General features: G+C 43.9%; 5 protein-coding genes across 8 annotated transcripts; 2 read left to right on the forward strand and 3 right to left on the reverse strand.

Moving 5' to 3' along the window:
* Positions 1 to 50,380: 50,380 nt before the first annotated feature.
* Positions 50,381 to 66,639, forward strand: hnf4b (hepatic nuclear factor 4, beta). Of its 2 annotated transcripts, none has more exons than XM_024440223.2 (10): positions 50,381 to 50,986; positions 52,581 to 52,746; positions 54,394 to 54,488; positions 58,683 to 58,789; positions 59,571 to 59,726; positions 59,937 to 60,024; positions 60,249 to 60,401; positions 64,472 to 64,735; positions 65,093 to 65,176; positions 65,905 to 66,639. In XM_024440223.2, exons 1-10 carry the CDS (start codon positions 50,872 to 50,874, stop codon positions 66,030 to 66,032), a joined length of 1,356 nt encoding a protein of 451 aa, XP_024295991.1. In that variant the 5' UTR covers positions 50,381 to 50,871; the 3' UTR covers positions 66,033 to 66,639. The 2 variants fall into 2 exon arrangements, with proteins under 2 accessions (XP_024295991.1, XP_024295990.1); XM_024440222.2 differs by having other exon boundaries at positions 50,382 to 50,986; positions 65,054 to 65,176.
* A 41,716-nt stretch (positions 66,640 to 108,355) lies between these two features.
* Positions 108,356 to 138,625, reverse strand: LOC112263703 (cysteine-rich secretory protein LCCL domain-containing 2-like). Its single transcript, XM_042330944.1, has 13 exons — positions 138,460 to 138,625; positions 132,175 to 132,565; positions 127,381 to 127,499; positions 116,979 to 117,111; positions 115,015 to 115,130; positions 114,270 to 114,532; positions 114,021 to 114,148; positions 113,802 to 113,932; positions 113,631 to 113,674; positions 113,443 to 113,515; positions 112,978 to 113,053; positions 111,306 to 111,436; positions 108,356 to 110,204 (listed from the first exon to the last, which is right to left on the reverse strand). Exons 2-13 carry the CDS (start codon positions 132,448 to 132,450, stop codon positions 110,153 to 110,155), a joined length of 1,542 nt encoding a protein of 513 aa, XP_042186878.1. The 5' UTR covers positions 132,451 to 132,565; positions 138,460 to 138,625; the 3' UTR covers positions 108,356 to 110,152.
* Positions 138,626 to 150,526: 11,901 nt separating this feature from the next.
* Positions 150,527 to 184,470, reverse strand: LOC112263704 (ubiquitin carboxyl-terminal hydrolase 10). Of its 2 annotated transcripts, XM_024440226.2 has the most exons (15): positions 184,193 to 184,470; positions 172,195 to 172,263; positions 171,656 to 171,701; positions 171,205 to 171,264; positions 169,110 to 170,345; positions 166,014 to 166,105; positions 165,785 to 165,894; positions 165,491 to 165,549; positions 165,293 to 165,396; positions 160,725 to 160,824; positions 160,335 to 160,512; positions 158,916 to 159,081; positions 157,833 to 157,977; positions 156,796 to 156,861; positions 150,527 to 153,880 (listed from the first exon to the last, which is right to left on the reverse strand). In XM_024440226.2, exons 1-15 carry the CDS (start codon positions 184,217 to 184,219, stop codon positions 153,693 to 153,695), a joined length of 2,646 nt encoding a protein of 881 aa, XP_024295994.2. In that variant the 5' UTR covers positions 184,220 to 184,470; the 3' UTR covers positions 150,527 to 153,692. The 2 variants fall into 2 exon arrangements, with proteins under 2 accessions (XP_024295994.2, XP_024295995.2); XM_024440227.2 differs by lacking the exon at positions 171,205 to 171,264.
* A 428-nt stretch (positions 184,471 to 184,898) lies between these two features.
* Positions 184,899 to 189,312, forward strand: LOC112263705 (MARVEL domain-containing protein 3). 2 transcript variants are annotated; one of them, XM_024440230.2, is made up of 4 exons: positions 184,899 to 185,044; positions 186,199 to 186,520; positions 187,697 to 187,794; positions 188,453 to 189,312. In XM_024440230.2, exons 2-4 carry the CDS (start codon positions 186,222 to 186,224, stop codon positions 189,061 to 189,063), a joined length of 1,008 nt encoding a protein of 335 aa, XP_024295998.1. In that variant the 5' UTR covers positions 184,899 to 185,044; positions 186,199 to 186,221; the 3' UTR covers positions 189,064 to 189,312. The 2 variants fall into 2 exon arrangements, with proteins under 2 accessions (XP_024295998.1, XP_024295996.1); XM_024440228.2 differs by having other exon boundaries at positions 184,917 to 185,143.
* Positions 189,313 to 193,358: 4,046 nt separating this feature from the next.
* LOC112263706 (PH domain leucine-rich repeat-containing protein phosphatase 2) lies at positions 193,359 to 240,359 on the reverse strand. Its single transcript, XM_024440231.2, has 19 exons — positions 240,050 to 240,359; positions 236,054 to 236,334; positions 231,472 to 231,605; positions 217,107 to 217,297; positions 216,541 to 216,666; positions 212,217 to 212,371; positions 210,829 to 210,975; positions 210,012 to 210,242; positions 207,664 to 207,866; positions 207,481 to 207,541; positions 205,630 to 205,725; positions 204,759 to 204,914; positions 202,014 to 202,214; positions 201,642 to 201,804; positions 200,207 to 200,337; positions 199,924 to 200,037; positions 198,912 to 199,106; positions 198,123 to 198,354; positions 193,359 to 197,966 (listed from the first exon to the last, which is right to left on the reverse strand). Exons 1-19 carry the CDS (start codon positions 240,242 to 240,244, stop codon positions 196,674 to 196,676), a joined length of 4,305 nt encoding a protein of 1,434 aa, XP_024295999.2. The 5' UTR covers positions 240,245 to 240,359; the 3' UTR covers positions 193,359 to 196,673.
* Positions 240,360 to 243,793: the final 3,434 nt, after the last annotated feature.

Here is a 243,793-nt window from a genome sequence, read left to right on the forward strand (position 1 = left end):
GTGCAAACCTGGTCGACTAAATAATAAGTCTGATGAATCTCTGTGGTGCAATATCAGATGATGCAACACTCAGGTTTCCTGCGCTTGATGTCTTGTCCAAAACAAAAAAATGAAGATATAATCATATTTACCACGATAACAGTATTCTGTATGATAATGTACCTCAACATCTACCCAACATTGCAATGAGTTAAGGATTAGCAGTTAGCAGTGATAAGCACAGAGTGTGGCTGAGTGTGATGGGTTCCCATGTTGATTGGGCCAGTGACAGAGCTAAGTGGACAGCCAGGTCTGGCTATCTGTGCTATCTGTGCTAACCACTCTGGGATCTGGACTTGGGGACAGGAAGCAGAGAGCAGGACAGCCACTTCCTGAGGTCCCAGGGCTGAGGGCCAAGGTCTTGGGGGAATGTTAATGGGTGGTTAAGACGACATCGAGGATTGGGGAGATAGCAAAGTTAATTACAGCTTTGCTGGAGCGCCCAGCTTTTTTTTGGTTCTGAATAAAAATACGTTTTTCATTTATGGTGTCGAGGAGATCAGCGGTTATCAGCACCTCCGGAGGGACGGTGGGGGGAAAACAATCACAGATTCTTTCACACAATTTCTCCATCTAATTTCCGACCGTGCATTTTGGGAACAAAATTAATTTCCTCGGCTATCTAATAAATCAGAAACAAGTGATTGCTGTTGGTGCCAATCCAGGCAGGCACAAAGAGATCTCCCACTGTTCCTGTTCTCATAGAATGAATTGCGTTGTCTTCGTCTCCCTGCTGAAAGCTGAGAAACGTCACCCAGATTGTGCTGTAAGCCCTGCCAGGGATCCCCTCCAGCACTGCACGACCAGTCTGCTTCTCCCCCTCCCTCCCTCCCTCCCTCCCTCCCTCCCTCCCCCTCCCTCCCTCCCTCCCTCCCTCCCTCCCTCCCTCCCTCCCCCTCCCTCCCTCCCTCCCCCTCCACAGGGCCATCTCACTCTTCCACTGAGACTTCTCATGCTGAGGAATGCTTTATTGGTCAAATCATTAGCAGCAGGGTAAAATGGCATTGCATTCTGACACATTAAAATTTCTCACAGCACCAAATGTATAGTTATCTTCTTTCATCCCTTTACTTCCTTGTTAGTTCCTACTTGTTCTTGGTAATCCACTCCATTGGTTTATCATAGCATTATCTACTCTGCACACTTAAACGAGCTCTGCATTACGGCTTTATTATTCATGGACCTATATTGTGCTTCATACACTACATTATACATGCAGTGTCTTGTTAGATTCTATGCATGTTTTCTGCATGACTTCCCTTTGAAACAACTGGGGGGTTTTGAACATTAGCTATATGCTAAGATGCCCCAGGCTACTTCGGCAAGGTTATTGAGCATTAAGAGTCTGAATGCACATCCATGGAGGTGAGAGGAGTATCTGGGAGGGTGAACCCAGTCCCCCCCTCCTCCAGTCTGGGCCGCACTCCAGGGGAGGTTTCTGGAAAGATCCTTTTCGAGAGGGTGGGGGGTGGGGACAGAGTGGAGTGGGAAGGAAGGGTTAAACGATGGTGTTGTAAAACATTTATCTGCTTCAGATAGAGCATTAGATATCCCAGACCGCATCCCCTGCCATTACAGAATTACCCTAACTGCTGCCTTACTGTGGCTGAGCTGAGAGGCCGTGCCGAATCCCTCTCCACCGGCCTATTGATTTTCACGCCCAGAGACAGTGTGCTCCCAAAGGGCAGTAAATTATAGGGCATTTTACAGGGAATTACACCTGCACTGGAAACTTTACAGGGACACTGGTGTCACGGATCCTCCGTCGGCCGAGAAACTGGAGCTAATGTGGAGCTCAATCTAGTCCGGCCACGCACTTACACACACCCCGTTACAGTACACATCCACACAGAGTGCATGCACACACTTGCAGTATAGAGTACAGACACACACACACACAAACACACACACATAGCAGCAGACAAACACAGTATATCAAGGTTTCCCAGGAACAAAAAGTGAGTCCCCCATCACTGTGGAATTACAGTCAAATAACAGATCCATTGAGACCATTTCATGATGCAACTAAATGCCTCACTGTATCTGACCCACAGCTTGGCAACAGAGCTCACCTGGAGGAGAACGTACACAGCATGGGCCAAGGATGAAGGTGTCATAAAGTGTGTGAGGGCTTTATAGGGAAAAGTGAATATCATAAGGACTGGATTAAGTTATATAGTCATACAGGAATCAAACCATCTCTTTGGATTCTCCTCATCATTGAGTGTTCCAGCATTTTTATAAGCTTATCTCTCACGCAGGAGCATATATCAGAATATATCAGAATGTCCAACTGTGTGCAGACTAGAACCTGCTGGGGTCTGATCCATTGACATCAATCCTCACAACATCCATATCCATGTGTTTGTATGGGAGTGACCATATCCATGTGTTTGTATGGGAGTGACCATATTCATGTGTTTATTTGGGAGTGACCATATTCATGTGTTTGTTTGGGAGTGACCATATTCATGTGTTTGTTTGGGAGTGACTATATCCATGTGTTTGTTTGGGAGTGACCATATCCCATGTGTTTGTTTGGGAGTGACCATATTCATGTGTTTGTTTGGGAGTGACCATATCCATGTGTTTGTTTGGGAGTGACCATATTCATGTGTTTGTTTGGGAGTGACCATATTCATGTGTTTGTTTGGGAGTGACCATATTCATGTGTTTGTTTGGGAGTGACCATATCCATGTGTTTGTATGGGAGTGACCATATCCATGTGTTTGTTTGGGAGTGACCATATCCATGTGTTTGTATGGGAGTGACCATATCCATGTGTTTGTTTGGGAGTGACCATATTCATGTGTTTGTTTGGGAGTGACCATATCCATGTGTTTGTTTGGGAGTGACCATATTCATGTGTTTGTTTGGGAGTGACCATATCCATGTGTTTGTTTGGGAGTGACCATATTCATGTGTTTGTTTGGGAGTGACCATATCCATGTGTTTGTTTGGGAGTGACCATATTCATGTGTTTGTTTGGGAGTGACCATATCCATGTGTTTGTTTGGGAGTGACCGTATTCATGTGTTTGTTGGGGAGTGACCATATCCATGTGTTTGTTTGGGAGTGACCATATCCATGTGTTTGTTTGGAAGTGACCATATTCATGTGTTTGTTTGGGAGTGACCATATTCATGTGTTTGTATGGGAGTGACCATATCCATGTGTTTGTATGGGAGTGACCATATCCATGTGTTTGTTTGGGAGTGACCATATCCATGTGTTTGTTTGGGAGTGACCATATCCATGTGTTTCTATACAACACTAAGAGTAATGGTGATAATTTACCGTTAACGTGTGTGTGTGTTAGGTTTAGAGGTTTAGGGTTACAGTTAGGTTTAGAGGTTTAGGGTTAGAGTTAGAATGAGTGTCAGGGGTTAGGTTTAGGGTTACAGTTAGGTTTAGAGGTTTAGGGTTAGAGTTAGAATGAGTGTCAAGGGTTAGGTTTAGGGTTACAGTTAGGGTTAAGGTTAGAATGAGTGTCAAGGGTTAGGTTTACAGTTAGGTTTAGAGGTTTAGGGTTAGAGTTAGAATGAGTGTCAAGGGTTAGGTTTAGGGTTACAGTTAGGTTTAGAGGTTTAGGGTTAGAGTTAGAATGAGTGTCAAGGGTTAGGTTTAGGGTTACAGTTAGGTTTAGAGGTTTAGGGTTAGAGTTAGAATGAGTGTCAAGGGTTAGGTTTAGGGTTACAGTTAGGTTTAGAGGTTTAGGGTTAGAGTTAGAATGAGTGTCAAGGGTTAGGTTTAGGGTTACAGTTAGGGTTAAGGTTAGAATGAGTGTCAGGGGTTAGGTTTAGGTTTAGAGTTAGGGTTAGAGTTAGAATGAGTGTCAAGGGTTAGGTTTAGGGTTACAGTTAGGTTTAGAGGTTTAGGGTTAGAGTTAGAATGAGTGTCAATGGTTAGGTTTAGGGTTACAGTTAGGTTTAGAGGTTTAGGGTTAGAGTTAGAATGAGTGTCAAGGGTTAGGTTTAGGTTTAGAGGTTTAGGGTTAGAGTTAGAATGAGTGTCAAGGGTTAGGTTTAGGGTTACAGTTAGGGTTAAGGTTAGAATGAGTGTCAGGGGTTAGGTTTAGGGTTATAGTTAGGGTTAAGGTTAGAATGAGTGTCAAGGGTTAGGTTTAGGGTTACAGTTAGGTTTAGGGTTACAGTTAGGGTTAGAATGAGTGTCAAGGGTTAGGTTTAGGGTTACAGTTAGGGTTAGAATGAGTGTCAAGGGATAGGTTTAGGGTTACAGTTAGGTTTAGGGTTACAGTTAGGGTTAGAATGAGTGTCAAGGGTTAGGTTTAGGGTTACAGTTAAGGTTAGAATGAGTGTCAGGGGTTAGGTTTAGGGTTACAGTTAGGTTTAGAGGTTTAGGGTTAGAGTTAGAATGAGTGTCAAGGGTTCGGTTTAGGGTAACAGTTAGGGTTAAGGTTAGAATGAGTGTCAGGGGTTAGGTTTAGGGTTACAGTTAGGTTTAGGGTTACAGTTAGGGTTAGAATGAGTGTCAAGGGTTAGGTTTAGGGTTACAGTTAGGGTTAAGGTTAGAATGAGTGTCAGGGGTTAGGTTTACAGTTAGGTTTAGGGTTACAGTTAGGGTTAGAATGAGTGTCAGGGGTTAGGTTTACAGTTAGGTTTAGGGTTACAGTTAGGGTTAGAATGAGTGTCAGGGGTTAGGTTTACAGTTAGGTTTAGGGTTACAGTTAGGGTTAGAATGAGTGTCAGGGGTTAGGTTTACAGTTAGGTTTAGGGTTAGGTTTACAGTTAGGTTTAGGGTTACAGTTAGGGTTAGAATGAGTGTCAGGGGTTAGGTTTACAGTTAGGTTTAGGGTTAGAATTAGTGTCAAGGGTTAGGTTTACAGTTAGGGTTAGTGTTATAATTAGTGTCAGGGGTTAGGTTTACAGTTAGGTTTAGGGTTAGGTTTACAGTTAGGTTTAGGGTTACAGTTAGGGTTAGAATGAGTGTCAGGGATTAGGTTTACAGTTAGGTTTAGGGTTAGAATTAGTGTCAGGGGTTAGGTTTAGGATTACAGTTAAGGTTAAGGTTACAATTGGTGTCAGGGGTTAGGTTTCATTTTAGGGGTTTGGGATTAGGGTTAGGTTAAGGGTTAGGTTATAGGTTTAGGAAAAATAGGATTTTTAATGGGAATCAATTGTTTGGTCCCCACAAGGATAGTAAAATAAATGTGTGTGTGTTTGATCCTGGCTCTGATGCAGCGCTGTTTACAATAGCGTGTGTCATGTCAGAGTTACTGAGAGGCAAAAGCCCCAAGGATAGAGGTTAATACGGTAGAGAGGAAGACTGTCTCCTTTTAACATGTGATACATGCCTGAAACAAGACAGAACATACAACTTGACAAGAGTGCAGAGCTAGGTTATTTACTGTAAACAAAATTACATGAAAAACAGTGGGTTATTTTCCCTTGCTCTTCAAGTACAAGAAGCTACAATAGGCTGGTAAGACATGATGTCAAGGGGAAAGAATCAGAGAGGGGAAGAATCAGGGTTGGTTGACTAATAAAAGTCTCTGTTTCTCCGTGGCACCTGGCTATATACGGTTTCATTTCATTTCTTCCCCTGCTCTGCTCACGCCTTGTAAAACTGGCTCTCAACACCAGCGTACGCTGACCTCCAGATAGCCCCTGAAACATGAAAGGCCTTTTATCTGTTCCAGGTGTGGACCAACTCATGCTGCGTATGGGCCTGCATGTGTGCTAGCCATGCGTGCATGTGTGTGTGTACGTGCATATGTTTGTGCATAAGCAGATTGACGTAACAACACAGCACTACTAAAAATGTGGGTTTCAAGGCAAGAGGAATTTACATAATGCATTGAAACTTGGACTCACTCACACACACACACACACACACACACACACACACACACACACACACACACACACACACACATTGAAGACTGGGCATGCTGAACTAACTATATCAGTCCCAGCAGTCAGTTGTGTGTAGTGAGGCTGTTGACTCCCCTCTCTCCGCTGGACCCCAGTGTCTGTCTGGCTGTTGGCACGACCAACAGCCATGCAGGTTGAACTTGACCTTTCACCTTTCACACTTGACATCTGAGGTCCCAGCTGGCTCGGAGCAGGTTGAGTTAGGGTGGGTGGCACAGCTGTGTGGGAGGGGACCATACAGGACAGACTGCCCTCTGACACAGGGAAATTCAATTGGAGCATATTAGTTTCCAAGCAGTTGAGTATCACTCATTGTGGCTAATTGGAAGCATGGAGCAAGGATGGGTGGATCAGTATAGAGAGTTGTCAGGTTCAGCCCTTCCTAAGGAGGCTCAACAAATCAGCCACAGAGTTCACCAGCACCCATCTATTTTTAACCTTTGATACATATTGCTGTGGTCATTATTTTCAATATGTCTGTCCTGCACTGTCAAACGCATTGCGAGTTTGATGTATGAACAGTGGTCCATCACTTAAATCCTTCCCTGGGACAGCCAATGGGTGGCCTGGTTGTGCTGTGTGGTGTGGTTCCCCACAGAGGCCCAGACAGAGATGGATGGGGGGTTGCAGCTCTGGCCATGGGGACTCTCCTCAGGACAGGTTACATATAGGACTGAGAGAGAAGAGATGATCCTGAATAAAATCTGATCTTCCACAGAGCTGCTCATCCACTAACTGTCATTTCAGCAGATTGGACAAGCGTCTGAGATGAAAATAAAACAGACTCTGCAGGATGCACAATGGGGTTCTGGGTAAGGCTACAATGAGTGAGGGGACATTAATCTGATACATGAGTAATATGTTAACATATCAGGATGCATACTTACAAGCCCACAAACACACGACAACAAACAAGCTGCTAGATGTAACAGACTGGACCAATCTGCCTCGCTGTGCCCTGCTCTATGGCAAATTAAAAACAAGGAACAAATCATAATGAAATTGGGTCCCATCACTCCGCACCAACCCCATCCCCTTGCCTTTTCTCCTCTGCCACCCCCAATGTCTCTCTTCTCCACAATCAGTGTCAGAAGAAGCGGCGAGGAGCGGTTTGTGAGAAACACTTATCTGGCGCAGCGGCAGAGCCCTGTTCCTACACCCTTTATCTCACCAGGAGATGGAATTCAATATACAAAAACCCCATCATGCAGCAGCATCACGCCTGCGCCGGGGATAAGGGCAGGGTTGCCAGGTAATTGGATGGTGGTGGACGAACACAAGGTTTGAGACTACCCGTGGAGGAGTGGAGATTACAGGAAGGGGTGGGGGTACTGGGGGCTGGGAGGGGGAGGCAGAGGGAAGGAGAGGTGTTTCTTGACAATCTTTCTCCATATCCACCTTCCCCCTCCTCCCACCCCGCCCGCCAGCTCCCTCTGCAATCTGCAGCCCCACAATACAGTGTGTGTGTGTGTGTGTGTGTGTGTGTGTGTGTGTGTGTGTGTGTGTGTGTGTGTGTGTGTGTGTGGCTTCGGTTCCAGCTCTAATAACAATGCATGTCACACCGCAACCCCAGAAAAATAAAAACACCACTGCTTTGTTTCCTTTCTTCCTGTTGTTTTTTTATCCCCCGTGCACATTAATTAGGAAAATCACTCACATCCATGACATTTAAATTAAAATGACATCAGATAATGTCATAACAAGAAACTGAATACCATTAAAGAGCAAAAATAATGTATTTCCTTTGAGATAAATGTAAATGGGGAGGGTGATGATCCCACACAGAGAAGTGAAAAAGACTCTCCGAAGAGGAGCACACAGGAAACCCACCCGTACACCATTTCCCTTTCTCTCCCTCCACTTGTTCTACCTCGGATAGCGGGAGCGGAAGAGAGAGAGACCGAGAAAGAAAGGAAGGGACTGCGAGAGAGAAAGAGAAAGAAAAAGTAATTCCTCTGATTTATTTATGACGCAATGAAGGCATGCTGAACGCATCAGAACAGGCAGCAGTGGTCAGACTGTCAGGAAAGATGAAGTGTCTTCATAGTCGAGTGAGCGAGACGAACGAGGGACAGGGGGAAAAGAGAGAGAGAGAGAGAGAGAATTAGAGATGTTGAGAAGCAGGTGGCTGTACTGCAGAAGGGTGTTAACCATCGCAACAATGCACTCGCCACAAAATGGCCACTTGGTTCCCTCTAACGGACGGTGCTAGGAGGGGGGCCATCCTCAGAGCTGCTATCTCATCTCCCGCCTCCGCACCCCGTTCTCCATCCACTTGGTTCCCTCTGACGGACGGTGCTAGGAGGGGGGCCATCCTCACAGCTGCTATCTCATCTCCCGCCTCCGCACCCCATTCTCCATCCATAACAATTTCTCATATTTATGGATGGTTTCATACACCACACCACTGACTAGCTCTTCACCTGCACTGGGTTTCTCCAGAAAAGCACAAAATGTTTCTGGATTCTAATTTCAACAATGATTTCTTAGCTTGTTAGTAAATTCTTAGCATGATGTTGTGTAATTAAGCTGAACGTTTGTGGGGGAAAAGGTACATCAAAAATACAATTTCCGATAATAATTGCTTTGGGGGGGGGAGGGTATAAAATGTCTAAAACAAGAGAATATGACATACAAAAACATCCAGTATGTGATGTATATTAATGATACTGTTGTTCAGCCTGTCATGACTGTGTTACAAGATGTCAACTAGAGGATAATCAGGTTTGTGAAATACTACCAAAACACAACAACATAAAACATCCATACATATGAATCATCTTATAACGTGTTCTAAACCTGCATAATCAAACTATTAGGCAGATGCCAGAGAGAAGCCAATATTAGAGCAGAGAAGAGTTGTGCCTTAAAACACAGGCTGCAGATGAGACCACCTCCAGGGCAACATCTCCATCTGCAGGCAGAGAAAGCCAGAGCACCAGGCACAAACATCCTGTTTGTTATTCACCATAACATGGAATCTCAAAGGTAATTTATCACTTTACTTGTCTTGTTTGTCATTTTTACATTCTCCATGTCAAATCACATCCACGAGCCCTCTTCAAAGACAGAGAGGTAAACATTCCATATGTATAATTTAAAGACGTAATAAGATGTGTAGGGATGTAACAATGATAGCACAAGTAATACATTCAGGAAACTTGAGCGGTGGAAAGCTAAGGGTGTGATAGGACACTTATGTGATGTGATGAAATGTTGATGGGAAAAGTACCATCAAGTTATTTAATCCCTTTCCTGATTCAACCTTAATTCTACCCATTCCACCTCATGGTTATGAGAGCAGGGCAATTTCCACAGACAAGCTGAAATCACCTTGACGAAACACACTCATATTTATATAACCAGGGCTCCCAACTGTAATGCCCCTGCAAAGATTTATTAACAGTTTTCAACTCTGCATGTATCTCAAAAATACCCCTGATGTCACATAATTTAATGGCTCGCAGATGGTCCGGATTCAAAAAGCTTGGTCAGAAAATACAGCCGAAAATTTGCTGCGCTTTCTAATATTGCCGGCATTCCAGGCAGATGGGAATATACTGGAATGAATGTATGGGCATAAATGTACTTTTCATATTTTCAGGTCTGCTCTGAATCTCCACCTCGTAGGTGATAAAAATTGGACGTCTGCAGCTTCGATTCAAATAAGCTGAAGAAACGCAGCACACATCCATCTTAATGCTGCAGAGAGAGGGAGAGATATGGAGAGAGAGAGAGGGAGGGGGGAGAGAGAGGGAGGGAGGAGGAGGGAGGAGTGGAGAGAGAGCAGGATAGGAGAGAGAGAGAGAGAGCTGGATAGGAGGAGCGAGGGAGGGAGGGAGGGAGGGAGGGAGGGAGGAGTGGAGAGAGAGCAGGATAGGAGAGAGAGAGAGCTGGATAGGAGGAGCGAGGGGAGGGGAGGGAGGGAGGGAGGGAGGGAGGGAGGGAGGGAGGGAGGGAGGGAGGGAGGGAGGGAGGGAGGGAGGGGGAGGGAGGGAGGGAGGGAGGGAGGGAGGGAGGGAGGGAGGGAGGGAGGGAGGGGAAGAGAGAGAGGGAGGAAGGAGGAGAGGGTTCCTGGAGAGTGAGCTCTCTTGAGTGGCTCAAATAGTAGAGAGGAGCTCTGGGGAGATTTCAGACCCCACGAGCCTCTGGTGCTTTACACTTCTACACTGAACCTCTGTTGATCTAATTTTCAAGCCAAATGAGTGCAGAAATGGTTTTTTAATTCCTAACTCCTAATCAGGGGATCAAATCAAATTGTATTTGTCCTTAAGCCATTTTGCCACAACTTTGGAAGTATGCTTGGGGTCATTCTCCATTTGGAAGACCCATTTGCGACCAAGCTTTAACTTCCTAACTGATGTCTTGAGATGTTGCTTCAATATATACACATAATTTTCCCCCCTCATGAGGCCATCTATTTTGTGAAGTGCACCAGTCCCTCCTGCAGCAAAGCACCCCCACAACATGATGCTGCCACCCCCGTGCTTCACGGTTGGGATGGTGTTCCTCGGCTTGCAAGCCTCCCCCTTTTTACCCCAAACATAACGGTGGTCATTATTGCCAAACAGTTCTATTTTTGTTTCATTAGACCAGAGGACATTTCTCCAAAACGTGCAATCTTTTTCCCCATGTGCAGTTGCAAACCGTAGTCTGGATTTTTTATGGTGGTTCTGGAGCAGTGGCTTCTTCCTTGCTGAGCGGCCTTTCAGGTTATGTCGATATAGGACTCATTTTATTGTGGAAATACAGTAGATACTTTTGTAGCTGTTTCCTCCAGCATCTTCACAAGGTCCTTTGCTCTTGTTCTGGGATTGATTTGCACTTTTCACACCAAAGTACGTTAATCTCTAGAAGACAAAACGCATCTCCTTCCTGAGTGGTATGACGGCTGCGTGGTACACATGAACGTGGTACCTTCAGGCGTTTGGAAATTGCTCCCAAGGATAAACCAGACTTGTGGAGGTCTACCATTTTTTTCTGAGGTCTTGGCTGAGTTCTTTTGATTTTCCCATGATATCAAGCAAAGAGGCACTGAGTTTGAAGGTAGGCCTTGAAATACATCCACAGGTACACCTCCAATTGGCTCAAATTATGTCAATTACCCTATCAGAAGCTTCTAAAGCCATGACATAATTTTCTGTATTTTCCAAGCTTTTTAAAGACACAGTCAACTTAATGTATGTAAACTTCTGACCCACTGGAATTGTGATACAGTGAATTATAAGCAAAATAATTTGTCTGTAAACAATTGTTGGAAAAATTACTTGTGTCATGCACAAGGTAGATGTCCTAACCGACTCGAAAACTATAGTTTGTTAACAAGACATTTGTGTAGTGGTTGAAAAATTAGTTTTAATAACTACAACCTAAGTGTACGTCAACTTCCGACTTCAACTGTATACACCTGTTCTGAAAGGCCCCAGAGCCTGCAACACCATTAAGCAAGAGGCACCACCAAGCAAGCGGCACCATGAAGACCAAGGAGCTCACCAAACAGGTCTGGGACAAAATTGTGGAGAAGTACAGATCAGGGTTGGGTTATAATAAAATATCCATGACTTTGAACATCCCACGAGCACCGTTAAATTCATTATTAAAAAATGGAAAGAATATGGCACCACAACAAACCTGCCAAAAGAGGGCCGCCCACCAAAACTCACAGACTAGGCAACGAGGGCATTAATCACAGAGGCAACAAAGAGACCAAAGATAGCCCTGAAGGAGCTGCAAAGCTCCACAGCAGAGATTGGAGTATCTGTCCATAGGACCACATTAAGCCGTACACTCCACAGAGCTGGGCTTTACGGAAGAGTGGCCAGAAAAAAAGCCATTACTTAAAGAAAAAAAATAAGCAAACACGTTTGGTGTTCACCAAAAGGCATATGGGAGTCTTCCCAAACGTATGAAAGAAGCTACTCTGGTCAGATTAGACTAAAATTGAGCTTTTTGGACATCAAGGAAAATGCTATGTCTGATGCAAACCCAACGCCTCTCATCACCCTGAGAACATCATCCCCGTGAAGCATGGTGGTGGCAGCATCATGCTGTGGGGATGTTTTTCATCAGCTGGGAATCTGGTCAGAATTGAAGGAATGATGAACCGTTCTAAATACAGGAAATTCTTGAGGGGAACCTGTTTCAGTCTTCCAGAGATTTCAGATTGGGACGGATGTTTACCTTCCAGCAAGACAATGACCCTAAGCATACTGCTAGAGCAACACTCGAGTGGTTAAGGGGAAACTTTTAAATGTCTTGGAATGGCCTAGTCAAAGCCCAGACCTCAATCCAATTGAGAGTCTGTGGTCTGACTTAAAGATTGCTGTACACCAGCGGAACCCGTACAACTTGAAGAACCTGGAGCAGTTTTGCCTTGAAGAATGGGCAAAACTCTCAGTGGCTAAATGTGCCAAGCTTATAGAGACATACCCCAAGAGACTTGCAGCTGTAATTTCTGCAAAAGGTGGCTCTACAAAGTATTGACTTAGTGGAGGGGTGAATAGTTATGCACGCTCAAGTTCTGTTAAAAAAAAATCGTATTTCTTGCTTGTTTCACAATAAAATAAAATGCATCTTAAAAGTGGTAGGCATGTTGTGTAAATCAAATGATACAACCCCCCAAAAAATCCATTTTAATTCCAGGTTGTAAGTCAACAAAATAGGAAAAATGCCAAAGGGGGGTGAATATGTCATCTGTGGATCTGTTTGGGTGGTGTGCGAATTGGAGTGGGGCTAGGGTTTCCGGGAGGATGCTGTTGATGTGAGCCATGACCAGCATTTCAAAGCACTTCATGGCTACCGACCTCAAATCAAATTTTATTTGTCACATACACATGGTTAGCAGATGTTAATGCGAGTGTAGCGAAATGCTTGTGCTTCTAGTTCCGACAATGCAGTAATAACGAACAAGTAATCTAACTAACAATTCCAAAAAACTACTGTCTTATACACAGTGTAAGGGGATAAAGAATATGTACATAAGGATATATGAATGAGTGATGGTACAGAGCAGCATAGGCAAGATACAGTAGATGATATCGAGTACAGTATATACATATGAGATGAGTATGTAAACCAAGTGGCATAGTTAAAGTGCTAGTGATACATGTATTACATAAGGATGCAGTCGATGATATAGAGTACAGTATCTACGTATGCATATGAGATGAATAATGTAGGGTAAGTAACATTATATAAGGTAGCATTGTTTAAAGTGGCTAGTGATATATTTACATCATTTCCCATCAATTCCCATTATTAAAGTGGCTGGAGTAGAGTCAGTGTCATTGACAGTGTGTTGGCAGTAGCCACTCAATGTTAGTGGTGGCTGTTTAACAGTCTGATGGCCTTGAGATAGAAGCTGTTTTTCAGTCTCTCGGTCCCAGCTTTGATGCACCTGTACTGACCTCGCCTTCTGGATGACAGCGGGGTGAACAGGCAGTGGCTCGGGTGGTTGATGTCCTTGATGATCTTCCTGTAGCATCGGGTGGTGTAGGTGTCCTGGAGGGCAGGTAGTTTGCCCCCGGTGATGCGTTGTGCAGACCTCACTACCCTCTGGAGAGCCTTACGGTTGAGGGCGGTGCAGTTGCCATACCAGGCGGTGATACAGCCCGCCAGGATGCTCTCGATTGTGCATCTGTAGTTTGTGAGTGCTTTTGGTGACAAGCCGAATTTCTTCAGCCTCCTGAGGTTGAAGAGGCGCTGCTGCGCCTTCCTCACAATGCTGTCTGTGTGAGTGGACCAATTCAGTTTGTCTGTGATGTGTATGCCGAGGAACTTAAAACTTGCTACCCTCTCCACTAATGTTCCATCAATGTGGATGGGGGGGTGTTCCCTCTGCTGTTTCCTGAAGTCCACAATCATCTCCTTAGTTTTGTTGACGTTGAGTGTGAGGTTATTTTCCTGACACCACACTCCGAGGGCCCTCACCTCCTCCCTGTAGGCCGTCTCGTCGTTGTTGGTAATCAAGCCTACCACTGTTGTGTCATCCGCAAACTTGATGATTGAGTTGGAGGCGTGCGTGGCCACGCAGTCGTGGGTGAACAGGGAGTACAGGAGAGGGCTCAGAACGCACCCTTGTGGGGCCCCAGTGTTGAGGATCAGCGGGGAGGAGATGTTGTTGCCTACCCTCACCACCTGGGGGCGGCCCGTCAGGAAGTCCAGTACCCAGTTGCACAGGGCGGGGTCGAGACCCAGGGTCTCGAGCTTGATGACGAGCTTGGAGGGTACTATGGTGTTGAATGCCGAGCTGTAGTCGATGAACAGCATTCTCACATAGGTATTCCTCTTGTCCAGATGGGTTAGGGCAGTGTGCAGTGTGGTTGAGATTGCATCGTCTGTGGACCTATTTGGGCGGTAAGCAAATTGGAGTGGGTCTAGGGTGTCAGGTAGGGTGGAGGTGATATGGTCCTTGACTAGTCTCTCAAAGCACTTCATGATGACGGATGTGAGTGCTACGGGCGGTCGTCGTTTAGCTCAGTTACCTTAGCTTTCTTGGGAACAGGAACAATGGTGGCCCTCTTGAAGCATGTGGGAACAGCAGACTGGTATAGGGATTGATTGAATATGTCCATAAACACACCGGCCAGCTGGTCTGCGCATGCTCTGAGGGCGCGGCTGGGGATGCCGTCTGGGCCTGCAGCCTTGCGAGGGTTAACACGTTTAAATGTCTTACTCACTTCGGCTGCAGTGAAGGAGAGACCGCATGTTTTCGTTGCAGGCCGTGTCAGTGGCACTGTATTGTCCTCAAAGCGGGCAAAAAGTTATTTAGTCTGCCTGGGAGCAAGACATCCTGGTCCGTGACTGGGCTGGGTTTCTTCCTGTAGTCCGTGATTGACTGTAGACCCTGCCACATGCCTCTCGTGTCTGAGCCGTTGAATTGAGATTCTACTTTGTCTCTGTACTGGCGCTTAGCTTGTTTGATAGCCTTGCGGAGGGAATAGCTGCACTGTTTGTATTCAGTCATGTTACCAGACACCTTGCCCTGATTAAAAGCAGTGGTTCGCGCCTTCAGTTTCACACGAATGCTGCCATCAATCCACAGTTTCTGGTTAGGGAATGTTTTAATCGTTGCTATGGGAACGACATCTTCAACGCACGTTCTAATGAACTCGCACACCGAATCAGCGTATTCGTCAATGTTGTTATCTGACGCAATACGAAACATCTCCCAGTCCACGTGATGGAAGCAGTCTTGGAGTGTGGAGTCAGCTTGGTCGGACCAGCGTTGGACAGACCTCAGCGTGGGAGCCTCTTGTTTTAGTTTCTGTCTGTAGGCAGGGATCAACAAAATGGAGTCGTGGTCAGCTTTTCCGAAAGGGGGCGGGGCAGGGCCTTATATGCGTCGCGGAAGTTAGAGTAACAATGATCCAGGGTCTTTCCACCCCTGGTTGCGCAATCGATATGCTGATAAAATTTAGGGAGTCTTGTTTTCAGATTAGCCTTGTTAAAATCCCCAGCTACAATGAATGCAGCCTCCGGATAAATCGTTTCCAGTTTGCAGAGAGTTAAATAAAGTTCGTTCAGAGCCATCGATGTGTCTGCTTGGGGGGATATATACGGCTGTGATTATAATCGAAGAGAATTCTCTTGGTAGATAATGCGGTCTACATTTGATTGTGAGGAATTCTAAATCAGGTGAACAGAAGGATTTGAGTTCCTGTATGTTTCTTTCATCACACCATGTCACGTTGGCCATGAGGCATACGCCCCCGCCCCTCTTCTTACCAGAAAGATGTTTGTTTCTGTCGGCGCGATGCGTGGAGAAACCCGCTGGCTGCACCGCTTCGGATAGCGTCTCTCCAGTTAGCCATGTTTCCGTGAAGCATAGAACGTTACAGTCTCTGATGTCCCTCTGGAATGCTACCCTTGCTCGGATTTCATCAACCTTGTTGTCAAGAGACTGGACATTGGCAAGAAGAATGCTAGGGAGTGGTGCACGGTGTGCCCATCTCCGGAGTCTGACCAGAAGACCGCTTCGTTTCCCTCTTTTTCTGAGTCGTTTTCTTTGGGTCGCTGCATGTAATCCACTCCGTTGTCCTGGTTGTAAGGCAGAACACAGGATCCGCGTCGCGAAAAACATATTCTTGGTCGTACTGATGGTGAGTTGACGCTGATCTTATATTCAGTAGTTCTTCTCGGCTGTATGTAATGAAACCTAAGATGACCTGGGGTACTAGTGTAAGAAATAACACGTAAAAAAACAAAAAACTGCATCGTTTCCTAGGAACGCGAAGCGAGGCGGCCATCTCTGTCGGCGCCGGAAGTGCCTGAGTGCTACAGGGCGGTAGTCATTTAGGCAGGTTACATTCACATTCTTGGGCACAGGGACTATAGTGGTCTGCTTGAAACTTATAGGTATTACAGACTCGGTCGAGGAGAGGTTGAAAATGTCAGTGAAGACACTTGCCAGTTGGTCAGCACTTGCTGGGAGAACACGCCCTAGTAATCCGTCTGGCCCTGCGGCCTTGTGAATGTTGACCTGTTTAAAGGTCTTGTTGCTGTATGTTATGCAGCAGTTCCTCCTGGTTGACAGTACTGGCAGGACACCTTCAGCACACCATCAGCCCATCATGGTCATGTCAAACAAGGCAACCGTAAACATGTCGCCACCCACAAGTGATGCGGTGCCTCCCCTTGGGCCAATTGAGATATTGCGTGTGACTAACAAATTGCCGTTATCGTTATTGCCGTGTGGCCACATATTATCCATTATATTGACCAGATACTCAACTGGCCGTACTAACAATGAAAATAAATGTATAGATAGTGATAGTGTAGATATGCGTGTGAACAACAGGCAAACTCTGATATAAATTATTTTGTTAAAAGTTGCTGGGATGTCATGTGTCCTACTATGTGTTCTACTATCAGTACACTAGTAACAACCTAAGCACTACGAAACTTCTATTCGGTCAAATAAGTTACACGTAGCAAATAAGCCATTACATTTTTTCGACGCTCTCATTGACCTCCATACAAAATCTCCTCACTTGGTGAGCGGAAAAAAAACACACAAAAAAACCAACCTGCTGGAGGAAGAGACTTTGGGCCTAGTTATCCCTCTCACATCGCCTTTTCCTCTCTGCTGTGACAAATTTCAGTTAATTACTGTAGCTCCCGCCTTGGACCAATCAGTGTCATTTTGTAAATGCCGGATCTATTTGGCTACACACATCATTCAACCACGTTTCAGTGCTGTCTCAGATATTGTGTGTGACTAACATACGAACAGACGTACGGACGTATAAACAGACGGACGGAGACCGATCCACAGTCCCCTCCTCGATTTCATCGTGGGGGACAACAACATGGTCCTCTAGTGAAACTCATTGACCCACGCATTCACAAAGATGAAGAAGGGAATGGAAACAATCTCTTCCATCTCCTCCTCCTCTGTTCTGTGTGTCGCATTATAGACAATTCCAGATAGCAGCTTGCCAAGATTGGGTCTGAAACAAACCTTTGATACCCCTGTGTGTCCTTTCATCTCTGTGAATGCTTCCCTTCACTTTAGTTTACCAGAACAACACTTTACACACCAGAGAGAATACCCTTGAAACACGACAGCCAGATGCCTTATTCTGTGCGGGTACAGGGGAATATTTATGCTCTCTTTTCATGTTCTTTTCCTTCCAAACAAGTTTCAAGAGGCACCATTGATACCGGATACACAGATACACTTCTGTTGATTTCTCTCTTTTTTTAAATAATTCTGAAATGAAGTTGAACACACTCCTGCAGAAAGCGTCTCTCACCGATTCACTCGAGTTCAGAGGGAGGGAGGGGACTTTTTCATCTTTACTCAGTCTCTCCATGCATTTAAATAATTTTTAACAAGCTACCTGAAAGTTCATCTATCGATCGCTATCTCTACATATTATTATTCTGTTCAGAACATAAAAATATAAAATTGTTCAAATCTTCTTTACTTATGCCAGGTTTATTTTTTCAGTGCGATTTATCCGGCGATTGACCTGGTGCTTCTCTGTGTTACTGAAGACTGCAGCTGAGCCTTTGAATCGACTGAAGCCTTAGCATCAGCGCTCAACTCCAAGGTTTTTTCAACAGGATTTTCTTTAAATGCTTTGGAATACACATTATATATGAAAATGCAGCCAAATAACTAACAAAAGTTGAGTGGATCGGTGGCATCAAAGCGTTCCTGGGCTGGCTCGGACCTCATGGTGAGCCCTGCGTCTTTGTGAGCAGAAGCTCTGAGATGTTCGGCACATTGCAGAGCCCTTCTATAGTTTTTCAGCAGCTTATGTGGAGGCCTTTGAAGCCCAAAACCCACCTGCTCCAATCCTAACACTGTAGCTCCACCGTCCTACAGGCTGAGGTCCCATTGGCCGACACACACAGTACCTGAGCTCTTCCCTCAGGGGGATTCCTGTTTATGAATTACTAAACTGACAAAGGAAGATCTGGGAAGCCCTTTCAGAGACACATCAGTAATATAATCCATAAGAAATATGGTCCCTGACTGTAGCTTTCCTGGAATTGTAGGTATTTAGGAATATATTATTGCATATGGATAAAAAAAATCAAGGTATTTGTACTGCTACTTCGGGTAGTCTTGATCAAATACTAAGACAACAGTAACTGTGGTACAAGTACACTTTACATCTAGGTGTTTGTCTTAGTAACACTTAACACAGCAATGTGTGATATTTCTTCTGTCATGTCTCTGAAAAAACGTTTCCTCTAATAGGGTCAAATACAGCTGTAACGGCTCTCGTTTGTAGAAGGAGACCAAGGCGCAGCGTGGTAGGCGTACATCGTAATTTTATTGATGACACCTAAAAACAACAAAATAAAAAACAAAAGCGCACAGTTCTGTCAGGTACAGACACTAAACAGAAAACAAGATCCCACAAAACCCAAAAGGAAAATGACAACTTATATGTGATCCCCAATCAGAGACAACGATAGACAGCTGCCTCTGATTGGGAACACACACACACACACACACACACACACACACACACGGCCAAAAACAAAGAAATAGAAAACCTAGACTTTCCCACCTGAGTCAAACCCTGACCTAACCATAGAGAATAAAAAAGGATCTCTAAGGTCAGGCAGGGGCCTGAATGAAAAGATGACCATCTAGCATGCTACCTTTAAGGTAGGATGAATAATGAATTGTCTAGTGATGGACACAGAGAGGGGCATCAAGATTGTAATACTCTCGCCTTTAATTTCAGTCTCTCTCTCCCCAGATTCCCGCTGCTGTCCCAACACAAATCCCGAACTGTTGCTGCTGAGCAATACGCGGAGTGTAGTATACACACACATCACATGGGTCACCTCCACCACCGCAGAGCAGAGAGAGCAGGCCATTCAACACTGCACTGATTTATACTGCTGCTGATTCAGCCTGGAGTTCCACCTCTGTTCATTCTGAGTGGACCTGCTGCACGCACACACAGATTGACAGACACACTTCTCTGGTGAATCGTACACAAGACCAGGAGCACAAGTGATAAAAATGTGAGGACATAAAATGCTAGTGTAGAGAAAGAAAATAGAGAAAGAAAGATTGAGAAAGAAAGAAAGTGCCCCTAGTTTTGCATTCAGTGACTTTGGAGAGAGAGAGAGAGAGAGAGAGAGAGAGAGAGAAGAGTTGGAAAGATGTCAAATTAAAAGTCATGACATTTCTAAGTAATGCTTAATACAGCGAAGACAAAACACTCAGCTCTAATTCAAGTGCCTGTCAGTAACTGAGTAATCGGATGCAAATGAATGCATGCAATTAAGACAAATTGGACGCACCAAACTTAATTCCTGTTCACTTTCTTTCCCTGTTTATTCATGCCCTAACTAAGGGTAACGAATGAGATATTCTTCCGCCAGGCTTTGTGTGTAAATCCCATTGTCGTCTCCTCTCATAAAGTGTCACTGTCCTGATTACCCTGCAGTGCGGCAGAGAGGGGGCAGTGGGGCTGGTGGAGGGGAGGGCAATGTATGAGCGAGATGCTCGCTGAACTCACCACCGTCACAAACGACCAGTCTGATCTCATATCCTCACAGGGGATGAGTGAGGCTGGTGGCTAGTAGGTACACATCAACCCAGACAGGAACTGAGCTTACCCCCCCCACATCATCATCCCCAAGAACAGGACAGGACGTCCAGGAAAGACAGGCTGAACAAGAGAAGTGGCTAGAGGGCTGGACTGAGAAGGATAACATCGCAGAGGGAGGGGGGGGTTAGCTCCTTAACTCAAACTTAGGATCAAACCACATCCCCTCCTCTCCCTCCCACTGCTGGTCCAGAGTCACCCAGCAGCATCCTCCCTACCGTCATTAGCCGCTGATCATTCAGCGGTCCGTGGCGCCACTTTGAAGGTTAACCAATCAATATTCCAGATGCTTGTCTTTTATTAACAAAGTTGGGCCAGCCGGCTAATGACCAGCGTGCATCCAGAGACAGTTCAGTGCGAATGGCCCATTAGAGAGCATTGCCTTGATCTCTCGTCCTGCCAGAGCAGAGAGGCAGATAGAGCCAGATAGGGAAAGGGAAAGAAGTCTAATTGAAAGTATGATTGCTTGTCTGTAGCACGGTCACCTCGGATATCTCCCAGCTCATCTCTGGAGCTAGGCCTGTCAGGTGGATTAATGTCCCCGTTCCACCACCTAACCACAGCTCTGTTTCATGTTCAGCCCCTGCCCCCGGCTCACATCAACTTCATATTTTAATTTAGTTCAGCCCTGGAAAGTTAGTCTCCTCTCCCACCCCCCATTCCTCTACCCTACTCAGATCCTGTGCTAACTAAACTGAACTAAACGAGGGGATGATTAGCGAGTGGATGCAGCCATCCGGCAGGGCACTGTCTCCCAGTCAGTCACACGGCCTCCCGCTCCACGGGCATGGAGTGCCACACACACACCAGCCGACAACACGGAGAGGCACCAGGGAACGGATGCATCTCATGTCCGATCAGATTATAGGAGGAGCTGACGATGTTAATTAGCTAGAGCAAATTTACATTAGCGGATTATGTAAGCAGCCAGAAGCGCAGAGGCTGAGGAACAAAGCGTGGCACCAGCTATGTCACAGCATGGCGAGCGCTGCCCTGCCACTTCATGCCAATGTGGCCATGGTTGATCAAGCAGAGAAAGCCTCAAATGCCAATTAGACATGAGCGGGTAATTGTGTCAGGGGGGGCTGGTGGCACCAGGGACCCTGTTGCAATGTCCTCAGGCACTGAACGTCTCCACTCATCCTCAGACATAACTACTGACAGGTCTGAGCTCACTGATAGGGGGGCACACATACACAGCGGCACACACACACACAGCAGCGGCACACACACACACACACAGCGGCACACACACACACAGCGGCACACACACACACACACAGCGGCACACACACACACAGCGGCACACACACACACAGCGGCACACACACACACAGCGGCACACACACACACAGCGGCACACACACACACAGCGGCACACACACACACACACACACACACACACAGCGGCACACACAGCGGCACACACAAGCACATTTCTACTGTACATTCACACATAGAGATAGAACAGTTGTCTACCAGGATTATCAGAGGGGACATTTCAGATAAGGAAATTCAATAAAGAGAGGGTCAGAGGTCAGGATAAGTCCAGTACAGTACAATGCTAAACACATTGCTGTCTTTGCAGTGTGAAAAATAAAGAGTTTGTGTTTGATGCAAATACTGTAGATGGTCTTTCACAGAAAAATACATAGCTCAGTCTCCAACTGATGAAAAACCTATGGAAATGAGAACTGTGATAAGAATAAAAAAGTACAGTAGGAGGTATTTCCCTCCATCAAAGACGTCCATCAACTTGCAGTGCAGGGCAAAACTAAAGAAGAGAGAAAGTTGTACAGGAGTGCCCATGCAGAGGTGAAGGCCCCCTACTCCTTTCCTCCAATCCACCCCAGCAGCAGCTCTCTCCAGCTAGCTTAGTCCCAGCGCCCTCTTCCCTCTCCGACCCCCACAGCAGGACAGGATGGCCGGGGCCTCTCACTGTGAATAGGCCTGCCCCTTCTCTTGTTTCTGGGCTGCTCCTGATTTTAATTGGTTGAGACCGGACTTGTCTCTCTGTAATCCTTGCATGCTAATAGTCCCACGGTAACGTTCTCCTGCCTAATGGCCGCACAGCGAGAGGCCTTTTCAACCGCATTACCTCTTATCGAGTTACAGAGCCCCACCGTTCCAAATAAGACACATTTAATTGATCCAGTCTATAAAAATCCAGTGCCGCTGTGAACGGCCTGTTTCTCGGGTTTCTTTATTTCTTTATTGGCTGTGTTTTCTCCACCTCGGCGAGCCCGGCCCTGCATGAGGTGCAGGGAAATTAGGTTCATTCAACTCCTCACAAAAAAGGAGGGATGCAGAGGAGAAATTCAAAGGCTTTGAAATTAGATCAATGGCCTCAAAAATCAATCAAAGGCAAGGCTCCTCAGTCATCGGCCTCTGGAGGAGATTTGAAATGAACCTTTAAAACAGCAGGCCCTGGGTCTGCACCTCACAGCCATGCAGGGGGGAGACCAAGACCGCAGAAAGCGGATCAAAACTCAAAACTACACCACAATTCAATAACCTATGCAACTCCCCCCCCCTCCCCCCCGTGAGAGTAGCCACACTAACACAAACACACAACGTAGACACATGCACGTTCACATACACTTTGTTCATTCATTCTTCAACTCTCCAACTTTCAGCAGACCCTCCCTGACACAATCAACCTATATTTAATAAGACAGTCACATAGCTGCCAAGGTAACGTACAGACAGAACATGAATAAACAATCATGTTCCCCTTTAATTTCTGTTTCTTAAGACTTAGTGACAGAATGAATTCATCAGTTCTGTCATACAAAAAAACAAGACGTACCAGTCCAGAGCATTCAGGACTCAAACCATTACATTGAATGTGCTCTTGGTCGATAGATGTACACGTATGTCCTTAATTTCACCCACTGATACACCTAATCCTGTTACTGCAGAATGGAGTTATTGAGCTCAGTGTGATACCTAGCGATTAAAGGAAATAAATACTTTATATCCAACGTGTAAGCGGGGGATGGAATCGAGTTGAGCTTTAAAATATTGGCCTTAAACGCCTGTTGAGAAAAAAGGATAATAAGGAGAGAAACTGTGGTCAAATGCTGAGGTAAATCCTACCAACAGTGTTCCCCTGCACAGGATCCAACCATTCCCAGGCATTAGATTATATAGCAAAGTACCAGAAAGAGAGATCGGGAGAGAGAGAGAGAGAAAGAGTGAGAGAAAGAGAGAGAGAGAGAGAGAGAGAGAGAGAGAGAGAGAGAGAGAGAGAGGTGTGGGGGAGCTAACCTTGTCTCTTATTGAGGGACCTTGGCACAACCATCTCCTGCCTCTTCTCTTTAGTGACGGCTATAACAGAGCACACCAAACAGATGCTAATGCATTTCATCAACTTAAATCGCTTCCATATTTAAGAACTGGGTTTTCATTTCACTTTCACTGTACACTACAAAAACAAAAGCACAGTGCAACTCAGCTGAGATGGCGAGAACAGTAGTCACCTGGTATTCAGATTAATTCCTGTGGATTATATTCCTCCTGTTCATTTTTATTTTTTACTGTAGAAGGGCTTGTAAGCAGGCGTTTCATGGTAAAGTCTACACCCATTGTATTCGGTGCGTGTGACAAATACAATGTTATTTGATTTGATTTAAAGAAGGTAGAGGAGAGGTGGGGATAGGGTCGTATGTAAGGGCCTATAATTTGCCTGGGGGGATTTTGATCCTCCTGGTGTTGTGAGAAGCGGCTAAATTAAAACCATGTCCATTAAATCCTGTCAGCCTAGAAAATTCCCTTTCCTTGACCTTTTAGATACATTTCCATCAATCTCATTTTACGCACGATGACGGTTTTAATGAGTGATGGGCAGTATTATTGCTCGGTTTAATCTCAATTTTCACTTTTTTTATGTTGTTTAGCTAGGCTAAACACTGATGATAAAGCTGAAGGCTGGAGATGGAGAAAAGCCTTTTGATTTAAAAAAATGCAATGTACTTATTTTTCAAAAGCAATTCTTCTTTTATTAACTTATTTGGCAACACCATCATGTAAGTCACAATAATTTAAAAGTTAATTGCTTATTACATACACTCCTATTTATCAAAACAATCATATCCCCCTCCTGGATTTAATTAAATGTTTAATCAGTTCATGATTGATCTCCAAATCTCCCATATTAACGGTCTTATTCAAACCTGTCGACTAATGAACAGGCAACACATGAATGATCAATGCGGCCTTGCTTTCGTTTGATCTAGCTTGTTGCATTCCCTCATAGCAAAGCCAGTCTTATTGGGCACATCTCTGTGAACATGACAGCCATGGTCCTCATGTCAAATCTCCTCTCCAGGGTCTCTTTGAAGATTGCCTTCATGTGACGGGCTCTTACTAATCTCTTTCAGAAACACAGTAAACAATGGCTGCATGCACTCAACCCTCATAGGCCCCTGTTCAAACCTGTTTTATGGAAGAGCAGATAATGTGGTTCATCTCTAGCACACACAGGTAAAACCAACCGTGGACTAGAGAAGGAACAACATCTGGTACTAACCAATAGATGGTGGATCCCCTAAAGTCCTTCTGTTTGTTTTGAACCAGTGTCAGGCAGAGAGGCTCAATCCCTGGGGAGGCTGCTCTTTTGAATACATATTGATATGACTGAGCTCCTAATACAGTGTGAAACTTCCAAAGCACCTTATTGCCATCTCACATCCACTGAGTCTCTCTCCCTCTCTCTCTCTCCTTCTCCCTTCCTCTCTCTCCCTCTCTCTTCCTCTCTCTCCCTCTCTCTCCCTCGCCCTTCCTCTCTCTCCCTCTCCCTTCCTCTTCCTTCCTCTCTCTCCCTTTCTCCCTTCCTCTCTCTCCCTCTCCCTTCCTCTCTCTCCCTTTCTCCCTTCCTCTCTCTCCCTCTTCCTTCCTTCCTCTCTCTCCCTCTCCCTTCCTCTCTCTCCCTCCCTCTCTCCCTCCCTCTCTCCCTTCCTCTCTCTCCCTCTCTCTCCCTTCCTCTCTCTCCCTCTCTCTCCCTCTCCCTCCCTCTCTCCCTTCCTCTCTCTCCCTCTCCCTTCCCTCTCTCTCCCCCTCTCTCTCAATTCCTCTCTCTCCTCTCTCTCCTCTCTCTCCCTCTTCCTTCCTTCCTCTCTCTCCTCTCTCCCTCTTCCTTCCTCTCTCTCTCCCTCCTCTCTCTCCCTCTTCCTTCCTTCCTCTCCCTTCCTCTCTCTCCTCTCTCCCTTCCTCTCCCTTCCTCTATCTCCCTTTCTCCCTTCCTCTCTCTCCCTCTTCCTTCCTTCCTCTCTCTCCCTCTCTCCCTTCCTCTCCCTTCCTCTCTCTCCCATTCTCCCTTCCTCTCTCTCCCTCTTCCTTCCTTCCTCTCTCTCCCTCTCCCTTCCTTCCTCTCTCTCCCTCTCCCTTCCTCTCCTCTCTCTCCTCTCTCTCCCTCTCTCTCTCTCCCCTCTCTGGTACAGACTCCTGTACCTACCTTAAACAAGCTGGGAGACTTGCACTGACTACATGACTTCTGACAACAACAACTAGTGAAGTCTGCTTGACAAATCTGTTCTAGATACTATGACGTGGCTGCCACACTTTGGCAAGAGGGGGTCATTAAGGAAGTATTTTGTCAGAGTGTGTGTGTGTAAGTATGAGTAAGATTGAGTTAACGAGATGAGGTGAAGTAAAGTACAGACATCCCTCAGCATTGTGACACTCCTTCAAGATGAATACTAATGAACTTGATGGAGGAGGGGGGTCTGCTGCAGATAGGGGGGGGTGGCAATTAAAGAATGCAACTTTATTGAGGACAAAGCAATTAAATTCTGTGGCAGACACCTGCCCTTTCACCCATTCTTCTCCATCTCTCCCTGCTCCAATATGGCAGTCAGAGGAGATCCAACAGCTCCTTACTCCTCAAGCCCATTGAGGCTGCTCTAAAACGGTCCTTTTCATGGACGCTCCCCACTGGTACAACTACACTTGGTGGGTTAGGGTCAAGGAGGGGAAGGATTTCAGAGCTACACTATCATATACTGTGCCCCTGACTCTGACATATGGAAAGTCAGCTGCTGAAGGCCATTACAAGCTTAGAGAGACTCAATGGCCTATTCTCAACATTCAAATACCATTTTCTATGTTCTTCAAAATCTTCCTTTTTTTATCAGGTGTCTGGTCTTGTCGAAGGTGTTAATGGCACAAAGTCCCCTGCAGAGTGATACTCTAGTCAGGGTATGGAAGCAGGCTCGTCCCCCACCGAGCTTCATCAGGGGGAAGAGAGAGGAGATGGGAGAAACTAAGACCAGGGCCACCTCCATCCCACACAGCTCTTAGAGGTGGCAGAGCCAGAGAGAGAGAGGAGGAGGTGGTAATGGCACGGAAGTTGATAAAAACGAAGCCAGGTAATGGAAATTGGTTTTAAACCACTAGCCAAGTTCCTCCTCAGAAGGAGACTGGTTGGGCTAATGAACCCTGACAGGGAATTCCAGAGCAGTACCACACTTACAGCAAATCCCCCTCCGCTGCTGTCTCCCCTTGCCACCAGAGGAGGGGGAAACGTACAACTTTACAGAGACTAACTACTGCCCATTTCCTGGTTGTTTAACACCCAATCGAACTTCAAAGCCTGTAACACCGCCTGGCGTACTTCAAACACGCCGGCCACTCTCTCAATTAGCTAAATGTGCCTGGCCTCGAACCACGACCCCTCCTGCACTACTTAACACTAAAAACTGGAGTGCAGCCAGCACACATCACCTCAAGCTCAGACACACCGTGGAGAGCATCACTAACAAACACACACTCATAGTCACTTCCCAGGTACTCATTCCATTCGATATAGTGAACACTGTACACCCACATATCAAACACAACCACCAGCAGGCTAACTCATGACTAGAGAAACATCAATGTCTTAGGGTAGTGTACACTCTGGTCAATAGCATACTAGAATTTTATAGAGTAGTGGTTTTGTTATCAGGCCAAAATGTTATGCTATAAGATATAGTGCTGTAGAACGTTCTGGAGTTGAAACACACGGAAATACAGGGATTATAACAGGTGCCATTTAATTGCCAATGACAAATGATTGAAAGAGTGGAAAAAAATAGACAATTAAAAACCAAAAGATCAATAGAATTACCTGTTATATTCCCCACTGATTTGGACAGACCTTCGATGACACACCTATCGAGGAGATAATTAACTATTTGTAGACAATTAACACTGAAGTCAGGGTTCTGGTTCTTTTTCTGACAGTCTGCTTTAGGTTAATTGTGGGTCCCACTGTGTGTGCTTGCTATAAAACTGAGCATAGCAAAATAAGGACAAGCATATGAGGGTGGGGAAATAAAGCCTCAGTGTAATGGCCGTTGATGGAAGAAGGTGAGGACCAAGGTGCAGCGTGGACATGTTTTGCATTTTATTAAATATAACTGAGCACTAAATACAAAGTAACAAAAAGGCACAACCGAAACAGCTCCGTCAGGTGCAACACACACTAAACAGAAAATAACTACCCACAAAACCCATGTGGGCAAGAGCTACCTAAGTATGGTTCTCAGAGACAACAACAGACAGCTGTCCCTGATTGAGAATCATACCCGGCCAAAAACAAAGAAATACAAAAACATAGAAAAAAGAACATAGAACGCCCACCCTAGTCACACCCTGGCCTAACTAAAATAGAGAATAAAAAGCCTCTCTATGGCCAGGGTGTGACACTCAGAATGATTTACCCCCTTTTCGCCAAACCTGTCTGAAAAGCAAGTCATGTTTGCCTTGAAACAAATTTCACTGCCTTTGTAAAAATTAATAGAGAAAGTTGGGGGGTAGGGGGGGGTCAGTTCTGGACTGCAGCTAATCTACAGCACATGGTAAAAGCAGGAGAGAGAGAGAGAAAGAGAGAGAAAGGAGAGAGAAAGAAAGAGAAAGAGAGAGAACGTGAGTAAGAGAGGGAAAGACAGGGCGAGCAAACTCCTGGTTTAATACGAGTCCCTGCCCGTTAATAATCCCCAGCTCCCATCCTGGAGTGGACTTCCCCTAACCTCTCCACTCCGCTCTTCTGTTTCATACCGTTCCAAGACAACCTGGAACTAATGTGCTGTTTATTTCCCCCCAAAGATAGTGTCTGGGGCGCTCTACTCACGCAACCTGTCTTCATCTTCTGCAGCCTCGACACAGGTGGGGAGGCAGAGAGTGATGAGGGGAAATAGGAGAGAGGGGTGTGAACGAGTGTTGTGTTACTCACCAACATTAACAAGTACTCTCCCCTTGTTCTTTCACACGCTCTTTACATGCTAAAGAAATGTACTCAATCTATTTCATAAAGGTCATTAGTACTGTGAGGGATCCTTATAAAACACACAAAGTAACGTTTTTGGGCAAGACTGCTAGATTCTACATCTAATATTCTTAAAATAAACTTTTTTTTACAATATTTTCAAAGGTTTAACAGTAGTATGACACAATGTATCTACAATATCTCTACAAGGAAAGTATGACACAATACCTCTCTTAAAACTAAACCATCAGAGCTGAGTGTTATATGGCAAAAAGCTTTAATCCTAAATTTACATTTCCTGAAGAACCCAGCGAGAACCTAATAAAGCAATGAAACCATGTCCATCTCCACAGCACATTGTATCTTGCTGTCACTCAAGGGATGGTCCTTTGTTTGTTTGTGGTTGATGGAAAGAAGACAAGCTAAAAAAGCTTTGCAAGAGATAGGCCCAGTCAGTTACAATAAGCACTGACAGCTGCTTTCAGACCATCTAATGCATGCTCTTTCATGGTTCTCCCAGCGATAAAACATAGCCTAAGATTGTGTACCCTTATAAAGGTCCCCCTACACACCCCCAGTGGAAACACAAGGGGGATGTTTGATGTGGAGACGCTGGGGATGCAGCGCTCCCCCGTTACTCAGGGCGTCTCAGAGAGAGAGAGAGAGGGGAGTCTAGTCTAGCCTGGGCTCTCCTCCAGAACGTTCATTAATAAAATATCAAGGAGCTGAAACCCTGAGACAATCCCCCTCGTGCCACAGCAGCACAAAGGAGCGAGGGTGTCGGACGGCAAGCCATGGTCGTGTGGAAGACAAGCGTGCCATGGTCGTGTGGAAGACAGGCGAGCCATGGTCCTGTGGAAGACAAGCGAGCCATGGTCCTGTGGAAGACAGGCGAGCCATGGTCCTGTGGAAGACAGGCGAGAGCGAGGCGATGTCATTAATGATCTAGGATTGGGAGTGTTTTTCGTCAGGCCCTGTGCCCCGGTTGGAGAGAGAAGCCCTCGCCAGGCCAGACCCAGACCACAGAAAAAGGTGCTCCCACTAATCTGGCCTCATTTTCTGCCTCTTTAACCGTGACCAATGTATTTAAACGGCTGCTCCTTTGACAGATGCTCAGTTCAAATTATTCCGAACTGGAAATTTGCGGGAGCGATATTAAATATCCTTCAGGCCAGACTGCCTAAAGAGAACGTTGGAACATCAAAAGGCCAAACACTTCAAAACTCAAACTAATGACCTCAGCCCATCTCCAGGGAACAGGAGGGGTCTAACTCGGTCCCACATCCTCAGATCTTGGTCATGAGAAATCCCACTCCTTTAAATGTAGATTTGACCATTCCCCCGACCCTGATATTTAACACAGAATCTCAAATGAGATACATAATATACATCTCCGTATCACATTCTAAAGCATGAAGAGCATTTACACAGGGACAACTGGAATGAATGGCTTCACTGTAATCGGACACATCAGACCCCATTTCTACAAAATAAAACCAACAATATCATTCCACAAAGCCCATATACCATTTAGTCAATCTATTGACAATCGTAAGTCTGGCTGTACACACTGCACATTCATAATGGGAGCCTAAAACAGCCACTTAGCTGGGTACAAAGGGTACAGACTCCCCCAGTAAGGATCTCCACTACCACCGTGAGGCCGCTGTATGTGGAGCATGTTGGACATGTATGAGAGAAACAGAAACAGGACGAGGAGAGCAGAGCGCAGGTAGAACAGCTGGCAACGTTCATCTCAGTCCCTGATCGGATCCGACAGCAGTCATTAAATCATAAAACCACCCAACTTCCAGTCTTCAGAAGAGCGGGGTGAGTGCGCAGGCACACCCGGTCAGAGGGGTGAGGGCCTTGTTGCTCACATCAGCTCTATGCAGTCTGACGGGCAGATAACTCCGACAGGCCCTGATTACTGCTCTAAACGGAACAGACATTATCTGTATCTGGGGCATCACAAAACTACTGAGCAAGTTTGCCTCTCCTTTACCAGCTGTGTGCTTTGATGAAGACTGCATAACTGTGAGCTGTGATCAGCCTCAGTGGTAATGACACTGTGCTGTCAATGTTGTTACTTGTAAGAATGAATGCTTCATGGCCCAGAATGTGACACTGTAGGACTCGGTTTGTCCATGGAGTACAGTGAAGCCAAACCCCATAAAATATTTTTGCATTCAAGGATGAAATAAAAACGAGTCATTGTTCAAATTAAAGCATAGTCCTGGCTAACAATGGTTTTCCACATGTTCTCACTTCCTATTCCATAAATACACCCAGCATATCACACCAAGGGACCCTATACACGCAGTACAGCTAACATGCATTGAATTTCACTCCAACTGGCTCCACAAACATGGCATGCAGAATTCAGGCAGGGAAACTCAAGAAAGGCATTAAAGGACAACCTATTGCACATTAGCGACATTTTGAAATATTAAGAGTGAAATGAATGGGCACAGTATGGTGGGCCGTCTGTCTTTTTTTAATGAAGTGCTTGAGCTGCCAGTGAAAGGCAGTATTTTGTTTCTTCAAGCTGTGGGGTTAAACAAAAAGCAAATGTTCAACCTCATTCCTCTGAAGTTGTGCCTGGCTTTGAAAAACAAAACCTACACTCTCTCGCCCAGTCTCACCCAGCGTTTTACAAGCCAAATCGAATGCCTATGCACACCAGTGCACATAATTTATGACACTAGCACTTGTAATGCAATTGTTATATCATTGTTAAAGACAGCCAAAAAGAGGAGAGAGAAGCAGCATGTCTGATGATCGAATTCCATGGCAGCCATTTAAAAAAATAAAATAAAATGAGTGCTTCAAGGGAGGCTGTTAAAATCAACTGCCTCAGATAGACTCTCCAGCCAGTGGGCTAATATTTGGTTTGGGGATGCCATGGAGAGAGACAGACTGAACATGATTGTATTCCACTGACTAACTTCCCGCTGTTACATTTCTCACTGTGGCATTCTACTGGTGCTTCACATAACTCTCCTGTCGGTCCTTTAGAAGAGGGACGAGTGTCAAGAATGTTGACAATTTCAACACACGTCAAAGTGTAGCGAAATTGACTGGCCAAACAGCAGCCTTTTACACTGAAACAAAGCTCTCCTTACTGGGTACAGACGTCAATGTAACATCTATTCCACGTTGCTTCAATGTAATTTCATTGAAATCACATCGAAACAATATTGATTCAACCAGTGTGTGCCAGGTGGGTCCTCTCTAAACTGTGCGTATGTTATCGGTGGTATAAAATATACAACACATTTTCTGCTAAAGTAAACCATTTATAAAAAATATACATTTTCAAAGAGTTAAAACCCCTTTTGTGTGAAGAAATGAGATTCCTTGATTCATATTTTTTCCGTTAAGGATCCACCTAATGTCTGCAGGGCTGGAAAAAGAATGGGTTTTACTGTGAAATATTACAATCCTATTAATTATGGAAGAACAGCTCAGAGTGGTAATAAATGTATCTGCCTCATGATACATTCCTCTAGGCCGACCTCTTAAAGACTGCTACGTGGTCCATGAGACCTCACAGGACAGAAGAAGAAAAATCTCCCAGCCACTTGAGTTCTGGGGGATGAAAAAGTTATCAGGGACAAGCTGGGGCCCCACATAATGTCACAGGAGAACAACTTCCCCCTGTCAGTCATCCTGCATCTGAAACATTTCAGCAATTTAAAGTATCGCTGCCTGCCAGTCAAGGAGGTCACGGATATTTCAGGGGGCACGCCTGAAAAACTTGAAGCTCTTCAGGGACACAAGCCTAAAAAGAGTTTGGTTTCGTCTTCTAGTTTGAAGCTCCTCAATGGTCAATTGTTTCAATCACATAACCTCTGATGACAAGATACATGAAGTTTGAAAGCTGTAGACTACAGACTCCTTCAGAAAGTCTGAGTGAGGAGGAGCCAGGGTTGATTTGTTATTTCACAGTAGCAAACAGAGGGAGGCCAGAGTTCTGCTTTAAAAATATAAAAGTGTGTTCCCCTGAAGGGGAATTTCTAGAAAATCTGAGTCTAGCAATGCGCGGCTGGATGTAAACCTATAAGTATTAACCCGGAACAGCCTTGTTCTGGCCCTCCTTGAACTTCAGGGTCCACCGTCAGAAGAATCACCCCATAGTCCTGTTAGCCACATGCCGCATGGATTTCATTTTGGCCATCTGCTGGCTTCATGCTTCTACGCTTTCCTTTCCCGCTGCACATTCTTCACAAATTCAGTAGCTTCCTTCTTCTACATTTGTAAATGTTGTTGACTGTGGAAAGCGCTCATGTTTACTTTGAATCCCTGGCCATCCCAAGGCCTGTTCTAATTACCTACAGCTGTCCACTTCCACTGCTTGCCTTGGCTGTGCTCTTCAAACACAGGCCCCTATTTTCAATGTAAATGATAGATTTGTAACAGACTAAATAAAAAGTTTGATTGTTATTGGAAGCAACATGGCTCGCTGTAATAATGATATTTGGAGTTTATTTTTCCATGACAATTATCATTTTTCCTGGCACACGTCCACATTTGGCAACCAGTTTGTATTTGAAATACTTTGTTGCTATCATTTAGTGCCCGTCTCTAGACCCTCTGGTGGATTCGTAGTGTTTAACTTCCTGCTCAGTCTGAGAGCTGTGTAATGAGGGACAGAGTTAACACACTGTCAGAGCCCCACGTCAGTGTCAATATCCACACATTCTCACCGCCTGCCAACACAATCATATTCAAAGTGCATAAACCTGCTCAATGTATATTAAAAGCTATTCTACACCTACTATCTCCTTGAAAATTCATAATCCCTCTGTGTTAGTCTATGATTGCAAGGTACTTTAATAATGTTGGAGGCTCAGCTCTGAACGCAAAGGAGAGAGCGAGAGAAAAAAGGGATTATTGAAGAAGTTGACGCACGGCTCTCTGCCTCAGGACCTTGTCTGCTCTCACCTGCTCTGTTTTGCCAGCCAGTGGAACAGCTCATTTTTACACAGTCTGGGACACGAATTGGCATCTGAACTGCGGTTATTCCTCTGGTATAATCTAATTAAAGGACTGTGCCAGTGGGGTAAAAATCAGAACATTATAAAGTTTGATAGACAGACAGACATAAAATGATCCGGAACTCTTTCCCAGACCCACGTCATAACGGGTCCATGCCTGTAACTACAGAGCAGCAGCTGACAGAGCTGTGGACTGACTGAACACCAATCCAAAATGCTTTGTGTTTGCTATTCCCACAACGTAGATGCTGTAATATGGATTACTGTGAATGGCTTTGAAGTAGCTCCAGTAACTTTGACTGGCATTAAACATCAAGTTATAGAAAGACATTGAAACTGTGTCTTTTCCGTTCCCACTCACACAGTAGCATGACAAGTGTTTCCTGTGCTTTGTCATTCATCCATTTGACCTTCACAGTGACCTTATTACAGATGTGCCACACAGCCTGGCCAGTCTGGATGAGAAGATGCTTAAGAGGAATACAATGTTACACTGTAGGGTGCACATGGCACACAAGTCTGAAATATCAGCCAAATATATCTATGTAAAAGTAAACATAACAGGTCCCTTTAGGAGCCCTTTAATACTGCCGGATATAGCCTAACACGCTCAACGTCTTCAACCACTCATGTTCATTCAGGAAACATCTTGCCCCAAGACAACTATAAAACAAACCATAGGCTGCACGAATGCTAGGATCGAAAACTGAAACTAACAAATAGTGTAACTCTACTCCAAAACAGTAGGCTACTCCTAAAAGAAGTCATGCTTAAATAGATCTTCGGAAAAATACTTGAGTTGGTACTTAGGCTAAGTAAAGCAGCAGACCATATAGGCCTATGGCAGTTTTTTCTAGTTTAAATGTGACATGTAAGCCAACCCATAACAGTGGGATAGTCCTAAATTGTACACAATGTAATTAAACATGTCTAAAACTGACACAAGTGAATCTTAGGAGGATTACAGTTGAAAATGCACACAACCATATGATGTCCGGTCCTCAGGGAGCAGTCAAGATGGGTGCCATAGAGATCAAAGAACTCTTAACCGTACAGTGCACTGCATCCACTGACCATGACCAATATTTTGATCAAACGGGATTGTAAATGTGTCTACAACTCTCCAACATGCATATCTCAACTTCATTGCCAAAAATCTAAAACATCTTCACTTATTGTTTAAAAAGCTGCTTGTATATTGAATAGTTGGAGTAGTACATTTTCTAAATCCAGTAGTACAATAAAAGGGGTGGAATCAATACACTGAGGCACAAGTTTTATAACATACCGATGACCATGAAAAATATGCAATCTAATACTTGTTCAGAAACACACTCCACACCACAGTAAGCTGAGCACCAGCTATTATGCAGGGCCAACTTCTTTACCATCCTCAGTCTGCATCTTGAAACAGAGGGAAAGTTTGTGACAGACAAAATCATTTTTGTTTTCAGAGTTTGCTGAATAAGCTTGCAACGTCTTACAAAGCCAAGGATGACGAGACGTCCTTCTCATTTAAGATAAACACTGGGCTGGACTTGAGAAACCAGTATCTATTGCCTCATTGCATTAAATTAAATCAATGTTATAATTTTGGTTATGCTATGTGGCTTTTGGCAGGACAAAGTGATCTCTGAAACACACATACCACCCTCTCCTTCTTCCCTCCCTCCCCTCTCGCCACCACCACCCCTCAGAAAAAAACAGGCGTGATTAATTACTAGTCTGGAAGATATAAATATGCCTTTCAGGGAGAGATAGTATGAAAGGGCCTTCAGGCTGCTTGGGCCCTTCACATCTCAGCAGGGAGCTTCATTTCACCGCCTGTAAACTAATTCAAACAAGATCCCACCACAGCCCCAGCCAAACCACCCCTCAGAGAGCCCTAGCCCAGCAACCCTCATTTGGCTCTCACTGCTCCACAGGTTATACACCCTAACTATCACTCATTCACAAACTGCACAAAAGATAATGTTGCCTTTCCTACCCAAGTAATTGTTTCTCCATCAGACGCAGAGTCTGTGGCCCTGCCTCTGAGGTTGTGTTTGGGGGAGTTGTGAAACCGCAGTGACCCAAAGGCCCAGTCTCTTCTGCTGTCAGCTCTGATCAGAGGGGGAACACTAAAATGGCTCCAGTGTTGGGATGGGGACCTCTAAGCTGTCCTAATGAGATATCACAAGCACCTCAAAGCCACCAATGTCTCCAACCAAACAAACCAACCAGCTCCATCACCACCGGCCGCCTCTCAAACGAAGCGGCCCAGAGTCCTCTAACAGAGAGACCCTCTATTGGAAGTGTTCATGGTCACAGCAGCCCAGAGTGCATTAAAGAGAAAGAGTGGTTCCATGGTACACATTCAACATTCAGGATGGGAGCATGTGATGCCTACCATTAAAACCAAAGGGCCTCTGAAATCTGTTTCTGCAATGCATTTAACTATATATCAGTTTCATCTCTGAGAATGAACTTAAAACACATGGCTGGATTCCAAACATCTAAATGAGACTCAGGGAGGGAGACAGATTGATGCAATAGCCCCCTGCCCAACTTGCGCAGCGCGCACATGCCATGCTGATATTATTGATTATTCTTAATTACTCATTTATTTGTCTCTGCCTGCAAATCGTCCTGCTCCTAAAAAGTATAGCTATAGCCTGTATTCAAAACGTAGCTCAAGAGAAAGCACAAGTGTCCACTCTCATCATTCTAGCTGCTTCAAGTTCAGTAGCCATACCTGTGAGATCAGCTGCGTGTGCGGTCTCAATTAAATAAAGTAGGCTGTAGCACCGCCAGAGGCCGGAGAAGCAAGGGGCAGTTATATTTCAAAGGAAATTAACTTCCTAAATATAATTAGGCTATAGTTTACTACATTGCCAATAAATAAATATTGATCACCCATATTTGTCGCCGTCTGAAAATCGTCCTGATTCTAAAAGGTAGGCTGTTGAATGTAGCTCAAGAGAAAATGCAAGTGTCCTCTCTCTCTCTCCAACTCTGCTCTCTTCAAACTACATCTAACCGATTGGCTGATGTAGCCCAGTAATATAGCTAGCCTAATATAATGGAATATAATATGAGAATCTCTGGTAAAACATTTTTTGCGCATTGTGATATTACTTATAGGGCGCCAAATTGTTGGGACCATGGATAGCAAGTGAGCTGCTTCACATACACCTAAAATAACATTGCTGGGCTGCGGTTGGCTTCGGGACCAGTTCTGGTGTCAGTTGCGTGAGCGGGACAGAAAGCCAGCGGGGGAAAAGAAAAGGTCCCGCGTAGATCTCTACCTCAATGGGAACCAACCAGTGAGGGAGATTCCACACAGAACAGGAAATGCAAATCCTCCATATGTGACAGACAAAGAATGAGCAAAGCCCTGTCCACGTACTTACTGTAAGTAGCAAGGAAACGTCAATCTCACTTTCTGCCAAATAAGACTGTTGAGATTTTCCCAACAATGGTAATATATCACTGCTCCAATTAGCCACGTTACATGCTCAATTAAGCCTTTCACATACAGGGAACATGCCAAATGACATCAGGGCCTTCTCCCCTGACTATGACAAACCTTGGGTTCCAGCAATAACAACACAATAAATGTCAGCAATGCTCCCAGGGATACATCCCTGAATTAGATTCCTATTAAAGGAGAAAATGCAGTCACAAGTGAAGAGTCTGGTTGCTTTGCCTATCTTATTCTAAAATCAATTAGTTAAAACTCTTTCCTAATCAATCTACACACAACACCCCATAATGATAAAGCAAAAATGATTTTTTTTAAAACATATTGCAAATTTAAAGCCATAAAGTCGAAGGAATTGTCCGTAGAGGTCCGAGACAGGATTGTGTCGAGGCACAGATCTGGGGAAGGGTACCAGAACATTTCTGCAGCATTGAAGGTCCCTAAAAACACAATGGCCTCCATCATTTGTAAATGGAAGAGGTTTGGAACCACCAAGACTCTTGCTAGAGCTGGCCGCCCGGTCAAACTGAGCAATCGGGGGAGAAGGGCCTTGGTCAGGGTGGTGACCAAGAACCCGATGGTCACTCTGACAGAGCTCCAGACGTCCTCTATGGAGATGGGAGAACCTTACAGAAGGACAGCCATCTCTGCAGCACTCCACCAATCAGGCCTTTATGGTAGAGTGGCCAGACGGAAGCCTCTCCTCAGTAAAAGGCACATGACAGCCCGCTTGGAGTTTGCCAAAAGGCACCCAGACCATAAGATTCTCTGGTCTGATGAATCTAAGATTGAGCTCTTTGGCCTGAATGCCAAGCACCATGTCTGGAAGAAACCAGACACCGCTCATCACCTGGCCAATACCATCCCTACGGTGAAGCATGGTGGGTGCAGCATCATGCTGTGTGGATGTTTTTCAGTTTCAGGGACTGGGAGACTAGTCAGCATTGGGGGAAAGATGAACGGAGCAATGTACAGAGATCCTTCATGAAAACTGCCTCCAGAGTGCTCAGGATCTCAGACTGGGGTGAAGGTTCACCTTCCAACAGGACAACGACCCAAAGCACACAGCCAAGACAACGCAGGAGAGGCTTCGGGACAAGTCTCTGAATGTCCTCTGGCCCAGCCAGAGCCCGGACTTGAACACGATCGAACATGTCTGGAGGGACCTGAAAATAGCTGTGCAGCGACACTCCCCATCCAACCTGAAAGAGCTTGAGACGATCTGCAGAGAATAATGGGAGAAGCTCCCCAAATACAGGTGTGCCAAGCTTGTAGCGTCATACCCAAGAAGACTCGAGGTTGTAATTGCTGCCAAAGGTGCTTCAAACATGTACTGAGTAAAGCGTCTGAATACTTGTGTAAATGTAATTTTTTTACATTTCTACAAATCTGTTTTTGCCTTGTCATTATGGGGTATTGTGTGTAGATTGATGAGGAGAATAAACTATTTAAACAATTTTACAATAAGGCTGTGACGTAACAAAATGTGTAAAAAGTGAAGTAGTCTGAATACTTTCCGACTGCTCTGTACATACCCGACACAGAGGAGTAGGGGATGGGGACCAGGACCACAAAGTGGACAGTTCAAATGTCTATACTACATTATTTTCATACAAAGAATATTGCAGAATATTCTTTGATGTGAAGGGATTCTCTGCCTTTGGGCACAATTTTCACAGTAGCATCTGAACATAAAACTCAAGTACCAATTGTTTCGTATTGTAGGTGTTGTGTGTTTGCGTATGAGAACCTAAGTGAGCATATGTGTCTGTCTCCATTTACAGCCAGCTACATCTTGTAGACAATCTCTCCCCCTCCCATTTTTACTCATTCTACATGGCCCATTCCCCAGGACCCAAATTAGAGAGAATGAAACAGAAGCTGAACTTGTAAAGATGGCCGTTGGGTTTCCCTCCTTCCCAATCTCCTCACCTTGCGCTGGCTGAGGGTTTTTATTAATTTTATTTAATTATCCCGCGAAGCTCTTTTTACACTGTGCTGGCACTGCCTGCACCCTACTCCCACAGTGTGAGCTGTGTAATTTAATAAAGCCTCATTTAAGAAGGGGAATTTGATTTTTTTTTTAAATTAAGCTGCCGTGATCACCCAGCCCCCAGTCCCCATCTCAGGACGAGATCCAATATTTCACATTATGAACATGTTGAGCAGAAATTATCACCGCAGGACAAATTAATGCTTTCCATAGGATCACACGAGGAGACGGCCCCCACTATGGAGAGGGTTATATGAGCTACAGCCATGAGGAGAGAGAGAGAAGAACCACTTCTCTCTTTTCTTAGGTATTCTTTCTTTTCACCCTGCCATCATCCAAATATTCATTCATAATTCACCATTTACCACTTTTTCACAGCAGGTGACTGTCTGAGTCTGAATCAAATGGATCTGATGGAGATTTCAGAATGTCACCTCTTTAGTGTGAATGACGACACTAGACTGCAATCTCACATGGAGGAGAAATAACTTGAAGCCAACAGTGCCGCTGTTTGGCTTCACTTTAGAAAATTGCACAGATCACCTAATTGTTTACACACAGTATAATGACTCTTTGAAATCCAATCTCCCTAAGCTATTCCGCCTGCATAGCAAACTGTACACATGCACATGGACTCACACATGGACTGATATAGAAAATGTGCAAGTTGTCAATTCCTATCTTGTGAGAGAAAGAGAGAAAGAGAGATGCTAGATGGTAAATGCAATATGTACACTGCAGATTAAAGTTAAATACCTTCTCACTGCAGGAGAAACATAATCCTCACAATTAATGCTTGAAAATTATAGCCTGGATCTAGTGGTGGTTTTGAACCATACGTTATTGATTTGGAAATGAAAACCTGTACTTTTCAAGGTTAAATCCAGTCCACCCTCATTACCGCTCTGTCCTTGAGAGGCCCAGCATTAGGGCTGCTGCGAGGAGCAGTGAGGGCTGCTTTAATGACGTGAATTTAATGGGATTTAATGTAGCTAGGGGCAATGGAGCAGCAGAGATATGGTTTTAACAAAGAGCCGGGGACCAAGGGTACAGCCCAGAGAGCAGCCATTTTCCATCCTTTTTATTTAGTTCACATTTGGCCAGGCGGGATAAAAGCACACCACGTCTTAGTTGTAAGTGGGTCCCAGGAGTCAGCAGTTGCTCTTTGCACTCAAGTCAGGGCTGGAAAGGACTCCAGCTTTTCCACCCCACCATTCTACACTGTGAGACCTAATATAACATGATATAATTTAGAGTAGAATCAAAAAATCTACTCCTCATTCCTCACCTTTCAACCTCATCTGAATACCACTAGAGGTACCAACTGACTGTCTGGCTCTCAGCAGCAAACAACACGAATGAAAACACAATTACACACAGATAATATGGACATACAGTAGAACATTAACCACAAACATACTCAACAGGCAAACTCTGTAAAGGAACACTCCTGCTGTTAGATATGATCGTGAAGAAAAATATGGTACCTGAACTTGACCTCTAATAGGCCCACTGATCTGCACACAGCCAGCCTCTCCTATCAGATGCAATGCAACATAAGTGGGTGAGAGAGATCTATTCTGTCTCCCCTCCTCTACCTCACCACAACATGGATGGATTGGGTTATTGCCTCAAATCTGGCCCCCCTGGCCAGGGGGTGTTCTGGTGCCTCAGGCTCCCTCACACAAAAGGATCCAGGACAAATGGCGGTCCAAACAGTTGTCAAGTTTGAAACCTGGTTCCATTATTAATTGTGTGTAGCTTGCACAAACGCTGAACCCCATTTGCTCCGTGGAGCTGAGTGCTGCAGCCGTGAGGTCACGGCTCAGATGGCTGTGCCTTCAGCTTTCCTATGCTTGATGCGAACAATGTGTGCTTTCTGCAAATAACATTAAACAGCCCGCTCGTACAGTAATGCCCCATAAATATGACTAAATCTTGAAAAGCAAAAATAATTACTTTCATTCCTTGTTCCGAACCCCTTGCAAGGAATAATATATCTTGGTTTTTTTTCATTTTCTGTTCTCTTCCTTGTCTACAAATCAGCTTCCTCTTGAGTGTGGGGGAACGGGAGGATGTTAATGCACAAACAGAGAGGGAGAGTTGATTAGAGCTGTCAATGCAGTGATATATGTGTTATCAGTAACAGTTCTTAATAATCATAGTATGGCTACAACCAGCCCATTACTGGTCATTGCTTTTTCCCCTTCCCTGGCACAGGGATCAGTATGAAAATGAATTACTGTTCCATCCCTCACTTCTTCCACTCGCTCTCCTCAGCGGCAAGCACCTGAGATTAGTGTTTTTCTCCCTGTTTATGTTGAATTATACCTCTCTGCATTTTAAATGCTGAATCACACTGCTGATGCATCACTTTATGTGTATTTTATGAATCTCAGCGGGACTTCATCTAAACTACTTGTAAAAAGAAGTATCTCCGAAAAGGTCGAAGACGGGCTACATAATTAAAGACATATACCTAGCATAGCCATGTGTATGTGGACAGCCTAATTAATGTACAGGCATGACTCTCAGATTCACTGATCCTCTGCCAAGTTCAGCATGTGTGGACGCAATGCTCCAGATGAGGGCACGTGATAATGAGGGAGGGGGTAGAAGCAATTCTGCTTGCCCTCACCTCTGTCTTCAAAGATTTGGGGAAGAACCAAGGAGGAATGCACGAATGGGGGAATCGCCCAGAGGTGAAGTGTCACAGGTCACACTAACAATCCACAATGCACACAGACCTAGCAAAGAATGCTAAACCTGATAGTGAGCCCTCATAAGCATGCTGCCCACATGAAAGTGATTCACTGGCCAGATGATGCAATTAAACTGTTGCTTAGCACTTCTCCCTTTTATGTCCCTCTGCCTGTTGACTTGAATTAAGGCAAAATGGTAAACATCCCACTGAATACGTCAGTTAAGAACAGCCACGGCCACGTTTAATACAGATCGTCTTTTACTGTGTGTGTGATCATGGAGTCTTTTCATAAAGGGTGACATTTCATGTTAACTCTGTTTCTACTTACATTGAGTCATAACTGATGGGTCATATGGGCAAGTATTGGGGAAGTAAATGTCAGCATTAATTAACACTGAAGACACAGTACTGGAAGAAAACATGAAATCTAATGGATGAAAGCAAAACATAAAGAAAGAAAAATAAAAAAAGAAGAGAAACTGAAGCTTTTTCTTTTTACAAAGTATAATGTTTAAATCCTAACACCCCTTGTCCATGACCTGGGTAACCCTCTTCTTTTCCAGAGAGAAGTCATCTTTAATTGCGGAAGGAATTAGGAAACCTTGTCAATCGTAGCTAATTTTTCATAATTACTAAACAACTGTGATGGCAATAAAACAAGCCGCATTGTTCGTACATCTGCGTTTTCCATTTAATCCTTGACTTTCATTGGAGCTGTCTGTAATCCCTCAAACATGACTAATGGGAAACATTAAGTACAAGTTTTGGAACAAGTGGTTTTAATTAAAAGGGCTGGCTCACAGAGGGCCTTGGATAGAGGGAGTTGTTTTTATCATTCTTCAGAGAAGTCAGCATGTGTTTTCCCTTTTATTATCAGTTGTGGACACACATCTCTCACAAAGGTGTTGCACATTTTCACAGGAAAGGCAGAGGAAACTTAAAAGTGAGATGTGTGTGTTCATTCAAACCACATTTTTTCCGATAACTTCTTTTAAGGGCTCCTCAGTAAGTAAACATGGCAGAATGAATAAAAGGAGGCCAAATGAAAGTTAACAAGATAATGAAGATGGAACCCAGAAGACAAACAACAGTGTTTAGGATATTGGATTTCCTGTGGGCTTAACAAAAGAGATGGTAAAAACACGCAGAGTGGCATATGAAAGCATCTTCAGGAGACCGCAGAAAGACCTACTTTACCACTTCCGACAGACAGAGAGGAGTGAGGGAATCTCTCCACTGGAAACATTCATGACCTTGTGCTGCCAGCAGTCTGTTCCGCCCTCATGGAGTGAACTCAAGTTTATAGGACTTAATGAACAGCACTCACAGACCTATTTTAGATATGTCTGTGACACCATGACCCTGCAACTTTAAAGCATATTACATATGGGTATAATCACTCTAACAGAACCAGTCAACATGAGAGCATACTGTGCTTTGGTTGGAGGTAGGCCTATTTGGGGGAACAATGGATTTAATGTATTGAGATTGTTGCTCCTCTCTCTACCCTCTCTCATGAAGAAACTTGAATTAGTGTTTGATAACTGGGGGTGAACTATTTACTACCATGGCACTATCACATCAAGAGGCCTATGTATTTCACACAAATTGTATGTTCATCTGTCTTACAAAGAACATTAACAACGCTGGACTTGTGGCCCAGCTATCTAACTCGTGAATCTGGAAACAAATATTATTGTAACGCAGTCTGGTCTCATAGACTAGATGTAATATAGTAAACGTAAATCTGGGAGATTCAAATTATATGTTACGTTTGGTATGATTACATAAGACAGAAGGTTAGGTAGGGTGGGTGGTTGGTTTGTTGGTTTTTCGGGGTGGGGGCAGGTGGGCATATAACGTGAACGTTTAGCAATCCGACGGTTGCGTGTTAGAATCTTATCAAGGACAACTTTAGCATTTTAACTAATTAGCAACTTTGCAACTACTAACAAATCTTTTGCTTCTTTGCTACTACTTAGCATGTTAGCTAACCCTTCCCCTAACCCTAACCTTAACCTTTCAACCTTAACCCCTAACCTTGCTAACGTCAGCCACCTTGCTAAAGTTAGCATTAGCCACCCAGCCACCTAGCTAATGTCAGCCACAACAAATTGGAATTCTTAACATGTCATAAGTTTTGCAAATTCGTAACATAATGTATGATTTGCAATTCGTAACATATCATACAAATTGTAATTCATAACATATCATAAGAAATGGATGATGGACAAATTAATACATACCATACGAAACTTAACATATCATACTAATTGGAGTGTCCCGAATTTGCATGTACTATGTTATGTCTACCCTTGAGTCCAGGTTGTGTAACAAAGTATGCATAGAATGTTCACCTGTATTTTAATCCTATACTGAGATTGGCTAGAGTTGACTGAGAGAGATGGCACCCATGCATGGACACAGACACTCCGCTAGGCCTAGCAAGATGTTTTGCTTCCTTTCATGAGACATATACTGCAACTTGTCTTAAATTAATGGGAATTTGAGGTGAAATATATATTTACCAGCCTGTGGTTATAACCACAACAATGTAACGTTAATATACACTACCGTTCAAAAGTTTGGAGTCACTTAGAAATGTTCTTGTTTTTCAAATAAAAGCACATTTTTCGTCCATTAAAATAACATCCAATTTATCAGAAATACAGTGTAGACATTGTTAATGTTGTAAATGACTATTGTAGCTGGAAACGGCTGATTTTTTTGTGGAATATCTACATAGGCGTACAGAGGCCCAATATCAGTAACCATCACTCCTGTATTCCAATGGCACATTGTGTTAGCTAAATGAGCCAAATGAGCGAGCTCAGTGAAAAGACTCGGAATGCCCATCACTACTGAATTCATTTTATTGAGTTAACTAAGTACATCACCTGCCGTCGAGTGACTACAGTGACTAAGGCAATGCCTAAGCGCGGGAGAAAATAGAAGGGGGAAAAAGGTGCACGCTCCAGGCGCTGTTGATTGTTCAGTAGCAATTTTACATGGATGTTGTGGCGCTAAAGATTATCGCTGAGTTATGTGTTAATTATCGATAGATTGCACGATACCTCTGTCGTTAGAATTTTAGATAGGCTTGATGTTTAGAATGATCGAGTCCAGTAACCAGATTTTCTGAATGTGGTTGATTATACACTGAAAGAAGCACTAGACCTGGCAATACATTCTCAGGTTTAATGTCAATCAAATATTTTTTGGGAATTCACTTGTAAGGAGATCCATTATTGAACATGCATTAGGCCACACTTCTGTATTTTCGCCCATGTGCACAACAGTTTACATTGGTAGGTTTACTGGATTAGAGTGAGACAGGCAGCAGGTAGGTTAATCTAAATAATACATATATTCTGTCCTCTCAGAGGCCCTCATTCAAATGTTTAGAGCACCAAAACACTCCTCCAGGTGTTGTGCTGAAAATCTCCCCCTGCCAGACCGAGACCGAGTTCTATAGAAAGTATTTGACCCTGATGTGTGCCACAGAAAGTATTTGACACTAGCCACAAAACTAAGGAAATTACAGGGATGGGGGCGTCTGGCAGGGGGGAGATTTTTGGCACAACATGGCTCTAACTCTATCCCGGGTTTAATCAGGGGGTACACCTCTGATCTTGCCAGCAGAGGGCCTTTCCCCCATTCTCCCACTGCTGGCATTGTTCCTTGTGTTGTTTGGTTATATTATGTTAATCACAATGCATTACATCTGCCCCTCTCCCTGCCTCCTCTCCTCTCTCAGCACCATGGTGATGGCGAACAGGGCCAGGGACCCAGCACTCCACCCACCGTCCATCTGTACTCGTCTGGAAAAGCCATCGGGCCAAGCAGGTTTTGGGGGTGATTGGAGGCTCTGTCGGAACCGGCTCCCGGACTTGGCGTGTCTGTGACAGCCCCTCTCCCGGTGAGCTAGCCGCTATGATGAATGGCCACCTTTTCATTTTTATTGCCTCACTAAATCATATGCCTGCCATGCTTTTATAACCCATTTCTGCTGCTTTTTTATTTCACCCCCCTTTTTGGAATAAAACTACAAAGACTGTACTTTCATTTTTTTCTAATGGGGAACATGCTGGTCTCTGGGGGTATTTCTGCATGGGGTTGGTATTCAGATGGGGGGATGGGTTCTTATCAGTACAGGCAGGTTCACTTAGACAAACATCTCAACCGTTAGCTGGACAGACCACTGAAATCATACCATCATTTAAACCAGCATTTTTTATATATATTTTTTTTTTCATGCCCCATTGAAATTTCTCTTCGGAATGCATCAACATAGCTGCCATTTGAACCAGTCATACCTGGCCTGCTGCATGGCCCCTCTCTCTGCTATGGGGTAATAAGTACAGGAATAACTCCATTGTAATTCAAGAATAACATTAATTATTTAGGCGAGTGCGGGTCAGACTGGGCATTGCTCAGAGAACTGAGGTCACAGTGGCAGTGACAGGCAGACAGTGACATGTGAAAGTTGTGGAGTGGGTTAGAGGGGGGCAACATGAGTGATTGGTGGTGGGGGATAGTGGTATTTTCTTCCCAAGCTGTAATAAATGGCCAGGGAATGTCACAGTGCTTTTGAATGCCGGAGTCCCTACCTCAGTACCTGCACCTGCTCCCATCTCTCATATAGTTCAGTTATTCTGCTCCTATTAGAGGGCTTCAGCAGGAATGTTGCTGTGTGCAAAGAAATATAATATTAGCCCTTTCTAGGTGTGAAGATATGGTAGAAATGAATGCCCAAATGTTTTTACATTTCAAATGGAGTATTCTGAACGTATTATATGGCTGATGTGTTTGTCTGATCTTTATGACCTTCTTGCCGGTCCTTTGAATTGTCACCTGGTCACAGTTCAGACACAGATTTTACTGTAACAGCCGTTCCCTACAGGTCAGTGTAAATCACTTCCCTGTTCCGGGGGGTTCTAGTAGCTCAGGCCAGCTGGAGAGAGAGACCTCATTGATTTAAAGTCCTCTGACCCTGTCTCACCCAGGAGACGTAGGTACACTTTCCAGCCAAGTGCCCTGCCATGCCTGTGCGTGTGTGTCTGCATTGTACATCTTAGCCAGCCATCCAAGCAAATGATTCAGATCAAAAGTTGATTTCATTTGACTCACCCTGACAAGGAAATTAGAAATGCACTGCTAAAAGTTTCCGACTCCCACTCACTTAGAGGTGCCGGTGCCATTATTTATTTATGTTAGCTTAATAGTCCAACCTGCATTACTCTTCAACAGTGTGACTGACTGTGCAGAGTTGTGGCCAAGACCAATTCTGCTGCTCTCCACATTTTACCCTCCCAAATCACAGGCCTGAAATGTTGCTGCCTATCTTTCATCAATCAGACCTCTCTCCAGATAGAGGGACAGGCAGAACTACCTCCAACACACCTGTAGAGAGTAAATTCGCAGATTTTGACAAGAGTTTCACCTCATAGATCAGCATAGTCCGCAGTACCTAATTCTCTCTCTAATATAACGGGAGTATGTTGAACAAGGATCCTAAGTCACTTTGGTCTTCACGTAAAGACGTTTTCTCTTAGACATAGTTCTCTGTGCTGTATGAATACTCAAAACCAAAAGTGTGTGAGCCAGTGAGTGTCAGTTTGATTCAGCCTGTGTGTCTCAGTGGCCTCTGTATAGAGCTGAGTCTTGACTGATACTCTGTACTCTGTCTCTCCCTGCTGGTCAGAGTGAGGAGCAGCCTTTTTCGTCTCCTGCCCTCCATTGGACCATAGCGTTGAGTCGAGTTCTAATAAAAAATCTTAAACTGCATTCATTCTCTTTATAGTGAAACATTTCTGTTTATTGTGACATTGGGTTGTGATGGATCCAAACAAATGTAGCTACTGATTTGCTATCCAGGCGTACTATAGATAACATCGCACTGTGTACACACTTGTTGAACCAACGTTGTTTACATGTCATTTCGATGAAATTACCCATGTGAAATAGACAATAGCCAGTGGGATTACACATACATACATGCATACACACACACATACATATATACATCCATACATACATACATGCATACATACATAAATGCATACATACATATATACATACATACATATATACATACATACATACATACATACATACATACATACATACATACATACATACATACATACATACATACATACATACATACATACATACATACATACATACATACATACATACATACATACCTACCTACCTACATACCTACCTACCTACATACATACATATGCATACATACATACATGCATACATGCATACATACATACATACATACATACATACATACATACATACATACATACATACATACATACATACATACATACATACATACATACATACATACATACATACATACATACATACATACATACATACATACATACATACATACATACATACATACATACATATAGTGCATTCGGAAAGTATTCAGACCCCTTGACTTTTTCCACATTAAAACTCCTTTTTCAACCACTTCACAAATTTCTTGTTTCTTTCAAATTTCTTTCTTCTTATAGTGAAAACTATAGTTTTGGCAAGTCAGTTAGGACATCTACTTTATGCATGACACAACAAATTTTTCCAACAATTGTTAACAGACAGATTATTTTACTTATTCCAGTGGGTCAGAAGTTTACATACACTAAGTTGACTGTGCCTTTAAACAGCTTGGAAAATTCCAGAAAATGATGTCATGGCTTTAGAAGCTTCTGATAGGCTAATTGACATAATTTGAGTCAATTGGAGGTGTACCTGTGGATATATTTCAAGGCCTATCTTCAAATGCAGTGCCTATTTGCTTGACATCAAGCACATCATGTTCAACACTATTACTGTACATCTTATTATGTGACTTGTTAAGCAAATGTTTAGTTTTGAACTTATTTAAGCTTGCCATAACAAAGGGATTGAATAAGTATTGACTCATGACATTTCAGATTTTAAAAATGTATTAATTATTAAACATTTTGAAAGTCATATTCCACATTGACATTATAGGGTATTGTGTGTAGACCAGCGAAAAAAAAATCTAAATGTGATCAATTTTAAATTCAGGCCGTAACAAGTGAAGGGGTGTGATTTGTTTTCTGTAATACAAGTTGTGAACACTAGAATGCTTTAGCAAGATAATCTAAATTTGAGGGTAATTTATTTATCTGGACCTGATATAATTTTACAGGGCACCAAGGACCTGCCTTCGTCCTGCCGTGACTGACAGGTTTTATGAGCTATCAATCACCTTAACAAAGCTGCAGCATGAAAGAGAGAGAGCCACTGCCAGGGGAGGTCTGACCTGCGGCCTAGCGTGACATTCAGGGAAGGAGAGCTGCTCACCCAGGAAATCCCATTACACCAAAGCATGATGGATATCGCTCCTGGAAAAGCTCATATGTGGTCTGACATATAATTTGTTATAATTTGTAAAAATCATATGGCCACGTTCACATTTCTCTATGTCTTTCGTTCTTTCCAAACTCCTCACTCTCCTATCCTTTAGCCTACACACAATGTCTCACATACTGAAGGTCCAGAATATACTGCAGATTCGCACATCTATCTCCTCTGCAGATGGCTAGGAAGTGTCCCAGCCCAGGAAGGGTAAAATGACTATGGTATGTCAGTGGGGGAGCTGAGAAGTTTTCTAGTGTATTGAATGCACTGTAGACTGTATGAACTTGTCGTCATCATCATATCGTCTCTGCCATGTGGAGCAGTGGAGGCTGCTGAGGGGAGGATGGCTCATAATAATGTCTGGAATGGAGTCAATGGAATGGTATCAAACACATCAACGATGTGGTTTCCATGTGGTTGATACCATTGGATTTGTTCCATTCCAGACATTATTATGAGCCGTCCTCCCCTCAGCAGCCTCCGCTGATGTGGAGGTAATGTTAACATTAGAATGCTCAATTTGTTCAGTTATAATATAAGACAGACTATTGATTATTGTTCAGTTATAATGTAAGACAGACTATTGATTTCTTGCACACAAAGGATTTGGCTCATATTATTATTATTTTTTACTTCTTCAACCCAGATGTCCATTTTTATAGATGTCTGGGAATTTACTCTATTAAAAATGAAGGACATTAATATGAGATCTCTGTCCATTTTTGGATGCAAACTGAAAAATACATGTTGGACTTTACTGCTTTGTTTCACGTTTCCTTCCTAATAATCTAAAAACAATATGATATGATTGTTAATATGGTGCTTTGTATTATTCTGTTACTCCATTACTACAACAGTAGATAGACCACTAAGTGGCTTTGTGAAGATACTAATGTCACTATATTGTAGATTGACATAGATGACCCTCCATTGCTTTGAACCTGTGTTTTATGTAGAGACAAGTCAGAGAGAAAGGCAATCTACAGTGCATTCACTATCTGTATAAAGGGGCCCAGGGGAGGTATAGTTTTATTTGCAAACACGTTATCCCTCTACCTCTGATCAATACCTCCAAACAGCTGATGGCATGCTCTTCACATGGGCAAAGGTGAAGAAAGAAGCCCCTCCCAGTTGTGAAACAGAGTAGAGTGCAGACCGGTGGAACTAGCAAACTCTGCCCCCAGTGGTGAAATATAGCACACTCTCTCGTCCAGTTACAATTACACTCAAACTTGAGAATCTGGCATCTTTTGTCCATAGAAGTCTACTGAAATTACAAATATCAAACATTGATCAGTGGTACTCAAATACCATTCTCAACTGACCTGCAGTAACTGACAACACATTGTAATGATGACCTTTGATCTGGTCATATACTTTAGTTTTTGCTGTCCTTTTTTCCTCAGCCGTAGAAGTGATTAAGATAAGGTAGCTCATTGACTGTATCGGCTGTTTTTTCTCTTCCCAGTGAGTCATGTTTACCTGCCTCCATCTGAACCCTCACCTTTATTATACTCTACTCTGATAAGAGAGTCGCAAACATACAGTGGGCCAAATCTCAGTGTCTCTCTCTTTCCCTCCTTTGGAAGGCTGTTTGGCATCTGTCACACTGATCTGGAACATTAGCTACCAGCTAAATACATACTGGATAACTTGTTCTGTTATACAACCTGAGTAAGAACTGCCTGCCAGGAATACTGGGATAAGAAAAGGAAGAATCTAAAAGGTGCACATGATTCACTGGGCCAAGGAAAACATCAGCACAGGACAGGAACCAGGACTTTGGAGGCCTGTGACGAGTGGAGGAATAGCAGCGTCACACAGAATGACAACACATTGATTTACCTGAGCTAGACAGTCAGGAAGACACAGAGGAATTAAGTGATTGTGCTGAAATAGTGGGTAATTTTGGAACAGAGTGGTGAACTGAAGAGGAAGATCGTGTAGCAGCCTGTTCTGGTTCCTTTGCTCATATAAATCAGACTTTTGTTTGGGCCTAGTGTGGCCTCCTGAAGCAGTGACCAGAACCATGAAGCTGTCAGGGAACGTGCTGGATCTGGACTCCACAGACTACAGCACCACCCTTGATCCTTCCTACACCATGCTGGAGTTTGACAACCTCAGGGTGTTTCCTGTAGAGACAGGTATGTCTGGTATAATGACACCTTTACCTGTCTGTCCTTCACTCATAGACTGGTGCACAACAACACCAAAACACCGGTCTGACATTTGAGGGAGGGTTTTTGTATGATATTCAAAGGACATTCAAAGAATATAAAATATTGAATATCCATTCATTTTTATAAGTTCAAATTCATGAGTAGATCTTGGTAACTTTTTAAAACCTGTTCTTTCCATTCAGCTGGAAAGAAAACCAGGCTTACAAAAAGAGACCCAGTGCCCTTGGAAAAACATGGTTTTAAAAAGTACTCTCAGCGCTTTACAATGTAGCTCTCATTGCACACAGGAATTTGTAAGACCATTTTCTCATGGATAAAATGACATTAGCTTTTCATTCCACAAAATGCTGTGAATACAACGGTCATTACTCCCGACAATACTGAGGGTGATCTAAAGATCTCCCCCTCTTCTGCTTTCCCTTATAATCTAATTTGAACTTATCATTATCATCATTAGGAGTCTGTTCTGCTGAATCAGGTCCTTTCTTTGGCACTTTTAAGGAGATGCTTTACCAGCAGACTGCTCTCCAAGGCAGATAGCTGTGTGGCAGATGTATTCTAATCTCTTAATTCAATCGAACTGATCTTTGACCACAGAAAGCAGTCTCCATGTTAAATTGTTCTCCCTGGCTGCTCAGTCTCCCAACTCTAAGTGTGCAATTGTAAATACATTACAGCCTGGGGGCATTGTCCCTGTGACTGCACAAACACTACACCAACAAAGTATATTTGACGGTCAGTGGTTTTAAGAGAGACAATCCTGCAGCGATCGAACACTGACAGGACACAATTTAGAGCAACACTGAGGGAGATTGAATTAAAACGGAGCTCCCAGTGTAAAATTAGCCAGTGGACTTTGTCTTTGCCACTGACCTGAATCTGCTTTAATTAAATGGGGAGTTTCCTCTTCCTCTGAGTAATAAGCAGCAGTGGTCCTCTGAGGGCCTGTGAGTCTGGCAGCAACATACAGCAGTGATATCTCTACCTATAACCCTGCTTTTATTACCCCCTCCAAACCTCATCAGACCTGGGGAACAACACAACTCTGCCATTGTTCTTACAGCCCTATAAGCTCACAATCAACACATTTCTGCCTTTGAATGTTGTGCTTTTTTTATGTGCAGCACAAGGTTATTACCCTTCACAGAGGTGGAATGAACAGGGATTCATTAATCACCTTAGCTGATGATGGCGTTGATTAATTATTTGCTCTGTAATCGTGCTTATCTGCTGTCACACAGCGTTGACAATCTCTCAGCTGAGTGATCCGCTCTCTGCAGACCCTGTTGGGGCTTATTAGCAAGGCTTGGAGATGTTTACTTACTCATCAACAATGGGGGCCCCTCTGTAAAAGTAGAACTGTGTCCTACAAGACCAATATTCCATTGTGCATCTCCAAAGCTTTCTAATGTTAGCCTGAGGTCATCAGTAATAGACATCCTCGCATGTCTGTCCCCAAGTGTCAAGAGTCAATTCAACACATGCAGTAGCTACACACCAGACCTCCAGTGTGCTGTAGTGTATGAATTTCAATCATTTTCTTGTGATTGACTGACAGAGTTGATGATGCCGGAGCCTGCCCCTCTGCTGCCACAGACCAATGGGAGCGTGTGTTCCATATGTGCAGACAGGGCCACAGGTAAACACTACGGTGCTTCCAGCTGTGACGGCTGCAAGGGCTTCTTCAGGAGGAGCGTCAGGAAGAACCACGCCTACACCTGCAGGTGAGACTCATCACCACACAGATCACTGAAAAAGAGGACTACATCTCAAATGACAACCTATTCCCAATAGAGTGCTCTATTTTTTAAATCTGATCCAACCTGTTCTCACAGCATTACGTATTATTCTGTAAATAAATCCACTCCATTTAATATATGTTACGGTTCGGTTCGTATGGTATGTATTCATTTGTGGATGTCCATCACCCATTTAGTATTAAATGTTACGAATTACAATTTGAAAAACATACAACATGTTACGAATTTGATAAACATATGAGATGTTATGAATTCTAGCTAGGTGGCTAGGTGGCTAACATTAGCATAAGCTAGGGATTGGTGGTTAGATTTAAGAGGGTTTCTGTTTATGCTGATATCAAACCTTGGGTTGCACGGGCCAATTGCAACTTGGTGGTTAGGGTTAAGGTTAAGTTTAGGACTAGGTTAAATGGCTAGGGTTAAAAGGGTAAAGGTTAGCTAAAAGGGTTAGGGGAAGAGTTAGCTAACATGCTAAATAGTTGCAAAGTAGATCAAATGCAGTAAGTAGTTGAAAAGTTGCTAATTAGCTAAAATGCTAAAGTTGATCGTGATGAGATTCAAACTCGCAACCTATGGGTTGCTAGACATTCGCGTTATACACCCACCTATCCATCTCAACCAACCACCCAACTTTAAGTAACCATCTGTCTTATATAACCCTACCAAATGTAACATACTGTATCATACTAATTTCAGTGTCCCGGATTTACAATTACTATGTTACGTCTAGTCTATGAGACAAGGCTGGATCCCCATATAGTGCGCTACTTTTGACCTGAGACATAACAATAAGGCACTAAATGGGAAATAGGGTGTCATTTGAGATACCACCAAGGTTCTGTTAGAACTGCAGATCGTTGGAATTATTATTAGGCGCACTATTGTCCACCTCCGACCCACATGACAATACAGAGACAAATTTACTGCCTACGACTAGGGCAGCTGGTAAAAAAATGTAGCTGAAATGCTGGTACAGTACTTTCATACACAGTGTTCAACCCCCATCTCAATAACGGATTACTTTTTCTGGTGGTACGGTTCTCAACCACATCCATTGTGAAGTGAAAAGTATGAGAGTTGCGTTGGCCAAGAATTAGAAAGCCAACTTCTGTGTCATAGTCTCTGGGTTTTGTTCAGACAAAGAGACAATAACCTTAATACAGTGGTTGAAGACTCCAAGTCAATGGTGTGATGCGTTTTACTCTTACATGTGAGAAGTTGATTTTACCACACTGTATGGACTATAGGAGTTGTCAATTCGCAGGTTTCATTGAAAGGTGGTTACATGTCTGGAACTAAGTGTTAGGAGCCTGTCTGAACATGTGTATGTCCACAACACAGAAATTGTACAGCACTGATCTGACGCCATCACAATTACAGAAGCCCATAGTGTGAGACTTGTGTCTGATTGTGTGTTACAGAATCATACAACTGTTGTCTTGTTTTGAAGTTTATCTAATTGTGTGTGTGTGTGTGTGTGTGCGTGCGTGCGTGCGTGTGTGTGTGTGTGTGTGTGTGTGTGTGTGTGTGTGTGTGTGTGTGTGTGTGTGTGTGTGTGTGTGTGTGTGTGTGTGTGTGTGTGTGTGTGTGTGTGTGTGTGTGGGTCGGCAGGTTCAGCAGGCAATGTGTTGTGGACAAAGACAAGAGGAACCAATGCCGATACTGCAGGCTTCGGAAATGTTTCAGAGCAGGCATGAGAAAGGAAGGTGAGAGAGACGGTTTGTTGTTTAATCATGACATAGATTGTACATACTGTATGGCACCACACTACAAAGTAATTACACAATTCATTGCCACATTATTAATTCAAAGGCGATTTTTTAAAAGCATGCCAGCACACACACACAGCATTTTGTTTTTAAAGCCATAAGCATATATGCAAGTTGACAAATCACAATATTTACCCACATTGCATAACCATGTCCAATGCCAAGGGGGGCATTGAGGTTGGCAGGCACACCATGCGGGGGTGGGTAGTGGAGGCTCAGGCAGGGGTAGTGAGTGCGGTATAGTCTACAAGGTGCTATCTCAAATCAAATCCCCCAAAAATTGTCACATGCTTCATAAACAACAGAATATTCGAAAGCTAATAACACGTAGAATAAATACACGAGGTAACAGTACAAAGTCGATGTGCAGGGGTATCTAGAACCGAAAAGGGTTCTTTGGCTATCCCCATAGGAGAACCCTTTGAAGAAAATGTTTTGGTTCCTGGTAGAGCCCTCTACATGGAACCGAAAGGGTTCTACCTGGAAACAAAAAGGGTTCTCCTATGGGGACAGCCGAAAAACCCTTTTGGAACCCTTTTTTCTAAGAGTGAATGCACCACTTACTGTGGGGGAAAAGCAACAAGATCAACATGCCGCTCTCTTGAGCAATACTGAGTGAGTGGCTGTTTGTAGTGTCCACTGTAGACCTTATCTTCCACTGGCTGCCGCAGATAACCAGGAGAGAGAGAGACGGAATTAGAGGATCCATGAATGGCCCCTCACATGAATAATTAAAATGGCAGAGCATGGGCAATTATTTGTTCTGGCTTTTTCAAGAGAGAAATACCTCTCTTTGCTGAGCCCTCATTCCAGAGGAACGTTACGTAAGAGAGAAACTGAAGCTGAGCTGAGCCCCCTTAGTGATGGTCAGGGAGAAAGATTCAAACATTTGCCGTATTAATTTTGCAGACCACTCAGCATAGCATTTAGTAACAAGCAAAGCTATGCCACAAAATATCAGAACATGCCATTTTGAAAATGTGTATAAGCCTTTGGTTTAATGTGTTTCAATTGTACATTAATCCAGACAACAAATTCTAACAAACCATTTTTGACAACGATCTATATTTGTACTCCTCCTATTCTCCTTGCTGAATGTCCACAGCCACTTTCAATCTATCACTTCACTTGTGCTCTGTGGAGGACTAATTTGTGACATCATCACCCACTGCCATGTCTCCAAGGCAGAGGTCTCTCTGTCTCTGTCTCTGCAGCTCCAGTTTGATTAATAGGGTCCTGATTGGCTGCTGAGAGGTCAGCTGTGGTGACTGATTGCTCTCAGACTGGGGCTTGTTGTCTGACTTTGTGGAGCAGACTGAAATCAGGCTGAGGTCATCCATTGTAATGACACAGGCACAGAGGTCACTATGAGACAGTCTCCTCTGTCAGACACAATCCCAATCATCAGGCCCTGTACTGTCAGCCTTCCATCATGCCTTCCTTTGGCTAATTACATAGTCAGGTTTAATATGTTGGCAGAATCAGAATCAAAATTAGAGATGTTACTTGGGGGATTTGGGGACATTTAATTTGCTCTGAAATAGTCTCAATACAGATGAGTGTCAAAATTAAATGTATAACAAAAATTAGTAACGCAAGATACAACAATTTCAAAGATTTTACTGAGTTACAGTTCATATAAGGAAGTCAGTCAATTGAAATAAATTCATTAGGTCCTAATTTATGGATTTCACATGACTGGGAATACATACAGTGGGGCAAAAAAGTATTTAGTCAGCCACCAATTGTGCAAGTTCTCCCACTTAAAAAGATGAGAGAGGCCTGTAATTTTCATCATAGGTACACTTCAACTATGACAGACAAAATGAGAAAAAAAATCCAGAAAATCACATTGTAGGATTTTTTATTAATTTATTTGCAAATTATGGTGGAAAATTAGTATTTGGTCACCTACAAACAAGCAAGATTTCTAGCTCTCACAGACCTGTAACTTTTTCTTTAAGATGCTCCTCTGTCCTCCACTCGTTACCTGTATTAATGGCACCTGTTTGAACTTGTTATCAGTATAAAAGACACCTGTCCACAACCTCAAACAGTCACACTCCAAACTCTACTATGGCCAAGACCAAAGAGCTGTCAAAGGACACCAGAAACAAAATTGTAGACCTGCACCAAGCTGGGAAGACTGAATCTGCAATAGGTAAGCAGCTTGGTTTGAAGAAATCAACTGTGGAAGCAATTATTAGGAAATGGAAGACATACAAGACCACTGATAATCTCCCTCGATCTGGGGCTCCACGCAAGATCTCACCCCGTGGGGTCAAAATGATCACAAGAACGGTGAGCAAAAATCCCAGAACCTCACGGGGGGACCTAGTGAATGACCTGCAGAGAGTTGGGATCAAAGTAACAAAGCCTACCATCAGTAACACACTACGCCGCCAGGGACTCAAATCCTGCAGTGCCAGACGTGTCCCCCTGCTTAAGCCAGTACATGTCCAGGCCCGTCTGAAGTTTGCTAGAGAGCATTTGGATGATCCAGAAGAAGATTGGGAGAATGTCATATGGTCAGATGAAACCAAAATATAACTTTTTGGTAAAAACTCAACTCGTCGTGTTTGGAGGACAAAGAATGCTGAGTTACATCCAAAGAACACCATACCTACTGTGAAGCATGGGGGTGGAAACATCATGCTTTGGGGCTGTTTTTCTGCAAAGGGACCAGGACGACTGATCCGTGTAAAGGAAAGAATGAATGGGGCCATGTATCGTGGGATTTTGAGTGAAAACCTCCTTCCATCAGCAAGGGCATTGAAGATGAAATGTGGCTGGGTCTTTCAGCATGACAATGATCCCAAACACACCGCCCGGGCAATGAAGGAGTGGCTTCGTAAGAAGCATTTCAAGGTCCTGGAGTGGCCTAGCCAGTCTCCAGATCTCAACCCCATAGAAAATCTTTGGAGGGAGTTGAAAGTCCGTGTTGCCCAGCAACAGCCCCAAAACATCACTGCTCTAGAGGAGATCTGCATGGAGGAATGGGCCAAAATACCAGCAACAATGTGTGAAAACCTTGTGAAGACATACAGAAAAAGTTTGACCTCTGTCATTGCCAACAAAGGGTATATAACAAAGTATTGAGAAAAACTTTTGTTATTGACCAAATACTTATTTTCCACCATAATTTGCAAATAAATTAATTAAAAATCCTACAGTGTGATTTTCTGGATTTTTTTTCTCATTTTGTCTGTCATAGTTGAAGTGTACCTATGATGACAATTACAGGCCTCTCTCATCTTTTTAAGTGGGAGAACTTGCACAATTGGTGGCTGACTAAATACTTTTTTTGCCCCATTGTATATGCATCTGTTGGTCACAGATACAGTACCTAAAAATAAAAATTGCCTCACAATGGGCCTCAGGATCTTGTCACGGTATCTCTGTGCATTCAAATTGCCATCGATAAAATGCAATTGTGTTCGTTGTCCGTACCTTGTACTTGCCCATACCATAACCCCAACGCCATTATGGGACACTCTGTTCATAACGTTGACATCAGAAAACCGCTCACCCACATGACTCCATACACATGGTCTGCGGTTGTGAGGCCAGTTGGACGTACTGCCAAATTCTCTAAAACAACGTTGGAGGTGGCTTATGGTAGAGAAATTAACATTAAATGATCTGGCAACAGCTCTGGTGGACATTCCTGCTGTCAGCATGCCAATCGCACGCTCCCTCAAAACTTGAGACATATGTGGCATTGTGTTGTGTGATAAAACACATTTTAAAGTGGCCTTTTATTGTCCTCAGTACAAGGTGCACCTGTGTAATGATCATGCCGTTTAATCAGCTTCTTGATATGCCACACCTGTCAGGTGAATGGATTATCTTGGCAAAGGATAAATGCTCACTAACAGGGATGTAAACAAATTTGTGCAGAAATGTTGAGAGAAATAAGCTTTTTGTGCATATGGAACATTTCTGGGATCTTTAATTTCAGATCATGAAACATGGGACCAACACTTTAGGGATTGTTTTTAGATTTTTGTTCAGTGTAGGTGTATGCTGTAATTACAACGTTACCCCTCCATTGAGTATACTTTGTCCAAGTAAAACAGTGAACACAAGAAATCCAGGGACTCTCCCTCCCTCCTATTCTTTTATTTCCAGCCGTGCAGAACGAGCGGGACCGCATCAGCAGCCGCAGAGGAGAGGGACAGGGGCTGGGCACTCTGTCCATCAGCGTACTGTTACAGGCAGAGGCCAGCATGCATCAGGTAAGAGATTGTCACTAAAACCTCTCGCTATTCACAGCCACAAAGTGCTCCAGAGGCTTCCATTTCCCATACAGCCCAGAGTAGAGCCCCTTATCTGTTTCTCAGAAACACAGCAGTGGCAGGGCTAGAGATGGAGAGGATACAGGCTGCACTTTAGACAGCCGGCCATTAAGGTCCCCTGGAGATTTTAGCTGCAGGCTGGATTCAGTTACTTCTTAGAAATTGCCAAATTGCCCAGAGAGACTCACATCTGATCACAGCAGTCCTATGTAATGGCAGTGCCTGGGCTTGGATTGTGTGCCAGCGTTCAATTGGCTTCAAATACATAATAACAACCAGATATCCTCTTTGTATGCGAAAGGAATGCGGCAGAAATTAATTGGATGATGGACAAATGAACCACAAAATTTGGCCAGGCTGTTTTCCATTTGGGTCAAGTTTTCATGCGATGTCTCCTCAATGTGAGCTGTGTGCTGAAGGGGCTCTGATCACCATCCAACAGCATCGTTCCAGAGACAGACCCACCAACAACACACATCCAAAATCCATTTCTCATCTTACACCCTTATATTCTCTATTACCACCATTCTCTGAAGTGACCTTTCCCCCACCCAATACCCTACCTGCCTCTGCTTGCTCTGCCCTTCACGATTGTCCAAGCACCTATCATCTAACCCCTGCACCCTGCCCCATCCATCTCCTCCAACCCTCTCTTCATTCTCACATTACACTGACACCTAGGGCCAATGTGGAACCTCTCATTATTGTGTGCCACTCTCAGTTTCCAGCCCTGACCTCCCCTATGAGCTGTGACATCAACACCAAGAAGATAGCGCTCGTGGGGGACGTGTGTGAGTCCATGAAGCAGCAGCTCCTCCTGCTGGTGCAGTGGGCCAAGCGCATCCCCGAGTTCTGCAGCCTCCCCGTTGACGACAGGGTTTGGAACTATGGATGTTATCCTACTTAATGTGTCTGTATGAACATGTGAGCTGCACCTGTCTAAGCAGGCGGTCACATTCAGCCCAGCTGTCTTTGTGTTGGGTTTTGGATCACTAGCTGTTGGAATACTCACGTTGCAGGGAGGGCTGTCTGTGTAATGGCTGCTGTGTGTTGTCTCTGTGCTGTGCTGTGTCTTGTCTGTGTGCAGGTATCCCTGTTACGAGCCCACTCTGCTGAACACCTCATCCTAGGGGTGGCTCAACGCTCCCTGCCTTACAATGACATTATCCTTCTGGGTAAAATATATCGATTTCAGCTGAGTCTGGGATGTGCTCTCATCATTGTTATAGAATTGAAAAAAGATTTACCCAATGTTGGTAATGTCGACTAGCTATGCTGCTTTTACCATATGTGTATATTGATAAAGGAAGCAGACTTACCTAATGTATAAAGTTATACTTACAGTTTTACTTTACTTATATCATAAGTAAGTATTCAAATATGTGGATTGTGTTTGCAGGTAATTACTTTGTGATCCCAGTGAGCGGTCCTGAGGTGGAGGTGTCCAGGGTGGCTGCCCGGATCCTGGAGGAGCTGGTCAAGCCTCTGAGAGAGCTGGACATCACCAACAGCGAGTTTGCCTGCCTTAAAACCATAGTCTTCTTCAGTCCTGGTCAGTCAGTCCTTTGGTTACCATCAGCCACCCCCCTGCCCCTCCTCACCTCTTCTCACCTCTCCTCTGTCCTCAGACAAAGGAAGAGACTTTCGCCAGGAATCTTTTTATTTCACAGTTGTTCTCTCCTGGGACTGTCTCTGCTCTCTCTGCTCTCTGTGCTCTGTCCTTGGCACCCTGTTGTTTTGTCCTGGCGGACAGGTTTCACCGTGTTCTGGGGAGAAACTATTAATATCTGGGCGAAGTCCTGGTCCTGGCAGGGAGACGTGACTGGCTGCTGGACTTTACAGCCTGTTGGCCTGAGGCGGTGATTACAACAGCAGAGCCAGGCCACCGGTCTGACAGACTGACTGGCCAAACTGGCACAGCAGTGCACAGCAGTAGACAGCAGCATTAGGCCAAGTCTGACACAGATGACTGACTACCTACATAAATAAACTCACCGCACGTGTGCTCAGCTCTGTCCTGTGTGACCCTGCCCTACTACCTTTTCCTAAACTTTCTCTAATAATTTCTGTTTAGTTTATTACACATAATGCATTTAAATTAGTAAAGAAGTATATTGTATAATGTCCCCACAGCAATCCCATCTCTCCCTATTCTCCTAGGGCCGCAGAGTGAGGATTTGTCTCAGTGCTGTGTTGTAGGAATTGTTTGCCTCACAGTGGCTTCACTCTGTCTCTCAGTATAAGCATACTGTACATGTAAGTGTCTCTCATGTACTGTATGTGATGATGGGGCCGTACTGTATGTGACGATGGGGCCGTACTGTATGTGACGATGGGGCCGTACTGTATGTGACGATGGGGCCGTACTGTATGTGACGATGGGGCCGTACTGTATGTGACGATGGGGCCGTACTGTATGTGACAATGGGGCCGTACTGTATGTTGATGGGGCCGTACTGTATGTGACGATGGGGGGGCCGTACTGTATGTGACGATGGGGCCGTACTGTATGTGACGATGGGGCCGTACTGTATGGCTGCCGTCTTGCGTGCTCTGACCCAACTTTGCTATTTTGTGATTCTTTTGGCGTTTATAAATTCCTATGATCGACAAAATCTTTTGAACATCAGATCGGCAGTTAATAACCTCAATTCCGCGTTCAACTTCAACTTTGATTCATCTGCCCTGGGCTCTTTGTGTACCTATGACTGTTATCATGACTGCTGTACACACTGAGTGTACAAAACATTAAGTACACCTTCCTAATATTGAGTTGCACCCCCCTTTAAAAATATTTATTTAACCTGTCTCATCCCCTTCATCTACACTGATTGAAGTGGATTTAACAAGTGACATCAATAGGGGATCATACGTTTCACCTGGATTCACCTGGTCAGTCTGTGTCATGGAAAGAGAAGGTGTTCTTAATGTTTTGTACACTCAGGGTACATTCCACCTCAGGACAACAACAACAACAACAAGCTGGCAAGGCTATAAATAAGCAAGATATCATGCACCCAACTTCTATCAACACTCCCTCCTTCGCCACTCGGCGCATTTAAGTCCTAGACCACTGTTACTCAACCCGCCATGCAGACCCTCAACACATTGGCCCCCCAGGGGTGTGTGCTTATACTCCCTGTTCTCCCATGATTGCGTGGCCACGCATGACTCCAACTCCATCATCAAGTTTGTCCGATGACACAAAGGTGGTAGGCGATCACCAACATTGATGAGACAGTCTACAGGGAGGAGGTTAGTAATCCAGTTCAGAGTCCAAAAGGTACAGAACGGTAGGCAGTCTTGGGGTCAGGGCAGGCAGAGGTCAATAATACAGGGTGGTGTGACAAGGTACAGAAATGGTAGGCAGTCTTGGGGTCAGGTCAGGCAGAGGTCAATAATACAGGATGGTGTGACAAGGTACAGAAACGGGCGGCAGTCTTGGGGTCAGGGCAGGCAGAGGTCAATAATACAGGGTGGTGTGACAAGGTACAGAAACGGTAGGCATGCTCAGGGTTAGGGCAGGCAGAATGGTCAAACTAGAAAACAGGAACTAGAAACAGACAAGAGCAGGGGTAAAAACGCTGGTAGGCTGGACAAACATAACAAACTGGCAAAAGACAAACAGATAACACAGGTATAAATACATTGGGGATAATGAGGAAGATGGGCGACACCTGGAGGGGGGTGGAAGCAAGCACAAAGACAGGTGAAACAGATCAGGGTGTGACAGTACATTCCACATGTTCTCTGAGAAAGGCCTGAAAAATTGACAAAGACAATAGCCACCCGAGACATAGACTGTTCTCAATGCTCCTGTCTGGCAGGCGATACCTTTGCATCAAGGCTCAAACCAAAAGACTCCTAAACAGCTTCCATCCCTTGGCCATAAGACTGTTAAATGGCTAACAACTACAGCTCCCTCTAACACCTACTCTGTTGCTAAAATGAGTATTGATTAGATTTATTACTACCATTACTCTGCTGTTCATTGATTATTGATTGCTATTACTATTAGTATCTATCGATGTCTCTTGCTACTGGTCACCATTACTCCTGTTTACATGTACAGTACACTGTATATTACCATTAGAATATTACCATAAGCACATGTATTTATATATTCCTGCTACCAGTCACTTTTCAGGCCTGTTTACATGTATATCCACCTATCCACCTACACAGACACTCTTGCACCCACACACATAAACTCACATACACACACACACACACACCACCACGCACCCACCATCACTTATGCTGCTGCCATACTATTTACTATTATTATTATTGTTATTATTATTACAGCGTTGTTATAAAATGTATTCAATTGTTTTTTTTCCCTCATCAATCTACACACAATACCCCATAATGACAAAGCAAAAACAGTTTTTTAGAAATTATTGCTAATTTATTTAAAAGAAAAAAGTGAAATATCACATTTACATAAGTATCAGACCCTTTACTCAGTACTTTGTTGAAGCACCTTTGGCAGTGATTACAGCCTTAAGTCTTCTTAGGTATGACACTACAAGCTTGGCACAACTGTATTTTTGGCTGTGTGCTTAGGGTTGTTGTCCTGTTGGAAGGTTAACCTTCGCCCCAGTCTGAGGTCCTGAGAGCTCTGGAGCTGGGTTTTCATCAAGGATCTCTCTGTACTTTGCTCCGTTCATCTTTCCTTCGATCCTGACTAGTGTCCCAGTCCCTGCCTCTAAAAAACCTCCCCACAGCATGAAGTTGCTGCCACCACCATGCTTCACCGTAGGGATAGTGCCTGGTTTCCTCCAGATGTGACGCTTGGCATTCAGGCCAAAGAGTTCAATCTTGGTTTCATCAGCCGAGAGAATCTTGTTTCTCATGGTCTGAGAGTCCTTTAGGTGCTTTTTGGCAAACTCCAAGCGGACTGTCAGGAGTGGCTTCCGTCTGGCCACTCTACCATAAAGGCCTGATTGGTGGAGTGCTGCTGAGATGGTTGTCCTTCTGGAAAGTTCTCCCATCTCCACAGAAGAACTCTGGAGCTCTGTCAGAGTGACCATCGGGTTCTTGGTCACCTCCCTGACCAAGGCCCTTCTCCCCCAATTGGTCAGTTTGGCAGGGCGGCTAGCTCTAGGACAAGTCTTGATGGTTCCAAACTTCTTCCATTTAAGAATGATGGAGGACACTGTGCCTTCAATGCTGCAGAACATTTTTGGTACCCTTCCCCAAATCTGTGCTTCGATACAATCCTGTCTCGGAGCTCTACGGACAATTCCTTCAACCTCATGGCTTGGTTTTTTCTCTGGCATGTACTGTCAACTGTGGGACCTTATAAAGACAGGTGTATACCTTTCCAAATCATGTCCAATCATTTTAATTTACCACAGGTGAACTCCAATCAACCTGTAGAAACATCTCAAGAATGATCAACGGAAACAGAATGCACCTGAGCTCAATTCCGAGTCTCATAGCAAAGGGTCTGAATACTGATGTAAATAAGATATTTAATTTGTTTATTTTTAATACTTTTGCAAAAATGTGTACATACCTGTTTTTGCTTTGTCATTATGGGATATTGTGTGTAGATTGATGTCTCTCTCTCTCTGTGTGTGTAGTATTAACCCTACCTCTCTCCCTGTCTCTCAGACTGCCCAGGGCTGGAGGCCCCTCAGACAGTGCGGCAGCTGCGTTTCCAGGCCCAGGTGCTGCTGGACGAGGCCACCTGTGAGCAGCGGGGGCGTTTTGGGGAGCTGCTGCTGATTCTGCCCCCCCTGCAGAGTGTGGCCTGGCAGATGGTGGAGACCCTGCAGCTGGCCAGGCTCCTGGGGGAGCCCAGTGTGGACAGCCTGCTGCAGGAGATGCTGCTGGGAGAGGGGGCCACTGGGGGCCTGGGACAACACACAGGGCACGGTACGCTCCAGAGGAGAGATACTTACAGTAAAAACCCTCAAACTGAATACCACTGACTTTCTCTGGGTTGCCTTACAGATCAACAACAGAGGTCAATAACAATTCAACCCAACATACGTCAACTTTCATTTCCCACAATCTAATCTGTGCACTGTGCATTGTGTCTTCACTTATGTTGTTTTCACACTATTTCATGGTGAGCTCTCATTACTGACTTGAGAGTATTCGTAATGAGGGTAACCTTTGAGCTGTTATGGTAACTGGATCAGTGTAGTAGTGTAGTAGTATACAGCTATTCTCTTCTCTGGTCCTCCTCAGGTTCTAACTCAAACGTAATGATGTTCCCCCAACCCCAAGATCACACCCTGTCTCGGGACCTACTAGGAGGCCATGTCGGGTTGCCAAGCAACTTCACATCAGTCATCCTACCTGTCCCTAGCTGTGAGTACCCCCAAATGCATCCATGGACAAGTCAATATACTTTGTGTACTAGTGTGCATTTAGCTAGCTACTGTAGAGCAAACAAATACATCATAATCACCATGTATGACACCTTTATACACACACACACACATACACCTGTATTTAGCGGTGCAGCAGGTGCATGAAACCTCAGCCGCTGGTTTCCTGCGTGTGTCCCAGACAGAGGCAGCAGGTTTGCTTCACTGAGATCTCCTCACAACACCAAGCAGCATGGTTCTCCTAAGTAATAGTATGTCTCGCCAGCCTCATGGTAGCTGTAGGAAGAGAATACCTGAGTAATGCCCCCACGCTGTCAAAACAGAGTAATAACACACGGTGACCTCACCGTTCCCAGTGATTTATCACCCTCACAGAGCCAGTCTGGCCCTACAGGGGGCACATGGCCCAGACTGCTCCCCTTGTCTCAGGCCCTCTAACCCAGCCTCACTTCACAGGAACCTGGGCCCTCTCACCAGCCCTGGTCGTCGGGCTCAGTCCCTACAGCTCTGAGCTCACCTGAGGGATGTTGATGTCTGTCTCCCATCATTAATATTCCTATAATTACTTAGTGTCTTTTTTTAGGGGATTAGCTCACCAACGGTAACTTAATGTCCTGAAAGAGTACTGTTATGGACCTGTAGTAAAAGCCATGCAATTTCAGTCTCAGTGTGTGTAATGCCAGTCTGATGCCTGTCTCTCTCCAACAGCTCTGCCAGTGGTGCCTCTGGTGCCCACACAGACTGGCACTGAGGTGTACAGACATGGAGAGGGAGCAGACATGCCCATAGAGTCTGCCCACGGCATGCCCATGGCTCCTGTCCACACCTGCCTCTGAGAAGCAGACCAAGCAGCAGCAGCTACTCAACCAGAGAGGAGAAAAAAAGCTCTGTGGTCTAAACATGCTGGCACACACACATACACACACACACACACACACACACACACACACACACACACACACACACACACACACATACATACATACATACATACATATCCAATCTAGCCCACGGTTGGTTTGAGTAAAATGTTTTTTTTTTGGAGGGGAAAAATGATAATGGACCTGCAGTTTCTTGACTGTGTCCAGCTCCCTGATAACCACAGCGAGGAAATACAACACATTTTCATTGCAGCCCTTGGAACCTCATTGAAGACCGAATGTGGCCCCTGGGGCAAAATGAGTTTGCCACCCCTGACCTGGTGTTGGTGCATCCAGGCCGTGCTACTATATGATTACAACATGAAGTAGGGGCTGTTACATGGACACTAGTAACCCAAAAATGGACTCTGACTCAACCAGCCAGTCCTCTCCCTTATCCACCTTTGCACAATGCACATTACACACAGGGAATATGATGCACACAATTAATAATTGATCAGGAATTGTTCTTTATGTTAACCATTCACTGACAATTAAAATCATCAAATCAATAAAGACCACAGCTCAATAGTATGTTATCTTTATTAGATCATGGTTGGGTGAGTGAGTTGTGTTGGCATGTTAATTAATCACATAGTGATGTGACAGTGAAGTAAGAACAATTTCATGTTTTTAATTCCATGCAGATGTTGGTACTGTTAAACATTTTAAGGTTACTCGTACAAATGTTTTTTTTTAATAGAAATAAATTTAAAAAATAAATGTGCTGTGTGTCTCTTGTTTAAGGTTGTTAGGTTTTATTCTGTAGGGGTGTAGGCCTAATGTGTGAAGTGGTACTTTGTAACAGGCTACATACATACGGTTAGAAAATAATTCAGTAATGACTGTGAGTGTGAGTGTAGGATATCTAACGTAACTGCAGAGGGCGCACTAAGCCTGTTCAGAAAATCTGACTGTTCCTCTTTCCCTTTGAGCACTTGAGGCAAACCTTCTCAGACTGAGATAACCAGGGTCATTCACTGACTGTCCAGGGTCAGATATTGCATGGGGTATAGACAGAAATGGTGAAAGGAGGAACATCTATTGGAGACTTTCTCTTCCCTCACCCAGATTTGAAGTGGTGTTTTTGGAGTTATTTTCATATCTCTCTCTGTACATGAGAAAGTATGCATGTCAGTGTGAAGTAGGGACACCTATTGAACCCAAGGTATATGGTTAAGTAATCCATAAGCTATGCTTTCCAGGTTGGTATGTAATGTATGTCTGAGTGCTATGTCTCTTGCGTGTCTATTATATATGTGTCTTGCATGTCTATTATATTATAAAGGCTGACCTCTCTCTACCTGGAGGGGGGCTGCAGGTCAGATGCCAGCATCTGCATCTTAAGCAGCCACTTATGTTTAAGAACCTAAGTGTCTTAAACGATTGCTTAGGGCCCCTGGCCACTAGGTGGCCCCCGACCAAAACATTATATACAGTGGGTATAGACAGTCACCACTCCCTTCCAAAATGTTCACCTTTTGCTGCCTTACAGCCTGAAATGAAAACACATACAATACAGTCAGACTTTTTCGGCTTTATTTATGCACACTAACCCGCAATATCCAAGTGATTTTTTATTTATTTTTTTAATCTCAAAATGTGTTAAAAGTAAAACAGTAAAATACCCTATTTGGGTAAGTGAACTCCCCCCTGAGTTAATACTTGGTGGAACCACCTTTAATTACAGCCGTGAGTCTCTTTGAAAATGTCTCTACTAACTTTACACACCTAGCCTGTGCAATATTTGCCCATTCTTCCTTGCAGAATTGTTCAAGCTCAGTCAAATTGCATGGTGTGTATTGGGTCATTGTCATGTTGAAAGTGAACCATTTCCCCATGTTGTGGGGCTGTTTCTCTTCAGCAGGGACTGGAGCACTTGTCAGGATAGAAGGGAAAATGGACAGTGCAAAATACCGACACATTATTGAGGAGAACCTGCAGCTCTCTGCCAGGAAGTTGAAAATGGGAAGATGGTTCACGTTTCAACATGACCCAACAGCACCTTTTGCCACTTGGCCTCAGAATCTACAATGTGCTTTTTGGCAAAGCTCAAACGAGACTTGATGTGGCTTTTTGTGAGGAGTGTTTTTTTTATTGCAACCCTCCCATAGAGGCTTTGTGGAGCTTGTGATACTGTTGTCACATGCACACATTGACCAGTCTTTACCATAAAGGTCGGAAGCTCATTCAGAGTCTCCGTCGGCTTCTTGGTAGCCTCTCTGATCAGTCTCCTCCTTGCCCGGTCATCCAGTTTGGAGGGACAGCCTGATCACTGAAGGGTCTGAGTGGTGCCATACGCCTTCCACTTCTTAATAATGGTCTTAACTGTGCTCCGAGGGACAAAGCCTTTGAAATCTTTATCTCGTAGATCTTGTGAAAGGACCTTTCTGCCCATAGTGGACTCTTTACTTTGAATTGCACTGCTAAGCAGTGGAGTCCTCTATCAACAACTGCTTTTATTCTGATCTAATCAAAGTCACTACAATTGATCACAGATGGAAGCCAATTAGTTTGATCTGTGATCTGGAAGGTGGTTGGTTATACCTCAGCAAGTTTGCAATTGCAATTCGAGGGGGGTGTTCACTTGTCCAAATAGTGTAATTTACTGTTTTACTTTTAATTCATTTTCAGAGTTTCACTTGGATATTGTGGATTACTGTGTGTAAATGAAGCCGGAAAAAGTCATTTTATGGGTTCAGGCTTCAGTTCAATTCAGGCTGCAAGGCAACAAAGGGTGAAAGTTTTGAAAGAGGGTGGTGACTTTCTATACCCACTGTATATGATTGAGTGTGTGGACAGGTGCCTTTTATACAGGTAACGAGTTCAAACAGGTGCAGTTAATACAGGTAATGAGTGGAGAACAGGAGGGCTTCTTAAAGACAAACTATCAGGTCTGTGAGAGCCGGAATTCTTACTGGTTGTTAGGTCATCAAATACTTATGTCAATCATACACTGTGATTTTCTGGATTTTTGTTTTAGATTCCGTCTCTCACAGTTGAAGTGTACCTATGATAAAAAATTATAGACCTCTACATGCTTTGTAAGTAGGAAAACCTGCAAAATCGGCAGTGTATCAAATACTTGTTCTCCCCACTGTATATATTTCTGTTGAGAGTTAGAATAGTAGAATACACATGGTGTAATTTCGCAATTTGGCTGTGCATCAGCCGTAATCCTCTTGTCCAGTCGGCTGAGAGTCACTCGTAGTCATGTCAGCTAATAATTTTTAGATTGGTAAAATAGTCTAGCCAGCTATCTAAACTTGTAGTAATCATGGACAAATACCAATCGGCCATGTAGGGCATGTGCCCAGGAGCCCTGACCTCCAGGGGCCCCCATTGACCTTGTTAGTCACTCTCACTCAGATATCATTAACATGGCATAAGTCTTGACTACGGCCGGCCCTGGATGTCAGTTAAAGTTAATGGGCACAGTGGCCTGGTCAGAGAGGTGTTGATGGAGAGGGGGCACAGGATAGGGGCTCAGAGGGGATATTATTACTCATCAGAGCAAATGGAGGGGAATAGTAGAATGAAAGGCCCGCTCCCTAACCGCCCCTATCCTGCGTGTTTATTTTCTAACCCAAAATACCAAATCAATACAGAAATAGAGCACAGAGTATCTTCTACTTCTCTCTGGTGACAACGGCACCCGTTACTACAACAGGGGGTATAATCTAAACAGATCTTTATTGGTAGTTAATAGTTCATAAGACCCATTTACCTGTTACAGTGGGGCAAAAAAGGTATTTAGTCAGCCACTAATTGTGCAAGTTCTCCCACTTAAAAAGATGAGAGAGGCCTGTAATTTCCATCCTAGCTACACTTCAACTATGACAGACAAAATGAGAAAAAAAATCCAGAAAATCACATTGTAGGATTTTTTATGATTTTATTTGCAAATTATGGTGTAAAAAAAGTATTTGGTCAATAACAAAAGTTTATCTCAATACTTTGTTATATACCCTTTGTTGGCAATGACAGAGGTCAAACGTTTTCTGTAAGTCTTCACAAGGTTTTCACACACTGTTGCTGGTATTTTGGCCCATTCCTCCATGCAGATCTCCTCTAGAGCAGTGATGTTTTGGGGCTGTTTCTGGGCAACACAGACTTTCAACTCCCTCCAAAGATTTTCTATGGGGTTGAGATCTGGAGACTGGCTAGGCCACTCCAGGACCTTGAAATGCTTCTTACGAAGCCACTCCTTCGTTGCCTGGGTGGTGTGTTTGGGATCATTGTCATGCTCAAAGACCCAGCCACATTTCATCTTCAATGCCCTTGCTGATGGAAGGAGGTTTTCACTCAAAATCTCACGATACATGGCCCCATTCATTCTTTCCTTTACACGGATCAGTCGTCCTGGTCCCTTTGCAGAAAAATAGCCCCAAAGCATGATGTTTCCACCCCCATGCTTCACAGTAGGTATGGTGTTCTTTGGATGCAACTCAGCATTCTTTGTCCTCCAAACACGACGAGCTCAGTTTCTACCAAAAAGTTATATTTTGGTTTCATCTGACCATATGACATTCTCCCAATCTTCTTCTGGATCATCAAAATGCTCTATAGCAAACTTCAGACAGGCCTGGACATGTACTGGCTTAAGCAGGGGGACACGTCTGGCACTGCAGGATTTGAGTCCCTGGCGGCGTAGTGTGTTACTGATGGTAGGCTTTGTTACTTTGGTCCCAGCTCTCTGCAGGTCATTCACTAGGTCCCCCCGTGTGGTTCTGGGATTTTTGCTCACCGTTCTTGTGATCATTTTCACCCCACGGGGTGAGATCTTGTGTGGAGACCCAGATCGAGGGAGATTATCAGTGGTCTTGTATGTCTTCCATTTCCTAATAATTGCTTCCACAGTTGATTTCTTCAAACCAAGCTGCTTACCTATTGCAGATTCAGTCTTCCCAGCCTGGTGCAGGTCTACAATTTTGTTTCTGGTGTCCTTTGACAGCTCTTTGGTCTTGGCCATAGTGGAGTTCGGAGTGTGACTGTTTGAGGTTGTGGACAGGTGTCTTTTATACTGATAACAAGTTCAAACAGGTGCCATTAATACAGGTAACGAGTGGAGGACAGAGGAGCCTCTTAAAGAAGAAGTTACAGGTATGTGAGAGCCAGATATCTTGCTTGTTTGTAGGTGACCAAATACTTATTTTCCACCATAATTTGCAAATAAATTCATTAAAAATCCTACAATGTGATTTTCTGGATTTTTTTTCTCATTTTGTCTGTCAGAGTTGAAGTGTAGCTATGATGGAAATTACAGGCCTCTCTCATCTTTTTAAGTGGGAGAACTTGCACAATTGGTGGCTGACTAAATACTTTTTTGCTGTATATATGCACACACTGTATATATGCACACACACACACACACACACACACACACACAGAGGAGTTATTATTGAAGCGCTTAATGGCTGATGGGTAATATCTCTCCAAGTGTGGCAGGGCCAAAGTCAGCCGCTCACACAATGCCACCCTGTATGCCCACCTGGGGCTGACATTAAACCCTGTAAGACTGTGTTATTCACACGTATACAATATTATATCATATTAGTTCCATTTGATGTATATCCATGCTTGTTACTCAATGTGCTGTAATAGGAAACATGAAACAGCCATTTTCTCACAGAGGGTAGAAGTTTTCATGGAGTTTACATTTCAGCGACAGAATATGTATGTGTTACGCCTGTGCTCTAGTCGGCTACTATAACTCAGTATGATTCATTTCAATAATAAACCATTCGTTTGTTGATGCAGCTAGCAGCCACGGAGGACATTGGACTAGCCTAACTGCTGCTGAGGACAGCATAGCTACTGTAGAAGGCGCATTGGGAATGGTGATTCCCTGCAAAGTTAAGACTACAAATGAATGGTGCATAATTATTGGTAATATTGTATTACAGTGGCAATATGAAAGTACAAAGTCCTCAAAAATATGACTAATGGTAAACAAATTAAATTATTATAGAAAATATTTTGGGACTACGACTGAGACCAAGGTAGGTCATCATAGCTGTATAAACAGAATTCTCAAAACAAGTCACGGCAAACGTCAGTGTTGGTGTGAATTATTAGATGGATGTCAATTTTCTCAGTAAAAAGGCCTTTGGATTTAGTGTTTGTAAAAATCTAAATTTTCCTTCATGACTGGACTGGGCTGTTGACTGGTGAAGAAAAGCCGTTTTTCAGCGTGCTGGGAGACGTTTTAGAGAAGCTCTCTCTCTTCCAGCTGGCTCCTCAGCCCCAACCCTGCAGCCTGCCTGCCTGCCCAGTGTGTTACAGCTGGGCTTTTCCACACCACTTCAGCCCTGTCCTCAAACCAACCTATTGGGAAAAAAGAGAGGGAGACATCAAACCATCAGGCAGCCCACACGGCACAAACTGGTCTTTCAGCTTGCTGACCCAAAGCCACAAAGCCTGCCTCTCCTTTCCTCTCCAGGCCCTGTACAGATAGTCAGCCCCCCTGTACCCTCCTGCTGCTCCAGACTTGGCTCTGCGTCTCACCTCCAGGTGAAGTTATTTGGGAGGACCTGGATTCATCTCCAGTGAGAGAGAGAAGGATTGAGGAGTTAACTCTATTTCCGCAGCGATGGGATTCAGGGAAATAGCAATGACTGGAAAGATTTCATAACGAGCATCCCTTATGTCAACGAACTTGCAGTTCACAGAGGCACTTTCTCAGACACACACACACACGCACGCACGCACGCACGCACGCACGGAAACCACAATCTTGTGAATTAATATAAACTTATTTGGGACCGATAATCCCACGATCTACTGTGTTGCTTCCACGATCTACTGTGTTTCCAGAAAGCTCCATAGCACCAAGGTCATCTTCAGTCCATTGAGAACACATGACTCATGTCTTACACTGATGAAGCCCTCAGACCAGAGATAGAGCAGTACATCCACTCACTCAGCCTATTAAACAAGACTGCACATTTAAACAGGGCCCAGGAGACAGGCTCCATTAGGTCCCCTCTCCTCCTCAAGTTTCATTGTCACTGTTCAGCAGCAGGAGGAGAGAAAAGATCCTTCTGTTCAGCAAAGTGACATTACTACTATACTGCTATATCCTCTTCTCCCAGGGGCCCACTCTGACTGCAGTGAGTCTATTGATCTGCCAGCCAGCCAGCACAGTGATCTGTGTTAAAGTGAACCGTCACACTCAGCAGTCAATAGCCCAGCTCCTCGGTGTGAGGAGAGCCAGAAGGTTCTGACGGGAGGGATGCGCAATCCAACAGTACGTGGCAAAGCACCTCAGCCCATCGCAATGCATCACAGTGGAGATCAAACCCAGAGCAGACACTTGGGCTGTCCTCTCCCGCTGGTTCTACTTAAGACAGGGTTCTGGGTTATGTGGATTCAGGAGAACCTGGGAGGATGGGCAAAATAGACACCCTGTATCCCACAGTAACAGCAGTAAACACAGAGACAGACGAGTTAGCCAATGGGAGAGGAGCCTGTAATCCTATTACAGCCAAGCAAGAACAGTGGAAAAACAGGGGCAGGATGATCCAGGGGGCAAGTTATGAAATCTCTCCAGGGGGCAGGGGGAGAGTTATTACACCAAAGAGTAAATACCATACAAAGACTGGAGAAACTAAAAATGAAAGAGAGAGTCTGATGAAAACAGACAAACAGAAACAGACAGAGACAGAGAGTTAGCCAATGGGAGAGAGCCTGAGAGAGAGAGAGAGAGAGCATGAGAGAGGGGAAACAGACGAGGAGAGAGAGAGAGAGAGAGAGAGAGAGAGAGCATGAGAGAGGGGGGAGAGAGGGAGGGAGGGGGAGGGATAAAGAAAACAAGAGAAAGAGAGTGAGGGATGAGGATGAGAGGGGTAGAGAATAAGGCTATTGGCAGCCAGGCGACTGAAAACCCCAGAAACCAAGATGGAATCAAAGAAAGTTGGCTGGTGTGACAGCGCTTCTCTGGCGCCTGGGAGGGCAGGGAGCACAGCATCACAGACACAGGACTTCAAACACTAAGCCAGTGGGGCAGGACCTACTGCTGCGTGACTTCAATTAAGCACTGCTGAGCCATGGCATAAACAGCTTCCCCTCTCCCTCTCTTTCAGAATCAGGCTTTTTCCACACTGGCATTTCATCTCACCCTCCCTAACCCAACCCCCCTCTGAGAAGGCCCAACTATATCAAAGCAGGATGAAAATTAGCTACCAGAGTCTGATAACATGGCAACACAACATCTGGTTGTGATTGGCACATTTAGGTCAAAATCATCAGTGCTGCTGATCTGGCACTCTAATTTACTAGTTCACATGATGCCATATTGGGGAGAAATTCATAATGAATCGAAAAAATAAGCTTTTAGGTTATAACAGGATATTAATCATCCATATTCCTGCCAGTAAACACCAGTCTTTAGCCAGAGAGAGAGAGAGAGAGAGAGAGAGAGAGAGAGAGAGAGAGAGAGAGAGAGAGAGAACACCTGTTTCCCTCTCTCTGGTCAGGCCAGAGCAGAGAAGTCAGTCATCCAGATGTTTTTACTAATCTCTCAGGTAGTGCTAGGCTAGCTAACCGACAGCAGTCTCCTCTGTGTTATGTATTTATGACAGGAAACCAGCCTGCCTAAATATAGCCAGGGAGAGGGCCTCTCTTTTCGTGGCCTGCATTTCAATCAGGGAACTTTTTAATGAGAGATGGCCACAGGTAGTGTTCAAAATGAACTAGCTGCTGCCATGGGCAAATTGGTCTAGTTCGAAAGATATATTTTTAAAAAGTGTGACTTTGTTTCACAGCCACGGTAATTAACATTACATGAGTAAGAGGACGAGTGTGTACTGTTAGATGCCAGTCATCTTCTCTCACCTCAGTTAACATACTGAGTAGATGACATTTATAATGTTTCTCAAGCTTGACTGAAAAACACTATAACTACAATAAATACCTTTAATACTGCTGGTAATTCCATTAGGGGACTAAATGTCACTCTTATGGTGCACAGGCTAGAGGATTGTGGTCAAATGATGCATGATAATAATAGATAATACTGACAATAAATAATAATAATATACTCTGTCACGTGTATTCATCATTTTCCTGAAGTAGACGACACGTTCCTTGCTATTGTGACATATTGTGGTTTCTTGGGTCATGGTTTAATTTCTGAGTAACAGCAGAGGGTGAAGCGACAGAAACAGCAACAGCACCATCACCGAGCCCTGTGTCAGTGGTTACCCATTGCAAAGACATTGTTTGAGACTTGATGAAATCCCAGGGGAATTCCCCCCTCCCCACTTGTGTAATTGCAGACAAAATCTTTATTAAAAACCAAGCTTCAATAAAACAAAGGCCTTTGTAAGCAGTAGATGCTTTCAGTCAAAGTGGTTTGGACCTGTCATTAAGCAGATAATGAATGGGATCTTGTGTACAGTGAGCAACACAGTGCTTTAGTGGTCACCATTCATCATCCTGACCCGACCCGGGCATTGTGGTTGGAAACAGGAGGGAACCAGTCTGGGCCCCGGCCCCTCAGTGTAATCCCCGCTCATTAATACACATCTCTGGGTCTGGAGGAGGGAGAGGAGAGCGGGGCGGCAACATCAGTCACCACAGAGGGCTTTGTCCCCCTTTATAGTGCCCCCCCGGCCCTAGTATCCTCTGTCTATGGCTGAGCATCAGTATCTCTCACTTTGGGGGCGAGATGCCACAGAGGGCACTGAGTGCATCTTTGTTTTGTTTACAAGCTGACCTGTCTTACTGACCTGTCCGTCACAGTTTAGCATCAGATGAAGACTGCTGCTGGAATCTGCATTCCGGCTCGGTCCCTGTTTTTGTTTGTCTGGGGGAACATAATACAGCCAAACTAGGAGAGGTGACATGGGGACACGGTGGCAAGCAGCTGTGCTAATCGGACAGGGTAGGGATGTGTGTTCAGACCTCTTCCTTATTTACTCTTCAACATGTCCACAAAGCAAAGACAGGCTATTTATCCCACTTATGAATGCACTGTACACTCTTCGAAAAAGGGTTCTAAAAGGGTTCTTTAGCTGCCCCCATAGGATAACTATCTGTGGAAAGGGTTCTATGAAGAACCCAAAAGTGTTCTGCCTGGAACCAAAAAAGGGTTCTTCATAGGGTTCTCTTATAGAGACAGCCGAATAACCCTTTTAGTTTTCTAGATAGCATCTTTTTTTTAAGAGTCTATTGTGAGTGCATCATCATGTCATCCACAAGGCAGTCTGAGAATACTCTATCAATAGATATAGTCTGTTGTGGTGGTGCTGATGGAGGTGATGGTATAGGTGGTAGAGGTGGTAGAGGTGGTGATGGAGGTGGTGGTGGTGGAGGAGGAGGAGGGGTAGGTGGTGGTGGTGATGGAGGTGGTGGTGGAGGTGGAGGGGATGGTGGTGGAGATGATGGAGGTGGTGGTGGTGGAGGGGATGGTGGAGGTGATGGAGGTGGTGGTGATGGTGGTGGTGATGGTGGAGGTGGTGGTGGAGGTGGTGGTAGAGATGGTGGTGGAGATGAAGATGGTGATGGTGGAGGTGATGGTGGGTGAGGTGTTTGTGTAAGTTGTGGATGGTGGAGATGGTGGTGGTGAAGATGAAGATGGAGATGGTGGTGGTGAAGGGAGTGGAGATGGTGGTGATGGTTGTGTAGGTTGTGGATGGTGGAGATGGTGGTAGAGGTGAAGATGGTGGTGGTGATGGAGATGGTGGTGGAGGTGATGGAGATGGTGGTGGAGATGGTGGTGGAGGTGAAGGCAGTGGTGGTGGTGGAGATGGTGGTGGAGGTGGAGGAGGTATCCCACTATTACCTTCATTCACTGATGTCATGCCACTATTCTTAGGCCAAACTGCAGATTTAGTTTCATGATCAGATAAAGGTAAACCAGTTGAATAATGAGTCCATCTCTTATCAACAGTACTTACATAGTCTTCATGTTCTTCTGCCTTACAGTGCTCATACAGCAGGTCTCCAGATGCACGTTGATGACCCTGTAACGAATCTTTGTGTATAGAATAAAGCTCTGAAGTGGGTCAACTCTCTTTGGCGTCCAAACTCCCTGCCTCGCACAAATACACATCTGCACATACAAACTACCACACAAACACACACACCCACACACACAGAGAGAGAGAGACCTGTGGAAATGCAGTATAAAGAGGGGAGTCTATTTGTGCGGCGACAGCCTCTTGGCAGCAGAGACAGTGTGCTGTGTGGTGTGTGGTGGGGGGAGCCCTCTGTGCACCTGATCACATAGACAGTCCACAGGGACAAACCCACACAGGCTGAGCTCTACTCTTCACAGCAGGCCTCCATCCACACACTGCACAGGGTTTTTCCACTCATGGAAAGTGCTCTATGGCAGGTACTGTACTATACAGTATAGCTAAGGAGAACTCAGAGGAAAGGAAACATGGTCTTTTCTGTACGGGACATAGAGCAGAAGTGCCCTTTAGTACGTAGAATAAAATTTTCCGATGTACACTCATCTTTCCCAAAAATCAATTAACATGTATGTTTACGTCAAGCTAAACAGGCATTCCGTTTTGGTCAGCGCCCCCGGAGTTTCTTTACTGTGAAATATGGCAGAGTAATAAAACAGTGTGGTTTGGGCTCTTTAGCAGTACAGCTGGATACCAGACGTGGAGTCTCACTGGGAGTGAAGTGAAGGGTCAAATTAGTCCCTGGAAAGGTGGAGAAGATGAATAATAATGTTTTTTAATTTAGGTTTTTATGCATTTTTTGTAGCAAACTTTAAGCTGTGACTTACATTCATGTATGTGTATGAGCATTACAAAACAACAACCTTCATAAGAGAAAACAGATATGACAAACGATCCTGTTTCAGCTCTACTATATTCAGATGTTTTTAGAGTAGCATAAATAACATGAGTCTGTAACCTCCTTTGACCTACCATACCATGACCATGTCAACACCATCCTCTACCTCAGACCATGTCTTGGTCAACCTCAGGGTTTGGCTATAACCCTCCCCTGACCCAGACTGGCAGAAAGGCCTGATTAGTTGAAAGGCCTGATTTAGCCAGGCGGCTGTTAACCATCTCAGCAGCCAGCACTGCCAACACAGGATGATCACATTTGGCTCAGAGCAGCTCACAGGGGAGAGAACTGTACCTTCAAGAGAAAACAGCCTCCAGTGAATTCCAGGTGGAAATACAGTACCTTAAATACTATAATCTTCTCATGCAAGTCTCTGTTCCCTTATGAAAGTACAGCAAAACTTTTCCGGTTAGAATTTGATTATTTGACAGTTAATGGCCGGTGGAACATCTTTGCAAGTGAAAACATTTGATTCATAAGGGGAAGGAAAGGTCTCATCTTCTTGGGTTCAAAATCTGTCAGTGCCATTTCCTTAGTTCGCCCTACATAGCAAGTCACATGACCCAGATTTCTGTGAGATTTATTAGACAGACATTGGCTCCAATTGCTAAGAAAGTCAATCAACCCATTCATCCTTGTTTACAAACCACACAAGTACAGTACAAGCATTATCCAACCAAATGGCTCTTTTGGCAAAAAAATCAAATGAATCAATTGAAGTTTAAGTGGACGGGGCAAAGCCATCCCAAGCTGTTAACAGTCTTGTTCAGGTTGACATTTATTAGGATGAATCTTGTCTTGGAAGCAGAGCTGAGTGATTTCCACTAGATAGGCCAGCTGAAAAGTCAAAAGTGGCTTTATTATATGTCGTAACATTTCATGAAAACACAACAAATATTAGCTTTTTAGTCTTAATTTACGATAAGGGTCAGACATAAGGTTATCAGTGTGGTTAAGGTTAGGGTTAGGCATAAGGTTATCAGTGTGGTTAAGGTTAGGGTCAGCCATAAGGTTATCAGTGTGGTTAAGGTTAGGGTTATGCATAAGGTTATCAGTGTGATTAAGGTTAGGGTTAGGCATAAGTTTATCAGTGTGGTTAAGGTTAGGGTTATGCATAAGGTTATCAGTGTGGTTAAGGTTAGGCATAAGGTTATCAGTGTGGTTAAGGTTAGGGTCAGGCATAAGGTTATCAGTGTGGTTAAGGTTAGGGTTAGGCATAAGGTTAGCAGTGTGGTTAAGGTTAGGGTTAGGCATAAGGTTAGCAGTGTGGTTAAGGTTAGGGTTATATATAACCTTATGGTTAGGGTTATATAAACTGAGTGTACAAAGCATTATGAACACCTGCTCTTTCCATGACAGACTGACCAGGTGAATCCAGCTGAAAACTATGATCCCTTATGGATGTCACTTGTTAAATCCACTTCAATCAGTGTAGATGAAGAAAAGGAGACAGGTTAAAGAAGGATTTTTAAGCCTTGAGACAATTGAGACATGGATTGTGCATGCGTGCCATTCAGAGGGTGAATGGGTAGGCAAAATACTGAAGTGCTTTTGAACGGGGTATGGTAGTAGGAGCCAGGTGCACCGGTTCGTGTCAAGACCTGCAACGCTGCTGGGGTTTTCACGCTCAACAGTTTCCACTGTGTATTAAGAATGGTCCACCACCCAAAGGACATCCAGCCAACTTGACACAACTGTGGGAAGCATTTGAGTCAACATGGGCCAGCATCCTTGTGGGACGCTTTCGACACTGTAGAGTCTATGCCCTGACAAATTGAGACTGTTCTGAGGGCAAAAGGGGTGGTACAACTCAATATTAGGAAGGTGTTCCTAATGTTTTCTACACTCAGTGTATTTTAAATCAACTGTAAATTTCGGTGTTCCTCAAGGTTCCGTTTTAGGACCACTATTGTTTTCACTATATATTTTACCTCTTGGGGATGTTATTCGAAAACATAATGTAAACTTTCACTGCTATGTGGATGACACACAGCTGTACATTTCAATGAAACATGGTGAAGCCCCAAAATTGCCCTCGCTAGAAGCATGTGTTTCAGACATAAGGAAGTGGATGGCTGCAAACTTTCTACTATTAAACTCGGACAAAACAGAGATGCTTGTTCTAGGTCCCAAGAAACAAAGAGATCTTCTGTTGAATCTGACAATTAATCTTAATGGTTGTACAGTCGTCTCAAATAAAACTGTGAAGGACCTCGGCGTTACTCTGGACCCTGATCTCTCTTTTGAAGAACATATCAAGACCATTTCGAGGACAGCTTTTTTCCATCTACGTAACATTGCAAAAATCAGAAACTTTCTGTCCAAAAATGATGCAGAAAAATTAATCCATGCTTTTGTCACTTCTAGGTTAGACTACTGCAATGCTCTATTTTCCGGCTACCCAGATAAAGCACTAAATAAACTTCAGTTAGTGCTAAATACGGCTGCTAGAATCCTGACTAGAACCAAAAAATTTGATCATATTACTCCAGTGCTAGCCTCTCTACACTGGCTTCCTGTCAAAGCAAGGGCTGATTTCAAGGTTTTACTGCTAACCTACAAAGCATTACATGGGCTTGCTCCTACCTATCTCTCTGATTTGGTCCTGCCGTACATACCTACACGTACGCTACGGTCACAAGACGCAGGCCTCCTAATTGTCCCTAGAATTTCTAAGCAAACAGCTGGAGGCAGGGCTTTCTCCTATAGAGCTCCATTTTTATGGAACGGTCTGCCTACCCATGTCAGAGACGCAAACTCGGTCTCAACCTTTAAGTCTTTACTGAAGACTCATCTCTTCAGTGGGTCATATGATTGAGTGTAGTCTGGCCCAGGAGTGGGAAGGTGAACGGAAAGGCTCTGGAGCAACGAACCGCCCTTGCTGTCTCTGCCTGGCCGGTTCCCCTCTTTCCACTGGGATTCTCTGCCTCTAACCCTATTACAGGGGCTGAGTCACTGGCTTACTGGGGCTCTCTCATGCCGTCCCTGGAGGGGGTGCGTCACCTGAGTGGGTTGATTCACTGTTGTGGTCATCCTGTCTGGGTTGGCGCCCCCCTTGGGTTGTGCCGTGGCGGAGATCTTTGTGGGCTATACTCAGCCTTGTCTCAGGATGGTAAGTTGGTGGTTGAAGATATCCCTCTAGTGGTGTGGGGGCTGTGCTTTGGCAAAGTGGGTGGGATTATATCCTTCCTGTTTGGCCCTGTCCGGGGTGTCCTCGGATGGGGCCACAGTGTCTCCTGACCCCTCCTGTCTCAGCCTCCAGTATTTATGCTGCAGTAGTTTATGTGTCGGGGGCTGGGGTCAGTTTGTTATATCTGGAGTACTTCTCCTGTCCTATTCGGTGTCCTGTGTGAATCTAAGTGTGCGTTCTCTAATTCTCTCCTTCTCTCTTTCTTTCTCTCTCTCGGAGGACCTGAGCCCTAGGACCATGCCCCAGGACTACCTGACATGATGACTCCTTGCTGTCCCCAGTCCACCTGGCCATGCTGCTGTTCCAGTTTCAACTGACCTGAGCCCTAGGACCATGCCCCAGGACTACCTGACATGATGACTCCTTGCTGTCCCCAGTCCACCTGGCCATAAATAAATACAAATATGGTGCTGACACATAGAACATCCTCCGGACACTGAGATATGATGTGCCAGAGCGGACAATGCTTAAGTTATGGGCTTTTTCAGAGAAGAGCTCAAGACTCAGTCAGTAGGGACGATGGAGAAAGGAAAATGGAAAAGGGGAGGTAAGGCTTGAGTAAATCAAGCCTGATCAGTGGATCGTATGGGGAAGGAGAGAGGGAAAATTAGGTGGATATTATTATTTAAAAAATAATAATAATTAAAAAAGAGACAAACAAGAATGTATTATCCAGATCTGGAGTGTATAGATCTGTACTAGGACGGTAGACACATAATCAGAGCAACAGAATGTGCAGCTCTCTTCAGCAGTAACAGTTCTGTTTTGTCTGTCTGTCTAACTGAACCCGTCTGTTCCAGGAACACTCATCCCTCTTGGCTGCAGTAGTAGTGGCAACAAGTCTGCAGCTCGCCGTGACGCCTCTGCACTCGTGTCAGCCCGTGTTTTTCTGTCCCTAGGAAATATAAAATGAATCAACACTGGCTTGCCACTACAACTCCTCAACGGCTAGAGGGGAGAGGAGACAACCACTACCACCATCAGTGAGTGGGCTTAGACGTCAAAGTTAACCACATCAACCCAAAATATAATCGATGGTTCGGACTCAAAAGACACAAGGGTTTCTTCACCTCCCCCTCAGGCTCCAGTTGTCTTGGGCTGATTTGATATATAACTATGTACTGTAGAGCAAATAAAGCCATCCACCACTTTCATGATTAGTGATTGTAAATTACAGTCCGGGAAAAAGAGCAAAACCTCCAGTTTGTGTTTTAAACCATGATAACTTATTGGATCGCTCTAATAACAAAAACAGTGCACATTTTAAATTTGATAGGCTATATAGTCCAAAACCAGTTGTAAAACATTTTATTTGTGATGAAAACTCAAAATTGTCTGTATACAATATATCAGACATACAGTCGTGGCCAAAAGTTTTGAGAATGACACATTCATTTCACAAAGTCTGCTGCCTCAGTTTGTATGATGGCAATTTGCATATACTTCAGAATGTTATAAAGAGTGATCAGATGAATTGCAATTAATTGCAAAGTCCCTCTTTGCCATGCAAATGAACTGAATAACAAACAAAAAAACATTTCCGCTGCATTTCAGCCCTGCCACAAAAGGACCAGCTGACATCATGTCAATGATTCTCCCGTTAATACAGGTGTGAGTGTTGACGAGAACAGGGCTGGAGATCACTCTGTCATGCTGATTGAGTTCAAATAACAGACTGGAAGCTTCAAAAGGAAGGTGGTGCTTGGAATCATTGTTCTTCCTCTGTCAACCATGGTTACCTGCAAGGAAACACGTGCCGTCATCATTGCTTTGCACAAAAAGGGCTTCACAGGCAAGGATATTGCTGCCAGGAAGATTGCACCTAAATCAACCATTTATCGGATCATCAAGAACTTCAAGGAGAGCGGTTCAATTGTTGTGAAGAAGGCTTCAGGGTGCCCAAGAAAGTCCAGAAAGCGCCAGGACCGTCTCCTAAAGTTCATTCAGCTGCAGGATCGGGGCACCACCACTGCAGAGTTTGCTCAGGAATGGCAGCAGGCAGGTGTGAGTGTATCTGCACACACAGTGAGGCAAAGACTTTTGGAGGATGGCCTGGTGTCAAGAAGGGCAGCAAAGAAGCCACTTCTCTCCAGGAAAAAAATCAGGGACAGACTGATATTCTGCTAAAGGTACAGGGATTGGACTGCTGAGGACTGGGGTAAAGACATGTTCTCTGATGAATCCCCTTTCCGATTGTTTGGGGCATCCGGAAAAAGCTTGTCCAGAGAAGACAAGGTGAGCGCTACCATCAGTCCTGTGTCATGCCAACAGTAAAGCACCCTGAGACCATTCATGTGTGGGGTTGCTTCTCAGCCAAGTGAGTGGGCTCACTCACAATTTTGCCTAAGAACACAGCCATGAATAAAGAATGGTACCAACACATCCTCCAAGAGCAACTTCTTCCAACCATCCAGGTACAGGTTGGTGACAAACAATGCCTTTTCCAGCATGATGGAGCACCTTACCATAAGGTAAAAGTCATAACTAAGTGGCTCCGGGAACAAAACGTCAATATTTTGGGTCCATGGCCAGGAAACCCCCCAGACCTTAATCCCAATGAGAACTTGTGGTCAATCCTCAAGAGGTGGGTGGACAAACAAAAACCCACAAATTCTGACAAACTCCAAGCATTGATTATGCAAGAATAGGCTGCCATCAGTCAGGATGTGGCCCAGAAGTTCATTTACAGCATGCTAGGGCGGATTGCAGAGGTCTTGAAAAAGAAGGGTCAACACTGACTCTTTCCATCAACTTCATGTAATTGTCTATAAAAGCCTTTGACACTTATGAAATGCCTGTAATTGTACTTCAGTATTCCATAGTAACATCTGACAAAATATCTACAGACACTGAAGCAGCAAACTTTGTGGAAATTAATATTTGTGTCATTCTCAAAACTTTTGGCCATGACTGTACAATGGTAAAATGATGAACATTCATCACAATCTGCAGACTCTGATGAGAAGATGTGTCAGAGTGACAAACATTCATCACAATCTGTAGACCCTGATGAGAAGATGTGTCAGAGTGACAAACATTCATCACAATCTGTAGACCCTGATGAGAAGATGTGTCAGAGTGACAAACATTCATCACAATCTGTAGACCCTGATGAGAAGATTCATGACAAACATTCATCACAATCTGTAGACCTGATGAGAAGATGTGTCAGAGTGACAAACATTCATCACAATCTGTAGACCCTGATGAGAAGATGTGTCAGAGTGACAAACATTCATCACAATCTGTAGACCCTGATGAGAAGATGTGTCAGAGTGACAAACATTCATCACAATCTGTAGACCCTGATGAGAAGATGTGTCAGAGTGACAAACATTCATCACAATCTGTAGACCCTGATGGGAAGATGTGTCAGAGTGACAAACATTCATCACAATCTGTAGACTCTGATGAGAAGATGTGTCAGAGTGTAAGACCTCAATGAGAACATGATGTTTCAGACAGGCCAGTGCTATTCTCCTGTGAACCACAAGGACATCATCTGAGCTGCAGTTTGCTTGTAAAGGCTTTGGGACATATAGCATGGTAAGTGGTTCAGGGAGAGAAACAGAGAGGAAGGGGAACTCTCTTCACCAGCCCAGAGTCAGGAGAGAGGGTGGTCTCTCGCTCTCTCTCCCACATTCCCATCGTCCCGCTGCTCCAGGCCCCCGGTACGAAGCCTCCAGCGGGCCTGGAAAACACGTCTCACACCCAGTCTGTCCCTCTCTGCCTGGGAACCCAACCTTTCCCAGAGCGCCACCCCTGGAGAGCAGGAGGGGACAGTGCTAGGCCCGAGTGGGGATTTTCAGAGCTTGTTGTAACACATCCATCACAAGGCTGACTAAAATACCACGGGACAGGGGGACCGAGATTGACTGACAATTTGTGTTGGCATGGGCAGCTAGTGCCAACACTCCGCAGGCATCACCGTCACAGGCCTCAGTGAGTAATATGGGAAATGTGGCATCACTGCTCCCATTCTGATGCTGATTACCATCAGTCTTCTTAAGCCAAGCTGATAAGGGGACATTCCCATGAGAGCCTACGTTAATGAGACAACAAGGCTAAAGAACTAAATCTTTCATGATACCGTTAGGTAAGTATTACATAAAACACCAGTAATTTTTTCTTAGAAGATTGTACCTATAAAATATCCTGACTATTAGTTAAAGTTATGCGTTGGAGCTAGCTTGGCCAGAACTTAAACCCTTGAATCACACAGACATGATTCATAATGCACGTGTAGATAGGGCATTAAAGGCCCAGTGCAGCCAAAATGTGATTTTCCTGTGTTTTACATATGTTCACACTGTTATGTTGGAATAATACTGCAAATTATTAATAATAATTTTAGTGTAAGAGCTGTTTAAAAAGGTCACCTGAAATTTCAGCTTGTTTTAGTGGGAGGGAGTTTTGGCCTGCCTGGTGACATCACCAGGTGTTAAATTAGATAATAGACCAATAAGAAAAAGAGTTCCAAACCTTTTTGGCACATTTTCATTTTTCCACTCCCCACTCAGACCACTCCCAGACAGTACTAGCAAAATACATGCTTGAGAAAACGTCTCTTTGCTAACAAACAATTTGTTTCTTTTTGACCATTTTAATTGAAAGCAATCCCAATTAGGTACTTAATTTTTATCAGAAATGATTTGATATTGAGCTCAAAATGGATGCATTGGACCTTTAAGGAGTATTGTCATGCACAGAGTCAGACAAGCAATGGGCTGTACTTGTCTATTGGGGACAATACTGGCACTTCAGACATGTTTAAATCTACCTCAGTGAGAAAATACTGTAATCAACAATATACTGTGCATACATGAGGGACTTGGTCTGTACTGTATGTACCGTATACATTAGTCTGAATGTGTGTTCCTATATAAGGGTGAATTACAAGGGTCAATTCAAATGTTGCCTTGTATGGCAAATAAAAGAAACGCAGTGATGGTTGACTGACATGGGAGCAACCTTTAGAGAACAGAGAGATGTCCAAAACAGAACATCAAAGCTGGGAGCCTGATGAGACTCCAACCTCTCAGAAGATGGATCCACAGGCCCCTTTAACTGACATTTAATCTGCCATGAGAGGACAGTGAAACATATACCCTGTGTGGTTGAGGTCTAATGTAGATCTAAACATATTACTTTCCCCACAGGTAGTGTTTATATACAACCCATATCTGGAGTGGAAAACATTGGGTTACATTTTACGATCAGGTTTGAAAAAAAGGAAGGTAATGGTCCCCACTGCCATTCCAGAGGGTTAGCCCATCAAAAGGGCTGCATCAACATCTTAACACAACCTGTTACATAAGAAGCCATGTAAACTTTATCACTCAAAGCCTATCCTCTAAGTAATGGAAACAATACATTTATGCAATGACTTTTATTGAGTACTCTCAGAATTCATGGTGGTGATATAAGGGGAGGATAGCTGTTTCAGAGTAAGGGGCGTTTTTTCTCTGAAAGTGAGAGGGGTAAAGGGGCTTGGCGGTTAGTTTTTCCCAGAGGATTTTATCTGGTGGAGACGTACTGTATAGTGCCTTGAAAAAGTATTCATCTGCCTTGGCGTGTTTCCTACTTTGTTGCATTACAACCTGTAATTTAAATGGATTTTGATTTTGATTTCATGTAATGGGCATACACAAAATAGTCAAAATTGGTGAAGTGAAATGGAAAAAAAATCTTGTTTCTAAAACTTCTGAAAAGAAAACAAACTGAAAAGTGGTGCGTGCATATGTATTCATTCACCAGAGGTGGGACCAAGTCATTGTTCACAAGTCACAAGTCTCAAGTCTTAGCACTCAATTCCAAAGTCAAGACAGGCAAGTCCGAGTCAAGTCTCAAGTCAAGATCATCAAGTATCAAGTCAAGTCTCAAGTCCTTAACAAGTCATAATGTGCTCTTCACCAAATGTAATACCACCAAATGTAATACCAACAAGAGTAATAGTTAGTATATTACATTTTACGCAAATCATGAACGCTTTTAAAAATATCTATATATTTATTACTTTCCAAATAAATGTTATATTTCCATGGAAATACATGAGTAGCCATGAGAAAGACCCCCCAATAGTGATTGACTATCGAGGATCGCTATGGGGCACAATCGGGCGATGTAGGCTTGTACACAATCGCCCAATCTTAACACACACACACACACACAACCAAACACACACACACACATACACACACACACATACACACACATACTCTCACTCTCTGTGTGGCTAACGTATGTCAATGGTTTTAGGAACAGCGGTAACATCAGGCATTATTTAGGCTACCAACAGCCTAGCCAGTTGTAGGTCAATCTTGGGTGCAATCTGAAACTTCTGAAACTTTGAACATCCCACGGGGCACCATTAAATCCATCATTAAAACATGGAAAGAATATGGCACCACAACAAACCTGCCAAGAGAGGGCTGCCCACCAAAACTCATGGACCAGGCAAGGAGGGCATTAATCACAGAGGCAACAAAGAGACCAAAGATAACCCTGTAGGAGCTACAAAGCTCCACAGCGGAGATTGGAGTATCTGTCCATAGGACCACTTTAAGCCATACACTCCACAAAGCTGGGCTTTACGGAAGAGTGGCCAAAAAAAGCTATTGTTTAAAGAAAGAAATAAGCAAACACGTTTGGTGTTCGCCAAAAGGCATGTGGGAGACTCCCCAAACATATGGAAGAAGGTACTCTGGTCAGATGAGACTAAAATTGAGCTTTTTGGCCATCAAGCAAAATGCTATGTCTGGCGCAAAACCAACACCTCTCATCACCCCGAGAACGCCATCCCCACAGTGAAGCATGGTGGTGGCAGCACCATGCTGTGGGGATGTTTTTCATCGGCAGGGACTGAGAAACTGGTCAGAATTGAAGGAATAATGGATGGTGCTAAATACAGGGAAATTCTCGAGGCAACCCTCTTCCAGAGATTTGAGACTAGGACAGAGGTTCACCTTCCAGCAGGAAATGACCCTAAGCATACTGCTGAAGCAACACTCGAGTGGTTTAAGGGGAACATTTAGATGTTATGGAATGGCCTAGTCAAAGCCCAGACCTCAATCCAATTGAGAATCTGTGGTATGAATTAAAGATTGCTGTACACCAGCGGAACCCAACAACTTGAAGGAGCTGGAGCAGTTTTGCCTTGAAGAATGGGCAAAAATCCCCGTGGCTAGATGTGCCAAGCCTATGGAGACATACTCCAAGAGACTTGCAACTGTAATTGCTACAAAAGGTGGCTCTACAAATTGCTGACTTAGGGGGGTGAATAGTTATGCATGCTCAAGTTTTCAGTTTTTTTGTCTTATTTCTTGTTTGTTTCACAATAAAAAAATATTTTGCATCTTCAAAGTGGTAGGCATGTTGTGTAAATCAAATGATACAAACCCACAAAAAAATATATTTTAATTCCAGGTTGTAAGGCAAAAAAATAGGAAAAATGCCAAGGTGGTGAATACTTTCGCAAGTCACTGTAGCTCCCCATTTGAACCACGGTTTTCTTTAGCTCCTGAGAGAAGTCTGACAGACACAAATACAGAGGGAGGGTACCAGAGGGGCGATTTATCACCAATCCTTCCATGATCCAGTTAATATTGTACTCTGCATGACACAGGGTCCTCAGCTTCGAGGGGCCCAGCTCAGATAGCATGCTAGAGATAGTAGACTTACATGAGGAAAATAGGAAAAACACCACTATATTAAACCGCTGACAACACAAGGACACCTAGAATTTTGGGGGGATTTCTCTGCATCATGATCACAGCCACACTTAATGGAAATAGCCCTCGAAACACGAATGCATTTATAAACCAAGGCTGGAGACTAAAAGGTAAGGTTAAAATGTAAATGTTTATTTTATCATCGATTTTGTGAGGGCTGAGGGTACAGTACTTTCTAAGGCCTGGTACCAGTCTGTGGAGGGTATTGTTTCCCAGTCCAGAACCAGTCCCACGTGGAGATACTGTACCTGGAACCAGGACTCAAGTGATGAGAGACCATCTGGTAGGCCAGGCTGGGGTCAGGACTGTCCCACCTCTCAGCACCTCTCACAGGCTCCATTCTCCTCACCCAAACAGCTGGTCACATTCTCAGCCTCTGGCGCCATCCCAGCTCAGCTCCACTAAAGCACAGAGCTGTTTAAACATACCATAACACTGCCTCAAAGCCTTGTTTACCCCTGCTTAACTTTCCACTATTCCTTCTGCTTCTCTCAGAGCCTCCCAGTAACAACCAATTATATTGCTACAGCACAGACCAGCTTCATTTTTATTTTTTTATTTATCTCACCTTTATTTAACCAGGTAGGCTAGTTGAGAACAAGTTCTCATTTGCAACTGCGACCTGGCCAAGATAAAGCATAGCAATTCGACACATACAACAACACAGAGTTATACATGGAATAAACAAAACATACAGTCAATAATACAGTAGAACAAAAGAACACAAAAGGTCTATTTACAGTGAGTGCAAATGAGGTAAGATAAGGGAGTTAAGGCAATAAATAGGCCATGGTGGCGAAGTAATTACAATATAGCTGTCACATTCTGACCTTAGTTCTGTTATTATGCCCTGCATGTCCCCAGGCACCCTCATTTGTTGACTTCTGTGATCGAAAAGGCCTTGGTTTCATGCATGTCAACATCAGAAGCCTCCTCCCTAAGTTTGTTTTACTCACTGCTTTAGCACACTCTGCCAACCCTGATGTCCTTGCTGTGTCTGAATCCTGGCTTAGGAAGGCCACCAAAAATTCTGAGATTTCCATACCCAACTATAACATTTTCCGTCAAGATAGAACTGCCAAAGGGGGAGGAGTTGCAGTCTACTGCAGAGATAGCCTGCAAAGTAATGTCATACTTTCCATACCCAAACAGTTCGAACTTCTCATTTTAAAAATGAATCTCTCCAGAAATAAGTCTCTCACTGTTGCCGCCTGCTACCGACCCCCCTCAGCTCCCAGCTGTGCCCTGGACACCATTTGTGAACTGATCGCCCCCCATCTAGCTTCAGAGTTCGTTCTGTTAGGTGACCTAAACTGGGATATGCTTAACACCCCGGAATTCCTACAATCTAAGCTAGATGCCCTCAATCTCACACAAATCATCAAGGAACCTACCAGGTACAACCCTAAATCTGTAAACAAGGGCACCCTCATAAACATTATCCTGACCAACTGGCCCTCCAAATACACCTCCGCTGTCTTCAATCAGGATCTCAGCGATCACTGCCTCATTGCCTGTATGGGTCCGCAGTCAAATGACCACCCCTAATCACTGTCAAACGCTCCCTAAAACACTTCTGCGAGCAGGCCTTTCTAATCGACCTGGCCCGGGTATCCTGGAAGGATATTGACCTCATCCCGTCAGTTGAGGATGCTTGGTCATTCTTTAAAAGTAACTTCCTCACCATCTTAGATAAGCATGCTCCGTTTAAAAAATGCAGATCTAAGAACAGATATAGCCCCTGGTTCACTCCAGACCTGACTGCCCTCGACCAGCACAAAAACATTCTGTGGCGGACTGCAATAGCATCGAATAGTCCCCGCGATATGCAACTGTTCAGGGAAGTCAGGAACCAATACACGCAGTCAGTCAGGAAAGCAAAGGCTAGCTTTTTCAAGCAGAAATTTGCATCCTGTAGCTCTAACTCCAAAAAGTTCTGGGACGCTGTAAAGTCCATGGAGAACAAGAGCACCTCCTCCCAGCTGCCCACTGCACTGGGGCTAGGTAACACGGTCACCACCGATAAATCCATGATAATCGAAAACTTCAACAAGCATTTCTCAACGGCTGGCCATGCCTTCCTCCTGGCTACTCCAACCTCAGCCAGCAGCTACTCGCCCAAGCCTCCCCAGCTTCTCCTTTACCCAAATCCAGATAGCAGATGTTCTGAAAGAGCTGCAAAACCTGGACCCGTACAAATCAGCTGGGCTTGACAATCTGGACCCTCTATTTCTGAAACTTTCCGCCGCCATTGTCGCAACCCCTATTACCAGCCTGTTCAACCTCTCTTTCATATCGTCTGAGATCCCCAAGGACTGGAAAGCTGCCGCGGTCATCCCCGAGACACCCTGGACCCAAACTGTTACAGACCTATATCCTTCCTGCCCTGCCTATCTAAGGTCTTCGAAAGCCAAGTCAACAAATAGATCACTGACCATCTCGAATCCCACCGTACCTTCTCCGCTGTGCAATCTGGTTTCCGAGCCGGTCACGGGTGCACCTCAGCCACGCTCAAGGTACTAAACGATATCATAACCGCCATCGACAAAAGACAGTACTGTGCAGCCGTCTTCATCGACCTGGCCAAGGCTTTCGACTCTGTCAATCACCATATTCTTATCGGTAGCCTCGGTTTTTCTAATGACTGCCTTGCCTGGTTCACCAACTACTTTGCAGACAGAGTTCAGTGTCTCAAATCGGAGGGCATGTTGTCCGGTCCTCTGGCAGTCTCTATGGGGGTGCCACAGGGTTCAATTCTCGGCCCGACTCTGTTCTCTGTATATATCAATGATGTTGCTCTTGCTGCGGGCGATTCCCTGATCCACCTCTACGTAGACGACATCATTCTGCATACCTGTGCTATCTAACCTCCAAACGAGATTCAACGCCATACAACACTCCTTCCGTGGCCTCCAACTGCTCTTAAACGCTAGTAAAACCAAATGCATGCTTTTCAACCGTTCGCTGCCTGCACCCGCACGCCCGACTAGCATCACCACCCTGGATGGTTCCGACCTAGAATATGTGGACATCTATAAGTACCTAGGTTATGGACATTTTATCTAACACTAAACATACAAACATGTATTTTGCAGTTATAGGAAAGGCGAAATCTTATAGTTTGTCATTTTATAATTTGATTATACTATGTTTAGAACGAGACAGTGGTTAGAGCGTTGGACTTATAACCGAAAGGTTGCAAGATCGGTTCCCCCGAGTTGACAACGTAAAACACTGTCGTTCTGCCCCTGAACAAGGCAGTGCACCCACTGTTCCTAGGCCGTCATTGAAAATAAGAATTTGTTCTTAACTGACTTGCCTAGTTAAATAAAAAAATATATAAGTCTTATTCATACAGTTTTGTTTAATAGGAAATACATAATGTCAAATATTTCATATTTGCATCATATGTACTGTGTACTTGAGCTTGTGTCCTCAAAAGTGACTACACCTCAGCAATTTATAACAATTTTAGCAGCAAGGTGAAATGTTAACCTTTCTTGGAGTATGCAGCATAACTAGTCATTGTTTATGACCCTCTAATTATAAATAATTGCTTTTGGGGATTAAGTAGATTACATTTGTGATTACATTTAGTTACTATCAACTGATTTTAACATCCACAGGATCCCATGTTTGATTTGATTATGTAAACCTGGAGAGAAGTTTGGTTTCCATGAATGAGTCCCGGTTCTCACTATTCAATAAGAGGGCTTCTAGTGACTGTGTGATGTCATTTTTTTTGTTCACCTGAGTCATCCAGGTGGCACAGCAGGTTTCTGGTCAGTCACTCTTGGGCACAGATCAAATCAAATCACATTTTATTGGTCACATACACATGTTTAGCAGATGTTATTGCGGGTGTAGTGAAATGCTTGTGTTTCTAGCTCCAACGGTGCAGTAATATCTAACAAGTAATATCTAACAATTTCACAATACACACAAATCTAAAATGGATGACTTTTAAATTAATCTATCCCCATGTTAATCTATTCTTCAACATGGAATCACTGCTGGGTGACAAGTGTGTTTTCAAAAACAACATGGATTTACAATTTCTACTAGAGACTTCAGGGTTCCAAAGCTGGCACCAGTGAGTCCCTGCTCATTGGTTGAACTATGTATCCGCAGGCGACCATGTTTGATCACTGGGCTGTGAATCTTCAGCACACTCTTCCCAGCATGGAAAAAATAAACTTGGGGGCTGTTTCAGTGTGATAAAACATAACAATTTATCGCTTAGTCCTCATCCTTATATACAGTGAGCTCCAAAAGTATTGGGACAGTGACATATTTTTGGGGGGTGGCTCTGTACTCCATCACTTTAGATTTGAAATTATACAATGACTATGAGGTTAAAGTGCAAACTGTCAGCTTTAATTTGAGGGTATTTTCATCCATATTGAGTGAACAGTTTAGAAATTACAGCACTTTTTGTACATCGTCCTCCCATTTTAGTGGACCAACAGTATTGGGACAAATTCACTTATATGTTTATTAAAGTAGTGAAAAGTTTAGTATTTGGTCCCATACTCATAGCACGCAATGACTACATCAAGCTTGTGACTACACACATTCATTGGATGCATTTGCTGTTTGTTTTGGTTGTGGTTCAGATTATTTTGTACCCAATGGAAATGAATGATAAATAATGTATTGTGTCATTTTGGAGTCACTTTTATTGTAAATAAGAATATAATATGTCTATAAACACTTCTACATTAATGTGGATGCTACCATGATTACGGATAATCCTGAATGTATTATTATGAATAATGATGAGTGAGAAAGACACATAAATATCGTACCCCAAGACATGCTAACCTCTCACCATTTTTGGGGGGGAGGGTATTTGTGTGTCTGTAACTGTAACTTTCTCACTCATCATTATTCACAGTTCATTCCGTATTATCCATAATCATGGTAGTATCCACATGAATGTAGAAGTGTTTAGAAACATATTCTATTCTTTATTTACAATAAAAACAGTCCCAATACTTTTGGAGCTCACTGTACGTCTCTAGCTTGTTTTGTGGTTCCAGTCAGAACAGTCTGTCTAACTAAGCAGTATGCAGCATCGCCACAGATTCTCCATCAGCCCTGTGAAAGACACTCTTTGTTTCTCTGCTCTGAGAAGCTTTGCCCTGTGCCAGTATTCTACTCCACTCCCCAGGGGGACTTAGTCAACTAATCAATGAGAGCTGTTTTTATACTGAAACAATAGAAGAGAATGAATCAAACACAAATAACTGAGGGATGAGTCAATCAAACAACAAAGTGTAATTGTGTTAGTTTGCAGTAGTTTGGAAGCATTTAAAATGTTACATTATGATTTGTATTGTGTAAGACAACTTGTTAGAAGTCCTTCACAGTTCAAACCTTCACAGGAACATTTGCTACAGTGTATTCACCACCTTAAGGGTAATACCAGAGTGTGTGTATGTTGGTAGGCTTGTGTTTATCGTGTCTTCGCCTGTTCAGTAGGTCATGGCAGGCTGAATAAACTGGAGAGAAATGAAGATGGATTATACACAGTACAGTATGAAATGTAGAATATGTTCACTGATGTCTCTGGCTCATGTAACTGTATTGTCAGATGTGACCCACATTGCAGTGTTGGAGATGGCTGCCACACCATGTTGTGTTTGGGTAGAGTGCCAGTGATTACTTTCACAGATTGCAGGTGATTTACTGCCTCCACTCTACACCCCAGAGCCCTCAGGGGGTACCCCAGGTTTCCTCCGCTCATGTTATTCAGGGGCCCCTGACACCTCAACCCCCACAGCAGTGAGGAGTGAGAAGGTTGGGTGAATGTGACCCTGTGGGGCTAACCCCTAACCTCGAACCCTAGCTTCATGTTCACACCCCGGCTCAACCCCAACCCTAACCCTAGCTTCATGTCCACACCCCGGCTCAACCCCAACCCTAACCCTAGCTTCATGTCCACACCCCGGCTCAACCCCAACCCTAACCCTAGCTTCATGTCCACACCCCGGCTCAATCCCAACCCTAACTTCATGTCCACACCCCAGCTCAACCCCAACCCTAACCCTAGCTTAATGTCCACACCCCAGCCATAACCCTAACCCTAGCTTCATGTCCTCAGCCCGGCTCAACCCTAACCCTAACCATAGCTTAATGTCCTCACCCAAGCTCAGCCCTAACCATAGCTTAATGTCCTCACCCAAGCTCAGCACTAACCATAGCCCTAACCCTAGCCATAACCCTAAACCTAGCTTCCTGTCCTCAGCCCGGCTCAACCCTAACCCTAACCATAGTTTCGTGTCCTCACCCAAGCTCAGCACTAACCCTAACCATAACTCTAACCCTAGCTTCATGTCCTCAACCCTCTTTCAGTGACTTCTGATATGCTGCCAGGGGATACTGTGTAGATAAGGCAGGGATGCACCATCCTCCTCAAACAATCTGATCACACCTCAAACACCTGTCAAATGGGTCCTTTCCATGATCCCTTTCCTGATCTTTATACTCCCTCTTGCAGTTCCTCTCCTGCTGCCTTTTTGAGAGTTATAATGAATAAATAACATTAGCCAATCCATAAACACCTATGCTAAAGGAAGCGCATTGATTTTTAATATTGATGTATTAGAAATTCAGAAACATCACCCCATAGTGTTGCTAAGCAGCAGGCCAATGAGGCCTTGCAGGCATCCTCCCTAACATCACAGCAGTATCAGCCACCTTTGCACATACCTCCATTTGGATCAAAATCCAGTCCTTTATCCTGCATCCTCCCACACCACTAACCCAGTAGACCCCATGTGTCCCTTCAGAGCACATGCTGCATCACTATCAATCCCCCCGGATGGAAAAACACACTCAATTTACCTAGTCTGTCATATTAGTTTAAATCTGGAGTCCTCTTTTTGTTTTGGTGCAGTCTTCTTAACATCCTGGTCCGCCCCCAGTGAGTGCAGGGCATGTGTGCTATGTCAACCTAGTTTGAACAACAACTCCCTAACAGATGCAAATACAGCGATAACTCAACATCCATGGCTCCACAGCCGGAGAACCCAGGTGGATCTTCTCTCACATGGCCTGGGGAAATACTGTATGATGTATTAGGGTATTTTCCTCTACTGCGTTTACATAGATGCTGTCCACAACCTGTACATCTCATTAATGCTGTGTTTATCTTGAGCAGCCTTGAGGTCTGCGGGAATGTTACCAAAAAACATACAGTTTCAACATACAGTGTATACCAGCCAAGGGTCAGCAGCCGATAAATGACAGATTAATTTATTACATTGGACGCAGACACTAATAGCTGTAGGTCACAGTGTCCAAATGGTTTCCCCAACTCTGGTACTGTGGACTATGAACATGACCATGTTGATCATCTCTCTGTTTGAGTAGAGTGGACAGTGTTTTTCATCATGAACTGCAGACTGTTAGACAAGCAGCATGGAGAGTGGTGGACACAGGACACACAACACACAGTCCAGTGGAATGTTACAGAGGTGTACAAGGCCCCCAGAAATGGGATCCATGTTAGTACTGTAGGTCAGCAGTCCTGGCCTGTGAAGCCTTGTTAAATCAAGCCGACAAACCGGAGGTTGATAACAGCCATGCAGCATATCCTGGAAGCCCCGCGGTGCTTCCTCCCGGACACACAGCTATGGCCACTTCCCCCAAAGGACTTCACTACAGTAATTACTGTACTGCCTTCCTCAGAAATGACTTCCAGCCCCCACACAGATGTTGATTAAACGATGTGTGAGGGTGAGATGCAGGAATTGTCCAGCACATCAGAAGGATGGAAAGGAAATGGAGCTGCCAGGCCTTGACTTAGAGACCACAGTTTTAGGAGGATCTGCTGTGTAAATTAAAGGGTTAAGGAGTTGTTTAATGTAATTTGTTCAACATGTCCTCTTTCATTTCGCTCAAATTTCAGGTGGAAACAAGGCAAGCACAAAGTCACTCTGAATTACAGTCTTTGACCGTAGTCTGACCGTAGTTTGACCAAAGTCTGAGACATTGTGGTTGATAATGGCACGCAATAACAGCAGAGAGATCTTCAACCAAAAGTCACTGGAGGTTAAATTCAGCTGCTCACTAGCATAAGGTAAATGATTGTAAGGAGTGCAAAGTCCTAGCTACAGGGACTTCAGCCAGATACCTTGCTTTTAAGATCCCCTCCAACACACACACACACACACACACACACACACACACACACACACACACACACACACACACACACACACACACACACACACACACACTGAGGTCAGTGCGTAGAACATATCCACATCAGAGGAGACAGGGCTCATCTCCAGGCTGCTTATGGACAGCAACTGGTTGATAGAGTGTGTTGCTCCTGCTGCTGCTGCAGTGGGGCAGGATAAGGGCTGAGGCTGCATGTTCTCCACTGAAGGCCCTGCTGTTTGTTGTGCATTAGTGGCTGGGTTACAAGACAAGTGAGGCCTATTTGTTTTTCCATCCCCTGTTGCTTCCCACAGCGTGAGTGGACCTGATGTACTGGATTCCCCAGCACTGCCCTGTCCATGTTCCAGTGCAGCCCTGGGACAAATAGTCTTCAGCTCAACAACAAGGACACACAATTGGACTACTACAGTAACCCAACCAAACAGTCTGCAGCACACGGCAAGGTAATCTTAAGCAGAAGCAGGGTGATGGAGAGGAGCAGCTGGCTTCCTGAATGGGTGAGCCTGGTGGAGTTGTTATGCCAAGATACAGTCTTCTGGAGATAACAGACACAAATACAGACACACAAACAGCCATTCAGAGCCTCAGCTTCAAAATAGCAGCTTCAACATAGCAGGGAGGAAATGGAAAACGTGTATTGTATGACATTCAAACGGATGTGGTGCGTGCCAAGAGCGCCGAAAGAGCAAACTGGAACAAAACTGCATAAAACTTGGTCCTCTCTCTCTGCACTTTGAGGGTCGTTAAAGGTTGAGTGGAGAGCAACACTCCATCTTCATCATCACTGAGAGTTAAACAGTCATCAGGCTGGCCTATAACAGCTGTTAATCAGCAGACCTAGCTTCTAGCTCCAGCCAGGACTCACCCCTTGCTGATCTCTCTCTCTCTCTCTCTCTCTCTCTCTCTCTCTCTCTCTCTCTCTCTCTCTCTCTCTCTCTCTCTCTCTCTCTCTCTCTCTCTCTACTCATGATTTGTCTCTCTCTCTCTTTTCTCTCTCTCTCTCGTCGGAGTGCATGCTGGGAGTGAGTCGTCAAGCAGGAGTGATTGTGAGAGCGAATGGAATTTCTTTTCACTCTATTGGGTTTTGGTATGTATATATATATATATTGATTAGTTTAGTTGTTTTAAGGGTATATTGTTTAACTATCACTAAGCACGAATAGGGGTGGTGGGATCTTTGAGGTTGGTTTTTCGCTAGGGCACAACCAGCGGGTGGGGCTGGTTGCAATGGCCACTCGCGGAAGTGTAGAGTTTGAAAAACTTAGTCGGAGGCATGGAGTAAAGATTCCTTTTGAGTTCTTTTCAGCTGTAAAAGATCTCCTATTATTTGAGGAGAAGTGGGCCTACAAAGGAGCGCTTTGTTTTGTAGAGGAGGGGAAATTATTTTTTGCTGATGAAATAAGTTGAATGTATATGTTATGTATTTATTTTTGTTTAGGAATTACATTTGTTGTTTCATTTCTGAAAAGGCAGTGTGTCATTTTTTATGTTAACACTTGAGTAAAAAAGAAAGGTTCTATAAAATCTCTCCCTCTCCTCTCTCCCTCTCCCTCTCTCTCTCTCTCCCTCTCCCTCTCTCTCTCTCTCTCTCTCTCTCTCTCTCTCTCTCTCTCTCTCTCTCTCTCTCTCTCTACTCATGATTTGTCTCTCTCTCTCTTTCTCTCTCTCTCTCTCGTCGGAGTGCATGCTGGGAGTGAGTCGTCAAGCAGGAGTGATTGTGAGAGCGAATGGAATTTCTTTTCACTCTATTGGGTTTTGGTATGTATATATATATATATTGATTAGTTTAGTTGTTTTAAGGGTATATTGTTTAACTATCACTAAGCACGAATAGGGGTGGTGGGATCTTTGAGGTTGGTTTTTCGCGAGGGCACAACCAGCGGGTGGGGCTGGTTGCAATGGCCACTCGCTGAAGTGTAGAGTTTGAAAAACTTAGTCGGAGGCATGGAGTAAAGATTCCTGCTGCGGCCGGGTGTTCAGTGGAAGAATGTAGCTTGGCTGTGGGTGCTATCATTGGGTATGATAGAATCAAATCAGCCTCAAGGATGAATAGCGCTGTAGTGATATTCGTAGATTCAATTGAAAAGGTGAATAAGATAGTTGAGAGGGGTGTTGTGTTGCGGGAGACACAGACGCCGGTATTTCCGCTTATGAATCCGGCGAAGAAAGTTATACTTTCTAACGTGCCACCATTTGTTAGAGATGAAGTGTTGGAGCGAGAGTTATCTCGCCATGGTCAAATCGTATCTACAATAAAGAAGGTTCTTTTTGGATGCAAATCTCCGTTGTTGAAACATGTCGTGTCTCATAGGAGACAAGTGCATGATTTTAAAAAGGACGGAGATGAACTGAATTTAGCGTTCAGTTTTAAGATTGATGGATTTGATTATGTCTTCTATGCATCTACTGAATCAATGAAATGCTTTGGCTGTGGAAGAGAGGGGCATTTGGTGCGTAGTTGTCCCGAGAATGAGCACGCTGAGCCTGGTAGTAGCTCTAGTGCTGGTGCAACTAACGCACCACCACGAAGGGATGAACATGCTAAGGGTGCAGGGGAAGAGAGAAGGTGGGCAGATGTGGTTGGAAAAGTAGGAGAGGAAGGCATTGTGGATACGGTGGCAATTGTGGTAGATCAGAACAAAGAGGGAGGGGAAACAGTAGGTGAGATTGCGACTGCCGTCGCTGAGGTGGTGCTGGAAAATGAAATTGGAGGTCAAGAGGAGATTGAAATAACGGAAAAGGAAGCGGATGTTTTCAAAATACCGAGGAGTAAAAGGAAGAATTTAAGGGGTGGTGAAGGGTCTAATTCTAAGAGAAAGGTAGAGATTGATAAATCAGTTGAAGATGAACAAGTTGTAGAGATGGTGGAGTTTTCTTCTGGGGAGGATAGCGAGAGTGAGTCATCTGATGCGTCACAACAATATAGTGAGATAAATGGGGTGGAAGGGAGGTATGGGATCGAGAAGATACGTCAATTTCTGAAGTTGACAAAAGGGAAGAAATATATGCAGGATTACAATGTAACTGATTTTTTTCCCTGAACGTGAATTGTTTATTGAATCAGCAAAGTTTCTGATGTCAAAAATTACAGGGGGAAGTTTGAAAAGCCCTGAAATTGCTAGACTCAAGAAAGTGGTCACGAGAGTGATAAGTGATGTAAATTCTAAAGAAAATGAAAGAGTTCAATTGCAGTATTAACTCTGTAAAGAGATGTGGTGGCTGTATCTTCCTCTGTATTTTTTTTTCCCATCCATGAGCAGTTTTAAGATTTCTTCTTTAAACGTAAATGGGGCAAGAGATGGTGAAAAAAGAGCCATGGTGTATGAGTTAATTAGGGGAAAGGGAAGTGACATAAATGTTCTACAAGAAACGCATAGTAATTTGGAAAATGAAGTTATGTGGCAACAGGAGTGGGGGGGGACAGTGGTGTGTAGTCATAAAAACTCAAAAAGTGGGGTGTGGTTATCTTGTTCTCAAAAGGGTTTTTGCCTTTGTCATATGAGGTTGAAGAGGTAGTTAAGGGGAGGTTATTAAAAGTTAGAGCAAGGTATGAAAACATCACTATGTTTCTGATAAATGTATATGCCCCAGTGGTGACAGTTGAGAGGGTATGTTTTTTAGAGACATTATCAAATATCATTGAGAAATGTAACAAAGAAGATTATTTATTTATTGCTGGGGATTTTAACTGCACAGTTAGCAATTTAGATAGAAATCACCAAGAACCTCATATAGCTTCAAGGACTTTTTTAAAACGCCTCATTGTAACACATGAACTGTGTGATATTTGGCGGAGTCAACATGGAGGAACAAGGCAGTACACCTGGGCGCATGTGAGAGAGAACATCATCTCTATGGTCAGGTTAGATAGGTTTTATGTTTTTGAGCATCAATCTCAGGTCTGTAAATCAAGTGTGATAACCCCAGTGGGATTTTCTGATCATTGTTTAATAACAGAGGTGGTGTTCATTAACGATGTAAAACCCAAAAGCGCATACTGGCATTTTAATATAACTTTATTGAGTGATGCTCACTTCAGGAACTGTTTCAGTTTTTTCTGGGAGAGGTGGAGGTCTCAAAAGGCCAGTTTTGTATCCCTTCAACAGTGGTGGGATATAGGGAAAATCCAGATTCAACAATTTTGTAATCAATACACGAGGAATGTCACCAAGGATATCACCAGATCAATGAAAGCCCTAGAGTTTGAAATAGTGGAACTCATGACGTTGGTTGAGACCACAGGAGATCGAGGCCATACTCAGGCCCTCAAGAGGAGAAAAGCTGCATTGGCAGACCTGCTGGGTATCAGAGCACAGGGGGCATTGGTGAGAAGTAAGTTTCAGAGAATATCTGAAATGGATGCCTCATCCAAATTTTTCTTTGGTTTAGAGAAAAAGAATGGACAAAGAAAAATTATTCATTGTCTCAAATCAGCTGTTGGACAAGAGCTCACTAGCCCTAGTGAAATTAGAAAGAGGGCAGTAGAGTTCTATGCTGAGCTCTACAAGTGTGAGTACAAAGAGGATAAAACAGTGACACAGCGGTTCTTTGATGGGCTTTTTGACTTTTTAAAGTCTTTTTGGGCTATGTTGGGAGAGGATTGGTTAGAAGTAGTTAATGATAGTTTAACCAGAGGGTTACTACCAATAAGCTGCAGAAGGGCTGTCCTCACCCTACTGCCCAAAAAGGGTGACCAGAGGGAGGTGAAGAACTGGAGGCCGGTGGCTTTATTGTGCACTGATTATAAGATATTGTCAAAGGCTTTGTCCAACAGGCTGAGGGAGGTGATGGGGCAAATCATACATACGGATCAGTCCTACTGTGTTCCTGGCAGGCAGATAGGGGATAACATTTCTCTGATTCGTGATTTTTGGACGTCTCTAGGGCTATTGGGTTGGATGCTGGTCTAATTTCAATTGATCAGGAAAAGGCATTTGACCGAGTTGAACATCAATATTTATGGCACACGTTTGAGGCGTTTGGGTTCAGCTCTGGTTTTATTGCCATGATAAAGGTGATATATGGTGACATTGAAAGTGTATTGAAAGTTAACGGTGGTTTGAGTGCTCCTTTTAAAGTGTGTAGAGGTATTAGGCAGGGATGTTCTTTGTCTGGAATGTTATATGCCATTGCTATAGAGCCACTACTAAATAGCATTAGAAGTCGCATTGCAGGGGTGTACTTTTCAGAGGATATTCCTCCTATTCGTCTCTCAGCCTATGCTGATGATGTAGTTGTGTTAGTGAAAAATCAAGCGGAGGTGGATAGCTTGAGTCTAATGGTTGATCGTTTTAGGGGAATATCCTCTGCAAAGGTAAATTGGGAAAAGAGTTGTGCTTTACAGATTGGAGAATGGTCTGGCGGGATCATGGCTTTGCCAGGGGGGCTAGAATGGTGTAAGGGAGGTTTTAAGTATCTTGGAGTGTACCTAGGAGATGAGGGGACTATGGAAAAAAATTGGAGTGGGGTGGTTGAAATGGTGGAAGGGAGGATGAGGAGATGGCGTTGGTTACTATCTCGTATGTCATAAAGGGGGCACACTATTATAGTTAACAATGTGATTGCCTCTGCACTGTGGCATTGGTTGTCAGTTTTAGAACCACCATCTGGCCTTCTGGCTAAGATACAGGCAATTATTGTGGATTTCTTTTGGGATAAATAACACTGGGTTCCACAAAGTGTTTTGTATTTGTCAAAAGAGGAGGGGGGACAAGGTCTTGTACATCTTGCTAGTAGGGCTGCTGCTTTCCGGTTTCAGTTTATTCAAAGGTTGCTTTACGGAAAATGTGGTGTGGAGAGGGGTGGCAGGTCTTGTATTACAGCGGGTTGGAGGATTAGGTTTAAAGAAGGCTTTATTTCTGGTTGATAGTAGCCAGATTTCTAGGGAGGGAGTACCTCCGTTTTACAGAGGCCTTCTCAGAGTGTGGAGCATAATGAAGGTGTCCAGACGAACTTCAGCGGAGTCAGTGCATTGGCTGTTGGAGGAACCTCTGGTGTATGGGGCAAGACTGGATTGTACAACTGCAGCTGTTCCACATTTCTCCAAGATTCTGGTGAAGGGGAAAATCATAACCTTAAAACAGTTAATGGCCATGGCTGGGCCCGCCTTAATGGATGGAAGACGGGTGGCAGAACATTTGGGGATGAGGTCGGAAAGGATTGTTGGACAAATGCTGGGGAGCTGCAGGAAGGCTCTGTCAGCGGAAGAATGGGGTATGCTTAGTAGCCACAAGAAGAAGGTACAAGATGAAGACGTCTCATTTCCAACACTAGGGATTACACCAAATATCCCAGAGTCAGAAAGAAAGGCGTTATATTGCTGGATTTGAGAGGGTTGGAGGAGGTGGGTTTGGATGAGGTGAATGGGAAGGACTTGTATAGGGGGTGTGTCAAGGTGTTGAATAAAGATAAATTGAAAAATAGAAAAGACACTCCATGGAGGGTAAAATTGGGCATTGATGATAGGGTAAAGCCAGCATGGAGGGCACTGTACAAACCACCGTTACAAAAGGGTACTGGTGATATGCAATGGAGGGTTTTACATGGCATCATTGCAGTTAATGCTTTTGTATCTGTTATTAACTCAGATGTTAGAGATGGATGTCCTTTTTGTAATATAAGAGAAACCATTTTTCACTGTTTTATGGAGTGTGAGAGGATAAAACCTCTATTGGAAATGCTGGAATCTTTGTTTAAAGCTGTAGGGGAGTTTTTCAATAACACTGTTTTTATTTTGGGGTTTCAATATAGTAAACAACAGAAAAGAAAATGTCAAATGTTAAATTTTATTTTGGGACAAGCTAAGATGTCCATTTTTCTGAGTAGGAAACATAAGATAGAAACGGGATATGGGCAGGATGTAAGATGTGTTTTTAAAGGATTAGTGAAAGCAAGAATAAAAGTAGATTTTGAGTTCTTTTCAGCTGTAAAAGATCTCCTATTATTTGAGGAGAAGTGGGCCTACAAATGAGCGCTTTGTTTTGTAGAGGAGGGGAAATTATTTTTTGCTGATGAAATAAGTTGAATGTATATGTTATGTATTTATTTTTGTTTAGGAATTACATTTGTTGTTTCATTTCTGAAAAGGCAGTGTGTCATTTTTTTATGTTAACACTTGAGTAAAAAATAAAGGTTTTATAAAATCTCTCTCTCTCTCTCTCTCTCTCTCTCTCTCTCTCTCTCTCTCTCCCCCTCCCTCCCTCCCTCCCTCCCTCCCTCCCTCCCTCCCCTCCCTCTCTCCCCCTCCCTCTCTCTCTCCCTCTCTCTCTCCCTCCCTCCCTCCCTCCCTCCCTCTCTCCCTCCCTGTGATTAAACACAGCCTCTTGCCAGTGTTAGACTGGAGTGTTGTTCAGATGGCTCTCTACTCTCAGCATCGGGTCAATGTGTGCTGAAGTAACGCCACATGTCCTTACTACTGTATGTCTTTCTAAATGACAGAATCAGAACTTACCACTGCTTAAAGAGTGTATCTCAAACTTAGACATTCTTCCAATGGTTCATGAGCCCTTATTTCCAATGCGTCTCCATTTGTCTGTTCTCAATGTGGAAAGCTGCAAAGTACAAAGAACAAGAAACCCTGATGGTGTCCTTACATCTATTGAGTAGCATACTTGTGTCATTACTGTGCTAACTCAAATCTACTGGACTACAGTATCAGCATACCATATCTGTACTGTGCTAACTCAGATCTACAGGGCTACAGTATCAGTTTACCATCTCTGTACTGTGCTAACTCAGATCTACAGGACTACAGTATCAGCATACCATCTCTGTACTGTGCTAACTCAGATCTACAGGGCTACAGTATCAGTTTACCATCTCTGTACTGTGCTAACTCAGATCTACAGGACTACAGTATCAGCATACCATCTCTGTACTGTGCTAACTCAGATCTACAGGACTATAGTATCAGCATACCATCTCTGTACTGTGCTAAGTCAGATCTACAGGACTATAGTATCAGCATACCATCTCTGTGTTTCCTAAGGTTAAGTGATTGTTTGAACTGAGTGGGAATCTGTTCCACCCCATTCCTGCATGTCTGTACCCACCAGAGGCAGACCAAGGCCAGTTCAGATCGTGTCTGTGGTCAGTGAAGTTGTTCCAAAGATAATGGGCCTAACCTGGGTGGCCTCGGTCTCTATTCCATTCCATTCCTGCTGTGGACCTCAGCATTAATGATGGGTCGTTCACCAACGAATCGGCTCTAAGTGCCGGCTCTTGTAGGTGAACGTTGGGAGCCGGCTCACATATCAGAAGAGCCAAATCTATTTCTAAAAATATTTTAAAATTAAGATATGAATAATCAAAAGATTTAAATTAATAGAATTAACTCATTCAAATAATGAAAAAATTAATAAAATAATATAGGCCTAAATGCTCAAGCGCACACATTCGTTCTGACCTTCTGCTCAGACTAACAGCCTCACCTGTTGTTCCTGTCAATCAGACACGCAGTGTCAACCAATGAACTAAAGATGCGTGAGGGAGGGCCGAGCCAACTCACTCACAGTCACACACTTAGCAGCCGAGGAGAGAGAGGAAGGACAGCTGTGAAAACAACAGCTGGAAAATTTGTCAGAAGCACAGTAGAATTTGGATGCATTTTAATAATGTAGACAATGTTAGAGCACAGTGTAGAATTCGCCAAAACAAAATCTCATATAAAGCCAGTTCTATGCACAACCTACACCGGCATATGTGAACTGTGCACCCAACTGTGAAGCTAGCTGTAGCGGAGCTTTGAGAAACTAGCGGGCCTGCTAGTGATAGTGGTGGAGCCAGCACCTCCAGAGGTGGAGATGTATCCACTCAGTCAAGACCTACTCCGCGACCCACAGCAATGCACTTCTATGGACCAGTTTATGCCAAAGTCTATGTCTGTAGCAAAACAAGGCCATATTGATATTGCATTGGCTAAAATGATTGCCACCAATTTCCAGCCATTTTCAATCGTGGAGGTTTTAGAAATTATGGCAATAGTCTAAATCCAATATACACAATTCCAAGCAGGAAAACCTTTCAAAATCACTTATTCCACAACTGTACGAGAGCACACAGGCTTCAGTGCGGGAAAGAGTCCAAAAAGCTACTGCAGTTTGCCTTAGAACTTACTGCTGGACATCAAGGGTAACCACTTCTTACATGTCAGTTACATGTCACTTCATTGAAGATTTTTCGTTGTCTAGCTGTCTTCTGGACTGCTTTGAGTTCAGCAACAGACACCTCAGAGAACATGGCAGAGGAACTGTTGAGAGTGGCCAGAGAATAGCAAGTATATGGAAAAGTGGTCTGTTGTGTTAGCGACAATGCATCTAATATAACCAAAGCAATGGACATTTTTAAATGGACCCATCATCTATGTCTTGCCCACACAATCAACCTGATTGTAAGAGATGCTCTGAAGGTGATTAAGCCCACAGTGGACAAAGTGAAAGCAGCTGTGGAATACTTCCACAGGAGCACAGTAGGTGCTGAAAAACTCAAGTCTACACAACGCCAGATGGGGATGTCTGAGGTAAGGCCTAAACAAGACTGCACTACAAGGTGGAATTCAACATTTTATATGTTGAAGCGGTTTCTTGAGTCAAAGGATGCCATCATCTCTACTCTGGCCCTTGTCAATGCACCTGTTGATGCTCTGACCCAAGGGGAATGGGAGGTGGTGGAAGAGGTGTGCAGAGTCCTGGAACCCTTTGAGCAGGTCACTGTGGAGATCAGTGGAGAGAGGTACAGTAAGCAGTTATTACTACATCATTATTTAATCCAGTATTATATATGTATATGAGCAGTAGATTATAATGTAGTATCAGTAGACAAAACATGAACCTGAACTAATAAATTACTGTTCTCTCTTTTCAGCTATGTGACAGACTCAAAAATGATACTCCTGTGTAAGGGTCTGCAGCGAATCACAGCCAGCCGTCAGAGAGGAGCAAAATGTAACCACAGGACATGTGACAGAGTTGATGGACACCCTATGTTCATCAGGGAACAGAAAGTTCCACAGAATGGAATATAATCACGTGCTATCAGAAACCACTGCACTTGACCCCAGGTTTAAGAAGTTAGCCTTCGGTGATGCCAGAGCGATTGATGCCATAGCGATTGGCTCTTCAAAGAATAACCTCAGTAGCAGGAAGGGACAGCCCCAGCAGTCAGCTGGCTCAGGCACCAGGGCAACAGGAAGAAGAGGGATCATATGGTGCTTCTACACCTGCATTGCTTGCTGTTGGGGGTTTTAGGCTGGGTTTCTGTACAGCACTTTGAGATATCAGCTGATGTACGAAGGGCTATATAAATAAATTTGATTTGATTTGATTTGGAGCAGAAGCACCAGCAGTAGTGCAAGAAATGTCTGCTGTTTGGATGCTGTTTGGCACAAAGGAATCCCTCAGCAGATGCCATAATGGAGGTCTGATCCTATTTGGAGGAGCCCCTCCTCCAAAGATCTACAGATCCTCTGAGCTGGTGGAAGAACAAGGCCTCTGTCTACCCACGGCTATCTAAAGTCATGACAAGGAGACTCTGCATAGTGACCACATCTGTTCCTTCTGAGAGGGTCTTCTCGAAAACGGGACAAATAATTACTGAGAGAAGAAACCGCATCAACCCCTCGAAAGTGAGGCAGCTTGCATTTCTGAATGCAAATCTCTCATAAAGGCAAAATATGGTCAGCATTGCTGTGTGCTGCTGGTTATAACATGGCAGTAAAGAAGAGAGAGAAAAGAGGGACCAGTTTAATGTTTTCACTGGGATGCTGCAGTTTTGCACATTGTTATTTATCTTTCGTTGATATGGTGTAATATTATATTATGCTGTTCAGATTGTATTCGTTTTGAATGGTTAGATTTATATGCACTTAGTTTATATACATTGAAAAGTTATACTTTAAATGCAAATGTTTAATAGCATTTTTTTCATAACAAACACATGCATTTTAAAATAAATTGTGGTTAAGGTAGAGTATGATTTCATTTCATAATTTAATTAGAATTGTTTTAACACCAATCATAGTCAAACTATCGCAATCTGTGTGACTTGAAAAAATACAAAACTTTTTTTTTTTTAAAGCGCCGTTTGGGATCCAAGCCAGCTCACTGAAAAGAGCAGGAATGCCCATCACTACTCAGCATATGCCTGTCATGTCACCTGACTGCTCCAGTTATGTGATCTGGCTCAAGATGTGTTGTTGTATTTGGATTGTTGAGAAATAAGTATTTATGCTAAATTGCTATAGGAACATGTTTCTACTACCTAGGAAAATGTATGTATTATATCCTACTATATCCAGTGTACAAAAGAAACTTATATTCTAAATATTTCAAACTTTAATTATTTTCAAATTGTGCCAAAAAAATACAAAACCCATCCAATGCCTATAAACACCATACAAACAAAATAACACATCACATATATTTAGAAAGATACATTTACAGCATAGAGAACAGAAAAGACAAATAAAAGTATTTACACTCCATTTCCAAAGCTGTGTAAACCATTAACATTTCCCTCCAATGTACTACAAACCTAGCGCAGCGACAAGACTGAGGTAGCCTAAAAAAAAGAGTAGAAAGATGAAAACTAAAACAAAGAGAGAATGGCTGCACTGTTATCCAGTCTAGCCTAGGGATAGATAGAGGATACCTAATGTCCTTCTTTAGGAGACCCAAAACCTCCAGCATCAATTTACATAGATTTACTCTGCTCTCACGACAAAGTCTCAGCATTTAAGAGGATATTCCCCAATTGAAGCCTGCCTCTGCCTCTGTGTGCCTTCCTTCTGGATAAGTAACTATTTATTACATTCCTGGGTATGAGTGGTTTAAACAGATCCATGTTCTGCATCCTCTGTGTATTTTACAAATCATTACCTAGTCATGAATCCTAACTGAAGCTAAGCCTGCTGATAGGAACACTTGGCACACCTTTCTTACACTGGACTGTATAAGACCCTTTTTCTACAAAACCTACAACATTCAACTGTCTTAAGTGGGGACAAATTCAACCTATTGTACAGTATTTATATTATTCAATCAAAACACATGGCATCAAGAGAGGAAAGGGGAGAATAAAGCAGTGAGCTATTATAAATACAGAATCATTTATCAAACAAGAACATTGTTCATCTGTGAATGTCCTCAGATGAAGCCAGATATGCCACCATTTTGAAAGCCCTGCCCACACAGGCTCCCATTGCCTTCCTGAGCTCACAGTGGACAGAATATTGCTACAATGTTTTTGTACCTTTACCAGATCGTCTGAACATTATTGACACTGGAACAAGTACAAGCTGTATTCAGGAAAGGTTTCTTTTCCTTGGAGGTATGCCTTCCCCTCCTCCTCATTCCCTTTCCCTTCCTACGCAACCCCTAAGTCTGTCTGTCTCTGTCTGCCTGTCTGTCTGTCCACTGTGAGCTCGTCCAGCATGCCAAACACAGATCCTCTCCTAACTCAAGCACCATGGCCTTTCCGCCAAAGGTAAAGACAACGATGAAAGCATTAATGTGAAAGCAGAGACAAGCTACAAAATACACTATGAACACATATAAAACTGTCAATATACAGCCATTTAAGAAGAAAAAAAATGAATTAATGAAATCTGTACAGAATGATTAAATACAGTGATCAATATACATTCCTGTGTATGGAGACCAATGATTCACTTTTGTATTAAGAACATAAAATATAAACAAATATGACATATTTGATTTGAAACCTAACTACATGTCAAGACGCAGAGATCCAGCACCAGCTGTTCTATTTGTCTTTTGATGTTACACATCATTTTGCATTTAACGCTTGTGTATCTTACAAAAATAATCTGGAGTTTAAAGGTGAGAAAGGTAGGAGAAGACAGAAGGGTTCTTTGTGATGTTAGCCACCGACTTTGAGCAGTCAGATACTGTTTATTAGCGAAGAGGGAGAAGTGTCGGTTGGTCCAATGGAAAGTTCTGCTTCCTCCCAGAGTGGGGGACAGAGACAGATGGGAGGAGTTGCCATGGCATCAAACCTATGGGCACTTCCTGCCCCCAGATTGCAGTAAGAGCAGATTGAGGACCTTGCTAGTCCCTGAACCAATGAGTGGGAGGCCCTGAGATGGAAGAGACTCACTCCCTCACAGCAAAAACACGGAACGAGCCACCCTCTGGATTGCTCTTACTGCAAAAGAGAAGAGATGAGAGAGATGGTTACATTGAGCATTCATTCATGAACTCAAAACAGTTAACCAGTGTCCTTTCAACTCATTTATAAGATAAAGTGACATAAATCTAAGAAAAACTAAAATAATATAAACCATATTGTTGTCAAGTCAGTCAGTTGTTTTGTGGACCAAATGTATTTTTGGCTCCAATTCAAGGCAGCCTGTTGCTCATGACATCCTACAGTAAGAGTAGCGTAATCACAGTGGTCGTACCTGGAAACATGACTCAAACACTGGCTCATTGTTAACCATGCTGTTATAGTGACTGACTGATCTTTCCAACAACCACTATTGTGCTGGACCTGATGGCTTTGTTATTAACTCAGTAGTGGAGAGGCCTTGAAGGCCTGCCAATCTCAGTAATGCCAGGATGATGCCCGTCCCATTGGCATCAGATTGGCTGCAATTACCTGCAGAGGGAAGCACTGAGTCAGCCGCCGACAGCTTTTCCATCCCCGGGTAAATGGATAGGCTGTGATTATTTCCTCCTTATTAAAGAACCATCCACCCAACCTGCTACGTGTACGCCCCACTTCCTAACAGCTGGGTCATCACTTGGACAGAAGTCAACCTCTGGATCAGTCTCTATCACACCAGGGGTTGACTGTGAATGGCCATGGTTGTAATACCATACTGTTCCCTGTCACTGACAGCCCATGTCCTCACTCACACTAAGGTCAAGGTGAGGCTCCTAGGTAGGGGACCCTTGATTTCAGCATTAGATTTCACTGTACTCTAGCTCAGCTGATTTTGGCCATGCAGCACTTTGCACACTCCATTGAATATCCGGGTAAAATAAGCAAAGAGTTCATGTGTGGGCCGTCCGCACACCAAACCACACCATTACTCTTGCACGCCTGTGTGCCAAACATGGACTTGGCGCCAATGGCTTCCGTGCTTGAGCCCTAGACCTCTGTCTGACAGGGGAGGGGTGTGTGAGGGAAGGGTGTGTGAGGGAAGGGGAGGGGTGTGCGAGGGAAGGGTGTGCGAGGGAAGGGTAGGGAGAGGGCAGGGAAGGGTATTTTACAGGGGAAGAGGAGGGTAGAGCAGGCACCCACCTCTCTGACTGGATGCCGTTCTTCAGGACGCCAACGTAACTCTTCTTCTTATCCAGGGCCAGGACGTCCACGTAGCCCCCGCCGGCTTGTGTCACCCCGGCATGGATGGCTGCCCGGCAGATACTGGAGCGCTGAGGGAGGGGGGATCAGAAGAGAGGGTTCATTATACCTCTCATGATATCAGATACAGCAATCATGGCTTATTATTCCAATTCACTATATCAGTAAAGCTTCTTGTATTAGGTACAGTACAGGCACATACAGTGCACAGAGCCACACCAAATACAGTCAATGTACTCGTTTCCAGAGCATTCAATATGTACAAATCCTATACATATGCATGACAATAGCAAGGCTGAAGCCAGGCACATCATTATCAGGATGTAATCTGCTGCCCTACTCTGGATTACAGATGACAGACAGCAGCAGAGAGCTGTACACTCCACACATGGTTCTGAGGCAGGGCATGGTGCCTCCTGTCCCCCAGTCCGAAGCACTGAGTCTGGCTCCAGCGTGTCACTCAGCGTAACTCAGGCCACTTTCTAGGGACTTCTGTCCTGTCAATATAGGCCTGTTCCTCTTCTCCTGCTGTGTTTTGCTGTGTGTTGGCACTGTGAGTGTTTCTAAGTGTTAGAATCAGGCTCTGCCCTGACAAAATACAGTCATTAGGCCCTGTTTGAGATCTCTGGGAAACTGCTGTGTCTAGTTGGACTACATCTAAGTGAAATAATGTTGGGGAAAAACAAGAGTCAACAAGTTCATTCGAGGCAACAACACTTAAAACATCAACTTCATGTAACTGGGTCAATTTAGGTCCAAAATGGTTCCCAGGGGAGCGTCATTATTTGTTTCGCTGCTTTCATCCACTGCAATCTCACATTAGCTTACACATGCAACTTGCAACTTAGGTCAGAGGTGATTTTAGAATGACATATGGCGTGTCTCCAATGGCATATTATTCTCTATATAGTGGACTCCTTGTCACGAGAGTTGTATGTGTCTCTGGTCAAATGTAGCGCTCTGTATGGAGTATAGTGTATCACTTGAGATTTACCCTCGGGTCATTAGGAAGTGAAAGAGGTGATCTGACAGGAACTGAGGTGATGTGACAATAATGGAGATGACAGTGTGTCCCACTGCTCCTCCCTCTCTGAGACTGGTCTTAAAGCCCTCTCCTGACAGTCCCATGCCTCAGACCTCAAGCATGCAATCTCTGGGCCAGTTATGAGTCAGTTAATCCGCCAGTCAGAGCTGAGCAGCTGTGTGTGGTCGAACTCACCACTGGGAGAGACATTACTGGCGACCATTACCAGGCCTGCATCACCAGTGCTCCCATTCCAACTATGTTCACACCGCTATTCAGAAGTTGCTCGTGGTCGCCTCAGGCCACAGCCTCTTAAGTGCTCAACGGGGCTAGACCGCACTCATCTGCTGTCCAACATAAATCCGCTCAGAGTTCCAGTCAGATACAGTTCTCTGGGGAGCAGACACACTGAGGTGTATCTGTCTGGCAGGCCCAGTGGGGACAAACGTTTTGTCCTCTGTCAGTATGACCTCTCAGCATGGTCAGGATGATAGGACAGGCATGGTGAGGATAGGACAGGCATAGTGAGGATAGGACATGCATGGTGATGCCATTCTGGTATACCCAGTGACTAGGTCCAGCACTTACATCTGTGTAGAAGCTGTTCCCAACCACCGGAGCCCAGTAGGATGGCTCGTTCTTGCAGTTGGCAGGACAGAATACTCTGAGGGAGACACACATTGAGATTGCATTATTATTGACAAATACAATTGAATGGGTGACCCACGGTTTATGTTGCAACAATGAGAAATGCAGGATTTATGCAAGAATTTGCCATTTAGCTAAATGTAATGTATGTCATGTTATGAATAAACCCCAGACACATTTTCCATAGAACTTCTGTAGAACAGAGGAAAGACTGGCGCTTCCTTCTAGCAGAGTCTGGATGTTTAGGAGATTCCACTGGTTTTGTAATGGAGGTATAAAGCATTTGTCCCAGAGCAGGAATCTGACTCTAATTAGATTTTGCTTACAAAGCAAAGCCCTTAATTCACAAGTCATCACTTCTTGTTGTGCGTGTGAAACATGGTGGGGGGGAGAGGAGCTGGGCACCTTGGGCAGTTGGAGTAGGGCTTCTTGAAGGGGCAGATCTCCGCCACTGTTGCATAGCAGTCCACTGATTGTCCTGTGGTACAGAGAGGAGACATACGCCATCAACAGCTGCAAAAGTCATCAGGTGAAAAAAACTAAAAAAACAAGGGTGTGCATGCTCCACTTATTCTGGAAAAAGTGTGACTTACTTTCCACTTTGGACACCACAAATGCATTGCCGGCTTTGTATTTACTGTGAAGAGATCAAAGCCAGGCATTAGAAGACCATTACATTTCAGGAAATCATTCATTTCACAAACCATGAATGAGCATAGCAGGCAGAATGACGACAGAAAATAAAGACTACCAGAAATATCTACCTGAATGACTCAATGCCGTTCTTTGTTGCCTTGACAAAGAATGGCAACTTGTCTTTCCTTGTAGTGTCCACCAGACCACCATTGTTATTGATGATTCCATAATGCATAGCAGCACGACAGATACTTGATTGCTAGAAAAATAGAAAAATAATCCTTAGAAACACATTCAGGCATACAAAATGTATAGTGTGAAATGTTGGACTTCAGTGTGAGACTCACCACATCATAGAAGAGCGTCCCCCACACTTTCCCTTTCTTGTTCTGGCAGTTAGCAGGGCAGCTGAATCTGTTGCAGGTTGCTCCCTTGCACTTGTCACGCATTTTGGTCTCACACTTGATGTTTTGAGCTGTGGACGACAAATCAATTACTGGTCAATAAGGGATCTCAGTGGCATTCCTTACCAAACAATACATTCAAATAGTCAACTCTGAAAGCCCCCAACCACGATTCCCACTAGTCAAACTCACCCAGGAAAGTGCTGGTGGGAGCCTTGGGAGTGGAGGGCTTCTTGGGAGCAGCAGGCTTGGGTTGGGGTCTGGGGACAGGCTTGGTGGTGGTGCGGGGTGACATGGGAATCTGAGCTTTCTCCACCTCGTTCATATCCTCAGTCTCAGAACGCTGAGAGTCTCCCTTGAAGCAGAGGTTGTCCCTGCAGCTTCCTCCGTAGCTAGGAGGGCACTGGGAGCATGGGCGCCCATGTTGGTAAGGGGCCTCTCCGATCCAGTTTCCCCTGGGGAGGAGGAAGGAGCACAGTGGTCAGTTTGACTGACTGGAAACTAATCAGCACTCAGCCATCACGGCACATGGCCTTGTAATTATTCACGTGTTCTTTGCACTTTATCACACACTCTTAAATCCCTGAGTCCAGCTGGATAATGAAAACCCTCCTGCTCTCTCTCTGGAAATGAAACGAGGTCTGTCTGGAACATTCTGCTTAGGACCTGTTTCTCTTTCCCCTTCTTTTATTATTTTTGTATTTGAACTTCTGCTGGAATTTCAGCATGGCCTCAATGTGTCATGAAATACTTCTTAGACAGACACTTTAACTGTAACATTAGACAGACAAATTCATACCCTGACATGTGCCCTCAAAAGCGTTTGGTATTAGGTAAACACCCCATGTGGTGGTAAGAAGTATGTAAAACAGAACACTGGAGACATGATGTGTGATTGAGTGGGGAAATGAGAGTAACGTTAGTGAGTTGGTCTTACTTGGGGGAGTAGTTACAGACGAGGTAAACAGCGTTCTCCCAGATCTCCCCCCACACGTTCATCCTGGGACACACGTGCACTGCACACCCCACACGACTAGTGGTGGCCCAGACCAGCTGCAGAGAAGACAACACTTCCATTAACATTGTTATTATAAAAGGACATTCGCATTGCTGACTCGTTGTTCTTTCTATGACCACACATCCATCTCCACCGATACAGTTCCTCAGCTCCACATAAAAGTGCAGACAACTGTACTAGCTGAAACTATTTGATTTGGAGCCCTGCAGCTCTGCAGCCTTTGAAAGGGCCTGTCATGGGTGGCTATGGAGATCTGAGAAAAGCCTCACAGACAAATCTGTAAGAAGCACCATGTCACTGTAGACCTCTCTCTTTCTTTTTTCTCACTCTTCTCGCCCCTCATAGATCCCTCATTACTGCCACAGGAAGTGGCTCCCATGCTGGGGTTTGGAGGCAGATTGATGGGGCCCCTGAGATAAACGTCGAGTGTGACCACAGTTTGTTTTGCGACGTTCTGTGATCATTCTCATGATCCAGTTTAATAATGTAAATAAATGATACTGGCAGTAGCTTGGACCGAACAAAGACAACTCTGGACAGACCCACTTCCTCTGTTAATATGGAGAGGTAGTTAAATCAAATCAAAGTTTATTGGTCACGTGCACGCATACGTTACAGTGAAATGTTTGCTTGCTAACTCTCCTCAACAATGCAGTACAATAAAAGTATCAATCAAGAATCAAATGCCAAATACAAAAGTGAAAAATAGTAATACATTTTTTTTTTTTACTACTACTTAAATGTAAGCTACAGGCAGCACCTATGGATTTGACACCAAAGCAGTCCTACTACTGAGAGCTTGTTACATGACTCCAATACCACTCTTTCCCCCTGTACCCCTAATTCTTCCCTATATTTCTCTCTCTCTGACTCTCACTCCTCCCCCCCATCTTTCAGGAATGTGTTTCCCTTCCCTGGGCCAGTGAGAGGCCACAGGCAGTATTGACTTAGAGACAATGACTCAGCATAGACACCGCACTGCTACACCACTACAGCATACACAGAGATATGATGATGAGGGCTGGAGCCTGTGGTAAGGCTCTGTGTCATCCCAGAGAGAGACTGTGAGGATACTGACCCGGAGGGGCTAGCATAACCTAGCTTTGCAGTGTTATGGTAGGGATTGGACCCCAACTATGCTACGCTACGCTAGTATTCCTAGAAAATGAAAGGCAGAAACAAGGAGAGGGCGTTCAGACATGGCATTGTTCCCCGCATTCCTGCATTCCATCTTCAAAGGAATCCAGGTCAAGCACAGAGACGATTGGTGTGTCTGGGGAGTGTTTCCAGATGCTAGCGACCTGGTTTCCCGTGTGAAGTATGCAGATGCAGGAGGATGAGTCGGGCTGTTTTCACAAACCCATCCCAGCTACAAAGTAAAGTCTATGAGGAGAAGAGGCCAATTCTCCCTCTTCATCCCCCTCTTGTCCCTCTCTGTTTATCTCTCTTTCTTCCCCTTTGTTTCACCCTTTCTGCTGTGATGGTTTAATGGTCTTGAGATGGCAAATAACTTCCCCTGTCACTACACTACTGTGCCCCCATGTGGTCCTATGGTAACCACACTGTTTAAGGCACTCTGTTTTTAGTTAATGGAGACCCATTGAAGAGGCTGCAGGCAACACATTGTTTTTACACAGGACCTGAATACCTGCAGCAGCATCACCTTTAAAAGTCACGTGCTGTCCATTATATACTGATGGTAGAGAGGAAACATATGACCTTGAACACTGCACAGGCTCATACACAGATCATCTATATTAGTTCAAAGGAAACTTGTAAAAATACAATTTCATATGGAATTAGATCCAAATGTGGTTTGCTGTTCATTGTAGAACTGTGAAACTCAGAACTCCCACCCCCTTCCTCCCCCAGCCAAGACTCACCTGGGTGTAGTGGGTGCACATGGGCCCTGAGCAGCGGTCGGGACACCAGGGATTGCACTCATGTTGGTAGGGGTAGGTGTAGTCCTTCACCTCATCATACCAGGCCTGGACGTGGTAGGCTGGGGAGCGGTATCTGCAGACACGGAGGGAGCAGCATCAGCCTCAGCAGCACAGAGAGCTCATACAGGAGGACCTCCAGCTGCCATTTGAGGAATATCTGAGGGGGCTGCCAGGTGCTTTGGCTGGGCTTGAGACGCACTGCAACAGCCTCCCCTCAGGCTCCCCTCTGGCCTCCACTGATTAGTCCGGTTCTGACCTAGCAGACATACAGACACACTCACAGTCTGTTTCCCTCCAACACTGGGGAACTCGAGCCATGCTGAGAAAAAATTACAAAAACTAAACATGGCTCCACAGGCTGTCGAATCAATTATGGCCCTTTATTGTAAACATCTCTTTTTACGGTACTGAAAAGTGCTGAGACTACAAACTGGCAGCGGAGAGGGAGATAAACAGCCCTGGCCAGTGTTGGCATCAGAAGAGAGAGAAAGGGAGAGGGGTCTGTGAGAGAGGGGGAGAAAGGGAGAGAGGGGGTCTGTGAGAGAGGGGGGAGAAAGGGAGAGAGGGGGTCTGTGAGAGAGAGAGGGAGAGGGGGTCTGTGCGAGAGGGGGAAAGAGGGGAGAGGGGGTCTGTGAGAGAGAGAGGGAGAGAGAGAGGGGGTCTGTGAGAGAGGGGGAGAGACGCTATCCGAGGCGGTGCAGCCAGCGGGTTTCTTCACGCATCGCGCCGACAGAAACAAACATCTTTCTGGTAAGAAGAGGGGCGGGGGCGTATGCCTTATGACTAACGTGACATGGTGTGATGAAAGAAACATACAGGAACTCAAATCCTTCTGTTCACCTGATTTAGAATTCCTCACAATCAAATGTAGACCGCATTATCTACCAAGAGAATTCTCTTCGATTATAATCACAGCCGTATATATCCCCCAAGCAGACACATCGATGGCTCTGAACGAACTTTATTTAACTCTCTGCAAACTGGAAACGATTTATCCGGAGGCTGCATTCATTGTAGCTGGGGATTTTAACAAGGCTAATCTGAAAACAAGACTCCCTAAATTTTATCAGCATATCGATTGCGCAACCAGGGGTGGAAAGACCTTGGATCATTGTTACTCTAACTTCCGCGACGCATATAAGGCCCTGCCCCGCCCCCCTTTCGGAAAAGCTGACCATGACTCCATTTTGTTGATCCCTGCCTACAGACAGAAACTAAAACAAGAAGCTCCCACGCTGAGGTCTGTTCAACGCTGGTCTGACCAAGCTGACTCCACACTCCAAGACTGCTTCCATCACGTGAACTGGGAGATGTTTCGTATTGCGTCAGATAACAACATTGACGAATACGCTGATTCGGTGTGCGAGTTCATTAGAACGTGCGATGAAGATGTCGTTCCCATAGCAACGATTAAAACATTCCCTAACCAGAAACCGTGGATTGATGGCAGCATTCGTGTGAAACTGAAAGCGCGAACCACTGCTTTTAATCAGGGCAAGGTGTCTGGTAACATGACTGAATACAAACAGTGCAGCTATTCCCTCCGCAAGACTATTAAACAAGCTAAGCGTCAGTACAGAGACAAAGTAGAATCTCAATTCAACGGCTCAGACACAAGAGGCATGTGGCAGGGTCTACAGTCAATCACGGACTACAGGAAGAAATCCAGCCCAGTCACGGACCAGGATGTCTTGCTCCCAGGCAGACTAAATAACTTTTTGCCCACTTTGAGGACAATACAGTGCCACTGACACGGCCTGCAATGAAAACATGCGGTCTCTCCTTCACTGCAGCCGAGGTGAGTAAGACATTTAAACGTGTTAACCCTCGCAAGGCTGCAGGCCCAGACGGCATCCCCAGCCGCGCCCTCAGAGCATGCGCAGACCAGCTGGCCGGTGTGTTTACGGACATATTCAATCAATTCCTATACCAGTCTGCTGTTCCCACATGCTTCAAGAGGGCCACCATTGTTCCTGTTCCCAAGAAAGCTAAGGTAACTGAGCTAAACGACTACCGCCCCGTATCACTCACATCCGTCATGATGAAGTGCTTTGAGAGACTAGTCAAGGACCATATCACCTCCACCCTACCTGACACCCTAGACCCACTCCAATTTGCTTACCGCCCAAATAGGTCCACAGACGATGCAATCTCAACCACACTGCCCTAACCCATCTGGACAAGAGGAATACCTATGTGAGAATGCTGTTCATCGACTACAGCTCGGCATTCAACACCATAGTACCCTCCAAGCTCGTCATCAAGCTCGAGACCCTGGGTCTCGACCCCGCCCTGTGCAACTGGGTACTGGACTTCCTGACGGGCTGCCCCCAGGTGGTGAGGGTAGGCAACAACATCTCCTCCCCGCTGATCCTCAACACTGGGGCCCCACAAGGGTGCGTTCTGAGCCCTCTCCTGTACTCCCTGTTCACCCACGACTGCGTGGCCACGCACGCCTCCAACTCAATCATCAAGTTTGCGGACGACACAACAGTGGTAGGCTTGATTACCAACAACGACGAGACGGCCTACAGGGAGGAGGTGAGGGCCCTCGGAGTGTGGTGTCAGGAAAATAACCTCACACTCAACGTCAACAAAACTAAGGAGATGATTGTGGACTTCAGGAAACAGCAGAGGGAACACCCCCTATCCACATCGATGGAACAGTAGTGGAGAGGGTAGCAAGTTTTAAGTTCCTCGGCATACACATCACAGACAAACTGAATTGGTCCACTCACACAGACAGCATCGTGAAGAAGGCGCAGCAGCGCCTCTTCAACCTCAGGAGGCTGAAGAAATTCGGCTTGTCACCAAAAGCACTCACAAACTTCTACAGATGCACAATTGAGAGCATCCTGGCGGGCTGTATCACCGCCTGGTACGGCAACTGCTCCGCCCTCAACCGTAAGGCTCTCCAGAGGGTAGTGAGGTCTGCACAACGCATCACCGGGGGCAAACTACCTGCCCTCCAGGACACCTACACCACCCGATGTTACAGGAAGGCCATAAAGATCATCAAGGACATCAACCACCCGAGCCACTGCCTGTTCACCCCGCTATCATCCAGAAGGCGAGGTCAGTACAGGTGCATCAAAGCTGGGACCGAGAGACTGAAAAACAGCTTCTATCTCAAGGCCATCAGACTGTTAAACAGCCACCACTAACATTGAGTGGCTGCTGCCAACACACTGACACTGACTCAACTCCAGCCACTTTAATAATGGGAATTGATGGGAAATTATGTAAATATATCACTAGCCACTTTAAACAATGCTACCTTATATAATGTTTGCATACCCTACATTATTCATCTCATATGCATACGTATATACTGTACTCTATATCATCGACTGCATCCTTATGTAATACATGTATCACTAGCCACTTTAACTATGCCACTTGTTTACATACTCATCTCATATGTATATACTGTACTCGATATCAGCTACTGTATCTTGCCTATGCTGCTCTGTACCATCACTCATTCATATATCCTTATGTACATATTCTTTATCCCCTTACACTGTGTATAAGACAGTAGTTTTGGAATTGTTAGTTAGATTACTTGTTGGTTATTACTGCATTGTCGGAACTAGAAGCACAAGCATTTCGCTACACTCGCATTAACATCTGCTAACCATGTGTATGTGACAAATAAAATTTGATTTGATTTGATTTGAGAGGGAGAGAGGGGGTCTGTGAGAGAGGGGGGAGGGAGAGAGGGGGTCTGTGAGAGAGGGGGTCTGTGAGAGCACGAGCGAGCATATTCCTGGAATGGCACCTGCTGAGGAGCCCTCCACTGTCTTACACAAAGAGCCCCACTGTCATACACAAAGAGCCCTCCACTGTCATACACAAAGAGCCCTCCACTGTCATACACAAAGAGCCCTCCACTGTCATACACAAAGAGCCCTCCACTGTCATACACAAAGAGCCCTCCACTGTCATACACAAAGAGCCCCACCTACACAAAGAGCCCCACTGTCATACACAAAGAGCCCCACTGTCATACACAAAGAGCCCCACTGTCATACACAAAGAGCCCCACTGTCATACACAAAGAGCCCCACTGTCATACACAAAGAGCCCCACTGTCATACACAAAGAGCCCCACTGTCATACACAAAGAGCCCCACTGTCATACACAAAGAGCCCCACTGTCATACACAAAGCCCCACTGTCATACACCCCCACTGTCATACACAAAGAGCCCTCCACTGTCATACACAAAGAGCCCTCCACTGTCTTACACAAAGAGCCCCACTGTCATACACAAAGAGCCCCACTGTCATACACAAAGAGCCCCACTGTCATACACAAAGAGCCCCACTGTCATACACAAAGAGCCCCACTGTCTGCCCTCCATACACAAAGAGCCCCACCATACACAAAGAGCCCCACTGTCATACACAAAGAGCCCTCCACTGTCTTACACAAAGAGCCCCACTGTCATACACAAAGAGCCCCACTGTCATACACAAAGAGCCCTCCACTGTCTACACAAAGAGCCCCACTGTCATACACAAAGAGCCCCACTGTCATACACAAAGAGCCCCACTGTCATACACAAAGAGCCCCACTGTCATACACAAAGAGCCCTCCACTGTCTTACACAAAGAGCCCCACTGTCATACACAAAGAGCCCCACTGTCATACACAAAGAGCCCTCCACTGTCATACACAAAGAGCCCCACTGTCATACACAAAGAGCCCCACTGTCATACACAAAGAGCCCTCCACTGTCTTACACAAAGAGCCCCACTGTCATACACAAAGAGCCCCACTGTCATACACAAAGAGCCCTCCACTGTCTTACACAAAGAGCCCCACTGTCATACACAAAGAGCCCCACTGTCTTACACAAAGAGCCCCACTGTCATACACAAAGAGCCCCACTGTCATACACAAAGAGCCCCACTGTCATACACAAAGAGCCCCACTGTCATACACAAAGAGCCCCACTGTCATACACAAAGAGCCCCACTGTCAAAGAGCCCCACTGTCATACACAAAGAGCCCCACTGTCATACACAAAGAGCCCCACTGTCATACACAAAGAGCCCCACTGTCATACACAAAGAGCCCCACTGTCATACACAAAGAGCCCCACTGTCATACACAAAGAGCCCTCCACTGTCATACACAAAGACTGCCCCACTGTCATACACAAAGAGCCCCACTGTCATACACAAAGACTGTCTTACACAAAGAGCCCCACTGTCATACACAAAGAGCCCCACTGTCATACACAAAGAGCCCCACTGTCATACACAAAGAGCCCCACTGTCATACACAAAGAGCCCCACTGTCATACACAAAGAGCCCCCACTGTCATACACAAAAGCCCCAGCCCCACTGTCATACACAAAGAGCCCCACTGTCATACACAAAGAGCCCCACTGTCATACACAAAGAGCCCCACTGTCATACACAAAGAGCCCTGTCCACTGTCATACACAAAGAGCCCCACTGTCATACACAAAGAGCCCCACATACACAAAGAGCCCCACTGTCATACACAAAGAGCCCTCCACTGTCTTACACAAAGAGCCCCACTGTCATACACAAAGAGCCCCACTGTCATACACAAGAGCCCCTCCACTGTCTTACACACAAAGAGCCCTCCACTGTCTCATACACAAAGAGCCCCACTGTCATACACAAAGAGCCCCACTGTCATACACAAAGAGCCCCACTGTCATACACTGTCAAAGAGCCCCACTGTCATACACAAAGAGCCCCACTGTCATACACAAAGAGCCCCACTGTCATACACAAAGAGCCCCACTGTCATACACAAAGAGCCCCACTGTCATACACAAAGAGCCCCACTGTCATACACAAAGAGCCCTCCACTGTACACAAAGAGCCCTCCACTGTCTTACACAAAGAGCCTGTCATACAAAGAGCCCCACTGTCATACACAAAGAGCCCCACTGTCATACACAAAGAGCCCCACTGTCATACACAAAGAGCCTCCACTGTCTTACACAAAGAGCCCCCTGTCACTGTCATACACAAAGAGCCCTCCACTGTCTTACACAAAGAGCCCCACTGTCATACACAAAGAGCCCCACTGTCATACACAAAGAGCCCCACTGTCATACACAAAGAGCCCCACTGTCATACACAAAGAGCCCTCCACTGTCTTACACAAAGAGCCCCACTGTCATACACAAAGAGCCCCACTGTCATACACAAAGAGCCCTCCACTGTCATACACAAAGAGCCCCACTGTCTTACACAAAGAGCCCCACTGTCATACACAAAGAGCCCCACTGTCATACACAAAGAGCCCTCCACTGTCTTACACAAAGAGCCCCACTGTCATACACAAAGAGCCCCACTGTCATACACAAAGAGCCCCACTGTCATACACAAAGAGCCCCACTGTCATACACAAAGAGCCCCACTGTCATACACAAAGAGCCCCACTGTCATACACAAAGAGCCCTCCACTGTCATACACAAAGAGCCCCACTGTCATACACAAAGAGCCCTCCACTGTCTTACACAAAGAGCCCCACTGTCATACACAAAGAGCCCCACTGTCATACACAAAGAGCCCTCCACTGTCTTACACAAAGAGCCCCACTGTCATACACAAAGAGCCCCACTGTCATACACAAAGAGCCCCACTGTCATACACAAAGAGCCCCACTGTCATACACAAAGAGCCCCACTGTCATACACAAAGAGCCCCACTGTCAGGCTGCAATGCTCTGAACACCCTAACAAACACACAGCACAAATACATACACTGAGTATACCCAGCATTATGAACACCTTCCTAATATTGAATTGCACTCCCCCCTTTTGCCTCAATTTGTCAGGGCATGGATTCTACAAAGTGTCAAAAGCTTTTCAAGGATGTTGGTCCACGTTTGAAATGTTTTAATTTGAGTCCTTTAGCAGACACTCTTCTCCAGAGCCACATACAGTTAATGCATCCATCTTAAGATAGTTAGGTGGGACAACCACATATCACAGGGACAGAAAGTATATTTTTCTTCAATAACGTAGTTATCAGTAGAGTCAGAGCTAGAAGGGGGGTGGAGTGTGTGTGGGGGTGTCACATTATATTTGTGGGGGGTCGAGGTGAGGAGGAGGATTATTTAAGATACTGTTTGAAGAGCCTAAAATATTATTTTGTGTCAGCCCAATTGAGACCTCTGGTGTGTTGGTGCAATTCAGAATACGAATCCAAATGGAAAGACATGGAGACTACTTTGACAGAGATACACATAGTCAGTTTGGGAAAATAAGGACATGGTAATAGAATTATACAATAGACCAAATCAGTGGATTAATTTCTCTCTGACATGGTTTAGGGCAGTTATGCAAAATAATTTAGACAGAGGTCAAAATGCTGAGTTGGCCCGCATATGACCCCAGCTTCATCCCTGCAACTCGGGAGAGTAGATTTAAACAATGGACGCAGAAAGGCATCACATCATTCAGTACAATTACAAGGAATGAGGACCTAGAGAACGTTCAGGACCTAAGTAAAAAACATGGCTTGGATCAACAAGATTTTTACAGATACTTTCAAGTTCGACACTATATCTTAAGGGAGATAAAAGTGATTGACCCTCGAGCAGCTATTTCTTTACTTGGGTATTCAATCCTCAAAGAAACAATCAACAAACTATATTAAACAGAAACAGGAGGAGGAAGTTAACATTGAAATAACTGATGAAACATGGTTGAACATATTAGAGACTCAACAAAGTCCACCAACTCAAGGTCATGGAGAGAATTCTGTTGGAAGAATGTTATACGTTTCTTCATAACACCTAAACTGAAATCAAAACAGACTGGCTCCCTACACCCTTGTTGGAGAGAATGTGGGCTATCAAGGGTGGATCACTCTCATATCTTTTGGTTCTGCCCCGCAATCAAAACTTACTGGGGAGAAATAAGATCTAACATTGGGAAAATAATGGGATTTGACATAGAACAGACATGGATTTCTTTGTACTTGGGTGAAATACCTGACAACTTACACAATAGAGAAAAGTACCTCTTGAAGGTCCTACTGGCAGACAGTAAAAAGGCTATCACTAGGAAATGGCTACAAAAAGACCTTCCCACAGTGACACAATGGATAGACATTGTAAGAGAAATACACCACATGGAGCGTATGACCTTTGCTTTAAGAACTCAACAGAAGCGAGGTCAGGAATACTGGGGAAAATGGGTTTCGTACTTGAAAATGGTCTAATTCAAAGATGATGTCAATGTAACTACTCTGATGAATGTATGATGTGCTGTAACTGACAGATCTTTTTTTGTGGTTCTTTTACTTTATTTGTACTTTCTTTGTGTTCCTCGATAATAATAAAAAATATATATACAGTGGGGAGAACAAGTATTTGATACACTGCCGATTTTGCAGGTTTTGCTACTTACAAAGCATGTAGAGGTCTGTCATTTTTATCATAGGTACACTTCAACTGTGAGAGACAGAATCTAAAACAAAAATCCAGAAAATCACATTGTAGAATTTTAAAATATTTGTTATTTATTTTTTTACCCCTTTTTCTCCCCAATTTCGTGGTATCCAATTGTTTTTTTTAGTAGCTTCTATCTTGTCTCATCGCTACAACTCCCGTACGGGCTCGGGAGAGACGTAGGGTTGAAAGTCATGCGTCCTCCGATACACAACCCAACCAAGCCGCACTGCTTCTTAACACTTCTTAACAGGCAGTTATCCCACTGTTCCTAGGCCGTCATTGAAAATAAGAATGTGTTCTTAACTGACTTGCCTAGTTAAATAAAGGTAAAAAAATACTTACTTTTTTTTTTTAAACACAGCGCGCATCCAACCAGGAAGCCAGCCGCACCAATGTGTTGGAGGAAACACTGTGCACCTGGCAACCTTGGTTAGCGCGCACTGCGCCCGGCCCGCCACAGGAGTCGCTGATGCGCGATGAGACAAGGATATCCCTACCGGCCAAGCCCTCCCTATCCCGGACGACGCTAGGCCAATTGTACGTCGCCCCACGGACCTCCCGGTCGCGGCCGGTTACGACAGAGCCTGGGCGCGAACCCAGAGGCTCTGGTGGCACAGCTGGCGCTGCAGTACAGTGCCCTTAACCACTGCGCCATCCGGGAGGCCCATTGTATGATTTTTAAGTAATTCATTTGCATTTTATTGCATGACATAAGTATTTGATCACCAACCAACCAGTAAGTGGATGGGGCCATGTATCGAGAGATCTTGGCCAACAACCTCTTTCCCTCAGTAAGAGCATTGAAGATGGGTCGTGGCTGGGTCTTTCCAGCATGACAACGACCCGAAACACACAGCCAGGGCAACTAAGGAGTGGCTCCGTAAGAAGCATCTCAAGGTCCTGGAGTGGCCTAGCCAGTCTCCAGACCTGAACTCAATAGAAAATCTTTGGAGGGAGCTGAAAGTCCGTATTGCCCAGCGACAGCCCCGAAACCTGAAGGATCTGGAGAAGGTCTGTATGGAGGAGTGGGCCAAATCCCTGCTGCAATGTGTGCAAACCTGGTCAAGAACTACAGGAAACGTATGATCTCTGTAATTGCAAACAAAGGTTTCTGTACCAAATATGAAGTTCTGCTTTTCTGATGTATCTAATACTTATGTCATGCAATAAAATGCAAATTAATTACTTAAAAATCATACAATGTGATTTTCTGGAGTTTTGTTTTAGATTCCGTCTCTCACAGTTGAAGTGTCCCTATGATAAAAAGCGGGTGCTGCACTCCCGTATGCATCCAAAAGTTGGCTGGATGTTCTTTTGGTGGTGGACCATTCTTGATACACACGAAAAACTGTTGAGCATGAAAAAAACATCAGTGATGCAGTTCTTGACACAAACCGGTGCGCCTGGCTCCTACTACCATAGCCTGTTCAAAGGCACTTAAATATCTTGTCTTGCTCATTCACCCTCTGAATGGCACACATACACAATCTATGTCTTAATTGTCTCAAGGCTTAAAAATCCTTCTTTAACTTGTCTTCTCTCATCTACACTGATTGAAGTGTTTAACAAGTGACATGAATAAGGGATCATAGTTTTCACCTGGATTCACCTGGTCAGTCTGTCATGGAAAGAGCAGGTGTTCATCATAATGTTTTGTTCACTCAGTGTACATCCACAAACAACAGCCACACTACAGACTCACATAGACTCGGTAGCAGACAGCACAAAGCACAAAGGTGTGTGTGTGTGTGTGTGTGTGTGTGTGTGTGTGTGTGTGTGTGTGTGTGTGTGTGTGTGTGTGTGTGTGTGTGTGTGTGTGTGTGTGTGTGTGTGTGTTTGAAGTGTACATGTGTGTATGCATGCGTGTGTGTGTCATATTGTCTTACCTGCCCCAGTGAACAGCGAGGTTCTGACCGATGGACATGAGCAGGTCATTTGGTCCATGTTCCCACTGGCATGCCTCTGCCCAGTGAGTGGCTGACCTCTCCAGCTCATCATCCCAGACCTGGAAACACACAAATAACACTGTTAGAACACAGTTGTAACACTAAAACTCACACATTTCAGTAACATTAATGACAGCAAAGGGGTCCACACTGTGACACACTCCAACATATGATCAGTGAACAGTCCGAGATACTGTTGTGAAGAAGTTTAAAGCCGGATTTGGATACAAAAAGATTTCCCAAGCTTTAAACATCCCAAGGAGCACTGTGCAAGCGATAATATTGAAATGGAAGGAGTATCAGACCACTGCAAATCTACCAAGACCTGGCCGTCCCTCTAAACTTTCAGCTCATACAAGGAGAAGACTGATCAGAGATGCAGCCAAGAGGGCCATGATCACTCTGGATGACCTGCAGAGATCTACAGCTGAGGTGGGAGACTCTGTCCATAGGACAACAATCAGTCGTATATTGCACAAATCTGGCCTTTATGGAAGAGTGGCAAGAAGAAAGCCATTTCTTAAAGATATCCATAAAAAGTGTTGTTTAAAGTTTGCCACAAGCCACCTGGGAGACACACCAAACATGTGGAAGAAGGAAGGTGCTCTGGTCAGATGAAACCAAAATTGAACTTTTTGGCAACAATGAAAAACGTTATGTTTGGCGTAAAAGCAACACAGCTCATCACCCTGACCACACCATCCCCACTGTCAAACATGGTGGTGGCAGCATCATGGTTTGGGCCTGCTTTTCTTCAGCAGGGACAGGGAAGATGGTTAAAATTGATGGGAAGATGGATGGAGCCAAATACAGGACCATTCTGGAAGAAAACTTGATGGAGTCTGCAAAAGACCTGAGACTGGGACGGAGATTTGTCTTCCAACAAGACAATGATCCAAAACATAAAGCAAAATCTACAATGGAATGGTTCAAAAATAAACATATCCAGGTGTTAGAATGGCCAAGTCAAAGTCCAGACCTGAATCCAATCGAGAATTTGTGGAAAGAACTGAAAACTGCTGTTCACAAATGCTCTCCATCCAACCTCACTGAGCTCGAGCTGTTTTGCAAGGAGGAATGGGAAAAGATTTCAGTCTCTCGATGTGCAAAACTGATAGAGACATACCCCAAGTGACTTACAGCTGTAATCGCAGCAAAAGGTGGCGCTACAAAGTATTAACTTAAGGGGGCTGAATAATTTTGCACGCCCAATTTTTCAGTTTTTGATTTGTTAAAAAAGTTTGAAATATCCAATAAATGTCGTTCCCCTTCATGATTGTGTCCCACTTGTTGTTGATTCTTCACAAAAAAATACAGTTTTATATCTTTATGTTTGAAGCCTGAAATGTGGCAAAAGGTCGCAAAGTTCAAGGGGGCCGAATACTTTCGCAAGGCACTGTAGCCCTCTTTCTTCCCAAGGAGCTGAAATTGATCTGGATACAAGTAAAACATTAGCTTTAGCCCAGGAAATGTGAGTGGAGCAGCGCCTGGCCCCACTCCACTACAAATCCCCAGCAATCACAGCTGAATTAGGCATATTTCCTGAGCGGGTTTCTCTCTCTACCCGTGGAAAAGAACGTGGAAAGATGGGATGCAACTCATCTCTGCCACCACTCTCACCACTAGGATATGGGGGAGGAGGGGGAGGAGAGGACTGGTACAGTGTGGCACCTCACAGTGTCTCTCCTCAGTACATTTCCAGGCCATTGGTGGTCACCACCACACATACAAATACACACACATACATATGCATGCCCGTGACTATGCCAGCTCAGCTATACCCCCAGTCCTGTCCTCAGAACCAGGCCTGGCAGAGAACAGAAGAGCAGGGCAGAGCGAGGCCTACCCTGTCTTCATTCACCCCTCTCTGCAGTGTCTGACTCCCAGCAGGTAGTGTAGAGTCAGTGTAATTATCCTCCCAGTAAGCCAGCTCCTCTCCAGGCTGCCAGCAGTTGACTACCATGAGCTCATCTTTTCCAGGAGAGAAGATTGTTGTCGTGTTGGGTTCTAGCTTGAAACATCCTTATTCATGTTACCATACTAGAACTTATTGATTACTTTACCTGTATAATGAATGAATATGTTGGGGTCAATGTAGGGTGGATAGAACCTAGGTGTATTGGAAGTTACTGATGTGAGACAAAGGGGAGTGCAGAAAGTTTACATTCTGTCAAAACATGGTATTGTTAAATATCATGGAGCCTAAGGAGGGAGGCAAAGGGCAAACAGTCTGGTTTCAGTCACTGTTAAGGTAGGACAGTTTAGGATTAGGGAGGAGCGAGGAATTTGGCCCGAGGTCAGGTCAGATGAAGTGAGAAGGAACAGTCCTATTACACACACATATACTTCCACACCCAGGAAGGTTCTAGCACCAGGCAGGGCCATGGCTACACCAGTGAGGGGAACCAATTAAGTTCCTGACTAGCAACAGAGATGTTGCTAAATTGTAATTACTTCACTTCTATGGCCTATTTATTGCCTTACCTCCTCACGCCATTTGCACACACTGTATATAGACTTTTTTCCCCTCTCTATTGTTTTATTGACTGTACGCTTTCTTCCTTGTGTAACTCTGTGTTTTTGTTTGTGTCACACTGCTTTATCTTGGCCAGGTCGCAGTTGTAAATGAGAACTTGTTCTCAACTGGCCTACCTGGTTAAATAAAGGTGGAAAAAAAGAAGAAATGACTGTATTGGCTGTCTAGATGTGCAAGGAGTAGACTGCGCCTAGTAGGAAGGTATAAATATTTATTCTTGTGTAATCCTATCTTTGTCTTTGCAGCTGTATGACCCAGTGGGTGAATACACTTGGTTTGAGCTTTTTCTAGATGTCCATGAGTTTTTATTCTGTTTGTTCAGAACCTAACAGTAGTAAAACCAAAACCCTCCCATTGAATGTGGAGCCTATAAACACTCACCTACATTATATCGCTGTCTCATAAACACAAGACCTTGGTATTTCCTGAGCAGCAGACTGATGCTGATGTTTACCTCCATCTCTCTGTACTATCTAATAATAAAATATATTTATCACGGCCAGCAGGGTCTGCCATTATCAACTCTGAAGCAATTAGGGATTTTTCACCTTGTCGGCTCAGGGATTTGAATTAGCAACCTCTCGCTTTCTGGCCCAATGCTTGAACCGCTAGGCTACCTGCCACACACCTGCTATTCATCAGCTTTCTGTGCCTCCAGCTAGTGAAACAACTTCCAACCCGTCACTTTGACCATGTATTCTGCATGTAATAGAGGTTGTTGCGCTACAGTAGTGTGTGAATAGTGAGCCTCTTTACAGTGTGTTGACAGTGTATCTGTCAGGGTGATGATAGTTAAAGCTACAGTACAAACACTACTGTTCAAAAGTTTGGGGTCACTTAGAAATGTATTTTTTCTTAAATAAAAAGCACATTTTTTGTCGATTAAAATAACATCGAATTGATATACAGTGTAGACATTGTTAATGTTGTAAATGACTATTGTAGGTGGAAACGGCTGATTTTTATTGGAATATCTACATAGGCGTAAGAGGCCCATTATCAGCAACCAACACGCCTGTGTTCCAATGGCACGTTGTGTTAGCTAATCCAAGTTTATCAAGGATAATTGATCATTAGAAAACCCTTTTGCAATTATATTAGCACAGCTGAAAACTGATTAAAGAAGCAATAAATCTGGCCAGCTTTAGACTAGTTGAGTATCTGGAGCATCAGCATTTGTGTATTCGATTACACTCTCAAAATGGCCAGAAACAAATAACTTTATTCTGAAACTCAGTCTATTCTTCTTCTGAGAAATGAAGGATATTCCATGCAAGAAATTGCCAAGAAACTGAAGATCTCGGACAACGCTGTGTACTACTCCCTTCACAGAACAGCGCAAACTGACCCTATTCAGAATAGAAAGAGGAGTGGGAGGCCTTGGTGTACAACTGAGCAAGAGGACAAGTACATTGAGTGTCTAGTTTGAGAAACAGACATCTCACAAGTCTTCAACTGGCCGCTTCATTAAATTGATCCCGCAAAGCCCCAGTCTCAACGTCAACAGTGGAGAGGCGACTCCGGGATGCTGGCCTTCTAGGCAGAGTTCCTCTGTTCAGTGTCTGTATTCTTTTACCCATCTTAATATTTTCTTTTTATTGGCCAGTCTGAGATATGGCTTTTTCTTTGCAACTCACCATTTTTAACCTGTAATCGAACCCACAAATGCTGATGCTCCAGATACTCAACAATCTAAAGAAGGACAGTTTTATTGCTTCTTTAATCAGAACAACAGTTTTCTGCTGTGCTAACATAATTGCAAAAGGGTTTTCTAATGATCAATTAGCATTTTAAAATGATAAACTTGGATTAGCTAACACAACGTGCCATTGGAACACAGGAGTGATGGTTGCTGATAATGATCAAATCAAATCAAATTTATTTATATAGCCCTTCGTACATCAGCTGATATCTCAAAGTGCTGTACAGAAACCCAGCCTAAAACCCCAAACAGCAAGCAATACAGGTGTAGAAGCACGGGGCAATGGGCCTCTGTATGTAGATATTCCATTAAAAATCAGCCGTTTCTAGCTACAATAGTCATTTATAACATTAACAATGTCTACATTGTATTTCTGATCAATTTGATGTTATTTTAATGGACAAAAAAATTGCATTTATTTCAAATACAAGGACATTTCTTAAGTGACGACCAAACTTTTGAACGGTAGTGTACATTTCAGGATTGCATGTCTCACCATGTACTCCATGTTGGATGCGGTGGGGTAGACTTGTCCCCTCAGTTTGTTGTGCAGTTGTAGAATCTCCCCGCGGTCTGTCCACTGGATGGCCCGTCGGGTCCTACTACCCGCTGTGTTATCGGTGCTGTTCTGGTCATCCTGGTACCGGCTCAGTAGTTGCCGCAGCTCATTGGAGTCGGGCAGGAAGAGGGCAGCTCCTTCCCTGGCAGAGAGGACCAGGAGGTTTAGGGTGAGGGTGAGGGCAGAGAGCCAGCAGGGCATGGCAGCAGTCATCTCCGGTCTCTGGGACGGGTCTCTGGGCGTCTGTGTCTAGGGCTCTGAGCAGGCTGGGCAGACCACAGTGGGCAGCCTTGTGTGAGCTCTGGTCCTGAGCACAGCAGACTCGATGCTGTGGGGAGAAAACACACTGTGATTCGGCCAGCCAACAAAACAGGCTACAGAGTAAAGCACATGGCCAGACACCTTTATTTAACCAGGTAAGCTAGTTGAGAACAAGTTCTCATTTACAACTGCGACCTGGCCAAGATAAAGCAAAGCAGTGCGACACAAACAAACACAGAGTTACATATGGAATAAACAAGCGTACAGTCAATAACACAATAGAAAAAAATAAAGTCTATATACAGTGGTGCAAATGGCGTGAGGAGGTAGGAAATAAATAGGCCATAGTAGAGAAGTAATTACAATTTAGCAGATTAACACTGGAGTGATAAATGAGCAGATGATGTGCAAGTAGATATACTGGTGTGCAAAAGAGCAGAAAGTAAATAAAAACAATATGGGAATGAGGTAGGTAGATTGGGTGGGCTATTTACAGATGGACTATGTACAGCTGCAGCGATCGGTTAGCTGCTCAGATAACTGATGTTTAAAGTTAGTGAGGGAAATATAAGTCTCCAGCTTCAGCGATTTTTGCAATTCGTTCCAGTCACTGGCAGCAGAGAACTGTAAGGAAAGGCGGCCAAAGGAGGTGTTGGCTTTGAGGATGGCCAGTGAGATATACCTGCTGGAGCGCGTGCTACGGGTGGGTGTTGTTATCGTGACCAGTGAGCTGAGATAAGGTGGAGCTTTACCTAGCATAGACTTATAGATGACCTGGAGCCAGTGGGTCTGGCGACGAATATGTAGTGAGGGCCAGCCGACTAGAGCATACAGGTCGCAGTGGTGGATGGTATAAGGGGCTTTGGTAACAAAACGGATGGCACTGTGATACACTGCATCCAGTTTGCTGAGTAGAGTATTGGAAGCTATTTTGTAGATGACATCGCCGAAGTCGAGGATCGGTAAGATAGTCAGTTTTACGAGGGTAAGTTTGGAGGCGTGAGTGAAGAAGGCTTTGTTGCGAAATAGAAAGCTGATTCTAGATTTGATTTTGGATTGCAGATGTTAAATATAAGTCTGGAAGGAGAGTTTACAGTCTAGCCAGACACCTAGGTATTTGTAGTTGTCCACATATTCTAGGTCAGAACCGTCCAGGGTAGTGATGCTAGTCGGGCGGGCTGGTGCGGGCAGTGAACGGTTGAAAAGCATGCACTTGGTTTTACTAGCATTTAAGAGCATTTGGAGGCCATGGAAGGAGTGTTGTATGGTATTGAAGCTCGTTTGGAGGTTAGTTAACATCTTGGTGACAGGGGGGCAGTATTGAGTAGCTTGGATGAATAAGGTGCCCAGAGTAAACTACCTGCTACTCTGTCCCAGATGCTAATATAAGCATATTATTAGTAGTATTGGATAGAAAACACGCTGAAGTTTCTAAAACTGCTTGAATGATGTCGGTGAGTATAAGATAACTCATATGGCAGGCGAAAACCTGAGAAAAATCCAACCAGGAAGTGGGAAATCTGAGGTTTGTAGTTTTTCAACTCTTTGCCATTCCAATATACAGTGTAAATGGGGTCATATTGCAATTCCTACAGCTTCCACTAGATGCCAACAGTCTTTATGTCATGTCCTGGCCTTAGTTCCTTTTTTATGTCTCTATTTTAGTTTGGTCAGGGCGTGAGTTGGGGTGGGCATTCTATGTTTTGTGTTCTATGTTTTCTATCTCTATGTGTTTGGCATGGTATGGTTCCCAATCAGAGGCAGCTGGCAATCGTTGTCTCTGATTGAGAACCATACTTAGGTAGCCTGTTTTCCCATTTTGAGTTGTGGGTGATTGTTTTCTGTTTTGTGTGAGTACCTGACAGAACTGTTGCGTTTTGTTCTACTTCTGTTTTTGTTTCAGTGTTCCGGTTATAATAAACAACATGGACACTTACCACGCTGTGCATTGGTCCGATATTTCCTACTCCTCCTCGGAAGAGGAGGAGAATCGTTACAGAATCACCCACCACCAAAAAAGGACCAAGCAGAGTGGTAACCTGGAGCAGAGGGTTCTGGACTCCTGGACTTGGGAGGAGATACTGGAAGGCAAGGGACCCTAGGCACAGGCTGGGGAATATCGCCGCCCCAAGGAAGAGCGGGAGGCAGCGAAAGTTGAGCGGCGACGATTTGAGGTAAGGCAGCGCAGAAGGCACGTGAGGCAGCCCCCCAAAAAAAAAAAAAAATTGGGGGCACACGGTGAGTGTGGCAGAATCAGGTTGGAGACCAGAGCCAACTCCCCGTACTTACCGTGGCGGGCGTCATTCTGGTCAGGCACCGTGTTATGCAGTCAAGCGCATGGTGTCTCCAGTACGTGTTCTTAGCCCGGTGCGCTACATCTCAGCCCCCCGCAAGTGCCATGCAAGAGTGGGCATCCAGCCAGGGTGTATTGTGCCGGCCCAGCGTGTTTGGTCTCCGGTACGCCGTTTCGGCCCAGGGTATCCTGCTACGGCGCAGCGTGCTGTGTCTCCGGGGCGCTGAGAGGGTGCAGTGTGAATGTGGGTATTGAGCCTAAGGGAGAGGTGCGAGTGGTATGCACCAGATCTCCAGTGCTCCCCCACAGCCCGGTCCATCCGGTGCCTCGTTTATCAAACGCACTAACAAAAGAAGCTATTTGGACATAAATGATGGACATTATCGAACAAATCAAACATTTATCATGGAACTTGGATTCCTGGGAGTGCATTCTGATGAAGATCATCAAAGGTAAGTGAATATTTATAATACTATTTCTGACTAATGTTGACTACACAATGAGTGTTTGCCAGTGATGAGTGGTGGTCCGCGGACCCATAGCGGATGCAGGCAATAAGGCAGTGATCGCTGAGATCCTGATTGAAAACAGCAGAGGTGTATTTGGAGTGCAAGTTGGTCAGGATAATATCTATGAGGGTGCCCATGTTAACGGATTTAGGATTGTACCCGGTGGGTTCCTTGATGATTTGTGTGAGATTGAGGGCATCTAGCTTAGATTGTAGGACTGCGGGGTGTTAAGCATATCCCAGTTTAGGTCACCTAACAGAACAAACTCTGAAGATAGATGAAGGGCAATCAATTCATTCCCTGGTGTCCAGGGCACAGCTGGGAGCTGAGAGGGGTCTATAACAGGTGGCAACAGTGAGAGACTTATTTCTGGAGAGATTCATTTTTAAAATTAGAAGTTCGAACTGTTTGGGCATAGACCTGGAAAGTATGACAGAACTTTGCAGGCTAACTCCTCCCCCTTTGGCAGTTATATCTTGACTGAAAATGTTGTAGTTGGGTATGGAAATCTTCTGATGTTAACATGCATGAAATCAAGGCTTTTTCGATTACAGAAGTCAACAAATGAGAGTGCCTGGGGACACGCAGGGCCTGGGTTAACCTTCACATCACCCGAGGAACAGAGGAGGAGTAGGATGAGGGTATGGCTAAAGGCTATCAAAACTGGTCGTCTAGTGCGTTGGGGACAGAGAATAAAAGGAGCAGATTTCTGGGCGAGGTAGAATAAATTCAGGGAATAATGTGCAGAGAGGGGTATGGTGGGGTGTGGGTACAGTGGAGGTAAGCCCAGGCACTGAGTGACGATAAGAGAGGATGCATCTCTGGACGTGCTGGTTATACTGGGTGAGGTCACCGCATGTGTGGGGGGTGGGACAAAGGAGGAATCTGAGGCATGTAGAGTGGGACTACGTGCTCCGCAGTAAACTAGAACAATGATAATTATCCTAAACAACAGTACACAAGGCATATTGACATTTGGGAAAGACATAAAGCGAGGCATAAAGCAAACACAGGTGTTGATTGGGAGAGCTAGCTAAGACAACAACGGGTAAGACATAACAGCTAATCAGCTAAGACAACAACAACAGGTAAAATGGCAATGAATGGGCAGAGAGGGTCGGTTAACTACACACAGGGCCTGAGTTCGGGGCTAGGGCCGACAGATAAACAAAAAAAAACAAAAACAAAAAAATGGAGTACCGTGATAAATGAACAGTCCAGCAGGCATCAGCTATGTAGCCAAATGAGTGCTATTACTCCATATCAAAGGATACACTCTCTCTACAAGGCTTTCAGTAGTCAGACAATATCTCATAAATGTAATCTCCACATTGTACCTGATCATCTTCAGTTTGGCCAAATCCTTTCAAAGCTCTTTTCAGCTCTTTCATAATACAGAAATTAGCTGGGGATATCCTTTCAGATCCATAATAATGATTTAATTGTAATCTTCCATCGATTGCTCAACACAGTGACCAAGGAAATTCACTTTTACTCAGCCCCTTTGGAACTATGAGGGGCAAAAGAGTATTTACTTATTATAATACTTATAATACTTATTTTCCACCATATTTTGCAAATAAATTCATTAAAAATCCTACAATGTGATTTTCTGGATTTTTTTTCTCATTTTGTCTGTCATAGTTGAAGTGTACCTATGATGAAAATTACAGGCCTCTCATCTTTTTATGTGGGAGAACTTGCACAATTGGTGGCTGACTAAATACTTTTTTGCCCCACTGTATCAGTAAACATAACTGCAGATATTTCATTAAAGACATGAATTGTCCTTAATGGCCCTGGATGCCATAGTGATATATAATCTGGGTGGAAAGAGAGCAATCAGTCAGGTTCAAGAAGTCCATAATCTCTGTGGCCTCTCTCTGATACTCGTCTGGCTGACCTGATTTTGCATTAAAAAAATCTAAAACAGTAGAGGGAGAGAGGGAGTAGGGAAGAACTACAGCAGAAAGGGTTATTAGTTAATGAGAGAGAATGATGGATAGAGAGATGAAAATAGAGGGAGAGAAAGACAAATAAAGAGAGGGGGGGAGACAGATGTAGAGTTCTTTACTAAAACAGAAGATGTTAGTATGAAAATGAGGAATTGTGTGGTTCTCATCCTCCTTTGCCACAGCACACAAGGCTCACAGGGCACAAGGCAGGCTCCCAGCCTCAGCCTCAGCCACCACCCCATTGACCAGGAGAAGACAAACAGCAGGGCTACTAAATCAGCCATCAGGAGAAGGCATGGCAGAGAGGGAGAGAAGTAAAGAGAGAGAGCAGTCATACCACTGCTCCATGCATCCTTCAATTCCTCCTCTCTCTCTCAGCCTGGAACTGCAGTTTGAGGTCTGACGGCCAGTCTGTGTCAACACACTGTCACAGAGCCAAGCAGCCCCAGCCAGTGATGGGAGCCAGCCGGCTGGCCTGAGGCAGCTCAACCATCCCACCACACCCCTCTCTTTGTGTCCCTGCCTACCTTCTCACACCAGTCTTTATTTCTGGGCTTTTCTCATGATTCTCATGAATGTTATACCTGAGTGACAGACAGAGCAGCCAGCCAGCCACACACACACACACACACACACACACACACACACACACACACACACACACACACACACACACACACACACACACACACACACACACACACACAAGCCTGGTGGGCTCTCACCTGGTGGCTCTGCAGTAGCTCTTCTGTTCTATACTGCCCCCGATTTCAAACCCAGGAGTGTCACACATCAACACAACTCCCCTTGGACAAGTAGACAACACATGCTCCTAGGTAAACCTGACTCAAAATAGCTATATTATTGATATAAGCTACATACTGTATGCACAGTTTTCATTAAATTATTCTCTAGGAATTGACACCTGGGATTGACATTATTTCACAGAAGTAGAAATGTGGACAGTGATGATGGCTGGAGCACTGCACTTGCATGTGTTATAACAATGTTCAAGACAATATTGAAATAAGTAGTGTTTCATGACAAGCTAATTAATTTACAACAGCATTAAATACATTCACATATTCTTAGCAACTCTGAACATTATAAAATGTTTGAACTCAGTAGCACCCAAAAGCATAGAATTACATGGTGAATACATGTTGCAGAATAAATCTGATTAAATGTAGAAAAACATGCTAACCTCAATCACTGACAATTATCCGGCAATTATCCAAAAGCTTCGGCACCGGTTGAGTATTTCCCGTTTGCTAAATTGGTGCTGAAGTGGAGCTCTACTCGTTGGCTGCGGTCCTAGAGGGCAGAGTAACTTTGTGACTGTTGACTAACTTTACAGCGGCATCTCAGTGCTTTATATAGAGACCCCGCTGAACGAGCGAGGAGGGAAACACATTTGAACTCTTCTTTCTTTAGTCACTCCCACAGCTCCCTCCTCAAGATGGCTATGTTCTTGGCAAGCATCCTTCGCTCTGACGATTGATGTCGAAAGGAAAACGCAAAGTATGTAATTCTCTACGAAACAGTGCAAAATCGAAAAGCGTAATAGTGTTTTGTATTTTTAGAGTTTAGTAACTTTTCTGTTTCTTTTCCAATTCAAAAGTGTTGCCAGAGTTTCTTCAAGACAGTTAATCGATAATTACCATTAGCCTATCATACAGATTATTGCATGATTGTATATCATTATAGTCGGATACATGTAAATATAATTCATAATTCCACCTACGATATTATTATAATTTGCTCTATTTTGAAAGTGATAGTAATTTGTGTATAACTTTATTAGTATTAATAATTATCTCTATAGTTGTATTATAATATATCCTTCATATGATATGATAGCTGGTATGATATATCAGTTTATGGTTTTAGTTTAGTTTATTAATTCGACCATTTAAAAAAACAAGTACACATAAAACTTGAAAAAGCCATACATGTGCATGAGTAAAATCATCGAGGATAACACACAATAAAGTCTGGGACTTATTTCCATTGAATTCCATTGAATTTCCATTGAATAACTATTCACTTGTTGGCTTTTTATTTTGATGCCTTGCTTTGATGCCACTCAAGGTATGCCATGATAGAATGTCCTCTTTCCATAGCAGAGTGGAGGGGCAGTTCGGTTCTAAAACAGAACAGTTGTAGATCAAACAGGAATGAAGAATAGGGGGTGCTCTTACTGCACTCGTCTCTCTTCACTGTCTTCAGATGTGCAAACACTTCATTCACATCTGTACCAAGTACCTAGTTTGTCACAGCAGTCTCCTTCTTTATCTCCCTCCCTCTGGTACAGCTCAGCATGGTCTCCGTGACGATGACCTAACCCATGGGGAACTCACATTTCTACCCCCAGGTATGGAGACCAAGACTCCCATCAGAGTGGTGGAAGGTGGAACTTTACACACACAGACTGTGATTCACACACTGCAACACTGACACACCAACCTCTACATCACGCTCCACATGTAAAGTATAGCAGACATCTTCTGTACTGACCGAGACCTGTGGATGTAAAGGCATGGTACTACTCCATCATGATTTGACTGTTGTCTAAACACACAGCCTCATGGGACCACAGAGGGAGATGAAAAATAGAGATAATGTCTGCTGGCCTTCATTTGACTCAACAGCAGCACATAAAAGACGCACTAACAAACATGTTACGTAGGAGAAACAAAAGTTTATGACACTTGCACGGGGGGACATGAGGGGTGTTGACCCGCCAGACACGGATTAGGGTTGGCACGGTAACACAGAGAAGCCGAGACTTCGTGTGCAGCTGAGAAGATGGTTCATCATATTGTCACTGTTATTTACCTAGCAGAAGAAAAGCCAACTAAATAGCAAAACATTTTCTACCATTTTCTACCCATAATTCCTCCATAAATATATTGCTCTGAAACATTTAGGTTGTGCATTTTACAAGGAACAAATCTTTTCTAAAAGGATTTGAAAATGACTTTTTGAGAATTCTGCTCCATTTAACAAAAGTATCTCTCCAATTCTCCACCAGAGTGAAGACAAAGCAAAAGTCTCATCAGATCAAACCCAGACCACTGATAAATGACCATTTACAAATTACCTGAATGATTGAAAAATGATTTATTCAAAAAGCTTTGCCCGGAATCCACGTTTTATTGCATACAGGTATAGTAAACCAGTTAAAGACATCAGAAAGCTGCTCCAGTGGCTTTTATGTGTATCTGGGCTTGTCAGTCTTGCACATACACTGAGTGTACAAAACATTAAGAACACCTTCCTAATATTTAGTGGCACCACCTTTTGCCCACAGAACAGCCTTAATTAATCAGGACATGGACTCTACATGGTGTAGAAAGCGTTCCACAGGGATGCTGGCCCATGTTGACCCCAATGCTTACCACAGCTGTCCACAGCACCCCAATGCGTACCACAGCTGTCCAATTGGCTGGATGTCCTGTGGGTGCTTGACCATTCTTGATACGCACGGGAAACGTTTGAGTGTTAAAAACCCAGCAACGTTGCAGTTCTTCACACAAACCGATGTGCCTGGCACCTACTACCATACCCCTTTCAAAGGCACTTAAATATTTTGTCTTGCCCATTCACCCTCTGAATGGCACACAATCCATGTCTCAATTGTCTCAAGGATTTAAAATCCTTCTTTAACATTTCTCCTCCCCTTCATCTACACTGATTGAAGTGGATTTACATAGCATCATAGCGTTCACCTGGATTCACCTGGTCAGTCTACGTTATGAAAAGAGCAGATGTTTTTCATGTTTTGTATACTCAGTATACATGAATGTAAGTCTTACACCCATGTTATTAACACATCTCCTCCCCTATCGTTATAGTAGTTCTGTGACCCTTGCCTAAAATAAGTCATGGGTTTCAGGTGTTCCATGTTTGATGTAGGAGCTTCATGGACTAATATTCTGTCTGGAGATGGATGTGCTTTCATTTCCTCTTGATGGTTTTTCAAAAGAACACAAATAATTCCTTCACCTGTCCTGAAAGAATTTCCCAAAGAGGGTACCCTGTCCTACTTCTCCTACCCTATAGAGGGCACCCTGTCCTACTTCTCCTACCCGTCAGAGGGTATCTTGTCCTACTCCTACCGTTCAGAGGGTACCCTGTCCTACTTCTACTACCCTTCAGAGGGTACCTTGTCCTACTTCTCCTACCGTTCAGAGGGTTACCCTGTTCTACTTCTCCTACCCTTTTGAGAGTACCCTGTCCTACTTCTCCTACCGTTCAGAGGGTACCCTGTCCTACTTCCCCTACCCTTCAGAGGGTACCTTGCCCTACCTCTCCTACCCTTCAGATGGTACCCTGTCCTACTTTTCCTACCCTTCAGAGGGTACCCTGTCCTACTTCTCCTACCCTTCCAGGGGAAGCCGTGACCCCCTAGCGTCCCATGATTGGCCTGCCTGCCGTGCCAGTGCTGCAAAGCTGGAAGATGGAAATATCTACATCCTCCACCACCCTCTTGCTAAGAACCCAGCACATAAACTGTATTTACATTACTCCTCAATTATCTTTTTTTCTCTCGCTGTACCATTCTGATAAGGCCAAAATAAACAACATTAAGGTAACCACAGTAACATTACTGGTTAGCAGCAGTGAGAGACGGGAACGCTTAATCCGGTGATTGACTTTTTTCTGTGTGAAACCCCTCTGTTGGCCTTTAAGAGGCCATAGTGTGTGCAACCAGCTGAAGGCCTCTTCTTTTTTACTCAAATCACCCAAGAAACCCGCAGTGAAATTCAGCAGTTTAAACACTGTGCCCAGATGCCCAAGCACTACAGCTAGTGTGTCAACAGACAGCTAGGACAGAGGATGAGAACATCTCTACACCCCCCGCCCCCCTCCCTTCTCACATGGGTCCAGTGCTTGGTAAAGATACCAACATGCTACAGGAAATACTGTTAGGATTACAGTTTTTACCAATTGTTTGCACACTAAAATTGGAACTTGAAACACAATAACCGAAACCTGAAACTCATGCACCAAATCCCTAAACCAAGTCTGCAAAATCGCAAGCACAATTCCTGCTTTATACTCAGTTTTCAATTCTATATCACACTTTTTGCAAAACACAACATACAGTTCTCTACATTAGGCACAACATTCAAAATCAAAATCTCTTTAGTCCCTTTGGAAAACAATGCCAAACTCTACACACCAATTGGCAACACCCACTCCTCACATGTGTAAACACTAGTTGCTGAATTGTTCACTTAGAAATCAGAGCTTTAGCACTATAAAAGGCCACAGATGAGCTCTCCTGTTTGAGGAAAATGGAAGTCAATGATGAAACAAGAGCTAGAGGTGAAGGAGTGAGAGGAAGAGGAGGATGAGGAAGACAAGGAAGGACAGTTGTCTCAGATGAGATCAGGGCCACATTGGTTGACCATGTGCTCAACCATGGATTGAGTATGAGGGAGGCTGGACAGAGAGTTCAGCCCAACCTGAGCCACTACGTTGCATCTATGATCCATACATTCAGAAATGAGCACCAGTAAGTTACCTACCATCTACACTATGTTCTTTATGTATGTATACTGTAGTATACTGCAATCCAACATATCAGTAGGCCTAAGAAAATAGATTACTTTTGCTTACTGTAACAAATCAGATCATATTTGTGGATCTTCCGCAGAACTGAGAGACAACTATAGTGGAAGACATTGGCTGTTCGCGCTAGAACAAGAGACCGTTATTGTGAACATGGTGGTGGCAAACAATACCATTAGACTACAATAAACCCAGAACCACATAATTGCAGACAACACAATATTCAATAACATTCACCAGGTGGGCTTGTCTACATTGGACCGTGTATTACAGCACAACCGAATCCGGATGAAACAGGTCTACTGGGTGCCATTTGAGCGAAACTCAGAGAGGGTTAAAGAACAGCGCTATGAATAAGTAAGTATTATACTGTGAATTTACTATCATATCAGCACTGTATAGACACATTACAGTACTGTAATCCAGTGTATGTGCCTCACCATATTGACTGCTCTCGGTCTATGTCACATATTGTATTGTCTGTTTCAGAGACGTGGAGCTGGATGCCGCTGCAATTCAGCGCGTTTATATTTACATTGATGAGGCTGGCATCAGCCTAGCCAAAAGAAGGGGACGGAACATTATTGGCCACCGTGACTGTCCGGGGACAGCGTGGAGGGAATATCACCACGTGCTCAGCCGTTAGCCATAAAGGCGTCCTCCATCACCATGCCAACCTTGATCCCTTACAACACCGCCCTTCTCATCACATTCCTGGACACACTACACGGCATCCTCATTCCAGCCGAGCAGAGGGGTGGACCAGAGCAGCTCAGGTATGCTGTCATCTGGGACAACGTGAGTTTCCACCGGGCTGCTCTGGTCCGCAACTGGTTCATCGACCTCCCACAATTTATTGTTCTTTGCCTCCCACCATATTCCCCATTCCTTAACCCAAATGATTTTTTTTTTTCGGCATGGCGATGGAAGGTGTATGACCGCCATCCCCTCGCACACATGCCTCTTGTCCAGGCAATGGAGGAGGCATGTGGTGAAGTTGATATGGGGGCTTTCGGCGGCTGGATCCGTCACTCCAGAAGATTCTTTCCCCTCTGTTTAGCCAGGGAGAACATCGCTTGCGATGTAGATGAGGTGCTGTGAGCCAGACCAAAACAGGAGGCAGGATGGAGCCTAATGTATTTTTTCTTACATTTGGCATGTTTTTGTAGTTTTTTATTTAGAGTTGTGAAACAATGAGCCACTTTCATTTTACATTTTTGTACAGAAAACCCATTCTTACTGAATGTTTTTCCTGGTTTTCTCCTGTTGGGTCTGGAAAGTGTTACAAAACAAGTAATCAAAAAAATACTGCATTTTGGAAATAAATGACAAAGTTTTTGTTACTGTATGGCATTTGTCTCTGTCCATTTATGTATATTTCAGAGGTATACATTAATGCAACAATGCAAAAGGCATAAACCTACTGATGGGATATTCATAGCAGTGTTTGTGTTGAGCACATCAGTGTGTTGGTTAGTAGACAGATCTATTCATGACGCACGTCATTTTGATGCTAAAAAAAACATTTTGGAAAGAGGTGAAACAGTTTGATTGCAGTGTCTGCTTTTGATCGAGATTTGTAAAGTTTTGAACTTTGTGTTTGTGGTTTTGTGTTTAGAGTTTTGGGAAATTGGTCCAAAGATTCAGCAAACATGCGCAAACAATTGTGGAAAACGAATATAGTTTCTAGTCCTGAGAATAGGCTCACATGTTATGAGGGGCAGAACAGCCAGAGGGTTCTTTTCACCACGATGAATGGTGCCATGAAAAGAAGGCAAAGTCTAAACCTGTTACCGGTATACTGAATAATTGACATTGAACATTCAAACAATCTCCACAGGCTTGATGGTTGTGTGATTTATGTCCACCAGAGGGCACTATTCCCTGAGACCTGTAGGAAGAGATGTGGACAGAGGAAGAGGATCACTTTCAGAATCAAACTTCAGATAGAATTGAGTCCTTACAGATTTAATTTGAGTGGGGATTATTCACATCCTAGACTGTATCTGGGGGTTCAAAGCCAAATGAGAAAGGTGACTCAAACATCCTCCCATCTGAGTCAGTTCGAGCACTGCTCTTCATTATCATGCAATCCACCATGGACCTGGAAATGTCCAGCGTTTCATAAAACTCAGGTAACAGGATGCCAACCATGACCTTGACTGAATGGGCCTTTGTCCAGGTGCCACGCTACACTGAGAAGCACAGGGGGTTCACATTTACCTCAGCAGTATTTCAGAACACCCTCCTGCTCTGCTCATACCCCTGCTCTGGAGTTTATTGGCGGGGGGGGGGATCCTTCGAATCCTGGTCGCCATGGGTTTGTTTCCCTAGCGACTAAGGGGGGCACTGTGGAATCTCTGAACGGGGGGCACTGAGATGGTGAGGGAGAAATGTAGCCAGAGGAGGGGGGTAATGGGGTACACAGTGTGACTGAACCAAATGAGACTGGGTGAATATGGGCTGTTCTAAAAGAACATGAAAGATGCTCCACATACAGTAGATAGGAAATAAGACATCCATGATAGTTTAGGCTGGGAAATGTAGGACTGCAGCATATGGGACTTGATGGTGAACAAGAGGGTGGGAGTATCACAGAGAGCAAAGTGGCAAGTCTCTTGGGGCTCAGCCATTGGAGTGAGGAGCCAAGGGGGCTATAGGGAGAGGTCTGCGTAGCTGGAGAGCACAGGGACCATCACAGCACCAGAGAATGGAGTGCATGCCTGGGATTCCAGTCTCAAGGTCTACAGTTTGTTTGACTGGATCAGGATAGTCCTGTGCCAACACACAGTGGAGGGGGGCAAAAGTAACCGTTACTGCTCATTACCATTCAAATGCAAATTACTGAATTGTGTATGCAATTCAGAAGAGAAACTTTAAAACTATGTGATTTCCCCCTACGAGTTCACTGGTTACTACAGACAGGACATGGTTGTCTCAAATTGCATAGTTTTCTGGAGCCAAGACAAATGAGTCTGAAAATAAGGACTGAGGTGGTTAGGGGACAGGTTTGGGGAGGCTATGGTGTTGATATGGATGTATGTAACCACACACATTTTCTACGGGTAGATTTAATTTCTCTCCTGCACTACATCTCTCCATCCTTCATAAAGAATGGGGGAATTTGCACTCAGCCCCCATATAGGAGAGTTCTGAACTTCATGTTCTAAGCACTTCTGATTCAGCCATCCCTCACTAGACCATCTCTCCCTGACGCATCAAACCTCTGTGGCACAGGCAATGGTGCTAGTTTTAAATCGTCACAGGTAATGTTAAAGTATCTCCTAGAAGGTTGAAACATTACTTTACAACCCCTGCCTACATGTTAAGAGTAGCCCCTGTTTTCAGTGTACATTCATGCCAGGATTTGCAACGCAACATGCCCATTACAAATTACTGACTTTAAAAAAATGTGTGTTCCGGCTATAAACATCCACTCATGCCATAAAAATGGAAGAGATAAAACAAGCTCCCTTACATCCTATAATTTTCTCTGTGTGGCTGAAAGAGACACTTCTGAGTATATAGGTGGTCCATCACTGGGTGCCCAGGGCTGTAATCCCCCCCCCCCCTATAAAGAGGATCTTTAGCTGTGCAGTGACATTAACAAGAAAAATACCACACTTAATTACATGTTCAAGTCTGAGAGCAAAACCTGCACCCTGCAAAAGGCCAAATTATAGCAAGAAAAACAGAGGGGGCAAAATCTGAAATGATGGGCCTGCTTGTATAAACCAAACAGAAGCAAGCTCACGTCCCTGAAACAGACTGTAGTCAGGACACAGAGGCAGCCAGCTTGACCACAGTCCTGGTCAGGAGAACAGCTACAGCATACTGTAAATACTGCACATCATATACTGTAGGTGAAAACTAAATGAGGAATGAGACCATGGGTGGTTATTTCTAGATATCGGTAGGCTACAATACAGGTGATTATTAATAGAATGGCTACAATACATACAATATATACAGTGAGGGTTGGTTTCTACTTCATTTCATGTATGTCAACCTGTTCTCAAAGCACTTCGTATTATTCTGTATGTGAATCCGAGACAATCAATTTAGTTTAATATGTTAAGTTTCGTATGGTACATATTAATTTGTGGATGGTCATCACCCATTTCGTATCGTATGTTAAGAATTACAATTCGTATTATACATGTTATGAATTTGCAAAATGTACAATATGCTAGGCATTTGATGATGTGTAACAAATTCTATGTAGGTGGCTAACGTTAGCTAGACTAGGGGATAAGTTAAGAAGTTATGTTAAAGGGTTAAGGTTAGCTAAAACGGTTAAGGTTAGGGTTAGCTAACATGCTAAGTAGTAAGTAGTTGAAAACTTGTTAATTTGCTAAAATGCCATGATGATATTCAAACTCGCAACCTTTGGGTTACTTGACGTATGCGTTATACGCCCCACCTATCCACGCCGACCAACCACCCTACTTTAGTTTTTGCCTTAAGTAACCATCTCTCTTACGTAACAATACTAGAGGTCGACGATTAATCGGAATGGCCGATTTCAAGTTTTCACAACAATCGGTAATCAGGATTTTTGGACACCGATTATGGCCGATTACATTGCACTCCACGAGGAGACTGCGTGGCGGGCTGACTACCTGTTACGAGAGTGCAGCAAGAAGTCAAGGTAAGTTGCTAGCTAGCATTAAACTTATCTTATAAAAAACAATCTTAACATAATCACTAACTACACATGGTTGATGATATTACTAGTTTATCCTGCGTTGCATATAATCGATGCGGTGCCTGTTCATTTATCATCAATTTACAGCCTACTTTGCCAAACGGGCGTTTTTTTTTTTTTTTTTTTAAATCGCTTTAGTTGCACCAATGTGTACTTAACCATAAACGTCAATGCCTTTCTTAAATACCTTTCTTAAAATCAATACACAAACCTGCATATTTAGTTAATATTGCTAACATGAATTTCTTTTAACTAGGGAAATTGTCACTTCTCTTGCGTTCTGTGCAAGCAGTCAGGGTATATTGCAGCAGTTTGGGCAGCCTGGCTCGCTGCGAACTGTGTGAAGACCATTTCTTCCTAACAAAGACCATAATTCATTTGCCAGAATTGTACATAATCATGACATAACGTTGAAAGTTGTGCAATGTAACAGCAATATTTAGACTTAGGGATGCCACCTGTTAGATAAAATACGGAATTGTTTCATATTTCCCTGAAAGAAAAAGTTTTGTTTTAAAAATATTTTCCGGATTTGACCATATTAATGACCTAAGGCTCGTATTTCTGTGTGTTATACACTGCTCAAAAAAATAAAGGGAACACTAAAATAACACATCCTAGATCTGAATGAATGAAATATTCTTATTAAATACTTTTTTCTTTACACAGTTGAATGTGCTGACAACAAAATCACACAAAAATGATCAATGGAAATCAAATTTATCAACCCATGGAGGTCTGGATTTGGAGTCACACTCAAAATTAAAGTGGAAAACCACACTACAGGCTGATCCAACTTTGATGTAATGTCCTTAAAACAAGTCAAAATGAGGCTCAGTAGTGTGTGTGGCCTCCACGTGCCTGTATGACCTCCCTACAATGCCTGGGCATGCTCCTGATGAGCTGGCAGATGGTCTCCTGAGGGATCTCCTCCCAGACCTGGACTAAAGCATCCGCCAACTCCTGGACAGTCTGTGGTGCAACGTGGCGTTGGTGGATGGAGCGAGACATGATGTACCAGATGTGCTCAATTGGATTCAGGTCTGGGGAACGGGCGGGCCAGTCCATAGCATCAATGCCTTCCTCTTGCAGGAACTGCTGACACACTCCAGCCACATGAGTTCTAGCATTGTCTTGCATTAGGAGGAACCCAGGGCCAACCGCACCAGCATATGGTCTCACAAGGGGTCTGAGGATCTCATCTCGGTACCTAATGGCAGTCAGGCTACCTCTGGCGAGCACATGGAGGGCTGTGCGGCCCCCCAAAGAAATGCCACCCCACACCATGACTGACCCACCGCCAAACCGGTCATGCTGGAGGATGTTGCAGGCAGCAGAACGTTCTCCACGGCGTCTCCAGACTGTCATGTCTGTCACATGTGCTCAGTGTGAACCTGCTTTCATCTGTGAAGAGCACAGGGCGCCAGTGGCGAATTTGCCAATCTTGGTGTTCTCTGGCAAATGAAAAACGTCCTGCATGGTGTTGGGCTGTAAGCACAACCCCCACTTGAGGACGTCGGGCCCTCATGGAGACTGTGTCTGACCATTTGAGCAGACACATGCACATTTGTGGCCTGCTGGAGGTCATTTTGCAGGGCTCTGGCAGTGCTGCTCCTGCTCCTCCTTGCACAGGAGGAGGTAGCGGTCCTGCTGCTGGGTAGTTGCCCTCCTACGGCCTCCTCCACATCTCCTGATGTACTGGCCTGTCTCCTGGTAGCACCTCCATGCTCTGGACACTACGCTGACAGACACAGCAAACCTTCTTGCCACAGCTCGCATTGATGTGCCATCCTGGATGAGCTGCACTACCTGAGCCACTTGTGTGGGTTGTAGACTCCGTCTCATGCTACCACTAGAGTGAAAGCACCGCCAGTATTCAAAAGTGACCAAAACATCAGCCAGGAAGCATAGGAACTGAAGTGGTCTGTGGTTATCACCTGCAGAACCACTCCTTTATTGGGGGTGTCTTGCTAATTGCCTATAATTTCCACCTGTTGACTATTCCATTTTCACAACAGCATGCGAAATTTGTCAATCAGTGTTGCTTCCTAAGTGGACAGTTTGATTTCACAGAAGTGTGATTGACTTGGAGTTACATTGTGTTGTTTAAGTGTTCCCTTTATTTTTTTGAGCAGTGTATTATAATTAAGTCTATGATTTGATAGAGCAGTCTGACTGAGCTGTGGTAGGCAGCAGCAGGCTCGTAAATATTCATTCAAACAGCACTTTCCTGCATTTGCCAGGAGCTCTTCGCTGTGCTTCAAGCATTGCGCGGTTTATGACTTCAAGCCTATCAACTCCCGAGATTAGGCTGACAATACTATAGTGCCAGAAAGAACATCCAATAGTCAAAGGTATATGAAATACAAATGGTGTGGAGAGAAAAGTCCTAGAATTCCTACAATAACTGCAACCGAAAACTTCTTACCTGGGAATATTGAAGACCCATGTTAAGGAACCATCAGCTTTCATATGTTCTCATGTTCTGAGCAAGGAACTTAAATGTTAGCTTTTTTTTTTTTTTACATGGCAAATATTGCACTTTTACCATCTTCTCCAACACTTTGTTTTTGCATTATTTGTTCCAAATTGAACAGGTTTCATTATTTATTTGAGACTAAATTGATTGATGTATTATATTAAGTTAAAACATTAAAAAAGTGTTCCTTCCGTATTGCTGTAATTGTCATTATTACAAATATATATTTTTAAAAATTGTCTGATTAATCATTGTCTGCTTTTTTTGGGTCCTCCAATAATCAGTTTCGGCGTTGAAAAATCATAATCGGTCTACCTCTAGACCAAACCATACTAATTTGAGTGTCTTGGATTCACATTTACTATGTTATGTCCAGTCTATGAGACCAGGCTGTTATTGTGACATTGTCTGTACTAGGGCAGTTGAAGGTGTGTAGAGACTACAGATGTTAGGAGTACTAGAAGAAAGCTAAGCAGTCTTCTGACTACACCATTAACAAACGGCTTCGGTTTTCCACAATCTTTTATTTGAACAATTAAACAAAAAGAGTAGAATGCTGGAGGATTGAGATTAAAAGACAGCATATAGTTTTCAGCTTGATATCCCAACACAAGCCCTCAGCAGACAACCGTGTTAGGAAGCACAAACTAAACAGAACGACATCATTGAAGCGATTCGCCAGCACATATCCTGACCATAATCATAAAAAAGACTCAGGGATAAAATGTGTACAACAGAAAGCTTTCTGAAAGCTTTAGTGTCTGTTTCAAACCATCTTCTTCAAAACATTTTTCAGGGGGGAAAGAAAAACAAATCAAACCAACATTTACACAATGAGTATCAGATATGACCACATAGCCATCAGCACAATTGAACTAACACTTATAAGGAGTTTTATAATGATCTGAACATATCAGCTCAATTTCCTCATATGGAATGACTGAGGCATGCCGATTGAATGAATCATGAGCTGTGGCAACAGAACCTGATGCAGAGGTGAAACCAAAATTAGACAGAAGCATTAGCGCAATTATGAAAGCCAACAGGGTCAATGTGAAGTAACCTTTGGTTTCACTTGGAGATTAAAAAAAAAAAAAAACTTTACATACCCATAAGTAATAAGCAAATGACTTGTGGGAACCAAATTCTGCACGGTTTAGACTACAAAATTGCAGTCACTAACATAATACACATTTTTCAGGACAAAATATTCCACGCTAATTCATGGGAAGGGAATTATGTGGCCAATTTAAATGACACGGCTCCAAACTCAATAAAGTGTGCAACACAGAAATTGCACATGGTAAGATAACTATTTCCATTACTCAGAGTTTCCAGTCATTTCAAATAAAAGGGGATACAGGTATATTGAATAAGTCTCTGCTACCATCAGTGAGAGAACTACAAAGTGAGAAATGGGATAAAATAAGCTCTTCCTGTTGGATCTAAAATGCATGCTCTGCTATTCCACTGTGGGAAAAATGATTTCACACTGCCCCAACCTTCCAGTGGTCAGAAATGGGAAAGTGTGAGAGTCGCCTTACCAAAAGACCCATTCCCAGTTGTGTACCTCGCTTTATCTAATGGCCAAGTGTGTGTGCACACGTAGTGTGTATGTGAGAAAGTGTATACAGTATGTGAAAGATCTTTAGAAAATGGTCTTCTTTGCCCATTAAGGACATAGAGTATACAAGGGTAAACCACAATGCACCAAGTCTTCAGCAAAGTAATGTACCAGTTATATTATTTTTGTAAAGGATTAAATACTGACAGATTCTGACATTGGTTTGGTTGAAATGTCCCTTAAAATTAAACTATGGATCAAACGTAAAGGAAAAAAAATCTATATGATCAAGCAAAGACCGTGTCCAATTTATTAATTGTTGTGCTTTACCTTGGGAAATTTCGCTCAAATATCAATTTAGATGACATATAGTATAATTCTGGGGAAACGGCCATGGTATTATTGAACAAATGAAAAATAAAATTTAAGCGAAACTCAAAAAACACAATGAATAATAATGATGCAAAAGCAAGGTCTCAAACAAAAACAAACATGATTTCCTTTTGTGGGCATTTGTTGTGGGGGATTTCATTTCTAGAGCCAAGCAGCAGATGTGATCCACTTCCCCTCAACATGGACAGTCTCTCTTGCTGGAAAGGAACTGCACTCAGCCACAAAAGAGGAAATGCAAAGGTCAGGTACATTCCCATAAACTTTACAGACATTTGACTTACAGTTGTCACACTCACTGGGTTGGACTTGTACATTGAGTGGAGATTTGGATTAGAAAGCTTTGCACTGCGAACCTAAGGCAGCCCCCTTTTTCTGGTGAGTTGGGGGGTAAGGGGTCATGTGGCTGTTGTAACTCTACAACGGCAGACTGCCTATACATAGATGGAACCTTTAGACCAGAACAAGGAAAAAAATGATAAATGAAGGATGGAGGGGGGAAAGGATAGGGAAAAATGAACAAGGGCTGGTGCTTGTGGTGGAATCTCAGTCTTCACTGGTATCTCTCCAGAGTAATCAGAAATCCTTAGAACTAACAGCCACTCAGGGAGCCAAACAAGGTGACACTCAACTTGATTCAATGTCTCTTTTTTTCTCTCTTTTTTTTTTTTGCAGTTTTAAATCTTAAAATATCTGCAAGTGTGCATTAGCACATCCACATCTTGTTATTGATCAGATATATTATACGTGCACAGTAGCTTCTTTTTTTAATCATCATTTAAATCCTAAAGCGCATTAAAATTGTTTTTAGATATTCTTTCTAATTCTACACCCAGAAAACACAAGGTTCTTTCAAACAAAGCTGTTTAGTTTCAGCACACTGTAGCAGCACCTCTTCTCCTGTAATTGTTTCTATTTTTTTGATGGCTCAAGTTTTACCTAGATTTAAAAGCATCAGGAAAGTGAGGAAGGTGGAGAAGTAAGAAGAGATGGTGGCCATGAAGAGCATCTTGCCTCTGGAGTTAAAGAGACTCATTCGATAATGTTTTGCTGTTTGCTGGTGCTGGGCCTTTTTCGATGCACCCTGACAAAATTTCAACAGGTGTTTAAACTGCTGCAAATTCATTAGGACAACTCCCCTTGCTAAAAGGCAAAACACTGATTATTTTATGCCATTTTCAACAACAACAGAAAGATTGAAAAAAAAAAGTAGATTAACAAAAAAAAAAAAGATGACTTCTCTCCAGCAGCCCAACCGGACATCTGCAGCCTGGTGTTGTAGATAGATAGTTCGTCCTGTGGGTAAAGTACCCACTGTTCCCAGTCTGAACGAGGCTGTAGGTTCAGAGGCGAGTCTCAAGGTCCCCTCCCCTCAGTCCATTCAACAGTCTCTCCTCTCAGCATTAAAAAAACAGCAGTGGCACATAGAGAAGAGGAAGCCATCACAGGGAAAATATTTTACAACGTGTCCTTTTTCCCTCTAATTCTTTCAAAAAAAGATAAAAGGAAAAAGGCATTGTTGGAAACGCTGGCTCTCTGGAAAAGCAGGGACGGGGGGGAGGAAGAAAATCTTGCAAGAAGTTGGGCAGTGTTCCTGTTCATTAGTTTGTATGTATGCATGTGTATGTGCACTTGAGTGTGTATGTCTGTAGTGGGAGTGTATGTGTAAATCGAGTGTTCCTCTTGAGTGTGCATGAACGTGTGTGTGTGTGGTGTCTACAGCAGGTCGACGCGACGGTAGTACAGCAGGTAGGCAGTGCGCTCAGCAGTCTGCTTCACCACCTGGTACTGGTTGATGACCTTCACTGACTGGTCGTCAATGCGCAGCCAGCCGTTCAGACCGATGTGGAAGACATCCGTGGTGTAATGGCCGCCTGTAGCGCTGTTCCCATGGTGATAGACAACTGCGACAGGGACACACAAAATGGAAGCTTTTCAGAGGCGGAAATCAAACTGAAACGAGGAAAAATGCACTTACATGTTTGTCTCACCAAGTTATCTTAAGAGGTATGCACCAACTGGATAAGAGTGTCTGCTAAATGACTAAAATGTCCAAATGAAAAAGTAATTCTGGTATCTGGTTCTGGCTACACAAGATCAGAGCCAGTAACTAACTACTGATATCAGAAACTTTCTGGAGCACCCTAGGCATGTAGACCAGGGTTGCTAGCCTTACAGAGAGGCCACAATTTCAGTGTTTTATTGATGTAGGCATTAAATATAATGTTGTAAGCAAACTTCTATTATAATTCTTTCACATATCTGATCAAGTGTCGTAAGAATTCTTGGCAATGCATCAATCATGACCAAATGTAAAAACCTAAGTAAATACAGCAGGAGAATGTGGAAAGAAAATAACATTGTCCATTCTGTGCCCGTATTTACAGGCTGGCAACACGTGTTCCAAAATGGACTTAACGCCCTTAAAGTGAAACACTACGATACCATGAAGACCACGTTTAAAAGTGGGCTTCGGATTTAAGCCACAGTGAGTTATTACCAGCCAGAAATAACTCATTAAGTTGAGTAAACATGGCAATCTTGTTAGAGCCGTTTGATTTGGACACAGAACTAGATTCAGGCGGTAACTCATTCTTTGTACTGAAACCATAAGCTACTATAGGCAAGGAGTAACATCATTACCCCCTCATCTGACAACAGATATGTGCAACCACAACTGAATGGTTGGTTTAACTGGAGGGAAACAAGAAATACCCGTGTGTAGTTGAGACAACTTTCCCCCTAAGTGCTTGATTGCATAGGTTCACCTTTTCACTGGCGGCAGAATTTTAAAGTGGCATGAATGAAGTTTCCAAAGGCGCTTATATGACATATTTACTAAACTGTTATGTTATCATATTACACACTGTAGCATGAGTAGCATGAGACCTTTTCATCAAGACTTTCTCTGTCCCATGGGCCAGATGGTCAGAGACTAGGCAAAACCTTTACCTCCAGGATCTTACAGTAAAAGATTAACTGCACCGCTATAGCAACAGTTGCTAGGGATTACTCTACTAACATATTTTTGACAAGTAAGGAAAGCCTTTTTCTGCTCTGAAAGGAAAATAAACGGCTGAAGACAATTTACCTCCAAACTACAGGGAGATTAAAAGGACCCCCATATCCACAGTGGAGGTTGTCTCTGTTTAAACTGGTCAGTGAGGCGTGAAGAGAGAGGAGGAGGGGGCAGGAGAACTACATGCTGAATGAGCTGCTGGAAATAACAGTTAACTGAACACTGGCCACTCACACCTACACCAGACAGCAGCACAGTGGAGATGTTTTCATTGAGCAGGCAGAGCTCCCTAATGAAGGCCCACTTTTATTCCCTTTGGTCCTGCCAGGGAGGAGGTTATAGGGGTGAGGGGGCAGGGCTGTGGTAAAGTCTGGGGCAATGCTCTAGTCTAGAAAACACTTCACCTGCACCTTTCTCCATAGACAAATCATAATACTGTCCAGTACATTAAACAGGTATGTTAACACTCTAGAATTTGGTAGGGCATAGAGAAATTTGCAGAAACAGCATTTTGCTCCCACTAAAAGTTTCTAAACATGGTTTGAGTCAACCTTTCCTGAAATTGACCCTTCGCTAAGCCCCACATCCCTTGGTTACTGTTAAGAAACAGACTACACATTGCTAGTCAAGAAACCTGGGTAGGCTATGTTGTGGTGGACTGTCATTACAATTTCTTCACAGGAACCTGATAAAATTATGTTTATAGTGTAACTAAATGGCTCTGAATTCACTGTCAGCATGCAGTCAAAGCTATAACACTTTTTGGAGCTAAATAGATCTTTCAAATCTTATCCTGATGTCAACAGCAGATTCATAACATTGCTAACTTATCTAACTAACATACATTAAGTGGCTAGCTAGCATTAGCAACGTTTGGTGGTCAATGAGACAGAACTACCTATGAACTACCTATACAGAACTACCTAGAACTAACTATGTAACATAAGTATCATTTCAGATTTGATAAATTGGGGCGGCAGGGTAGCCTAGGGGTTAGAGCGTTGGACTAGTAACTGGAAGGTTGCAAGTTCAAATCCCCGTGCTAACAAGGTACAAATCTGTCATTCTGCCCCTGAACAGGCAGTTAACCCACTGTTCCTAGGCCGTCATTGAAAATAAGAATTTGTTCTTCACTGACTTGCCAAGTTAACTAGAAATAAAGGTAAATAAATTAAAACAAATAGGCTCTGTATTTCAGGAATCACAGTACCAAGTTCTATTCTATTATTTAGCCATTTAATTAGTATTATTATTTTTAAATAATGAAAACTCAAGTTTTTGCTATAGCCCTCATTGCCATTCATGAGATTTTAGTGTGAGCTTGTCTGAGGAGTGGGACTTGACAACTATTGCTTTCCATTGATTGCTGAAAATTATTGGGTGTGGCTTAGTGAAGGGTCAATTGAGTAGTCCAAAACATAACATTTTTCCAAGAGCAAAGTCATGACTCCAAGAAGTTCAATCTGCTTCTTATCAAAAACACAGCTGCCGAAGCAAGACTTCCAAGGTAACTCAACTCAAAAGGATCAATATTATCAGTCACTGAGATAGCATGTGGAGTAAACCGAGTATGAAAGGAAACCTCAGTGCGAGTCTGAACACATCGAAAGAGAATCCTATGAACTATTGAACTTAATGTTTGAATACATCTTATGCTTGACTATATATGTTGTTGCCTGTAGCATAGGGCCAATGCCCTATTACTGCATATAATTGAATGATTATGACCATTTGTGTGACAATGTGGGTGTAGAAGGAGAGGTCTGTAGTTGATCATAAATCAGTATATTTAGTACATACCTGCAAAGAGCCTGTAGGTTCTTTGGCCTTTGAATATTTTACTCCGCACCCCTGAAGAGAGAAGATCTAAGGAGAGACAAATTAATAAAGTACAGCCAGATCACAGAGAGATACAAAATGTATAAGATACTCCCTCAGAGCACCATCAATTATAGTTATTTGGGTCTGTGTGCCATGAAAGCCAGCCTGTCTAAATAAAGGTGGCTATAAAAATACACCAGCGTAGCGTTTGGTAAATCGTACGCAGAATGCTGGCAGGCTGCCACTCCCTACTTTTTATAATTTATACACCGCAGGAGACCCAAAACGCTGGACCCAGTTTACATTGGAACGAACCAGGGATTCTCTTCACATTCTGATGCTTATTCTGTAAATCTACAGTACTAATATCCTCAAGCTCCTGGGACCTTGTCTGTGGGGATTTGGTAGACGTGCCGTTAGGATTACTTACAAAAACCCCACATGAACCTCCTACATGGGACAGATGGAAACAGAGGCTCCCTCAGATATTAATGACATGTTGACCTGACATGGTATTTTTGTTGGGGGGGGTCCTCTATAAATATTTCCTCCGTGTGCTGTGGGTTCAGGGCTTGTAGGGTAGGCCGGGCAGAGCAGTAAACATAGGCAGGCTGGCTGGCAAGCACAGGACTGATGAGGTGTAAAGTTGTGTGAGGTTGGGTGTTTGGGCTGAATGAGGAGGCCTTTAACAGTATGAGGTCAACCCACAAATAATCTCTCCCTGCCGCTGATGACGACTTCCCAGCACTTTGCCGGCACCCTCGTTTAAATACGCAATGTCAGATAAGTGAGCTAAACCTGTGTGTGTCTAACTAGGACCCAGATTGTGGAAAGACCCGTCTTTACTGGAATATGATCAGATGCTGACTGAAGTGTGTTATGAACGATTGCCTTTCTCACCCAGGGTTCAGAGAGCTTCACACACATTCAATAGTGTTAATTCAATAATTGGGGCATGTGTTTTAAGTGGGGACTTCACCCAATGGTTTGTGGAGGCTTTTCAGTGATTCATGTACCTTTGCTGATCTCCAGGTCTACAGGGTAATCAATGTTCTTGATCAGTTTCTGACAGCCTCCAGTCTTCTCAAACACAAATCTCTTGAGATGGAGCACCAGCACTGGAGGGAGCTCCTCTAGGGTCACTCTCCGGCTGATCTCAATCTGCAAACACAGGAGAGATTATCAAACTGAGCCCAGGGACCATTTGACACAGTGGAGCCACATCAAACAGCTAATATAAACCAGTACAGGATCTCCCAATTTATCCAGGGATTAGACTCTGAACAAAACCAGCACACACTGTCACACAGGCCTACACCAAGAGCCTGCTGTGAGCTTTGATCTAGTCACTTGTGAATCACTGGGGTTTTACACCTTCACTGTCAGAACCAGACAGTGACCCCAACTACCAGCTACTTCTAAAATGATATCAAGGTACTGTAACAACTGTCTTGTAAAATAAAAGCTGATGAGGTTGGTAAACAACACAGCTGTCCAACAGATGTTGCCCTCACCAGTTTTGTTTCCATACAGAAGACGCAGGCAAGGCACATTTGTCTTCTTATACTGTGGCTTTAAAACAATGTGTTTTCACCAGGCAGCTCAGTCAGAGAGGACATGAAGCATAAACAATGCTTTAGAGTCCACACGCACAACACAGTCCTCAGTCTATTAAGAGAAACAAGGCCAATGGGAAGACGATCTGTTAAGAGTCCGACTACTTCAGCCCATTAGAAGGGGCCCATCAAGGGGAGAGTGCTTTGTGTACTGGAGTGTGCTGCTGAGCATTCCAAATACTCCAGTTAAAAGAAACGAGACACCACAGTAACTAATATTCTCATTGTCTAAACACTACATTTTTTACTTTTAACTGCCAACATGCCCACATCCTTGTTTCGGATTGCAGAAGAAAAACAAATGGAAATCAATTGGAGGTTTTCAAAGCAGCATTCAAGTTTGGATCAACATACTTCAACTAATTGCATGTGGGGGAAAAACCAAGCGATTGAGCATGAAATCAGAATTACTGATATGCAAACACATCCAAGCCTTGTAATGGTTTAGTAGTAGCATTGGTGTACTGTGTGTAAGACCCTTACCTCCTGCTTGGTTTTAGTGGTGTAGCCCTGAACTGACTCCCGTGCCACCAGGGTCTCCAGGGCCTCCTGAACGGTGCGGATCTTCTCTGACTGGATGTCCAGCTGCAGGGTGAAGAAGGGCTGCAGGGTGGCTGACTCCTTAGAGTTCTGCTGGTACACCACCGACCTGCATAGGACAGAAAGTCAAATATACCCCACTTCAGACAATGAAATACAATGCATACAAGGACATTACACAAAGCTTCATACAGTAATGGGTTTTGAGTGTCTCAACATCTTGACCTCAGAAAACAGCATCACAGCTTTGAAGGAAAGTGTATGGGTCATACTACAGATTCGCTCTACATGTCTCTCCAAACTACACCTTTATGAATCATCTCCTCTCCTTCCTCAAATTCTCCTTAGTGGCAGAAACTGATCCAAAATGTTCAAATGGCAAAAACAACTCCAACATTCATAGCCCTCTGACAGCCATATGAGTGAAGTGGTCATGCTAATCTCTTTAAATTTTGAAAATCATTTCAACCTTGCTCCAATGATTCCCCTCAACCAAACCAATTATCCTGACTTGAGTAGCAGAAAAAGTGAATGTAGCTGAACTCAGTGGGTATGCATAGTTCAACCAAGACCTTCCTGAAGGTCTGCCCTTATGTCCATTTACTTTAACTACTCTCTTTTTTCAGAGAAAAATAATCCTCTGAAGTGATCTGTAACCCAGTCAGGCCAGGCGTGTGCCAGATCAGAACCTCGGAGAGAAGAACCTCAGAGAGCATGTCATTTGGCCCAGGCACACCCTCACAGGTCCAAAACTTTCAAAGTTGTTTTGTGATTCTTTCTTTGCTAGAGTGTGTGTCTCACGCCTCGCTGTCCAGGCCACCGACCATAGGCCGGGCCACAATGGCTGTTATTCTGAAGAGTGCTTCTGGAGCAAAGAAAGCCCAGAGCCAGCTGGTGGCAGGCCTGTTTGGGATGGCATCCTCAGCTGAGGTTGGAGCTGGGGGCCCAGAGGTGGTGCCAGGGCAACCAGCCCAAGGGGGCCCAGATAAAGATGGCACTATACGCTCTGTTCTCCTGTCATACCAAGCACCTGTGCCACAGCCAATAAAAAGAAGGGCAAGGACACCACTGGTGCCACAGTTCTGCTGCTGGGCTTTAAGAAAAATAAGCTCTGGGCAGGGAGAAAAGAAACACTCAGTGGCTGACCATCACTCCTGCTTCATGTGGGAGAAGCCAGGTGTCTTTCCAAGCCTCAGGCTTTTCTTCCAAGGAAATAGTAGTAAAGGCTTTGGGTCCACCAAAACATTGACTTGACTATATCGTCATGAACAGCATTAAGTTTCCATTATAAGCAACACCTCACATGTAAAGAAACTGTGCATGAGTTTCCTGACACCTCACAAGTCAACGGTGTTACCCTACCGGATGTGCCCTCCGAATATGTCAGTGATAGGGGTGCGGACAAAGTCAGCTTGACGGGTAATGGAGGTCTTGTTTCGGGGGCCCACTTGCTCCCATTCGTCCTCGCTCCCCTCCTCCTTATCAGCAACATCGTCATCCACACCTGACTGGGACTCTGGGCCGTTGGGTGTGGGGGCTTCTGATCAAGACAGGAGAAGAGACAACTGATTTAGAACCACAGTCAATGGAAATCATAGAGCAGATCCAGCTTCAGCAGTGAGGCCAAAGAACATAAGGAAATTATGTGAAATGAAAATGGACTAGATCAGGTTAAGTTCATAAGCAGAGAGCACGTGTAAATAGATAATTGTAAGACCTCATGCATCAGATTTAGACCATGGCACTACTTACTCTCTTCCTGAGGGGAGAAGAGCTTTTTCAAAGCCAGCATCTCCTCATGCAGTCCGTTGAGGGTGAAACCCAGGTACTCCTCCGCATCCTCCTGTCGACCCTGACAGAGAACGCACAACCATCAGCACTAATGAGACCACGGTGCCAAGAGAGCCTCCGCTCTAATGCAACACCACTGCCTCAGCTGTTACTGAGCATCAGGACAGGACATCAGTGTGCACATGGCACAGGTGAGATACAATCTAAACCGCATAGGGAATGCCTGCCTCAAAAGCTCTCTCATTCCATTTGGAATAGCTTTTTTAATTACACTTCATATGATTATGAACCAGTAATGAGTCAGCATGTCTCATGCACCAACGGATGAATATTTGTACATGTATCCATGTACTGTACCATCCAGACAGGTACAGACTGAATGTCTCCGGTGCATAGACTCAAGTGTACTGATGAGAATGTGGAATTTGACATAAAACCAGTGTCAGGAAACAGGCGATACACAGTGTTTCAGTTTAATTGCTCTAATTCAGGGCTTGTGAAGTTATACTTAGGCTAAATATAAGCCTTCCACAACCATAAGAGCCACTAATAATTTAATTATTTTATCAAAAATAGTTCACCTGCTTTTTTGCAATAATCACTGATCTAGCTTACAAGTCAGTCTGTGAAAATAACATTTTTGTAACAAATTTAACCAGAACCATGTATAATGCACATTCACTAATAATTACTAACTTGTAGCAGGCATTATAGAACATTAACACAGGTCTCAAACAATCACTCAAGCCCATGTGCTACAGAGTAGCCAGTTAATCTTTATATTTCAAGTTTAGCCAACTTGGGCCTATTTGCTGGCTAACAAGGTATAATTGTTATGAACACACCATTCTGTCTGTTTCCAACAGTTTGAAAAGCATGCTAGCCTGTCCACTTTGTTCAGACGTTGAAATCATGTAGCCTACCTTATTTCTCAGAATTAGAATTCCTTATATTTGTGTTTTTTGCTTATTGCACAATTATAAAACAGACTAGACAGCTAGTTTAACAGTCTCTGGCTAAAATGCTGAACACACATTTTCCAGAACCAATGTTCATTGATACTCCTGTTAGTAGTGTCTGCTCTGTGAGCAACTTGAGGAGTTGAGACATAAAAAAGGTATCATTTAGAAAGGTTAACTTCCTCTATTACAGTAAAATAAATGTCTCAATGTGTTTCAGTCTCCATATGACCAATTCTGTTGGACCAAACCACAAAATGGCAAGTTGAAAACGGTTTGTCAGAGTGGAAGAAGTGATCTCTCATCTTTGTTGTTGTGAGTGGCAGGGAGAGGGACTTAGTGTGTGTGTAAATGATGCATACAGCACAGAGGGAGCAAAGGAGACTAGACCAAAAATAAAACATGACAAAATAAAACATGACAACAAGCGGACATTCTGGTCAGACTCCGGAGACGGGCACATCGTGCACCACTCCCTAGCATTCTTCTCGCCAATGTCCAGTCTCTTGACAACAAGGTTGATGAAATCCGAGCAAGGGTAGCATTCCAGAGGGACATCAGAGACGAACGTTCTTTGCTTCACGGAAACATGGCTCACTGGAGAGACGCTATCGGAGGCTGTGCAGCCAGCGGGTTTCTCCACGCATCGCGCCGACAGAAACAAACATCTTTCTGGTAAGAAGAGGGGCGGGGGCATATGCCTTATGGCTAACGAGACATGGTGTGACGAAAGAAACATACAGGAACTCAAATCCTTCTGTTCACCGGATTTAGAATTCCTCACAATCAAATGTAGACCGCATTATCTACCAAGAGAATTCTCTTCGATTATAATCACAGCCGTATATATCCCCCCCCCCCAAGCAGACACATCGATGGCTCTGAACAAACTTGATTTGACTCTTTGCAAACTGGAATCCATTTATCCGGAGGCTGCATTCATTGTAGCTGGGGATTTTAACAAGGCTAATCTGAAAACAAGACTCCCTAAATTTTATCAGCATATCGATTGCGCAGCATATCGATTGCGTATCAGCATATCGATTGGAAAAACCTTGGATCATTGTTACTCTAACTTCCGCGACGCATATAAGGCCCTGCCCCGCCCTCCTTTCGGAAAAGCTGACCACGACTCCATTTTGTTGATCCCTGCCTACAGACAGAAACTAAACAAGAGGCTCCCACGCTGAGGTCTGTCCAACGCTGGTCCGACCAAGCTGACTCCACACTCCAAGACTGCTTCCATCACGTGGACTGGGAGATGTTTCGTATTGCGTCAGATAACAATATTGACGAATACGCTGATTCGGTGTGCGAGTTCATTAGAACGTGCGTTGAAGATGTCGTTCCCATAGCAACGATTAAAACATTCCCTAACCAGAAACCGTGGATTGATGGCAGCATTCGCGTGAAACTGAAAACGCGAACCACTGCTTTTAAATCAGGGCAGGGTGACTGGTAACATGACCGAACACAAACAGTGCAGCTATTCCCTCCGCAAGGCTATCAAACAAGCTAAGCGTCAGTACAGAGACAAAGTAGAATCTCAAGTCAACGGCTCAGACACAAGAGGCATGTGGCAGGGTCTACAGTCAATCACGGACTACAAGAAGAAATCCAGCCCAGTCACGGACCAGGATGTCTTGCTCCCAGGCAGACTAAATAACTTTTTTGCCCGCTTTGAGGACAATACAGTGCCACTGACACGGCCTGCAACAAAAACATGCGGACTCTCCTTCACTGCAGCCGAGGTGAGTAAGACATTTAAACGTGTTAACCCTCACAAGGCTGCAGGCCCAGACGGCATCCCCAGCCGCGCCCTCAGAGCATGCGCAGACCAGCTGGCCGGTGTGTTTACGGACATATTCAATCAATCCCTATACCAGTCTGCTGTTCCCAAGAAAGCTAAGGTAACTGAGCTAAACGACTACCGCCCCGTAGCACTCACTTCCGTCATCATGAAGTGCTTTGAGAGACTAGTCAAGGACCATATCACCTCCACCCTACCTGACACCCTAGACCCACTCCAATTTGCTTACCGCCCAAATAGGTCCACAGACGATGCAATCTCAACCACACTGCCCTAACCCATCTGGACAAGAGGAATACCTATGTGAGAATGCTGTTCATCGACTACAGCTCGGCATTCAACACCATAGTACCCTCCAAGCTCGTCATCAAGCTCGAGACCCTGGGTCTCGACCCCGCCCTGTGCAACTGGGTACTGGACTTCCTGACGGGCCGCCCGTCACAACAGTGGTAGGCTTGATTACCAACAACGACGAGACGGCCTACAGGGAGGAGGTGAGGGCTCTCGGAGTGTGGTGTCAGGAAAATAACCTCACACTCAACGTCAACAAAACTAAGGAGATGATTGTGGACTTCAGGAAACAGCAGAGGGAACACCCCCCTATCCACATCGATGGAACAGTAGTGGAGAGGGTAGCAAGTTTTAAGTTCCTCGGCATACACATCACAGACAAACTGAATTGGTCCACTCACACAGACAGCGTCGCGAAGAAGGCGCAGCAGCGCCTCTTCAACCTCAGGAGGCTGAAGAAATTCGGCTTGTCACCAAAAGCACTCACAAACTTCTACAGATGCACAATCGAGAGCATCCTGGCGGGCTGTATCACCGCCTGGTACGGCAACTGCTCCGCCCTCAACCGTAAGGCTCTCCAGAGGGTAGTGAGGTCTGCACAACGCATCACCGGGGGCAAACTACCTGCCCTCCAGGACACCTACACCACCCGATGTTACAGGAAGGCCATAAAGATCATCAACGACATCAACCACCCGAGCCACTGCCTGTTCACCCCGCTATCATCCAGAAGGCGAGGTCAGTACAGGTGCATCAAAGCTGGGACCGAGAGACTGAAAAACAGCTTCTATCTCAAGGCCATCAGACTGTTAAACAGCCACCACTAACATTGAGTGGCTACTGCCAACACACTGTCAATGACACTGACTCTACTCCAGCCACTTTAATCATGGGAATTGATGGGAAATGTAAATATATCACTAGCCACTTTAAACAATGCTACCTTATATAATGTTACTTACCCTACATTATTAATCTCATATGCATACGTATATACTGTACTCTATATCATCGACTGCATCCTCATGTAATACATGTATCACTTGCCACTTTAACTATGCCACTTTTTTACATACTCATCTCATATGTATATACTGTACTCGATACCATCTACTGTATCTTGCCTATGCTGCTCTGTACCATCACTCATTCATATATCCTTAATCCCCTTACACTGTGTATAAGAGAGTAGTTTTGGAATTGTTAGTTAGATTACTTGTTGGTTGTTACTGCATTGTCGGGAAGCACAAGCATTTTGCTACACTCGCATTAACATCTGCTAACCATGTGTATGTGACAAATAAAATTTGATTTGACATAAAAAAAAGACTGTTGCGATATTCTGCGCTAAAACATTCAAATGAATAAAATACATCTCCCAGTCCTAATTGCGAGTACAACCTCAGAGTACACATTACTCATTTTACAGGCCGAAGGTAAAGCTTGGTCTGGATGCCCAATGGCTTTACCTTCTCCGAGAGACTAGACTTGATGAGGGTGAGGAGTCTGTAGATGTAGTTGGGTTCAAAAGGAGCACCTGGGCGAATGTCTTTTATCATCTTTTCACCAGCAGCTATGGAAAAAGCAACAAGGAACATATCAAATGAACATCAACAGGAAATACAATAAACTCTAGCTCTTTTAGAAGATGCTGACAGACAGCTTACCTTGCTGTTTGGCTTTGGATGGCACAGGCATATTGTTGAACTCATTCACAAGCCTTACACTGGAGGGAGAAACCAGGTCAGGGAGTTGTAATCAGCAAAGGAAGTACACACTCAATCCAATGCAGCGGGAACACATTAACACCTTCTCTCAATACTCTTAACACAGTTTAACCAATTTAGTTCAGGCAGGAATTTGTTGTCGCTGCTTATTTGCACACAAACAAGACTTCTATTAATTGTGAGATTTGACTTTTAAAAACAGCCAGTCAGCTCCCAGGGAGAGAGGCTACTTACAAGTTGTCCATCATGGGTGTGGAAGTACAGGGTCTCTGGGTGTCATTGAACAGCGGAATGGACTTCAACAGGTGATACATGGGGGGGCAAGCAATCAGGGCCTGCAATGTCTTGGGGGTGGCAGTCAAGGGCAAAATCACCTCATTGGAACACTAAATACAGACATTTATTGTAATTTTGTTCATGACATGTGATTCAAGCATTTCACATGCAACTGAGAAAAGGATACAGCATTGATATAGCACCAGTTTCCCCTGTTGATCAGTCCTCTTGGTTGCAAAGACACTGGTTTGTGTATCAACTTCACATTCTCAATTAGTTCTGGGGATTCAAAGAAGTACACATGATTTTGAACTCACATCCCTTACTAAAATCAAACAAAAAGTTCAAATAGAAGCTAGTTTGTAAACCTCAGGCAAAAAATAATATCAATTTACACCATGTGCTATATAGATCGTGTCCCTTCTTCCAACTCTGCATCATATGACAGTGGCACACAAGGCTGGTTTGTCAGAACAAGGAGATACTGTGCCACGCCTAGGAAGGGAGACTGTCACTGGCAACACAGCTTCCATGGTAACGTGGACAGACATTCCAACATAGAAAATATCAGACCACCACCACATAATCACATTATGGGAAAACAATGGGTTAAAAATAGCAAGCAGTTTTTTGATAGTTCCGCCTACTTACATATCATAATATGAACCTCAATGATAGAAACATGTTTTTTTTTTAATAGATAACAGGTTTGCTAAAAGTGAAACAATCATTCCAGGAGAGAAGAGAAATAGTTTGCCTAAACAGTAAAGGCACACTCCAGATGAGATATGATCGTATACAGGGTTGGAAATCAAAATGAGATGTGGTAGTGGTGACACCAGTAAGGGGTCCTATAATAGCTTCCTGTTAATTTCCTGACAGGAGCGCGCTGTCTGAGCACTGTATTGTGGGTACAAAATAAGCCTTTCCACTGAACGGTGAAGGCAACCACATGGAGCCTGGTTTAATTATTTACAGCCGTAGAGCACAGGAAACCATCAGGTTTATCTAGACAGAAGCACATTAGAATGCCCAGAAGCCCTCTCTCATAAATACCTCAGATGAAAAATCCCACTTTACAAAAAGGATGACAGGCTTAAGTAACCCACTGAGAAGGCCTCTCTGTATATTTCTTCCAGACACAGGACTACATCCATGAGGCCTGAGGAAGCCAAGGGTCATACCACTGAGTGAGACAAGCAATAATCCCGTCAAGACAAAAAACACATATTATCCAGACATGGCAAACCCCCCTGCCACAGGCTGTTTAAAACCACCAGTGTACCCTGTGTGGTCTCAACACCTGGAGGCTGTTGTTGGGAAATTAGTAATCAGGATATGATCCTACATATCCCCTTTAATTAGGCAGTTTACAAGATCAACTCATTAGGTAGCTTTGCAATTTTATTTTATATTCTGTGTGTGAGGTCAGAGATTTATCCTGCTCTAGTCTACTGCATCTAAAAATCCATAAGGTTGATGTCATGGTTATGGGACTTAATTAGTGCTGCTCATACATTATTGGTAAAGCAGTAGCTAAAGCCCACCCTATGCCTGTATTCTCATGAATGCAGTTTGGAATAGAGGCCTTCAACATGTATTAGTATTACTGCTATATACAATGACTCTCTTTGACGCCAGCAAGGCCAGTTGGCTACATGAGTCTCCCTGGGCTCACATGGCCTGCTATTTATTCCCCAACTCCATTCATTGGTGAATTATTTGGGAAAATAGGGTGGTGAGGTAAAGCATGTCATGGAGATGTGTCATAGTAATCTGGGCCTTACCAAGCATTGAGTGTTAGCACCACCTGGTGCTCATGTGTATCAGTCTAGCTAAACGCCCCAATGGTGACACCAAGTGGATGGTAGGCTGAACTTCAGCACATGCATACAGAACATGAAAAGTGCACAAATTAATGACTATTATAATAATCAATGGGTATAGTTTTGTCAACTCACTCTAGGGCTGACCACAATTATCTGAGTGGTTGATAGGCTGTTGGTCGACCAAGATATTTTAAAGCCGAGCAGTAGCAAATATATTGCACGAGACACCCGTCTTATTCGCGGCCATCTCAGTGAACTAATCCATTGCGGAGGCCCAGACTAATCCATCGCGGAGGCTGCAGGGGGGATGGCACAGCTCAAGAAGGCGAGTGTGGCGGCACAATGCATGTCTCTCTCCAGAATGTGCACCCTCCTGCTAATTTGTGCACATTCATTGTTTCATAACTTAATTGTGAGAATTGTTTAGGCGAAAATTGAAAAAAAGATTAATGCATTCAATATTATTATTATTCCAGTCTTTTATCGTTCTCACTGTCAGAGTGGACAGGTTATTTGCAGAGCGCACAACCTATGCTACACTTATGAGAAACAAGTTCTGGTTTATTTCATTCCATTTAAATTGAGTTGTCAATTTAGTCATTGTTATTTTCTTGGAGCGCTCCTGTCAATGTTGAGAAAGGATGCGCACCGGATTACGCATAGAAGTAGGCCTATAGGTTACCTGGCCTGCGCGCACATGTCGGCATATAAATGTGCCCATTTGGGGATCTGAAGGTATTTCTGATCGTCTTAACAAACCACCACTAATGAGTCGTGGAACTTCTCAAAGTAATGTTTTCTTCACCTCAAACAGCAAGCAAACAAAGTCTGTTTCTACATCCATTGAGAATTTCAATAATTCCTCAATGTATTTGAAAAACCTTTCCAGATCTCTCCCTTTAGATAAATGTCATGCTCTGATCCAGTGGAAACATCATAAAATAGGCCTACCTGAATACTTCTTATCCCTTGCGCAAATAGCCTACAGCTGCATGTCCAGAGTTCACTGGCACGGGAAACTCTGGGGGCCCAGAATATTTTATACAACATTGCAAGGAGCTTCAGGCCGGACCCAAGTTAATAGCTAATACGTTTTAAGTTCGTTACAGACAGGCCACGCGTGGCCAATGTGTTCTACCTGCTGAATGCAATGTTATCAAGGGTTGGCTTTATAGGTTATTGTTACATAGTCACTTTTTAGGTTTGTATCATTTTCATATAGATTTTTGATGAACCACATGACAATGATTTTGAGATCCAAAGATAAATTAAATGAAACTTCAACGAAAATGTGCATATGAAAACCAGAACTGGCACGCAGATCGGTAGAAATGCTAAAATATATTTAAATTTTTTTTTGTCAGGGACAGTCCTAACACACTCCAAAGGACATAAGGGTTAACCTGTGAGCTCTTCTTCCTCACACTGTGGGGCTATCTGTGAGAGTACACTACCTGCAAGTTTAGGGGCCATGGGATCCTCTGATACATGGACAGGGCTCTCCTTCACCTCCCCAGCCTTCTCATGCTGCTCCACGGCGGCCAGGGAGGGAGCCACTACCTCCACCACGTTCTTCACCTCCACGTAGGCCTGAGGGCTTCCAGGCAGAGGCTTGGAGTTGTGGAAGAGGCTAGCCCAGGATTTGAGGGGGTTGGCAGCGGGCGCAGCCGGAGAGGCAGGAGACTTAGGCTGCTCTGCCACTGACGGCTGGGCCTCAGAGTCTGGGGAGGAAGCAGGTTCCACTGAGGGAGCTGGGGCCTGCTGCTGGGGCTGCTCCAATGCCTCAGAGGCCTCCTTGTGTCCGTCTGCACTGATGTCAGCATGGGGCTCAGCCAGCCCATTAGCCACCCCACTGTCCTTAGTCTCCTCCTCTTCTTCAGTAGTAGCAGTAGCAATGGTGGCAGGGGGCTGGCCACAGCAACTGAGGGGGAGGGGGAGGGGGCAGGGGCTGTGCCCACCGCTGCCCAGCAGTTCAGGGCTCTCTGGAGCCATGTTCTCAGGCTGCTGCTCTGCAGTTCTGCCTCCCTCTGCCACCCCACTGCTCTGAGAAGAGGAGGAAGAGGAGGAGGCCGCATCTTTACCATCTGATAAAGAGGCGGCTCCACTCGTGAAGTCCAAAGACGATTCATCAGGGCTATCACAAGTCCTCTGATTCACAGCAGCCGACGCTGCTGCCGTAGCGACAGGGGCGGAGGTGGAAAGTCCACCCCCTGACAACATCTTACCAACCATGTCCTGCGACCCGAGGTGAGGGCCGCTAAGAGCGTGTCCATTCACCAACCCCTTTCCAGGAGGCCCGTCCACACCCATGCCACCGCTATTGGGGCCTGAGCCCTCCAAGTAGTTGTAGTATCCTGGTGGGCGCTTTTTCTTTTTCTTCCTCTCCCGCTGGCCCAGGCTGCCCGGGCCCCCGTCCCCATCCTGGCAGTTCTGGTTGCTGTCCATGGCGGAGGGTTCCGAGTCGGGGCCATCGGGTCCGTCCGGGCCATCCAGGGAGTTGTAGTGTGCTCCGTCTGGGACGTCTGCTGCGGCTGTCTGCGGGACCTTCTGAGACGGCTGGCATCCTAGGATGAACTCTGGAGCCTGGGGGTTCAGAGTGCTGGACACCTTGAAGAGAGGATCCTTCACTCCCACGGGCTCCAAGTCCATCACCTCATCCACACCAAACTCAATGTGCTGGTAGTCTTCACCTGCAGAGAAGGATATGTCAGTTAGCTTGGGAACATAAGGCACTACGGTTCTGCACTGAAGACAAAGGTTCACACAACACAAAATACTGTTGTGACCAATTATTCATACTTACTACTCCAAAACAAATTTCGGCATCATGAAATATACAACACAATTTCCAACTTCATTACCCGTCACAAACTCAATGGAATATATCAAACATTGACCTTGCAAGTTGCTAACATTGCAAATTGAAAGATGATAGGCAGTGAGAGAAACAGCTGAAGGTGAACATGAGGAAAACGTTAGTAAATTCAGATCATCCCAACACTGAAAATGGTATGTCGGGGCTATATAAGACATGACTGGTCATCCATACAAACCAGACACCGGAAACCCTGAGGGGGAATTAAGGTATGGTTAGAGTTCCTTTGAGATTTGCTCTTCTCTGTGGATTAGAGTGTCCTCTGTTAGTGTTTTTACCAAAGGGATTTAATTCCAGAGTCATAATGATGCATTGAGTGACAAACCCTAGCAAAACAAAATACCTATTGTAATTGTTAGCTTCCATATAAGACCATTACTATGCCCTTAAGTCCAATAAAAAAGGGTTCTCTCAATCCATCCAGTTAAGTGACGGAGGGGGTATACAAGTCAATCACAAGTCAACTTAAAGCACTGCTGCGGTGCCAATGTGTTTAATGCAATAGAGAGGAGATATTTAACGGCATCTAAGCATGCAAAGCCTCACAGATCGTACGGACAGGCAAGAGTGAGAGTAAATAGGGGCAAGATTTAGAAAGCCACCAGTTTTTAAGACCTGGGATTGAGTGCTTCAGCAACAAATAATAAGCACAGAGCGTCGGACCCAAAACTCACCGCAAACCTGCCGTCTCATAGACTCCGTAATGTAAGGCACAGCAGGAGTGCAGTAACTTCCTGAATAATTCATACAAATCAGGGTAAAAAATTAAGTGTTATGAGCAGGGGAGGGGTATAGTTGACAGACTTTTTGTAACTTGTTGGCTCCAAAATCCCTGCCCTACAGGTATGCTTGGACATATTTTTACAAGTTAAACGTCATCTTAAAACAATGTCAATTCAGACTTAAACTGTCACTCTCTTACATGCAGTTCAGTCAGGTAGGTCTGGATCCAACTAGCACAAACGGGCGTATGTATGTTTGACTTTGGTCGTAACCATTACATCATGTGGGGGGCAAGAGTGTTGTCAACCCAGAGATCGCTGGCCGGCCTCATGCGGATGACGATTGGAATGGTCTACAAGACAAACTTAAATAAATTAAGAGTAATCCAGTAGACGTTTTTACCTGAAGACTGACTGACGCAGGAGACTTTGTCATTGAAGGGGGGAAGCTGTCAAAGAGCAGAGATTAGATTACAAATTAAAAAGACACTTCTAGTTAAAGTAAATAATCAAACAGTGTTAACCTCATAGACCACGACTTGTCAGTCTGAGCCTTCCTGCTTATCAATGAATCACATCTCTGTAATGTGCATGTTGGAGGGGGGGCAGATGACAGTACTGGTGATAACATGTTATTTTGTGGCTTATATTGTTCACACTCACTAAACTGAGAACATATGCAATAAACCATCGTCTTCTCTGTGTTTTAGACACAATGACAGAGTAGATAAACACACTGGACTAAATCTATAAACTCAGCGGTTTGGGTGTTAATGAGCTTCCAAAAGACCATTCTTAAGATCGACCCGGTTAACATTAAGAGCAAACGGCACACCAACACTTAAAACCGTAGACTAGACTGTCAAAACAGCTATAAGCTGGGGGAAACGTATGTGATTTTTTATTTTAAATTCAAGCCTCATTCAAAACTCTTTGTCTTACCTCAACATAACACCGTGGAGTCACGAAGAACTGATTGATCTCATCAGGGCTGAACTCCCCGAAGATGTACTGCGCAGAGAGAAAATATATATTTACATAAAACATCTGATTCAACATACTGAGGATAATCATGTGCAACCTTTTAAAATCAATATATTATTTATTAAATTACTACATATATTACATGGTATCTTCAATATTAACATGTGTAGGAAACGTAAGTGTGAAATATTGCTAAAACATCCAAGACGCCATGAGAAACACACTTTGAAAAAAGTCAGCTTTCGCCCTCCATTTGTCTACAGAGAACTTTACAGACAAGCAGTACACCTCTTACTGATGAACTGATACAGTTGTGACAGACCCATTAGAGAAGTAAACCTAGGCCTCCTTGGAGAGGGCTTGCCTATCAGTCTGCCCAGATTGCGCCATGGGTTTGAGTAAAAGTAAGGGACAACATGAAAAAGTGACGAGTCATGCAGCATTAGAATGGCAAAATGGCTCCAGACAGCCCACTTCCCAGAGAACTGAGCCAAATGGAGAGACCCAACTCACTGTCTTCAGCCAATATGTAACACATTCTAAGGGAATGAACTACAAGTAACTATTGTAGTCCCTTTTTTTTTGTTTCTTCAAAAGTAGAGCAAAACAATGCTTTTGAAATCTTGGCTGACATTTGGCCACAATGCATTATTTTATCAATCTTATGTCCCCCAATGTAACAACTTAAAAAATGCTCACACAATGTTCTGGGGCAGGAAAATGTTAATGGCAGTGAAGTATCATTATTTGGTATGCTGGTCTGGACTTGTGACCCTCAAATCCCATGGGTTCATCCAGCTGGGCTTGATATTAAATGCTTGCAGGACACGAATAACAGATTTAAGTTGCCCAAAATTGACAAGTAGATATTTTTTTATTATCACACTAACAATTACTCCAATCAGAATTGGATCAGAGGCCAAATAAAAACCCTACATGACAAAGTGTATGTGATATGCATATCAGCTACAGCCTCATGTCCAAACCAATGCTGACTTGGAGGCGCCAGAAGATGTAGCCAAACTTTAATGAGAATTTGAATTACATAAATATAGGGTAAACACCAGTCATGTTTGACAAAAATAATTTAGGATAATTAACATTAAACCTCTGAAGGCTTGATTCTGTCGGCATACTCAGGCCACTTAGTTTAGATCAAATGGTCACAAGACCGGAGGCTGTAGGACAGTGCCTGTTGTGGAGGTGGCCAACATTTTTAAACTATTTCATAATAAACTGTCATTTTAAAAAAAATGTTTTTTTTTTTTTTAAATATTGAGCTTATAATATGAAGGAATAACAATGTATCAACATTAAGCAAAACTGTTTGATCAGTTTCATCGGTCTCATTGTTTTACTTTTATGCGCAGTGGTTATGAATTTGAGTGTTTTCAACCGTGGACATACAAAAGTATACGGTTGTCATTTTAATGCTGCAATTATTTATAGGCTACCAAAAGGTGGCCAAACATCCTCCAGGAGAGCCTTAAAACCTGTTATGGCTGCGATCCCCATACAGGGACCAACATCGGGGGAAATTTCAGTGTGACAACTAAAAATACAACTTCGCAACATTAAACATTCTTGAAAATGCAAGTGTCTTACACCCTTCAAAAGATTAGAATCTTGGTAATCAAACTATGTTTTCCACTTTAAAATAGCTATTACAGAGAACAAATCCCATGCTTTTGTTTGAGAAGAGCAATCATGAACAGAAACATTTTCCGCCATGACAGTTTTTACACATTCACATATGAAGGTAAAATTATGACTTACATTCTGATATCTTGCTCTTATTTCTCTTCCTGAGTGTCCCATTGATCAAATGAAGTGCTGTTTTCTTTGATAAAATCCACTTTTATAGCCTAAATCGAAACATTTTGTAAACCGTTTGTGCCGTGAATTCCATCTCTATCAATTTTTTACGGAGCATTCGGCGTGATTCCCCCCTGAAAACAATAGTTTATCTAGTCATGGTGGGTTTCAGTGCATTCCTCTGGATGTTTGCAACACAGCCAAACATCATTGGTTTCTTTGCGGGGAGTATTGACCGAAGTGAGCTGATTTGAAGACAACGATAAATGACTACCTTACGCACCAATAATTTTAGCGAAGCTTCATTGATTGACTATATTTCTGCCCAATGACCACTGATCTTCTTGAAATATAGCTGGGTAGATAGCCAATGAGCTGAGGTAAACACCAGTATGTAATGGTTTGGGGTTGGACCACAATTCCTTGTTTGTAATCGCACGCGCAGGGAACTCCATTCTCGCCTTGACGATCTGAGGAACTGCTGTAAGGCTTTTTACGCGCAGCTGTATTTCGGAAAAGTTGTAGTTTCAACGATTTCATGGCGAATAAATCAGGTAAAGCGAAGTCAAACTCTAAAGTGAAAGTGAAAAAGTGAGACAGATTTTTTGTTTGAGGAATCTTGGAGTGTTATGATTCAAACGAACTGAGGAGCTGTTTCTGCAAGGACAGGACGTACTTCTGGACGGGTAAGTGCTAATGCCGTTTTATGAAATATAAAAAAATATATATTATTTATAAAAAATTAAATATATATTTTTTTGCAACGAAATGTGTAGTTTGTTTGTGTGTGTGTATATATATATATATGGCCGGAGTTGAATGGAACAGCACTTCACCTTAGTGACTGTTCCCTCTGCTCTATACAATACATATCTGTTTATTTTATGTGATGATAAAAGGCTCATACAATACAAATATTTTTTAAATGTTTTCTTTCACAGTGATAGCGACTCCGACTGGGAGCCCCCGGTGCCAAGCTGCCCGCTCTACCTGTGCCCCCAGTGGTGTTCATATGCCACAGTTCATTACTGCAGGCATGACTGTGCCTCAGGGCCAAAAGGGCACAGCTTGGAGGCGTTGTTGTGTTCTGTGTCGCATGAAATGCACCACTTGTTCAGTTTGCCTCTGCTTTACATCAGAAAGAGACTGCTATGGGACAGGGCACAGGCAGAAAATATTATGACGAGGACTTCCAAGGGGTGTACTGTTTTTTTTTCTTCCCACATGTATTTTCTAATATTTTTAAAAACATGTTTTTGTGTGTGTGTGTGTGTGTGTGTTAGAATTGCTTTTTGATATGTTGTATATAGTTATTTGCACTGCTGTATATAGTTATAGGTCATTTCACCAATTCGGCCACTTGGGTACATTTGGGCAACTTGTGTGGGACACCTGGGTGACTTCATGCTAAATGTCATGTAGCTCACCCATTCCTGGAGTTATCAGTCTGAAACTTTGCACACCTACAGTTGCCCTCTTGTGTTATCCATCAAAATTATCTCCAGCATCCTATCTGACTGTGTGGCTATTCTAGTACATGTGAAAGATGATACTACAACAATAAAAAACAGAAAACGTATGCTCTTTCTTTCTCTTTTCTTCCACCAGATCTACTGTTTTATATTGTCCTACATTCAATTAACATTTCCACAAACTTCAGAATGTTTCCATTCAAATGATACCAAGAATATGCATATCCTTGCCTCTGGGGCTGAGCTACAGGCAGTTAAATTTGGGTATGTCGTCAGGCGGAAATTGAGAACAAAGGGATGCAGCCATAACAGGTTTTAATTAAAGGGGGCAGTGTTTTATTTAGAGACAGGCTTGAATATGCAAAGTCATCAATAAGGAGAGTGCAGCCAACATTTTTGTCTGATTCTCTTCTCTATGGTAAACAATACAGTAATGCATTTTATTTTGTAAAGTGGTTCCTTGTAACATTTTTCTATTTTTGGACAAATGACAAAAAAAAGTTAATGTCAAGCCCTGTCCAGGGATTACTCCTTCTAGCTGCACCTTTTACACAAGGCTCCACACTAATGTGATTAAGCAAATTGAGTTGAGTACTGGCAACACTTTTCACACTACACACAACCAAATTCCCCATATTAATAATTGGAAGTGGGGTGGTCATTCGTATTGTTTGAGGATCAATGCAGTAATAAGAATTCAATTTAGTTAATTTACAATGGCCCACATCTGATGTTTTAAATATTCATAAATATAGGAATCCCCAAATCACACACACCCTTCTGCTATTATCAATCAGTTTGAAACTCAACTGGACCAAGGCCAATGTGTGTTCATCTAAATGGGAATCTTTCGGGAAGGCGTTAAAATGTCGGCATGAACCTGACAAGGCAATCCCCCTCCAGCCCAGACACTAACAGTGGGATAGTACTCTACCCAGCCACGTGCTGGCCACAGCAATACACTGCTATGTAAAGATATTTATAGCCAGCATGGGGAAGGCAGGTTAAGTTAATCCCAGTGGCACTGTGTAATTGAAGGTCTCTTGCACTTGCTGCACACCGACAGCCTTGCACAGTGGGGTGAACTGATCCTTCAATCGCATGGTTGACTTTTCTTGGTTTGGCACATTACAGAATAGCAGGGGCCAAAAACATGTCTGCATAACATTACAGCCTGAAAAGACAACCTTGAAGTCTTTCATTAGGCAACAAATAAAAAATGATTTCTAAATAAAACAAGTGTTGGTGGTGCATGGTGAGGGGAAGGTGTCCAATGACATGGAGCAGTAAAGAACAGTTGAAACAAGCTCGCTAACCACACAGAATCCTCCCAGCACTGAGGGACATGAAAAGGGAGAAACAGAGAAAAGAAAGTGCAGTTCAAGCATATGTAACTCTTCACAAATGAGGGCCCAACATTGCTGAAATGGCACTACAGGCGACAAACAGCCAGCTATAATCCAAAGGCCTCGGGACAACTAATACAATCACAACAGAAAGAATGTCCCTTTGCCTCTTTTTACAGGCGTGCCACACGTACCACACTAAGCTTCCCTCGCTGTTGGTATGGATTGAGGATTACCACAAAATGGCCATCTGTATTACTTCAACATGCTCCAGTGAGATGGTGTGCGCACACACACACTTTTAATGAATGTTGTTACAGATCAGGGAGCAGGGGTGGGGCTTACATTCTAAGGTGGGATCCATATGAAATATAAAGCACGGTGACATTGTCTCTGATAAAAGAAGCTAAACTAGAGAAACTGAACACGTGCAAATTTCTAATGTTAGTATACTTTACGTCAATAGAGTAGAATGATAATCATATATTACAGAGAGCATTCAATGAGGCTTCTGTTTAACAAAACGACATCCAAAATGTGCTTCATGTGGAAGACGGGTTTAAGGAAGTGGATGGGGCAGATGGCTTAGAGGGGTGGGGGTATATTGAGAGAAAATATGTCAAACAGCAGACAAGCTGATAAGAGCCAGTCAAACAAGTTGTTTCACTGGAATTTCAAGTTACCAGACATTACCAACTCCCAACTGATGCATAGAACAACAATCCACTACCCCATAAACCTACAAGAACTGGGACTACCTCATCACTACTCAGTGTTCCCTATTGGACTGGGACTCAGCCAGCCCTGCAAGGCCTTACAAATTGGAATGCAAAAAGTCACTATTAGCAAACTTGGCATTCCTTGAATATGTAACACTACAAATAAGGTCAAACACGTTTCGAATAAACCAATGATGCATGTCGGGGCTTGCGTATTACATTCTTATAAAGAAATGAGCTGACACAGTGAGTGACGCCCAAGAACTGAAAAAACATTGAGCAGAGACATGACAGAGAAGACTATAATCTATTCACGTAAGAGACACTTTAATACAGGGCGATGTCATTCAAACACTACCAACAGCGGATGGGATTCTCCGAGGCCATTGTGTTGCAGGATCTTTCAAGAGTAAGACAAATGGGAAGGCAAGCCCAGCTCTTTAAACACAGCTCCACCCTGCTGTTCAGAAAAATACCTAACCAGCCAGGCAACTCTGAGCCTCATGTGCCATTTCCATAATGTTGAATCAGGAGCTCACCATTCAAAAGATGAAGGCCACCACCAGCATATCAGATCATGCTTGGAAATTAACCATACCACTTTCCATAGTTAAAGTTTAAAAAAATGAACACATCAGATCGTCACTGTGACAAGAGGTTGGCATCCTTTTCAGTTACAAACCCGTAATTAGGTCTAGGTTTACCCACATTCACCGTCGTCTTGATAAGCAACTCCAGTATTTATATTTGGCTTTAGATTAAGGTTATTGTCTAGCTGAAAGGTGAATTCATCTCCCAGTGTCTGGTGGAAAGCACACTGAATCAGGTACATTCCGTTTCTTTTTATCCAAAAAAACCCTCCCCAGTCCTGAATGATTACAAGCACACCCAAAACATGATACAGTCACCACTATGCTTGAAAATATAGAGTGGGAATCAGTAATATATTGTATTTGATTTATCCCAAACATAACACTTTGTATTGAGGACAGAAAGTAAATTGCTTTGCCACATTTTTTTGCAGTATTACTTTAGTGCCTTGTTGCAAACAGGATGCATGTTCTGGAACATTTTTATTCTGTACAGGCTTCCTTGTTCAGTCTATCAATAAGGTTAGTTTTGTGGAGTAACTACAACGTTGCTAATCCATCCTCAATTCTCTCCTATCACAGCCATTAAACTCTGTTTTAAAGTCACCATGGTAAAATCCCTGATTGGTTTCCTTCCTCTCCGGCAACAGAGTTAGGAAGGATGCCTGTATCTTTGTAGTGACTGGGTGTATTGATACAACATCCAAAGTGTAATTAATAACTACACCATACTTGACTCAAGACATTGAGCTTTTCATATAAATGAATTTATAAAAACATAATTCCACTTTCACATTATGGGTTATAATCTTAATCTAATTCATTTTAAATTCAGGCTGTAACAAAATGCTGAACAAGTAAAGGGGTGTAAATACTTTCTGAAGGAACTGTAGATTATACCCTCAAATTTGAAATGTCTGCCATTCCTTGTATTGTAAACCAGGGGCTCTGAAACTTTTTTTCACCAGGCGACCCATTTTGTGAAAGTAGGTTTTTATTTACTTCAACCTTTATTTAACTAGGCAAGTCAGTTAAGGACAAATTCTTGTTTACAATGATGCCCTTCCGGGGAACAATTAACTGCCTTGTTCAGGGCAGAACAACAGATTTTTACCTAGTCAGCTCTGGGATTTGATCCAGCAACCTTTTGGTTACTGTTCCTTCCAGTTCTCTGCTGCCAATGACTGGAACAAACTGCAAAAATCTCTGAAGCTGGAGACTCATATATCCCTCACTAGCTTTAAGCACCCGCTGTCAGAGCAGCTCACAGATCACTGCACCTGTAAACAGCCCATCTACCTACCTCATCACCATACGGTATTTTTTTTATTTATCTTGCTTCCTTGCACATTGATCTCCTGCACATCTACCATTCCAGCGTTTAATTGCGATATTGTAATTACTTCGCCACCATGGCCTATTTATTGCAATAACTTACCTCATTTGCACTCACTGTATTTGTTGTCTTTTGGTCTATTGTATTATTGACTATGTTTTGATTATCCCATGTGTAACTGTTGTTGTATGTGTCAAATTGCTATGCTTTATCTTGGCCAGGTGAAAAAAATAAAAATAAACTGTCCTAACACTCTAACCACTAGGCTACCTGCCACCCCAAAATTAATGTGGGACCCCCTCATAATCAGAACTCGAATTTGATTTTTTTTAAATAGCTTACAAGGAGTTTTATGACTTTGGTAATGCATGGGTCAGATGAACCAAGTCTGGGGCCCAGGGAAGAACCATTTTAAAGGCCCGTTTCTTGGCATCAAAGAGAATTCTGCAGTTTAAGCTAATTTCCTGCAATCTACACATTTTGTCATGTGGCAGAGATGTTTGTATTGTTGCAGCTTTAAAGCTAATATCTTAGCTTTAAATATCTTAGTAAAAGACCCCACTTTGAGAACCCTTGTTGCAAACTAAGAAGCTGCTAGCCAACACTAGCTCTCAAGCAGACATAAGCAATGGAAAGTTGTAACAGTAATAGCTATGGTAGAATAATAGCTCGAAGCTAAGCTGTTAGCTAGCTATGATATTTACAACATAGCTAGATGGTAGTGCTGTGCGATTAGTGCTTTTTGAGGTGAGTGGTATTTATTAGAAAACACTCACGATCTTCGATAGTGCATTTAAATGTGCCAAAGAATTATGAATTATGCAGGTTGAACACTTGAACAGAATAAAATAAACAATTATTGGAACTGACTGTATATTACTACTTATCAACCATAATGTATTCTCATTACTTTAATACAATATTTGATGAATATTTCATTTCAAGTCATCAATCTCTATAGATCTGTGGCCTATGCTGTCTGACAAAAATCACAATTTTAGTAGTTATTCAAAGAAAATAAGGCATACTTTTGAATGCTGAATACCAACCATCGATCCCTTAGGTCATGTATTTTCAGGTAGAGATACCTCAAAACTGTTTCTACCCCTCTCGATTGCACATTCTCTCTTCGCTTAGTCTCTGTGTCAGCTCCATTTCGTTTTTATAATTGCTCAGAGCTCCAAACAGAACGGAAAAGTAGGCTGGCACAATAGATTATGGTCATCGTACTCAAATCACCATGTTTTCAGCACCAAAGTACGTAGTATATTAGCCGGTTGAAAACTACAACTCCCTACTACGTCACACAGTTCAGACTATTCCATTTACAGTGCCTTGCGAAAGTATTCGGCCCCCTTGAACTTTGCGACCTTTTGCCACATTTCAGGCTTCAAACATAAATATATAAAACTGTATTTTTTTGTGAAGAATCAACAACAAGTGGGACACAATCATGAAGTGGAACGACATTTATTGGATATTCCAAACTTTTTTAACAAATCAAAAACTGAAAAATTGGGCGTGCAAAATTATTCAGCCCCTTTACTTTCAGTGCAGCAAACTCTCTCCAGAAGTTCAGTGAGGATCTCTGAATGATCCAATGTTGACCTAAATGACTAATGATGATAAATACAATCCACCTGTGTGTAATCAAGTCTCCGTATAAATGCACCTGCACTGTGATAGTCTCAGAGGTCCGTTAAAAGCGCAGAGAGCATCATGAAGAACAAGGAACACACCAGGCAGGTCCGAGATACTGTTGTGAAGAAGTTTAAAGCCGGATTTGGATACAAAAAGATTTCCCAAGCTTTAAACGTCCCAAGGAGCACTGTGCAAGCGATAATATTGAAATGGAAGGAGTATCAGACCACTGCAAATCTACCAAGACCTGGCCGTCCCTCTAAACTTTCAGCTCATACAAGGAGAAGACTGATCAGAGATGCAGCCAAGAGGCCCACGATCACTCTGGATGAACTGCAGAGATCTACAGCTGAGGTGGGAGACTCTGTCCATAGGACAACAATCAGTCGTATATTGCACAAATCTGGCCTTTATGGAAGAGTGGCAAGAAGAAAGCCATTTCTTAAAGATATCCATAAAAAGTGTCGTTTAAAGTTTGCCACAAGCCACCTGGGAGGCACACCAAACATGTGGAAGAAGATGCTCTGGTCAGATGAAACCAAAATGTAACTTTTTTGGCAACAATGCAAAACGTTATGTTTGGCGTAAAAGCAACACAGCTCATCACCCCATCCCCACTGTCAAACATGGTGGTGGCAGCATCATGGTTTGGGCCTGCTTTTCTTCAGCAGGGACAGGGAAGATGGTTAAAATTGATGGGAAGATGGATGGAGCCAAATACAGGACCATTCTGGAAGAAAACCTGATGGAGTCTGCAAAAGACCTGAGACTGGGACGGAGATTTGTCTTCCAACAAGACAATGATCTAAAACATAAAGCAAAATCTACAATGGAATGGTTCAAAAATAAACATACCCAGGTGTTAGAATGGCCAAGTCAAAGTCCAGACCTGAATCCAATCGAATCTGTGGAAAGAACTGAAAACTGCTGTTCACAAATGCTCTCCATCCAACCTCACTGAGCTCGAGCTGTTTTGCAAGGAGGAATGGGAAAAAATTTCAGTCTCTCGATGTGCAAAACTGATAGAGACATACCCCAAGCGACTTACAGCTGTAATCGCAGCAAAAGGTGGCGCTACAAAGTATTAACTTAAGGGGGCCGAATAATTTTGCACGCCCAATTTCAGTTTTTGATTTGTTAAAAAAGTTTGAAATATCCAATAAATGTCGTTCCACTTCATGATTGTGTCCCACTTGTTGTTGATTCTTCACAAAAAAATACAGTTTTATATCTTTATGTTTGAAGCCTGAAATGTGGCAGAAGGCCGCAAAGTTCAAGGGGGCCGAATACTTTCGCAAGGCACTGTATCTCTACAGAAAATGTGCAGAGCTCAAAAATTGGAATTAAAATAATTGAACCATCATGGGTCAATTAGTTGTTTAAAAAATGAAAAATAACCAACATTTCTTTTAATCGCTCAGCACTAACTAGCCCGGGGAGCAGTAAGGTGAATTTCTAGTTTAAAAAAAACAAACATTTTATTTAACTAGGCAAGTCAGTTACAATGACGGCCTACTAGATCCACCAAGGTCTGGAACATCTGTGTTTAATTCAGGAAACGGTCCTCTACAAGCTAGAATGGTGAATACAATTTAAATTGAACCCACTCAACCGGTTATCTGCGTGGCTCTCCTTATATGGACAGGTAGACAATATATCCGCAGGAAAGTGTTCTTAAACCAACTTTTCAAAGTACTGGTAGTGTGTTCAGATTTCTATCACCTGACATGTAAAAAAACATGCACAGAGCTTGGCAAGTATACATGCGTGGCGTGCATGTTTATGCATTGTGTTCATGCTTGTGACAAATCTTACTACCAGCACTTTGAAAAGTTGGTTTAATAATTATTTATTGTGGATATATTATAGTCTCATTCCTACCCACGGAGACAACCGGTACAGTAGGCTCAAATGTTTTATTTTATTCAACATTCCAGCATGTAGATAGATTATCATTTCCTGAATTAAAAAGGATGTTCCATAGGTTGGTGGATTTAGAAATTCACTAGCCTGGTCCCCAGCAGGCAAGCTTGCTACATGGATGTATACAGCCATGTCTAGCTAGTTAGCTAATGTTATACACGGGCAGAATATATAGCTAACTACCTTTCAATGTAGGATAGCTAGCTACCTAGCTAGCTAGTGGTTACGACTTCAGGCCGTGACAAGTCATTACAGCTAAACAGATCATGGAGGTCTGTCCACATGAGTCAGCTTCCCTTGAAAGCAGCACAACAAGCTACATGCTCTAAAGGGGACATCAAAAACGGAGTGCACAACGCGCAAGCTCCGAACCGTTTGCAGAATTATGAATGGTACAGATTCGGAAATATACATAAACCGCTTCTGATCAGGCCCAGTGTAGTTAGTAGCTAAGTCATTAGCCACACCATCTGCGTCCGCACGAACTCTGGCTAGTTGTCCAGCTAGCTAAATGAAGCTAGGTAGCTAGCTGGCCAGACAAATCAATTAAAGTTTACGTTTGACCATATACAATTTTATGAATTCCTTGCTTATAACTCGTCGGCACTTTTTAACATTACTCGTATCTAAATGCTAAGCTAGCTAACAACCAGTTATTAAAATTTGCACTGTGATAAGCAGGCCTGTCGCATCAGCCAGAGCAGGTGGGCCATGCACATACACGCAGCATTTTTCAACAACTACAAATTGTCAAAGGAAAATTACAACTGTTCGAGTCTTTCGAATGTTATTTTCTCAACCCAAAACGTGACCACGATTTTTGCCAATTTTTAGATTTTCAACTAACCCTACTTCGAGTACTGTTGGCTAATTTGAATGGAGGCTCCTCGGGCCTGTACCATGCTGGTGTTTCAATGGGGAAATAGGCTTTTTAGGGCAGCATTAGCAAGCATTTATCATCACACGTCTCTATGACGCGAGTTACCACTATATTGTGGCCAAGAAACACATCAAGAAATCTAACAATATTTTACTTAAGACTACTTTTTCAATTAATCTTATGTCAAATGTGAAATTCTAGGCGTATCAGCAGCGTGAATAGTTGTAACGTTACCTGGTTAACGTTACTCTGAGAAGCCATGCTCCCTGTGAGATTCTCTTTTCCAATCAGAAGATGGACGTTCTCCGGGGAAGGTGTTAGTTTTTTGTAATAATTATTACAAAAGACAGCCTAATTCGACATCCTTTTCATTTTCTCGACAATGGACTGACAGTTGTATTTTAAGGTTGTTTTATTGCTACAGCATATCACGCTGCTTCCCCCGCCGTCGCCGCCATTTCTGTCTCGCCTCCTTGCTTCTGGCCTGCGCGCGCCGCGGATTGCTAGTGTGCTCTGGGAACGCGTGCGTTTACGTCCGGGTAGGAGGGTATAGTAGTGAACGTTTGACAGCTTGAGTATGAGCTAAAAGAGCTGTCAGCTATGTATAATTTAGGACAGACCGATTGTGTTGTTATAACGAAACTGTTTTGCTAATTCAACATTCCATCCATGCACATGTGTAAAAAATAAAGGGAAATGTGTGTGGGGGGGATGCACCACAATCTAACTAATATATATATATCTATCCCCAACACCCCTTCCCACTACTTTGGCACCAACAGAGTCGTCCTGCAAGGGAGTCTGGAATCCCTTCTCTTAATAAAGCCCCCAGTAGTTCTTCGGCACTAAAATCTCTGACACCCCAAAACTTCACAATTGAAACACCACTTTTTCCACCTACACTACACACCTTTGTCCCATGCCTTCGGAATGCTGTTTTTGTGGTAGGGGTGGAGTTCTATAGAGCGAACAGGTGAGAGGGAGGAGCTTGTAGACGAAAGACGTCCCAAGATACAAGAAAAGAAAAAGACTTAAAGAATCCAATCATTCGCACAAATTAATCCAGATAAGAACCAGAATTAAGAGGTATTGTTAATTGTTCTTTCTTCATTCATCAATTCGTTATCTCAATGTTTGGTTCGCTTCAACACACAGCATACCCGTGACCCTTATCATTCGTCACAGGTAACGTTAACTTGTATGTTTTTAACTCCATCAAATATAGTATCAAACGTTATTCCATAGTGCCTTCAACCCTCAAGTCACAACCTGGTCTCAGAGCATTTCGTATTATTCTGTACGTAAATCCGAAACACACCATTTAGTATGGTATGTATTAATTTGTGGGTGTCCATCACCCATTTCGTATGATATGTTGTGACATTTGGGTTGCTAGACTCTCGCGTTATACTTTCGGTTTTGCCTTAAGTAACCATCTGTCTTATGTAACCATACCAAACGTCATACTAAATGCCGCACCTCAGATGTACTTACAGAATAATACGAAATGCTCGGAGACCAGGTTGATAGTCAGTGTCAGCATTTTGTTTGACGTTTTAAACCCTTGTCAAAGTTTTTCAAAGTGTATTCAGTTGTGTGCAGAATCATCGAGATATCATTCAAGATGGGTCTGACTGTGACTCCCATCCTGGCCAGGTTGGAACCACCCAGGGAAAACACGCCCAAAACCTGCCCCGCTTTCATGTGGCTCCTGGATGCATCTCCTCATTCTATGGGTCGCAGTCATGGGTAAATGCTTCCCACTGGGCAACTGTATCACAGTGTCGCCGGGCAGTACTACGCCCCGTAGAATGAGGAAATAGTCACGAGACAATAAAAAGAGAAGCATCCAGGAGCCAATTGACAGAAGGGGTGGGTTTTTGGCAGGTTTCTCCTGGACAGTTTTTGCCTGGTAGGGTAAGAACCACCCAAGACGCGGGTCACAGTCAGACCATAACGGAAGATTCAGGTTACATCCCTTCCCCAGGGCTCCTTACGGAGAGATACCCATTACTGCTGTTAGATTACCCCCATCTTTACTCTGTAGTCATTTCTGAATCAGAGGAATGTGACGTGGTAACTGTCACTAGTGCCAACAAGCATTGCCACCAATGTTTAGTAGGGCTACATGCACAAATAATAGATTGGGATTGTCATCTGATCTCCCTGAGATATCGGTATGACACCTTTACACTAATACTCAATTGATCACGGCAATGTTCATTCGAATACATTTTCAGAGAAGTGGCCAAGAGACCAGACAATGCCAGAGAGAAGCAGATACCAGGAGAGGGATGAGTATGACAAGAGCAGGGAGAGGGACCGCACTCACGACCGAGGAAGCTCCTCACATGAAGAGAGAGACCGGGAAAGGAAAAGAGAGAGAGACCGGCAGAAGAGAGACCAAATGGACGAGAGATACAGGGATGAGAAGGACTCTGGAGCTGACAGGAGGGTCAGGGAGAAGGACTACTCTGGCAGACAGCGGGATACGACACCTCACTCTCACAAGGACGCACCACCTGACCACAGAGGCAGTAGTCAACAAGGACAACAGAGAGCGTAAGAGACCATCTGACTGTCACAGAGTGGCTTCCACAGTTACCATCCTGGGCATTGTTGAGCACATGTTGGTTTTGTTGCTAAACAACTAACCCCTCTATGGGCAGAGAGGTTTGGAACTCTTTCTTATTGGTCTATTAACTAATTTACCGTCTGGTGATGTCACCAGGCAGGCCAAAACTCCATCCCACCAAAACATTAAAAGGGCATTATCATAATTTTCACAATTTCACATTATTATTCCAACCTCAGTGTGGAAATATACAGTGTACAAAATAATAGGAACACTATTATATTAGGAACACTACTATTATTGAGTTTCACCCCCTTTTGCCCTCAAAACAGCCTCAATTCATCAGGGCATGGATTCTAGGTGGTGTCTAAAGCATTCCACCGGGAGGCTGCCCTATGTTGACTGCAATGCTTCCCACAGTTGGGTCAAGTTGGTTGGATGTCCTTTGGGTGGTGGATCATTCTTGATACACATGGGAAACTTTTGAGTGTGAGAAACCCCGCAGCGTTGCTGTTCTTGACACACTCAACCCGGTGCACCTGGCACCTACTACCATACCCCGTTCAACGTCACTTAAATCTTCCATATTGCCCATTCTCTCTGAATAGTATACATGCACAATCCATATCTCAATTGTCTCTAGACTTAAAAATCCATCTTTAACCGGTCTTCTCCCCTTCATCTACACTGACTGAAGTATATTTAACAGATGACATCAATAAGGGATCATAGCTTTCACCTGGTCAGTCTGTCATGGAAAGAGCAGGTGTTCCTAATGTTTAGTACACTGTGTATATAAAACACAGGAAAAGTCATCCTTGGGGATATAGTTGTATGATTTATTTAACTTTCCAATCATTGGTTTTTGTTTGGCATACATTTTAAAGTGAAAATTTGAGTCTGCATCATTCTGTTACCGTATTATTGCCCAAATATACTGTACAGCGTGAGAAGTCTCAAGTTTCACTGGTTTGGAATGGACTCCTTGTAATGTCTGTCTGCTTGTGTTTGAATGGCACATTGACTCTTGGGGTGCCCAAAGTAAATATGAACCCCTTGAATACAAAACCTGCTCTCTGCTATGGAGGAGGGTTGTGGTGTGGTGGGTTTATGTGGTGTAGTTTCAATGTAAAATTGATCAACTTGTGATTTTGTCTTTGCAGGTATACAGAAGCCTCCACAACTCCCTCTGTGGGGGAATACTATGAGCCACAACACAGACAGGCTCTGTACAACCTCAGATATGCCTTAACAGCCAGAGGCAAGTCATGTTTAAATTAAAGAACAAACAGCAACAACTTGCACCTGAAATGTCTTTGTGGGTGAATCTTGTTGGTACGGTGTAGCAGGCGTTGTTCTGTTTAATTGGTCCTGGGATTTATTCACTCGGAACCAAACAGAACCAAATGGGGAGGGACCTACCTGAATTTGTCCAATAGAAACTCAATTTTGTTGGGCATAAACGGTTTCCATTGCACAATGTTTTGAACTAATGACTACACCCCTGTAGTAGGAATGTAGTTGGGTTACGACCTGACCAACCACATGACCACCCTCTCGGAGGGTACAGGGGATTTATGAGGGGATTGGAGTTTTGAGTTCTAATATCTGTATTACTCAACATTTAGGAGTTTTTGTATTTGGTTTCTTTCTTAAAATTGTTTGTTCATCCATGATATGTTTAATTCACACAATGGCATACTGTCTGTTTTATCTCCCTCTGAGGTGAAATTCCCACTGAAATTAACCATCAACCATGTTGGTTGAACTCGGATCAACCTCAATTTTGCTGCATTGTCACATAATCCTCCCTCTCTTGTGAAACGTATAACTTGACCTTCAACTCAGCTCGATTTCTCCCAGACTCTTACTGTATGATAAGTCATGTATTTAGCTCTTTCTTGATCTGTTCTGTTCAGGTCTATGCCAGATAATGGAGGTCTTTGTAAACCTGCTGATAGTCATCTGCTCAGGAGTGTCCTACAGTAACTCCGGGGGTTACCGGGACCTGGCCAGCCTCGGGGGTCTCTACCAGTACTACTATGGAGGAGCACAGGCTTTCACTGGAGCCGACGCAGACAGGGTCAAGGAGCTGGACAAACTGTTCCACCAGCTCAAGCTACCTCCATACATCTTCAGCATGGCCTGTGGAGGGGCTCTGATGGTTTATGCCTGCATCATTCTGGCTTTCGGGGTTTTGAGAGTCCCTTACCGCTGGCCCCCTGTGCTGCTGGGTGAGGCCCTGGTGAACCTCCTGATCGGCCTGGGCTACATCCCTGCACTGGCCTTCTACTTCATCAAGCTGCAGGAAACCTACGACAACCCCATCTGTACAGAAAGGGAAGCGCTCTACAAGAGCAAAGGGCATCAGGGCTTTGCATGTGCACTCAATGGAGCAGACATCGCTGGAGGCCTCTTCGGGGTGCTTGGAGTCATTGTTTTCATCTTCGGAATGGTCTTGGCCATCCGTGCTTTCAGGGCAGTGAGGGAGATGAAGAGACTGAGAGCGATGGAAGATGGTAACTTATAACGGGGTTTGCTCACCCCCCACTGTGAATAGAGTGGAAAAAATGTAGGGTTGAGGTCAAATTTGGTCAAACAGCTATAAATGCTAGTGTATTTTATATGAACTGTGATTGATAAAAAAGTTTAACTGTACAAAGAGCAATTTTGAACATTTGTGACTTCAAAAACTGCACACTTGTTTTACTAAATGTTACAGATGTGAGACATCTACACTGTCAAACATTGTTCTTTACTAATAAAAATCTTAAACAGATGTATTTCTCTTCCTCATGAACCCTCTTGCCTAGAATATCTCCATTTGACCTTGTAGAAGAATAGTTATTGTTTGTGGTCTCTGTGGGACTGAAAACATAAATCTGAGTAGAGCAAAGAGAGCAGGGGTGTATTCATTCCGCCGATTCTGTTGCAAAACGCTTCTTAAACGAAAGCGAACGGGGAGGGATCTACCTGAATTGATACAATAAAAATTATGTTTGCTTCCATTTGGTTCTGAAACGGTAAACGGTTTCTGTAATGCAGCTCAGAAACACCATGGATTTGCGACTGTGGATAGTGTCTGGCCAATGCTATCATTAGAAAGACAATCGAGGGGAACAGAAGGTAGGGAAACGATAGAAATGCACCAAGGCCCAGGTTTTTCACAGTATAAATTTTTATTGCTACTTGGCTGAAAGTTAATTAAAAATACAGCTTTTCTGCTCAAAACTAGTCATAGCAGCATCTCAAATGAAATAATAAACCATCGCCCACCGAAAATTTTAAGGAGTACAATTCTGGCTGAAACAGCAAAAGTGCTCATGGTTAGTCCTTTCCTAAATGATAAAACAAGGTATCCTCTAAAACTAATTACAGCAAATATTTAACAGAATACAAATATTTGTAGCAGTTTTCTACATGCTAAAATATAAACAAAAATATTAGATATGCTCCAGATATTCAAAACAATGCCGTGGCTTACAAACAATGTTAACATTTTGTAGAAAGTAATCACATATAAGCACTGTATACATTTTATATTTATATGCATTTATATATGGCATGCTTCAGACATTAAATACACAAATTAGAATCTTAAATAAAAATACCATAATATGCAACGATATACAATAGAATCCCTTTATTCTAGATTCTGTAGTGGAGAAGGACCTATACATTTGCATGAAACAATGTACAAAAATAAACCTCAGCTTCTTGGCATTGAGAGAAAATATTAAAGCATCTCTAGAAAAGAAAGTACAGAAAGAAAGGTGAGATCAAACAATGTTTACTTTGGTCACATGTTAAACAATTGAAACATCCTCAATATCAGATTCTTTCCAGAGTTCACCATAATCATTTAACAGAATGGAGATTCATTCAGTTAAATATAACAGCAGCACATGCATACTTTCTCACTCAGACTGCAATGACAAACAGGCAGCATGTTCTCCCTCTGAGAAGAGAAATAAAACACGTGTTTACAGAGAGTGGATTAAATGGAATCAGAAAAGCATTGACACCATAACCTACTTAAATATGCATACCCACATACTCTGCTGTATTTACATAGGATTATGGTGCACTCAGATCATGAACAGTAGTTGATCTCCTCTACTAAATAATTAAAGGGAATACTTTGCCATCATTGTGATGTCACCTTGATCTGTTACTCTGTGCCCCATCTTACTGTAGCCATACGTACGGTATGCATATGTACAGGCACATTTATTCCTCTATCTAGGTTAATGACCTTCTCAATCAATATTGTTTCTAGCTCTTGTTAGTAGGAGTCAACTTTTTGGTTATTTACAAAATCAAGGGAGAGTTGACTGTAAACAAAATAGCAAATAATAATTGGCTAAGGATTTGCAGATGCATGTTCTTACATTTGGAATGCATTTTTGGCTGCTAGAACACATAACATGGGTGCATTTGGAACGCACAGAGCTTAGTAGTGTGTTGCTGGTCCCCACTTGGCAAACTAGGGCCCAATTATGGAGCCTCTTGATCAACTTTTCTACATGGACCACTGTGTAGAAAGAGTTGACAAGAGGTGAAAACGCACACGATGGCAGAACACTGCACTTCACCATTCTCACACACATGCATACGCACACACAGACAAGAATGCTCAGTTACTACTCATTTCCATAGTTAAGAAAAAATGATCCTCCTAGGTGTGTAACCTGTGAGCAATATAAAGAGGTGACACTTTGCATATTTGATGTGAGAGAATTCATGTTCATAATCATCTACATTGTGTAGTGTATTTGAAGTCCAACTTCCTGTTCATTAAGAGGATTATGAGAACTTTGAATTATCTTGTTCCACCAACCACATCAAAGACAATCACCTCTTCATACTGTTCTTATGTTCTCAACTTAAATGCCATATGAAAATGTCAGATGTGTGCAAGCTCAAATCTGTTTCTTTAGTCTGTCCTGAAATGCTCAGGGTGGAGGGCAAACCCACACCTGTGGTGCGTACATGTACCTGTGTTACCGCCTGTGGCGCAACAGGTGGCTTCCGTTGGCAAACAAAGCAATATCCAAAATGCCTGCTTTCTGCCACTTATCATCCCTAGAATGAGCCAGGATCTTTCACCCCACAACACCAGCTGCTGTTCCTCTCATGGAAGCAGAATGACTCAATACAAAAAAAGCCTTAAGACTTGAACAAGGAAGAACAATGCCTATCTTTGTGCTAAAAGACAAACTCGCATCCAACCGAAAAGCAGTTTTGTAATTCTCTCACACTTCACTTTGAATTATTAGCACTTCTATTGGATACTTTCTCTTAGAGAAGACATGGTATGTTTGGCTGACAGAAGCCACAACAACGACAACTCAAGCCCTATGAGTTCATGTGCATTTTTGATAAATATCTCACATAATACTCAAATATCAATCTTTGAATATATTTATCTCCCTATGTACAAAGTGCTTTTAACAGTATTTGATCCTTTGAAGAGCAGATGTTGTACGAAGTTGGAACAAAATAAGTGAATAAAACTTACAGTTGAAGTCAGAAGTTTACATACACTTAGGTTGAAGTCATTAAAACTAGTTTTTCAACCACTCCACAAATTTCTTGTTAACAAACTATAGTTTTGGAAAGTCGGTTAGGATCTACTTTGTGCATGACACAAGTCATTTTTTCCAACAATTGTTTACAGACATATTATTTCACTTATAATTCACTGTATCACAGTTCCAGTGGGTCAGAAGTTTACATATACTAAGTTGATTGTGCCTTTAAACAGCTAGGACAATTCCAGAAAATGATGTCATGGCTTCAGAAGCTCCTGATAGGCTAATTGACATAATTTCAGTCAATTGGAGGTGTACCCATGGATGTATTTCAAAGCCTACTTTCAAACTCATTGCCTCTTTGCTTGACATCATGGGAAATCAAAAGAAATCAGCCAAGACCTCAGAAAAAAAACTGTAGACCTCCACAAGTCTGGTTCATCCTTGGGAGCAATTTCCAAATGCCTGAAGGTACCACGTACATCTGTACGAACAATAGTACGCAAGTATAAACACCATGGGACCACACAGCCGTCATACCACTCAGGGAGGAGACGTGTTCTGTCTCCTAGAGATGAACATACTTTGGTGCGAATCAATCCCAGAACAACAGCAAAGGACCTTGTGAAGATGCTGGAGGAAATGGGTACAAAAGTATCTATATCCACAGTTAAACGAGTCCTATATCAACATAACCTGAAAGGCCGCTCAGCAAGGAAGGAGCCACTGCTCCAAAACCGCCATAAAAAAGTCAGACTACGGTTTGCAACTGCACATGGGGACAAAGATCGGACTTTTTGGAGAAATGTCCTATGGTCTGATGAAACAAAAATAGAACTGCTTGGCCATAATGACCATCGTTATGTTTGGAGGAAAAAGGTAGAGGCTTGCAAACCGAAGAACACCATCTCAACCGTGAAACACGGGGGTGACAGCATCATATTGTGGGAGTGCTTTGCTGCAGGAGAGACTGGTGCACTTCACAAAATAGGCCACCACAAAGCCCTGACCTCAATCCCATAGAACATTTGTGGGCAGAACTGAAAAAGCGTGTGGGAACATGGAGGCCTACAAACCTGACTCAGTTACACCAGCTCTGTCAGGAGGAATGGGCCAAAATTTACCCAACTTATTGAGGGAAGGTTGTGGAAGGCTACCTGAAACGTTTGACCCAAATTAAACAATTTAAAGGCAATGTTACCAAATACTAATTGAGTGTATGCAAACTTCTGAACCACTGGGAATGTGATGAAAGAAATAAAAGTTTAAATAAATCATTCTCTACTATTATTCTGACATTTCACATTCTTAAAATAAAGTGGTGATCCTAACTGACCTAACTAAGATGTAAACTTCCAACTTCAATTGTATATAATACATCTCATATTATAAGCAAGCAGGCTTTAGAAAGGCAAATTCACCAATCAATCCAGTCTTGAACGTTAAGGATGAAGTAAATAGCCATTTCGAAGCCGCTGTGAGGTTTTTGAGCATCTAAAATACTGCCGATTCTACGAAACCTTTAGAATCCACCCCTCTGGTCCCAATCCAATTCTACTGGCTTGAAACATTACATTGCTCCCTCTGCAATTTGGAGAAAATAATGCAAAATATTGCCGTGTTATATGCTCCTGACCTTGCCACGTAAGGTCAAAGGGCAAAACCAGCTCCGCTAAAGGAAATAAAACCAACAGAAAAAGACAGTCACCATCATCATTAGGAATGGCAGCGCTGCATTAAGGCTATGAACAAGCATAGAGTGGGTTGTAGCTAGCTAACCAGCTATGGTAAGTATTACAACCATGCCACTAGCCTTCTCACAGTGGCATCTAGGAACACATCCCAGTCATTCTCTTGTCAGACCACAAGCCCTCTCTTACTAAGTCAGAAAGTTGTCCTCTCTAAAATGGGTTAGGGTTAGGCAGTTTGGCACAAAGGGGAAGGGTGAAAGATTTTGGTCTGCAGCTTTGATATATCAATGATGAGTCAATTAGTGGTATACTATCCTCTAACATTGCTGGAGCACAAGTGCAACTTTATAGAAATGTCATATTCACAGTCAACTGACCCATATTATGCAGATGCCTTTATTCAAAGTAATGTCCATGACGGACATATTTCACAATGTCTGTGCTAGATAAAAGTCAGGGCCACTCCATACCTTAGCAACACTAAAACCATTAGCAAATGCCCCAAATAAAGTCTGAACTCAAATTCTGATGCAAAACGAATGGCTTACACTCAATACTTGAGTTTTTTCACTCTTCTCGGGACACAAAAGTGCTTTGCTCATTTTTGCTAAAATTCCACAAACGTAATCTGATAAACCCGTTTTCCTCATTGGTTGGATGGTATTAACCAAGGGTCCTCTGACAGCTTAGAAACATATGGAACAGACAAAGGCTTGTCTCCACACTGTGAAAGAAGAGTAAGAGAACATCCTCCTCAGCATTAGGTCAGGTGTCCTTACATACCTCTTGAAACGTTGTTCCTTCACAATACCCCATCCAGTCATCCACCCACCTGTTGAAATGGTTTGGTGTTGCCACTCATGTGAGCTTCACACCACCCCTCTTACTCAAACCAGCCCTTATTGTCGCCAAGACAACAATGAGCTTTTCTGTCCTGCCAACAAAAACACACTGTGCTTGTTCTGAATCTGTTATACAGTAGGTGGTAGCGGTGGTAGAGTACACTGGTGATATTCACTGATATAGAACTAACATTTGAGGCAATTCAAAGTTATCATCACCAGATGTCCCACAAACCCTTATTGAATCTGTCACTAGATCTATGAGAATGAAATATCTAATTATTTCAATTATTTTTACTCTTTCTCTCGCCGGTCACTGACTTAAAATGAAGAGCATCAGCCAGCTATATCTACAGGCTCCAAAGGAATTATGCAAACTGCATGATTAAAATAGACTTTCACAACATGCATACTTTTCATATACATGTAAAATAATATACCATGTTACATCCTCATTTTAGTACACTACTCATGGATATTTTGTTCAGTTGACTGTGAAGCTAATGGAATGAAGGGAACAGAATGATTCTCAAACCTTAAGAAACACTTTTGATATGTTGGTCACTGGAGAGATTTTGCACAATTTCCTGGGTACAACAAGCATGAAACTAGAAAAACTAAAGAAAAAGGGGCTACACACCTCACAGTATCTGGACTCCTTAAATGATGGCACTCGAATAATGCGAAGAACATGTTTTTTCACCCATCACTTGTAATGATTACTGTACAGTATCTGGCATTGTAGCGTCTTTGAGATATGAACACCGTGAACAATTGTTTCGTCTTCATTGTCACCACTCATGTTGCCCATAAAACATAATTAATATAATGACTTTTTCTGTTAAAATTTGCTGACCATGCACTGTCACGGACACAGTGTTACAATAATGGTTTTGAAGCGGTATGCCATATTGGTTCTGTACAGGTGAGCAATGCACTGTTATTTTGCGTTTGCCTTTTTATGAGAGCTTGATGCTATTTTTGAATGTTATTTTCTGTATTATTCCTCCCAGCAAGGCTTCAATGGTTTCCAAATGGATACGCATCCTGATGCTGGGACTAGGCCAAGCTGGCCTTGTGATTACACCACTATGTGGTTCTGCACTACACTGCTCAGACTAAATGTGTATATAGATACTAACTGTATTTCCCATATAGAGGATTATGGTGTTGATAGAAAGGGTCACTTCTTAGTTTTTTTAGTAAATAAAAATTAGATTCGTTTTTTTTATCGCTTGCTGTTATGTTCCTACCTGCCTCTAGCATACACAGTCTGAATCCTTGTGCCACAGAGTAAGGCCAGTCAGCCCAGTTTCCAGTCCTGCCAGCTATTGTGCAGTCAACAGGTTAGAGAGGGAGATAAAGTAGGATATATATACAGACAGACAGAAAGAGAGAGCGCGAGCGCGAGAAGTGGCTGTACCATTGGTGGCCCCTGGAGGACGCTGTCACACAGTGATGTCCTATTCCAGGGTTAATACTGATGTGTGTCCCCTCCCCCCTCCATACACACACAGGCAGGGAGGCAGGGACATCTGGGGCTGAGTCATCTACAGTAGGCACTTTTTCACCTTTTGGTCACAGGACTTGTCCCTGGGATCTAGGAGCCCCTGCAGCCCCCAGCAATGGAATGATAACACACTCAAATGGATTATTCTACCATTTCACTATTTGACCTTCCTTCCAAGTAAAGGGAAATGTTGCAAACAAGTTCTGCAGTCTAAAACGCATGAGGTATTCTAGTTCAGGCTGGGGTATTTGTCCTCCGGTGGCCCCCTTCTTTTCACAACCTATTTTCATGGTTGGTGACTTCAGTGCCTGTTCAGCTCTGATACTCAGACAGTTCCACCAGGTTCATCAGACAGTTAGCTAAGCACCTCTCTACGTCTAACGTGACGTAACGCATTCATGTGTGAACAGTTAAGGCCCCACATGTCCATCTGGTCTTCATGACAGAGCTGAATGGAAACTTGAACTGGAATATCCCACCTGTGCCAGAGAGACCTCCTCTGCCCCCCCTGGTATGGCACTGTCACAGGACTACCACAGGGTGGCACTGTGCTCTGGCCCCCTCTAGAGGGCAGTATCATAGACTTCCTGCTGTAGGGCAGGGATAGGGTTAGTGGCGAGGTCCCGCTGGGGCAGCATGGGAGCAGGGGGGTGGGGGTGGTCCCACACAGTGTCTCTGATGGAGGGGGGTGTGAAAGGGGGTGGAGGTCCTGGGACCATAGGGCTCTGGCCCCTCAGCTGTTCCCTAACATCCTGCTCTAGACTGGGAGGCACTACCAGCTGGTCCTCGGGGTCCTGCTGCGCAGGGGCAGTGAAGTAACCCGACTTCTTCTTAGGGGCCTCCAGGGCTACCTCGATGAGGTTGTGGCTATCTTCCGGGGCCACCACGGAGCCGTTGGAAAGCTTCTTCCCAAAGAGGCTGGAGGTGGAGGGGGACTTCTTTAGGTCGGAGATCTCTCTGCCACACACAGCCAGCAGGCAGCCATTAGTGGCTGACACCACCACGCTGTTCTGACGACGCATCTTTCCGTTGGGGTAGTCTGAGCGTGTCTTGTCCAGGTTGTGGTCCTTTGGGCTCGCGGCTGGCCCAGAACGGATCTGGAAAGCACAGCAGTGGATGTCCACCTCCACCTCCAGCTTGCTCCCGTTGGAGATGACCCCCTCTAGTGGAGCCTCGTCATCACTGTCCAGCCCGTTGTCAGACTGGTTACTGGAGAAGGCGGCACAGGAGGGCTGGCGCTGGAACAGGACAGGGGGGGGCCACCCTACCCCAGCTGAGCCGGGTCCCGCGGGGGCACAGAGCGTGGCTGCAGGGTGGAGACTACAGCGCCTCTCAGGTCGGGCCGTGGGGCCAGTGGAGGGGTGCTCGTCAGAGGCTGTGGAGCCCGCCTCACTCCCCACCTCTGAGGCCGAAGTCTCGCTGTTGAACTCTGAAGTGATGCCACTGCTGGAGGAGGGCGTGGCCGGGTCCCCTGGGGGAGCAGTGACGGGGAGGGGTGTTGGAGGGAGTCCCCGGGGTTCAGTACCAGTACTGGCGTGAGGGGGCTCACAGGTACAGCTGTCCTCCCCGATGTGCAGGGACACCACCACCGCCCCCACATTGTCCCGGCAGCCGTAGCTCTGGGCCAGCGTGCAGAGCTTCTTGGCAGCTGCGCGGGGGTCCCTCACGGCCTGCACGGTGCACACAGCCTCCTGGTAGGACACCCTCTCAAACAGCGCCCGGTTCCCCAGGATCAAGAACTCATCTTGGGAACACAGGGGCTCAGTGCACACCCAGGGCTTGGGCAGCACCCAGGGAGACAGATAAGTGCATCCCAGCAGGCGAGAGCAGCATGTCACTCCACTCACTTTGTTATCCTACAACACAATAACACAGGAGGGGACTCAGCTCTGCACTTTGAATACCTCGGAGCATAAGGCATCACATCAAATGTTAACTAACAAGTAGATCTTTATGAACACAAAGGCCCTCACAAAAACGTGCATTCACACACGCCTGACTCCCCACAGTACCTCAGTGATGATCGCCTTGCTGAGTTTGACCCTGTCCATCTCTTCGGTGCTCTGCTCCAGGCTGAAGACCTTGGAGAGGGGCAGGGGCTGGCCATCTCGACACAGCACCGCCTGGCAGCTGCCCACGTTGGCCACCGTCAGGCTGAAGTAGCTGCCCAGCTCCGACGGCTCGTGGTGGATGTAGCAGAGCAGGGCAGATGCACCCAGCTTCTGACCAGCCATGCCCAGTTTCCTGCATCATACATCACAGAATGCAACTATCAGCACATGCCCTGCAATTAGCTAGCTTCTTTGTTAAACATTAAAAGTAGACCATTATGAATATTCATTATGTTGTTATTTGCATATGTTAGTTCCTAGCTAATGCAGTTGTGAATTAATCAAATGTAAATGAACACGGAATAGTACAATTGTAGGTTTGTCTTCCTTAAAGGGTAACAGTAATTCATAGCAGGGGCGCAACTTTCAGTGGGGGCGAGGGAGGGAACATGTCCTACCCACATTCTGAAGTTGCATTTTTGTACCCCCCAGTTTTATAATTGGAATGTGATACAAAACGAGGCAATGGTGTGCTTTAGGACCATGCGGACATCTCAGATCGGTGGGGTAGGTTGTTTGGAGTGTTTATCTGGATAAAAAATAAATAATAATAATGATGATGTCTACCCCACTTCTAAAACCAAAGTCACGCCCCTGATTCATAGGATACTGAAATGTGCCTACATTTTGCTTGTATTACAGTAATACAAGCAGAATGGGTGTGTGTCTGTGTATGCATGATGCTCATACCTGTGTGAGGTGAGGAAGGTGTTGCTCATGTACACACTGTCCACACTGGAATGCAGCAGCTCCTCCGACAGCACATCTCCCATGGTGCACTGCAACAGACGAGGAACTTCCTCATTGCGGTCTCCGTCGAAGACGCCATAGGTCGCCTCAACACTATCCCCAAAGCGGTCCACTGCCAGCACAGACACACACAATCTGTCCCCAAGGAAGAGAAAATACTGTTAGTATTGATATAAGATTAACACAAAAAGTGGAAACAAAATGTGTTTACATTTTCTGTGTGTAAATCCCATTATACAATCTTGCTCATAAGCTTAGAATCTTCCTCAAATTCAAGCCAAACAGGAATAACTCATCCATACTTGAACACATTGAGACAGAGCCCTATTCCTACAGAGGCAGCAGGGGCTCATCCAGGCATGGCCCCCTGTGACACTGTGGTGGTCATGACCCTGTGAGGCCCTGTTAGGACACGAGCCAGGCAAACTGGGCCCCCATCAATGATGCAGGGGACACCGCTTTATACCCGTTGTATCCACAGGAAGTATTAGGCTTCCCCGCCTTCCCTACTATTAAACAAGATCCACTGCCCAGGGGCCTAGATGCCAGGCCCAACAGACGTTCACCCAGGCAGTGGAAGCTGTGCTGGGGCTGTACAGTTAGATAACTAAGTAACTCCTCCATAGATGCATATGATAGCCCCGGGTAGGGTTTAAAATAGGATGCCAGCCAAGAGGCAGAGCAGAAAAGAAGCGGGCTGATATGGACTATGAGAAGCACATCCTCTTCTCAGACCATTTAATGTAGTGCTGCTCACAGCGATTCCCTGAAAGAGGAAATGCTCCTTAAAGGCACTCGCTAAAACCACACGTGATCTCATAATCCCATTTATACCCTCTCATCAGATTGTTATAAATTAGGGCTTCCCTCACATACACGCTCACTCACTGTCTCAAAGTAACTCTCTCTCTCTCTTTCCCTCAGCCCTCCTCCCTCCCTCCCTTCGGCTCACTTGTTCCTCTGCCCGCTCATCTCAGAGTAGCCGTGGTTCCACAGGGTGGAGGAGCCCAGGGAGTCCCCGGTGGCCATGGCTGGCTTCTGGTCCAGCTTCAGGGTGGTGATGTGACTGAGGAGAGAGAGAGACAAAGAGATGGGGGCATTACCGCACCATGCACTGGGCTGAACCATAATTCACGCTGTAGCACAAGAATAGAATTTATCGCATAGCTTATCCAAGTACACCAGCGGCCTGATACTTTGTTGTGCGGCGTGACACTGTAGTCTCTGTGTGTCACCTGAACAGGTTGAGTGTTTTGTGCTCCAGCAAGAGGCTGCTGTTGCCAGTCAGGTCCAGTTCGTGCAGGGTGGCCGTTAGAGAGTCTGGCAGTAGGATCTCAGTCAGCTCATTACAGCTCAAGTCCACAAGCTACACACACACACACACACACACACACACACACACACACACACACAGTGGAGGGAGAAGATAACACACACACACTGTTATACATTATAACATTGTAATAAAGACATATACACATCTAAAAGACATATGCATAAACAAAACACAAACTAGGGCTGACCCCATTTAGTCGACTGGTTGATTGTTTGGTCGATAGCCTGTTGGTTGACCGAGATTTCTTTAGTCGAGCAGTGCACAAGAAACCTGTCTGATTCGTGCCTGTCTCAGCGGACTAATCCATTGCAGATACCACGGGGAGGGCACAGTCCATCACTCTAAGACGTGAGATACTGAAATTGTATGTGGTTATATTATGTAAAAAATAATGCAACACTAGTAAGTCTAGTATTATTTTATAACAAATGCACTTTCTCAGAAATAAGACAGGTCATTGCCTGATACGATTTTTAAAAATGTCGCTGTGAATAATTAGCCTCAACGATAAATAAACTGCAATTCACAAATGCATGCAACTGTTTTTAGTCTGCTGTAATAAAGACTTTATATATATATATATTTATTTATTTATTTTCATTAGAACAGACCTTGGTACACATATTTAGTGTTTTTTTTACACTATTTCAAATGATAATATTATAATCTAACAGCAACTGTTTGGCACAAAACCAGTAAACATTCACCTGTTTTGAGTTTATTTTTCACATCTTCCACATGCATTTTGCTGTCATGTGTTACTGTATTCGAAATTTGTTATAACCAATTTATTGATGTGATTATGATAGGTTATAGGTCAGGCCCTATTGGCCACGTGCATGTGACGAATACATGGTTCAAGTAAAGAGAGCAAAGGTTGAGGGAATAGGGAATGTTATCTTAAACAAATGACGTATTTCAGTAACATAACTTCAGTCAGAAACAGGTAATGGCTGAAATGACGTTGCTGCTTCAGCACGGACAGTGCAATAAACACTTGCTGTGGTGACTTTTCGCTGCAGCAGGGAGGAGAGCGAGACAACGTACACCAGTCACACAGGCACTCGCTATCATTTTTCATTTTTTAACACAATGTGCCCATCGGGCTCTTTCTTGAGTCATCTTAATTATTTAATCAAACAGTGGCTTAAAGCATCAGACAAGCTCAGTGCATATGGTTGATTTTTATTAGGGTGTGTCTGTCTATATATGGAAAAATAAGTTTCAATATTTCAACCAATCGATTGGTCGAAAGAACAGGACGACTCTCGGTCAACCAAGATTTTGTTTAGTCGGGGACAGCCCTAATATAAACAGATATGAGTGAAACTGACCTTGATCTCTGGCAGGTTGAGGATCTCGGGGAACACACTGATGTGGTTGGAGTGTGCTATGAGGGTGTGTAGCCTCTTACAGCTGGATACAGTGGAGGGGATGGTCTTCAGCTTGTTGCCACTCAGATTCAGCTCCTCCAGCAGCTCTAGTTTACTCAGTTTACTGCACACACAGAGCAGTATAGAGACGTCTCCACCACAGAACAATGGCTCATATCAGATCTAAAGAATAGCTACAGTATATTAGGAGCAATAGAAAACATTTTATGTCTAGAGACGCAATCTCTAAAGTAGTGTAGAATACGTCCACTGATTGGAGGCATTTCATAGGTACAGTAGGAAAGCAGTATAACTGGGTGTGGAGCTGGTTACCTGGCAGGGAAAGAGAGCAACTGGTTGTAGGCCATGTGCAGGACTCTGAGGTTCTGGTGTCCCACAAGCAGAGCAGCGCAGTTCTCATTCAGTTTGTTCCCCGTCAGGTACAGTTCCTGGAGGGTGCTGAGACTCTCCTCTGATTGGCTGCTGGGGGGAATTGTCTCCAGGGCATTAGCTGACACGTTCAGGTACTTTAGGCTAGGAGGAGGATCAGAGAGCGTTGTATGTAAATAGGAAAGAACCCAGGATTAATTGCCAGTGATATACAGTTGAAGTCGGAAGTTTACATACACCTTAGCCAAATACATTTAAACTCAGTTTTTCACCATTCCTGACATTTAATCCAAGTACAAATTCCTTGTCTTAGGTCAGTTATGATCACAACTTTATTTTAAGAATGGTGAAATGTCAGAATAATAGTAGTGAGAATGATTTATTTCAGCTTTTATTTCTTTCATCACATTCCCAGTGGGTCAGAAGTTACATACACTCAATAAGCATTTGGTAGCATTGCCTTTAAATTGTTTAATTTGGGTCAAACGTTTCAGGTAGCCTTCCACAAGCTCCCCACAATAAGTTGGGTGAATCTCTGCCCATTCCTCCTGACAGAGCTGGTGTAACTGAGTCAGGTTTGTAGGCCTCCTTGCTTGCACACGCTTTTTCAGTTCTGCCCACAAATTTTCTACAGGATTGAGGTCAAGGCTTTGTGATGGCCACTCCAATAATATTGACTTTGTTATCCTTAAGCCATTTTGCCACAATTTTGGAAGTCTGCTTGGGGTCATTGTCCATTTGGAAGACCCATTTGCGATCAAGCATTAACTTCTTGACATGTTGCTTCAATATATCCACATAATTTTCCTTCCTCATGCGGCCATCTATTTTGTGAAGTGCACCAGTCCCTCCTGCAGCAAAGCACCCCCACAACATGATGCTGCCTCCCCCGTGATTCACGGTTGAGATGGTGTTCGCCGGCTTGCAAGCCTCACCCTTTATCCTCCTAACATAACGATGGTCATTATGGCCAAACAGTTCTATTTTTGTTTCATCAGACCAGAGGACATTTCTCCAAAAAGTACAATCTTGGTCCCTATGTGCAGTTGCAAACCGTAGTCTGGCTTTTTTATGGCGGTTTTGGAACACTGGCTTCTTCCTTGCTGAGCGGCCTTTCAGGTTATGTCGATATAGGACTCGTTTTACTGTGGATATTGATACTTTTGTACCTGTTTCCTCCAGCATCTTCACAAGGTCCTTTGCTGTTGTTCTTGCACTTGTACATTCATCTCCAGGAGACAGAACGCGTCTCCTTCCTGAGCGGTATGACGACTGCGTGGTCCCATGGTGTTTATACTTGCGTATTATTGTTTGTACAGATGAATGTGGTACCTTCAGGCGTTTGGAAATTGTTCCCGAGGATGAACCAGACTTGTGGGGGTCTACAATTTTTTTCTGAGGTCTTGGCTGATTTCTTTTGATTTTCCCATGATGTCAAGCAAAGAGGCACTAAGTTTGAAGGTAGGCCTTGAAATACATCCACAGGTACACCTCCAATTGACTAAAATGATGTCAATTAGCCTATCAGAAGCTTCTAAAGCAATGACATCGTTTTCTGGAATTTTCCAAGCCGTTTAAAGGCACAGTCAACTTAGTGTATGTAAACTTCTGACCCACTGGAATTGTGATACAGTGAATTATAAGTGAAATAATCTGTCTGTAAACAATTGTTGGAAAAATTACTTGTGTCATGCACAAAGTAGATGTCCTAACCAACTTGCAAAACTATAGTTTGTTAACAAGACATTTGTGGAGTGGTTGAAAAACAAGTTTTAATGACTCCAAACTAAGTGTATGTAAACGTCTGACTTCAACTGTAAGTGATGTAAATGTGTAATATCAAGTCAGCATTAGATGATTTAGACAGTGTAAAATGTAGGACTTCCTCTTAAAACTGTTATGACCTGAGAGTTAAATGCTCTTGTTACCAACACTCTGGCCATAAATTTCCTTTAACAAAACAGATTCAGATAAAGGATGACAGGGAGAAAATCCATAAGAATACACCTTCTAGTGGTGGCTATTTTAAAACACTGAGAAACAAACGTTGTTGACCAATGAGGCACTTTACAGCAGTCACACTGGCGCTCGATGTCTCAGCATGGGAGACAGAGTAGAGTAGGCCAGGCCTAATGGGTGCCCAGTGATTTATCAGACAGTAAACAGTAGAGCGTCAGGCTGGTGGGGGGCTCACGTTACAGTCCAACTCTCTGACTGGTCCACTGAGCCATACCCTCCAGAGCCTGGCATAAAAGCCCAGTGGACCCAGTCAGTCCACCTCTACTGGAGCAGCTAAATAGGGCCACCACATGTCTATGTGAAGTAAGACATCTCTTACAGACTGCCAACCACTTTAAGCTAGATACATCAGCCCCATCAAATATTTATACTGTATTTCTACTGCATGATGTAAGGAGGATATACTCTAGGGCAGTGTTTCATTTCAATATGCCCGATCCTGTTTTGTCCTTTAATTGGTTGTTGTGGTTGAATAGAGGCTCCGGGGTTAGAGCAGCAGCAGTAGCGTCACAGGCCCTGGGGGAGACAGAGCATCAGCTGCAACCTCCAAAACACCTGTCAGAAATGGAGGGAGAGGCAGAGAGAGGACAAGCACCAAAGAGAAGGCTAGGAGAGAGGGTGGGTGCAAAGAGAGAGAGAAGAGAGAGAGCGGAAGGTGGATTGACCCACTTTAAGGCCTTGTAGAAGAGGCTCTCTGGGAGCTCGCCTAGCTTGTTGTGCTGGAGGTCGAGTACTTCCAGGGGGATGTGGTCAAGTAGGTCAGGCAGTCTCTGGAGCCTATTGTTCCCAGCCAGCAGCTTCCTCAGACTCAGGCTGCTGAGCAGTCTAGTGGCGAGGGAGATAAAAAGAAAGAGAGAGAACATCTCCTGCTGTGAATTTGATCATTTGTGAAACTGGGGGAAATCTTGAGGTAAGGTAACTCCACACCCAACAAATCCATCAATGTATTTTTCAACTTGGCAGCCTAAAGTTACCAACACAGCACAATTTACTCCAGAAAGAATAACACAGGGGTCTCATCTGCAGCTACGCCGTTGAGCCGAATATTATCTTGTTTGTGAAGGCTTTGGTCGATTCAAATGCAAATATAGTTGTGTTAAAGGGTAATGTTAAATGATGGTTGCTTTGAGCGGAGTGCTTCAGCATCACCATACTGAGATCACAGTCTGCTGACAGAAAGACGACAAGCCGTACGTTGGCTTCACACAGGCAATGAAATCCTCTCATCAGCTGACTGTCAACACATCTGCTGATGTTTTAGGGACAGTTATTTCTGGCCAGACATTGGCTAAATGATGCCCAATGTTAATCAGATTAATATGGTGCTCATTCTTATAATAATTTCAGAACGTTTAAAAGCCAAATCCGGATGATACGAGATGGACATATTAAACATATAGAGCAACATGATGGACAATGTAAGTAACGGCCTTTAATCTACCTTAACACATATGAATGTTTTGATCATCTTTAGATGAATAACTAGTTTTGAAAGTGAGGAGTTTGAGAAGGATGAACTAGTCCTCGTAGGGAGACTAACCTGGCTGGTAGTTCAGACAGGAAGTTGTGTGTAACGTCCAGCACCTCCACCTTTCTACTGTCACACACCCAGTCTGGAAGGTACTCCAGCAGGTTCCTTTTCACAGAGGTCATAGAGGTCATAGAGGTCACAGAGGTTTTTACCTCCAACTGTACATACACAGTGCATTTGGAAAGTATTCAGACCTTGACTTTTTCTACATTGTTACATTACAGCCTTATTCTAAAATAGATTAAATTGTTTTTTTCCCCCCTCATCCATTTGCACACAATAACTCATAATGACAAATCAAAAAACTGTAATATCACATTTACAAGTATTCAGACCTTTTACTCAGTACTTTGCTGAAGCACTTTTGGCAGCAATTACAGCCTCAAGTCTTCTTGACTTGAGAGTTCCTCTGTGGAGATGGGAGACCTGTATTTGGGGAGTTTCTCCCATTCTTCTCTGCAGATCTTCTCCAGCTCTGTCAGGTTAGATGGGGAGCGTTGCTGAACAGCTATTTTCAGGTCTCTCCAGAGATGTTTGATCGGGTTCAAGTATGGGCTCTGGCTGGGCCACTCAAGGACAGTCAGAGACTTATCCCGAAGCCACTCCTGCCTTTTCTTGGCTGTGTGCTTAGGGTCGGTGTCCTGTTGGAAGGTGAACCTTCGCCCCAGTCTGAGATCCAGATTGCTCTGGAGCAGATTTTCATCAAGGATCTCTCTGTACTTTAGATCATTCATCATCCTGACTTGTCTCCCAGTCCCTGCTGCTGAAAAAACACCCTCACAGCATGATGCTGCCATCACCATGGTTCACTGTAGGGATGGTGCCAGGTTTCCTCCAGACATGACGCTTGGCATTCAGGCCAAAGAGTTCAATCTTGGTGTCATCAGTCCAGAGAATCTTGTATCTCATGGGCTGAGAGTCTTTTATGTGCCTTTTGGCAAACTCCAATCGGGCTGTCATGTGCCTTTTACTGAGGAGTGGCTTCCATCTGGCCACTCTACCATAAAGGACTGATGGGTGGAGTGCTGCAGAGATGGTTGTTTTTCTGGAAGTTTCTCCCATCTCCACAGAGGAACTCTGGAGCTCTGTCAGAGTGACCATCAAGTTCTTGGTCACCTCCCTGACCAAGGCCCTTCTCCCCTGGTGGCTCAGTTTGGCCAGGCAGCCAGCTCTAGGAAGAGTCTTGGTGGTTCCAAACTTCTTCCATTTCAGAATGATGGAGGCCACTGTGTCCTTTGGACCTTCAATGCAGTAGAAATGTTTCGACACAATCCTGTCTCCGAGCTCTATTGACAATTCTTTCGATCTCATGGCTTGGTTTTTGCTCTGACATTCACTGACAACTTTGGGACCTGAAATAGACAGCTGTGTGCCTTTCCAAATCATGTCAAATCAATTGAATTTACCACAGATGTACTCCAATCAAGTTGTAGAAACATCTCAAGGATGATCAATGAAAACAGGATGCACCTGAGCTCAATTTCGAGTCTCATAGCAATTGGTCTGAATACTTATGTAAATAAGGTATATCTGTTTTTTATTTTTAATACATTTGCTAACATTTCTAAAAACCCGTTTTCGCTTGGTCATTATGGGGTATTGTGTGTAGATTGACGAGGAACATTTTTTATTTAATCAATTTTAGAATAATGCTGTAATGTAACCAAATGTGGAAAAGTGAAGGGGTCTGGAAACTTCCCGAAAGCACCGTATATGAAAAAGGTACCAATATACCAAGTTCATGATGAGGAGAAGAATGTTGATGGATTAATACCATTACCATAACAATACCAATACCAATACCATAACACCTTTTCCTTACTGATTGAGAAAATGAGGCCCTGGCCACACAGCACTCACCGTGATAGGTCCATCTGTGTCAGCTGGTTGGGTACTGGGTAGATGTTGACTGTGGTCAGGCCTGTGGGTAGAGGAAAAGCAGTGATCAGCAGCCAAGCTAGTGATGGCTATATGCATTATGTAACCGTAACAGTGGTAGAGGGCCTGGAGAGACAGGGCCAGGGAGGGAGGTGCTCCACTCACGGTTGCTGCTGGCGTGGAGCATGCGCAGGGTGAAGCCACTCAGCGTTAGCGCCCTCAGCTGGTTTCTCTGACAGTGCAGGATTTCCAGGCTGCAGATGGAGCTCAGGTCCAGGGTGGCCAAGTGGTTGTCCCTCAGGTCCAGCTGGGTCACCTGCTTCACTGCCTCCAGGGCCTCACTCTTCACCCAGCGCAGACCGTTCAGCCTGCTTACAGTACACAGCATTAACAACCAGGGCCTCATACAGTATACAGCATTAACACCCAGGCCTCATACAGTATACAGCATTAACACCCAGGCCTCATACAGTATACAGCATTAACACCCAGGCCTCATACAGTATACAGCATTAACACCCAGGCCTCATACAGTATACAGCATTAACACCCAGGCCTCATACAGTATACAGCATTAACACCCAGGGTATACAGCATTCAGGCCTCATACAGTACAGCATTAACACCCAGGCCTCATACAGTATACAGCATTAACACCCAGGCCTCATACAGTATACAGCATTAACACCCAGGCCTCATACAGTATACAGCATTAACACCCAGGCCTCATACAGTATACAGCATTAACACCCAGGCCTCATACTACAGCATTAACACCCAGGCCTCATACAGTATACAGCATTAACACCCAGGCCTCATACAGTATACAGCATTAACACCCAGGCCTCATACAGTACACAGCATTAACACCAGGCCTCATACAGCACACAGCATTAACACCCAGGCCTCATACAGTACACAGCATTAACACCCAGGCCTCATACAGTACACAGCATTAACACCCAGGCCTCATACAGTACACAGCATTAACACCCAGGCCTCATACAGAATACAGCATTAACACCCAGGCCTCATACAGTATACAGCATTAACACCCAGGCCTCATACAGTACACAGCATTAACACCCGGGCCTCATACAGTACGTAAGGGAAAATGAACAAGGGGCTATGCATTCACGACGTGAAAGGTGTGTCCCAACACGAAGCGCTAGAGTAGTGGAACTGACCGTCCACGGAGTTGCATTTTCCAGAGAACACACACAGCCCCAAGTTGATTATCCCTTTTATACCATAATAATACTATAATTTAACACATTTACCGCTAGAAATGTGTTAATTTAACAATGCCAATAATGTATTCAATTTGACTTTGCTTTCAAAAGCAGCTCAAACATAGAACATGAATGAACTATAGGCATTGAATTCTACCCTGCTGATATACCATGCGTTATAGGGAAATAATGCACACTCTTAAATGTCTTTCAAGCCAATCAGAAATGAGTATTCAACAATGCCATGGTATAAACAGCATTATAAACTGGGTGGTTTGAGCCCTGAATGCTTATTGGTTGACAGCAGTGGTATACCACGGGTATGACAAAACATGTATTTTTACTGCTCTAATTACATTGGTAACCAGTTTATAATAGCAATAAGGCCCCTCGGGTTTGTGGTATATGACCAATATACCACAGCTAAGGGCTGTATCCAACAAGTCGTGCCTAAGAACAGCCCTTAGCCATGGTATATTGGCCATATACCACACCCCCTCAGGCCTTATTGCTTAATTTACACACAGGTCTCATACACATAGAATTAAGATATTAACATCAACATGATGTTAAAGCACTGGTTTCAGACAAACAGAACACTGGGTTAGAATGCTGACCGCAGACAGACAAGACAGAATATAGTCAGCAACTGGAAAAAAAGTATTGGTGCTCCTCCTCCAAACCAGAGGCCAGTTCAGGTGAGGAGTGGAGAAGAGCAGTAGTCCATCCTCTTTGCCTGGCTGATGAGTTCCAGACTGGCCCTGTGTGTCTCCTTGATCTGATTTCACTCTGCAGTACCTCTCCCTTTTATGAGCCCAACTGGCCCATAAATCCAACCCATCCCTCCACCCAATAACTCATTCTCAAGGTGAGGCAGAGAAAGAGAGAGGGAGAAAGATGGGAGGAGAGAGATGAATAACGACTAAACTTTAAAACAGTGACAGGGAATCAAGGGGGTGATACTGCAGGTTTTTAGGGGATCAACCTCACTATCAATGGCTGCATCAGAGCTGGATAGAGAGATGAGAAAGGCATTTTATTTGAAAATGGCTGGGTGAGGCAGGGTCAGGCATCGGGGTGGGGTGCATTTGAGGGGGGATACATTGAACCGCTGCTGCCAACTCTCTGTGAGATTTACTGACAGGGGAGATCTTATTACCATTGTGTATTGATCCTGCATTATGCATGCTGTGACTGATGAGTAGAGTGTATACACTGAGGGATGAGAGAGGGAGAGTGAGTGAGAAATAGGAATAGAAAGAAAGAGACGGAGTTCCTCACCGCAGGTCGATGTTCTTGAGGTGGCTCATCCTGGCAAGGATCCCCAGCTCCAGGGTCTCCACCCTGTTCCCAGCCATGGCTAACTTGTCCATGCCACTTAGCCTATCCAGCACACCAGGTATGTGGGGGAAGTTGTTGAAGGAAAGCCCCAGGCTGCTAAGCTGAGCTAGGCCGCCAAGCTCTTCAGGAAGGAAGCTCAACTGATTCCCATCCAGAGACAGGGTCTGCAGACTGGGGGACAGAGACAGACATTTACATTTATTTCATCTCTGTTTTCTGAGGATACACAACTATTTGGCATTCCATAATGAGAGGTGAAAATGTTGGTGTTTGTATATTTGAAATCATTCTATATTAAGCATCATGTGAGCTGAGAGCATGAAAACTGGCCTGATTTTAAAGCTTGATTTAATCTGATTGCATAACAACAAACAGCTGAACTTAATGCATTGGTTCAATTAACACACACACACACACACACACACACACACACACACACACACACACACACACACACACACACACACACACGATAATGATTCATTGCTAAGAGGAGGATGTGGGCTCATGTGGCCAGAAAGGGGCTAATGTGGAGAGGCGAACAGCGGGGCGAGTGGAGTGTTCTGCACCCAGCAGCACAAAATGTCCAACCCAACATCCAGTACATAGAGGAACTGATACTTATACTGACCACCATGGAATTATACCCTACCTAACACAGCTAGAGTGGGAATGTTAGAATGTACTCTATGCCAAAATGAAAAGAAGATATCTTTTTGGCGGACTGATACAGCGTGTATGTGTGTGACTGTCTTACCTCTGGAGGTTGCCTATCTGTGCGGGGACAGTGTTCATGCCGTTACAGGAGAGGTTGAGCTCTGTCAGGGTGAGGATCTCACAGACAGACTCTGGAAACACTCCCAGGCGGTTATGTGAAAGGTTCAGGCTCTTCAGCTGGGAAAACCTGGGGAGAAAGAGAGGGTTTGAAAAACTGGAGCTGGCTTTTCTGACATGTTCAATGAATGACCAAACGCAACGCTTTGCTTGTTGCGACAAGTCTGATTATAAAAAGAGATGTATTTTTTGAGCCCATTGCATTGGCTCCTGTAGTCTCGTTCATCTTAAATCGCTCCATTGGAATTTGTGTCCTTGTTACTACGGGCTGTTCACATTTTCATTTCCTCTTCACGGACCGGTGAGTATCATATCCATATCAAAACCAAAACCCCATCTCAAACACAAAAAGTACCAATACAAGCATTTCAGTGAATGAAGTGATGCAGAACGGATGGGGGATGGAGGTGGCCGCTGTGAGTCACACCACATGTTAGAGCACATACACCCCCCCAGCCTCCCTCACTCTCCTAGGCCTGCTCGGAGTCTAAATATACAGATAGAGGGAGTGACAGACACACACAGAGAGAGAGAGAAAAGGAGTGAGAGAGAGAAAAAAGAGAGAGAGACAGAAAGAGAAAAGGAGAGAGGAGAGAGAGAGAGGAGAGTGAGAGTGAGAGAGAGAGATGCAGTGATGTGTACATTTTATTCCTCTCAGCTACCCGGCACAGTAGATCCTCTAGAATGTGTTCTTTCTAGCCCTTCACACACGTACACCACTTATTCCATCTCGACCCTTCCTGTAATGCTTGCCTTACAACAGGAAATACTACAGAGGGTAGTAGATCATTAACATTTAATAGCATTATCTCTTTTGAGAATGCCAGCTTGTTCAAATATGCTTCAGTTGGACCATAGGAGTGGACACTGAGCTTCTTGCCCCTCCACAAGATAATATGCAGGCTGACCCACTGTCTCTGAGCATCGACCACAAACAAAAGATATACAGTCAGGAAAACGTATCAGCACCGACTAGACCATAAAACAAGATCTGTGATAAACAATGTACGTAGTTGCAGAAAATCATATGACATGCTTACATAATGCATTTGGGTAATACGGTCAGACTGTGTTGTAACACGACCACACATTGCATTGTAACAGGGAGGACAAGTATATCTGTGGACAGATGAAGATTTAGTATTGAGGTAAGTGTGTTACTGGGCAGGTTTTGTTGGGAGATTTTGCAGGATTGGTATTGGGCTACAGGTTTTTGCTTGGCATGTTTGGACTTAGTATTAGGTAGGGGTTTCCTGAATAAGGTGTGTCAGTGGATTGGTGCTGCCCCGCCTGGTGAGAGAGTGTATTTACCTGGGGAGGTTGAGCAGTCCTCCGGGGCCCTGCAGGGACATGAAGTTGTGTCGGAGGTTGAGATGGGTGAGGTCCTGGCTGTAGAACAGGTACTCTGGTACCTCCTCCAGACTGTAGCATGACAGATCCACCAGGCTGATGGTCTGAGAAACCACCTGCAAACACAGGACATGTCTGTTTACTGTTTACTGCTCCCAAATTGTTGTTTTTTATTGAAGCTTAGTGATAATAGAACAAGGTTTTGACCAGAAACCACCTGCATGGAGAAAATTAGGTTTGCACACACACACTTTAATTTAAAAAGGCAACTTTAATTAAAAAAGGTTGAGTCGGTTCAATAATGATAATTTCACAGAAGGGAAGTTGGATTCATACATTGTCTTCAGCATTACAGAATGATTTATGGAGCATTATAAACAAAGGAATACTGATAAGGTCATGTTGTGAGTCCATAACAAAACAGGATGTTCACACAGCTCTAGCGTTGTGGTCTAGTAGAGTTGGCAGCATGAACTCCACAGAGGTGTGTGATACTTAATCATGATCCTCACAGTGAGTGCTGTGTATATCCAGGGGTGAAAGTAGATTTAATTTCTTCCTGGAACTGGACCTCCTGTGTGTGAAAGTGCTTTTAAAATTGTTTATATTCCTAATCATAGAATTACATAGAATCCCTATTCATTTAATAGGAGTTCTGATAGTATTTCAATTAGTCTTTGATGGATATTTTATGTGGTTGAAAATGGAATACTTTGAGCTTCTATGTCGCTGAAAGAAATTGCACATCTAGGCTACACAGCACGGTCCCTAAACGCACATTTGAATCATATTTTGCCACTCCTGTTCCCGAAACAAATATGTAGATTTGGTCTATCATTTTACTGCAAGGAACACAATTCTGCAGGAGTTTACATTATAATACGCTACATATGAAGCCTACATTCAGTGTCCAGACTTCCATCCGGACTTCCGTTTCGGTTACTTCCGTTTTCGGTCGGCAGGTAACCTAGTGGCTAGAGCGTTGGGCCAGTAACCGAAAGGTTGCTAGATCGAATCCCCGAGCTGACAAGGTAAAAATCTGTTAACCCACTGTTCCTAGGCTGTCATTGTAAATAAGAATTTGTTCTCAACTGACTTGCTTAGTTAAATAAAGGCTATATAATATATAAATAAATATATATATATATATATATATATATATATATATATATATATATATACACACACTATTCCAACTACCATTCTGGCATCCATACAAGTGCCCTGTGCACCGCCATTTGATAAACGCAAAGAGATATCCGTTACAAAACACCAAAGTCTTACAAATGGCATTCTGTGATTGTCCTTCATTAGGCCTACAAGTCTTGTAACCTGAATTGATGTGTACACTCTGTCCGTGCGCATCTCGGTCTTGGCCACTCATCTCTGCCTTGGAAGATTTCAGTGCTATCGTCGAACCAAACGGCACTATTCCACACCTCTTCAAGTCAATACGCAAATCTTTCACATGACTAATGATAAATAGTGTAATAGCCTACAGTTTTCTTGGAATCTGTTTGAATTATTATGACAGGCTCATGTTTTACCGGGACGGTGTACCCTTCCTATTTATTTGACCAGGACTCCGTACTGGACCACTCTGGCTTACTTTCACCCCTGACTAAATCGGATTTTAGTCTAGATTTTTTGCACTGTTCTGCTCTCCCAGTCCCGCCATCGCGTTTCATTGGCTGTGCTCACAAAGTCATTGCTCACTTATCTACATGTGCAGAATGCAGCTGAACAGCATTTCCTTCAGCTCTGAAAAGATAGACTGTATAGTTGTCAGCACAGGGAGGACACTGTCTGTCTGGGGGTTGTAGCTTAACACATTTCTCAGTCTGAAAACATGCTCGCTTCAATCCACCACAGGACTGCATACTGTGCAACACCCCAGGAAATAGATTGGTTGCCCAGCAAAGCATGTCGTCACATCATTGCTTTTAGGGATAAACAAAGACAAAATCTTCGAGTACTCATCAGCTAGCTGTTAAAAGGCCATCCAGCGCTGGTCAGAGAGAAACAGATGAAGAGATTTGAGAGAGAAGGAGAGAGAGAGAGAAGGAGAGAGAAGGAGAAATGAGAGAAAAAATAAATTGAAATAGACAGAAAGGCTGGTGGAAGTGACCTGCATGTTGACTGGCCTGAGAGAGGAGAGAAGCCTGTGGGGTATAGGCCAGCTAGGTAGTAGTGGGAGCTCTTAATGCCCAGTGTGTGTGGCTGTGGAAGATGACCCCCTCCTCCCTGTGTGCATTCAGACAGCCTCCAAAAGCCTTTCTGTCTGGGAGGAACTGGGCACGCCACAAGGCCACTCACCAGGCCCAACTACTCACATACAGGCCACTGTCAGAGCAAGGAGCCATTAGCCAGCCAGCCAGCCAGCCAGCCAGCCAGCCCCCCCCACTGATTCAGAAACACACACTGACACAAGGGTTTGATTGTGTCCAGCCTGGCATGAGTATTGCCCCAAATCCACCATCTCATCCACTCTTCCTCTAATTCTTCTCCCCTCATCTCTCTCTGCCCCTCCAGTCCTTTCTCTCTCAATCCTCCCCTCCATCTTCATCTCTTAATCTGGGGCGGCAGGTAGCCTAGTGGACTAGTAACCGAAAGGTTGTAAGATCGAATCCACGAGCTGACAAGGTAAAAAACAATTGCTGTTCTGCCCCTGAACAAAGCAGTTCGCCCACTGTTCATAGGCCGTCATTGAAAATAAGAATTTTTCTTAACTGACTTGCCTAGTTAAATAAAGATTTAAAAAAATAAAAATCTCAGCCCCACCTCACCTCTCTGCCTTCATCTCAAAGCCTCTTCTCTCTCACTCCCCCTAAATCTCTCTCTCTCTTCTTCTCTCTCACTCCCCCTACATCTCTCTCTTTCTCCCTCCTCTCTCACTCCCCCTACATCTCCCTTTCTCGCTCTTCTCTCTCACTCCCCCTACATCTCTTTATTTCTCCCTCTCTCACTCCCCCTACATCTCTTCTCCCTTCTCGCTCTTTCTCCCTCTCTCACTCCCCCTACATCTCTTTATTTCTCCCCTACATCTCTTTATTTCTCCCTCTCTCACTCCCCCTTCATCTCTCTCTATTTCTCCCACTCTCTTCTTCAGCCTTCCCTCCCCTCTCTCTCTGTCTTCATCTCCAGCCAATCATGTCGCCATAGGAACCTCTGATGTCTAACTCTCCTAAACTGCTCCTGTAGTAACAGGGCCACTCCAGCTCAGTGATCCGCACCACAGTGATAGGTAGGTAGGTAGTGAGGAGAGAGAGCTGGAGAGAGAGGGAGAGAGAGCTCCTTGACATGGATCTACTACTAATTGGATTTTCATTTTTCAGTTGCCTTTTTTCTCCACGGCTCATTGTGTGCCTGGATGGAGGCATTCACAGAGCTCATTGTGTGCCTGGATGGAGGCATTCACAGAGCTCATTGTGTGCCTGGATGGAGGCATTCACAGAGCTCATTGTGTGCCTGGATGGAGGTATTCACAGAGCTCATTGTGTGCCTGGATGGAGGTATTCACAGAGCTCATTGTGTGCCTGGATGGAGGTATTCACAGAGCTCATTGTGTGCCTGGATGGAGGTATTCACAGAGCTCGTTAGGGCCCAGTAAGGGGCTGGGACACAATGACCATTAATTTAGAAATTAGAGGCACAGCGAGAGGAGCAGAGCTGTCAGGGAGGGACAGAGAGAAGGGCTGAGGACACTAAACTTCATTTTTTTTTTAACCTTTATTAAACTAGGCAAGTCAGTTAAGAACACATTCTTATTTACAATGATTGTCTAGGAACAGTAGGTTAACTGCCTTGTTCAGGGGCAGAATGACAGATCTTTACCTTGTCAGCTCAGGGATTCGATCTAGCAACCTTTCGGTTACTAGTCCAACGCTCACTAGGCTACCTGCCGCCCCATACAGTTGTACTGAGTCCCATGTGCAAGCACACAGAAACACAGACACAATCAATAACCCATGCACCCTCCTAGCCAGTTGTTTAATCAAAGCCAGACACTGCTGGTCCTCTGTCGTCGCAGTAGAGCCAATCACAGAGGTCACATGTGGTCCACAGCAGGACTCCGATTGGAGGACAGACCAGGTAGTGGGCACTCTGTAACTCTGCCTTCTCAGTACACTGAACACTCTGAATCCCAGCCCAGAGGAACCAACCAGGACAACCCCTCACTGTGTTTCCTGACAGACACCTTGCATAATTGATCAGAGAAAACAAACACAAAGCTTTGGCACACAGATTGTCCTACATAACAACTCTGACAGGTAAACACACTTACTTTTGAAGCCTGCCGATGCCACCTCTGATAGTCTGCCAGTGTGTCGAAGTTAACAAAGTATGTCTGGGCCTGAGGTCCGGCTGAGCTGAACATCAGACAGTGCTGTCTCCTCTTCACCTCCTCCACCTGAACGTACAGAACAGAGATGTTGAGGAGGACAGACACTTCCACTGATGTTCCAAAGAAACTTTTATAAGGCATTATGGTGCCTACTGGCTCCATCCATATAAGGCAGAGACACTTAAGTGTGCCTGAATGTGCATGTCTATGGTTGCATTTACACAGGCAGCCCAATTCTGATCTTTTTTTAAACTAATTGGTTGTTTGACCAATCAAATCAGCTCTTTGGCCAATAATTGGGAAAAATATCAAAATTGAGCTGCCTGTGTAAACACAGCATGTATGTATTTGCTCCCTTCTCATTGTGCTGTACAGTGCATCCCCTCTGTCCGTCCCAGCTGTGTTGTTGTATCTGTGATCTGCTGTTGTCTCTGTCTCTCTTTGACCCTGGGGAATGTGTGGGCTTGGAAAAAAATCTCTCCAACCTCTGACCTCTAACCCTTCACCTTTCCCCCCACCAGGGGCAGGATGTGCATCTTCCCCGTCAGGCTATCTTTGACGGAGGCCACAATCAGACAGGTTCCACACAGGAGGACCTGGCGCTCTGCCCACTTGTGCAGCTGGGTCTTTCCCTTCCTGACGCTGAACACGCCCGTCAACAGGGTTCGCTCCTGCTGGTCCGCGTTCACTGGACACTCTGGGGAGGAGAGGGGTTAGTTAAAGAACATGGTCACATACACTGCATTCAGAAAGTATTCCGACCCTTTGACTCTTCCCACATTTTGTTCTAAAATTTATTAAATGAATTGTCTTCCTCATCAATCTACACACAACATCCCCATAATGACAAAGCATAAACAGGTTAAGACATTTTTTTCTAATTTATTCAAAACAAAACAAATACCTTATTTACATAAGTATTCAGACCCTTTGCTATGAGACTCGTAATTGGGCTCAGGTGCATCCTTTTTCCATTGATCATCCTTGAGATGTTTCTACAACTGTATTGGAGTCCATCTGTGGTAAATTCAATTGATTGGACATGATTTGGAAAGGCACACACCTGTCTATATAAAAGGTCCCACAGTTAACAGTGCATGTAAGAGCAAAAACCAAGCAGTGAGGTCGAAGGAATTGTCTGTAGAGCTCCGAGACAGGATTGTGTTGAGGGGGAAGGGTACCAAAACATTTCTGCTGCATTGAACGTCCCCAAGAACACAGCGGCCTCCATCATTCTTAAATGGAAGAAGTTTGGAACCACCAAGACTCTTCCTAGAGCTGGCTGCCTGGCCAAACTGAGCCACCAGGGGAGAAGGGCCTTGGTAAGGTATGGTCACTCTGACAGAGCTCCAGACTTCCTCTGTGGAGATGGGAGAACCATCCAGAAGGACAACCATCTCTGCAGCACTCCACCAATCAGGCCTTTATGGTAGATTTACTGAGGAGTGGCTTCCGTCTGGCCAAAGGCACATGACAGCCCACTTGGAGTTTGCCAAAAGGCACCTAAATGACTGACCATGAGAAACAAAAGTATCTTGTCTGATGAAACCAAGATTGAACTCTTTGGCCTGAATGCCAAGCACCATGTCTGAAGGAAACCTGGCACCATCCCTACGGTGAAGCATGGTGGTGGCAGCATTATGCTGTGCGGAGGTTTTTCAGTAGCAGGGACTGGGAGACTAGTCAAGGTTGAGGGAAAGATGAACAGAACAAAGTACAGAGATCCTTGATGAAAACCTACACCAGAGCGCTCAGGACCTCAAACTGGGGGGGGCAAAGGTTCACCTTCCAACAGGACAACGTCCCTAAGCACACAGCCAAGAAAAGTCTGGAGTGGCTTCTGGACAAGTCTCTGAATGTCTGTGAGTGGCCCAGCCAGAACCCGGACTTGAACCCGATCGAACATCTGACGCTCCCCATACAACCCGACAGAGCTTGAGAGGATCTGCAGAGAAGAATGGGAGAATCTCCAAGTACAGGTGTGCCAAGCTTGTAGCGTCGTACCCAAGAAGACTCAAGGCTGTAATCACTGCCAAAGGTGCTTCAACAAAGTACTGAGTCAAGGGTCTGAATCCTTATGTAAATGTGGTATTTCAGTTTTTTATTTTAATACATTTGCAAAAATGTCTAAAAACCTGTTCTTGCTTTGGCATTGTGTGTAGATTGATGAGGGGGAAAGAACAATTAAATCAACTTTACAATAAGGCTGTAATGTAACAAAATGTGGAAAAAGTCAAGGGGTCTGAATACTTTCCGAATACACTACCACACACACATACTGTACGTACACAGAGCACATACAGTGGGGCAAAAAAGTATTTAGTCAGCCACCAATTGTGCAAGTTCTCCCACTTAAAAAGACGAGAGGCCTGTAATTTTCATCATAGGTACACTTCAACTATGACAGACAAAATGAGAAAAAAAATCCAGAAAATCACATTGTAGGATTTTTTATGAATTTATTTGCAAATTATGGTGGAAAATAAGTATTTGGTCACCTACAAACAAGCAAGATTTCTGGATCTCACAGACCTGTAACTTTTTCTTTAAGAGGCTCCTCTGTCCCCCACTCGTTACCTGTATTAATGGCACCTGTTTGAACTTATCAGTATAAAAGACACCTGTCCACAACCTCAAACAGTCACACTCCGAACTCCACTATGGCCAAGACCAAAGAGCTGTCAAAGGACACCAGAAACAAAATTGTAGACCTGCACCAGGCTGGGAAGACTGAATCTGCAATAGGTAAGCAGCTTGGTTTGAAGAAATCAACTGTGGGAGCAATTATTAGGAAATGGAAGACATACAAGACCACTGATAATCTCCCTCGATCTGGGGCTCCACGCAAGATCTCACCCCGTGGGGTCAAAATGATCACAAGAACGGTGAGCAAAAATCCCAGAACCACACGGGGGAACCTAGTGAATGACCTGCAGAGAGCTGGGACCAAAGTAACAAAGCCTACCATCAGTAACACACTATGCCGCCAGGGACTCAAATCCTGCAGTGCCAGACGTACTGGCTTAAGCAGGGGGACACATGTCCAGGCCCATCTGAAGTTTGCTAGAGAGCATTTGGATGATCCAGAAGAAGATTGGGAGAATGTCATATGGTCAGATGAAACCAAAATATAACTTTTTGGTAAAAACTCAACTCGTCGTGTTTGGAGGACAAAGAATGCTGAGTTGCTTCCAAAGAACACCATACCTACTGTGAAGCATGGGGGTGGAAACATCATGCTTTGGGGCTGTTTTTCTGCAAAGGGACCAGGACGACTGATCCGTGTAAAGCAAAGAATGAATGGGGCCATGTAAATCAAATCAAATTTTATTTGTCACATACACATGGTTAGCAGATGTTAATGCGAGTGTAGCGAAATACTTGTGCTTCTAGTTCCGACAATGCAGTAATAACGAACAAGTAATCTAACTAACAATTCCAAAAAAACTACTGTCTTATACACAGTGTAAGGGGATAAAGAATATGTACATAAGGATATATGAATGAGTGATGGTACAGAGCAGCATAGGCAAGATACAGTAGATGATATCGAGTACAGTATATACATATGAGATGAGTATGTAAACCAAGTGGCATAGTTAAAGTGGCTAGTGATACATGTATTACATAAGGATGCAGTCGATGATATAGAGTACAGTATCTACGTATGCATATGAGATGAATAATGTAGGGTAAGTAACATTATATAAGGTAGCATTGTTTAAAGTGGCTAGTGATATATTTACATCATTTCCCATCAATTCCCATGATTAAAGTGGCTGGAGTAGAGTCAGTGTCATTGACAGTGTGTTGGCAGTAGCCACTCAATGTTAGTGGTGGCTGTTTAACAGTCTGATGGCCTTGAGATAGAAGCTGTTTTTCAGTCTCTCGGTCCCAGCTTTGATGCACCTGTACTGACCTGGCCTTCTGGATGACAGCGGGGTGAACAGGCAGTGGCTCGGGTGGTTGATGTCCTTGATGATCTTTATGGCCTTCCTGTAGCATCGGGTGGTGTAGGTGTCCTGGAGGGCAGGTAGTTTGCCCCCGGTGATGCGTTGTGCAGACCTCACTACCCTCTGGAGAGCCTTACGGTTGAGGGCGGTGCAGTTGCCATACCAGGCGGTGATACAGCCCGCCAGGATGCTCTCGATTGTGCATCTGTAGAAGTTTGTGAGTGCTTTTGGTGACAAGCCGAATTTCTTCAGCCTCCTGAGGTTGAAGAGGCGCTGCTGCGCCTTCCTCACGATGCTGTCTGTGTGAGTGGACCAATTCAGTTTGTCTGTGATGTGTATGCCGAGGAACTTAAAACTTGCTACCCTCTCCACTACTGTCCCATCGATGTGGATGGGGGGGGGTGTTCCCTCTGCTGTTTCCTGAAGTCCACAATGTATCGTGAGATTTTGAGTGAAAACCTCCTTCCATCAGCAAGGGCATTGAAGATGAAACGTGGCTGGGTCTTTCAGCATGACAATGATCCCAAACACACCGCCCGGGCAACAAAGGAGTGGCTTCGTAAGAAGCATTTCAAGGTCCTGGAGTGGCCTAAGCAGTCTCCAGATCTCAACCACATAGAAAATCTTTGGAGGGAGTTGAAAGTCCATATTGCCCAGCAACAGCCCCAAAACATCACTGCTCTAGAGGAGATCTGCATGGAGGAATAGGCCAAAATACCAGCAACAGTGTGTGAAAACCCTGTGAAAATTACAGAAAACGTTTGACCTCTGTCATTGCCAACAAAGGGTATATAACAAAGTATTGAGATAAACTTTTGTTATTGACCAAATACTTATTTTCCACCATAATTTGCAAATAAATTCATAAAAAAATCCTACAATGTGATTTTCTGGATTTTTCCCCCTTATTTTGTCTGTCATAGTTGAAGTGTACCTATGGTGAAAATTACAGGCCTCTCTCATCTTTCTAAGTGGGAGAACTTGCACAATTGGTGGCTGACTAAATACTTTTTTGCCCCACTGTACATCCCACCCACTCCCTGTAGAAACATTACGTTAATTAATACCATATGTTCTCAAAAGGGGTAGTGTGATCAAGAGACAAAGACAAGGAGAGGGCTAGACGCTGCCAGAACATGAAGTCACACTGATATCAACAGGTCATGATGATGTCACCTATGCATTAGTCAATGAATAGGACATCTCTTCCTGGAAGTGTTCTTATGTCAGCAGATCAGCCCAGCCTATAGTCTCATTATCATCCACATAGACCTTAGCTGATACCTCTAGAGCATGCTTAACATTTGATATGACACACTGTAATAACGTATCAAAACCCATTTATTCGCTGGATGGAATCTAAAGATAGTTTGAAGGCTTTATAATCTATTGCTTCATCCATGGTAGAGATTAAAGGTGAGTGTCACTCCCTCTAACGTCTGATCAGAGATCACTGGGCTCTGCATGTCTAGGCTGCTGACAAGGTTGATCAAAACACCAGGTGATACAGGTGAGCATTCATTGGCTCAACTCAAGGTGTCCCTAGCGTTTGATCAGTCCTCCCTTTTCATTAACACACACACACGACTTTGCGATTGTTCTCAGAGATGCTCTAACCCTGATGCATCAGTCAGGTTGATGAATGAGTCAGGCTTTTGTCACATTAAACCCTCGTTCAATCAAATTATGTAGCAGGGAGGTGAGGCTAGTGTTGCAGCCTGAGTATGCTGCTTCTGAAGGACACAAACAGCAGGCCTCCCCAGCAGGCCTCAAGTACACTCAGGTTAAAGTCTGGTCAAATAAGCTCAAAGGGCACACAGCTTTTTTTTCAATTTCCCTTGAAATAACAAGATCTGCGTTTTCTTTAATACCACCTCCCAGAGGCAGGCAGACATGTCCTCGCTCTCTCTGCCCTTTTCTTTCTTCTCTTTCACGTCAGTGGCAGCCAGGGATCAAAATGAAGTCAGGCTGATTGATTTTGTGCTGTCTGGAAAACCCATAATGAACAAGACAATGGCCTCTGACAGCAAACTGGGCCGCTGGCGCTGGCTGGGGATCAATAGTGGTTTCTGATCCCCGGGCTTCCCCTCTGTAAGAGAGAAGAGTACCAGAGTACCTCAGCTCCAGCACAAAGGTACTCGGGGGCAAGGGCAGCCAGCCTTAGAAGGAGAGGGAGAGGGGAAGAGCAATCGAGAGGGAAAGAGGGATAAAGAGAGAGGAGGGAGAGCTGCATCATTGCCCTGTCCTCTATGTGTCTGTCTCAGTGAGGTACAAGGATGGCTGACCTGTCAAAGGCAGACTTGGAGCCCTGTAGGGGCTCCACATACAGCCAGGAAGACATGGGCAGACAGGACGCTCTCTCCCACTGGCCCCACAGCAAATCCACTACAAACAGCCACATTCCTCCCTCATCCACACACTCATCCCATTCTATCCCCAATGAACTGCTGCTTACCAGCCAACCCAAAATCTCTTCCTCTCATCTCACCATCCAACTGAATTAAACACCTAATAATCACCTCCCTGTTCTTTCCACCTCAATGTGAAATTATCCAAGAACACAGCACGCTAATAAGGCACGTCAATACAATCTCAGACTACTGGCTCAGAGTCCCACTTTGCATTCTCACCTCCACCATCACACAAACACAGGAAAAACACTGCCTCATTATTATAAATAGTGTTGATTCTGGTGCAGTGGGTTGTGAGAGAGGGAATGGTTGATGGTGTTTGTAGTTAGCACACAGTGATGAACCAAGCTGGAACAACCCCCAGAAACACTACAGATGTAATCCCTCTCCCAACAATGGAGCCAGAGGGCCAGACTGAAAACACTGCTTCTAACTAGAGTTAGCGTTTTCTACAGCAATAAGAGGAAAGTGAAAGTCACTCAATATTTGGGGGTTTGATTGCATTTTGAGAGACGGCAGCAGAATGTAGCTCAAGGACAAATCAGTGCTATTTTAAACGAAGCATAGCCCTAAAAAACACTTCAAATCAATTCTACTTCAAGATCTTCTGACTATCACGCAGGATGTCAACAAGCATTTCTAAATTGGACATCCCCCTGGACTCGACTCCAAATCTGAGAAGCGGGCCTCTGCACATAGCAGCATTACGCTGAAATAATTGAACGCACAGAGACACTGAGCTGTGCTCTGCTCTCCCTGCTCTGGCCATGGAAAAATGTCACCCCCATTAACTGTAACATGGTTGTGTGTAAATACCCACAGTCTATAATGTTGCATTGCTACAGGGTGTTGGCAGGTACGTACTTTCATTATCATCTCATTCTATCAGAATGACGGGGAATACAAGATCATTCTAAAGCAATAAGGCCTGAGGGGGGTGGTGTATGGCCAATATACCACAGCTTAGGGCTGTTTTAAGTGCCACACAACACAGAGTGCCTGGATACAGCCCTTAGCAGTGGTACAGTATATTGGCCATATACCACAAACCCACAAAGTGCCTTATTGCTATTATACACTGGTTACCAATGTATTTAGAGCAGTAAAAATACATGTTTTGTCATACCCGTGGTATGCGGTCTGATATACCACGGCTGTCAGCCAATCAGAATTCAGGCCTCGAACCACCCAGTTTATAATTGATAATATAGACTCATTACATTCGCAGGCACAACTTTTTTTCCTGTTGCATTAGGCTTTAATGTACAACAATTTACAACAGTCAGCACAGCTCAAACACCCAGCAAACAGACCTGAAACGTTCACAAAACATACAAATGATCATTTAAGATTCTTTATTCATTCTTTAACAGTGGTACAGACCGCATACCACGGGTATGACAAAACATGTATTTTTACTGGTAACCAGTGTATAATAGCAATAAGGCACTTTGTGGGTTTGTGGTATATGGCCAATATACTGTACCACTGCTAAGGGCTGTATCCAGGCACTCTGTGTTGCGTGGCGCTTAAAAACAGCCCTAAGCTGTGGTATATTGGCCATATGCCACCCCCCTCAGGCCTTATTGCTTTAGAATGATCTTGTATTCCCCGTCATTCTGATAGAATGAGATAATGAAAGTACGTACCTGCCAACACCCTGTAGCAATGCAACAGGGGTGGCAGGGTAGCCTAGTGGTTAGAGCGTTGGACTAGTAACCGGAAGGTTGCAAGTTTAAACCCCCGAGCTGACAAGGTACAAATCTGTTGTTCTGCCCCTGAAACAGGCAGTTAACCCACTGTTCCTAGGCAGTCATTGAAAATAAGAATTTGTTCTTAACTGACTTGACTTGTTAAATAAAGGTAAAATAAATAAATAAACGAAAGACAACCCCACTAATGTTTGCAGTGTGCCCCAGATCGGGAGAACACTGACACTGCAACTTCCTCTCCTAACACAACAATAACACTTTCTGACAATCACTCTCTCATTCAATCACAATGAAAACAAGTCTGAGCCATTCACGACAAACTGCTGCACCCAAAACAAACACGCATGCTTTCCCACCATGTCAGAGTTGCCAGGGAAACGATGAGTAACTTGGAATCAAAGTCTGCTCCAGCCTAGTACATCTGCACCTTCTACACTCCCCTGCATATGTATTTAGATAGTGAAGCGATAACCTTTAGTTTGGCTCTATACTCCAGCATTTTGGATTTGAGATCACATTTTTCATATGAGGCAACAGTACAGAATGTTACCTTTAATTTGAGGGTATTTTCATACAGATCTGTTTTACTGTTTAGAAATTAAAGCAATCATGTGTCTAGTCCCCTCATTTGAAGGTGTCATATACTTGTGTGTATTAAAGTAATCAAAAGCTTAGTATTTGGTCCCATATTCCTAGCACGCAATGACTACATCACGCTAGATATGATACAATCTTGTTGGATGCATTTTCAGTTTGTTTTGATTGCGTTTCAGATTATGTTGTTCCCAATAGAAATGAATGGTAAATAATGTTGTGTCATTTTGGAGTCTCTTAATGTAAATAAGAATATAATATGTTTCTATACACTTCCACATTAATGTGGATGCTACCATGATTATGGATAATCATGAATGAATTGTGGAATAATGATGAGTGAGAAAGTTAAAAAGGCACAAAGATCATACCCCAAGACATGCTAAACTCTCATCATTACCATTGACAGGGGAGGTTAGCATTTTTGAGGGGTATGAGCCAAATTAAAAGTTTAGATTCAGTACAGAAACAAATTAAAAGTTTCAGTTTCACTGTCCAAATAAATATGTAGGGGAGTGTTTAATTACCCTTCACCCCTGAGCAGGAGTCAGCCAATCCCACAGCAGTGATTTATGATATGGACCCATCTCATTGGTCATAAAATGTGTACAGATCTGGCAGAGCGGCAGATGTTGTATAACTCTGTTCTCTCTCTGAGGCTAGACTCCAGCAGCAGTTCCAATAGCAGCAGGGTGGGAGTCCTCGGCAGCAGGGGTAGAGAGAGGACATGCCTAATCACTAAACCTAGTCCCACTTCCGCTGTTCAGACACTGCCAAGCCACAGGGACAGAGTGACAAGTGACAGATCGCAGTGTATGTCCTGGGTGAACCCCCCTCACACCCCTGCCCCTCAGCTGTAATGTCCCGGTCTCCTGTTGACGGTAGTCTTGGCGACAGTGGTCAAGTCTTACTTCAACAGTCACCAGATGGGCAGGGGAGTGAGGCAGGTCAAACTGTGTCCCCTATGGCTTTGAAACTACCATACAGAGACAGAGTAAGCGAGAGAGTTAAAGGAGGTGGCAATGGGCCAAACACATTCTATAGACCCAACACTTGCACATCAACTTTCCCTATGGAGTATCAGAACCTGAGAATCCCCCAAACCAGACCATGTTTCAACTGTCAGCCAGACATGACTCCAGACAGCCCCGTCCGTCCATCCAGACTGAACAACTGCCTTGATGTTCTGTCTCCAATAGGGAGTACTAGAAGAATATTGCATAGATTAGGTTAGCTTGCAGTGGGGGGCCAGTGGAGGCAGAAACACAAGCTTACTGCAGCCCAGGATCAGAACAGCAGGCCATTTTTGGCAATAACATCAAATCAGAGCCGTGCAGGCCCCCTCTGTGACCCATTCTTACTGTGAGAAATGCAATTCATAAAGTCCTTAAGCTTGCTTCCATACTAGGGAAATCAAATGAAATGAAAAGTGCTTCAGCAGAATAATGCAGACAAGTCAGACAGGACAGAACTATGGGACAGGGGCAGTGCTTACTGGAAACTGAACAATGGGAAGGTGGAAAGTCCAGCTAGCATCTTTCCGATATGCACATCTTCCCCATCCCTCCATGGTTCAGCAATAGGATGAGGGATTTCCCAATAAAGATTGCAATGAAATAGACCAATCTAAACTGGCAGGATCCCCTCGAACTCCGAGGCACCCAGCTCTTTAAGCCAGATATTGCGTGACTCAAGGCTGAGGTGCCAGTGTATGACACTGGAAAATCTCTAGCAGTTGATTGCTGACTCACATCTAGGATCTGCATATAATATTGAGAAGGTAGAGAGATGCTGCTCAGTGGGGTGAAATGTCTCTCATGAGTAGGAGCACTCTTCCTCTCCTCCAGGTCATGCCATCCCTCTCTTACCCCCCTCCTCCTCTCCCCCCTCTGTTATTCAGTTAGCGAGACCAGGAAGTAGCGCACTGTAATCGCGCTCCTTCTGCTCCTCCAGGCACTGACCATTACAGATGGGTGAGTCTGTAATAGGGGACCAGAAGACCCCTGTGTGAGCAGCAGCCCAGAGACCTCTATGGCCTGACTGCTGGACCCCCTACGGTTTGCTGTGGTCCCTGTCAGCGCAGCTTAGGGCCTCCACGCTGTTTACTTCGTTTTCATTGGTATTTTTTTATAAGATCCTGGCAGATCAATAACTCATTAGTTGACAAACTTGGTCAGCCCTCATATGATTAACTCCCCTCTGCTGAGACACTAAGGCTCCCAGGCTGGATGTGAGCTCCTGAGCTCTGCAGCAGAACCAGGTCCGGACCGGTCGAGGTGAAGCCAGACCCAGTGGACCAGCGCCAGGACTCACATGCCCCCTCAGAGGTGCAGCTGTACGCCCCCCCCAGGTCTCTGGAGCGCTGTTTTCATAGAGAGTGCTTTATTAAGTCAGCATTTATTCATGTTTACTCCCCCCTCCATGTTTGTTTTCATCTCATTGGAGCGCCACAGCAGGCTGTTGTGAGTGGGCAACAGGGCTGTGGTTTTGGGGGGGGTGGGGGGGTTCGGAGATTAGTTTCCTGTACAAATAGAGCCGTGTGTATTTTAATAACTCACACAATGTTCCCTTATCAACACCTCTCTGACATAGAAAGAGAGAAGGAAGTCATAAACCTGTGCTTAGCAAAAAACCTTCAACACCCCTGCAGTGTGAATACCAACACATTTTAGAAAGGTGTGCACAGCGCAGCCCAGTGAATGCAGGATTCATGGTCACACTTTAATAGCAACACACTTTATTACGTATAAAGCTAAACTATTTAAGGGTGATAAGATGTGCTTTGTCATGTGTCAACTGATCACCCTTATTCCACCCTTTATATAGAATGACATATGCTTATAACTGATTTGTGAAGCCTTTATGCAGGCCTTAGAAAGGGTTTAAAAAGACTTCATTAAGCGTTAACATATTTACAAACCCTTCCTATGACAGCTGTACGGTTTACAGCTGCGGCAGAGATCCCCTCATCAGCTTAATCAGGAGGTTAGGTTACCCCTGACAACGGCTGCCAGGCACCTGAGAAAGACATGTACAGCACAGGGTTGTTATGGAGTTCTCCAACTAACACAGCCCATCTATTTCATCACCACGGTGTGGGTGGAAAGCTCTTTAACAACCCCTTAGATGTGTGGGTGGAAAGACTTGTTACCCCATGACTGTATGGGTTGAGAGTGGAGACATTTTACCGTAGTTCTATATGAGTCCTCATCTGATCCAATCCAGCCACCCTGCTAGCCTAGTTAGGATGCCAGGGTGCCAGAGTCTCCTGTGTTTTCCCACAATCAGCTAATAAAAGGTGAAGGATCTCTCTCCCAGGGCTTGGCCAACCTCCGGGCCACAGGCCTGCTCTGCTCAATAACACCACGGCACAGCACAGCCAGCTCTCACAGGACTGGGCCAAGCAGAGGAAAGACCAGCGCTGTTCTGTTCCCACTGTAGCCTACACACCGTGACTGAGAATGAGGCCTGCAACGTGCTGGAGAGCTGACAGCCAGACAAACAGAGCTACAGCACTGAGAATATCAACCAGACAGACAAGAGGGGCATGCTTTATTCTCAATACAAAAGGCACATACACTTTAACTATAGTTTTAGTGTATTACTTTAGCGACAGTAGATGCACTGAAACAGCCTGAGTATGTTCAGAAAATCCCTCACAGGCCTGAACCAGCAGTGGTCACTTAACCCCTTCCCAGAAGAGAAGGCAGCCACTCATGGGCCCTCATTTTGAAGATGTGGGATTGAACCGTTGTAGTAGCAACCCAAACCACAATACAAGCTGGTTCAAAAAATGGAAACATTATTAAAACAGACATCACCTCAGCACCAAAACTACAAATGTAGTTTGAGGACTTAGCAAGGTAACTTTGGTCAACTCGAGTAACTTGTAATAACCAGTACCACAAACATTGCTCACCTTTTAGCCAGGTGAATTTCTATGGCAACAAATCCTTCAGATCTAACCTGCACCGGGCAGGCTAACTACGAGTTAACTACATTGATCTCGAGTGTCTGAGCCGCGAGTTGAGGACCAATGACAGCAGATTCCTGCCCTCTCGCAAAGATTGCATCATCATCCAGTTAATTTGAGGAAGACAAACTGATTAAATATTTTATTAAATCAAAATGTGCTGTGTGTTCAAAATAGTAATGTTAAAATACCTATCACATTACACATTTAGTAATGACAAATGCATTGGAAACTTCATGCACAGTTCAACTTTTGTATGACCCAATACAACTTTTATAATTGGAGGGAAAAGTTGCTTGTGCATTGATAACCACACCAAAATAATAAAATAAAATAGAGACTGCACATCTAAGTCTAGTTTATATGATAGCCTGCTGAATTTGCAAGATACCTTTTCTTTCATTTTGATATCGGCACAAATTAAAATGCAGGGCGCCTCACGAGTGGCGTAGGGGTCTAATACCCTGACTAAACCGCTCGCGGTGCGTGCATTGCAAAAAACATTTAGAAATCTATGTTATTCAATAATTGCACCCATACTGCTCGCGCGCTTCAACGAGCGTCTGCGTTGCCAAGGGCTAACACGGAACCCAAACCGGCTGCGCGCATGCGCCATCATGCATACATTTATTTTGCCCCCCCCCCACCACCCACCCACACCAAACGCAGGTTAAAATATCAAAACAAACTGAACCAATGACATTAATTTGGTGACAGGTCGCTAGATTGCCATAAATGTTTAATGCTTTTCGAGCTGTCACCAAATGAATGTCATTGGTTCAGAGTTTGTTTTGATATTTTAACCTGCGTGTCGTGATCGCGTTTGGTGTAGGGGAACAAAATAAATGTATGCACAATGGCGCATGCTCGCAACCGGTTTGGGTTCCGTGTTAGGCACTGCGTCGCAGAGCTAGAGGCGTCACTACAGCCCAGGGTTCGATCCCGGGAGACCCATGAGGCAGCGCTCAGCGTCCAGGTTAGGGGAGGGCTTGGCCGGCCAGACGTCCTTGTCCCATTGCACTCTAGCGAGTGCTTGTGGCGGGCAGGGCGTATGCACGCTGACTTCGGTTGCCAGCTGTACGGTGTTCCCTCCGACACATTGGCACGGCTGGCTTCCGGGTTAAGCGAGCAGTGTGTCAAGAAGCAGTGCGGCTTGGCTGGGTTGTGTTTCGGGGGACGCATGGCTCTCGACCTTCGCCTCTCTCTCGTCCGGGAGTTGCAGCGCTGGGACAAGACTAACTACCAATTGGATATCATGAAATTGGGGAGAAAACAGGCCAAAATATATAAAGACAAAAATAAAAGTGGAACTGACTTGCCCATGGATTGACGTTTCAGCATTGTCTCAATGAAGGGTTCAGTTTTCAACTAGAGAAGTGCTAGAGTTAGCCGCAGGTGGACGAGCAATATTCACCATTGTAGTACGGATGAAGCCTCAGCTGGAATGGAAAGCTAACTGAAGCTGGCTACCTTTAGAGTAGATCTAGCTTGCTTGGTAGTTTACCCCTCTGGCCCTGATAAACCAGTTTGATTCCTCTTAATGTGCTAGAATAATTGAGACTAGCTGTATACTGAAGCTAGGACAGTGTCTTCACTCAAGTGTAGAGAGGCGCAGACAGAGAAAGCATAATCCTTTAAGTGGAAAACATGAATTCTTCTAAGTACAAAATGCTGCTCCAAAATCTCTGACAGATAGATCTGCCAGCACGATCAGAGGTGTGTCTTGCTGCCAGTATGAAAGCTAAAGTACAACAAGCCTAGGCTGCTTGGCTCCTGCAAACAGACAGACAGTATGCAGACCCAGACACAGAGATACAATATTAACAGATATGCATCATTTTCTTACCTATCAAAGCACGATAATACTAGAAAGAGTACCATTTTCCCCCAACGTGACAAAGACTGTTATATGCATAAAAAGATTATGCAAAAATAAACCCCAATCCAGGTGAGTGAAGCCTACTTCATTAAGTCAGGGTAGTGCTAACAGCCCTGCAGCCGGGAGAGTAGTGGAAAAATACACACACCGTCACAAACACTCCGACACACACATACTATAGATCAGAACGACAGGACCCATCCCAGAAGCTGACAGTTTAGACCGCTCCATCAGCTGTAGAGCCAGGTCCATTGACAGGGCTCCAGGCCTAGTTCCAGCAGAGCTGGCTGAGCCCAGCCAGAGCCCAGTGAAGGAGAGCCATAGACAGGCCCCCTGGGTCACTACTCACCACTGTAGAAGCGGATCATGCAGCTGAGGTCCGAGTTGGCCGCCTCTCTCTGAACCCGCAGAGGGTCCTGGTAGCCTATAGCAGCCAGGTAGTCATACACCATCTGGAGAGGGCGCTCAGAGGGGTCCAGCCTCCTATAGGGACAGAAATAGAAACCATCAGGATACATGCCAATCACAGTCAATACCCTTAATAGGCACACATTCTCCTCTACACATAAATAATTTGTGTATTGTTGCCTCCACGCTTGGAATCCAACCAAAGGGGCATAGTTCATCCACCATTTCTGGCACGCAAGCACACTCACACGCAAGCAGAGACATTCCAATCCATCCTTCCCTGTGTTATGACAGGTAAGGTCCAGAGGAAAGCTGTCACGCCAATCAGCAGAGCTGGACACAGGTGATTCACTTTCAGACTTGGGGAATTGACAAGGCTCCTCTATCAAAACATTTACAGAGTCCAACTCTGTGCCGGATGTCAATCAGGCAGAGAGAGAAACTATCCCCGCACAGGTTTCAGGTCCTAAGTTCAAAGTCAGATATGGAGGAAGATCATTAATCATATGAAGCACCTGCTAATAACCAACATGCACTCTAATAACAATAGCTCATCTGAATAATGTGTCTGAATGGTATGTTGATGGAACCGCTTTATTTTAACTCCCTGTGTGAGTCCTCTGCCTTATTGCCCGAATGAAATCATCATCTCATTCCATGGCTAATCCTGTTAAGGGCCTCTCATGCTGCTATCAAACAGGTCTGCTGAGCCTGCAATCTGTGACCCCCAGCCTGTCACTGGCACGCCTTCAACGCAACACCTCTGATCCGCACGTGAACACACCAAGGATATCTGCTACACAACCACTGAAGACTCCATGCACTCAAAATCTGTGAGGGTATTTTTCACAATGATCCACTGTCTATGGAAGCCCCAGCTTTGCCCAATAAAATTCACAATGTGCTATAAATCAATAAGCCTCAGATTTTACAACTCTTTGCGGCATACAGTGTGTGATTGTGTTGCTTATTCTAACGCATTACCATTCTAGAAGAAGTCATCATTGGCTCTCTCCTCCCCACCTCGCTCCATGCATTCTAAGAGACCCACCCTAGTCAGTACGCCTGTGATAGCAAACTCCCAGCGCAGGTCCTCTATGTACTGTAGTTTAGGATTACCATGATGCTAAGCCAGAAGTGACTAGTTTCCAGCCACAGCCCTTGTCACACCAGTGCGATGGTGAGGTGACACAGCGTCTGGTGGCTGCTGTGGCATTTCTCTGCCCATGCCCAAGGCCACACTCCCCCTGCCAGCGGGGTCTAACAATCAGGATCATGTCTGCTGATCACACACAGTCGTGGCCCCAGCACCTCACACAGGATTTAGACAGATCCTGGCAGGCTCGGAGGGATGACTGTCTGTACAGGACTGCCTGTCGACCATTCACACATGCTCTGAGAGCATGTACATTTATTCACAAATCCACTCCCCTCGTGGCCATGAGTACAGTAGGCTCCTAAATCTACAGTCACTTAATCTCTGTCAAAAGACACCAAAACGCTCCTTTCCTTCATTTGGGTGGCTAGATACATTCCCTTTAATTTGTTGTGTACATGTCTCTTAAGACATTCTCCAGAACTTTGGCGAAGTATAAATATATATTTTAAACCTAGCGCTTTGTGCTAGATGTGTCAAAGTGTAGTTCATACATGCATAATCTATGAGTAGAATGACTGTTTTACATCAATTTGCTATACAAATCCCTAGTTTGAAAGGGGTTTTCCTGGAAGCTGTGCAGCCCCATTTTCCCCACACGTATGGCCAGCCCCCTAACAATTAGAGTTCCAGCCAATGAGCTGAAGTTCCTCGCTGAAGTTCCTTTGAGTGACAGCTAGCAAGATGCACACACAGCAGAGTGAGAGCAATAACGTGATGCACATATCTACACATTTTCTGGGACCATTTTTGGCTTCTGAGCGCTACTTTCAGAAGTACTGACTAAAAAGTAAACAAAAGTACAGGAAAATCTAACTATGGGCCTTGAAATTGTAATAACAAGAATACAACAAACACTACTCAAACCTGAAGGTACATGAAGTTTCCCAGTGTTGACATTTCCACCAGGTAGCACAGTTATCCAACAGTCTTCAGGGTGTGGGAGGAGACAACATGGCACTACCGAGATAAATCGGACATTGTATCACCTATATGTGAAATGACTTTGATCAGAGTTCCCTTAAGGGGAGAGAGGAGAAGCCTAGGTGGTTACAGGACCAAACCTGAGAGGGTTTCAGGCTCAAAAGAAGAAAGAGACATGCCCGTGCTGATCCAGTCTTTTCAGAAAAGCACTTTACCAGCATAGTGCTAAACTGCCAGTGCATATCCAGCTGTATTAATAGAATGTAGAAATGTAATTCAGGTGGTAGAGGGCTCCAGCTGTATTAATAGATTATAGAAATGTAATTCAGGTGGTAGAGGGCTCCAGCTGGTAAAAATCAATATCATAGGGGGAGGTAAAGCGCATCCTGCAACAAGGTGTGTAATTCACTACAAAACTCAGTCATGTTATGCGTTATTTTTCTTCTGCACAACATGACCCATTTAGTGCATCCTGCAGTGCTCAGCGTTCAACCAAAAATAGTCTTACCGGGAGTAAAATGCATTCCTTTGCCTGACCAAAAAAGCCAAGAGGAGAGCAAGTGAGTATAACCAGATTATAGCCTGTCTCAGAGGCATCGTCATGACGAGTTATTCTGGAAAAATGCTGTCATAAACAGCTGTCAAGTCACTGTCTGTCTGAATACCCGTACTTGTGTTCTAAATATTAGGTGTTTTGGGTATGCGAAAAAAATGCAGTTTTATAATGCATGCATTTTTAAAATGTTTTATGCTTTAAAATGCCAGGATGTCATTCTCATTTGGTCTTTTCCTCTAGTAGAATTCGCTGCGCACTATAGAGGAAGAGATCGGTCTTCGAAATGTCATTGTTTTTGAAAGAAAATATATATTTTTGTCCATTAAAATAACATCAAATTGATCAGAAATACAATAAACATAATTGATAAAAAATTATATTAAAATACAAACAATTGCAAAAGGGTTTTCTAATGATCCATTAGCCTTTTAAAATGATAAACTTGGATTAGCTAACAACGTACCATTGGATCACAGGAGTGATGGTTGCTGATAATGGGCCTCTGTACACCTATGTAGATATTCCATAAAAATGATTTAATTTTTTTTTTTTTTTTAAATCAGCCATTTCCTGCTACAATAGTAATTTACAACAATGTACTGTATTTCTGATCAATTTGATGTTATTTTAAATGGATAAAAAAAGTGCTTTTCTTTCAAAAACAAGGACATTTCAAAGTGACCCCAAACTTTTGAACGGTAGTGTAGGTCAGTCAAAGTCTAGATCTTTGAGACTGTTCCTGTTCTAGACAGGCAGCAGAGTTCTCATAAGCACTCAAGAAAACAGAGTACAAACCTGACCCAATGTGTAAAAATAGAATGGAGGAATTGGCAGTGCCAGAATGAGGTAACAAAGCTACAACAGTATGAAAAGGTTTGAGACTGATCAGGCTTTGAGACTAGGTGAATAAAGCACAAAGATGTGACATTGAACATGAATGGGATTACTTAGATTTGGAATTTAACACACTGTCTAGCAATAAATAGAACCAATGACACTATGAGAATGCCATCTTTCTAACATATTCAAGAGTTGTGAACATAACACTGTGATACTAGACGTGAGTGGGAGAGGAGAGTTGTGAACATAACACCGTGGTACTAGACGTGAGTGGGAGAGGAGAGTTGTGAACATAACACCATGGTACTAGACGTGAGTGTCAGTGGGAGAGGAGAGTTGTGAACATAACACTGTGGTACTAGACGTGAGTGTCAGTGGGAGAGGAGAGTTGTGAACATAACACCGTGGTACTAGACGTGAGTGTCAGTGGGAGAGGAGAGTTGTGAACATAACACCGTGGTACTAGACGTGAGTGGGAGAGGAGAGTTGTGAACATAACACCGTGGTACTAGACGTGAGTGGGAGAGGAGAGTTGTGAACATAACACCGTGGTACTAGACGTGAGTGGGAGAGGAGAGTTGTGAACATAACACCGTGGTACTAGACGTGAGTGGGAGAGGAGAGTTGTGAACATAACACCGTGGTACTAGACGTGAGTGGGAGAGGAGAGTTGTGAACATAACACCGTGGTACTAGACGTGAGTGTCAGTGGGAGAGGAGAGTTGTGAACATAACACCATGGTACTAGACGTGAGTGTCAGTGGGAGAGGAGAGTTGTGAACATAACACCGTGATACTAGATGTGAGTGTCAGTGGGAGAGGAGAGTTGTGAACATAACACCATGGTACTAGACGTGAGTGTCAGTGGGAGAGGAGAGTTGTGAACATAACACTGTGGTACTAGACGTGAGTGTCAGTGGGAGAGGAGAGTTGTGAACATAACACCGTGGTACTAGACGTGAGTGTCAGTGGGAGAGGAGAGTTGTGAACATAACACCATGGTACTAGATGTGAGTGGGAGAGGAGAGTTGTGGAGGTGAGTATTACCTGAGCAGGTCTCCATGGAGCTGCAGGTATAGTCCCTCTACTTCTCTCTGGGCACACAGCTCCTCCACCGTGGTAGTGGTGGAGCATAGCACCAGCCGCAGGTCTGCCTGGAGGGTGGAGGAGACCTGTGGGCCCGAGGCTGGGGGCTGGGGGTCAACTGTTCCCCCGTACAGACACACACAGCCCCGCTGGGCATCCCCCTTCAGCCAGTCCCGCTCCCGCGATCCAAAGCGGGTCTTCCTGGTAACACAGCCTCTGCTCCCATTCCTCTTCATGTTCCGCTGGAGAAACAGAAACATTAGATGAAAAGACGCCACCACTGATACACTGTAAATGTATTGGGCGTTTAAGAAAAGATGACTTTACATGGTCTTCTACGGTAGTTAATGATAACTCGTCCCTTATTCAGAACAAGGCTGCTGCAAGACATCTCAAGCTGCATCATGTTCCAACACATCCAGATGACAAATTCAATTGAGTCAATTTGTCAGGTTGGCAAAACTGAAAGTTCAGATTAGATTACCTGCAAACAGCTCATAGGTGTTGGTGACCTTAAAATGGGATCCTTGCTAAATCTGAGAGCCCAACCCAGAATGACATGTGTAGCCTGTGTCAGAATCACTGGCCTTGTTTTCAAATCTGGAGAAGCTCGGAACAAATATTTACACAGGGTAAGAACAGCCAGGACGGTGCTGTGTGAACTGGACCCTGGTTTGAGTCTAGTGGCCAGGCATCAGGTCATTAGTTAGACACTGATGAAGTCATCCTCCCACGATGCCGTGTATCCCCACAGCCGCCCGGCACAGGGAGGCAGTTGCTGGCATCCACACTGCACCGCAGCACACACACAGACAACAGAGGAGACAGCAGGGCCCTGAGTTGCATCTATTCAGCACAACAGCGCCAAAGACGCACACAACAGGCCTCAATGTGCAATGACAACACACACCTCAATGGGTGACAGGCAACATATGCACACACTCACCCAAAAATAGAGAACCTCACTATGTGCAATGACAACACACACATGTCAATGGCGACAGGCAACAAAAGGCACACACCATAGGTCTCTATGTGTGAGTCAACAAGACGGGAAAACTCATTCACAGAGAGGCTGCCACGACCCTGACCATTGGCCCAGACGGTCATTGCCGTCATTTCACTCCATGACCACTACAACTGTCCAAGGCCATAGAGGGCAAAGATCAAATCTGTAAAATGAAGCTCAAACAACTCAGAGTGATCAGAAGATGAATTAAAGAAAACAATGTTCTGAGATTTCAAACAGGGATAAACATACAGTGCATTCATTAAGTATTCCGACCCCTTGACTTTACACATTTTGTTATGTTACAGCCTTATTCTAAAATACAGCCTCTACACACACACCACCCCAAAACTCACAACAGGTTCAGAATTTTTTGTACATTTATTAAAACTAAAAAATAGAAATACCATATTTTACATAACATTCAGACCCTTTGCTGAGACTTGAAATAGAGCTCAGGTGCATCCTGTTTCCATTGATCATCCTTGAGATATTCCTACATCTTGATTGGAGTCCACTTGTGGTAAATTCATGATTTGGAAAGGCACACCTGTCTATATAATGTCCCACAGTTGACAATGCATGTCAGAGCAAAAACCAAGCCATGTGGTCCAAGGAATTGTCAATAGAGCTCAGAGACAGGATTGTGTCAAGGCACAGATCTGGAGAAAGGTACAAAAACAATTCTGCAGGATTGAAGGTCCCCAAGAACACAGTGGCCTCCATCATTCTTAAATGGAAGAAGTTTGGAACCACCTAGAGTAGACTGTTCCTAGAGCTGGCTGCCTGGCCAAACTGAGCAATCAGGGGAGAAGAGCCTTGGTCAGGGAGGTGACCAAGTACCCAATGGTCAATGACAGAGCTCCAGAGTTCCTCTGTGGAGATGGGAGAACCTTCCAGAAGGTCAACCATCTCTGCAGCACTCCACCAAACAAGCCTTTACAGTAGAGTGGCCAGACAGAAGCAACTGCTCAGTAAAGGCACATGACAGCCCACTTGGAGTTTACCAAAAAGGCACCCAAAGGACTCTCAGACCATGTGAAACAAGATTATTTAGTCTGATGAAACCAAGATTGAACTCTTTGGCCTGAATGCCAGGCATCAAGTTTGGAGGAAACCAGGCACCGCTCATCTCCTGGCCAATACCATCCTTACGGTGAAGCATGGTGGTTGGCAGCATCATGCTGTGGGGATGTTTTTCAGCGGCAGGGACTGTGAGACGTGGTCGAGGGAAAGATGAACGGAGCAAAGTACAGAGAGATCGTTGATGAAAACCTGCTCCAGAGCGCTCAGGACATCAGATTGGATGTCCTGAAGTGGCCCAGCCAGAGCCCGGACTTACAGAGTAAAGGGTCTGAATAAAATAAAATAACCCGATTTTTGTACATTTTTGAAACATTTGCAACAAAAAGAATACACAAAAAAAAAACTGTTTTTGCTTCGTCATTATGGGGTATTGTGTGTGGATTGAGGGAAATAAACTATTTATTAAATTTTAGAATAAGGCTGTAATGCAACAAAATGTGGAACAAGTCAAAGGGTCTGAATACTTTCAGAATGCACTGTACCTGAATTTGTCCAATAGAAACTCTCATTTGCAACTGTTGGACAAATGACTACACCCTAGATCAGCTAAATGCATGCCAGATTCTGTAAGGCGGTTTCGAATGTGTCACTTTTTAGTAATCAAGGTGACAGTATCTTGACATGTGCACCTGCCTTGTAAACTTTCATTCATAGGCTAGTTTAAACAACCTCCTTATGGGTAGGGTCAGGGTATATTTGAGTATCATGGAGTAGCCTAAACCTATTGATGCTACATTGAGCTGGGTGAATAGAATATCAATGGCAGTCATTCAATATGCTGTAATAGAAATAAGGCCAAGCTCATTAAAACAATGATCATCCTCCATCATCTTAAAATGGCACCAACCGCCACTGATATGCGTTTCAACTCGCCACTCATAGGTTTACATCTCGGTTGCTTGAATACAAGGCTACTGTTAGCTGCAGCAGCAGCCATTCATGAATCAATGAACATCAAATGTAATGGTCCTTCCAATGAAGTTGTCTTTTGGATATGTATTATTAGTGCAATTGTAACTGGAATGTGGTATTCTCCATGACAGTATCACATGAGAGATTGGTGAGATAAGCAGTCTATCCAGAGAAGAATGGCTGAGGGTCATGTCAGCCTATGAAATGTATTTTCTAAATTATTATGCATGGGAATAATTGGCACAAGCCATTATGTTTTATGTAAATTGCGCCTAATGGGTTAATGAGTGACATAATGGCGGAAGAAGAGCACACGAATGAGTAAGGAAACAGTTAATCACATGTCTTGTCAATCGTGCGTGCTAACGGAGGGCTCGAAGCTACAGAACAATCTCAGTCCAAGATTTCGATGGGGCCTATCGGTGGTCCGCTAGCCTATTGACTCGGTTTTGCATAGGCTATTTAGGAATTTCAAAGTGGATTTGATCCAATGACAAACATGTTGCCTAAATAGCTAAACACATTGAAAAGTTTACAAAATGTTACACTATCCATAATAGGTTATGCTATTCATTTTCAGCAATAAACAGCAAGTTCAAACATGTGATTTGACGTGTTCTGATCAATAGGTTAGACTCACAGTTTAGCACGACAATATGTAGCAACATTTCGAATGGTTGCCTACTGTAACAGTTCAGTCAAATGTTTATGTTACAATCCAGAAAGAGCTACAGTGAAAGGATGATGGCGATGTGGTTCGACACATTGTTGCACTGAACGCTATACTTTCAAAACCAACATAATTATCACTATAGAAGAGAACATCAATGATGCTCAAACTGGATGACGCGTGAGTATAATTTCACACGCACTTCGGCCCTGTTAGAACCGGGAACTGTGCGATTGCAGAATTTTGATAAACCTAAACATATGACCTGCTTGATAGTTACCTTTAGAACGCGTATCCCCGTTCCGACACGGTTTCCTGTACCATTGCGGTCGCCACGACCTGCAGCTTGATTAGATCCCGCTTCGTAGACCAGTGTGTCTGTACAACCCCTGCTATCTTCGACACCACCTTGTTTTCGCTCCATAACGGTGCCATTGACCGTTCCCGGTATATTATCTTCTTCCTTCATTTTCATGTGTATATTTAACTACAAAAGAACGTGGAACATGACTGGTAAATTCCAATACATGCGGCAACTGAAAAATCCCATTCCCGTTCGGTGCGACGCCATAACGACTCTGAATATCACCGCTGTCAGATTGGGTCTATCAATAAACATTAGAGAGGCAGGGTAACATATTATTCATAAGGCACTGCCCATTTCTGAGTAGAGGCGTACTGAATTATTCATTAGGTTTCTTATCACATATTACACGTGTGCTTTACCGCATTAACTGTCTTGCGATTTTGATTTAATGCATGACATTTTAATTTCACTCAATGTAGGCTGCTTCTTGTTGCTGCCCTAGAGTCTGATACTTACATTTTGAAAAATGTTATACACACACACACATACATAAGCACTCCTCATCAAATTATTCCTCATAGGGAATCAGAGTAGCCAATATCCCACTTTATTATGGTCTGAATTAGAACAAGTATGTTAATGACAAAATACCCTGTTAAAAAGGCATGTCAGGATCTCTCAATAAGGCAGACCTGGGCTAGGGCTATGTGGTTAAATTAGGTTAAAGGTTAAATAAATAAAACCATTTTTTTTTTTTAAGTGGAGCGAATGAGAAGTAACCAAAGCCCTCATGTCTCTTCAGGGTCATGGAAAAGCAGTATAGGGGGTGGGTCTGAAACAGAGCAGATTCAACCAAGCACAGTTGAAGTCGGAAGTTTACATAAACCTTAGCCAAATATATTTAAACTCAGTTCTTCACAATTCTTGACATTTAATCCAAATAACAATTCCCTGTCTTAGGTCAGTTAGGATCACCACTTTATTTTAAGAATGTGAAATGTCAGAATAATAGTTGAGAGTGATTTATTTCAGCTTTATTTCTTTCATCACATTCCCAATGGGTCAGAAGTTTACATACACTCAATTAGTATTTCGTAGCATTGCCTTTAAATTGTTTAACTTGGGTTAAATGTTTTGGGTAGCCTTCCACAAGCTTCCCATAATAAGTTGGGTGATTTTTGGCCCATTCCTCCTGACAGAGCTGGTGTAACTGAGCCAGGTTTGAAGGCCTCCTTGCTCGCACACACTTTTTCAGTTCTGCCCACAAATGTTCTATGGGATTGAGGTCAGGGCTTTGTGATGGCCACTCCAATACCTTTACTTTGTTGTCCTTGAGCCATTGTCATGTCTTTGGCTATGCCGGATTAAGTGATATGACATGCAATTCTATAAAATAATATTACCTGATTCAGCTAATCATGTAAATGTAATTAACTAGAGAGTCGGGCACCACACTAATATTTATAGAGCTGTTATCTTCCGAATAAACTATTAAAGACCTAGTAATATTTTACATCAATAGCAGTCAATATTAATCTTCATCTTAATTCAGTCATCTGAAAGTTGTATCTTCTTGGTTATCTGCACGAACCCTGGCTAACAAGTTGAATCAGCAATACAAAATTGGGTTTAATTATTTATTTACTAAATACCTAACTAAATCACACAGAATTACACATACACATATTTAAATCATAACTTGATTACAAATGTCATAAAGGAAAAAGTCCCTAGCGGGTTGAACAGATATGACAGCTGGTTACACAAAAGGGGCTGGGTTTGAGTGAAAGAGCGGGAAGACTGAGGAACAAGGGGCGAAGCTGTGCTATCGTAAATACAGTATCTTATGCATTCTAAATTACCGCCCATTTGGAAAAGGAAAATGCAATAAATATTTACTCTCAGCTGCGCTTCGGTAGGTTGGTGGTAGATGGAAGGCCGTGTTGTGAAACCGAGTCCCTTGTCCTCTGAGGAATGTCTCTGCTGGTAAATTGAATATGTTGAAGTAACGTCGTTGTGTGGTAGATGGGATACTCTGTCTGTTCCTTCCTAACCCTCTTTTAGAGCGGCTGTTGCTAACTCAACGGCTAGGAGGTATCACTTCTGTAGCGAATAAGAGTTCAAAGTTCATACCATTCGCAACCAAAGCTCACGCTGATGTTGGCTTCGTTCTGTAGTTATTATCTGAACCCTTCTGACATAGGACCGTCGTCCTCACGTCTTCGGAACAGGAGGTTATATTGTCGTCAAGGCTTTATATAGGACGGGATTTTGTGAAGTGTAACAGTCCCTCCTGCAGCAAAGCACCCCCACAACATGATGCTGCCACTCCTGTGCTTCACGGTTGGGATGGTGTTCTTCGGCTTGCAATTGCTCCCAAGGATGAACCAGACTTGTTGATTTTCCCATGATGTCAAGCAAAGAGGCACTGAGTTTGAACGTAGGCCTTGAAATACATCCACAGGTACACCTCCAATTGACTCAAATGATGTCAATTAGCCTATCAGAAGCTTCTAAAGCCATGACATACTTTTCTGGAATTTTCAAAGCTGTCTAAAGGCACAGTCAACTTAGTGTATGTATACTTCTGACCCACTGGAATTGTGGTACAGTGAATTATAAGTGAAATAATCTGTCTGTAAACAATTGTTGGAAAAATTACTTGTCATGCACAAAGCAGATGTCCTAACCGACTTGCCAAACTATAGTTTGTTAACAAGAAATTTGTGGAGTGGTTGAAAAACGAGATACACTTTGGTTGGAGTTTAAGCTTCTGACTTCAACTGTATCTTTCAAGAAAGCACCATTCCCACTTGCCTGTTCCTTCATGACTTCTCCCTTGAGTTGTCCTCTTGAGGACTGAACTTATAGCAATGTTCAGCCAATGGGTTCATCAGCAGACATCAACATACCACAACTGTAAAAGCAAACAGGTGTGTTAGTGGTGCATGAGAAAATCCTGTCACTTCTATTCAATCTGGACCACTGTTGATTGACTGCCATGACTTGGAGTCTTCCACTACTGTAGTTTGTTAGGCTCACAGAAAATCAACTCCCAGCCCACACTGAGGCACGTTTAACAGCTTGGATTTGATAAGGTTCCTCAAAATCTAATCAAGAATCACTGACCTAAGAAACTACTCCCGTGGAAACATACTGGAACAGTTAAACCTCGATCGGCATTCTCCTTGTTTGTACGCTGTTCCAACCTCACTGTGACTCAATCTAGTTTAGTAGGACAAGTAGCCTATGTATACTGAAACATGTCAGGCTAGGTTAAGCTGAAAACGTCTGTGTAGGCCTGTTCTAAATCAGTTATGTAGGTGAACCCCATTTTTGTAACTATACTGAACAAAAATAAGTGCAACAATTTCAATGATTTTGTATAGTTACAGTTCATAAAAAGAATGCCAATTGAAAAATTAATTAGACCCTAATCTATGGATTTCACATGACTGGGAATAGATACATTTGAAAAGAAAAGTAGGGGCATGGATCAGAACCAGTTGGTCACACCAGATACTATTTGCCTCATGCAGTGCGGCATCTCCTTTGCATAGATTTGATCAGGCTGTTGATTGTGACCTGTGGAATGTTGTCCCACTCTTCTTCAATGGCTGTGTGAAGTTTCTGGACATTGGAACACGCCATTGCACATGTTGATGCAGAGCATCCCAAACATGCTCAATGGGTGACATGTCTGGTGAGTATGCAGGC

The sequence above is a fragment of the Oncorhynchus tshawytscha genome, linkage group LG12 (assembly GCF_018296145.1).
Source record: "Oncorhynchus tshawytscha isolate Ot180627B linkage group LG12, Otsh_v2.0, whole genome shotgun sequence".
Classification (NCBI taxonomy): domain Eukaryota; kingdom Metazoa; phylum Chordata; class Actinopteri; order Salmoniformes; family Salmonidae; genus Oncorhynchus; species Oncorhynchus tshawytscha.

Coding starts and splice junctions, on each gene's coding strand:
- LOC112263705 (XM_024440230.2), top strand. CDS start 186,222: ATGCCAGAGAGAAGCAGATACCAGGAGAGGGATGAGTATGACAAGAGC. Junction 186,521..187,696: donor CAACAAGGACAACAGAGAGC/GTAAGAGACCAT, acceptor TTGTCTTTGCAG/GTATACAGAAGCCTCCACAA. Junction 187,795..188,452: donor ATATGCCTTAACAGCCAGAG/GCAAGTCATGTT, acceptor TGTTCTGTTCAG/GTCTATGCCAGATAATGGAG.
- LOC112263704 (XM_024440226.2), bottom strand. CDS start 184,219: ATGGCTTCTCAGAGTAACGTTAACCAG. Junction 172,264..184,192: donor CTCAGAGTAACGTTAACCAG/GTAACGTTACAA, acceptor CTCTCTGCGCAG/TACATCTTCGGGGAGTTCAG. Junction 166,106..169,109: donor CATGGCCCCTAAACTTGCAG/GTAGTGTACTCT, acceptor TTGAATCCCCAG/AACTAATTGAGAATGTGAAG.
- LOC112263703 (XM_042330944.1), bottom strand. CDS start 132,450: ATGACTGCTGCCATGCCCTGCTGGCTCTCTGCCCTCACCCTCACCCTA. Junction 114,149..114,269: donor TCCCACCAGCACTTTCCTGG/GTGAGTTTGACT, acceptor TGTCGTCCACAG/CTCAAAACATCAAGTGTGAG. Junction 111,437..112,977: donor GGAACAGCTTCTACACAGAT/GTAAGTGCTGGA, acceptor CCCCTCCCTCAG/CGCTCCAGTATCTGCCGGGC.
- LOC112263706 (XM_024440231.2), bottom strand. CDS start 240,244: ATGAAAATGAAGGAAGAAGATAATATACCGGGAACGGTCAATGGCACC. Junction 212,372..216,540: donor GGCATCGGCAGGCTTCAAAA/GTAAGTGTGTTT, acceptor CTGTGTTTGCAG/GTGGTTTCTCAGACCATCAG. Junction 199,107..199,923: donor ATGAGCGGGCAGAGGAACAA/GTGAGCCGAAGG, acceptor CCTTGGGGACAG/ATTGTGTGTGTCTGTGCTGG.
- hnf4b (XM_024440222.2), top strand. CDS start 50,872: ATGAAGCTGTCAGGGAACGTGCTGGATCTGGACTCCACAGACTACAGC. Junction 52,747..54,393: donor AACCACGCCTACACCTGCAG/GTGAGACTCATC, acceptor GTGGGTCGGCAG/GTTCAGCAGGCAATGTGTTG. Junction 64,736..65,053: donor GGGACAACACACAGGGCACG/GTACGCTCCAGA, acceptor GGTCCTCCTCAG/GTTCTAACTCAAACGTAATG.